Source organism: Pleurodeles waltl, chromosome 9, assembly GCF_031143425.1.
Source record: "Pleurodeles waltl isolate 20211129_DDA chromosome 9, aPleWal1.hap1.20221129, whole genome shotgun sequence".
Taxonomy (NCBI): Eukaryota; Metazoa; Chordata; class Amphibia; order Caudata; family Salamandridae; genus Pleurodeles; species Pleurodeles waltl.
In genome coordinates, this window is record NC_090448.1 from 70,819,635 (window position 1) to 71,107,992 (window position 288,358).

Genomic DNA, 288,358 nt, shown 5'->3' on the forward strand with positions numbered 1-288,358 from the left:
GAGAGAGACAGAAAGAAATAGAGCCTGACTGGAGCGTTGGTCACTGAATTGTGCAGCTGCTTTGGCAGTGTTTTTGAAAGTCAGCCTCCTGAGTATCTGATCACTGGATGCCCTGTGACATTGCCAACAGAGAGAACACGAGTACTGAGGCTTGCCTTTGATATATATTTTTGTGCAAGCTGCTTAGATTCGACCTTTCCATTAACCTAATCTTAGCAGCTACTACATTCATCACCTACAACATCACAATGATACTGCTGGCACTCTGAAGCACTTCCATTTACTTGTGATAACTTATTTTAAACATGAATATACACCTTCTCTCTATATTTTATTGTTCTGGTTGATCTTTGCAAGAAATTCCTGCTAGCAGCACCTCTTTCAAGCAAGTCTTACACAAAATTCTAGGTTATATGTACACCAAAGTATTCAACTTAGCAGCCATTGGAGATGGGGATGCATACATCTCTTTCAAAATACTTAAGTATATTAAAAAGTGATGGATGGAATGTTTGAATTAATCTCAGCCACTGGTAATTACTTGAGCCGCATTCCAGGCCATTGTTATTTTGCACATCATGCCATCTCAGTCTGTGCTCAGCCAGATGCAAATCAGCTCCAATGGGAAATGTTAAGCCCAAACTCCCTGGCCAGGTCCTCCCTGAACTGGAACAGAAGCAACACAGGACAGGTTTTGCGCTTATTAGGGCTCATTAACTGGATATGCCTTGGTTCCAGTGGCATTAGTGTGCATGGGACCCACGTCTGGGCATATTCGTCCCAAGTAGAGTGACATCCACAATTCCTTCTGTCCATCTTTTCTCCCATCCATATCCAAACCTATCCATCTATCTTAAAACCTATCCATTGAACATATCCATCATCCATTCACTTAGCCATCTTCCTTTCAGCTATCCATTCATCCATCCATCTTTTCAACCATCCATTCTTTCACTCACTTATCCACCCTTTCACTTCATCCATCCTTTCACTCCATTGATCCATCCACCTTTTTATCCAGCCATCCATCTACCTTCCCTTTTACTCATCGTTCCATTCTTTCACTCATCCATCCTCACATCTATCCTTTCACTCAGCCATCTATCTGTCCATCCATCCTTTCACTTATTCATCCATCCAGCCTTTCACTCCATTTTTCCATCCACCCACTCACTCTTTCACTCATCCATTCATCGACTCACTCATCCATCCATCCTTTCTCTCACCATTCCCCCGTCCTTACACTCATCCATCCATTCACCCTTTCACTCATCCATCCATTCTTTCTCCCTCTCACCCATCCATCCTTTTACTCAATCCTTGCATCTATCTATCCTTTCTTTCACTCGTCCATCCATCACCCTTTCACTCATCCATCCATCATTTCACTCACTCACTCATCCGTCCATCCATCCACCCTTTCACTCATTCATCCATCCATTCGCTCTTTCACTCATCGATCCACCCTTTGTCTAGTCACCCATCTACCCTCCCTTTCACTCATCCATCCATTCTTTTACTGACCCATACTTACACACTTACATACATTCTTTCATTGATTCATTCATCCATCATTTCACTCCGTCCATTCATCCAGCCTTTCAGCCCATCCATCCATCTGTCCACTCATGCATCCATCCATTTACCTTTTACTCATCATGCAAACTTTCACTCACTCATCTATCCATCTCTTATCATTCATCCATCCACCCTTTCACTCATCCATCCATCCACCCTTTCATTCATCCATCTATCCATTCACCATTTTACTCAGCCATCCTTCATCCCACTCACTCATCCATCTTTACATCCATCCTTTAATTCATTCCTCCATTCATAGATCCATCCAACCTTTCACTCACCCATCCATCATTCATTCCATCCATCCATCATACATCATCTATCCATCCACTCATGTTAATTATGAGTCATTTTCTGCTGAGACCCATCAATAACACCACACCTGCTGTAGCTGTCAAAGTGGGGTTGACGACGCCCCTTCATCGATCCATCCATCCATTTACCTTTTCTCTCACCATCCATCCACCCTTACACTCATCCATCCATTCACTCTGTTATCCACCCGTCCTTCCTCCTCATTCATCCATCCTTCTTTTCACTCATCAATCCATGTATCTATTCATCCACCCTTTCACTCATCCATCCATTACCCTTTCACTCATCCTTCCATCCTTTCACTCACTCACTCATCCGTTCATCCACCCTTTCACTCATTCATCCATCTATTCACCCTTTCAATCATCCTTCTACCACCCTTTCACCCAGTCATCTGTCTATTGTTTCACTCATCCATCCTTACATCCACCCACCCATCCACCTATCCAATCATCCTTTCACTCATTCATCCATCCCCCTTTTCACTCTGTCCATTCATCCAGTCTTTCACTCCATCCGTCCACTAATCCATCCATCTACCCTTTCACTCTTCATCCATCCTTTTACTCACTCATCTATCCATCCTTTCTCTAATCCATCCACCATTTCACGCTTCCATCCATTCACCCTTTCACTTATCATCCATCTTTCCTCCCATTCGCTCATCCAACCTTTCACTCATTCATCCATGCATCTGTCCTCCACCCTTTCACGCACCCATCCATCCATCATCCATCAATCCATCCATCCACACACCTTCCCAACACGTTAAGTATGACCTTTTCTCTGTCCAGATGCAGTCAAAAGAGGCCCATCAAGAGCACCCCCGGCTGTAGCTGCTAAGGCGTGGGTTTCATGGCGCCCCTGCCTCGGATACCCCGCGCTCTCTGTCCTTCTCACTTCACTCAAGCTCACCACACAACATTTCCTGGAAGTCATCACAGTATGTTTCCCCATACGCTCCTTTCCCATCTCCTCCTTCCATATATCTTCGAGCTTCACCTGACGCCCTCTCTAAAAAACCCTCTTTCGGTTCCATTCAGTCCTCTTACAACCCCGTTCCAATCCACGTCCACTCACCCTCACTCCACAATGAAATGCTCCTCCCACACGCGCATGCGCACATTCCACCTCCTCCTTCAAATCCGCTTGCCCGTCTCACACACCTACCTTCCCTTACCCTTCTTTTTCTCAGTGTTTCTTCCGCTCCTGTTTCTCATAAACACTTCGCGGTTTAGCTCTGTCCCTCACTCAGACGCAGCCCTGAAGGGTGGCTGCCGGTCTCTGCTCCCTAGCCCCAGATCCAATGCTGACTGATCATTTTTTTAAATGATGGTGATCAAAATATACCTCTTCCACAGTTTGGCAACATAAACTTAGAGGCCCTGATGAAGTCAGAAGAGAAATTCCTATACAGGATTGTAGACTTAAATGAATGCAGTAGGGATTTAAAGATGAAACGTGGGTATTTTGGAATTTGGAGGAAAATGAAAGTTTGAGGTAATCTACAAGTAATGGAGTTTGTTGATTACTGTGGCCATTGTTATGTAGAGCACCTCAGCCTAAGTAACTGTGTCCTAGACATGCGCACACAGGGAGGTCAACCTCTTAGAAATAGTTTTGCACGCACTCGCGACATTCCCTATGTAGTCCCTGCCTCTGTGCTGCACCTGTTCAAAGCGCTTAGGGCCCTCACTGACTTTCAGTGCACGAAGCAAAGTGATGCAGACGGTAATAAGTGGCCCCATATTCTCCTACACCTCACATTTCTTGACTCGTTTTAGGCAGAATGGGGGCCTCCTGAACGGTTGCGGGACCCACGTGGGGGAGAGGAGGCGGGGAGTAGGGGTAGGAAGGGGGAGAGTTTGCTGTCAGAGGCATAACTTGAGGATGCGACGTAGAGTGGGCTCCCGGGGAGGTTGTAGTCAATGCGATTGTGCGGCTGCAGCAATTTTTGCTTAATTTTAGATTTACCGCATTTGCCACATAAGCCGCTTAATCATCTGCTTTTAACAAAAATATAATTTGTTTCTAAGTCAAACAGTTCAAAAATTACTAAAAATGCAGCAACGCGTGTTGCAATGCAGCGGACGGCCCTAGAGAAAGCTGGACTAGTCACCTTTGCTGTGTATTACTATATCTGGGTGTAAACTGGTACTAATGAGGTGCAACCAATTCCCATTTAAAAAAATATGAAATAATGAAGTAACACTGTTACAAAATGTGCTGCATTATACCGCATAATTAGCATAATGTGGCTTTTCTTGTCGCATATTTTATTCAGCTTTGCCGTCTAATTTGGTCCTTTCCTGCCACATAATTCCAGTGGCCCTGGTTGTACCCAGTCCCGGCCAGGTTCCTGTAGCCTCCACTGCCTCTTATCCCTGCATTTTCGATGCCCAGCCTCGCCCCCTCTGCCAGCTGAGTACTGTGATAGTGAGAGAATGCCCCCCGGGGCAGGCTGCCCTGGTATGACTAGTCTCCCGGTCCCTCCTGCGCACCGGGACCTGGGTAGGGAGCTCCCTCCCGGCCTCCCCGGCCCCTCCCCTCCCCTCCTCAGGCTCGCAGCCGAGGAGAGGCGCTCACTGATGCTCCAAGACACCGCTGCGGCCAGAGACCTGGCAGGGCATCCTAGGGGAGGGGTTCACGGGGCAGCACCCCTTCTTCATCTACGGCAACAGGCAAACATTGACTCCTCACGAGACAGTGCGCAGCGAGTGCCTTTAATCCTCCTGTAGCGCTTGATGCTGGGGCTTCGGAGCACTATCCTTGTGGCACAATTGACAAAAAATAAGTGTTAATTTAGTTTTTTTATAGTTCTGTGGAGTGAGCAAATTATATTATTAGCGAAACTTTTTTTTTCCTAAAGAACATTTGGAGTTCTATTTTAGCTTTTTTGGGAGCTGGATCGTGGGGGTAGGGGAGATGCTGGACCGGGAGTGTAGAAAGGAGAGTATAGTGGCCTCCCTGCGGGCCCTGGGAGCCCCGGTGGGGAGGCCGAGGATGAGGAGGAAGGAGACAGGACGAGGAAAGACCCCCCGGGTCAGGACTCTGCAGAAAGCCCCGAGCCGCCTCTGCGGGAGTGACGGGCCCCCATCCTTGCGGGTTCAACCGAGCATGACAAAGCCTATAGGTCTGCTCCCGCCCCTGCCCAACGACCACCCGGGGGTTGGACCCCAGCGGCGGGAGTCGGTGCAGGGGGGTCTCGTCCTCACTCCCGCCCCCAAGGAAGAGGAACCAAGCGCTCTCAGTTACAAGGTAAGACTCATCTACCGTGTATCATAAGATTGGGAAAGGACCGGGTACTTCGTATGTGCAGAGCAGATTGTGTGTCCCGGCTTCGCTTAGGCACGCCGCGTGATCTTGGGCATGTTTTGTCCTCACGTGTATATTTGGGGAAAGGACTGTCTTTTTTGTAGGTAACAGAGGGGCTACAAAGGACTTTGGAATCAATCGGTATCCCCGGGGCTTTAAGTGGGATGACAAAACTAAGGGGGGCGGGGGTCTCTCAAAGGGTTGTGGTTTATTTAATTAAGAGCGGGGTTTAAAAACTCATAAGCTAAAAATCTGTTGTTAGCATAGTGTGCCGCCGACTGGTGTTTTGATGCTCCGTTCTATCATTACATCCAAATATAACAGGGTAACATTACAACTGCAGTGAAGAGAGGTACTGCTGCTGAGTTTACTTTTTTTCACCCTGAGGGCAAAAATGGAGAGCTCGATAAGGACCTATCTCATCACCGGGTTTTTAGAACTGCTGGTGCTGAGCACCGGCAGGACCCGGCCCACTTAAAGCCCTGGGTATTCCTAAATACTCGCCTGCAGTCGTGAGTTCTATCTCTGCCCAACTGCTCTCCCTTCAGAGCCCTTCACAGCCCGAGGGGTTCTCTTTGTTTAAAACACTGCTCGACGCGTGCTGTGGTTTTTGTTACCTTTTCTCTTTTAAGATCCATAACACTTTCCGGTATTAATATATATTAAGGAAATAAGAGTCGCCGCGTTTAATTTTTTTTCTCGTGTAGTTACTTCTCTATGTGAGCCCCTGACCACCCGTTCCTGTGTTCCTTCGGGTGTCAAAGTTCCTTAGAGCAACACCACCAAGGAGAAACGTCAAGCTTTTGCCTTTTTAAATTGTAAATTTAGCTTGCAGGATAGCTCAGTGAGTTAATGTACATGCTGCAGAAATCTGATTTCTACCCGTAGCTGGCAAAGAGTTGGAAACCCGAAAGCAAAGTGAAAAAACTGAGCAACAAGTTTAATTACAGTGCTATTAGTCCTCAAGACAGTTAGCCAAGCGCTACGTAAAACATATTCGGATGTTTGTTTATTCGTTTCACCATTTTCCCCCTTGCGAGCATGGTCCGGGGTAATTTTCCACTTCCAATTCTGAGTTCTCAGGGTAAGCATTTTTTAAGCTTACAAGTTTCTATTTTTTGTATTTTGTATACAAATGCCCCCAACCCCCCATACACCTTGTCAGGTATTTTAATGGTTTCTTCTACTGATGGGATCGAAGCTGAAACACACCATAGACCATCCAGACGAGAGTTTGCCCTGAAAGCAAAATCCACATAATTTTCCTATTGGAAATGTCTCACAGAATTTTACCGACACCACCGCCATCATGTTAAAGTGCGTTTTACCTGCCTGAATGTAACATTCCTCGATGCAAGGACATCTGACTGCCAGCCATACTTTGCAGCTAGATAGACTCCCACAAAAGATGCATTTTTCAAGACAGCATCCAGGTGAGAGGGGGCGGGTGGTGAGAAAGGGGATGAGACGGAAAGAGAACAAGAGAAGGAGACTACAGACACAGAGTGACTATGTGCAAGATTTAATGCGGATGCACCCCTTTCTCACACCAGTGTTATCCATCCTGGGGCAGTGCGCCCCTTCTATCACCCCTAACTAATGCACACAGTATTTAATGTGCAGTTCAAACCCGTGGTCATGGGCAACGAGCCTATAAGATGTCAGGGGTGGGGAAGGGCTGCCCTTTGACCTTGATGACATCACAGGATTGACCCCTTCTTCCACTCTCTCTAAGCCCATCAGTAGACTCCTACCTGCTGCTAATCCGGATGTTCTTGGAGACCTGATTACATTTGTTCATGCTCCTTCCTTCATGACCCCTGACCCCAAAGGCGTCAAGGGCAACACGAGTGGTATCAAAGAGCAGGGGGGTAGGGCTACATCCATGTGACATGTATGCCTCTACCAGTAATACCTGAAATCCCCCAAATACCTCCAGTCACACTCGCAGCAATGACCTGACTGATCAGGCCTGGACAATCCTCGCCTGACCTCTGCCTATTCCTAGTCAGAGGCAACCACAACAAACCACAGCTGATTGGCCAGGCTCAACGCCCAGACGTTTGATGGAACTGTATTCCCATCAATTGTATAATTTATAATTCAGACACAATGTACTTTGTGACTAGTCAATCCAACTAACAAACTCACATATCCGCGGCTCAAATGAACTCATAATAATACTAAAACTGTGCTCATATTTCCCTATACTAATCCACTAATTCCTGTTGGGTTCCGGAGTAGCGTGCTACTCCCCAAAAAGCGTGTCGACGCCTCGTCAGGGGCAGTAAGCGCTATATAAATACAATTACAATACAATACACTACTTTCCCCGGCTAAACCAACTTGAACGTCTCGCAGCATTTTGTATTTTATAGATTTATGTATTTGCAGTTTTCCTTTTTAAATCCACACCTGGAGGGTGACAGAGGTCCTGATTTATACTTTTTTAGAGCCGCATTTGCATCATTTTTTGAATGTACAAACATACAAAACATAGAAAATTAAATGATATTTTGTAAGTTTGCGCTGCTTTTGCATCATAAAATGACGCAAATGCAGCGCTAAAAAGGTATGAATCAGGCCCAGAGTGTTTACAAAAAGTCAAGCTCCCAGTTACATGGGCTGGAAAGGAACTCAACCACACAGATGAAAAAAAAAAACTTACGTCCATATTTATACTTTTGTTGCGCAGCATTTGCATCATTTTGTGACACAAAAGCGTCGCAAACTCACATAAAACAATTATGGCCCATATTTATACTTTTTTTATGCCGCATTTGTTCATTTTTTGATGCAAAAGCAGCGCAAACTTACAAAATACAATTATATTTTGTACATTTGTGCCGCTTTTGCGTACAAAAATGATGCAAATGAGGCATAAAAAAAGTATAAATATGGGCCATAATTGTTTTATGTGAGTTTGCGACGCTTTTGTGTCACAAAATGACGCAAATGTGGAGCAAAAAAAGTATAAATATAGGCCTTTGCAACATAGATTTATTCTCCAAAGCCAAACTCAAAACCTTTGAGTTCCGGGTTCAAATCCTTATTTAACTGCCTTCTCTGCTATAGGGTTCGATGAGCTGTACGCTCACTAAAGTTCCTTCTGGGCCCCCGTCAGTTCACTTATTGACACCTCTAAAAAGCAGTCCCACCTCACCCCACAATATATCACTGCTCCTCTGATGTTTAGGGAACTACAACATTAATGGCAGTCCGATAGGGGTACTGTGTATACAGACGAACAGTGGTTATACTGTGGCTGAGAAATGAATAAGGTCTCAATCAATACAAGACACAGACTTACACAATTTAAATATATACAGAGATTTCATTCTAAATATATATAGAGGTTATTTATATATAAACAGCTGAGGGAGAGGACCTGCTGTTTGTACTGCCCAGAAGAAGAGGCAGACTTTATTTACTGTGAGGGGCATATTTACAACCAATTGGCGAATGGCAGCTTCAGAACCACTGGCGTAACAAAGGCCCCTGCAGCCCCACATTGTAGGGTGGGGGCTGAGCTCCAGGGCTTCCCTTCAGCACAGCACCTGGCCTGAGTGAGCCCAGAGGGGCGCCCTCCTCATGTTCTTTGTAGTGGGGGCCCCCTCCAGTTTTGTTGGGACACTGGCTGCAAGTCTTTCTGTTGTGCTGCCCTACACCTATTCGAAAGGGCAGGAATGCACCGTATTTACGAGACACTGTGCATTCCTGTCCTTTCAGCCGGCTCACAATTTGGTGCCTAGTGCCAATGCAGGCACCCTTGCACCGTGATGAAAGGGTGTCTGCATTGTAGGCAAGATTGTTTTTGTGCAGGAAGGAACACCTTCCTGCACAAAAAAAATCCATGGAGGCTTTTTCCTCTTTCTATGTGTGCTACAGAATGCAGCGCACATAGAAAGAGGACAAAACAAGGAAAAATAAAGATATTTCTGCTTGATACGCCTCCCCTGGATAAGCATGCAGTTTTGACACATTCCCAGGTTTACCGTCCTTGTAAAGCTGGAAATCCGTCGAAATCCGTGGGATTGCGTGGGAAAACCCACCGCAACATCCACGGAACACCCCTCTGACGCAGTGTAAGGCAACGCAGCAACTTATACTGCATTGCCCTACACAATATCTACAAGGCCGTGAAAAACCATGCAAAGTGGGTTTACGTGGCCTTGTAGACAAGAGCCTGCACTCTGTGCCGCCAGAGTGTCATAAAAAGTGACGCACTAGTGGCACAAGGTGCTTGTAAATACGCACCTTAGCCTGGGGTGCCATAGTACACAGATTTACTGGATTAGCGTGGTCTTGGAGCTGAGCAAAATGATAGACCCAAACATTCTGCCAGACCCACTTGCAGCCCTCCTCGGATATGTCAAGAATACACCCTTGTCAACACGTAGATACGCAGCACTTGCACTCTTTTAAAAAAAAAGATGAATGGACCTGCGTGGGGTAGATGCCTCCTTCGAACATAGCAGACCGGATTAAAGACCTAACAATCTGCAATGCAATGTAAGGTAATTGTAACATTCTGATACCAGCTCGCTCTAGACCCAAAGATGTCTAAGTGCTGCGTGCGTCTCTGCCTATATAGTGTGCCAGTCCGGGGTAACGGTGAGTTATAATATAAATCAAATATATACAAAGTCCCCAGTTACAGGAGGGAAGAGGAAGAATATATATTGTAGGTAAATTCAAATAAAAAAGAAATGAAACAAAATATCCTGCAGAGAAACATGATATTTGTCATAGGTGTTCATAGTATAGCTATATCAATAGAAAATATCATATTGTAACCTAGTGGTTCCCAACATTTTGACTTCTGTCGACCCCCTCTTTATCATTACTGGATCACAGGGAGCCCCCACTGAATCATTATTGGAATCGGGAGACCCCCCACTGAGTCATTACTTGAAGCCGGGGACCCAGGTCTAAACTTTGTTGATGATTCAAACTGCAAAACAATACACACAAAATACAGAAACAAGCATTCCATCAAACACATATACAAATGGTAACACATTTTATTTAATTTTGCAAGCAAAATACACATTTTAATAGGAAGGTTGGAGCTTTTCTAAATGCAATTGAAGCCACATACCATCCATACTATATTCTGTTTGATGTATCTGCACTGCTCCCACAAATCAATCTGAGGGTAATAATTCAATTTTTAGCCTCTGAATTTAAATTCATTTACATTTACTATACGTTTTAAAATTTTAAATTGTACATTTAGCCACTTTATTTATATACACATTATTAATCTGTTAATATTACTCAATTTTGTAAGCAGTTAAGCACCCACAGAGGAGGCTCCGCGGACCCCAAGGGGTCCCCGGGCCACAGGTTGGGAACCACTGCTGTAACCAATATAGTACTGACTGAAGCAAAAACATAGTGCAAAATGTCTATTGTGGGTGTGCATCGGTCTTAATTACTGAATGTAAGTTTTCTAGTAAAGGGCAGTTCTTACAGACACTGGACCATCAGGTTATGAAATGACATTTGAGTAACAGGTGTTTTAATTCTGCATTTCACAAGTTCTTTGTGTACCTGAAAAACGTTGTTGCAATTTTCTTTCTAGAAGCCAAGGTTTCATTAGTATTTAGAAATACCTGGGGCCATGATACAGATACTTTGCACTGGAGCAATGAGAAGAGGATAAATCCATTTGCACTGTTTTTGCTGCTTATGTGTTCATAGGAAATGGAGGTAACAGTATTTTCACCAAGGTGAACATGGCACAAACTGATTTCATGTGTCTTTTGCTATTTATATTAGAATAGAAGACATTTCTTTTTTCAACACTTTTCAAATGCGAATGATAGGACTAAGTTTGAAGCAAAATCAATGTTTCCATTCTTACTTTTTGAGGAACACAAGTCAGTTTGCTTTTTTGTAAAGGGCCATGGTTTCTTTGTCAGGAGCTCTGTGTCACAAGTAAAATGATTTGGAAGCAAAAGAGTGTTTTAGTATTATTATCAATGGTTCCACAATCAATTTCCTCATTCTTACCCTGGTGCGGAAACATGAATTGGGGCACAGCATGTGCATTCTATTCTACATTACACTACCAGCAAGGTAATATAAAAGGTTCTGCCCTGTTTTTGCGCCATTGCAAACCTTCTGTAAAAAGGACTCTAGTGTCTTATTGGGTAGCAGCCAAAGATACCACTAGTATGTATACTAAACACTGCCAGCAGATGCAACTCACCCTATGATCCACTCGAGATACTTTATAAGTACATTTATTAGATGATGATCTACCTACATCCCCACAGGTCCTTGGGAATACATAGATCTGCTGCAAACAGGAAAAAATGGGGGCTATTCACAGAGGTAAATATACATTTGAGTACATCCACACATGTACATTGATTCTTACAGTGTGTAGTAAATTTACTACATGTGGCAACTCACAAGAGTGTAACCTCAGTACAAAGTGTAGACTTAGATGTGTCCAACCCTTGAATTCAAGGGGAGGAGCCTAATATATCAGTGCAAAGTTACTACTGATAACATTTCACACAAAGTAGCACATTTCAGCATTTGGGCGGAGATCACCTGATGGGAACATATAAGGACATTGTACAACCTGTTTACTAAAGTTTAAAAAATAGTAAACATATTTTTATGTTAGATATTAATGTAATTCATTTTAGAATATTTATTTAAAACAAAATAAAAAATGCTATGGCACTATTAACTTCTTATTGAAATAAATATTTAATTATTTTAAATATATTAAATTGCATTCTTTTAAGATTTATTGAAAAAAACACTCATCTAAAGTAAAATGTTTGTATTTATTTAATATGCATTACAACTTACTAAAAGGCATATATATATATATATATATATATATATATATATATATATATATATATATATATAGACTTAGTTTAAATTAATTTAATACAAAACTGAAATTACATTTATTTTTACATTTAAAATGTTATTAAAATATTTTTAATTTATATATAATTTTATTTAACATTATTTTAAATCTATCTATCTATCTATCTATCTTTCTAATTTCTTAAAATAATGAAATACATGAATCTATTTTAACATTATTTTTATGGGGTTTTTATTTGAAGTCTCCACCTCCATTATATTCTATTAAAGATGTTGCATTACCAGGGGTTGGCCATGTGTGGTGCTGGGCTAACCGCAGGTATGAGTCAGAGTACATTTACAATTGTTTTGTGTCCTTTTTGGCTGTAATAACTCAGAAGTTCAGTTTATGAACAGTAATGGGCTTACTCTCGTGGGTGGGCACATGTTCTTCCCTAAACCCCTCCATAGCCCTCCCTTAATCCCTCTTTACACATCATTGAACCCCTCCCATTTCGTCATCAATATTCCCTTACAAAAACGTATGCATACTTGTGTGAAGGCTCCACACTTGGGGAGGAGATCTCTGCACAGAAAAGCTAGACCAGGTGGAGGTGGAGACCTACCCACATAGGTTAGTGGAAAGCATTTTGTTGTATGTGAGTTGTTCTGTTGTAGTACTACTAAGATACTACAAAATGCAGTTTGTGAATATGCCCCAGTATTTGCATCACATCCTAGTATTAGGAGTAGCGTAGTAATTTCAAAAACCCACATTTTTTTCACTGCACATTTTACGAGGCAATATATGAAGCATGATACAGGGGGAAAACAAGTGAGAATGAAGGAAAAGGTGGCAAATCACTCATCTGTGGAAACAAAAATGCAAGGAATGGAAAACAGCAAGGTCCGAATGAGGCCTATTGTGTTCAATGGGATTTAGATGTTACTCTTTCTGTTTCTATTAAGAGATCAAGTCACTTGAGAGGGGCACTTTTTCAGAGAGTTTGGTGAACTTCGTGCTTTTTCTCAGCGGACTTAGGATAGACTTTATGACTGAGCTCAAAATGTGCACCAGGGCTTACTATGTAAGAATATGAGTGAATGTAAAGGAAAAGCCTTAAAAAGACAATATAAATATACAACCAATAAGGATAGTAATATATTTGGGAGGCATTTTCTTTAAAAACACATTGTCATAAAATCAGGTAACAGCTGCCATATTTCTTATCTTATTTTATCTCCTATAGTTAGATGGCATGAAGTAGGCTCCAAGGATTCTACCACCATAGAAATACATATAACTCCAAAGAAGAAAGGATACACTATTCAGAATAATATTAAAACTTTCCAAAATATTTTAAGATGCAATTCGTCAATGAGGTAGGTTGAGTACCACAAGAGGCTAATAGTAACATTTGTCATTTATTTAGAAATGGTAGAAGTGTAGTATGAAATGCCAAATAGGCGGGGAACACATGGGCAGTCACTGCAATGGAAGGCCACAATGTGGTTTCAGTCCCTTTGAAAGATAAAAGTTTTCCATCTGCAAAAAGAGGACGCCTTCATCTGGAGAATAGCTTGGTTTCAAGGGGACCATCCTCTTCCAGTGACCACCAGTTCTTCAGCAACTATCCTGGCCTGTAAAGATAGATTTCCTCGTACACTAAGCAAGGCAGTTTAAACACCTGTCTCAGCGAGTCTCCTCGATCAGTAAGGGTTTGCCCAGACCTGGACCGTGAGCTTGTTCTGCCATTGGAGCACATACTCCACTTCACTGAGGAGACCTAGCGAAGTTGAAACTTGTTGGGCGTTTTGCATATTCTTGTTCATAGGGGCTGTGGCAAAGTAATTAGATTAATTGTGCCTTTTGGGTGATGGTCAACCCTGGTGTACATATGATTCTTTCCGGTCTCTAGTCATAAACAAGTGAGGGCATAAATGTGCACAAAATGACAATTGCCTTGCAAAAATGAGAAGCCAATTAAGGGAAAATGTAGGCCTCCTTTGAATGTCCAGTTTAGAAGTTCTACCCTTCTCTCATCACGTCCAGACACCGTATGCAGGACAGTGAAGAGGGCACTTCAAAAAGATGCAGACACTGAACATTTACTTCAAAGACTCAGACTCTAAATCACATTTGGTGCCTGGAAATAGACTATAAGAAGGGGAGCTTCAGGCCTCCAAAATTGTCAACTGTCAAGCATCTCTTTGGGCTGTGCGATGAGGAGAACTCTGCAAGACTTCTGCCTTTTACCAGGAATGAGGGCCAACGCCTGCTAGCTTCCCTGCTGGGTGAGGGGACATCATCCAGGGAAGCAAGATCAACTGCCCAGACAAATAGGATCTGTGAGGAAGAGGAGAGCTCTGGAGGACGTGAGATCAAGTGGGAGACCCTGGCCATTGGATCTCTGAAGTGAGAAGAATGGCTTTTGCACCGATCAGGTCATAGCCCCCATGTTCAGATGGAAGCGGGCAGCCCTGTTTGCAGGTGGAACCATGTGAAAATTGCTGCCATGCTGATTGATCTGTAACCCTTGTGCATAGACAGGATGGTGACACTGCATGTCAAGTGGGGCCTTGGAAAAAAGCAGGAAGTGTGGTCTGGTTGACACAGTCATCGAGAGGAAGAGGCTGCTGTCGGGACCCACATGGGCCCAAGCCCAGACTGAGGGCCAGCACTAGGAACTTGTTGAGTGTCCGTCCCAGGCTGAAGGTCAGGCTGTAGCTTGCCTGTTCCAGTTGCATACGTTGAAACACATTTTGCATTTGTTTTCCTTTCCACACAAGGTAATAATTCTGAATGATTTTATTTCTGCTTGCTTAGATTATTCTATTTATCTTGATCTTCCTAAGTATTTAATTCAGAAGTTGCAGCTTATCCAGTACTACGATGCCAGGCTGGCATTGAGTCTAAAGCGAAGGGATCATATCTGCGCAATCCTGGTTTCTTTACATTGGCTCCCAGTGAATGAAGGAATTAAGTTCAAGTGTCTTTGCTGAGTGCGCAAAATGATTTTCTCCCCTATTTCTTCTTAGATACTGCACCGTTTTACTTGGTATAACCCAAACCGATTACTAGGATCTAGAGGCAAATTTCTTTTCATAGTCCCAAGGCTTCATTGGCGAACACTAGGTGGTTTAGATTTCGCTGTCGCAGCTGCATCTAAATGGCGACTGCGCGGGTAGTAGGCCAACCTAAATACATTTAGAAAGGCCTTGAAGACGTGGCTCTTACCATCTGTGTAAGAAGTTCTACCTGTCATGACATACAGCATGTAGCAGTGGGTCGGCCCGCTTCAGTCATTATCTCTCTCACATTGTGAGTGGTGGCATTTTTCCTGATCACATGTGCACATCTACCTAAAAAGAAGTGCATTTCAGTGCTGGGGCTGGGAGTAATACAATGCATTGCCAATACTTTTTCTTTCGGTCCTTTATCCATTTAGATTTTTTCTTTAATCGCCCATGTGTATTTAAGTTATATTTTCAGACTACTTTTCTTTCTACGAATCATATTTTCCTGTGATGTGCATTAAAAATAAGTAAGAATGTATTTACATGTTCTAAGTATACCTGTTGCTAGGAACCAATTGTACTATTATGTTACATTTGTATGCAATTCATTTTTTTAAATTTTATGTTTTTATTGCATGCATATGGCCTCCAGGTTTAGATAGTGTTCTGTATTCTAATTAGGGCGTGTAATTACAGCTAAAAAATCCAACACACCAGCTTGCAAAGGCCAAACGCATTGGCTTTGCCAATGCTTGTTTATTATGTGTCGTTAGGCTTTGGGGCCTTCTTTCGGATGCATGAGAGTAAAGTTGCTTGTCAAAGACCACGCACCTTAGCAATCAGCAGCACTGTGCCAGTGCAGAGGCGCAGGGCCGGGTGAAGGGTACAGGTTTTACAGCTGGCACGGTCACCAGCCAGGATGTCTCCCCAGAGGACCCACTCTACGTTTATAGCTGCTGTTTTCCTTTGAGCCCAGCTCGTCTCCCCTTTATAGAACAGTTGCCTTGTTATTCGCGGCTGACACTGCAACGGGCAAACACAATGATTTCCATCACACATGCCTGGCTTTGTTCGGGTGGATTTAACTTGCTCAGAGATGTTGAACGTCTGTTTCTTGTGCCTGCAATTAAAGAGAGTAACAGTTGTGTAAAACGGGCCCTTTCCTTTGTGTCCACGGCCACTGCTCTTGTTACAGGGGAAGTGGCTTATTATATGAACGGATTAGGTTTGCACCGTCTCGCCTTTACACAATGCAGGCTGCCCTGTAAGTCAGACGCTGGAATATTGGGTTTCCCTGAGTATTCACTGTTTCCTGGTTTGGTTTGTGAGTTAAAATAAAGTTTAGGGCAATCTTGGAAAGTGTCAGATGTTGTGTTGGGTCTCACTCTGGAAGCTCCTGTGATCTTGGCGGAAAATCCAGTTGGCCATGGCCAGTTACATATTGTTTGTACTGGATTCCAGTGCACCTTATGACTTTATAGCTGTAGCCCACGTGCATCTTTTTAACAACATAAGCAGGTGCAGCACCAAGGCCACACATGTTTCAAAGACTGTCTGCCCCCCAGAGATCGCTCCACACAGAGGCCCCGTGGGGGTTCAGGGAGGGAAGAATCTTCCTATGAGCGCAGAGGAGGGTAGATTGGCACCCGGTGCTGATTGTGCCCGCAGTAAAGGGAGCATTTCCATAATCTTATTCACACTCTGGTCTGGGATGAGCATCTTGGAACCAAGTCACCCCCAGACTACCTGAAGCGCTACAGCTTGTTGTGCGCCATAAAGTGCTTAATTTGTTCCAGTGGTTGCAGGTGGTAGTCACTGGCACCAAAGTTTTTATTTTACTTGCTTTTCATCATCAGACAAGAGAAACAGAGAAAAGAGAGAAAGAAGTCAGAAGAGGAAAAGAAAACAGTCAAAAGGAGAAAGCAAAGATGGGCAACAACCTGCAATAATGGGAAGAAGGGACAGGAAGTGTAGGGTGGTGGAGGAAAGAGGCATGTTGGGGAATCAATATGATATTTGTTTAGTGCCAACCTAGCCAAAAGGCAGTGGAGTGGAGCCCTATACAGGATTAAAGGCAAAGACATAGGGCCTGGTTTAGATCTTGGCAGTAACAGTCGGCCATCGTTTTTCGGTCTGAAACCTGTCCGCTGGTTTGGCTGTTTGCCCTGCCTGATTTAGATGTTGGCGGTCCCATAGCCAATAGACAACCAGAGTCCCGACGTCTCTGCTAGGAATCTCCACCCGCCTCAGTGACGCCATTGGAAATAGTGGCTGGCACCCTTACCTCTGAGCAGATTTTTATGTGCCTTCCCCCCAAGCCAACTGTGGCGGTGCTACTTCCACACCTGAGTTGGCAGATAAGAAGGAAATGCGGCAAAAAACTCCCTTTTATCCCGATTCCACTTCCGTTTTCAGCTGGACACAACTGGACAAGGCCTACCATCGCTGCTGCCATTGGCCCACGGAGAAAACACAACCCCCTGTCACCGTACTCGAAGGTAGGGAATCCGCATTGCCTGTGTACGCTGGGTGGTCACTGCACATGAGCTTGGGACTACTGCAGTCATATACATGTCATAGTAATTTTTTAAAATTACTTTGACATACATATGTCGGGAAAACAATTGTGTTTGACATGGATGGGGACACCCTGGGACAAGGCACATATCACACACATACACAAATGTCATTTTGATGTCAGTATTCATTGCCAAATTAATGCTAGCACCACAATAATGTTAACATCACACTTGTCCCTGTGTGCACATTGCAAGGGGACGTGCAAATGTTGTGCTTACAGTTGTGTATGTGAGTCAGTATGTGTGGATGAGCTTGTTTTGGCTAGTTGAGGTGCAGAATGCTGGAGTGGGTGATGTGGTTGTGTCAGTATGTGTGCCACTTGCAAATGGCTCTGATGTTATTGTGTATGCTTGGTTGTGTGTTGTGTTGCTGTGTGCAACATTCAGGTGAGTGTTGTTGTGTGGTGGTCGTCGTGATGTAGTGCAGTTGTGCTTTTGTGTGAGTGTTTTTGCTTAGATGAGTGTGTAGTTGTGCTTGTTGTTGTGGTTGTGACATGGTTGGGTGTAGTGTCAACAGTGTGTGTATGTTGTGTCATGGATGTATGGCAGTGTGTGTTTTCTGCATGTACATGTTGTGTTGTGGTGGAATGGCAATAGATAATAGTGTGTATGTGGTGTGTTGTGTTGTGTAGTGTGTTGTGCAGGTGGGCACACATGGTCAAGGTACAGTGTGTGTGTGTGTGTGTGTGTGTGTGACTTACCTCTATTACATAGCCACTGCCATTGTATGACGTCCATTGGGTCCTGCGATGGCCTCCCTCCATCAGCAATCCGCCACCCATACACCCCTATAAAACTGTAACATCGAAATACTGATAGCTAGGAAAAGCACTTTGTTTTGGCAGTCGGCGGCTCAGCCGCCATATATCTAAATACAACTGTCAAAACACTGTCGACTTGAACTCGGGTTCACTGCCGTGATGGATTGGCAGTAATACCATCAAGATCTAAATCAGGCCCATAGACAACATCTGATTGGAGGGGTAGCTGAATTCTAAGAGCAAAAGGTGGGTGTATACTGCATCATGATTCATGATGTACTGTTATTTAAGAGGTCTGCCTTCAGCTCTTTCCTAAATAATCAGGGTTTTCCTGCCAGATCCTGGGTGTATAGATGGAGAAGACTTAGGGCCAGATGTACAAAAGGATTTTACCCATTCTGTGTCTATGGGAAAAAGCTTTCGTACATGTGGCCCCTATTGTCTTATTTTTAACCTTTTGCACTTCAACTCCATTTTGATGGTTCCATTGCTAGGGTGTACAGAGAACGACCAGACAGTGTGAATATGTCAGCCAGGTAAGCAGGGGGGCCAGTCAGAACAGTTTTGTAGATGATGTAGATAGTTTTGAAGATGGTGCACGCTGGCCAGAGGAGCCGGTGGAGTTCCATCAGAGTGGGAGTCAGTATTATGCAAATTAAGCACTGCCACTCTACAAATAAGGAATAACAATAAGAGACCCATGGAGCAAGACACAAATGGCATGTGCTAGCAACTTTTTTCTCACTCTTAAAATCATCTTCTTTTGGGCTGTGAGTTTGAGCCTGATGCTGACAGGTATCAGTACTTACCTGGTGACTGATCAGCCGTCCCAAATGTTAGGTGCAGCACACGCTGCACCTATGTGCTCCACCTATGTTATATACTGCAAGGGTGTGTGCATTGGGGCAAGGCAGCCTAAAGTGGAGCAGCGCAGTTGGAAAGAGAAACAGCGCTATATCTTAGTAAATAATCTCACCGTTCTTCTCCATCCCTTTCATGCAGTTCAGCACAGCAACTTTTGTTGGATACAGTTTTTCAGTTCTAGGATTTCCTTTGTCAGTCCTATGCATTCTGGGAGTTGTAATCCTCATTCACCTCATTTGAACGAAATAGAGCAAAACCCTACGTTACAGTTGTTTGGAGAAAGAAAAGTTTTACACAGTATGATATCCTCTATGATGACATGAAGTCATCTGATAACTGTACACATGAACATTTGTAGTTATAAGTAGAGTATGGTGTGTTTAGGTTGAGGCTAGACAGCGCTTGTGCTGTCGCTTAGCGACCTGTTGTAGATGGTTTGAAAGGATCAGCTCCACCTGCTCATTGTGATTTGTGCATGCCAGCGTCCTTTAAAAATCCTTGCTTGCTACTGGGTAATCTTACTCTTTGTCCCACCTTTTTTCTTTTTGGTCTCATCCCTGGAGATTGGACCAACTACTATCTAAATACACTGCTCACCATTTTAAGCTGAGTTCAAGGACCACTTTGATCTTTCATCTAGAGCACTGGAGAGGAGTGCTTGTCTTTCTGAGCTCTGCTGTAAACAGGTCACATTTGTATTTTATTGCTGCCTTTCAACACAGCGCCTGCTTCATAGCCGCCACGCCTCAGGTTTCACTATGGCGGGCGAGCGCCTACATTTTAGCTACATGGGCAGTGCTTCATGTTTTCTTGTTTTAAAAATAGCTATCATACAGCTCGCGGGTCGCGTTCCTAGGCCACGCCCATTCTTACTGCACCTCCTGCTCCGTTTGTTCCACCCCCTCAGTCTCTCTCCCGCCCTGCATTCATGTTCTCCCAGCCCCCGCAAATCGTTGTTATGTCAGCGCTGTCGCTAGTTTGGCGGGTAACTTTTAAATGACATATTCAGGCTTCCTGCTGCCTCCTGCAGGAGCTGCCGGTGCTTGATTTAAGCTCCCAGGGGATGCTAGCCCTAAAACACAAGCGCTCCAGCTCTCCTCCTCCTCCTACCCTCACCTTCCCGGGAAGCCTTTGTGCTGCTCAGAGAGCGCCTTGGCAGGCTCAGATCGCTGCCCTCTCACAAGAATGTGAAAAGCCTGGGTGGGCAGCGTGCAAGAACCTTGGCTTGTGCTTAGAACTGAACCCATCCAAGGTCTCCACACACACTTGCCTGGCACCTCATTCAGGTGATGGGCAACACCCCTTCCTCTATGCGCACTCTTTGGCTGCCCTCTCTGTGTCAACAATTTGAACACAAAGTGCCTCGCATTGTACCTCTCGGGCCCCTCTGCCCCCTCACCTCCTCTGTTTCCATGCACCAGACCGGTACATATAGAGGATTTTTTTGCTTGTGCCCCCATTTACCTTCCCGCATCATTACTTACCCCCACCCCGCCACTGCTAGTCCATTGTTTTTGCTTTCCTCAGCCCTACTATACGACACAACTCTTCACAGTTGTTTTGACCATAGCTGCCAGTTTGTATTTTGTTTTTTTCTCTCTGATAGATGCTACATTTTGAGAAGACCCATTTAGTTGTTAGCAGCTTTGGGGCTCGGAAACGCGCAGTCTTTACTCATCCCACAAGGCTGGCCTGAAGACTGCGACAGTGCAGCGCCGTGACATAACCAAGCAAGTACTTGATTTAATGTTTCCACAAAACGGCTGGGAGTGGGGAGAGGGGTGGCCGGGGCACATTCATTGTAATAAAGACAGTCACCATGGCCCACACCAGTCAAGAGGCAGAATTCAACACCGGGGACTTCTCTGCACATTAAGGCCCATATTTATACTTTTTTAGCATCGCATTTGCGCCACTTTATGATGCAAAAACGATGCAAACTTACAAAATACAATTGTATTTTGCAAGTTTGCGCCACTTTTGCATCAAAAAATGACGCAAATGCGGCGCTAAAAAAGTATAAATATGGGCCTATGTTTTCTCTATTATTTGCATTTTACAGCACTTCATTAGAGAGTCTATGGTTGCTTGCAGCCACGCGGCCTCCTGTGTTGTGTTGCTAGAAAGCGCTGCTGACACTATGTGATCGTGGACGCATATTCCTATAAATGCAAATGTGAGCAGACGAAAAACTTTACTTTGGAGTACATGGTCCTTCCAGCATCTGAATTGTCGTTTGTTCTCGCGGGGACTCTCCAGTCTCCCCTTGAGCTTCTCTAAAGGCAGTAAATAGACTGAAATGATTCAGCTTGACTCCTACATTCTTGTGCCTCAGACATCAAGTGTAATTGCACGCTCTCTGGGGTTCCGTAAATGCAGCTTTGAATGTTTTGAAAAGCTGCAGTTAGAGTCTCAGATCCGGATGCCAGCGGACACCCAATGTGATCAGGTCTGCAAGAGCTCCCAATAAACTGCAACTGACAAAACGCTTTTGAAGGTAGTATTTTATGGGCGAGAGCAAAGCGCCCCATCCCATTCTGTAATCTCTCTTTGGGCTTCCAACCATGCCCATGTCACATCAGTCACTTACATTGGTTTGTGGGCTTGCCTTTTAAAATCCGCTTGTTTGCATTTGTGAAAGGCATGCATACGTCATGCCTTTTCCGGTGTTTAGCCCACCTACACAGCACCGGTAAATTACAAAAAACATAGGAGGATCGATGTTTTCAGCATGGTGTCTGAACTACTTTATCTGTTTATTTTCCAGGCAGCGCGATCGTGCTGCATTTTACATAGTGCGATCGCGCTGCGTCTAACTTGAGCAAATGCGAGACCTGTTGCATTAAAAATGCTTGTTTTCCTATTATCTGCATTTTTGAGCACTCCATAAGAATGCATGTTGTAATGTACCATACCTCCCCCACAACCCTGCCTCACATGTTGTAATAATTGAAAGCGCTGCAGGCACTGTGGTTATGGGCTTACAATCCTGTATTTCCATGTTGTTTTAAGAAGGCATTGGTAGGGTGTAGAATTTGTTTTGTTATACCTACCGCCATCTACTGATCAACCTTTTCATTGAAATATTTTATTCCACTGTTTTTTTTATTATTTTAGTAGGTTTATATGTCACTGCAGCAGGACCTCTGTAGTCAACTAATAACTCACAAAAAACATTATAGGTTAGCTAGAGAAACATTCAGAAGCTTTGTCTTTGTCTTTGTTATATGACTTTATAAAGAAAAATGTTACTCAGCATCATCATACCTTTATTTCGATCACCAAGGATCTCATCCCTATGTATTCACCATGCCACATAATTCCACTACACAAATGCACTACACACTACACAATTCCACAACTAACAATTCCAACTCAACCCACATAATTCCACTACACACCACATACATCCACTCAACTCCCAACAAAAACACATGGGTAAAATACATTGTCATTTACAACGCCAATAGCTCAAACTCTTACAAATGCGAGACCTATTGCATTGCAAATGCTTGTTAAACTCTTGTGATCTGTTCATAATACTGTGTGCGGCACTGCCCTCATTTCAAGTTAATCCGTACTGAACTGTGTCCCATCAGGGTTCATTATTTCAAGCATCTTGGGTCTGAGAAGCCAAGAACTCCAGGGCTCTCCCTCGGAGGATTGCATTCATGGCACCGAGACAATGGGAGGTACTGCCTGCGAAAACTCACCGCTTGTGTGCAGTGTGGCCTGCAATTACCTTGTAAGAAACAAGAACCTGTTCTGTCCAGACGAGAGATTAGTGATTGCTTTCAATTGTGTTCAGCGGCATTAGTGGATCAGCTTGTAATGGTTTTCTGATGGGCATGAACCACACTGAAAGTACCCCAAGCAGTGATGAAGTTTGCCAGTCTGGGTTGGACCAGAAAACAATGTGTTGAGCTGTTGTGTTTGAGAAAAACAACCCCAGAGGGAGCTCCAGTGTGTGTGAAACTAAGCCCTCACCACAGTGGCTCGATAATTTCCTATTTATCCTCTTCTCATACATATGAGAATTTTTAGTTTTGTGATTTTATCGCACCCAGTATTTGTAGTTAAATTTCAGTGGTTCAGACCTCCTTGATTTTAATGTGAGAAAAAGCCCTGAAACTATCATGATGTGACTTTTGGTGTGGTAAGTTCGAAAATATCAATGCTATCTCTCATTTTAAGGGAACAACTCGTAAGCGATGCTGTTTATCGCACATGATAAATAACATGCTAATGTTGTCTATCCGGTATGATAAGTATCGCACCTCACACAGCCCCACTCACAATGAGGGTGTTAGTGGATGATTTAAATAACGGGGTATGGTATTTCCTTCATTGGGGCGAATGAGTGAAACACTCCTTCACCTTGACGAAGTCATTGTGCTCTGGATTTAGAGATGTCTGTCTGCCCAACAGACATCTCCTACATTGCCAGGAACCGCCGTCACATCGGTTCCCATCAATGCATTGATGAGGGGCGGCTCCTTCGCAATGGACCCTGGCTAAGAGCCAGCAGCGGAAAAATAAAAAGATGTTATGTTATCGTTTTATTTTTCAGCTGCTGGGTCAGCCAGCAGGTGCAAGGAGGGGTGGGGCTCGTCCAGAGGAGTGGGGAGGAGGGGGAGTGGAGTCAGTGCACTAAGTGTACATGTGTTTATCTGGCTGTCTCAGGCTGGCCAAACTGACATGCGCACTTGGGTTTCTTCAACCCGACTGCTGGGACACCAAAACTATCAGAAGAGGAGCAAGGTCAGGAATCACTTGACACGCTAAGCAGCTCCACCAGCCTGCCTCCGTGCCCCCTACCCCTCCCTCGCTGCTGTCGCGAGTTTGAGGCCCTCCACCACCCGCAGGCACCCTCCTGCACCTCATCCTTGGTGTCTAGTGGTTTGCGTAAGTATTGTTCGTGTGTCCTGTATTTTGTCTCCGTGTTTTTGTGCTGTTTTCACCTCCTTCTGTGCCTTTTCTGTTTTTTCTGACTCTGTCTTGTGCCTTTCCTGTTTTGACTCTGTTTTATTGCCTTTAGTATATTTACAACTTTTTCGCCAGTTTTTGCCTTTTTTCCCTCCTCCCGTCCCAGGCGATGCGTCCCCTGTGGCCTCATCCCCCTTGTGCCCCCATTTGCCACTGCCCCGCCTCCCAGCTGCTCCTCCCTCCCCCCTCCCCTTCTTAATGGCAGCCGCTGCATGGTGCAGAGAGTGACCCCTGACCTGCCTTAAGGCCAGGAATCACTCGATACACTGAGCAGCTCCACCAGCCTGCCTCCATGCCCCCGACCCCGCCCTCACTGCTGTCGCGAGTTCGAGGCCCTCCACCACCCGCAGGCACCCACCTGCACCTCATTCCTGGTGTCTAGTGGTTTGCGTAAGTATTGTGTGTGTCCTGTAATTTGTCTCTGTGTTTTTGTGCTGTTTTCACCTCCTTCTTTGCCTTTTCTGTTTTTTCTGACTCTGCCTTGTGCCTTTCCTGTTTTGACTCTGTTTTATTGCCTGTAGTATATTTCCAACTTTTTTGCCAGTTTTTCCCTTTTTTCCCTCCTCCCGTCCCAGGCGATGCATCCCCTGCGGTCCCGCCCCCCTTGTGCCCCTATTTGCCACTGCCCAACCTCCCGCTTGCCAGCTGCTCCTCCCTCCCACCTCCCCTTCTTAATGGGGCCCGCTGGCGCGCCAGAGGCAAGCCCGTCTGCGCCCATCCGCGCCTAGCGCCAGTCCCCCTGTCTCAAGCACCTCCCATACCACCGGACAACGCTACTCCGCCAAAGAACTCCACGCGCTCAACCCTGGCCAACCCACCGCCTGCGTCCAGACCTCCCCTAGGTACACCCATGGACCCTTCTCATGCCGGACGTGCAACTTCACCTGCGCTCAAGCCACCAAGCACAACAACAACGCCACCCACCTCAACCATCTCAGCTGCATCCTCCTCAACACCCGCTCCGTCCACAAGCACGCCAGCGAGCTCTGGGACCTGCTCACATCAACCTCCCCAGACATTGCCTTCCTCACCGAGACCTGAATGAACCCCTCATCGGAACCCGACATCGCCATAGCCATCCCTGAGGGGTACAAAATCACCAAAGAGACCGCACCAACAAACCAGGAGGAGGAATCGCCATAATCCACAGGAGCTACATCAGGATCTCAACCGACAACCACGACGCCCTAGATACCGCTGAAATCCTGCACTTCCAGATATATGTCAATGCCAACACCACCCTGAGAGGGACTCTCGTCCTCCGACCTCCAGACCCCCACCCACAATTCTGCGACGCCATCACCGACATAATCAGCACCCACGCCTTCGTCTCCACGGACTACATGCTCCTAGGCGACCTGAATTTTCATCTGGAGAACACCGGCGACAGCAACTTCTCAGCCCTACTGGACAACCTCGCCAACCTCGGCCTCAAGCAACTTGTCACCACGCCCACCCACTCAGCTGGCCACACACTCGACGCATCTTCTCCACCAGCAGCCACATCACCTTCACCCACACCACCGAACTCCACTAGACCGACCACCGCTGTGTCCATTTTTCCTTCCAGAAACCCACCGCCCACCACCAACAGCATTGAATCCCTCACCGCAAGTGAAACAAGATCTCCAAGGACCAACTGATCTGCAACCTCACCCACGCCCCACCACCCAACACCAGCGACCCCAACACCGCCGCCCTCAACCTCAAGCAATGGCTCGACGACACTTGCTCCACTCAGGTAAACCACCTACACCCGCACCGACAAAAAAGGTCCCTGGTTCACCGCAAACATTCAGGCCTCCAAACGAGAATGCCGAAAAGCCGAGAAGATCTGTCGCCAAGAACAAACAGAAAGCAACCACGCCACTCTCAAATCCGCCATCCGCAAACATCACCAGCTCATCTGAACCACCAAAAGATCTTTCTACAAAGAACGAATTGACAACAACACACCCAACAGCAAGGAGCTTTTCAGCATCATCGAGGAACTCACCAACCCCAAGTCCAGCTCTGCCGACGCCCCCACTCGCAAGACCTCTGCGACTCCTTCACCACCTTTTTCCACTGCAAGATCACAAACATCCACGGCAGCTTCGCACCGCTACCCCCCACCACCACCACTGCCAAGGCCACCCCGACGCACCCAACCACACCAACATCCTGAGTGCCTGGAACCCCACCAACGATGAGGAAACCACCAAGACCATGAGCATCATCCACTCCGGTTCACCCGCCAACCCCTGCCTTCACCACGTCTTCAATAATGCCAGCCAAATCATCGCTCCCCAGCTCCGGACCATCATCAACAGCTCCTTCAAGACTGCCATCTTCCCAGGGAGCTGGAAACACGACGAAGTCAACGCCCTGCTCAAAAAGCCCAAAGCCGACTCTGAAGACCTCAAAAACTACTGGCCCATCTCCCTACTCCCCTTCCCTGCGAAGGTCATCGAGAAGATAGTCAACAACCAACTATCTCGCTTCTTGGAGGACAACAGCCTACTCGACATCTCCCAGTTCGGCTTCCGCAAGAATCACAGCACAGAGACCGCCCTTATCGCTTGCACCGACGATATCATGAGCAATCTTGACAAAGGTGAAACCGTTGCCCTCATCCTCCTTGACCTTTCCGCCTTCAACACCGTCTGTCATCACACCTTTCGCACACACTTTCACGATGCCGGAATCCGCCACAGAGCACTGGACTGGCTCACATACTTCCTCTCTGGCAGAACCCAAAGAGTCCGCCTCCCCCTGTTTCTGTCTAAAGCCACCAAAACCATCTGCAGAGTTCCCCAGGGATCCTCACTCAACCCCACTCCCTTCAATGTCTACATTGCACCGCTTGCCAACATCGTCCGATCCCACGGCCTTAACATCGTCCCCTACGTGGACGACACTCAGCTCATCCTCTCTCTCACGAAGTACCCCGCAACCGCCAAGACCAACCTCCACACCGGACTTCATGCCATCACCAACTGTATGGAGGCAAGCCGCCTCAAACTGGACTCGGAGAAGACCGAGATTATCATCTTCGGCTCCAACAGATCAGTATGGGATGACTCCTGGTGGCCTGCCACCCTGGGATCTGCCCCAACACCTACCACCCACACACGCATCCTCGGCTTCATACTGGACTCATCGCTCTCAATGACCCAGCAAGTCAACACCGTCACATCCTCATGCTTTAACACCCTTTGCATGCTTCGCAAGACCTTCAGATGGATCCCCGTTGAAACCAGAAGAACTGTCACCCACGCCCTCGTTAACAGCAGACTGGACTACGGCAATGCTCTCTACACGGGAACAACAGCCAAGCTCCAGAGGAAACTACAGCGCATCCAGAACGCCTCAGCACGACTAATCCTCAACCTCCCTCACCACGGGCACATCTCAGCCCACCTCAGAGACCTCAACTGGCTCCCCGTCAAGAAAAGGATCATCTTCAAACTGCTGATCCACGCTCACAATGCTCACCACGATGCCGGACCTGCCTACCTCAACGAGCGTCTCAACTTCCACACCCGGACATGCCAGCTCCGCTCCACCAACCTCGCCCTCGCGACCATCCCCCGCATCCACTGCACCACAACCGGTGGCAGATCCTTCTCCCACATTGCCGCCAAAACCTGGAACTCCCTCCCCATCAACCTACATATGACCCAGGACTCCTGACCTTCAGGAAGCTCCTCAAGACCTGGCTCTTCGAGGAGTAGCACCCCCCCAGCGCCTTGAGACTCTACCAGGTGAGTAGCGCGCTTAACAAATTATTGATTGATTGATTGAAGGTGGCCAGCGGTGGCAGGAAAAGGTACGTTTATTTTTTTCAATTATTTTTGTTTAGTCTCCCTGTCATCCTCCCCATCTCTGTCCCCCGCCTCTCCCATTGAGATTTGCAGCAGCCGCTGCTGTGAAAGTGTGCTGTGCGGCTCAGTGAACATGATGATGCAGTGCGGCACACTTTCAATTTCTTGTTTAGTTTTAAGCCCAAAATCCCAAAGCAGGATTTTTTTTTAAATAAAAAAATCAAGCATTGGGAAAGCCAAAAGGTCCTGCCAGTGAGAGCATTGGCAGTGTTTAGTAACCATGCTGTACAGCAGTATGGATGCTTTGCAGTGTGGCTAAAACTATTTTTTTAAAGTGCTATGACACAGCCAGGGATCATGCACTTTTATTTTTTAAGAAGTGCATTAGAGTTCGATGCATAAGAGTTCTTTTTTATTGTTATTTTTAGCCATGCTGCACATTAGCCACTCTGCTATACGGCATGGCTACAAGTCATTGCCAAAGTTGGCTATGCCCTTGCTGCATAGTATGAACAAAAGACAATGGAAGAGCCAATAGATTGAACAGCGTCACCTACTTGCTTTGCCAATGCTTGTATGGTCACGGCACACCACCTCTGAATCTGAGCAAATCAGTCAATCACCACTTGCATGAAAAAGAAAAAACCCTTGGACAGTAAGAAAGCAATTACCCCTGCATCCATGCCTTAATGAAAATACATTTGTAAGCAGACAACATATGTTGTCACAATGAATGCAGATAAAATTTGTTGTCAAAGGTGAAAAGGGCTTCTTTTGAGAGTGTGTGGCATAGTAAAACATAGCTACAAATGGTGAGAGGTTCAACAAGGATGACAAGAAAGTAAAAAGATAAAAATAGTACTACAATCTGCGGTATGTCAACAAACAAGCAGAAGCAATCAGTACTCGGTCCATGATCCAGCTCAAAGAAGAGGAAGTGAAGTCAACATGTGATGCCAATTAGAAGGCAGCAAATAGGAGTGACAATGAAGCCAACAAATGTTAAGCAATGGGTGGGCTGGAAGCCCCTTGTTGTATACAATATGTCACGTAGCGAGAGCTCATGCAGCGTATGCGCTGTCGCAGACGAGACCTAAAAAGCATTGACTATCTCACCATGGGAGCTTTCGCCCACTGTGTTGGGTTCATTAAAATGTTTTTACTTTCACTTACTGCCAACTTTTGGATGGTGGTGTGTGAAAGTAAAAACTGTCCATTTGTCTGCTCACTCTAAATATAGTGGGCTGACAAATAGCAAAACCTCCGACGACCCTTAATCCATTGGGCCATCAGAGGAGTATGTCAGCGGAAGAGACAAAGCAGACACTGTCTCTGACATAGTTAAGTTCCGCCTAACTCTAAATCAGGCATGCAGAACTTCAGTTGGGTGTAAAGGGAAGGTTTCCTAGATTAAGCTAGCACCACAATCCACCTTGAACAATACAAACCCAACTTGATGTGGATGAATTGCAAAACAGAGGACATGGCTCTCTCAACCCATTTCAAATCCTCAGGTAATTTGGTCTTTAGGGTTCAGTTTTATTTGGAGGAGCTGTTCAAGAAAGGGGCAGCATACCCATTACCATATGTATGGAAAGCCTTCATTTATTTGGTCACCACCAAGTTTTTGGACTAATGCTGCTGGTGTTTTGACTCTGAGAGGTCACTGAGGCCTGCTAACCAGACCCCAATGCCAGTGCCCTGACCCCAAAATGTGTACGTTACATTGGTTATACCCAATTGGCATAGACTAACATACCTGTAAGTCCCTATTAAATGGTTCTCAGGGTACCCAGGGCATGTAAGTTAGAGAGTCACCCCAAGGATGTCTGCACTAATTGTGCCACTCTGCGAGCGACATAGGTAAAGTTAAAATGAGTCACCCAGTCCACAATTGCCGACTGCAGGAGCAGTTTTAAACAGCTAGCACAAGTCAATTCTACCTCTGCAAAATGTGTAAGTCACCCCTATGGTAGGCCTACCTAGGGCAGAGTGCAGAATATTTAATGGGGAGTACAAGTAATTTATATGTTATGGTAGTACCAATGTGGAACTGATGTTTTTACTGCAGAGGATTGGTTATCCCCTGGGTGAGTACAGCATTTTGCGCTAACCCCCTCAGCTGTGCTAACTCCTGATTGGTGGGACCAAAGAACTCCAAGGTATCATATAACTTGTTACATTAAGCCCAACTGTATTCTCAAGTCAAAATTAATGTAACAAGTGGCAGTGTGCAATTTATACCAAGTTGCCCCCTTGTTGCCTTCAGTCTACTGTGCCCTTAACTTTTACACAAGGAGCTTGAGTCCAATACAGCTTTTGTTCCTGCTAGGGAGACGTGCTAATGACTCCCAGGAAAGGAGACAATAGGGGCCTCCACTGGAGAGAGATGTTAGCTCCCTTTTGCAGGAAGCCACATGGGTGTTGGCCCAAAAGGTGAGCTTCAAAGCTGAAGCCGCCTTTGAAGAGCAAATGGGAAACACTTGGGAGCAGGGAAGTCCCATTGTTTAGGTAGACTAGCTAACAACCGGGAACGTGATGGGGAACCTGTTGTCAGACAGGTTTTAGGGGAATGTAGCCTCCTTGGTAGCCACACCTCTGGGTTGGGCTAAGTAGCTCAGAACAAGAGAGAGAGTGGTTCTGCCATGTTGTGAGTGGGCAGAATGATGTACCTTGAGATAGCCAGATGCCACACTTCCCAGGAAGTGGTCATCAGGAGGGAGGGAACCTAGTAGCCCATTGTCTACTGGCGCGTCTACACTGAGGGCACTTTATGAACATAAATAGGGCACCCCTGGCACCCTGAACTCAGATCTCAACTGGTCTGGAATAAGAAATGAAGAAAGACTGCCATGCTGCAGCAAGGAACTGGCAATGAGTGGCTGCTCCTGTTGAATGTGGTGGCTAGCAAAGGAGAGGGTCAGTGCCTGCTGGGTCCTGCTTGTGCAGACGTTTTCTCTGGAGCCCAGCCAAAGAAAAAAGACTCTAAAGGTCAGCTGGCGGACCTCCTGTTCACAGCACAGGGCCACAAAAGCTGAGAAGCCTGCTGAGGCCAGTTGGAAGCCTGGAATCTTTAGACTGCCACCAGCGGTTGCCATGCAGCACCAGAGACCCGGACCCAACACTCAAAGTTGCACCCAAGTTCGCTGAGCCTGGGGGAGTTGTCAGAGAACAGCTTGGCCATCCGGATGCTGAGTTATTGCCCAGGGAAGGATTTGGTTGTGACCAGGATACCAGGTGACTGGTATCCCAGTGGCGACTGAGCTTTTACCAGTATTGAGAGGACTTTGAAGGACGTTGACCCTGTGACCAGGAACTGCCTCACCCCCTTCATAGACGAGGAGTAGCTGCAGAAAGACCCTCACTGATCGCATCGCATCCACAGCATCCTTGAGCATCTTCAGCCCTTGCATCAGGACCACTTCCATAGGAATCCTCTGCAAAGGTGATACAGTGCCTGGAGCTGCCTAGAGATTACTTCCTCATTGGCGGTAACTGGGTCTGTGGACCTTTCTGGCCTCTTTGACTGGCCCCTAGTGGAGTTGGTCACCTAAAGTGACTCTAAGTGACTGCAATACAACTAGCAATATTTTTGTGGTGGAAAAGTTTCTAAGTTTCAAATTTTCTGAATTTACCAGAGCTTGTTCACGGGTGAATAAAATGCTTTGATTTAAAATATCTCATAACTTTCATGTCTATGGAACCCTCCACTGGATCTTTTTCACTGTAGTGTCCAAAAATGCATAAGACTGCAGTCCATTTTTATAAATTGATGTTGGATTTCTTGAGTCTCTTGTTGATTTCATCTTCAATTGTTTTATTGCTTTTTAAATGCTTTACACGTGTTCCTTTGTATAAGCCTTGCTGTGCTGCTCAGAGCCACAGCTACCCAGGGTTGAGCTCAAGGTTTGACAGACGAAACCTACTGGTGCTAACGGGGTTGGTAAGTGTATTATACACTGAGATAACAATGCCATATAATACACCCCATTTCCTCAAACCATACAAGATGGATTTAGCAGCTCCATTTTCCTAGTGCAAAGAAAAATAAAGGAAGGAAGTTGGCTCTTTGATAAACCCAACGTCTTACAACAAAAGGTCCTTTATCTGCATTTCACGGTAGAGGAAATATGACTCCTCTGCGATTCCTGAGAGCATCTGATTCTGAAAGACACCTTTTTGTGATTGTGAATTGTCTGTAGCTCAGCGAGACAAGTCAATTCCCTTTCCTCCTCTTCAGCCTCTCTGCCATTCCCTGGTACTTTATGAGGGTCCCTCATGCTGCAGTGGGATACCACCAGATACATTGCATTCAACATATAATTTATTTCTATATGCTGCAGTGTCCAGGTATGCTGTTCGACTGCATGAGCCACAAAACACACCTGCTTCACCTCCCCAGTTTCCATGTGAAATCGAGGAAGAGGGCCTGCATTTCTTCTGAAGCAATGGAATTCCTCAGTGCCATGATAAACACAAAGACTTGCAGGCTTTAATTTGTTTTGGGGAAACCTTCATCGAATGAAGAATAACCTTTGTTCTGGCCACTAAATGGGACTGCATGACTCTGGGGAGCCTGGTCTATCGTCAATCAATTGGGGTCTGGCCCCCATTACATAGTACTTCAGATATGGATGTTTTAAAAGGAATGGCTTGAGTTACTGGAAATGAGTTCCGGTAAATCATGAGTCCTTGGAAGAGATGTGCTTGTGGCTAGCAAATTTGCATGCCTTGGATTGAAAAGTGATCTTTGTTTGCAAATCAGACATGTGTCCAGAAACAACCACCAGCAGATTAGGCTGGAAGTCAATCTCTGGGGTTCCATTATCATCACTCACTTTGCTCTAGTGCATCATAGTAAATGCTGTGCATGATTACACTAACTTCAGCAGTACACCTAGGTTTGGCATTTTCCATAGATTCACGACTTATCTTACTGGGTCACCCTCAGTGCTTAATTTGAGCCGGTGATTTCCATTGTGGAGCACCGGCACTTATTTTTGAGGGCCGGCACTTATTTTTGAGGGCTGGCACTTATTTTTTTGCATCAGGCATTACAGCGAGCAAAAGACACTTATGGAAAAGATGGAGGAAAAGAAAAACGAAAAAACGTCACCAAGGGAGCAAGCAGGAAGCTGTGTGTTTCAAGAAACATGGGCTGTTAGTAAGGTCTTTGTCTGCGGATTTACCGCATACAGTGTGGAGGCCCTGCCACCTAGGAAAATGTTGACCTTCGAGCTGCTTTTGATTTAATCCCACAAGTCAATCTTTTGAAAGTCTTGAGGAAGATGGGAGCTCCTAGTTGTCTAGTTGACATCTTAATTAGATTACACAGTGGAAACTATGCCCAGGTCCGTTGGGGAGTGCATGGAGAAGTGACATCTAGAATCCTAATCTGCAGGGGGGGGGACATCAAGGATGCATGCTGGCCCCCACACTTTTTTCTTTATATATGAATGACGTCACTGAATATCTTGGCCAGTGTACAAATGATTCCCCCATCATTAACGGTGGGAAAATTCCTATCTTGTTGTTTGCAGATGACTCACTGCTAATTTCCAAGTCCCCAGTGGGGCTGCAAAACCTGGTGACAAAATTTGGGCTCTTTTGCAGAGAAAGAGGGTTAGAGATAAATTGCTCCAAGACCAATTATATGTTTTTGGGGAATTCTATAGCAAGAGCAAGGAGCATAAGAGTGGGTGATTCCAATCTTGAAAGGGTGTCAGAGTTTGATTATCTGGGTATTACCACATCTCTAAAACTAAAACGAGATTCCCAAGTAGTAAAAAGCTCCCTAACATTACTACAAAGATATAAGGCCATTCTTCGCTTTTTTAGAGCCACAGGCACCCGTTCTATTCCACCAGCCCTTGAGGCATTTCAATGCTGCAATGTACAGTGCAGAAATTGGGGGGTATGCAAATACACATAGGTTAGAGGTAGCTGAAAACAATTTCATTAGGGCACTAGTGGCCATACCAATTAGCACCCTGCTTATCCCCATGAGATATGACACGGGCAGCAACCGAGTGACCGATCAAATACAGCTAAAACCCCTACTTTGCTGGGTATGGGTTTGGTTTACTCCTGAACTGGCCACTTACAGCGCATGTCTGGGCCACTTGGTAAAGCTTGACTTAGCTCGGAAAGTCACATGGCTGAGTTTTGTTTATGTTTGTTACAAAAAGCTAATGCTTGAAGCACTCTGGGAACAGGCGGATCAAATTTGCTGAGAAGATAAACAGGTACTCGAGGTGGCATATTGGCAGCATGGTAGGGAGTCCCAGCAGACTAGGGCCAACGAGGGTCACCTAACAGAAACATATTTGCAGTTTAAAGTTGTGCCTAAATTTGAAGAACTCTTGGATAAAGTTTCTCCCCGAGGGCATAAAGTTGTATTTGCAATTTAGATACGGCTGCTTGCCGTTGAATGCCTTCTGTAGCTCCTGAAGAGGCGCTAGGTCATCTGCCTTATACCCTCTTTGCAAATTAATGCCTGAAACGGTGAACCATATTGTTATCATCTGCCCAGGGCATCGAGCCTCTAGGCGGTGGCATAGGCCAGTTTGTCTATCCCTAGGGATCGGGGATTATCGAGTGGCGTTGCGCCTGTTTAGGACAAGTACAGATAAGACCATAGTTTACCCATCAAGCCATTTTCTCCTGGGTGTGTGGACTAGAAGAGAAAGGTTTCTGGCTTGGGAGGGTGCTGGGGGAGCTTATTTATAGTAAGCCCTAGGACAAAAGGAAAGTACGGACCTTCATAGGCTCGACGTTGCACTGCGCACTTTATGTAGATCGAGAGTTGGATAGCCTCTAACAGCACATATGGAGGCTAAAGATTTAGATGAGCACTGGTCTTATTGATGGACGGGGCATAAAAGTTTAAACTGGTGGTTTTATTTTATTGTTTGAATCTGGTTTTAAGGACGATAGTTGATTATGTGGAGCTAATAAGCGTTTCATATAGATGGCCTAAGTATTATATAATGACGTACTACAGGACTATCAAGAGATGGAGTATACTGTAGACCAGTGGTTCCCAAACTTTTTTGACCCACGTCTCCCTTGCCCTATTGGCCGATGGCCTCGGCTCCCCATTATGTTGCTTTTTTTTTTGGCGAGTGGGGGGATGTAAACCCAGCCCAGGGAGTACTTTCCCTTTTCTCCCTGAAAATAATTGAAATGAAGCCAATGAAGATATTATAATCATAGATGGTATGCCCCTCCCTTGGTTTCACAGCACAGGAGATTCATTGCCTTACACTTCAGCTGAAGCATTTTAACTGTCAGAATTAACCATCCAGAATGGTTGTCTTTCCACAACAAGTAGGGTAATTGTTTTTCTAAAATTAAAAAAGTATGGGCAGGTTATGAGAATCACAGGACACTGAGCAGAGGCCAAAACTCAAACTTGGTTCCCTTGTTTCAAAGTCAGCAGCGTTGGGTGTAGCCCATCATTCTCTCCCCTTATCTTTTGACTTATGGACAGTCAAGGTGAAAAGCACCATGGATTTGTAGCATACCCTTGCAATTATACTGAAGTTCTTCAGCTTCCCACAATGTCCTGCACGGCTCAGCCTGGTCGACTGTGAAAGAAGCCAGTAAGGTTCCTAGTTAAGACACCTGATATCTCCCATACTGACAGTGGTACTCTATACACCTCTCATGTGCCATATAATTTACCAGCCTCATGCCCGCCATCCGTTCAGTGAAGGACTTCGAGTCTTTACCAGATGATTGCACCTGTTCCCTGGAGTATGCTGTAGTCTCTACCAGAGTCAGTACAGGGACCTGGTTAGCGGACTCTGTGTTGATGTTGACAAGCAGACTTACACCGACAAGAACCACCAGACTTCCATACTAAGACACGAGCAAGCGCATTGCCTCCAAAGGGGTCATCATGAGTGACACCTTGGGACGCATGCATCGTCTAACATCGTCTGAGGTTTTACATTAGAGACATGGGCTCAGTGTTCATTTACAAGACAGAAATGAAAGCAAAATCATTTTAACAAGTCATGCACTTTTCAGGTATAGTTTTCCTCAAAAGATCGTGCTGTTCGAAAAGAACATGCTGTTTAAGATTCCTTTTCATGTTCTTAGAATCCTGTGAAAAATAATGCAATGATAGTCATTGTTTTCTAATTAGAATGCAAAGGCCACAAATGGAACTTATCAACAATTTCACAAGTTATAATACATACATTTAATAAATGTGTCATGAGGGATTAGGAGCAGAATGCATTAAATGGAGTAAGCTGATTTTTGATGTTTCTTATGAGTTATGTAGAATTGCAGTTGGCTTTGACAGGTTGGCTGGAGAATTGTCAGATAACACTGGCAGTGTGATAGAGCCTAGTTGATCCCTGAAAATGTTACCTCAGTGATTCCTGATTTCAAAGTCTGTATTTATGATTGAAAACCCGTGGCAAACTTCTCAGTTTGTTTTTAAATGTTTTTGTTATATACAGTCAAGTTTGCCTGGCAAAAATTAAGTTGAAGTTTGTACCAAAAATTCTGCATTGTTGGATGAACTCACAGCCTAAGCTATCACTGACGTCCTTTGGTCTGCTAGTTTGACCCTGGAAGTGCTCTCTTTTAGACATGTGTTGTGTGGTGTTTGACTTTCCAAAGTGTAATATTTGGTACTGGCACACTAGCTGTAAACAACTCAAGGTACAGCCTGAAGGACTTTAAATATTTAGAAAGCCAAGCCGGATTATATGCATAACTAAATCAAAAGTGAGCAGCCCTTTCCAGTTTTTGTGCACTTGATAATAATGCACGGGTGAAAAGGTCAAAACATAAATACTTTGCAATTTTATTGCTGAGTTTCACTGTAGCCACGTCCTTTCTCTCTCTGAGGTTTTACATTAGAGACATCTGCATGGTGTTCATTCATATGACAGAAATGAAAGCAAAATCATTTTAACAAACTTTGCACTTCTCAGGTATAGCTTTCTTCAAAAGATCTGAAGGGGAGCCAGGGCCTTGACTCCTTCCAATTGCACCTGTCTTTTGTTGGGAAGTTCTGTGGTATCTTTCCTAGAATGCCATTTGTGATGTCACACAAGGAGAATGCTGTCTGACCTGCACACGGGGGAGAATGCAGCAATCTGTGTGCTTGGTTCACGGCGCCCCTGGCTTGTTTTGAAGGCGCCCCGGGGTGCCACGGCGCACAGATTGGGAACCTCTGCTGTAGACTATTGATTGATCAGACCTTGTTGGTTTTTATTTGTATTGTTTTTTTCTTCTGATTTTAAGTATTTATGTATTTATGCACTTTTATGGATTATACGAACCTGAATAAAGTTATTATTAATTAATGAATTACATATAATAACTTTGGTTGCACGTTCTTTAATATTGCAAAATTCTTCGAAAATACCTTCTGTTGAGCAATTGAAAATTAAAATGTTAAAGGTTAAAGAATGGGAGAAATTATATGCTTTAAGGTGTATGATCATGTGGAATTTTGCTGAATTGTGGGATTCTTTTGTATAGACGAATCAAGCTTAATATGAAATAGAAGGGGGATAAGGATAAGCATTACTATTTCCATGGCTCTTCTGCCAATGACATTCTTTCATTAATGTATGTTGAATGAACTACCTGTGATTTCTCCAAATAAAAAGCTATGGGGCATATTTACAATCCCCTAGTGCCACCTTGCGCCACCCTAGTGTCATTTTTTTTAAGCTAAGGCGGCGATAAGGAGGCCTTTCTCCTGTGCCTTATTTACAAAGTGGCGCAGTGCTTGCATTGCGCCACTTTGTAAACCCTTGCTCCACATTATGCCTGCGTAAGGCCACAAGAAAAGTGTAAATCTGCTCCTATATATACTAAAAAAAGAGATGGAGGTGAGAAACCATTGTGGGAGGTTATCCTGAAATTCTGGCACGTGCAGACTCCTCTGTGTTAGCTACTGACTACTCTGCAATACAGCATGTGATATTAATGTTAGTGAGATTAGGCTTGAACTCTGAAAACAAGGAATAGACAGAGATCAGTGAAACCAGCCTTTTCGTCTCTAATGCATGCAGGACTGGACTGGCTGTAGCGAGCATCGGGCGTTTCCCCGGGAGGCTGGAAGAGTGGGGGCAGGTTTTGTAGCGGTGGAGGGCAGTTTTTAAGGAAGAGCCTGCGTTGCATGCGCTCGCGCATACGTATCGCAGGGAGACTCTTTTGTATTTAGAAAAGGGCTCGGAGCCCTGTCAACTTCACGTCAGTGTTTTTTATTGGTTCGTGGGCTTCCCTAATAAAATCTGCTTGCTTTCACTAGTCGAAGGCACCCATATGTCATGCCTTTTCCGGTGGCAAGCCCTCCTCGAGCGCAGCGACCAAGTACAGATAACATGCGAGGCTCGCTGTTTTCCGTCGGGCTCAAGGACTTTTTTTTCTCTAATTTAGAGCGCGATCTCGCTTGGCAGAAGTCGAGCGCTTTACATACTTGATTTCACTTTTTCGGGTTATGTACATAAATGCACTTTTGCCCGATAGGTGAAAAGTCGGGTTAAGAGTTTACAACGCGATCAGCTCTAACATGAGCAAATGCGAGACCCGTCGCATTGTAAATGCTTGTTGTTACTTGCGGCCGGTTTTGCAGCGGTAGGGGGCGGTTTTTGTTGCTGGGGCCAGTTTTCCAGCAGTGCTGCACTATCGGCTCCCAGTAACCACGCGTCATTGCTCCCATCTTGCCCCCCCCCCACCGATCCGGGGGATGATCCAACAAAGGTGCCAGGGCTGCTTTGGGTTCCCCGCCTGACCCTGAATAGATGTAGGGGTAAACCAGAATAGGTTTGTTCGATTTACAACATTTAGCAAAGTGCCCCTTTTTTATTACACAGCTTACAGATGCTATTGATGGCTGGACATTTTCTATACGAAGCAAAATGACCTATATTGCCACAACGGAAACACTTCAAATCCTTAGATCTAAACCACTGTTCTTGAGTCACTTTATCTTCTTCCTTTCCACCAGATGCTTCCTTATTAACATCTTCTTTTTTTGTAGAGACCTTGTTTACTGAATTATTATTTCCTCTTTCCAACTCTTCCACTATGGGACACGCTGGCAAGCTTAGGAAAGACTCCAGAGTCTACTGGATAAAGGTAATGAGACACCCTTGTAAGATGGTACCTCCCTGCGGGAGGGAGGCAAGGATGTATGAAGTATTTCCAAAGGGGTGGCTTTATTGTTTATTTGCACATTTACGTGCCAGGAAAAATTTATAAAATGACTTTAATGAGCCAGATTCTACTAAAATGTGTAATACACTTGCGCCACGTAAAATCATTTGTTGAACTTCCTATTTGTTTGTAATTTTCTAATATGGATCTGCCATGCTCTCTGCCCAATAACAAGTGTCATGTGGTCACTTACAGGTACACATCTGGGCCCATATTTATACTTTTTGACGCTAAACTGCGCTAACGCAGTTTAGCGTCAAAAAATTTTGCGCCGTCTAACGCCGTATTTATGGAATGGCGTTAGACGGCGCAATCAGACCGGCGCTGCCTGGTTTGCGTGGGAAAAAACCACGTAGACCAGACAGCGCCGGCGTAGGGGGAAAATGGCGTATGGGCGTCTTAAAATGGGGCAAGTCAGGTTACGTCGAAAAAATCGTCGTAACCCGACTTGCGCCATTTTTTTTCGACGCCCATCCCCCATCAACATGACTCCTATCATTGTAAAGATAGGAGTCATGCCCCCTTGCCCAATGGCCATGCCCAGGGGACTTCTGTCCCCTGGGCATGGTCATTGGGCATAGTGGCATGTAGGGGGGCACAAATCAGGCCCCCCTATGCCACAAAAAATTAAAAAAAAAATACTTACCTGAACTTACCTGAATGTCCCTGGGGTGGGTCCCTCCAGCCTTGGGTGTCCTCCTGGGGTGGCCAAGGGTGGCAGGGGGGGTCCCTGGGGGCAGGGGAGGGCACTCTGGGCTCATTTTGAGCCCACTTGTCCCTTAACGCCATGCCTGACCCAGGCGTTAAAAAGCGGCGCAAATGCGCCGTTTTTAGCCACGCCCACTCCCGGGCGTCTCTTTTGCCCGGGAGTATAAATACCACGTAAAGGCCTGGGAGTCATTTTTTAGACGGGAACGCCTCCCTTGCATATCATTAACGCAAGGAAGGGGTTCACGCTAAAAAATGACGCACATTCCGGGAACTTTGGCGCTAGACGCCTCTAACGCCATAGTATAAATATGGCGTTAGTTGGCGTTAGTTTAGCGTCGAATTTGCGTCGAAAAAAACAACGCAAATTCGGCGCAAACGGAGTATAAATACGGGCCTTGGTGTTTGACTCTATAAAGAATCCAAGCTGCACACTCGGCGAGGTCGGGAAGCACAATTCATAACAATGAACAATGAGAGACGGATGTTATTCATGGTGGTGTGCAGATGCAAAGTGATTACACTGGCACTTTTTAAAAACATCTTGGCCACTTGTGAAAGTTGCACCTTTATCGCAGTTTTAATTTCTTCTCCATCTCCACCCTTTGTCTTGCTTTCTAAAAAACTTACTGGAGGTCACTCGACTCGGGTGCCAGTTTTGATGCAGTTTGCTCAATTGTTTGGATTTTTTGTGTTCATCTGTGATTGCCTGTGTAGTGGGGAGAGTGGAGTTTCAAGTGCAATGTTCCCTCAATGAAAAGTGTGCTTGACTGAATATTTCTTTAATTGATTTACATTTTCATGAAAACAGCATCACCTATCATATGGTTAGAAGAAAGAGGCAAATTGGCAAGTGAGAGAAGACCCCTTCCTTAGAGAGCATTTTGAACATTTATTAATATCACAGGTGCACCACAGAGAACCACCGGAAGAGTAAGGGATGTCAGCTTCCGGTTGATCAGGTTTGCCTCTGATTTTATTAGCTAAGGTAAGGGACCATCTTCATTCTTTGGAAGATTTATTATATGCACGCAGCTGAAGGCTGCTCCTATGTAATTCTGCAGCACTATTTATTTTAACCACTGTGCCTCTTAGGTGGCTGGGAGATAGGATAACTGTATGTGCGGATGCAGGCACTTCCTTTTGACAAATGTGTGCCTCCCTGATCTTACCAGTATGACTCTGAACCCATGCTTGAACCCATGCTTGAGTTAGGGAGCCTGGCTAAAGAGAAGAAGAAAAGGAAAGGTATGAGAGCATTAGGCCTCTGCATTTCTGTATGACACAAATGAGTAGATAGGCAGGGATTCTAGGAGCCCTGATGAAGGCCGAAGACCCGCATGGGCTTTTTAAATGGCCGAAACATGTTGGCGTAAGTCAGATAAATGAGCCATTGAACCACATCCGATAAATCTGATATTTGTAATCATATCTGAGGTACCCAATAATAAAGGATACACCTTGGGCTTACCTCCAGATATTTTTTACTGTTTATCTGTATCACTGCAGTCATCCTTCCTGCACTTATATAACAGCTCCCAGTGATGGTCGAGCCCACCAAGACGGTATTTACCTACCAAGGTGTGGGGAAATCACTAATGATGAAGTTTGCGGGTGAGGCGTCTTCATCAAAGTCCTAGAGATACCTGTAAATTATTAAAAAAAAAAAAAAGAAAAATAAACTTTGCATATTTTGTGTGTTCTTGTGCTGCCTCTTGACCCTTAACCCCGTTTTGGCAGCAAGACTGACAGCAGCAGGCAAAATAGGTCGATAGTTCCCATAATGTAAAAGTGGTGGCACCGCACTGTACTGCAAACATTAAAGTCTTGCAAAAACAAGGACAAAAATGCATAGGCAAAAGGTCTATGGTCAATAGTTATCCCTATTCTAGGCCTATGGAGAAATGTGTTGACATGGGTCTAAGGCCCATATTTATACTTTTTTTGCACCACATTTGTTTCATTTTTCACGCAAAAGCAGCAAAAACTTACAAAATACAATTATGGCCCAGATTTATACTTTTTGACGCTAAACTGCATTAGCGCAGTTTAGCGTCAAAAAGTTTTGTGCCGGCTAGCGCCAAATTCAAGATGCCTGCTAGGCGTCTTATTTATGGAATGATGCTAGCCGCGCAAAAGATGGGCTATCGTCAAAAAATTGGATGCTAGCCGGGTGGGGGTGGCGGTATGGGAGAAGGGGGTTTAGCGTTAAAAAATTATGTTAGGCTGGTTGGCGTCAAAATTGATGACTCTAACCAGTCAAGTGGCAGTTTTTGACACTAAACCTACCAAACCACATGACTCCTGTCTTAGAAAAGACAGGAGTCATGCCCACTCCCCCAATGGCCAGCACAGGGGACAAGGGTCCCCTGGGCATGGTCATTGCACCCTGTGACATGTATGGAGGCCCATATCTGGGCCCCCAATGGCACTTTAAAAAATAAAATGATATACTTACCTCTACTTACCTGTACTTACCTGGGATGGGGTCCCCCATCCTCCGCTGTCCCTCTGGTGTGGGTGGGGTTGTTTCTGGGGCCTGGTGAGGGCACCTGTGGAGTCTTTCCATGGAGTTCCACCATGGAAATTAGCCCACAGCTCCCCTAACGCCTGCCCTTACCCAGGCGCTAAATAATGGCGCTAAACAGGTTTAGCACCATTATTTAGGCCCGCCTACCTCCTGTGCGCCATTTTTGCACGGGAGGATAAATATGGCGTTAGGGCCTCTGAGTCATTTTTTGCCCAGGTCATTGATGCAAGGTAGGTTTCCACTGTAAAAAAATGACATTAACTCCAATATTTTGGCGCTAGACATGTCTAGCGTCAAAATAGAAATATGGAGTTAACTTTGCGCCATATTTTTCATTAAAAAAAAGATGCAAATCCGGCGTTTGCAAATGCAACACAAAAAAATATAAATATGGGCCTAAGTGTCCTACTCGCTTAATCAACTGGGCATCACAATGAACAAAGTCAAGACCTGAGCTGGCAAACATAGTAAAACTAGTGCACAGTTAATGCGAGAGGTTCTGCAGGAAACACATTCCACAAGAAGATGGCAGCTCCACACAACGTTTTTGTCTGGTTCTATAAATTGTGAACTAATATAAATTCTGATATCTAAGTTGAGCCAACATTCTCCCTGCTGATTGGTGCCACATTATGAGATGCAGGATAGGCCCTCACTGGAAATCACAGAGCAAGAGGTTACATCCCAGGGGCAGCGCCTTCGGGTACCTACATTAAGACCAAGTAATTTACAACCTGAGGCCAGGTGGTGTAGACAGGGACCGCAGCTTCCACCCTGGCTTGTCCTTTGGAACACCTAGCACGCTTCCTGAGTCCCAGATCTTCAAGGCAGCAGCTAGACGAAAAAGAGATTTTCCCCAGAAACTATGTTTACTTTATGCAGTTTCTTCTATTGTCCTTCTTCTTTCAACTCCTCTGCGGGAAATATAATCCACTTCAGGACCGAACCTTGTGACGTCATCTGGGTTAAAAGGTGTAGTGAATCGATGTCCATGGTCCACAAACTGTCCCGTACTAGATCAGAGATTGTGAAATTCCCCAAAGATCATAATCTGTATTTGGTCTTAACCTTGGTCAAGTCAGTATAGTTACAGAAAATGTTAAAGCCAATAGGACTCACCTTTAGGACCCAATGGCTTTGCCAGTGTTTTTTGACTTGCTGTACAGCATCACCCGTGCATGGCTAAAACACAAAGAAAACAAGGCACTATGACGCAGCACTTACTTCATTTTGTAAGCGCGCGCACCATGCAAGCATGCACATACAAGATGACACAAGTTTTTTTTTTTTTTTTACATATTTGGAACGGTAAATTAAAACACAACGCAAAAGCATTTTTTTTCTGAAGAGTGGGTGGGGGTGGAGGAGCAAAACAGGGGTTTGGGGTGGGGAAGCAACACAGTGGGCTGGCGCGGAGGAGAGCAACACTCTGGGCCTTGGTGGGGGGAAGCAACATAGAGAGAGTGTTTGGGGTAAGCAACGCAGTGGGGGCAGACACAACACAGGGGGGGTGTAGGGGAAGCAACAGGAAATAGAGAAGGAGGTGGCGGGTGGGTTTAAGTAACACGGAGGGCAGGGATGGGGAGGAGAAGCAACAAGGGAGAGAGGAGGGCAGGGGTAACCAATGGCAAGAGAGCAATGGGGAGCAAGCAAGAGAGAAGTACACTGGTGAGAAAGCAAGGGGGAGGTATACAAGGGCGTGCCCAAGATGGAGGGGGGAAGCACGCAGGTGGCAGAGAGCAACATGGAGCACAAGGGGAGAGAAGGACAATAGGAAGACAGACGGAGAATGCATGCACTCCTGTGGAGCGATTAACCTAAATCTAAAAAGTAGTATTTGTAGAGCAAGCAGTCGGAGCATAGAAGCCTGCCAATTTAAAGAGGACGGTAAAGAGGCTGTGCTCCAGGGGTGAACAAACACAAGTCTGCCGAGGTGGTCTATGAATGAGAAGTGGTCAAATGAGAGTGACAGGAAAACCAACCAATGGTAAGCAACAGACGGGCTGCAAGCCCCTGTATGTTCTTGGTAAGACCGTGTGTCTTGCAAGAGACAGTGTATGCTCTGTGCTTATAAAGAACAGTATTCTAGCACCCTCCACTGGGCAGCCAAAAAAACACTCTCAGCTCCTTTATGATTTTTTGCATCTTTCTTTTAGTATTATTTGATACATTTTAAAAGTTACAACCCGACTCTGGTCAGGGATGATCAGCGGACAGGTGTTTCACTCAGGCTTTGTTTGTCTCTGGGATTTTTCAGAGTTCGAAAGTTTAGGCTTGAAATAATAAAACACAAGCAAAAATGGTTTCGATTGGTGGAAATACAACCAGTTGCTGGTAGTCACTGGTGGACAAGCTGCACACATAATAAGAGTCATCTTTAGAAGCTGTGTGTAGGCTGATGCCTTCAGGTCTGCATGAAGTTGGTTCATGAATATAGCAGAGTACAGGAAGGGTACCTGAAAAATGAGTTATCCTAATGGCCTTCAGACATGCAGTGGTTATGAAAATAAAAGAAAAAGATCTATCCATAATAAAAAAAATATACATCTATCCAGCATTCCCATGCCATCGCCACTTCTCTAGGTTAGCTTTAGATGTGTTTGAGGGGAATTATAACCTTACAGGCTTCTTGCTATGGAAACATAACTGCCCTTACAACATAACACGTGACAAAAAGTCAATTAAATACAAACACACCCATGAACAATAATTCAATCAAGCACTGGCAAGGACATTCGGTCTGGCATTAGTGTGCCAATGCATCTAAACACAGGCCTTCACAAATGCTGTTTATATGTGTTGCACACATAAATGCTGTCTATCACATTGTTGCCGGTCATATTGGTTTTGCTAGCGCTAGTAAAAAATATACACTTTTTTTCAGTATATAATTCATATAGGAGATATGCAATTGAATGTGACACATATGATGACTGAGTGAACTTAAATAGTCCCTTCTGCATTCCAAAGGAAGCACATCCTAGAAGGCGGAACAATGCACCAAGTAGCCAATAGCATGAGATGAGAGATAAATATTCCTCTGGGTGGAGCCAAAAGTCACTCTATGCATACTTTAATGAATTGGCATACAAAAATCTGTGGACTGCTGCCAAACCAGACTTAAACATGTAAACACAATTTTTATAAAAACCTAAATAAATACAATAATTCATACTGGGAGAGGCCAAGCGAGAGAGGAAGAGACTGAGAGAGACAAAGACTGAGGCAGGCAGAGAAATAACATTTTGTTGTCTTCTTTTGATTTAGATGTGCTATGATTGCCCTGTCTCTTGTTGTATGGCAGCAAATTACAGTATTTGATTCTTAAAAAGAAATAAAGTACTACTACATTGAGAGCGAAGTTGTGACAGACTTGAAACAGTGAAATAGAGAGAGTGGCAGAGATACAGAGATTGTGTAATACTTAATTTGAACCAAATAACGTGTTACCGAAAGTAATATGAAGCACTAGTATAAAAAACACATGAAAATAGGTAATAGGTAGAAATCAAGCTACCCTAGTCCTTTCGTAATATTATTCATACGAAATATTTTCTTTCGTTACCTCCTCGTGGTTCAGCATTTCAATAGAGAAGATTTCTAATGAAAAGCTTGCAGAAGGGGTAAGCGTATGGCCACATGTGGCCCGTAGGGTAGCAGGGGCGTCATTACCCCTAGTGCAAGCCGTGAAAATGGGCTTGGCCTCTAGTTCAATATTGAATTGCAACCATAACAACCATAACAGGAGACAGAAGACACCTCACACCTGTGGGCGCTGGTGCCAGTGCACCTGCTGCACTATGGATAGCTACACCCCTGGATGTAGCCCTAGGAAGAGCATAACAACTGAGCTATGCTTCACATTCATCATAACATTTAATATCATTGAGTAATTCTGGCAACAAATGTTCTGTTCTGTTCCTTTTTCGTTCTTTTGCATTGTGTTTCTTTTACTGTAGGTGGAAATTACTTCAACATGTTTTGCTTTCTATGGAAGGCTACTGAGGAATAACGTATGTTCTTCCCACTTTTAGATACAGGTTCTGCTGCGGTTCCAGAAAGTTGCTAGATGTGTCTCCCTACTGTGCTTTCTCTACAAGAACCATCATCTACTGTGAGTCACCAAGTGTGTGTGTGTGGGGGGGGGTATTGTGTGTGCGTGTGTGTAGGTGTGTGCAAGAGTTTATCACTTAACACAATAAAGTGTCATGCAATTTAAAACTTTTGGCAACCTTTGAAGAGCATACACAGATTCCTTGGCCCCTGTTTTATTAAAAACATCAGCCAACCCCCAGAGCCTGTGTACCAAACTCAACAAATTATTTTCTAAGAAAATGCATGTCATTCACAAAGCCATCATATCCCAACTACAAGTGGCACAGCCCCGCCATTATCCGCATCAGCTCACTCCAACATCATCAACATCTGCATACTTCTTTAGATCATCCAAAAATGATTCAAGAAGTCTGTCAAAATCAGCCTTCTTAAAAGCAGATGCACCACCAAACTTCAGAACCAACTTATGTTCCATCACTAGCCTCACTTGTTTATGAAACTCCCGAAGAACGTGATAGCCATAGAGGTCCAACAAAACAAGGAATTAGGAATGTATCGGGAATAGGCATTTTGAGATAGCATACAATATGAGAATGTAGTAACTGTAAAAAACGGGTTCACGATTATTGCTTTTCTGCAGGTGCGATATGTTGTCACATCTTAGGTTGTTCCAGTTGGCCAGCGATGGTGTTGAACAGCTTATCCTTTGATATCCTAATAGCAAATGTTATTTCCATTCTTTCTGACTTTGTACTTGGCTCTTTCTAATGTAATGTACTTTCTTGCGTGGTATGCACAGATAGCTGATTCTTTCGGTTCGTAAGATTGCATTTGCAACAATCCTACTGAAACAAAATGAGTGGTACCTTTGTTGGGGTATCTAGTGCTCCCCTGAAATTAGTAAGAGGTATTTGTTAAAGGATTGTGCTGATTTGGTTCTCCTTTCATTCAAGAAGGTCCTGCAGAGGCATCTGTCTGTAGGCAGAAAGGCCAGAATTTGTGATGGCAACAATTGTTTTGAACATGATCATATAGACTCTGATGGATCACATCGGGAGTAAGCTGAACTTAACCATTCCTCTGGTCTCTTAGTGATTCTCGGTGGTTTAATCTTTGGAGGTAGGGAATTCAATAGTTGGGAGACTTTAAAGGGGAAAGTAGTGAAACCAATAGTTTTTTTGATGATTAAACATGGTGCCAACCTGGACTGTAAAGTCTTCACTTGGGAGTATTTGGTAATTTGTGTTGAAGGAATGTTGGTCCATTGATGTTTCTTGCTTAATGAGCCATGCATACTAGCTTGAAAAAGGATCTTCTTGCAATTGAGAGCAAATGTAGACCCTTCAGGACTGAGGAGATGCACATTTGTATAGTTACATTTAGAAGTAGTCTGGCTGCTGAATACTGGATTCTTTACAGCCTACGCATGGTTCAGAGTGGAGTGTGGTGGTAAAGGCCATTAGCATAATCTAGTTTAGAGAGGATGAGTCATTCTGTTGCATTTGAGGAATTCCCAGGTGTGGAAAGATGTGTTTACCAGAACATTTTTCATTATGCAGAAAGCTGATCGAGACAGGTTGTCCACTTGAGCACTTATGGAAAGTGTAGAGTTGAAGATAATTCAAAGTTTTGTACTTCTTTAGTTGTTTTTTAATGAGGTCTTTGTTTATCCAGTTAGGAAGATGAACAATCATAACCTTTCCATTAACCGCAGGTCAGTATTTCAGTTTTGGAAGCATTTAACTTGAGGTAATCCCCTGTGAACTATTGATCCAGGCTATGAGGCAGGTGTTGAGTAATAGTTTTTCTGCACCCTTAGGGTTTTTTAGTTTGTAGATTATTTGTGTATCATCCTCATAGCTGCAGCCGGTGGAGGGAAAAACTGTTGTTAAGGCATAGCAGTGAAGCAGTGAATTCCTGTAGATGATAAAAAGTAAAGGTAAAATGATAGATCCTTGTGAAACTCTTGATTTTATGCTTTCAGGATTTGATGAATGAGGCAGTCTATGAATCAGGTAGGATCCGTTGTTTAGGTAAGAAGAAATACAAGATAGAATTAAAATGTCTGTGCAGATTTCTTTGAGTCTTAAAATTAAGGTATTAGAATTAAGTTATTTTGATGTACTGTGTCACAAGCTGCTGAAAGATCCAGGAATAGTAGTCCAGGTACACCATTTTTGTCAACTATGATTTTTAGGCCATCCCAAATTACAATAAGGGCTGATTCGGTTTCACTTGCTGGCCAGGATCCTTGTCTGAGAGTAGTTCGCCTTTTGCATGAATCCTTAGATCTGGTGAAATTCTGCTTTCTCTATAAGTTTGCCAAGGGAAAGTCCATTGGGGATTGGTCTGTAGTCGTTGGGGTCTTGTGAGCCAAGGTTGTTCTTATGTAATGAGAACATGTATGATTCCTTCAATACCCCAAGAAAACCCCTATTTCTAATAATTTATTGATAATATTTCTGACTGGGATAGCTACAGATAATGAAAGATAAATATTTTTTAACATTTGTGGAGGGCAAGCGTCTAATGAGCAACCACTTGGGCGGCTGTCTTTTAAAAGGTTTTCAAATTCTTAGGTTGTCATTTTTAAAAGGTTGATATACATGGAGATTGCTTTTCTGCTGTGATTGTTTTTGTCTCTCATTTAGGGGAACTGCTGTTTCTCATTTGTTACATAAGAATCCACTGTGATTGCTTTGGTAAATGTATTATTAGTTTACTGCAGGCATAATGTGAAGGCGAGGTGGGGGTATGCTTTGTACATTCTGTTGTGTCTGTGTAACTTTTGAAGCAAGACCGACCCGTTTATTAATAAACCTATCATAGCTTGAACCCCTAGATGGCAGGAGATTCTGATATTTTAGTTTTTTTGCCAGGCCGCACAACAATAGCTTTTATTCCACGAGGGCATAATGCCCTACCCTTCTATGAAAGCAGGAATAGACATGCTACATATGCAAGCTTCCAACCCCACTACCCCTAGCTTCCCCAGCATGGAAAATTCCTGTTGGAAAAGTGGCCAGACCATGGTCACTCTCTGAGGCCCACCCACTTCCTACAGGGAGTGACATCACGGGTGCCACTAGGTTCCCTCATCCAATGGAAGAGACAAATGAGGAAAGAGGAGATGGGTAGTTCTGACCGAGGCCTTGGGTAGAAGTGGATAAAAAATGAAATTCCATAATGCTAGGGGACATAGCAATCACAATGACATCAGGACACCTACCCTTACACCAGGCAACGCCGGGAACCTCAATGAAGAGACTGAGTGACTTCAAGAAATCCCTCAGTTCACAGCCTTCGTTCTAGATTACACTTAATCTAAAAATATATGTATGAATGTGAAATGTGTTTGGAGGTCTAGGTGGCAAATTATACATGATAAAGTACCCACACAATGAACCGTAAATCATTAACAGCTAGCTCAAACTTCTATCCATCCTCTAGAATAACTATCAACATGACAACTTGTAGGGACCTACTTTGAAACATGAACCCTTCACATCACCAGTGTCAATCCTTTGTCTATTTCCTCACGGATTTGAAGACACATCTCTCTGCCAAGCGCATAATTAGCTCCCATGAGACCCCTACCTTAACCCTACCACCACTCTACCGACAGTAGCATGGCTTTCAGAAATGTCCCTACAGAAGACATAGGCAGCTAGATTCTGAAGAAAGGGGAGAGTAGCTGGAGATCCGGGTTCGAGCCCTGGTGTCACAAAGTCCTGTGATTCTGGGGAAATCATGTATTCTCCACGTGCCCTCGGACAGCACCTTGAGACCCTCATGGGTGATATAAATCTACATTTCATTTCCTTTTTCAAGAAAAAATATATATAGGCTTTAAAAACTCCTTCTGGATGCAGAACATGATGAGAGACCTGGCTCTTTTATCAAATTCTTCTAGTGTGTAAGAGTTTGACTGTATTAGTAGGATAAGAACTTGAAGTGCAGTGGTGACCATAAATGGCCTGATTGCTTAACGGTTATCTTCATTACTCCGAGTTCTAGCGTTCCTTGTTTCCCTTTTTAAGTGAGTTGATATGTCGCTCTGGAGGCAGTGCCATCTGCCTAACACTGTTCAATTTATTGAGAAAGAATTTGTATTTAAATCCCCTCTTTCTATCCTTCTTTAGTGTACCTCCTTTTTCATTGCTATCTGGCAGAGCCAATAGGTATCATCCGTGAACCATAATGAAAGGGCATTCCAAGATGGCTGCCGTGTGTGTACCCACATGTGCGCCAGCCACCTTGGAATAGTTTAGGAATGTCTTCATATGCTTTAGGAAAAATCATTAAACTATGGTCCCTGTGCATGCATGCCTTTCATCCTTCCGAGGTTGATGCAATGAGCAGCACTCAGTTGATGATCTGAAACCCCTATTATTTGCAGCAGCGCTAAGGAGCGAAGCTGCCTAAATGCTATTGTGTACCCTGAGATATCAGACATATCCTTTCTGTTCTCTTTTCGAAAGCTTGAACCTTTGTGAATGAATATGTTGTAATTGCAACAATGTGTATGTATTTGACAGAGCAAATCCCGACTATACTGTTGAGAGAGTCAGAAGACGTGAACCGGAGCAGCAGTGTCCTTTTGAGACAGAAGAGGACATCCTCTTTGACATCACAAAATTTAAGGTTCAAAAACAGGTAAAGAGCATTTAGGAGTACTGTGATGTATTGTAGTCAGGGTTGGCTCCTCCGCAGTGGCGGAGGGTCATTGCCCCCCTGGTTGAGCCAGCAGATGAAAAATAAAACAATAGCTTGCTATTGTTTTCTTTTTCATCATTTTTCATGTGCTGGCTCAGCCAGTGGGCGCAGAGAGGGGCGGGGCTGGTCTGGGCCACAGGGAGGTGAGAGGAGGGAGGAGTGAAGAGTGCACTGTTGTGAGCTATTTAGGACACTCTATTTATGTTAGATGATATTCTGATAACAATATTCTAGTACAACACCGGAGATACCGGATGGTGATATAACCCACCCTCTTCCAATCCCGCCCCCCACCAAATGAGCTAATGGATTAACAAGAGGGACAACAAAATAAATACCAACATTTTTTTTACATCGGTGCAACAGCCTGGGGTCTGTGCTGTTTCTCTAGCCTGGCTGGGTACACAGCTTGGTTGGAGAAACCTAAGTGCGGAGGTAGTTTTGGCGAGCCTCAGACGGCCGGCCAAACACCCATGCGCACTTTGGCCCATATTTATACTTTTTTAGTGCCTCATTTGCGCCGCTTTTTGACGCAAAAGCGGCGCACACGTCCAAATACAATTGTATTTTGTAAGTTTGCGCTGCTTTTGCGTAAAAAAATGACACAAATGTGGCGCTAAGGGGCCCAAGAAAAATGGCGCTGCACTATGTGGAGCACCACTTTTCATAAATCTGCCCATAAGTGCCTTGACGTCTATTGAAAAGAGAAGGCAATGAGGTGTCTTCTGGGCATATGAATGTGTGTGAGCAGTTGAGTTATAACATGTGCAGGTCCCTTGTCGGTTTGCTCTGTGACTCTCAGACATTATTTTTTCAATGGATACTTTTCAGAATGAACCTATAGATAAAACTGTGTTTTCTTTAATACTCTAAATTTCAAAAGAATTATATTGATTTCATATGGAAGGGAACAACTCTTCTTGATGCTTTCAAAAAATGTCTCAGTCAAATGGACTTTGAGTAAGGTTTAATGGGCAAAAGTTGTACTTTAATGGTGGTACACTGTAGATATGACCACTCCTGATAAGGCAGATAGTGCAGATTTACCTCTTCTTGGAATTCAGCCACATTAAGCCCGTGTGAAAGGATTATATGAAAAAACTCATTGATTTAAAAGTATTGTGTTGGAATGCCTCTTGGCTTCCTTAAGAATGTCAATGCATTCCGCTGCAAATTCAGGTGCTCATATTAGATGTGTTCAAAAGCTAAGTTTCCACGCCCAGTGATGAAAGGCCAGGAGCAGAATCTGGCACCAAAGCACTGAAAGGAGAACCAGTCTGCACAGCAACCTTTTGTGTGATCTTTCCAACTTGTGGAAAGAATCTGTGAACTTCCGAGTACTATGGAGCAATTGGAAGCACTCTGGCTTTGGACTAAGTTAGCAACATGAAAACACCTGGAATCAGTGGCATCAGAGACTAGGAGTAGAGAAATGACTCTGGCCTACTAATCAAAAGTTTAAACAAGCATTGGCATAGCCAAAAGGTCTTGCCTTTAGGACCTTATGAGTGGTTAGCTAGAGCTATAGGTTTTGCCAATGTTTGTAAGCTATTTTGTACAGTATTATGCAGCATGTTGATAACTTTAAATAAAAAAGTGTTATAAGTGGTGATGCAGCTCAGGAGTGCATAACAGGCGAAGCATTGACAGGACTGGGGCATTGAAATTGGTGCGTGCCCAGATTTGGTATTTACATAAAGTATGAGCAGACCCACTGAAAATATGTGTCAGGGAGGACTAAATTATGCACTAGGTTTGACTAAATATGCGGAAAGAAAAGCAAATTATGCAGCATAATGCTGCACATTTTGTGTTGGTGAGGGGCGGCTTCCGCTATTGTTAATGAGATGGGCTTGTCTGTCTCATAAATGTCCAGCAATCAATGATGCGCTCCTTACTCTGTCGCATGCTTTGCGTGGCCAGTTCAAGAATTTTATGCTCTCAAGGTAAGCAGGCATTTGATCACATTTCATCCAAAAGGAGTCCATAATTGATATTTCTGGGCTATGCCTGTCTTAAAGTGGCCTCGTTGTACGAGCTTCACTGTATAATAAGACACTGGGCTCTGACAGAGCAGCAGCGTGTGACCCTGTCGATCTGTACTCTGTCTGTTTTATGCCGGCTGAGAATTTTAATGGGTCACCTGGCCACTGGTTGCAGATCCCTCTGTCTCTCCTCTGTTGAGATGTCTGGAGGATTGGACCCTCACTAATGCATTCACTACCTGTGGGTGTACTGACTGCAGCAGTCTTTGCTAACAAACGTAATTTGAAATGGCCCCGTTGCCACTGATTTGTGTGTTAGGCTGTGGAATTATGAGCTTTAAGGGGGACACAAGGTGAGGTTTTGTACCCATGTCCGTGTCTGTGTGCCTGCATTTCTAAATGCCTCTTATGTTTGTAGTACCAGAAAGTTGGTAGGGCAAAGTGACAACATAGTCTTAGCGAGTGTTTTTCTTTCTTCGTAATTATATTGGGATATGCGACAGTAAAGCCCGCTATGTGATCAAGAGCCTTCATTGTAGGAACACTTCCACTCCCTCTCCAGTCATCAAGTTAAAATATAGACCATTTCACTTTAAGTTTTTGTTTTATAAATTGCAATACTTTATTTGTATTTGTCACGCCGATTTTGAGAACGTTTGTAGCAGGCTACTAGTTGTGGCCCCTTTCCTAACGTCATTTCACATGCGCCTTACTGTATGCAGCAAGCAGCATTAAGAGCAGAAGTGCAGTGGGCGGGGCGACGGAAGAGGGATGGCATGGCAAAAATCAGTCTAGTTAAGTGCGGTTGCTTTCCCCACCTCTAAATTTCAACAAACCAAAATCCAGAGGGAAGGCAAACAAAAAAAAAATAGTCTGCTGAAACTAACCTAAATGTCGCTTGGAGAGAGAACACTTGTAAGAGGGCCAGACCCATGGGCGTGACCCAACCCACAAAAGGAGGGACAAATATGACTGGCTCACCACATAAAGGAACCAAATTTAGAAAGGCACAGGAAGGAACCAATGATAAGCGAGGGCGTGCCCAAAGCCCATACAGTATATAACAGCATGTCTCACAGAGCAGTGCATGCACTGCCTAGGCGAGACCTAATAAGAGTGGGCGACCTAAGGAACCTGTCGTATTACTGTACAGAGACTAATGTTTCTGTAGGGATTGTTTGTGCATTCGTTATCTGTCCTAAGATACACATATGTGTCAATTCAGAGGATTACAAGCATAAACATTAGACTCACTGAGGCCCTCATTTTGGGTTTCATTGGCATTTTACTGATAGAAATTTTTACCAACTGCCTGTTATAGACCATAGTCCGCGTGTTGCACGGATAGAGGGAGACAGCATTTGGAGCCAGTAAGGGTATATAGATCTCTTTGCACCATTGTCAGGTCTGTCCGAGATGGATTGACATTATAATTAATGCTGACACACCGATGGTGGGGTGTAGGTTCATGATAGATTTAGCATAGCGACAACTAACAAGTATGCTGGAATATTACGGGGTATGCTGCCAAGCTTTCAAATAGGGAATGTTCAAATTACATTGATAGGTTTTATATTATTATGTTCTAAGAAAGCTGGACTTTGAATGATATTGTGTATGAGGCTTTTCTTAGTTTCTATGTGCCAGCCAATCCATCCCAATCTGGAAGACCTAAGGGGGGGCTGGCTCTTTTACTGCGATCCATTTTATTTCCCAGGGTATGCCCGATCAAATGGACACATTCTGGTATCCACGTTGTCTGGGTTGTGCATTGCGATACTTTTTACTTTTTTTATTCATTAGGTCGAGCGCGCAAGTGCTCTGGCCTGTTGTAATCTATCTGTGGGCTTTTAACCACCGCACACTCATCACTATCACTCATTCATGGGCTTGCCTTTAAAAAATCCTTTGTTATAATTGGTAAATGCTTTACATTTGTCCCTCCTTGGGGCAGCTTTGTTACCGCCTTGGCCATTCACCCTGTTACATGGATAATTGCACGTTTGCTGATATGTTTGACTTTGAGCGAACTTTTTTTCCTTTTGTGTCTCTCCTTTGTGCTCATGGGACCATGGCGCTTTGAATTGGCTTGCTTATGTCAACTGTTTTACTTTTCATTTTCAATTTATGTGGCAAGAAAAGTCCAGTTATGAATTTACAGCGCTAATAGCGCTAACTTGAGCAAATGTGAGACCTGTTGCATTGCAAATGCTTGTTTTTATAATGCAGTTAATCAAGTGGAGAAGGCAGACAGTGTATTCACCCTGTTTGAAGTTATTTATATTCTCAGCAACAGATGTTCCCAAGTACATAATTGTTTTAAAATCATCTTGGGCGATGACTTTAACTCTAAAATGAATACGAGCCTTACTTGGTATAATCCTTTCTACCTTATGGATGTGTCTAAGCATCAGTGGAGCATGGATGCTTGGGGGGGGAGATTCTTTATACGATGCTAATTAATTATGAATTAGTCAACCATATTAAAGTTATTGGGACCGAGGTTATTCAAATCCCTACCTTTCTTGGCCGTGGCATGCGTAGTACGATTGATTACATCTTTATCTCTTCCCCCGTCACACCGTCAATTGAGTCAGGGGTTGCAATGGTAAACTGTACTTGTGATCACAACCCTAGTATTTTGACCAAAGGGCAACAAAACATGTTTCAATGTATATCGACCCTGTAGGTGTTATAGGTGTGGATAAAGGGATCCACCTTAAGTGGCGTGTGCTGTTGACATCAACCTTATATTTATACGATTGGTCAGTTCTAATGTTTCTTTGTTCATGGATGAGTTGCTGATTGAATCCAGGGTATGTGAGGAGTTTGTAGATGCAGTTATTAATTTGGGGAACTTTGTAAAAAAAAAGAAACTCCTGCTGATTCCTGTTATCTCTGGATCTAACTTGAAAGAGACCTGGTTTAACAGTACTTGTCCGTAAACAAGTGCTTAAGGACTGCTCTTAATAAAACCCCTAGACATAGTGCCGTCATTTCCTCACTGTGGCCGAATTTAAACTAGTGCTTAAAGCAAGGAAGCAAGAAATCAAAAGAGACAACTGGAATAAATTAGTAATCACCTGCTCAATGAAGAATAAAGGAGGTTTCTGGAAGATAGTTAACTCTGGTAACCTCCCTCAAGACAGAAGGATGATGTAGGTATCCCTGCAGAAACTATGGGCTCTATAAGGTAGATCCTATGTACGATGATAATTGCCCTGACAGAAATCCTTTCACCATCTTGTTTAGCTTCGAAGTCCTTCCAGCCATTGTCCTAAGTCCTGGTAAGGCGCCGGTTCTGGACGGGGTACCGATAGACCTTTATAAAGTAAGACTGGAGTGTTTGGCCCCTATTATTACAAACACATTTTATTGTGCTGCTCGCTCTAAGTTACCTAGTCCATGGCATTCCACAATTATTGTACCTGTTCTTAAGAAGAGTAGCAGGCAAAATCCAGGATGCTACGGACCTATTTCACTGTTGGACTCTGTGGTTAAAATCATGGGTTGGATTGTACTGAAGAGAATTATGACCTGGTCTGATGTACAGAGATCCCGTCATGCCATGCGGCTGAGAAGTCTGTTGGATCTCAAGGTGTCTAAGATGGCGGTAAGAAGTGCCGCTCTGCTCGGCGCCTGACTGCCCCGGTGAGGAGAAGTCAATGTAACGCTGCAACGCCGCTGCAGAATCTCGATGGGATGGAGCGGCCGCCCCTGTATCGGTCTGGTGTGTATACCGGTGGAAAAGTGATGTATTCTGCGGTGGGCCGCCAGGAGCCGCCGCTACTTCCTCCCCCTTTGGTCCTCCTCATGGTGCTACTGATCAATCTGCTGGAGTCCATCAAGGCAGTGGAGAATTGCCACCTGTCATTGTGGTAGGAAGACCTTAAGAATGCTTGGTGAGTTTGCATTGGTGGAGTGATGGGCAAAAATAGGTTGTGGCAGCATTTCTGTCTCAGCGTACATTGAGGAGTGGGGGAGTAACAGCACCCCCATTTTTTGGGACATTTGCACTATAAAATGCAGTGTAGCACCCTTGGAAGAGAAGCATTAGGCCAACCCAAGGTTGGAGGACTCCGTGGCTGCTACGGAGGCAGCCTGTGTAGTCACAGGTGCAGCGTATGGCTTCTGAGGCGAAATCCAGGTTCTAATAGTGCTAATAGTGCAAGCCATAGTAACATGAAGCTAATCTCTTGTGATTTGCAGAGTAAAGTATGTACCATTATCACATCCAGAGTGTCTGCAAAGTGCATACGAAGTGCTAAGCAGTGCAATAATCTGCATGAGAAGGAACATGGTTGCTCCACCTTGATAACTACGGCAAATATGGCGACAAGGGTTCAAGCGCCTGTACACTCGTCAGATCTCTTTAATCAGGAGAAACCTTTGGATGCTACAGATGGGGATGAGAGCTCGTATAGTACAGCCTTAAATTTAGCAAAAATAGCAGTGGAAGTATATAATCCTGTTGCTAAACCATCTCACCAGATTGTGACCAAAGGAATTAAGAACAAAGAGCAAGCAAATAGTGTAATGAAACCTCAGACATATTCCTTGTTTGCCCCGCTTGGGTTGAAGGAGCTTCCCAAGGAGGTGACCCTTTAGGGTCTGGGCGATATTTTTGTCATTTTATGCACATTAGACACTTTTATACATGTTTGCATTTTTTCTGATGTTTTTAGTTGATCTCCTGAGAAAAGAAAGTAGGGATGATGTACTTTGAAGGTGGTCTCTTTTAATGCCAATGGCCTTAATAGTAGGAAGAGGCATGGAAAAGAAGCCTGGGTTATAGCTGAAAGTCCTTCAGTAGTTTTATTGCAAGAAACTCATTTTCCAGTCAAGAAGGTTTTGGAATTTTCTGTGTTTTAAAGCTAGGCCGATTACAGAAGTTTTTTGTCTGCCCGAGCAGCACATCATGGCACTGCAGTTGTTTTGGCCAAAAGGCTAGGGGTTGATGTGTTGGATTTTGCTAGTGATAAAAATGGACATTGCTGGGTGAATTTCTAGGTGCTTTCTAGGCGATTTTCGTTTGTGAGATTGTATGCCCCAGTAGAAGATAACCCTGGGCCTTAGGAGGAACCTTTCCAGTCAATATTGCAAGTTCCAAGAGAAATTATTATAGGAGGGCAATTTAGCTTCCTGCAGAACCCTAGAATAGACTCCTCAGTAAAAAGGAAAAAACAGCTAAAGCCTAAAGTTGCGAAGGTTTTGCAGAATTATCAAAAATTCTTGACACTTATCTTATCTTGATCCTAGTAGGGTGACTTGTTCGACAAAAATAGATTATACACGTTGCTCGAGTCGACTTCATAGCTCTTCTGGTATTAATTATTTTTTTTTACTTCTTTCAAAAGCCCTGGTTTTTAAGGGCCAACAGACGCTTCCTAATTACTTTTCAGATCACGCAATTCTTACTTTGGAGGTATTAGTGGAGAAAGGTACGCCGCAAATTAGGAGATGTGTGTTCAATAAACAGTACCTACAGGAAGAAGGATGGGTCTGGACATGCAAAGAAGAGATAAGGGAGTTTTTAAACAGGAATCATGAGTCGGCTCCTCCAAGCTTAGTGTAGGATGCTCTAAAAGCGTATGCAAGGGGGCTCGTGACAGTGAAAGATGCCACCAATATTAGAAGTGTAAAACAACAAAAGCAGATTTTAGGAAAGACTGCTCAGGATAGCCAAGAGATATTCTTAGGGCATCCATCGAGGGTGAATAGGAAAGCGTTGTTCCAGGCAAGCAGGCATTATGTGATCTGTTGTATACTATGTGTGGTGTATTGAATCGTGTTTATATGCAGAGGTCCTATGAGGAGAGTAATTTTCCAGGGAGATTTTTAGCCTAGCAGGCACAAGAACAGGCTGCCAGTAATACTATAAATTTTCTCAAATGCCCGGTTTCTGGGGTTTGGTGAAAGGAGCACAGGAAAATGAGCAAAATCATGTTTGAGCACTACAGACAGATATATAGTCAGGGTCAAGTGGTGGATAAAGATGCTTTGAGGAATTTCTTAGCAGGACTTAATATTTCTACCCTATCTGAGGATGATATGGAGAGTATTATCTGCCCCTTTACCAAAGAAGAATTGGTTGAGGTTGTTAAAAACCTCCTGACTGGTAAGGTTTGTGGGCCCATCTTCTCAGTGTAATTTAAAAAATCTTTTCTAGAAGTATTGGCAGACTATTTTTTATTGTTTGCCAATATAATGTCGAAGGGTGGCCCTGTACTGGCATCATTTAGTACAGAGAATGTTAGTTTTTTAGACAAAGGAAAAGATGTGGAAGACCCAAACGCATCCCGGCCAATTACTTTATTGAACTTTGATTATAAAATTAATATGAAACTTTTGGCAATAGATTTAATTTGATAGCAGCAAAACTGATCCATCATGACCAGAATGGTTTTATTGCCAGACGCCAGCCTGGCACAAATGCACATTACTTAGCCGAAGCGCTGCACTATTTTTCAGTTAATAGTACTTCTGACGTAGTTCTTTTATTAGACACAGAAAATACATTTGGCCTTGTGATCTGGGAAACGCTATATAGTGTTTTAGCCAAATTTGGGATGCCTTTCCAGATCATGGGGTTGGTGCATAAGATATATCTGAATGCCGAAGCCAATAACATAATTAATGCCACAGAGGTGGGTAAATTAGAAGTTTGTCGAGGGACCCGGCAGGGTTGCCCTCTATCGCCGATTTTGTTTGCTTTCTTTATTGAGCCATTGGCAATTGCAATTAGGCAGAATACTGATATTTGCCCTCCAATTGCACAGATGGAGAAGATAAAACTGTATGCGGATGATATCATGTTGATTCTTCATAGCAATAAATGCTCGCCGGAAAAAGCTTTTGAGACATTTTTGCAATTTGAGGAGGTGGGGAGGCTATAAAATCAATGAGGAAACAACTGAATTTATTCTATGCAGGTGTAGTTCAGATAGATTGCTCACAGAAATAGTGTCCTGTGTAATACTCAACCAAAACGGTATCTGGGTTTTAGATACTCTGCAAAGATTGAGGATTTACATGATCTTAATTTTGACACTTTGCTTTCAAAAGTATGTACGGTGGAGATCATTTCCATTAGTTATCCTAGGGTGGGGGTCGCTCTGATCAAAATGGCGATTCTGCGATTATTTCATTTTGTTTCTTCTGCCTCTCCATGTGTTTTAACTACATCCTTTTTCAAGAAAGTGGAGGCCATGTTTATGTAATTTATCTGGCAAAATAAAACTGACAGATTAGCGCTAAACTCTTTATATGAGGAACTGGAGAAGGGTGGTTTGGCACTTCCCAATGTAAAAGATTATTATTCTGCATATTTTGCACAGCATATGTCCAGATTTAATGCAAAGCTGAGAGTAGGTAAAACTTTTCAGAACGATTTTGTGGAGCTGATCCTTAATGAGTATGATATACGTGATGTGTTAAAATTAACAACATCACCAAGAAAAGTTTGTTGCAAGAGTCTAAGGTGGAGTTTTAGGAAGTGTGCAGATCTCTATAGAAGATAAGCTATTCGCTATATTAATGCTGCTACACCTTTGTCAGAATTGGTTGGGATTCTGGCATTAATCTGGATCCCGATTTAATGCGAAAATGGGAGAGAGTTGGGTTTACGAAGGAAGCAGACTTTTTGTCTGAAGTAGAGCAAGGTGATTATCTGCTTCTTGGTTCCTTTAGATCATTGGTCAGGATATTTAACACTTTAGAATGTGGGCAGATCGGGGGTAGTCAAAAAGTGGTAACAGCATTGGTGAGAGACCCCGACTATAAGCGAGCGGGAGAATGGAAAAGGCTGTTTGCATCTTTGAAGAACCTGGATCTCTGTCGGAAAGCAATTTAAAAAATGGGAAAAGTATTAAGGGTTAGAATTAACGAAAAAAGTGGGATGAAATTAATATGCTGAATTTTTATGTTTTGAGAGGAGCTAATTGGCGCAGAATGTTATTTTTTAGTAAATGGCTCTTCATAGAACCCCGCAATTCTTAGCACAGGTCAACCATTGTTGGTCTAGTCATTGCTTTCAATGTAATTCAGGGGACGTTGCAAACTGGACACGTTATTGGTTTGTGTGCCCCTATTCAAGAATTCTGGAAATAAATATTTAAGTACTTGGAGAGGGTCTGGCAGATAAAATTAGCCCCTGGTACTTGGTGGATAATTTTGGGATATGATCCTGCTATTCGATTAGCATCCAAATTTATAAAACTATCATATATTGCAATTGCTGTAGCTACATCCTTATTACTCCAAAGGGGTGAACACAGTTGATCCCCACAAAAGGGAATAGGTGATAAAAATGATGCAAGTAAGAAATAAGGAGGGCTCTATGCGCTGCATTGTGGGAGGATCAGGACATTTGATAAAATGTGAGTGAAGTTTATGGAAAAAGCCTCAGAGTATTTTGAGGAGACCGATTGTCTTATTGGGAAAATGCCTTACCTAGGTTCTCTCTTGGCATTATAAAATCGGGAGCCTTATCGCTGTTTTGTGTACATATTCCATGATGAAATATGATCTGTTTGATGTATCGATATATTTTTGCTGTATGAATATCATGTTTTGATGTTTTTATTGCAAATTTGAAGCCCAATAAAAATATAATTAAAAAACAAATTATGACCTGGTCGGAGGCTCAAGGTATTATTATCCCCATCCAGTATGGGTTCGGAAATCGCATAGGCACCATCAAGCAGTGTCTAAATCTTATATTGTTATTTCAGAAATATACCATGGCCAATGACGGCATTTATAGATCTTTGCTCAGCTTTTGATCAGATCACTGATCATTGCTTCGGGATACTCTAAGGGACATAGGTATGGATCATGAACTGACTGATTTCCTTAGATCACTCTATCAACATCGTATTGCTTCTGTCTGTTATGACCCTGGGGGACCGTGCTCTAAGTTCTTTGGTCTGGATTGAGGCGTGAGGCAGGGCTGTGTGCGTGCCCCTATTTTAATTTTAATATATACTAACAAATTGCATTACCACTGTCTTTTGTAAGGTAGTGACCTTCCAAAGATTAGGAACTTTCCTGTGGGTGCCTTTCTGTTTTAGTTGCACAGACTCCTGCTAGACTTGGAAAACAGATTGATAATTGTGTGCCCTTCATGGACAGCCTTGATCTGGAGATGAACTATACTAAAACACATTATATGGTGGCAGGTAAGCGACCTACAATCACACCTATTTTTGTTAAGGGAAGGCACCTGGAAAGGGTGTGTAGCTTTCACTATTTGGGCATCACATTGGACTCTCTATGTAATTGGGGACCCTGCTTAACAAGCAGGGTCAACAGATTTTCGCAAGTAACCGGGGCTGTCTTACAATTTGATAAGAGAATAGGCTGAAGCCTGTTCCAGCAATGTTAGAAATATACAGACACAAGAGTTTCCCTGTTTTGACCTACGGTGCATCTGTCTTGGGCTAAGGCCAAATTGAATACCTCCAGGGTGTAGGAAATATGTTCTGTAGGAGACTTTTGGGACCGCCTTCATGAACTTCTAATTTTATCATTCATGAAGAGTTAGGGCTTAATTATGTAACGGATTATGGAAGGTTGGCACCACTAAGGCTCTAGCTATGGATTTGGACCAACATTAAAGCCAGCCTTAATAGGGACATTAGCGAGGATTGCCTGAGCTGTGCCTATGGCTATAGAACACCTTTGCTAAATTTTATTAAGCAATTGACCACTAATTTAGGTAGTCCATATTTGTTTCTTGTACATGGATACATCACCAATAGGAATACAAACTAGGCGAAGGAAAAGTATTGGGAGAAGAGAGTCACTGAAATCTTTGGCCTGGGACTTTATAATTATTCACTCTCGCCCCCTCGTATGGGTCTTACCTCTGATAACGCGTCCAGTCCTTCTAAATTACCTCTACCTGGACACGTTGGAGGTCGGTGAACCTTTTAGCCGAGTTGGGCTCTCCTCATCCTTGAATAGTCAGGTCACTTAAATCGGTAATCAATAACTGTTGTACGCGGTAGCCAATATTCAATTGGTAGATCAAAATAACACATTAGGAATCAATAACTGTTGGTATTTCAACACACCATGACCTTGCAGTCACGAATAACCACACCAGTTTATTAAAAATTAGTGAATTTATTTCCCTATATTAACAAAGCTAGCACAATGTATATAAGTCTCAAAACCAAATGATATATGTATACGAACATTACTAGCTGTCCATAGCGGCGAAAGAAACGCAATCTACGAAATATCTGAATAATAGTACATTCAGTTATGGCAATACAAATCACTAATATAAGCAACTGAATTAGACTAATTTCATACATCGGTCAGCACGACAAGATTTCAATTCAGCATGGTGCATCAAGTTCATACCTCGACTAACCTCTAATTAGCATTGACATGTGGGACTTCATGCAAAACGAATTTAGTCAACACAAATTTGGAAAACTTCTAGCTTGGGCCCTATCAAAATAGCAGTTGGTACCTAGAGGGAAAAACACAATGCATAATACAATTATCCTTTCATAATTACCAATTACAATCAGCATTCAAGAAAGTCTTCGTCCTTCAGGTACCGGTTCGATCAGCATGGGGCAGAATTTCAAAGGGGCAAAGTTAAGGGCAAGTTTTCTTACAGCAGCAAGGAGAATGGGGCAAAATTACTTCATGGGCAAGACGGGGCGAATTAACGTTAAAGTCTCTAGGGCGAGAATTCTCAAAGTCTCTTTCTCTGGAATAGAGAAAAAGGTATCAAGATGTCGTCTAAGATGGCGTCTGGCTTTTGGCTTTAAAGATGGCATCAAGAAAATGGCTGACTTCTCTTTGTCCAGTGGGTTTAAATAAGAAACATTCCAAATTCTGCAGGGTCTTCCATTGGAGGGTTCATAGGGTGGTTTCAAATTGACCAATGAAAAATATCTTTCTACTAGTACTCATTTATGCGTACATTGTCCTTGGAGCCTTGGAACACAAGTTGCAACATGGCTTGCCAATTATTTTGATATCTGTACCTTCATTGTCTGCACCTGAGTGTGTCAACAAATTTGAGAGAGAACTCTCCTGACAAAGTTTCGGACTAGTAATATCAGGTCGCTCTTTTCCTTTCTCCTGGGTCAATATGATGCTTCCGCTATTCTAACTTGTACTTGTGATTAATTTTTAATTCAAACTTAAATGCACTTTGGGCCTGATTTATGAAATGTTAGTGCCGCCTTTTGAGTCACTTTTTGACGCAAAAGCAGCGCAAACCTACAAAATATAGTTATATTTTGTAGGTTTGCGCTAACTTTTCATAAATCAGGCCCCTTGTGTTTTTTGTTGACATTATAAACAATCTATCAAGCAATACTTAAGGCCAGTTTCGAAATTTCAAGGTTTTAACCATTGTAGATCAGCTCCATATTTTTTGTAGTCTCTCCCGAATGTATCAGTTTGCTGTGCTGTAGGCATTTTTTAAAGATAAGCCATATGCCACCGCAAATGTATGAAGTTTTGACCTTATGATCCCTGCTTCATAGCTTTTCCTTGTGTGTTTTTACTGTTCTTCTGGTTTTACGGTAACGACTAACCATTTTTTAATTTGTAATGTTGTAATGTATTCTTATTGACAGAACTTATATTGACTTCTATTACTCTATTTGTATTATTTATTGTGCTTGTTTGGCAATTGTTTACTAGCCAAATAAAGCTTGATTTGTTTTGAGTTTCATTGTGATATCGAGTTGGGAGTGAACCAGAATAGTTGTCTAAATCAGTATTTCAAATAATGCTGGTATTCTGCATGTGAAATTGCAACCCCCTTGGTATTCTAGAAGGTAATCTCTGGTGGCATTTGTCCCTGGGAGTTTACCCAGAATTTGGGACTAGCCTACTGAACTCAGTGCAGAAATATAGATTGGCGTCTATGCACAATGTTATCCAATGGCCTGGAGATTATGACTACTATGTTGTCTCCGTAAACCTTTGTCTCTGATTTCCATGGTATGGACAATACGTCATGATGGTGGCAGTGTCTGATTAATGCGTCCACGAGGCCTGTGGCAGAGTGGCACTGCACATAGTGCAGAGGAGACAAGGTACATATCCAAATGACATCCAACAGCTTCAACAAAGAAGCAATAGGTGGCAGGAATTGTTGTTGCCACCAATGTAGTTCCCCCTGGACAATGAAGGAGATTTAGAGGCCTTTATGTTGTCAACACATGGTCTTAGTCAAAATAATTGGTGGTCGATACACTCATTGAACTCATTGGTTCCCACTGGCAACTGAGCAAACGAGTACTTAGGGTTGCAGTGCCGCCAGACCCTTAAATCATGGCATTATAAAGAACATTATAGAGGGGTGCTTCAAACAGTTTTGCAATTAGAAAAACTATCTTCAGTTGATGGGACACGTCCCAGAAGTAATGGGGAACATCTCTGGTTTTGCCCAGTGTAAAAACTGGAACACAACAGAGTTGGGTGCCCTGAAAAATCAACCATCTTGTCTGAGGAGAAGATATACCAAGACTGGAAATAAAGTGTACCTGATGCACAGAACAGGAAAAAGAGTGTGACTCTGTTTACGAAATGACTCTAATCATAATTTCCATACAGCTGTTTTTGTAATGCATATAATTTTTATGGTCTGGCTTAACAGCGCAGCTGTTGTCAGACAAATATATGAGCATCACTAGAGCGGGGCTTTGACTCCACCCACATGTTGAAAGTAGGTGTTTTGATTGGACATAAGTTGTGTGCTTCCGCATACAAAGTTCTTGCTGCCTACGCAGCTGTGATCATTTTGTGTATTTGTTCAGCTGCTTGAACTTTCAAGAGCACACACACGACACTGGAATGCTATTAAAGTGTCTTAGATAACTTGATAATTTATGTTGTTTTTCTCTGGCAGCAGCACATATGGGAAGAGGGCAGTCATTAACTTACATGGATTTTTTGGTCTGGCTTCATAGTGCAACTGTGACCTGACCTTTTAACCTACACCAATATTGTTCTACAGTTCTTTACTTCTACACAAATAAAAATCTATTCCCATGCTATTGACTTGTAATGCTTCACATTACCATGCATCATTCCTTTAAAGCCAGAACTACTGGGATTGCCAACGAGTGTTAATTAATGGTCCCGCCTTTAGTCGCCGCTGCTACACTGAGCTGAATAGTTCCAGGTTCGTTATTCTAACAAACCAAATTTGCAGGTCCTATACGCTCCTACAAGTAAAAATGTCCTGCATTATAATGAATTTATTTTAGCTGTATACATAATAATAAATCTGTAAAAGGTCCTTCCCTGTAATTTCATGCATTCAGTCGGACATCCAAGTAGTTGACATCCCGCGAATACCCGAATCAGAATGAACTTCGATATGCAGGACTGCATAATGAGTGTGACTCTGTTTATGCAATTATTTCAACCATAATCCCATACAACTGTTTTATAATACATATCATTTTTAATGCAAGATTCTGCTTTTAGTTGCCACTCCCATACACTCCTACTAGGAAAAACATTGTAATTTATAACAAATTATTTTTTAATTATGCATGTGCTGATAAATCTGCACAAATTCCCATGATGTATTTGTGTGCTTTTAACAACATGTCTTTGTAAGTTTTTGCTGAATAGTATCATTTGACAACATTTTTTTATGAACCGGAGGTTAAGTCCTGTATAATTGTTGATTTTCATTAAAGAAAACAATAACATTTTGTTCTCTGTGTAAATCCCTGGTGTCCTTTAAGACTTAAAACAGGCTTATTCACACTTCCACAATATCAGGGGTAATGACAAAAGGACTGGTAGTCTCACTGAGAGGCACAGTATTCTGATGGTCTAAGTGGGGGTTCTGCCCTCAGATGCTGCATGTTTCTTGGAATTGAGATGAGGCCAACTCCACTGGAAAAGACCTGGACCAGATGTACTAAGTTAAGTGTTTGTGATTGCCAAATAGTGAATTTTTGTGATTCGCTATTTGGTAATCGCAAACCCCAATGTATAAATGTGTGTTTTACACAACTTGGGATTCCCAGAAGAAGGTAGCAAATAGACTTCCCTCATGAATATTAATGAGAGGTCTTAATTTGCAAGCCACTGGGAATCACAACCATGACAGGGATGGTGGCCTGCTGACCACCATGTTTGTGATTGCTTTTCAATAAAGCGATCTCCTTTTCTCAATGGGGAACGGGTCCTTAGGCGTCCCCACCCATTTGCGAATGGGCTACCACTGTTATGCAGTCATTTTAGTTATAGCTCCATGCACATTATTTTAGCATACTAGACCTGCCGCTGTGCACTTTAACCTAGATATATTTTACTCTGCTTCGTTTTATTATTCTTACAATAGCTACTTTTGCGGTCTTGTTTTATTTCTCTCTATCTAGCTTTTTTTGCCTAGGCCAGCACTACGTTCTCAAACAAGACATTCTTATTCACTCTGTGCTTCGTTCAAGGCTGTAGTAAGATAAGTTGCCGGTGAACGTGGTAAAAGTTTTGTCTCTGACATTCACAGAAAAACACATATCCTTACGTAGGGACATTTTCTCAGAACATCAGCTGTTTTATTATATAGACAGTTCCCTGTCCATTACACGTTAGAGGGAGATTCTAGCCAGAGAACCACGACTGTATGCTGATTCCTGAACGCTTAGCTACAACTGCTTATGCAGACTTCAGGCCTTTGCTCAGGTATGGGGGATGATGTCTTCCCAGGGGAACCTGAAGGGCAGAATTAGAGCTTAACACGCTGTGCTCTATGATAGCCTAGCTAGGAATTAGTCTATTGACTCTAGTGACAATATGGCAGTGTTATTTCTATGCTTTACTCTCCTTGTTACAATTTTAATCTTGTCATGCTGTATTGTCCTCGTTATTGCAGCCCATGCTTTGCCATCTAAGATGCAGTTGCTTCATTAAAACATTATTGAAACATATACTGCCTCTGTTTGCCATTGTGTATGTGAGACTAATGTAACTGAGAGAAACGGATGAGACCTGAGTGACCACGGTTTCCCTGAGAAACCAATTATGTCATGCTCTCGGCTGCCCAATTGTCCTGCCCTTCGATGGAGAAGAGACACTTCTAGTTAGCTGGAGCAAAACCCGGATTGGAGTCTCCCACCCCACTGACGATTCTGCCGCTCAAAATCCAGTATTCTCATTAGAATAATGAGAGCCTACGCAACACCACCAAGTTGAAGTTGGTGGTAAAACACGAATGCTTTGCAACTGCTTTTCAGTGGCAAAAAAATCATACATACCACTGTGATTCGGTATTAGGAAGTGACTTCCTAATACCGAATCGCAAACCTATATTTCAATTCAGTAACAGGTTACCGAATCACCTTTTGTGCTTTGTACATACAAAAATGCAGTTTTGCATTTGCAGACAGACCAATTCTGCAAATCGGGCCATTTGCAAACATAATAATGCTTTGTACATCTGCCCCTTGTTCCTCCGGAGAAGGCTCTTTTACTCTACCAGTCTTCTATGTAGACCTCAATGCCAGTGTGTGATTTACATGTTTTGTTAACATAGGGTGAATGCATTAGCTGAATGTTTAAGAGTAGAGCTGTGTTCAGCCTATGGATATTTGGCCATTCGTTCTTGTTCCACCTCTGAAAAGATCTTGAGTTTATTAATCCCTGTGTAAATGGTGTATTTTCTTGTAACAGATAAGGCTTACACACCGGGTGATCCGCATTCTAAAGTCACGTCCTCAGGAGAGGAATGATCAAGATATCCGCCAAGTGCTGGCTGCATTGCATCATGTCGCAGCCTTTCGAAGCTATTCCACAAAACTACAGCGCAATGTGGCAAGAGTGGCCTGGTATTCAAGGTAGGCAAGATGTGTGACAATGGGAAGTAGGAGAGAAAAGTGAGCAGACAGGCACAGATCCCAAAGGGGAGAAGAAGAGAAGACAAAGAGCCTTACACGTGGAAGAAAAAAAGCAGGCACAAAGCCTAAGGGCAACTTGGGGTAAGCAGGCAGCCTCCTAAAGGACTCTTTAGGAAGAAAAGGCAAGGAGCGTAAAGTCATGAGACAGAAGGGGTGAATGAGCGAGTAGAACTGTCTTGAATAAGCTGAGAGTCCTTACCTGTCAGATAGCTACATCATGAAGGTAACCTTTAGCCATCCATGGTTTTCTGAACTGAAATCACAGGGTCATAATGGCACCTGTTAGGGAAGAAACATTTCCAACCCTCCTCAGAGTGATGCAAAGAAAACACAAACACCAGGCAAGGCTCTGGAACAGATGAAATGTTTGTTGAGGTACCAATGTTTATTGGCAGGCCAAGGCAGAAGGCAGACACACATCCCAGCGTTGCGCATTACAAACAAGCATTTTCTGCCCTGAGCCATTTTTGTCCGGCAGTTATATATGTTAGAAAGTGCTGTCGCAGCAAAACTCCAAAAGGGGACAGTGTCCAAACATGGGCAAGCATATACAAAATAGCAATGCTGCATATCCACAAACTACAAGACCACAGAGTAAAATTATACATAATGCAGTTCTTCAATTTTTTTCCTAACAGCATCAACCACTCTACCTCAAACAAGCTTAGCTTGTTGCCTCTTTTTGATTAAATCAAGTCCAGAAGCCTGTATCCCGCTTGGGCAGGATGAATCCAGTGATTCAACATTTACATTGTCACTTTGGGAAGATAATGAAAGCAAGAAGGGTCCCTTGTTCAACTGTGCTGGTCCCCATTGGTTCAGCATAAATTCCCTCAAGCTAAATAGTAAAAATACAGAAAAATACAGAAGTTTTGATCCCGACTGGATGCACCTCCAATTGGTCAGACATTTGGTGGCTTGCCTCACGGATACATCACCTGTGCTGCCCACCTCCGTTTAGAATCTTAGTATATTATTCAGTGCCAATCTTTTCATTAAATCCCAGGTTAAATATTAAATATATATACTTTCCTATAGTTATGCTTAACAAATGTATATATTACTTATAGTTCAAATATATGCATTTCTTATAATAAATATATTAAAAATAAAGGACTAAAAAATATTATATACATACATATAAACATATATGCATATCTTTATCATTATACCCATGTATAAGTAGATCAATACATTAAAAACATCCAAGGTGATAAGTGTATGCCTATGGATCTATTTGTCTGTAATTTCACATACCTGTCACAATGGGTAAATATGTTTAGAGCAATTGTATAAATAGATGCTCCTCTACTTAAATATTGTGAGAGAAAGATACATTTAAAAAAACATAATAAATAATATTTTAGAAAAAACTTAATTTACAGAAAAAATTGAAAGCCTAAGTTTGTAAACATTTATCCATGCATGTACATATGGGAATTTATATAGTAGAATTTTATATCTCCTGATTATTTTCCATATGGGTATCATGTTAAAATATCTACGTATGCATACCTCATGTGTGGTATACATACATAGATACATACATATTTATATATTCTCCTACCACTGTAGAGAAAAAAAAGGTTAACTGATCTCCCCAAACCTCACCAAACTACCACTCTATGGCTCATCCTATTCCTCCACTCTGGCTCACCCCAAACCTCTTTACTACTATGAACTCCCAAATAACCCTTTCCAAACTCCTCCTTCCTCTATCCGTCCTTTATCCTATTCATCTAACTAACAGACTGACATATGTACCACTCCCACGACTCCCAATAACAATTCACATTTCTCTCTACTAATCTACCACTCACTCACCTTTGGGTTCTGGAGTAGTGAACTACCCCAAAAAAGTGCATTAATGCCTCATCAGGGGTAGTAAACGCTATATAAATACTATTACAATTACTTCATTAGAAGTCCCTGCTGATTAACCTGTAAATAGTTAATTAAAGGTGGATTGTGTAGTGTCTGATGTCAGTATTAGCTTGATCTAGACAATACGCTTCCCAAAGGAGGAAATGCAGAATGAGTTGCTGCTGAGGAGCCTGAATGGATTTGCAGCACCTCACCCAGAAGAGAAAGAGTTGCACATATATATACCGTTGATGCAGACTGAAGCATCACAGTACATGCTCAGAAGGGAAGGATGCCAATGTCTAACAAACTTGACTCGAAATATTGGTGGTAACACAACAATCTTAGAGGAGAAGTGGTTCCCAATCTGTGTAAATGACTTAGCAGAGCTGGGGAAATCATACTACTACTTCATACAAATATGAATCCCTCTCAGTGTAGATGATGCAGATTTGATTAAGGCAAGGCAGCAGAGTAGCCTTATGAAGAACAGGATATTCTCCTTAGCTGTACCAAAATCACTGGGGGAGTGGAGAGTCCAAAGCCCATGTAGACAGAAACGTCACTCTCCCAATGTATATAAGTCAGACTAGAGATAAAAAGAGATAACATGGCTGGTTCATTAGAAGGAGGGACCATTCTTTTGATTTGTAATTGCATCTACATACCACTCATATCCTCTGATGAGATGCTGAAACATATTTAGAGCTGGAAAGCACACTCCTATGTAGGTCTGCTTGGATGGAAAAGTGAATGTCTCTGATGTAGCTTGTGAGGGGGTAGTGTTTCGATGTCACATGTGAGCACAACCATTGTGATCGTATTATGTTTTTATCTCTAGTAAAACTACAGAGTTGTTTAGATGGGGAGAATGTGTGTGAATGCAATGTGGCATTTGTAGCAAGTGTTTGGAGCTTTTCACGTATTGTGAAGGCTTATGCTGTATTGCCACTATAAATGTGTTGCTGCGCTTATAAGTTTCAAAGTTGAGTCAGAGGTGGTTGTTCATGTTGTTCTGCTTGCCATCCTTAGGTGAATATTGTCTGAATTTAAACATCAATTTTCTCCTTGTCATGGCAAGTAGTTCATTGTCAGGACACCTAGGGAAAAGCCAAGTCTATGGTGCCTTCCTGAATTTCAGGCGGTCTTGTATGTTGTATGTTTCTTGTCTTTGCTGGGAGATAAATCCACTGTTTTGTTCTTGGACATAGTAGGATCCACCAATCAGTTTCTTCTTGTATGGAAGTGTGGTCTTCTGGGCTGTCAGTCTGAAGTGGAGGGCTCTCATGTGTGAATATATTTGCAGCTGTTCCTGGATGAAGCATGGACCTCTGCCATAAATGGTCCTATGTTTGATGCATAGTTGTAATGGCCAAATATGGGTCAACAGGAAAACATTGACTTTCTATATGAGGGATAGTGTACAGTGCCCACAAACAAAGAGATGGGGGGGCTGCATCACTAGCTGTTTTCCACTGAACTGAGGGCGGGAGAGTCGAATGCACCCTCATAGAGAAGGAATGAGCAGATTTAACTCACTGAATGAAGCATTTGCAGCCCATTTGATTCATCCTCTTTCTCCAACAGGTTTGAGTCCAGACAGGTGGTGATTCAACAGGGGCAGCGACCACATTCCTTCTACATCTGCCTGTCCGGGTCAGGTGAGCGTTAGTATACCAGTCAGTCAAAATGATCACTTTATTGAATTTCTCCATTAATCACACACAAACATAGAAATGGGTAAACGCAAAATATAAGATGTGCATTATATGGCCACATCTCTACCGCATTATTCCCATTCCAACCTCCAGAACTCCTAATGATGTGGTAATATCGCACTGGAGACAAAAATGTACCCCATGGCAATAGTAATTCCCTCGCAGGATTATGGCATCATTTTACCTGGATACTCGTAATAAAGCCTTTAGATAATTCTTAAAGAGGCCTAAATAGTCCTAATCCAGATGCACATTTTGATTTCTAGCCCCAGTGTACTAGCCTCAGCTCCTTCCCTTTGTAAGAGAACTTCAGACCCATTTATACTCCTCACAGCAGCGCTCTGCGTTAACCCATGGGATCTTTCTACGTACACCTCCCTGACCAGCATCACCTAGCCCCTTCTCAATAGCCCTCGAAGGTACAGTCTGCAATTCGCAAATTTACAGGGGGAAGTAAGGAGAGCTTGGGGATCTAGAGAGGACCAAACACGACTTGTGTGGGCAAGGGTAGGTGAGAAGTTCAGAGAACTGGAGAAGTTCAGAGAAGACTTGCAAAGTGCCGGGAGGAATAATGGGCACTAGAGCAGACTGAGGGGGTCAAGGGCAGACTAGTGAGGGGGAGAATAAACTCAGAGGATACAGGAAGGTTTGATGGACCAGAGACACAAGGTATGAGCAGAGGAGACACGGGATGGCTGGATAGGTCTGACAGGACTAGAAAGAAGTCAATGGAGCTCCAGGATCAACAAAGCATTCAAGAGGGATCTGGAGAACTGAGTAGAAAGGCTCTGGGAAGAGCAGGCAGGACTAGTGATGGCTAAAGAAGACCACAGAGGTCTGTGTAGCACCGGGGAAACCTATGGAGGTCTGGAAAGAACTAAGGAGGGCTAGAAGGTAGAGGTGGGAGAGCGACTGAAAGCTCAAGCTAGATCCCGAGTTCTGACTCAGCTGGAAATCTCCTTGAGCCCAAAGCGAGACGCGATTTCATTAGACCTGGGTGAAATTTAAATGACACTGCAATAATTCATGTAATGTAACAAGCGTAACTCAAAATGTGCGAAATTATGCAGTTATGCAACTTCACGTAATCACACACCATTCGTGGTAAAAATGTACCAAGAAGGCACAAGAACAACAGAACGCAAACAACTGTTGTTCTCACTGCTTTGGTTTTTGTACTTTATTTAGCATAAAATGCGCCCTGGCTTCAAAACCTTTACGCAAGGAAGCATTTTGCACTAAGATATAGTGCAAAATGATGGATTCGTAGTTTAAAGAATTACAAATTATTTCACATAATTTTACTGAAATATTGCATAATTACACAGAATCTAGTTATGGGAATTTCACACACCCCTGGATTTCATGTGCCTTCTGCCTGGCACCAACGCTCTACCCTCAGGAGAAAACATTACTGACTAAGCAGTGCCCAACATTACCAACAAAGCAGTGGCCTTTGTTGCAAAACGGGCAAGAGAAGAAGATACCCTTGAGTGGCTGAATTGCATAGTATGAAACAAGAAATCCCCGCCTCCGTACTAGACCAAACCGTGTGATCCCAGGCACATATTTTATTTCATAAAGCCTTTTTCTTATCATATATTAGAGCGTGCATTCAGGTTCAGGGTGTGGGTTGTAGAACAATCTCTTTTGTTTTGTTTAGCAAATTACAACGTTGATCCGCATGAAATAAAAATAGATGACACATATAGGGTAAACATAGCAGCTTGACTAATGGCATTGTGGGGTAGGAACTTTTTAAGTAAAAAAATATCACTTATAATAAACACCTCTCCATGCAGTGATATAACCTGATGTAGTGAGGTTAAACGCTTGCGTATGTTAAATAAATAAAAAATAATAATTTTGAAGGTACTTTTTACATGATGTTTGCTGCATGATTTACATGCCAAATTTTTCAGGGCTCGGCTCTTGCACGGGCTCTTAGTGCCAAGAAGACCCTTTGCTTAGCCCTGGCTGTTCCTTTTAAATTGTTGTCTCGCCCCACCTCTACTAGAAGAAAAAACAGCAATATATATGAGCAGTGGGGCTAGGGAGGCCTAGGAGACCTAGGGAGGAATAGATAGAACTACTGTTAGTACAGCAAGGATGCCATGGGCCATAGTGCAAAGAATGAAATTGCCCCCCTTGACTGCTATTAGGGCAGTACAGAACAGCAATTATCAGGGTTTAATGGGGCCCTCGGGGCTCTGGGCCACGGTGCCACTGTCCCTGATGCACCAATGGTAGATAAGCCTCTGGGCGCTACAAAGACTAGGAAGCACCAAAGAGTACTGGAGGAGACTAACAGAGGTTAGAGAGGACAGGCTTGATGTGCGGCTAGATAGTACTGGTTATAAGGCTGGAGAAGGCTAGAGAAGACTGTGGGACAGAAATGATCTAATCCAAAATACGCACTCCTGAGAAGGAGAGGGGAAATTCTAGAGAAGTCTCGAGGACCAGTGCGGGAGAGGAGGCTAGATGGGGCTAGGGTAGCTTAGCAAGGGCTAGAGAGGACGAATCATGTAGTAGGGGGACCACCGAGGACATGGTGGGGCTGTGGGAGAACTAGAGATGCCCGGGCAGGTCTAAGAAGGACTAGAGATGAATAGGTGGGGCTAGATCGGACTAGAGAAAACAAAATGGACATTGGGAAATCCTATATGGGAATCAGTGTAATAAAATGCTAGGCATGACTAGGCAGGTGTAGGGAGGAAGTCAGAGAGGACCAAGAGTAAGCAAGAGAGGGCTGGAGGTGGCTAGGCAGGGCTAGGGAAGACTGGGGCAGTAGATGGGGCTATGAGGAGAGGCAGTAGGCGGGGCTAGGGGAGAATAGGAAGAGTTAATCAGGTTAAGGGAGAACTATAGGAGAAGAGGTGAGCAAGAGAGGACTAAAGGCAACTAGGCAGGGTTAGGGAAGACTGGGGCAATAGGTGGGGCTAGGAGTAGGGGCAGTAGGCGGGGCTAGGGGAGAATAGGAAGAGTTAAGCAGGTTTAGGGAGAGCTATAGGGGAAGAGGTGAGTAAGAGAGGACTAGGGGAGACTGGGGCAATAGGTGGAGCTAGGAGGAGGGGCATTAGGCGGGGCTAGGGGAGAATAGGAAGAGTTCTTCAAGTTAAGGGAGAGCTATAGGAGAAGAGGTGACCAAGAGAGGACTAAAGGTAACTAGGCAGGGCTAGGGAAGACTGGGGCAATAGGTGGGGCTAGGAGGAGGGGCAGTAGGCGGGGCTAGGGAAAACTGGGGCAATAGGTGGGAGAAAAGGAACAGTTAAGCAGGTTTAGGGAGAGCTATAGGAGAAGAGGTGGCAAGGCAAGGCCAAGGAAGGCTAAGGCAATAGGCAGGGCTAAGAGGAGAGGCAATAGGCGGGGCTAGGGGGACAATAGGTAGAGTTAAACAGGTTTAGACAACGCTATAGGCGAAGAAGTGAGCAAAGGACTAGAAATGACTAGGCTAGACTAGGGAACATTAGAGGGCAATAGATGGGACTAGGGAGAAATGGAGAGGGCGACCAGGGCCAGTTTTAGCGCATGTGGCACTCTGTGCAACATTCTTTTTTGCCCCTCCATGACCTCCTCCTCGGATTCTCACACTATCACCCGGCAAAAGTGCCCTTCATCTCTCCATAGCCCCTCTCTCAGTGCTTGATTTGTGCTTGTTCTTTCAGGTGCTGAGCACCAGCACTTATTTTTGAGGGCCGGGGCTTATTCTTCAGCCTTAAGCATTTGCTGCGAGCAAAAGATACCTCTGAGAAAGACGGAGGAAGGGAAAAACAAAAAAGCATCACAAACGGAGAAAGTAGAAAGCTGCCAGAGTGAGTTGAAGGGGCAGGGCGTGGCTGTAAATGGATTGAAGAGGCCCGAGATGGCCTCAGGATTACGCCGCCTGGGTCTGTGTTCCCACATTTAAATACAGCAGCCGTGTGTTTAAGAGGAGGGCTTTGGGCACCTGCACCTTTTTATTTACAAATTAAGCACTGCCCTCTCTCACATACATTTCTTTTGTTTTAAAGCGCTGGTAACGGCCATCTTTACTAATCCACTCAGCTAGCCACATAAAATACAGATCTACTCTTTTCAAGAGGCATATTAACCCTCTGCAATACTGTTTGGGGAGTCAGAACTGCCACTGGCCAAAACTCCGATCTCTCTCTCCATCGGAAACATTAATCACAAGAGTTATCTTGGCATTTTTTTTTGTTGCCGGACAGCTGGAGAACGTGGAACTCTGCTTCAGGTGCTTTTAAATTGTAAGTTATTGCTAAACACAGCTCCGCCCCCCCCCCCCCCCTCCCCCCCAGGTCTCAGGTCACGGCCCAGTGCGGCCGCACCAGTCCCACTCCTCTTAAGCCGGCAACGCAGGTCTACAGGGGGAGACACAGTTATAGGGAGAATTGGGAAGGACCAGAGGCCTAGGGAGCGCCAGGGAGCTCCGGAGTGCACCGAGCAGGTTTTGGGACTTCTACCATAAAGAGAAAGACCTAAGGAGTTGTCGGGAGGAGTAGGCGGGGCTGGGTGGAACTAGAAAGGACTTCAGAGAACTCTGGAGAACAAGGAACAGAGAACTCAAGAGAGCTAAGGAGGGCAGTGGAGACGAAAAACATCACTATGAGGAATAGCGGAGGACAAGTGGGCGGGTGAAAGGCCAAAGAGGACTACACACATGGGCGTTGCTGCTTTTGGTGCAGGGGGTGCAGTGGCACCGGGGACCAGAGCCCCGAGGGGCCATGGACCCAGTCAAAGGGGTAATTTTACTCGCTTGCATCCTTGCTACGCTACCCATTATAGAGGAGTAAAGAGAGATATCCAGGGCTCGGCCGGAGTATGAAGCGTCGGATTCACAGTGGAATAACAAGTTCTTTACATAAGATCGCGCCGAGGGAACTGATCCCAATAAATCTCGGGCCGCCCTACTATTCATTGGGTTATCCTTAATGCCTGCGTCGTTCCGGTCTCCCCAGCAACCCGCTGCGCGAGCCGAGGCAGCTGACTGGCGGCTTTCAACCTGTCCGCCTTACACGGCCGAGGTACCCGCCAGAGGCCTGCGCTTGGTAAATAATGGCCCTTTTAAGGCCATAACTCTTGGCAACGCTGGCAGGGCAGGCTGGGCCTGTCGGTGCCTGGAGGACAGGCGGAGTCCGTGGGATGCCGTAAAAACAAGGCAAACACGGGGCAATTCCAGTGACACCATCACCAAGGCAGGGGGCCAGCATCTGTGCGCCTTGCTGGGCCTGTATAGGGTGGGTGCTAGGGGACTGCAGAGGGTGAGCATCTCTGCGTCCTGCTAGGCTTGTATAGGGTGGGTGCTAAGGGACTGCAGAGGGCTAGCGCCTGTGCGTCCTGCTAGGCTTGTATAGGGTGGGTGCTAAGGGACTGCAGAGGGCCAACATCTGTGCCCCCTGCTGGGCCTGTATAGGGTGGGTGCTAGGGGACTGCAGAGGGTGAGCATCTCTGCGTCCTGCTAGGCTTGTATAGGGTGGGTGCTAAGGGACTGCAGAGGGCTAGCGCCTGTGCGTCCTGCTAGGCTTGTATAGGGGGGGGTGCTAAGGGACTGCAGAGGGCCAACATCTGTGCCCCCTGCTGGGCCTGTATAGGGTGGGTGCTAGGGGACTGCAGAGGGCCAGCATATCTGCGTCCTGCTAGGCTTGTATAAGGTGGGTGCAAAGGGACTGCAGAGGGCCAGCATCTGTGCGTCCTCCTGGGCCTGTGTAGTTGGGGGGGGGGGGGGGTTGCTAAGATACTGCAGAGGAGCGGCATCTGTGCGTCCCGCTGGGTCTGTATAGGGTGAGTGCTCAGGGACTGTAGAGGGCCAGCATCTGTGCGTCCCGCTGGGCCTGTATAGGGTGGGTGCTGGGGGACTGTAGAGGGCCACCATCTGTGCGTCCTGCTGGGCCTGTATGGGGTGGGTGCTAAGGGACTGCAGAGGGCCAACATCTGTGCCCCCTGCTGGGCCTGTATAGGGTGGGTGCTAGGGGACTGCAGAGGGCCAGCATCTCTGCGTCCTGCTAGGCTTGTATAAGGTGGGTGCAAAGGGACTGCAGAGGGCCAGCATCTGTGCGCCCTGCTGGGCCTGTGTAGGGGGGGGTGCTAAGGGATTGCAGAGGGCCAACATCTGTACGCCCTGCTGGGTCTGTGTAGGGGGGGTGCTAAGGTACTGCAGAGGAGCGGCATCTGTACGTCCTGCTGGGTCTGTATAGGGTGGGTGCTAGGGGACTGCAGAGGGCCAGCATCTGTGCGTCCTGCTGGGCCTGTGTAGTTGGGGGGGGGGGGGTGCTAAGGGACTGCAGAGGAGCGGCATCTGTGAGTCCCGCTGGGTCTGTATAGGATGAGGGCTCAGGGACTGTAGAGGGCCACCATCTGTGCGTCCTGCTGGGCATGTATAGGATGGGTGCTCAGGGACTGCAGAAAGTCAGCATATGTGCGCTCTGCTGGGCGTGTACAGAGTGGGTGCTAAGGGACTACAGATAGCATCTGTGCGTCCTGCTAGGCTTGTATAGGGTGGGTGCTAAGGGACTGCAGAGGGCCAGCATCTCTGCGCCCTGCTGGGCCTGTATAGGGTGGGTGCTAGGGTACTGCAGAGGGCCAGCGTGTGTGCGTCCTGCTAGGCTTGCATAGGGTGGGTGCTAAGGGACTGCAGAGGGCCAGCATCTGTGCGTTCCGCTGGGCCTGTATAGGGTAGGTGCTAAGGGACTGCAGATAGCATCTGTGCGTCCTGCTGGGCCTGTATAGGGTGGGTGCTGGGGGACTGCAGAGGGCCAGCACCTGTGCGCCCTGCTGGGCCTGTATAGGGTGGGTACTAAGGGACTGCAGAGCCAGCATCTGTGCGTCCCGCTGGGCCTGTATATGTTGGGTCCTCAGGGACTGCAGAGCCAGCATCTGTGCGTCCTGCTGGGTCTGTATAGGGTGGGTGCTAGGGGACTGCAGAGGGCCAGCATCTGTGCGTCCTGCTGGGCCTGTATAGGTTGGGTGCTAGGGGACTGCAGAGGGCCAGCATCTGTGCGCTCTGCTGGGCCTGTATAGGGTGGGTGCTAAGGGACTACAGATAGCATCTGTGCGTCCCGCTGGGCATGTATAGGATGGGTGCTCAGGGACTGCAGAGCCACCATCTGTGCGTCCTGCTGGGTCTGTATAGGGTGGGTGCTAAGGGACTGCAGAGCCAGCATCTGTGCGTCCTGCTGGGCCTGTATAGGGTGGGTGCTAGGGGACTGCAGAGGGCCAGCATCTGTGCGTCCTGCTGGGCCTGTATAGGTTGGGTCCTCAGGGACTGCAGAGAGTCAGCATCTGTCCCTCTGCTGGGCCTGTATAGGGTGGGTGCTAAGGGACTGCGGAGGGCCTGTGCGAGGGCCTGTGCGTCCTGCTGGTCTGTATAGGGTGGGTGAATTCATTATTTGTATATTTATTGATTTGTTAAGTTCTCTGTAGTGCCACGTCACCGTCGCCATCGGTATGTGTAACCTTTTACGTAGTCTTAAAAGAAATCACTAAGCCGTAACCCCAATTTTTTGTAGGGAGGAAATGGAGCAGACGTGCCCCTTATAGGTAAGTGGGGTGGAACGGTAGATCGGGGGACCCTGAAAAAGGGAAAAAAAGACCAATGATACAAAGTGATTTATAAGTATTCTTCAGCCACCTAAGATAGGGTATGAAAACTCTACATTATATAGATTAAATAACATGCAGTGATGCGCCCCCTTCCTGTGTAAGGGGCTGTAACGATGAATCCGGCATAAGTTGGGGCTCACTGTCCTGGTGGCTGAATCGTGTGTTTTGAGTCTGGCCACCCAGTCCTACTCGGCGCCAGCATGTTAAAGGTAACAGCTCTGTTTAAGATTAAATGTAATATCTCTTAGTATTATGATTTTTGAAAAAGTTCGGTTTACTGGGGTTTTCAGGAGGGGTGACGCGCTCCTGTGCAGTTTCACGGTCTTTTAATCACTGGAGCATTTCTCTTGCAGACTTTAGGGTCCTGTCCTCAGGCTCTGTTTGATGACACTGTTTTGGATTCCAGGATTTAGGGTCCTGTCCTCAGGCTCTGTTTGATGACACTGTTTGGGATTCCAGGTTGTAGGGTCCTGTGCTCAGGCTCTGTTTGATGACACTGTTTGGGATTCCAGGGTTTAGGGTCCTGTGCTCAGGCTCTGTTTGATGACACTGTTTGGGGTTACATGGTTTAGGGTTCTGTGTTCAGGCTGTTTGATGACACTGTTTGGGATTCCAGGGTTTAGGGTCCTGTGCTCAGGCTCTGTTTGATGACACTGTTTGGGATTCCAGGGTTTAGGGTCCTGTGCTCAGGCTCTGTTTGATGACACTGTTTGGGATTCCAGGGTTTAGGGTCATGTCCTCAGGCTCTGTTTGATGACACTGTTTAGGATTCCAGGGTTTAGGGTCCTGTGCTCAGGCTGTTTGATGACCCTGTTTAGGATTCCAGGGTTTAGGGTCCTGTCCTCAGGCTCTGTTTGATGACACTGTTTGGGATTCCAGGTTGTAGGGTCCTGTGCTCAGGCTCTGTTTGATGACACTGTTTGGGATTCCAGGGTTTAGGGTCCTGTCCTCAGGCTCTGTTTGATGACACTGTTTGGGATTCCAGGTTGTAGGGTCCTGTGCTCAGGCTCTGTTTGATGACACTGTTTGGGATTCCAGGGTTTAGGGTCCTGTCCTCAGGCTCTGTTTGATGACACTGTTTGGGATCCCAGGGTTTAGGGTCCTGTGCTCAGGCTCTGTTTGATGACACTGTTTGGGGTTACATGGTTTAGGGTTCTGTGTTCAGGCTGTTTGATGACACTGTTTGGGATTCCAGGGTTTAGGGTCCTGTTCTCAGGCTCTGTTTGATGACACTGTTTGCGATTCCACGGTTTAGGGTCATGTCCTCAGGCTCTGTTTGATGGCACTGTTTAGGATTCCAGGGTTTAGGTCCTGTGCTCAGGCTGTTTGATGACCCTGTTTGGGATTCCAGGGTTTAGGGTCCTGTCCTCAGGCTCTGTTTGATTACACTGTTTGGGATTCCAGGTTGTAGGGTCCTGTGCTCAGGCTCTGTTTGATGACACTGTTTGGGATTCCAGGATTTAGGGTCCTGTGCTCAGGCTCTGTTTGATGACACTGTTTGGGATTCCAGGGTTTAGGGTCCTGTGCTCAGGCTCTGTTTGATGACACTGTTTGGGATTCCAGGGTTTAGGGTCCTGTCCTCAGGCTCTGTTTGATGACACTGTTTAGGATTCCAGGGTTTAGGGTCCTGTGCTCAGGCAGTTTGATGACACTGTTTGGGATTCCAGGGTTTAGGGTCCTGTCCTCAGGCTCTGTTTGATGACACTGTTTGGGATTCCAGGGTTTAGGGTCCTGTGCTCAGGCTCTGTTTGATGACACAGTTTGGGATTCCAGGGTTAAGGGTCCTGTGCTCAGGCTGTTTGATGACACTGTTTGGGGTTCCAGGGTTTAGGGTCCTGTGCTCAGGCTCTGTTTCATGACACTGTTTGGGGTTCCAGGGTTTAGGGTCATGTGCTCAGGTTCTGTTTGATGACACAGTTTGGGATTCCACGATATAGGGTCCTGTGCTGAGGCTCTGTTTGATGACACTGTTTGGGATTCCAGGGTTTAGGGTCCTGTGCTCAGGCTCTGTTTGATGACACTGTTTGGGGTTACATGGTTTAGGGTTCTGTGTTCAGGCTGTTTGATGACACTGTTTGGGATTCCAGGGTTTAGGGTCCTGTGCTCAGGCTCTGTTTGATGACACTGTTTAGGATTCCAGGGTTTAGGGTCCTGTGCGCAGGCTGTTTGATGACACTGTTTGGGATTCCAGGGTTTAGGGTCCTGTCCTCAGGCTCTGTTTGATGACACTGTTTGGGATTCCAGGGTTTAGGGTCATGTCCTCAGGCTCTGTTTGATGACACTGTTTAGGATTCCAGGGTTTAGGGTCCTGTGCTCAGGCTGTTTGATGACCCTGTTTAGGATTCCAGGGTTTAGGGTCCTGTCCTCAGGCTCTGTTTGATGACACTGTTTGGGATTCCAGGTTGTAGGGTCCTGTGCTCAGGCTCTGTTTGATGACACTGTTTGGGATTCCAGGGTTTAGGGTCCTGTCCTCAGGCTCTGTTTGATGACACTGTTTGGGATCCCAAGGTTTAGGGTCCTGTGCTCAGGCTCTGTTTGATGACACTGTTTGGGGTTACATGGTTTAGGGTTCTGTGTTCAGGCTGTTTGATGACACTGTTTGGGATTCCAGGGTTTAGGGTCCTGTCCTCAGGCTCTGTTTGATGACACTGTTTGGGATTCCACGGTTTAGGGTCATGTCCTCAGGCTCTGTTTGATGGCACTGTTTAGGATTCCAGGGTTTAGGGTCCTGTGCTCAGGCTCTGTTTGATGACACTTTTTGGGATTCCAGGGTTTAGGGTCCTGTGCTCAGGCTCTGTTTGATGACACTGTTTGGGATTCCAGGGTTTAGGGTCATGTCCTCAGGCTCTGTTTGATGACACTGTTTAGGATTCCAGGGTTTAGGGTCCTGTGCTCAGGCTGTTTGATGACCCTGTTTAGGATTCCAGGGTTTAGGGTCCTGTCCTCAGGCTCTGTTTGATGACACTGTTTGGGATTCCAGGTTGTTGGGTCCTGTGCTCAGGCTCTGTTTGATGACACTGTTTGGGATTTCAGGGTTTAGGGTCCTGTCCTCAGGCTCTGTTTGATGACACTGTTTGGGATCCCAGGGTTTAGGGTCCTGTGCTCTGGCTCTGTTTGACGACACTGTTTGGGGTTACATGGTTTAGGGTTCTGTGTTCAGGCTGTTTGATGACACTGTTTGGGATTCCAGGGTTTAGGGTCCTGTCCTCAGGCTCTGTTTGATGACACTGTTTGGGATTCCACGGTTTAGGGTCATGTCCTCAGGCTCTGTTTGATGGCACTGTTTAGGATTCCAGGGTTTAGGGTCCTGTGCTCAGGCTGTTTGATGACCCTGTTTGGGATTCCAGGGTTTAGGGTCCTGTCCTCAGGCTCTGTTTGATGACACTGTTTGGGATTCCAGGTTGTAGGGTCCTGTGCTCAGGCTCTGTTTGATGACACTGTTTGGGATTCCAGGATTTAGGGTCCTGTGCTCAGGCTCTGTTTCATGACACTGTTTGGGATTCCAGGGTTTAGGGTCCTGTGCTCAGGCTCTGTTTGATGACACTGTTTGGGATTCCAGGGTTTAGGGTCCTGTCCTCAGGCTCTGTTTGATGACACTGTTTAGGATTCCAGGGTTTAGGGTCCTGTGCTCAGTCAGTTTGATGACACTGTTTGGGATTCCAGGGTTTAGGGTCCTGTCCTCAGGCTCTGTTTGATGACACTGTTTGGGATTCCAGGGTTTAGGGTCCTGTGCTCAGGCTCTGTTTGATGACACTGTTTGGGATTCCAGGGTTAAGGGTCCTGTGCTCAGGCTGTTTGATGACACTGTTTGGGGTTCCAGGGTTTAGGGTCCTGTGCTCAGGCTCTGTTTCATGACACTGTTTGGGATTCCAGGGTTTAGGGTCATGTGCTCAGGTTCTGTTTGATGACACAGTTTGGGATTCCACGATATAGGGTCCTGTGCTGAGGCTCTGTTTGATGACACTGTTTGGGATTCCAGGGTTTAGGGTCCTGTCCTCAGGCTCTGTTTGATGACACTGTTTGGGATCCCAGGGTTTGGGGTCCTGTCCTCAGGCTCTGTTTGATGACACTGTTTTGGGTTACATGGTTTAGGGTTCTGTGTTCAGGCTGTTTGATGACACTGTTTGGGATTCCAGGGTTTAGGATCCTGTGCGCAGGCTGTTTGATGACACTGTTTGAGATTCCAGGGTTTAGGGTCCTGTCCTCAGGCTCTGTTTGATGACACTGTTTGGGATTCCAGGGTTTAGGGTCATGTCCTCAGGCTCTGTTTGATGACACTGTTTAGGATTCCAGGGTTTAGGGTCCTGTGCTCAGGCTGTTTGATGACCCTGTTTAGGATTCCAGGGTTTAGGGTCCTGTCCTCAGGCTCTGTTTGATGACACTGTTTGGGATTCCAGGTTGTAGGGTCCTGTGCTCAGGCTCTGTTTGATGACACTGTTTGGGATTCCAGGGTTTAGGGTCCTGTCCTCAGGCTCTGTTTGATGACACTGTTTGGGATCCCAGGGTTTAGGGTCCTGTGCTCAGGCTCTGTTTGATGACACTGTTTGGGGTTACATGGTTTAGGGTTCTGTGTTCAGGCTGTTTGATGACACTGTTTGGGATTCCAGGGTTTAGGGTCCTGTCCTCAGGCTCTGTTTGATGACACTGTTTGGGATTCCACGGTTTAGGGTAATGTCCTCAGGCTCTGTTTGATGACACTGTTTGGGATTCCAGGATTTAGGGTCCTGTGCTCAGGCTCTGTTTCATGACACTGTTTGGGATTCCAGGGTTTAGGGTCCTGTGCTCAGGCTTTGTTTGATGACACTGTTTGGGATTCCAGGGTTTAGGGTCCTGTCCTCAGGCTCTGTTTGATGACACTGTTTAGGATTCCAGGGTTTAGGGTCCTGTGCTCAGGCAGTTTGATGACACTGTTTGGAATTCCAGGGTTTAGGGTCCTGTCCTCAGGCTCTGTTTGATGACACTGTTTGGGATTCCAGGGGTTAGGTTCCTGTGCTCAGGCTGTTTGATGACACTATTTGGGGTTCCAGGGTTTTGGGTCATGTGCTCAGGTTCTGTTTGATGACACAGTTTGGGATTCCACAATATAGGGTCCTGTGCTGAGGCTCTGTTTGATGACACTGTTTGGGATTCCAGGGTTTAGGGTCCTGTGCTCAGGCTCTGTTTGATGACACAGTTTAGGATTCCAGGGTTTAGGGTCCTGTGCTGAGGCTCTATTTGATGGCACTGTTTGGGATACCAGGGTTTAGGGTCCTATGCTCAGGCTCTATTTGATGGCACTGTTTGGGATTCCAGGGTTTAGGGTCCTGTGCTCAGGCTCTGTTTGATGATACTGGATTGGATTCCAGGGTTTAGGGTCCTGTGCTCAGGCTGCTTGATGACACTGTTTGGGATTCCAGGGTTTAGGGTCCTGTGCTCAGGCTGTTTGATGACACTGGATTGGATTCCAGGGTTTAGGGTCCTGTGCTCAGGCTGTTTGATGGCACCGTCTTTACCACATGTTTCCTCCCATGGAAAGCCAGCTGAACACAGTGTTCATATGATTTCGTCAACTGAACTGATCGTATAGGGGCAGTATACGTAGAGATGTGTTAAATTTCCAGAGACCCACCTTGCACGTATTCAGCGCATTTCCGCACTCCAAACCTACTCTAAGTGAGGGCCTGGGTGTCCGAAAGAAATGCACATTCTCAATGTGCACCTTATTCTGTATACTCGGGTTCTAGAAGCAGAATACATAGCTTTATTTTCTGCTGACGTGGGTGTTTATTTTGCAGAAAGACACATTGCAGGGATCGTCGGTGTATTCGATACTGAACCTAAACTGTCATCCGAGCACTTAATGATGCAGGCCCAGTGTGTAAAGTGAATTTATACTGATGCAATATATCTATTTAATTAAAAATGTTTGCTGTGGGCGAAGCTTCAGACATTACATCAGGTGTAGGGATGCTCTATGTATTTCAATTGTAAAAGATACTTTGAGTATTGATTTCCACCTGGGAAACACACTCTTTCCTTACTGTTGACTTCTGCTGAACTCAAGCCATCTCTGTCCTTCTGACATGTCTGTATTTCCTTCCTGCCTGCAGCATCAGTTATCAAGAGGCACCGTGAGAGCGGCCAGGTGAAGCCTGCCTGGTTCTTCACCCAGGGAGATACATTTGGGGTAAGTAAGTGACTCACGCTGCTTTCTACCTCCATGGATCTGTAGACACATTTTACCCACCCCGCAGCACACCAGATATGTAGTTGCTTGCTCAGTTACCAAAGGAAATATTTGCCCCAAAGGGAAATATTTCAACTTCCAGAGTGGTTATACTGCATAATTTGTCGCATATTTTTTTCTACATAGTGCTACGTGCCTCGCCCACTAGACGCTATGGGCCATATTTATACTCCGTTTGCGCCGAAATTGCGTCGTTTTTTTTGACGCAATTTCGACGCAAAACTAACGCCAACTAACGCCATATTTATACTATGGCGTTAGAGGCGAATAGCGCCAAAGTTCCCGGAATGTGCGTCATTTTTTAGCGTGAACCCCTTCCTTGCGTTAATGATATGCAAGGGAGGCGTTCCCGTCTAAAAAATGACTCCCAGGCCTTTACGTGGTATTTATACTCCCGGGCAAAAGAGACGCCCGGGAGTTGGCGTGACAAAAAACGGCGCATTTGCGCCACTTTTTAACGCCTGCTCAGGGCAGGCGTTAAGGGGCCTGTGGGCTCAAAATGAGCCCACAGGTGCCCTCCCATGCCCCCAGGGACCCCCCCTGCCACCCTTGCCCACCCCAGGAGGACCCCCAAGGATGGAGGGACCCACCCCAGGGACATTCAGGTAAGTTCAGGTAAGTATGATTTTTTTTTTTTTATATTTTGTTTTGGTGGCATAGGGGGGCCTTATTTGTGCCCCCCTACATGCCACTATGCCCAATGACCATGCCCAGGGGACAGAAGTCCCCTGGGCATGGCCATTGGGCAAGGGGGCATGACTCCTATCTTTACAATGATAGGAGTCATGTTGATGGGGGATGGGCGTCGAAAATAAATGGCGCAAGTCGGGTTAAGACGATTTTTTCGACGTAACCTGACTTGCCCCATTTTAAGACGCCCATGCGCCATCTTCCCCCTACGCCGGCGCTGTCTGGTCTACGTGGTTTTTTCCCACGCAAACCAGGCAGCGCCGGTCTGATTGCGCCGTCTAACGCCATTCCATAAATACGGCGCCCGCATGGCGCTTCAGAATGGCGTTAGACGGCGCAAAACTTTTTGACGCTAAACTGCGTTAGCGCAGTTTAGCGTCAAAAAGTATAAATATGGGCCTATACTCCCATACAACGGAGACCTTGTAGTACCGAGCCTTTCTGTAAAAAGAGAGAAGGCCTCATTAAAGAACAGCAGCCTAGATCCTTGCACTCCACAATAACATAGCTCACTGAAACCAAGTGCTTCACCTATAACCAGAGATTAATTTACATGGTTTCCCTGAATATCTGAGAATAGACCGCCTCAGAGAGCAGTGTGGGTAGTTTGTGACCCGTCATTGATATGTTTATGTTATTTTATTTTACTTAATTTTGCTTTATTTATATGTAAAGCAGTATTGCAACCAAGGGATGCTGACTGAGCAAGGGGAGAGGGATGAAGAGACAATAGGCACACTGGACAAAGTCGTTGAGCTCCTTGGAGGGAAAAGGTGTGTCTGAGGCAGTGCTTAATTTGAGCCGGTGGTTTCCGGTGTGGGGCACCTTCCCTTGTTTTTGAGGACCGGCACCTATTTTTCTGCATCAGGCGTTTGCTGCGAGTAAAAGACACACATGCATAGCTGCCAAGGTTTCAGATTGCTACCTGTGACATTTTCATACTTTCATTGTAATTATGAGTGCCATTTCAACGACTATGAGTGACACTGTCTCGCAAGCAAAATCAAGCGATAACGAGGAAGGAACCATATAAATATCCTAATATATTAAGAATCCTATACCTCCCGTTGTACACCAGTGCCACCTTGTGGCCTTTGATAAACCCTACTCGGAGCTTCAGAAACTGGAACAAGAGGTTTTACCGCACTTCAGGACACAGTTCTTTTGTGTGACAATCTCAGACATTGCAGTAATGTGGAATATGACTGGAAATGCGTTATTCTAACACGAGATGTGTGACACTTGGCAGGGCTGCATATGGTAAAGACAGAGGAAGAGAAAATTGAAAAAGCGTCACAAAGGGAGAAAGCTGAAAGTTGCAAGAGTGAGCTGAAGGGGCAGGGAGTGGCTGTAAATGGATTGAGATGGCTTTAGGATTATGCTGCCTCAGTGTTCCGTGCTTGTGCATTTAATTGCAGCAGCCTCGTGTTTCAGAAGAGAGGTTTGGGCACTGCACGATTTAATTTGCAAATTAAGCACTGATCTGAGGCTTCGGATACTGTAGCTAAATCTTTGTGGACATTACCTCACCACTAGTCCTCCACTGTATTTTCCACAGTTCTTCACCAACCTCAAAACGATGGTGGAAAGAAGCAGGAGTGTGAGGGAGATCTGTAGGAAACATTTTTAAAAAAGAGTATGGACACTTGTTAAAAAATACTGTGGGTGAGGCATGACGCAGGGGGCACGGAAGAGAGGTAGGCAGAATTATTGAGATGGGCTGCAGAGCCAGTCCCAACTAGGGAAATGCACTCTGTCTTCCACACTCACAAAGTTCCTGAATAATATTAGTCTTAGCGACCTGTATTACCACAGATCCGTAACTAAAGCACAACTTTCCCAGATCCTTTAAGTCAATCTCTGGCACAAACACCGTTTGCTTCCGATTCGGATGTTACTAAGTAACGGATGTTGCGTAAGTTTTCTACATAGAAAAACAATGCAGAGAAAAAAATATGCAAACATTTTCAAGCTTAGCTCGGTTGTATTAGTGAGAAAATTATTTTGTTACATTGTGAGAATCATCCCACAATGTAGAAAAAACTTTACAAAAGGCAAACTGGGATGCATTGTAGGATTCTCAAAAAGCAAAAGTATGCAATTTAGCAAAACATTGCTGGTGAAATCAGGGGCGGGTCCTCCATTAGGGCAGAGCATCGCCGCCCCGCCAGCAGCAGCCGCTGCAAACCTTTAACAACCAAATGATAATTAACTATGTTTATTATCGTTTGGTTGTTAAAGGGGCAGGGCCATGGGGTATAACGAGGACGAGGGGAGTGCATTGTGCACTCTCCTGAGTGCGCATGTGTGTTTGGCCAGCTGAGTCGGGCCGGCCAAACACCCATGCGACAGGGCTCTCTCCAGCCCGGCAACACAGTTGCCGGACTGGAGAGAGCCTGCACAGGCTCCCAGTCTGCCAATCCTGACGCTTCTCTGAGCAGCGTCAGGATTGGCACAGGGCAGCTGGGAACCTGTGCCTGCCTGGAGCGACGAGAAAGAGAGGAGTGGCACGGGAGCAGAGCAGGTAAGTTTTATTTTTGATATATTTTTTATTTTATTATCATTCCCCCCACTCCCCTCGAGCAGTAGGCTTATCAGAGGGTAGTGTTAAGCATTTGATGTACACACACAGGCAATAAATGAGGAACACACACTCAAAGACAATTCCAGGCCAATAGGTTTTTATATAGAAAAATATATTTTCTTAGTTTATTTTAAGAACCACAGAATCAAGATTTACAAACAATACTTTAAATGAAAGGTATTTCACTCAGGTACCTTAGGAACTTTGAATCATCACAATAGCATGTACAGTTTTGGCAAAAATGGCAATAAGCTATTTTAAAATTGGACACTGCAAAATTCAACAGTTCCTGGGTAAGGTAAGTATTTGTTAGTTTCACAGGTAAGTAAAGCACTCACAGAGTTCAAAGTTGGGTCCAAGGTAGCCCACCGTTGGGGGTTCAGGGCAACCCCAAAGTTACCACACCAGCAGCTCAGAGCCAGTCAGGTGCAGAGGTCAAAGTGGTGCCCAAAACGCATAAGCTTCAATGGAAATAGGGGTGCCCCGGTTCCAGTCTGCCAGCAGGTAAGTACCCGTGACTTCGGAGGGAAGACCAGGGGGGGTTTGTAGGGCACCGGGGGGGACACATGTCAGCACAGAAAGTACCCCCTCAGCGGCACGGGGGCGGCCGGGTGCAGTGTGCAAACAGGCGTTGGGTTCGCAATAGGTATCAATGGGAGACCCAGGGGTCTCTTTAGCGATGCAGGCAGGCAAGGGGTAGCCACCACCTGGGCAAGAGAGAGGGCCACCTGGGGGTCGCTTCTGCACTGGAGGTCGGATCCTTCAGGTCCTGGGGGCTGCGGGTGCAGTGTCTTTACCAGGCGTCGGGTTCCTTGAAGAAGGTAGTCGCGGTCAGGAGGAGCCTCTGGATTCCCTCTGCAGGCGTCGCTGAAGGGGGGGTTCGGGGGGTCAACTCTGGCTACTCACAGGGTCGTAGTCGCCGGGGAGTCCTCCCTGTAGTGTTGGTTCTCCGCAGAACCGCAGGTCGAGCCGGGGGCGTCGGGTGCAGAGTGGAAAGTCTCACGCTTCCAGTGGGAAACGTGTGGTCTTTAAAAGTTGCTTCTTTGTTGCAAAGTTGCAGTTTCTTTGGAACAGGGCCGCTGTCCTCGGGAGTTCTTGGTCCTTTTAGATGCAGGGTGGCCCTCTGAGGCTTCAGAGGTCGCTGGACCCTGGGGGACGCGTCGCTGTTGCAGTTTTTCTTGAAGTGGGGAGACAGGCCGGTAGGGCTGGGGCCAAAGCAGTTAGTGTCTCCGACTTCTCTGCAGGGCTTCAGGTCAGCAGTCATTCTTTGTCTTCAGGTTGCAGGAATTTATCTTGCTTGGTTCTTGGGGCCCCTAAATACTCAATTTAGGGGTGTGTTTAGGTCTGGGAGGTTAATAGCCAATGGCTGCTAGCCCTGAGGGTGGCTACACCCTCTTTGTGCCTCCTCCCTGAGGGGAGGGGGGCACATCCCTAATCCTATTGGGGGAATCCTCCATCTGCAAGATGGAGGATTTCTAAAAGTCAGAGTCACCTCAGCTCAGGACACCTTAGGGGTTGTCCTGACTGGCCAGTGACTCCTCCTTGTTTTTCTCATTATCTCCTCCGGCCTTGCCGCCAAAAGTGGGGCTGTGGTCAGAGGGGGCGGGCATCTCAACTAGCTGGGATGCCCTGTGGCGCTGTAACAAAGGGGGTGAGCTTTTGAGACTCACCGCCAAGTGTTACAGTTCCTGCAGGGGGAGGTGAGAAGCACCTCCACCCAGTACAGGCTTTGTTACTAGCCACAGAGTGACAAAGGCATTCTCCCCATGTGGCCAGCAACATGTCTGGTGTGTGGCAGGCTGGCAAAACTAGTCAGCCCACACTGGAAGTCAGGTATGTTTTCAAGGGGCATCTCTAAGATGCCCTCTGGGTGTATTTCACAATAAAATGTACACTGGCATCAGTGTGCATTTATTGTGCTGAGAAGTTTGATACCAAACTTCCCAGTTTTCAGTGTAGCCATTATGGTGCTGTGGAGTTCGTGTATGACAGACTCCCAGACCATATACTCTTATGGCTACCCTGCACTTACAATGTCTAAGGTTTTGCTTAGACACTGTAGGGGCATAGTGCTCATGCACCTATGCCCTCACCTGTGGTATAGTGCACCCTGCCTTAGGGCTGTAAGGCCTGCTAGAGGGGTGACTTATCTCTGCCATAGGCAGTGTGAGGTTGGCATGGCACCCTGAGGGGAGTGCCATGTCGACTTACTCATTTTCTCCCCATCAGCACACACAAGCTGGCAAGCAGTGTGCATGTGTTGAGTGAGGGGTCCCCAGGGTGGCATAAGACATGCTGCAGCCCTTAGAGACCTTCCCTGGCATCAGGGCCCTTGGTACCAGGGGTACCAGTTACAAGGGACTTACCTGGATGCCAGGGTATGCCAATTGTGGAGACAAAGGTACAGTTTTAGGGAAAGAACACTGGTGCTGGGGCCTGGTTAGCAGGCCTCAGCACACTTTCAAATCATAACTTGGCATCAGCAAAGGCAAAAAGTCAGGGGGTAACCATGCCAAGGAGGCATTTCCTTACACAACCCCCCCCCCCCCCCCAAACGAAAGAGGATGAGACTAACCTTTCCAAAGAGAGTCTTCATTTTCTAAGTGGAAGAACCTGGAAAAGCCATCTACATTGGCATGGGCAGTCCCAGGTCTGTGTTCCACTATAAAGTCCATTCCCTGTAGGGAGATGGACCACCTCAACAGTTTGGGATTTTCACCTTTCATTTGCGTTAGCCATCTGAGAGGTCTGTGGTCAGTTTGAACTACAAAGTGAGTACCAAAGAGGTATGGTCTCAGCTTCTTCAGGGACCAAACCACAGCAAAGGCCTCGCTCTCAATGGCACTCCAACGCTGCTCCCTGGGGAGTAACCTCCTGCTAATCAAAGCAACAGGCTGGTCAAGGCCATCATCATTTGTTTGGGACAAAACTGCCCCTATCCCATGTTCAGAGGCATCAGTCTGCACGATTAACTGCTTGGAGTAATCTGGAGCTTTTAGAACTGGTGCTGTGCACATAGCTTGTTTCAGGGTGTCAAAGGCCTGTTGGCATTCTATAGTCCAGTTTACCTTCTTAGGCATTTTCTTAGAGGTAAGTTCTGTGAGGGGTGTCACTATTGATCCATATCCCTTCACAAACCTCCTCTGGATCTTGGGTTGGAGTGGCTGAACTTGGCCTCCACCTACCAGGTGTCCCATGTAAACCACAGTTCCCTGCCCTATCTGACATTTGGATGCCTTGATAGAGAGGCCTGCTGCTTGCAGGACCTGTAAAACCTTCTTCAGGTGGACCCGATGATCCTGCCAGCTGGAGCTAAAGACAGCAATATCGTCAAGATAAGCTGCACTAAAGGACTCCAAGCCAGCAAGGACTTGATTCACCAACCTTTGGAAGGTGGCAGGGGCATTCTTTAAGCCAAAGGGAATTACAGTAAACTGATAATGCCCATCAGGTGTGGAGAATGCTGTATTTTCGTTTGCTTCTAGTGCCATTTTGATTTGCCAGTACCCTGCTGTCAAGTCAAAGGTAGTTAAGTATCTGGCAGCACCTAGTTTGTCAATTAATTCATCTGCCCTTGGAATGGGATGGGCATCTGTCTTGGTGACAGAATTAAGTCCCCTGTAGTCCACACAAAACCTCATCTCTCTCTTACCATCCTTGGTGTGAGGTTTGGGGACTAAGACCACTGGGCTAGCCCGGGGGCTGTCAGAGTGCTCAATGACTCCCAATTCCAGCATCTTGTGGACTTCCACTTTGATGCTTTCCTTCACTTGGTCAGACTGTCTGAAAACTTTGTTTTTGACAGGCATGCTGTCTCCTGTGCCCACATCATGGGTACAGAGGTGTGTCTGACCAGGGGATAGGGAAAAGAGCTCAGCAAACTTGTAAGACTTTCCTACAGTCAGATTGCTGTTGGCCAGAGAGGGTGTCTGAATAGATCACTCCATCTACTGAGCCATCTTTAGGGTCTGTGGAGAGGAGATAAGGGAGAGGTTCACTCTCAGCTTCCTGGTCCGCATCTGTTACCATCAACAGATTCACATCTGCCCTGTCATGAAAGAGTTTGAGGAGGTTCACATGGATCACCCTTTTGGGGGTCCTGCTAGTGCCCAGGTCTACCAGGTAGGTGACCTGACTCTTTTTCTCTAGCACTGGGTAAGGGCCACTCCATCTGTCCTGAAGTGCCCTGGGAGCCACAGGCTCCATAACCCAGACTTTCTGCCCTGGCTGAAATTCAACCATAGCAGCCTTTTGGTCATACCACATCTTCTGGAGCTGTTGGCTGGCCTCAAGGTTTGTATTTGCCTTTTCTATGTACTCTGCCATCCTGGAACGTAGGCCTAGTACATAGTCCACTATATCTTGTTTAGGCTCATGAAGAGGTCTCTCCCAGCCTTCTTTTACAAGAGATAGTGGTCCCCTGACAGGATGGCCAAACAGAAGCTCAAAGGGGGAAAACCCTACTCCCTTCTGAGGCACCTCTCTGTAGGCGAAAAGCAGACATGACAAGAGGACATTCCATCTCCTTTTGAGCTTTTCAGGGAGTCCCATGATCATGCCTTTCAATGTCTTGTTAAATCTTTCTACAAGACCATTGGTTTGTGGATGGTATGGTGTGGTGAATTTGTAAGTCACCCCACACTCATTCCATATGTGTTTCAGGTATGCTGACATGAAGTTGGTACCCCTGTCAGACACCACCTCCTTAGGAAATCCCACTCTGGTAAAGATACCTATGAGTGCTTTAGCTACTGCAGGGCAGTAGTGGACCTAAGGGGAATTTTTTCAGGGTACCTAGTGGCATGATCCACTACCACTAGGATATACTGGTTCCCTGAGGCTGTGGGAGGTTCAAGTGGACCCACTATGTCCACTCCCACTCTTTCAAAGGGGACCCCACCACTGGAAGTGGAATGAAGGGGGCCTTTGGGTGTCCACCTGTCTTACCACTGGCTTGACAGGTGGCACAGGAGACACAAAACTCCTTTACTTTCTGGGACATGTTGGGTCAATAGAAATGGTTGACTAACCTCTCCCAAGTCTTGGTTTGTCCCAAATGCCCAGCAAGTGGAATATCATGAGCTAAGGTCAGAATGAACTTCCTAAACTCCTGAGGCACTACCACTCTCCTAGTGGCACCAGGTTTGGGATCTCTTGCCTCAGTGTAGAGGAGTCCATCTTCCCAATAGACTCTATGTGTTCCAGTGATTTTTCCTTTGGTATCTTCAGCAGCTTGCTGCCTAAGGCCTTCAAGAGAGGGACATGTTTCTTGCCCCTTACACAACTGTTCCCTTGTGGGTCCCCCAGGCCTAAGAGTTCAACCTGATTAGGTTCCAACTCCATGGGCTCAGTTCCCTCAGAGGGCAGAACTTCTTCCTGGGAAGAGAGGTTCCCTTTCTTTTGTTGTGTTGAAACTGGTTCCCCAGTCTTCTTTCCTTTCCTCTTGGAGGGTTGGGCCATTATTCCAGGCTCCAACACCACTTTTTCACCCTGAGTTTTGCACTGTGCCCTTGTCTTGACACACACCAGTTCAGGGATACCCAACATGGCTGCATGGGTTTTGAGTTCTACCTCAGCCCATGCTGAGGACTCCAGGTAATTTCCAAGCAAACAGTCTACAGGGATATTTGAGGAGACTACTACCTGTTTCAGGCCAATGACCCCTCCCCATTCTAAAGTTACCATAGCCATGGGATGTACTTTAGTCTGATTGTCAGCGTTGGTGACTGGATACGTTTGTCCAGTCAGGTATTGTCCTGGGGAAACCAGTTTCTCTGTCACCATGGTGACACTGGCACCTGTATCCCTCAGGCCTTCTACACTAGTCCCATTAATTAAGAGTTGCTGCCTGTATTTTAGCATTTTAGGGGGGCAGGCAGCCAGTGTGGCTAAGTCTACCCCACCCTCAGAAACTAATGTAGCTTCAGTGTGAACCGTGATTTGCTCTGGGCACACTGTTGATCCCACCTGGAGACTGGCTATTCCAGTGCTAACTGGAGTAGTAGTAGAAGTGGAACCTTTCTTGGGACAGGCCTTGTCTCCAGTTTGGTGTCCCTGCTGGTTACAGCTACGACACCAGGCCTTCTTGGGATCAAAGTTTTTACCCTTGTACCCAAAATTGGATTGTGAAGAGGTTTTGGACCCTCCCTCCTGAGCAGGTTTTTGGGGCCCTGTAGAAGACTCTTTACTTTTACCCTTAGATGTCTCAACACTCTTCCCCTGGGGAGTCTTTGTGACCCCTTTCTTTTGGTCACCCCCTGTGGAAGTCTTGGTCACCCTAGTCTTGACCCAATGGTCCGCCTTCTTTCCCAATTCTTGGGGAGAAATTGGTCCTAGGTCTACCAGATGCTGATGCGGTTTATCATTGAAACAATTACTTAAAAGGTGTTCTTTCATAAACAGATTATACAGCCCCTCATAATCATTTGCACCACTGCCATTAATCCAACCATCCAGTGTTTTGACTGAGAAGTCAACAAAATCAACCCAGGTCTGGCTCGAGGATTTCTGAGCTCCCCTGAACCTAATCCTGTACCCCTCAGTTGAGAATCCAAAGCCCTCAATCAGGGTAGCCTTCGTGAGGTCATAGGATTCTGCATCTTTTCCAGAGAGTGTAAGGAGTCTATCCCTACACTTTCCAGTGAACATTTCCCAAAGGAGAGCACCCCAGTGAGATCTTTTTACTTTTCTGGTTGCACAAGCCCTCTCGAAAGCTGTGAACCATTTGGTGATGTCATCACCATCTTCATATTTAGTTACAATCCCTTTGGGGATTTTTAGCATGTCAGGAGAATCTCTGACCCTGTTAAAATTGCTGCCACCATTGATGGGACCTAGGCCCATCTCTTGTCTTTCCCTTTCTATGGCTAGGATCTGTCTTTCCAAAGCCAATCTTTTGGCCATCCTGGCTAGCAGGAGGTCATCTTCATTGAGACTGCTCTCAATGCTTCCAGAGTTGCTGGACTCTCCTGTGAGAGAAGCAGCATCTCTAACTATCACATGTGGAGTCAGGGTTGGAGAAACCCTGGTCTCCCTATCTAGGACTGGAGGTGGGAGTTCCTCCAACTCACTAGTGTCCCCCTCTGTGAGGCTATCATCAGAGGGGTTGTTTTTAGCAAACTCTGCCAAGAGCTCCTGGAGCTGTACTTTGGTAGGGTTTGAACCAGTTTTTATCTTTTTGATTTTACAGAGAGACCTTAACTCTGACATCCTAAGATGCAGGTAAGGGGTGAGGTTGAGTTACATCACTATCTCTTCTGTAGTAGACATTTTGTTTCTAAAAGTTGGAATACTTTTTAAGCATCTAAAACTATCTCTAGAACTTAATTCAAACTTTTACAAAACTTTTAAACTCTAAAAGAAATGCTAACAGGGACTAACAAAAGGCCCTAGCAGGACTTTAAAAAATTTAGAAAAACAGCTAAAATTTCAAAAATCAGTTTCTAATGACAATTTTGGGAATTTAGTCGTGTGATCAGGTATTGGCTGAGTAGTCCATCAAATGCAAAGTCTTAAACCCCACCGCTGATCCACCAATGTAGGAAGTTGGCTCTGTATGTACTATTTCAAAGTAAGAAATAGCATGCACAGAGTCCAAGGTTTCCCCTTAGAGGTAAGATAGTGGCAAAAATAGATAATTCTAATGCTCTATTTTGTGGTAGTGTGGTCGAGCAGTAGGCTTATCAGAGGGTAGTGTTAAGCATTTGTTGTACACACACAGGCAATAAATAAGGAACACACACTCAAAGACAATTCCAGGCCAATAGGTTTTTATATACAAAAATATATTTTCTTAGTTTGTTTTAAGAACCACAGGTTCAAGATTTACAAACAATACTTTAAATGAAAGGCATTTCACTCAGGTATCTTAAGAACTTTGAATCATCACAATAGCATGTACAGTTTTGGCAAAAAGGGCAATAAGCTATTTTAAAATTGGACACTGCAAAATTCAGCAGTTCCTGGGGGAGGTAAGTATTTATTAGTTTCACAGGTAAGTAAAGCACTTGCAGGGTTCAAAGTTGGGTCCAAGGTAGCCCACCATTGGGGGTTCAGGGCAACCCCAAAGTTACCACACCAGCAGCTCAGGGCCGGTCAGGTGCAGAGGTCAAAGTGGTGCCCAAAACGCATAGGCTTCAATGGAAATAGGGGTGCCCCGGTTCCAGTCTGGCAGCAGGTAAGTACCCGCGATTTCGGAGGGCAGACCAGGGGGGTTTTGTAGGGCACCGGGGGGGACACAAGTCAGCACAGAAAGTACACCCTCAGCGGCACGGGGAAGGCCGGGTGCAGTGTGCAAACAGGCGTCGGGTTCGCATTAGGTTTCAATGGGAGACCCAGGGGTCTCTTCAGCGATGCAGGCAGGCAAGGGGGGGGCTCCTCGGGGTAGCCACCACCTGGGCAAGGGAGAGGGCCACCTGGGGGTCGCTTCTGCACTGGAGGTCGGATCCTTCAGGTCCTGGGGGCTGCGGGTGCAGTGTCTTTACCAGGCGTCGGGTTCCTTGAAGCAGGCAGTCGCGGTCAGGGGGAGCCTCTGGATTCCCTCTGCAGGCGTCGCTGTGGGGGTTCAGGGGGGGTCAACTCTGGCTACTCACAGGGTCGCAGTCGCTGGGGAGTTCTCCCTGTAGTGTTGGTTCTCCGCAGGTCGAGCCGGGGGCGTCGGGTGCAGAGTGGAAAATCTCATGCTTCCATGCTCATGCTCATGCGGGAAATGTGTGGTCTTTAAAAGTTGCTTCTTTGTTGCAAAGTTGCAGTTTCTTTGGAACAGGGCCGCTGTCCTCGGGAGTTCTTGGTCCTTTTAGATGCAGGGTAGTCCTCTGAGGCTTCAGAGGTTGCTGGACCCTGGGGGACGCGTCGCTATTGCAGTTTTTCTTGAAGTGGGGAGACAGGCTGGTAAGGCTGGGGCCAAAGCAGTTGGTGTCTCCGTCTTCTCTGCAGGGCTTCAGGTCAGCAGTCCTTCTTCGTCTTCAGGTTGCAGGAATCCATCTTGCTTGGTTCTTGGGGCCCCTAAAAACTCAATTTAGGGGTGTGTTTAGGTCTGGGAGGTTAGTAGCCAATGGCTACTAGTCCTGAGGGTGGCAACACCCTCTTTGTGCCTCCTCCCTGAGGGGAGGGGGGCACATCCCTAATCCTATTGGGGAAATCCTCCATCTGCAAGATGGAGGATTTCTAAAAGTCAGAGTCACCTCAGCTCAGGACACATTAGGGGTTGTCCTGACTGGCTAGTGACTCCTCCTTTTTTTCTCATTATTTCTTCCGGCCTTGCCGCCAAAAGTGGGGCCGTGGCCGGAGGGGGCGGGCATCTCCACTAGCTGGGATGCCCTGTGGCGCTGTAACAAAGGGGGTGAGCCTTTGAGGCTCACCGCCAGGTGTTACAGTTCCTGCAGCGGGAGTTGAGAAGCACCTCCACCCAGTACAGGCTTTGTTACTAGCCACAGAGTGACAAAGGCACTCTCCCCTTGTGGCCAGCAACATGTCTGGTGTGTGGCAGGCTGGCAAAAGTAGTCAGCCCACACTGGAAGTCGGGTATGTTTTCAGGAAGCATCTCTAAGATGCCCTCTGGGTGTATTTCACAATAAAATGTACACTGGCATCAGTGTGCATTTATTGTGCTGAGAAGTTTGATACCAAACTTCCCAGTTTTCAGTGTAGCCATTATGGTGCTGTGGAGTTCGTGTATGACAGACTCCCAGACCATATACTCTTATGGCTACCCTGCACTTACAATGTCTAAGGTTTTGCTTAGACACTGTAGGGGCATAGTGCTCATGCACCTATGCCCTCACCTGTGGTATAGTGCACCCTGCCTTAGGGCTGTAAAGCCTGCTAGAGGGGTGACTTATCTATGCCATAGGCAGTGTGAGGTTGGCGTGGCACCATGAGGGGAGTGCCATGTCGACTTGGTCATTTTCTCCCCATCAGCACACACAAGCTGGCAAGCAGTGTGCATGTGCTGAGTGAGGGGTTCCCAGGGTGGCATAAGACATGCTGCAGCCCTTAGAGACCTTCCCTGGCATCAGGGCCCTTGGTACCAGGGGTACCAGTTACAAGGGACTTACCTGGATGCCAGGGTGTACCAACTGTGGAGACAAAGGTACAGTTTTAGGGAAAGAACACTGGTGCTGGGGCCTGGTTAGCATGCCTCAGCACACTTTCAAATCATAACTTGGCATCAGCAAAGGCATAATGTCAGGGGGTAACCATGCCAAGGAGGCATTTCCTTAAGGTCCCCAATGAATAATACCCTAAATATGACCCCAAACAACATTCGTGCCCAGGTAGATGAGCATGGAAGTCTCGCCTCGGCCAACAAAGCCCTCAAAATCTCCACTGTGACAGGTTTCCAGAATTCTCCTGTTTTCTCTGGACCACCTGTTGCATCCTTGAATATATGAAGAGAATAGTTGTATTGAAAAGTTTATTACATAGGGCAGAAAGAAGACAGCACATGATCTTCGCGTCAACTTGTTCCGGAGACACCACAATACTGCTGTGTCCAGAATGCGCCATTGGAATGCCATGTGTGTACATTCTAAATTCTATTTCAAACATAACATCATTCCCCTTCAACCACCATGAGGTGAAGCAAACTAATAAACAACAATAAAAGAATACAGCAAACATTATAATGAAACAGATAATTATAAAAACATTACAACAATGCAATTGGTAACAACATTTTAAACTTAATATGTATCCCTGAGTAACTTCAGAAATCAATAAAACGTTCATGCAACACACATTAATTCAGTACATAGGCGGTCATTACAACATTGGTGGTAAAAGCCGCTTACCACCGTGCAGAAGACCGCCAACACACCGCCGCGGGCGTGGAATTCCGCCACAGCTATTATGACCCACATCTCTGAATCCGACAAAATTCAGACACCCACACAAGTCTGCCACACCAAAGGTCAGTGATAAACTGGCGAAAACAAATCATCCACCGTCACGCCAACAGAAATACGCCCACACTATCACGACACATGAATCCACGCGGCGGTCTTTCATCCGCGGTATTCCATTGGCGGTACACACCGCCGCGCTCAAAATACACACACTCTTACAAAACGCAGCCACATTTGTCAATTCGAAATGCACACACCTGATACACATACACATACCACTCCCACACACTCAATACAATATAAAACACACACCCACATCACCCATGACAACAAATTCAGAAAGAAGGCCAGAGAGACACCACCAGCAAGAACAACAGCATCCACAGGCACACAACACCATCACCCACACAACTTCCATGCACCTCACACAACACACCACTACATATCACCACACTTACCCCGATACCACCCAATGGCACGGCAAAGACACCCCAGGTTCTTGGAGGAGGAGCTCAGTGTCATGGTGGATTATATGATGGAACACCGAATTAAAAACAACTACTAACCTTAACAACGAGGTCGGAACACCAACCTCGTCCTTACTACTAATGATTTTACCACGAATGCCTTAACAACGATATTTCGTTGTAAAGGCATTCCTGATGAAATCATTAGCAATAGGCACCATTCACCCTACATCCCTTACCCCACCCCCCCAACCCCACCCCAAAACCTCAAACCCCCTGACCCCCACCCACTCCCCAAAACCAAAAACACCCCACCCTCCCAACCCCACCCTAAAACCTAAAACCCCCTGACCCCCCACCCACTCCCCAAAACCAAAAACGCCCCACCCTCCCAACCCCACCCTAAAACCTAAAACCCCCTGACCCCCCACCCCCTCCCCAAAACGAAAAACGCCCTACCCCCCCAACCCCACCCTAAAACCTAAAACCCCCTGACCCCCCACCCACTCCCCAAAACCAAAAACGCCCCACCCTCCCAACCCCACCCCAAAACCAAAAAACCCCTGACCCCCCACCCCCTCCCCAAAACCTAAACCCACCACTTACCTTCGCCAACTCCCTTCTTTGTACCTTAACCACGCATGTTCGTTGTTCAGAACATTCGTAGTTAAGGCACAAAAAACCGGAGTCGTGGTTAAAAAAAGCGTTGTTGCGCTTTCGTTAACCACGACTTTCGGGAAAAAAAAGTAGTAAAAAAGGATGTTTCCCGTCATGGTGAAGGAAATCGTCCGGGTAGAGCCACAGCTATTCGGAGCACAGGTGCAGCACACCTCCATAGCTAGGAAGATGGAGCTATGGCGCAGAATAGTGGACAGGGTCAACGCAGTGGGACAACACCCAAGAAATCGGGAGGACATCAGGAAGAGGTGGAACGACCTACGGGGTGAAGGTGCGTTCCGTGGTCTCAAGACACCACCTGGCGGTTCAGCGGACTGGCGGTGGAGCCCCACCTCCTCCCCCACAACTAACAACATGGGAGAAGCAGGTCTTGGCGATTCTGCATCCTGAGGGCCTCGCAGGAGTAGCTGGAGGAATGGACTCTGGTAAGTCAAAGCTTTACTTTTACATCCCCCACCCTACCTGCATGCTATCACATACCCCCACCCTCACCCTCACCCCCAGCACCCCAACTCCTCACAAATGTCCCAACATCACAAACCACACATCCCAACACCAAGCCATGCATGCAACTACAAAGCATGGACACCCATGACCAAAGCATGGCCACTGCACATACCCATACACCCCCCTAAACCACCATCACACAAGCTCCCACACAGGAATGCTAGCACTGGGGTACACGGTCACCCACCCATTGCACACCATTACACACACAGATTTAACAAACATCCTTTTATACCTCTGCAGGACCCCTACCCAACGTCACCGGACAGGAGGGTCCACACATGTCCACACCACCAACAGAAGAGGCCCACAGTGATGACAGCACCTCTGTCCAACTGGAACTAGATGACCAGCCCGGACCATCGGGGACCTCGGGACAGGCGGTTCCCCTCACACAGGCACAGGCCACCACAGACCTTCCCCCCTCTGGAAACACCAGCACAGCACCCACCCAGCGGGCCCATACCTCCGTCCCCAGGACACGTCAATATGCTGTGTTTCCACCACTACAGGGAACCCAGGATAACCCACCACCCCAACAACAACAGGGACCTGGGGGCAGTGACAGTGGGCACACGGTCCAGGGGACGGAGGCACTGGAACACAGGGAAACTGGGAGGGCTGCCATGCGACAGGGGGCGGACAGGCCAAGGGAACCCACTCTCCACGAGGCCCTCTCCTCCATTATGGGAGCATACCACCACTCCGAGGAGACGATGGCAACGGTACTGGCCAAGTTTCAGGAGACCCAGCGCATGCAGGAGGAACTCAGAGCCATCAGCTCCACCCTGGGCACCATCGTAGGGGTGCTGAAGGAAGTACTCAACACCAGGAGGGACACTGTGGCACTACAAGGGGTCCCTGACACTAGCATGGACGATAAACTGCCCACCACCTCTGCCGGCGCTAGTGGACAGGACGCCCCGCCACAGGACCTCCACACCAGCACCCCAGCCCCTGCAGAGGGAGAACCACACTGCAAACGGTCCCTGAGATCCAGGAACAAGACAGAGAACAATGCCAAGACCCCTGCCAAGAAATGAGACCACCCTGATTGTCATCCTACTGTCCCACTTTGTCACCCTGTCCATAATTAAACTGCCCCAGCTCCACTTCTTATGCCCATATGGGCAATGCACCTGTGAGACTAATAGACTGGACTCTGCCATGGACACTCCTCCGCCATCACCTCTCACCATTTCACTACCCCCTCCAATATTTTGCATTTAAATAAACACACCTAAAGCACAAAATGATCTGGAGTCTGTCTGTGATTTCAAAATAGTGTATTAGCAATTACAATGACAATATGTATTTGAAATAGTAATGTCAACATACCTATGTCACACAGCTCTAGTCCATGAGGAATTTAAGCAGATGTCACACAGTGGGACCCACATCTGTGAAACCGTAAGGGAAAGTGACAACTCAGTGACCATACACTGGGTGAAAACGACAGACAGGAGAGAGGTAGTAGTGTAAAAGTACATGTAGTAGGCAGGATTGTATTCTTACCTGTGTTTCACTGGAAATATTGCTGGATCACTGAGTCCCTGTTGTGCATGTCTTCTTCCTCTGCTTCCTCCTCATCACTGTCCACAGGCTCCACAGCTGCCACAACACCGCCATCTGGACCATCCTCCTGCAGAAAAGGCACCTGTCGTCGCAAAGCCAAGTTGTGAAGCATACAGCAGGCCACGATGATCTGGCACACCTTCTTTGGTGAGTAGAATAGGGATCCACCTGTCATATGGAGGCACCTGAACCTGACCTTCAGGAGGCCGAAGGTCCGCTCGATCACCCTCCTAGTTCGTCCATGGGCCTCATTGTAGCGTTCCTCTGACCTGGTCCTGGGATTCCTCACTGGGGTCAGTAGCCATGACAGGTTGGGGTAACCAGAGTCACCTGCAAATGGTGAAGGGCAACTGTTAGACACACACTAACCTGGAGGGATAACCCCAGACCCAGACAACCATTCCCACTAACTTGCTTCCAGGTGCTCACCTAATAGCCACACACGGTGCCTCTGGAGTTGACCCATCACATAAGGGATGCTGCTATTCCACAGGATGTAGGCGTCATGCACTGAGCCAGGGAACATGGCATTCACATGGGAGATGTACTGGTCTGCCAAACATACCATCTGGACATTCATAGAATGATAACTCTTCCGGTTTCTGTACATCTGTTCACTCCTGCGGCGGTACCAAAGCCACATGTGTCCCATCAATGGCACCTATGATGTTGGGGATATGTCCCAGGGCATAGAAATCACCTTTCACTGTAGGCAAATCTGCCACCTGAGGGAAAACGATGTAGCTCCGCATGTGTTTCAGAAGGGCAGACAACACTCTGGACAATACGTTGGAAAACATAGGCTGGGACATCCCTGATGCTATGGCCACAGTTGTTTGAAAAGAGCCACTTGCAAGGAAATGGAGCACTGACAGCACCTGCACTTGAGGGGGGATTCCTTTGGGATGGCGGATTGCTGACATCAGGTCTGGCTCCAACTGGGTACACAGTTCCTGGATTGTGGCACGGTCAAGCCTGTAGGTGATTATCAAATGTCGCTCCTCCATTGTCGACAGGTCCACCAACGGTCGGTACACCGGAGGATGCAGCCATCTCCTCACATGTCCCAGCGGACGGTGCCTATGAAGGACAACAGCAAGCACAGAGTCAAAGAACTCAGAGGTACGTACCCACAGTTTACACAGAACACCAATCATACACAAAAGATGGCCTGTATGTGTGTTGAGACTAGGCCTAGGTATGTGTGACGCAGTTGAAAATGAAGCCATGTGGGCCCCTGAAATGGCGGCTGCCTGACCTGTAAAGTGGGACAATGGGATGTGAGGTAACTGCGCTGGCGTTGTACATCGTCGCAGTAGGCACAATGCTGCATTGGTTAACATTGGACCCTATGGGTCCCAGGAGCCAATGACCATGTACGCCGGCGGTGACGGTACGCACCTCCGCGGACGTGACCGCCATTTTCTATCTGTTCAATCACTCTATACCTGATCTTCGACAGGAGAGGACCTACATTGCAAGTGCTGCTGTGACCTCGGTCTGGAAGAGACAATGGCTCGAGTGTCTGGGGAAAGTGCCCCTGCCTTCACATCGGAGGAGTTGGAGAAGCTCGTGGATGGGGTCCTCCCCCAGTACACGCTACTCTACAGTCCTCAAGACAAACAGGTAAGTACATGGGGAGCATGTTGTATGGGCTATGCCTGTGTGGAGGGGGCTGCATGTAAGAAGGAAGGGGGCAGAGTGCTGCGTGCATGAAAGACGGTGAATGCATGTGCCACATGGCAAGGGTAGGGATGGGGAACAATCACTTTGACGGTGCAGTTGGTAATGACTTCTCTTCTTCCCCTGTACATTTCATGTAGGTCAGCGCCCACCAGAAGAAAGATATTTTGCGTGCCATCGCCAAGGATGTCCGGACCCTGGGGGTCTACCACAGACGGAGCACCCACTGCCGGAAAAGATAGGAGGACATTCGCCGCTGGAGCAAGAAGACGGCGGAGGCTCAGCTGGGGATGGCCTCCCAACGTGGGAGGGGTGCCCATCGCACCATGACCCCCCTGATGTTCAGGATCCTGGTGGTGGCCTACCCGGAGTTGGATGGGCACTTGAGGGCATCATAGCAGACACAAGGGGGTGAGTACACTCTCATTCTGCTGACTTTGCACGCAGTGGAGTTGTCTGGGTGGGGGAGGAGGGCTGTGGGTTTCCGTAGGCATGGCCCCTCCGTAAGGCAGGCCATGTGGCACCCCACCCCACCTCTGTAGACTGCCAAGTACAGCTATTCATGACCCTGTGTCATCTATGTGTGCAGATGTCGTCCATAGCCTTGTAGGCCATTTCCCAGGAATTGAACAGTGGAGCCCAAGAGCGCGGCGTAGTGCAGGGGGCTTCTGTGTCTGTCTTGTCCGCCAACGGTAGCGGTAATCCATGCACTCAACATGTCTTTCTTCTGTCCCCCCCCCCCTTTTTGTGGTCTCCCTGTTCTTGTGTACATTAGCTTCATCAGGCGGAGGAGCAGTGGCACCGGAGCACGAGGGAGCTGCATCCCACATGGCCCTGGAGGGCGAGACTACGGACTCAGAATTCACCAGTGGGACAGAGGGCGATGGGAGCTTCACAGCGGGGACAGGAGCTGACACCAGCGACACGGACACGTCCTCTGATTGGAGCTCCCTTGTGGTGGCGGCAACATCTGTGCCCCCCGCATCTACAGGTACAGCTGCCAGCCCCCCTACCAGCACTGCCCTCCCAGCAGCCCCTCTGCCTTGGCCCCGTGCCCGCTCACCCAGGAGGGTGGGCATCACCTTCGCCCCAGGCACCTCAGGCCCTGCCCCAGTCACCCCTGCTGCCCTCAGTGAGGAGGCCATTGACCTCCTCAGGTCTCTGACTGTTGGGCAGTCTACCATTTTGAATGCCATCCAGGGTGTGGGAAGGCAGTTGCAACAAACTAATGAATACCTGGAGGGCATTCATTCTGGTCAGGCGGCCCTTCACCAAGCTTTTCAAACTCTGGCCTCAGCACTGATGGCAGCCATTGTCCCCATCTCTAGCCTCCCCCCTCCAACTTCCTCCACCCAGACCCAATCCCCTGTACCTCTGCCTATCCCAAGCACACCATCAGACCAGCATGCACACATGTCAACACACAAGGGAAGCTCAGGCAAACATAAGCACCACACATCCCACAGGCACTCACGCAAGCAACACACACATGCAGACACACCAACATCCACTGCCTCCACTGTGTACCCTTCCTCGTCGTCTCCCTCATCCCTCCCAGTCTCGTCTACACTCACACCTGCATGCACTACCTCTACAGCCACTACGTCCCTCACCAGCACACCCACCAGCACACCCCGCTCACGTGCAGTCACCACCCCCACTACCATTCACAAGTCCCCTGTGTCCTCTCCCAGTGTGTCTGTGACGCCCCCTCCCAAGATACACAAACGTAGCCACACACCCACCCAACAGCCATCCACCTCACGACAGCCTCCAGCGCATGCACCTGCACCCAAAGTCACCAAACGTACACCTCCTACTACCACCACCTCTTCCTCCACTCCCAAACCCCCTCCAGCTACCCGTCCCAGTGTGTCCAAGAAATATTTCATGTCCAGCCTTGACCTTTTTCCCACACCTCCCCCACCCCGTCCATCTCATAGGTCCCGAAGTAGCACCTCAGCCACAACATCTCCGGGACCAGTGGTGCCTGTAGTCACTGGTATGTGGAGTGCACCGGCCACCAGGACAGCCAGTGCCCCACCTGTGAAGCATCAGAAGTTGGCCAGTGCCCGGCGGGAGAGGAGGAAGACTCCAGCCACCAAAGCCGCTCCCAGGGGTCCCGGTGGGAGTGTGGAGTCAGCTGTGACACCTCCCAAGGTGGGGAAGGGCCACAAGAAACCCGGCAAGTCTGGGAAGAGCTGCATGGTGGAGAAGACCGCCATCATCCCCGCTGTCCAGGAGGCCACCTCCAGCCCCAGCCCAGCTGCCCAGGAGGCCACCGCCAGCCCCAGCCCCAGCCCAGCTGCCCAGGAGGCCACCGCCAGCTCCAGCCCAGATGCCCAGGAGGGCACCGCCAGCCCAGCTGCCCAGGAAAGCACCGCCAGCCCCAGCCCAGCTGATCCATGAAGGACCGCCAGCCCCAGCTCCGCTGGGCCATGAAGGACTGCCAGCACAAGCACCGCTGGGACATGAAGGACCGCCAGCACAAGCACCGCTGGGCCATGAAGGATCGCCAGCACAAGCACCGCTGGGCCATGAAGGACTGCCAGCACAAGCACCGCTGGGCCATGAAGGACCGCCAGCACAAGCACCGCTGAACAGGGCACCGCCAACTCAAGCACTGCTGAACCGGGCACCGCCAACTCAAGCACCGCTGAACCACTTGAGAGACTGTGGCTTTGCACTCCCCAGGATGTTACAGTGGGCAAACCACCCACTGTGGAGACTTGAGAGACTGTGGCTTTGCACTCCCCAGGATTGAACAGTGGGCAAACCACTCACTGTAGACTTGAGAGACTGTGGCTTTGCACTCCCCAGGATAGATCAGTGGGCATTGAGCCCCCTCGTGGATCTGGCGTCGTGCACTCATCCGGCTGAGGTGCCCCCCCTTCCCTTCCCCCTGAGGTGCCTGTAGTATTTCTATCTGATGCCCCTGCAGTGTTCTCTCTGTTTTGATCGGGTATCGAGTGTGGGCCTCGCCCATGCATTTTGGGCCCAGTGGTCCACGGACTATAAATGGTGCAATACCTGGACTTGTATTATTGGTGTATATATTTGTTTATAGTGTATATATATTTTGGAGTACTGGATTTTAATAGATTACAATCGTTACAATCATTTCATTTTGTCTTTGCATTCTTCCGGGGGTTTGGGGGGTGTAACTGTAATGTATCAACATGTATTAGTGTGTGTGTTGTAGTGGGTGAGGGTGGGGGTGTTGCATGTGTGTCCCCCTGTTTTTTGCCTCCCCCCTCCCCTGTGTCGTAGGTGCAGTACTCACTGTGGTCTTCGGCGCCAGCGTTCGTGCTCCTGGTAGAGGAGCAGGAAGACTATCACAGGTAGAATTTGGAGTTCCGGTTCCATGGTGTCCTCGTTCCTCGTGTGGTGTGTAGAGGTGAGCGTTTTCCCTTCGAAATTCCTGTTTCCGCCGTGTTTTTATCCGCGCTGAATCCGCCCCGGAAAAGGCGGCGGATTGGCCTGTCATAATAGTGTGGGCGGTACATTGTCTCCCGCCTGTCTGATGGCGGTGACCGCCGCGCTGTTTGTTTGTACCGGCCTGGCGGTCTCAGTGTTAAAGTAGCTCTCTTTTTTGGTGGTTTCCGCCACGTCGTAATTGCAATTCTTTTACTGCCAGCCTGTTGGCGGTCTTACTGCCGCTTTAACACCGTCCGCCAGGGTTGTAATGACCACCATAGTCTTTTAAATATTTAGGTAACACAGTATTTCTCCTGCAGATTTTCCTGTTGTCGTCATCAGGAAGCTCAGACCCAGAAGTTTATTTTACCGGATTCCTAATGTATGACCCTCCAGAGTACCCAGAGTACCCACCTCTTAAGATTGTGAATGTGTTACTGTGCAAGGTATCACCATCAAATCAAATCAAATCATTAACATTTATAAAGCGCGCTACTCACCCGTGCGGGTCTCAAGGCGCTAGGGGAAAGAGGGGGTTACTGCTGCTCGAAAAGCCAGGTTTTTAGGAGTCTCCGGAAAACGGAGTGGTCCTGGGTGGTCCTGAGGCTGGTGGGGAGGGAGTTCCAGGTCTTGGCCGCCAGGAAGGAGAAAGATCTCCCACCCGCCGTGGAGCGGCGGATGCGAGGGACGGCAGCGAGCGCGAGGCCAGAGGAACGGAGGAGGCGGGTGGGGACGGAGAAGCTGAGGCGTCGGTTGAGGTATTCCGGTCCCTTGTTGTGGAGGGCTTTGTGTGTGTGGGTGAGAAGTCGAAAGGTGATCCTTTTGCTGACTGGGAGCCAATGCAGGTGTCTCAGGTGTGCGGAGATGTGGCTGTTGCGGGGTACGTCGAGGAAGAGGCGGGCCGAGGTGTTTTGAATGCGTTGCAGGCGATTTTGGAGTTTGGCTGTGGTCCCAGCGTAGAGGGTGTTGCCGTAGTCCAGGCGGCTCGTGACGAGGGCGTGGGTCACGGTTTTTCTAGTGTCGGCGGGGATCCAGCGGAAGATCTTGCGGAGCATGCGGAGGGTGAGGAAGCAGGCGGAGGACACGGCGTTGACTTGCTTGGTCATGGTGAGAAGAGGGTCCAAGATGAAGCCGAGGTTGCGGGCGTGGTCTGTGGGGGTCGGTGCGGTGCCGAGGGCCGTGGGCCGCCAGGAGTCGTCCCAGGCGGACGGGGTGTTGCCGAGGATGAGGACTTCCATTTTTTCAGAGTTCAGCTTTAGGCGGCTGAGCTTCATCCAATCTGCGACGTCCTTCATACCCTCTTGTAGGTTGGTCTTGGCGCTGGCGGGGTCCTTGGTGAGGGAGAGTATAAGTTGGGTGTCGTCGGCGTAGGAGGTGATGATGATGTCGTGCTTGCGTACGATGTTGGCGAGGGGGCTCATGTAGACATTGAAGAGTGTCGGGCTGAGAGATGAGCCTTGAGGTACGCCGCAGATGATCTCGGTGGGTTCTGAGCGAAACGGAAGGAGGTAAACTCTTTGGGAACGGTTTGAGAGGAAGGAGGCGATCCAGTCCAGGGCCTGGCCTTGGATCCCGGTGGAGCGGAGGCGGGTGATTAGGGTGCGGTGACAGACGGTGTCGAAGGCAGCCGAGAGGTCGAGGAGAATGAGGGCGACTGTTTCACCGTTGTCCATCAGGGTTCTGATGTCGTCTGTGACTGAGATGAGGGCGGTTTCCGTGCTGTGATTGGTTCGGAATCCGGTTTGTGAAGGGTCGAGCAGGTTGTTGTCTTCCAGGAAGATGGTCAGCTGTTTGTTGACGGTCTTCTCTATTACCTTGGCTGGGAAAGGCAGGAGAGAGATGGGGCGGAAGTTTTTCAGGTCGCTCGGGTCAGCCGTAGGTTTCTTTAGTAGGGCGTTGACTTCGGCGTGTTTCCAGCATTCGGGGAAGGTAGCATCAGTTATGCCCTCCCCTCCTGGATTACAGCTTGGATTATTTCCTTGCACACGCTCCTTCCTACTACTGATACCTTCCCATCAACCACCAATTTGCAACATCATCCTGAATTTATGTGGGCAAAAGATCTTTCATATTTTCATTTCCTGTTGATGTTTTAACTAATGCTGCACTTCTTTTGCTCCACAATTTACCATTTTCAACCATAATGGCATGATTGGAGACCTTAACTATTCCAGAGGCAGGGAAAAATTTAGAAATACCTCTTTTTTCCCTGGAGGTCTCTTTATTTTTACTAAATCCCCCACACTGACAGATGCATCTTTGGTTCTGTGTAGAGCATCAAAACTTTACTTTTGCTCTAATACTTTGTCTCTCACTGTCTCTGTAGTAGGCAATCTACTGGCTGCTTCCGGTTTGTATAATACCCTTTTGGGGCAAAGGTCACAGGATGAATGCTTACCCCTCAACAATATAAATGGAGGCACTCATGTGGTTGAGTATGGGGTATTGTGATAACTCCATAAGCTATCATGCACTGTATTAAATACATCTTTACTTGCAGCAATTGTCACCTGGATGCTTTCTTTTAACATTCTATTCAACCTTTCAAACATGCCATTTCCTTGCAGACTATACAAAGCTACCGTAAGGTGTTTAATCCCATGTATGCCGAGAAATTCCTGCATGACTCCAGATTTAACTGCACTCCATTGTCTGTGACAATTGTTTGAGAATCCCCTTCTCTGTTAAACAAGGATGTAAGGAATTGAATGAGTTTCTGTTTTAGGTTCCCTCAGGAATTTACACTCAACCCATTTAATGTGATAATTAACCACAATTATGGCATATCTCATCGTCACTGGCATATCCAACATGGGCACCACAAAGTCCATACCTGATTTTTCCCATGGACCATTAGGGCATAAGGGAGTATTACAAACTCTCAAAGATTTGTCAGCATGACTGCAACCTGGACATTCCCCAACCCACAGATTAATCTCATTATCCATCCCTGGCCACCAATAAAATGCACAAATCCTTTTCCTTGTGCTTGTCATGCCAGAATGACCTCGATGTGCTAGACTCACTAACCAGTATCTGAGATTGTTCAGGGGAATAAGAATATTTCCTCGTAACACCAAGTCACCCTCTATGGACAATTTATCCTTAACTTTGTGGAAGGACTTCATACCTTCTTCACTACACCTTTCATGTGGCCAACCTTTAACAATGAATACTTTTAACTTGTTTAAAGCATTATCCATTCTCACACAATCCTCCCATTCTTGCAAGGAAATGGTTTTGTTAACCACAATGATAGCATCAACCATTCCTACCAGCTGCGGCGGCTGCAAATCTCAAGGGGAGGGGTGGGGGAAGGGGTGGAAGGAGTAGGGAGAGGCAATAAAAAATAATGAACAATTAATTTACCTCTTTCTGACACCCCACCTGCTGCCTCAATCCTCTTCTGGTGTACCAGCATTCACTGCTGGGACACCATCACAGGCTCTCCAGCAATCCCGGCGCTGCCTACATGCTATACATAGCATATAAGCAGCATCAGGATTGGTCTGAGTGGCAGTCACTGCCACTCAGACCCAAGCCTGGGGTCTGTGCAGTTTCTCCAACCCGGCTTTGTATGGAGCCGGGTTGGAGAAACCTAAGTGCGCATGTGTGTTTGGCCGGCCTCAGACGGCCGGCTAAACACACATGTGCACCTAGTGCACTCTCCCCTCTTTCCCCCTCCCACCTCCCATAGCCCAGCCCGCCCCTCCCTGCACTGCTGTGCCAGACTCAGAAAAATAAAATGATAGAATGCTATCGTTTTATTTTTCTGCTTCTGGCACAGCCAGTGGGGCAACACTCCTTCACCATAGCGAAGGAGCCGCTCCTGATTCCTACTACACATTTATCCTCCTCTAATACATCTTCATCCTCCTGACTACTTAAAGGACACCTAGACACAAAGGTTGCCCTAGTATTCTTAATTCCTGGAATATGCTTTACTTCAAAATTGAACTTGTACATTCTTGCTAGAAATCTAAATAATCTGGGGCTAGCTTTTCTTAAATCCTTTTCGGTAAGTAGTGACACCAATGGTTTATGTTCCGTGATTAAGGGAAACGTTTGCCTCCAAAAATACGCAGGAAAATACCTTGTTGCCCACACACGTGCTAAGGCTTCACGCTCAATTGTGGTGTAATCATGTTCCGAATCAGAGAGGCATCTCGAGGCAAAAGTTATTGTACTTTCCTTTCCTTCAACCACTTGTGACAAAACAGCCCCCAACCCAATTCCACTGGCATCAACTGTTACAATTGGTTTTGCATCATCCATGAAAGGGTGTAACTCTGGTGTCTCAATGATGAGATGTTTTAAATCAATGACCGCTTCATTCTCTTCAGCCCCCCAAATGTACTCAGCTTCGATAAACCTAGAATAATATTCACACAAGCCAAGGAATGATCTGAGCTGATCCTTGTCTTGTGGTTTTGGACTCAGTTTAATTGCATTAACCAATTGTGACTTGGGTTAGATATCAGTTGTAGATAAAACATGACCCAGATATTCTACTTCAGGTGTCATAAAGCTACATTTTTCTTTCTTAACTGTTAACCTTTGACTCTCGAGAGTACTCAAAACCTTGTCCAAAATGTTTATATGATCTTGCTCATTTTCTGTAAAGATAAGTATATCGTCCTGATAAGCTAAAACATGCTTATTCCCACCAAAGAGTTCAAACATGAGCTTCTGAAACACTGATGGGGCTGAAGCCAAACCAAAAGGTAAGCATAAAAATCTGTATGCACCAGATGGTGTGTTAAATGTGGTCAAATGTCTAGATTCTGTACACAAATCAATTTGATGATACGCTGCACGTTAAACTATGGTAGAAAAAACTTTTTTGCATTCCCCAACTGTGCTAACATTTCCCGAATTTTGGGGAAGGGAAAAGATTCTACCAAAATGTTTTTGTTGAGGGATCTCAAGTCCACACAAAGTCTTAGTTCCCCATTTTTCTTTTTGGCCACTACTATTGGAGAGACCCACTCATAAGAATTGACAGATTCAATAACTCTGTCTGAATGCAACTTGTCCAAATGCTCCTTTAACTGATCCCTCACACTCAAAGGAATATTTCTTACTTCGTGCACTACAGGAATTGCATCGTTTAAAAAAAAAAAAATTCATGGTTAAATCCTCTCACCAGACCAAGACGATCTTCAAATAGAACTTTATGCGTCCCAATAATTGAATTCACAGAGCTAGGCAGCATGGTTGGTTCTACCAGAGATATAGGATGAATAGTACCAGATCTCAATATCATTCTGAGTGCACCTTGATCTCTCCACCCTAATATGTTGTATCCTTTTCTTGCCACATACATTTTCGTAATTATCGATCTATCCTGAAATTGAACAGAATTTTTAAAGAATCCTAATCATTTAATATTGTGCCCTCCAAAAGCAACAGTGCGGATATCTGGAGGCGATAAACAACACAAAGCCAAATTAGTCTTATATAATGTTTCAGTGAGAATGGAAATAGGTGATCCATACTCAACTTTAACTTTTACTTTGACTTTATCAATGCATATGTCACAATTAGGGTCACTAGTGTGATCTTGATTCGCCTCCAACATGTTAACTGATAACACAACTCGGCTGTCAAAGTCATCGACTAATTCAGCTGTGTTAACTGCACTTTCTTCCTTTACCAAACTCAGGCTTTGTGTGTTTCTACAGACTTTTGTAAAGTGTCCTAAGTGCACATGTGTGTCTATTTTCATGCATCTAAGGCACAACTTATTTATGGACTGCAATCTTTGCTTTGGCCATATGGTTATGAGATCCGCATCGGAAACAATTACCATAGGTTCCTCCTTTTTTAAAATATTTTTCAGTAGTAATAAACGATTTAGTTTTAATAGTTATTGCATTAATATGTTCAGTGGTTACATGTTCTTTTACTGCATTCAGGTCTTTTGAAGCTTCAATAGATCTTTTGATTCCTCTTGCAATTTCTAATGTTTTTTGTAAATCCGGATCATGACAACACAATAGTTTCTCTTAAATATGTTGATCAAGACAATTGCCATCAATTTGATATCTAAAATAGTTGTTCAAGTCACCATCAAAGTTACGAGTAGCTGCCAATTCCATTAGTTCTGCCAAGAGTGTATTTATTGACTCGTGTTGCAATTGTTTCCAAGTAAATAATCTGTGTCTCTCCACAATGATGCTCGATTCATCCTTAAAGTGGTTCTCAAATCTGGTAACTGCTTTCGTATATCCCATTCTGTATTAGGAGCTTGCAAAACAGTAGATAGATGATCAAAAGTGCATTGACCTTCGGCACCCAGGCAATTATAAAGGAGTGCTAATTTCCGGTTTGCAGGAAATTGGTCACCGTCAATGGCAATCAAATAGCTATCAAACTTTTTGAAACAATGCACCCACTTATATTTCCTAATTCCTGGTTCATCTAAAAATGGTGAAGGAAAATTTGCGCTCTGAATTTTTAGTAAATATAGATGAGTTAAGATTTTTATTAAATTTAGTTAACGCTGAGTTGAAATGTTATAATTTTACAATAACAGGCAATGTTTGATAATAGCATGCCTGTCGCTGTGTCAGTGCTGTATGTAGATTAAAATGAGAACAAGAACAACCAATTATTGATAGTCATTGTCGTATGTTCATATAAGTTGATGGATTTTTCCCAAAATATTGCTGCCGTTGGCATCATTGTTAATTTCTACAAGTGGTTGAGCTTGTTTCTCAGCTTGAAACGTTATCATGTCATCACATGTATGTTGTGACGTGGAACAGAGTGCATGAGAGGATGCACGAGCTAGCTCTTCTTAAGTAAGTACAGTAATTGCCCAAAATGGTAATTAGTAGTTTTTGTGGCCGCTTAGTAAAATTAATTAAGTATTGTGGACGTGCTGTGTACTCACCGGCGAAAAATGCTTAGATGTCTTTGTGTTAAAAAGGCGTACTGGTGCTGTCTTGGTTGCGTGGATGACGTTTCCCTCGTTGCCACAGAAATCGTGTCACATCCTTGAATACACGACGAGAATAGTTGAATTGAAGAGTTTATGATATAGTGAAGAAAGAAGACAGCACACCCCCTTCTCGTCGACTCATTTTGGAGACACCACGAAACTGCAGTGTCCCGAACGTGCTGTCAGAATGCCATGTGTGTTACATTCTAAATTCTATTTCAGAACATAACACCACCCCTCTAGTTTCCTCTTAGCCATTTCACCTCCACATGGATTGTACCCCCTAAACCACTTTCTGTGAAATGCAGTCCCCACTGTTTCAGCCCCAGTTGTCACTCATGCCAACCATTTCTCAACCTGCTCCACTAAAAAATGATCATTTCCATTCACCTATCCTCCACCCTCAGTCCTGAATTTTCACTGCACCTCGCACCTTATTGCTCCTACTTGTTCCTCTCTAGCCTGCAAGTCTTCCTTGTTTACTTCTCAATGGACCATTCAACAAGCTACATAGCTTTCACAGTTCCATCTCCGACAGGTCCCGAGGTACAGCTTGTCTAATCACTTCAATCACTCAGGGCCTGATTTAGAGTTTGGCGGACGAGTTACTCTGTCACAAACATAACCGATATCCCATCTGCCGTATTACGATTCCCATAGAATATAATGGGATAGTTGTACGGCAGATGGGATTTCATTCACAATTGTGACTGAGTAACCCCATCTGCCAAACTCTAGATCAGGCCCTCAATTGGCTACAGAAGGTTCAAAACACGGAAACCCTCTTGTTGTTCAAATGTTTTCGTCTTGACTATATTTCCCATTACCTCAGTGCCCTGCGTTGGTTGCCAATTAAGAAAAGGACCTCGTTTAAAGCTTTGGTGCTTGCTCATTGTGCCCTTTATGGCTCTGGCCTTCAATAACCTTCAGACAGACTTGCATATTATTGACTCTCTTGTGCACTACGTCCATCAGATGCTTTGCTTGCAGTGATTCCTAAAGTCAAACTGATCAGGAAAAGGGGAGCTTCCTTTATGGTAGCACAATCTTGGACTCGCCTCCCACTCAAACTCTGCAGCATCAGCAAGGAACTTCAGTTCTGTAAGCTTCTTAAAACAAGGCTCTTTACGTTATGATGCTGTTTTTAAAAATTGTTAGTTCCTTGCCCTTAGGGCTGGGACAGTCCTTGGGGCAACTGTGTGTGGTATAAATTGTATAATTCGTTTGTTCATTCTTGCATGCTTCTGTCATCCGACTCATTAACCGAACCATGGAACTTTACCCACTGTGAACGAGATAACACCCCAGCCACCCCATTGTCGAAATATATAATGTATATCAATCTAAACGGAATATTCCACTTCAAACATATCTAGACCAGCTCTCTAAAGGCGTGAAACATATTAATGTTTTGTAGTTATCATGTGGATCACATACACTGCTGATGCATTATCATTCACAAATGTCACTTTTTTTCCTTAAGTTCCTTCCCCCAAAATATCACCACAACCACCACTGGGAAAATTCTAAAAAGGCTATGCTGTGTCTCTTGTTCGTCCATGGCAGTGCCCACTTATCTGCTCATCTCTGCTCATTTCAGTAAACGGTGAACCCCCCTGTTCCACATGCATTACAGAAGATCTCTATTGTCCATGTTAACGGGTCATCCTGAAACCATAATGTCACTCCATTTTACTGTTCTAGGAATTTTAACCACATCTGTAAATCTTGTCTTACTCTTCCTGTCACTTTCACCCTGTGGTGCAGTTTTGTACCTACCCCTCATAGCAAAAGTCAGCTGTCTACAGAATGCTCTGCCAGGAGCCACCGCCCTGCATATGAAGTTCAGGTGTCCAAGTGCCTGTTGAAGTTTCCTTAACTCACACTTTTCCTTACTAGTCTCCTCTTTCAATAGTTTGCTCAAAAAATTCATTTTGCGTCAGGTAACTGTGACACCAACTGAGTACAAATCAATCCCCAGAAATGTCAGTCTTGGGCATGGGCCCTTTGCCTTTTCTGGCGGCTAGTAGTATGGCAAACTGTTCATCCATTCAGTCCAACTTCTTCATCAGTCTTTTTCATTGGCCCTTTTCTACCGCTCTGCCCACTATCAAGAAATAATCCAAAAAGTGCAGCTCCTGCTAAGTCGAGCCACTTGCCTCACCACCCAGTCCACGAATGTGCTGAATTTCTCAAATACTGTACAGGTCACCGTATGCCCCATTGGCAACGATTTGTCAACATAGTTTTGGCCTTGAAAGTGTACTCCTAGCAAATGAAAAGCATCGGAGTGGACAGGTAGAAGCATAAATGCTGACTTTGTATGCTGACTTTATGTCAACCTTTCTCATCTCCGAGCCTGTATTGCACTTTCTCACCAGTTCCATTGCCTGGTCAATACCTGCGTAGTAGACTGAGCAATCACTTTGCACTATGAAGCTGTTTATAGATTTTCCTTCTGGCCATAAGAGATGGTGAATAGGACTACATTTGCTTGCTGTATTCTTTGCGCCTATACCTAGTGGCAAGGCTATCAGTTCTGGGATTGGTGGCTCCTGAAACAGGCCTGCCATCCTACCTCCCTCCACCGCTGTCTCCAATTTCTCTGAAACAACTTGTGTTTTGTCTTCACAAGATCCTAGATTATCAGAACTCCTGCATTTTTTGGGTCCTTTGTTGGGTTTCCTACATCCCTCAATAAACCTTCCAACAGAAACTCGGCTGCCACCCTCTCATAGTACTGGAGTAGCCATGTTTCATGGCTTCAGTTTAATCAATCTAGCTGTCCTTACGCAGTACACCCCAGTTCTCACTGCCAGTTTGGTGCTGCACTTGTCTTTGGCATACATCATTAAGGGGTGTAGCACTGCACTTTGAGCAGCCGTGATGAAATTGGCACAGGAATCGGTGACTGGCCCCTTTGTTAACATTCCACAATGCTTCTCTTGGTCCATGCCTGAGCATACCCTCATCCCCTTGGGGTATGATGCCTTGGAAATGCCATGTAGGGCAGTGGTGAGCCACTAGGTATATGAACAGATGTTTGAGACCTGGTCAGTTTTATAAATTGGAGCCAGAGTCCATTATCCAAGTGACCCCATGGTTTTGTAGGTGTTGCAGATTTCTGCAAAATTCTGTGTCATACCGAAACCACACAAACCCACCAACACTTATGCTGGCTGACCAGACCAAATCCATGTACTCCCATAATGCCACACAATGTTCTTTGGGAACTTTTCACATAAGGTAATGGCAAACATTGTGAAAGCTGCCATCCATGTATCTATGTTAACTTGTACTCTTGGACCTTTGGCCAGCTTTATCTCTCTGCCTTAAAAGTTTTGCACCTAAACTCCCTGTGCAATAGTTTAAAAATTCAACCTAATAATTCACTCATATTTTTTCTTTGGTGTTCAGCAAATGATCACCCCAAACGATCTGATGCTCCTGTGAATGCATTTTTCTTTCTTTTCAAGAATCAAATGCACAACGAGGTTGACAAAACTTTTGACTCAGTAAGATGCGTGGTGAACCATAAACAATTTCTTCAACACCACCCCAATAATTTCGACACCTTGACCAATGTGGCCACGGAAGGACAACTCCAATCAGGAATATAGTTCAAAGCTTTAATAAAAACACAAGCTCAAAGTCATGTAGACTATGTGTGAAACCAAGTTATAGAGATACATAGGCCCGTATTTATACTTTTTTTAGCGCCGCATTTGCGCCGCTTTTTGACGCAAAACGGCACAAACCTACAAAATACAATGGTATTTTGCAAGTTTGCGCCGTTTTTGCGTCAAAAAACGACGCAAATGCGGCGCTAAAAAAGTATAAATACGGCCCATAATCACCAAGGGTTGACCAAGGTAATGAAATAAATTCAGGCATACAAACATCAACAAAACTAAGCATTCAAGAAGAATGATACAGAAAGTCAATAGAAATATCTTAAGCACAGAAACCTCATGATGCTCAGATTTCACAATCATTTAGTCAATTCAAATTCAATCAAGTCAATAACCAGTTGCTGGACACAATCAACCCTCTGACTAACCAAATTAGAGACATACATGTGTGGTGAGTAACAAATACAGGCAAAATACAAAATACAAAAAGGACAAAAATAATTTGGAAAATAGAAGAACTCAGGCGACTGGGCACTAATTAAGAAAAATAAAATAATAGGTGTCAGCTTGGTGGAGAGTCAAAGGAAAGGGCATGTCAAAGGCAAAGGGAAAATGGCAGATAGGAAGATACCTCTCCGAAGGATCCATTATTCAAGGAATCTTCATCTGCAAACCATCTGGTCAGCAAGCATCAGGAGAGTGTCTGTCCCAAGCCAAGACAAGGCTGCTTCGCATCTCCTATACATCTGCATCTGAGCAAAGTTCGATCAGCAGTGACATATTAATCCACATGAAATGTCCCAGTTGGCTCCTATGATAAGTTCATATGAAGAGAAATGGAAATCATCCAATTAGGATCATTTGCAGACCTCAGATTGCAACAGTCCAACATTTTCCCAGGTCTGTCATGAGAACATCTCCTCTTTTTGTGTGACTCGAGACAATTGTAACAATTTTGTAAAAATCAGACCGTGTTCCTGCATTATATCCAATTAAAGGTCAAACAAATACAGTTCTTCTATGGTTAAACAATGGACTTTTTACAAGTGGGACTTTATTCTCCTGGAAATGAAATGTGAAAGGTTTCATGTTATGAAAAAAACAATTCAGCACGTCTCCATGACTACAAAATGCAAGCTCTGAAGACCTCAGTTACATATAATACGCAAACTTATAAATTCCTCATTTATAATATATCATCAGTGTAAGTAATCACTGTGGTGAGGATCTGAGGGGGTTGACCTAACCCTTCTGCCCTTATATTCAATTGGCTGTTTCACAAAAATCTCACCGCTGCTGGGTTGTCCCTGTCCTACTCACACCCTGCTCCACTCTACCTTCTTGATGGAGAATGACCCGGGGCCCTGCCACAGCTGTAGCCTTCTCTGTTGCTCCCCTTGTATCTCCGCTGGCATTCTGTCTCTGGCTGGCCATGTCATTCCCACCTGCAGCGTGCTAGTGATTGGGTGGCACCATTGTCCTTTGTTGATGCCCACCCAGTGAGCCACCTCAGCCCTAAGGGAAGCGCTCCACAAGGTTGCCTCTCCTGCACTTCTTCCACGTCTCTTCGGTGGCTGATGCACCTTTGCTGCTATCACCTGAGGTAACTTCTGTGATCTTGTCCCTGGCACTAGTTCCGACTGGCCCATCGCTCTTACTTTCCAATCGGACTCTGCAGGTGGAAAACATGTTCTTTTCTATCTTCCTCCTGTGATGAAGGGGCCCAATGTGTCGTCCCCTGTTGGCAATGCCTGGAGGGTGATTCATCCTTTTGTTTAGTGCCCAAGCTCCTATACCTCTTTGGGGGTGAGCCACAAGCCATAATGGCAGTGCTGACCCCTGCTGATGCCACACTCTCTGGCCTGGCTTCTGCATCTCTACAGCTGGCTGGGAGTGATGCATGGGTGCCAATCTTCCTGCCATCCTGAGAGCTGCATTTGCACTATTTATGTCCTCTTATGTCGGAGGGGGGTTCCCAGGCACTTTTATCACTTGGCACTGTAGGAGAAATGCAACTGCGGTCACCATAGGCATGATGACACATCACAGCAGCCACATTGCCATCTGCGTCAATATGCACCTCCTCTCCAGCTCCTAAATCTCCTGGGCATTGAGGGCACTACCATGGAGGTCATTTAGGGGTTGCCAGGGGTCACAGCTGCGACCTTTGGCTTGCCCCTCACAGCCCCTGGCACTGCCTTTTCGATCCCTGGCCTCTGAAACGGCAAAATGAGTCCCAGGCACACAAGGGCATCTCCACTTTTCTTGTTTTTGTCAATTCTTTATTACTCTAATAGTGAATAATATGTTATTATTCACAATTAGTGTAATACAGAATGAATTACAGTTTTCTGGAATATGACCCTCCCTGGCAGTTGAGTTAAGTAAAAAATGATTATAAATGAATGTTGAGGGCGCTCTTGCAGCTGAGAGCGTGCTTATGTGAGAACGAGTGTGTGTATGTGTAAGGATGCATGTGTGAGTGAAAGTAAAAGTTGAATGGCAGATGATGGCACCTCCGCTACCCATGGCACTTTGCCGAATTGACGCTCATGGGCACTACCCGTCCATCCACCGGGTCCCACTATGGCCATGCAGACCAGTTCCACTGCTACAGTAGGAGTCTGAGCTGTTGATAGAGCTAGAGGAAAGGTCCACCAAAAGTTGGCAGAGAGTCCCCCAGAAAAAGGGAAGAGGAAGGGTGAGAGAGAAAGGAATCACACCCTGGAAGGTTGCTAACATTATTTCTGGAGAGGTTACTTTTCTGCAGTGAATTGTCCTATAATCTTAATATTATTGTGATGTTCTTTCCAAGGAAAAGAGTTGTAATGGGACCAGCTTACATGTGATAAGACCTCTTCCCATGAACCTTATAGGAACATTGTGGAATGGTATTGGATGGCCAACTTCAGGCATCTTGTCAGGCAATATGAACTAAATAATGTAGAAAGGTATGTAGGAGCTCTGCTAAGGAAGGCCCAGTGGTTCAGATGGAGAGCTTTCCTTTCCATTCAGTACTTTTTTAGGTCGAGTGTGCAAGAGCTTTGACCTCTTGTAAGACTTGTGGGCTTTTCACCATGCCCACGACACGCCCATCACTTTCACTTGTTCGTGGGCTTGCCTTTCAAAAATCCTTTCTTATCATTGGTAAATGCTTTACGTTTGTCCCTTCTAGGGGCAGTTTTGTTATCCTTGCAAAATACCCCTGTTACATGAGTAATTGCTAGATTGCTGATACTTTTGACTGCAAGCAAACTTATTTTTCTTTTTGCGTCTCTCCTTTGCGCTCATGGCGGCCATGACACTTTGAATCACCTCGCTTATGTCAACTGTTTTACTTTTTATTTTCAAATTAAGTGGCAAGAAACGTCCAGTTAGGAATTTGCAACGCTAATAGCTCTAACTCAAGCAAATGTGAGACCCATTGTATTGCAAATGCTTGTTTGACTAGTAGTAGTGCTAGGTGATGTGTTCTAAACCAGCTTTGGGGACACCATTGAGAGGATCGGTCAATTAGAAAGTGTGACATCTTCAAGAATGGCAATGTTAGAAAACCAGTCCTGGTCACATCTTCCTGGGGATGTGAATTGCAGGTGATACAGTCTGAACCTTTGGACTTCCTGAGTGAGTGGAGTCTCTTCTTTACCTACAGGTCTCAGTTCAGCACAGTGGGAGAGACCAGAGATGACTAAAGAGATGTGTATTATCCTGTACACATTTCAAACATCATGAGGAAGGGACTCTATTCTGGTCTGGTCTGTCGATTGCTTCTAGCAGGCCTTGGGGCTAAATGTAGGTCACAATCCAGAAACAACACAAGGATGAAACTACTACAAGATTTCCGAGGCACAGCTTCTGCCCAAACGACAGAGAAGTGACACTAATTTAATCCTAAACAGGAAACTACCGTTTAGTAGTGCTTGGAAGGTATTCTTTAGGAGATGTTCCTGGAAGTTGTTCTTTTGTTCCAAGTACATGGCCATCCCATGTAAACACTGTCCCACCTCAAGGTGATCAGGAGTTTCTGTAATCACTAACATTTTATGAAGTGTTATAATGAACACCTTTGTGGTAAGTTTAAAAAAAGACCCATGCGCTATGTACCCTTGCCATCTAAAAACTCATGGTGATGGGACAGTATCCACTTACCATTGTGGGTGGGGAGACACCTTAAATTCTCCTCCAGTGTCTATCAGTCTGCTGATAAAGGAACAAAATCACAGTGGAGCATCCCTTGTGAGTGTCTTGAAGCAAGGCCACTCTACAGAAAATATCTTAAGGGAGGCCAGAATCCACACAACGAAGGCAGGATGGACAGTCAATAGGGACTTTCATTCCAACAGGGAGAGAATGGGCAAAACAGTCAGTTGTAAGATATTGGGAGATAGAATGGTTTTGGAAGCAGTTGATAAGACCCTAGTATGCCATTTTGGGCTTGTGGACGAAAGTGTTAAGGGGGTTGTAGCCATCCAGCATTGATTCAATGGCAGAGAGAGACTGTGGTCATTATCGGCTTGGCGTGAGATCATGGGACTTGACGTAGCACTGAGACAATGAGTAGAATCTTGAGGTAGCGGAGAAGGGGCACTAGGAATGTGCAGCTTCAGAGGTACCTAATCTTCACCTAGTTGTTAGAAGTATGAGTGATCAACACTATCAAAGGATGCAATGTGATCACATAGGATGAGGGTGGAGGGCAGATAGGCGCAATGCATACTGTGTGCTTACCTACTAAGGACATACTCTGTATTTACAAACCAGAGGACTGTCACATGCACATAGCAACATGATGCTGTAATTCATTGATGGGATTCTTTGTTCTATATGAAGCTATACAGTGTCTCTCTACTACTATGTATCTTGTGAAAACAATTGTATCTTAGAGAACCTGATGTTATAAATGAAGTAAACCTGTCATTCCAAACCCACAGGACAGCGACATTTTAAGTGACGAACGTTGGCAGTTCACGGTTATAATTCAAGAACCAGCTGAATTTCTCTGCATTGACCGAGAGGTAAATTTACCTGCTTCACAAATTGTATTTTTTATAGTGCGAGTCAGGGGGGTGTTAATGCACTTTTAAACAGATTTGAAATTGATAGAAGAATGGAATGTGTTTAGGGACAGACCTCAGTCTACCTCAGCTTGAATAGTGTGCAGCATCAGTGGTAAGACTGCACTTTGAAGCGTACCACGTTCATGGACCCCCTCATTTTTACCTCTTGTTTTTTATAATACAGGAGTGTGTTCTGTCTAGATTGAAGCAGGCCACATCAAAGGGTAGTCACCTTTGATGTGCTGCTCACTGCATAATCAGTCCTCCCAATCCCCCACAAGTGATTTTCAAGTCTTGGATACAGAGGAATACTATAAAGTGATGGCTGGAATGCTTGAATTCATCTCAGTCACTGGTAATTACTCTGTGCCACATCCCAGTCCATGTTGGTCCATCATGCCATTTCAGGCAGGACCCAGACATGTGCAAATCTGCCTTAATCCTGCTCAACAGGAACAGCCCAGCCAGAAGTGCCAAGTCAGGTCCCCTTCGAACAGCAACACAAGCAGCGTAAGACTGTTTTTTGCATATTTGGGCTTCTTCAGTTAGGTGCAGCTTGAGTCCAGTCGCACAGTGGGCACGAAACTCACGTATGGGCATACCTGTTGCACTTAAGGCATCACACTGAGGAAAAACAAAAAAGTGATGGGTGAAATCCTTACTATGATCTCTGCCACTGATAATTATTCACGGCCACATCCCTACTCATTGATTTTTTTTTTTACCTCTGACAGGAAACATCCACATGCAGATCAGCCGTGTCTCGTTCCAGAAGAGGCATGTTAAGCAATTTGACTCAGGCTTACTTCCACTGGCTTCCATTCTGCTCATATCACTAACACCTGTTTGGAAGTATTTCAGAGAGTCTGCAAAGGTTTATAAACTGTACTTGTAAATAAAAAAAACAATGCCACAGACTATGAATGATGAATGCAGCAGTAAGTGCATCCACACCTCTTGACATGGTGGTTTGCTTCGTATTTTTTACCTGTGGTGGTAGCCGGCAGACAGGCGCATTCAGTGCTTAATTTGTAAACAATTAAGTGCCAGGGCCTAAGGTACTGCACATGGGTCCCCTGCAGCTGGCACAACCCACATGTCACTTGAAACTGAAGGTTTAAATCGTAATTTTATCCGTTTCTTTTAGATATATTAAATAGTTAAACGTTCCACTAATAAACTCACATAGCCACCATGTGGTAGATTCTCATAAGCATATGCTCGGCACCTGCAAACACCAGCACATATTAAGCACTGGGTGCATTGTTATCTATTGGAGCCATTTCTTTTATAGATAGCAACTGCTCTAAGTGCATATGCACTTTCAAAGGCCTTAAACTAGAAAATCACTTCCTGCTATGAAAAATGGTTGTTTCAGCAGCAACTGCAGAGTTTGTTCTAGGTGTACAGCCTCAGTTAAGGTCTTTACAGACACTATCTCCAGGCAGGATCTTTTCACCAACAAATCATTGATTCCAGATTTGGTAGTCTAAATAGGTGCACAGAGAGAAAACACTATACCCAGAATGCATTAGGTTATCATAGGAAAGTCCAGGAATGGAAACACTGTCTGTAATTACCTGGAGTGAAACGGCCACCCTAGTTTGTTCTGGCAGTAACTATTAAGAGAATGCACGTGTCATAAACATAACAAGTTTTATTTTCTTTCCACCAGGACTTTCTAAAACTCTTCCTTTCGTCTGGGGGGAATATAATGGGAGACCCGGAGCAAGTCATGTTTCTGAGGTAGGGGAACCCATGTTGCTGAAAGGTTCTTTGTATGCTTTTGTGAATTTGTTGATTATTTTGAGGCTGCCTTAAGACGCCCGGAGGCCCTTATTCACAGATCTCTTTGCACATATTAGCCAAAGATATTTGTGCAAAAAGTGTCATGTGAGCCCTTCCGGCCTTGTCAATGGTGCAACGGACATCCAACGTCACTTCCTGTGATGTCACATAATGTGCTATTTGGTACTTACTGCAGAGAATTTTCAAATCTTGAGAGCTTTGCTTCAGTCTTTGACGTTGCAACCAGTGTGCTCAGATCCAGGTGTCCTTTTCAGACATTTTCTTTGGGGTGTCTCTGTACATAGTGGGAATACACACTGCGCACCTGGTGTAATAATATGCAACCCCAACTGTGCTGTGATGACACGCCAAGCATAGATGTGCAATGCTAGGAAGTTGTGTTTATCTGAGTAGTGCAATGCAGGACTGTGCTAGTGTTGCTTTGTGGCCTAGAAAACAATGAAACGTTCCTGTGAATGTGCTGCTGTTGGTACACAAACCCCCTGCAAATGCAATCACAAAGAGCAAAGCACAGAAAAGTCGACTTGAAACCCTCACGAATGGTGTGATTCATAATTCCACAGTCCTGTGGACACTTGAAGGGGTCACCCAGTGAATGATGTCACAATCCCGGCTGACATTGTCAAATAACCAACACTGCATCATAGGATTCTCAAATACAGTAATAAACATAGAATAGTCCCTCCTGCGTGCGAGGACCTAGGACACTTTTCCAGATATATGTATACAACACCTCATTCTTAAAAATTATGGTGACACCTCAAAAAGTCCTTTACAGGGTAGCTTTAAATACATTTTTCTGAAGGGAACTACAGTGTTGTAAACAGCATAGAAGCCACATTGCAACTTGTAGTGTAGAACTGTGCTATAAAGTAAAGGATTACTGTTATTGCGCTGGAGAAAAATTAAGGGAGAGATGCCTGTCCTGTCAAAAGTGCATCAGCGACACTCAGCATACACTGTGACTTTAAGAGAGCCAGCTCTTTCCTTTACCCAGCAAGCACTGTACTGGCAGTTAGCCTCACCGCCCAGTTCTTTTCTCCGGTTCGTGCTAACTGGATCTCAAGACATTTTTTCTGATGCTTTGTCTTCAGGAAAATTATTTCATCAATCACTCGACATTTTAGGAGAGTACTAGATATTGCCTGTGTTTTTCTTTAATCTTCAGGGAATTTTCTTCTCTCCGATATGTCCTCTCTTTTTGTGAAGTGCGCCATATGTAGAAGAAAGAAGCCTATGTGTGGTCTGCCTTCCAGCCTCTCACCTCATTATCATTGACAAAGAGCGCTCTGAAGGATAGAAATAAATATGCCTAAGAAGCAGGATGGAAAACCTCAGAGTAGAGGAGGAAAGGAAAAACAAAGGAAACAAGACAGGGCCTCTTCAACTGAAAAGAACACCCTCAGGGGTAAATCCAGGGTGAGGACGCATCAGAAGCCTTACCACCATCACTCCAGATCTGTACATTTAGCGGACAGAGGTCAATGTCTGCACCATCAGCACCATTCTGTTCAATAGAATCAATAGTTCCAATCGTATTAATAACAACAGCTCGGGTACTGGTCACCCCTTCCATGGTACCGATCCCATCAACATCGAAGCCAGTACTAGTGACAAGGACGATAACTACAATGGACAAATCACAACTCCATCATAGTGTACTCTGACGATGATGACTCCTCTTCGTCGATACTCAACTGAAACACACTCCACTGAGTCATCATTAAGAAGATCTACATCAACGCAGTCAGTGTTGAGGCACTCTTTAGGTTCAGTACATATGCTCTTTTCAACACACTCTGCTGTAGGCATTCATATGAACCTCTATTACTACCAAGACAAAGGTATGTCATACCTGCAGAGGACCCAATACAGGTGTCTTTACAGCCACCAACTCTACCAACTCTTCTAGACACCCCATTACCAAACTGTGGGGGTCATTCTGACCCTGGCGGTCTATGACCGCCAGGGTCGCGGATGACTGAAGCACCGCCAACAGGCTGGCGGTGCTTCAAAGCCCATTCCGACCGCGGCGGTAAAGCCGCAGTCGGAAAACCGGGTCCGGCGGTTTCCCGCCGGATTTCCCCCGGATGGGCTAATCCTCCATGGCGGCGCTGCAAGCAGCACCGCCATGGGGATTCTGACCCCCTTCCCGCCACCCTGTTTCTAGCGGTTTTTACCGCCAGGAACAGGATGGTGGGAACGGGTGTCCTGGGGCCCCCTAACAGGGCCCCAGCCTGCTTTTCACTGTCTGCCTAGCAGACAGTAAAAAGCGCGACGGGTGCTACTGCACCCGTCGCACACCTGCAACACCGCCGGCTCCATTCGGAGCCGGCTTCAGTGTTGCAGGCCCCTTTCCCGCTGGGCCGGCGTGCGCTAACTTGGCTAGCGCCCGCCGGCCCAGCGGGAAAGTTGAAATGGCCCCAGCGGTCTTTTGACCGCGGAGCGGCCATATGGCGGTTAACGCATGGCGGGCGGCGGTTAGAATGAGGGCCTGTGTCTTCACGCCTCCGGCACCATTTATGACACACACCCATATTACATTGGAAGCTCCAAGAGTACCAGCATCGTCAAAGCCAATAATGCCCTCACCCATCACATATTCCGTCCGGTCAGACGTAAACAGAGGAGAACATCTGCCACCTCTCTAAGCACATCAGAAGTTCATTCTATGGACACTTCATATACACCAAAATCACCTCCAACCTCTCCAGTAAGATCGTCCCAGTGGATGACATCCTAACATTCCAAGCTATACTTTCTAGAGGTGTAGTGATCCTCAATATATAGACAGAGGTCCTTCACACTTCTAATAATTGAGACATTACAACCACGAGGTGCACCAAAAACAATTCTACCAGTGGTTCCAGACTTCACAGAGCTCGCAGAAGAAAACAGTTTAACACCAGCCACCTTAAAATCTGTCACCCTATAGTGCGCAAGAAGCATTTATCAGCATCAGAGACATCGGTGCCACCAGGAAGAAAAAGAGAAAAAGATGGTGGTGTGGGTAGGAAAGTGTGTGGATTGGTGGCCATAGCCTTCAAATTGGTTAGTGATTGTGCTCTCCTAGACACTATGACAGAGCAGTGTGGGAATCTGTGCTCACTTTCGCAGATGACCTACCAAGAAGCAGAAGACAAGACTTCCTTGACTTTTTAAATGAGAGACAGATTGTCTCCAGTTAAGTCATAAGTGAAGCCATGGACTTAGCAGCGACAGCATTCTGTCATTGAATTGTGTTACCTCAAGCATTATTGCTTTTCTGACATCTCTGAAGCTAGATGTACTGTTGAAAATAACAAACCTGCATTTTTCAGGTCCTGTTCTCTTCGGCTTTCATGCTGACAAAAAGATGGAAAGAATGAAGAAGGAGTCTGAAATCCTTAAAGTTGTGGGACCAGAGTAAAAGAAGTGATTCTACTGCACTACGTTCAGATGCAGAGATACTAGACCACATCAGAGGCAGAGGGTTCAATCCCCTCTTACTACCCCGAGTCTCTTGGACAGCAAAAGCCACAAAACCATTCCTAATATCCTTAAAGACCAACATGTGCAGACAACAGGAGTTGCAAAAGTCTTATAGGGATTCCACTCCAGGGAAATCACTCTCCCACATCAATAACTAACAATCAACTGAACACTACGGGGGTGATTCTTACCTTGGCGGGCGGCGGAGGCCGCCCGCCAAAGTACCCCCGGCAGAGCACCGCACCGCGGTCGTCAGACCGCTGCGGTGATTCTGGGTTTTCCACTGGGCTGGCGGGCGACCGCCAAAAGGCCGCCCGCCAGCCCAGTGGAAAACAACCTTCCCACGAGGACACCGGCTCTGAATGGAGCCGGCGGAGTGGGAAGGTGCGACGGGTGCAGTTGCACCCGTCGCGAATTTCACTGTCTGCAATGCAGACAGTGAAATTCAAAGTGGGGCCCTCTTATGGGGGCCCCTGCAGTGCCCATGCCGTTGGCATGGGCACTGCAGGGGCCCCCAGGGGCCCCACGACACCCCATACCGCCATCCAGTTCCTGGCGGCAGAGCCGCCAGGAACAGGATGGCGGTATGGGGTGTCAGAATCCCCATGGCGGCGCAGCGAGCTGCGCCGCCATGGAGGATTCTTTTGGGCAGCGGAAAACCGGCGGGAGACCGCCGGTTTTCCACTTCTGACCGCGGCCAAACCGCTGCGGTCAGAATGCCCTGCGGGGCACCGCCAGCCTGTTGGCGGTGCTCCCGCCAACCCTGGCCCCGGCGGTCCATGACCGCCGGGGTCAGAATGACCCCCTACATCTTCTCTGTCCGCCACTCTGGTGGGAGGGGATGTATCAAAACACATGGAAGAGTGGAAATGAATTCCAATTGACAAATGGGTCTTACAAATCATCCAATGAGGCAACAACATCTAATTCAAGTCTCCACCGCCACAATCCCACCAAAACAAAAAGATACAATATCAGTTAATCCATTTTAGATCACAAAAAACATCTCTTCTCCAAAAACAAGCAATAAAATCAGTCCCTTTCTCACAGAGAGAGACATATAGTTATTCAAGACATTTTTTGGTTCCGAAAAAAAACATTCAGGCTCATAATAGACTTGAGAAAGCAAACAAATACTTTGATAAAGGAGAAATTCAGGATGCTGATACTACATCAAATTTATCCCAAACTCATAAAAAGAGACTGTATACGCCTTGTGGATATCCAAGAAATTTCCCTGCTACTTTGTTGGCAAAACTCACTACTGATTCAAAGTACTATATGGCCTCAAATCAGCACCAGGAACTTCTTCAAGTGCATGGCAGTAGCTGCAGCGTTCCTCTGCAGAGCAAAATGTGTGTCTATCCATACTAAGGCGATTGGTTGATAAAAGCTTACACTGCAGGTAAAGTGCAAAAAGATTTTGACTTCACTGTTGCTTTTTTATGAAAACTAGATCTGTGTGCGGATCTAGAAAAATCAACCACCTCTCCAGTTCAAACCCAGGACTACCTAGGTTCAACCCTTAACACCACCACACAAAAACTGTCTTCTTCGGAGGACAGAGTGTGTGTCATTCCTCAGAAATGTCACCAATTAATGCATAACACAAACCCATCAGTCAGGCAAATCTCGTCTCTCCTAGAATCCATAGCCTCTTGCATCTTTCTAGTTCCCAATTCTCATCTCTACATGAAACTATTACAACAATGCCTGGAAGACAAACGCACAAACCACCACAGCAATTGGGAATACAAAACAAACGTAACTCTGCAAGCTCAACAGTTCTTTAATTGGTGGCTCTTCAAGATCTTCCTACTCCGACCATTCATAACTGACGGTTAAGATGGAAGTTTTATCAGATTTCCATCTTAATCAGACTATTTCTCTGTCAGGATATGTCTCTAACAGAGAGATCTTCACATTTCTTAAATCTAAAAAGAGTCCTAAAGTTTTACCTAGAAAAGACTAAGGCCCATATTTATACTTTTTGAGGCAAAACTGCGCTAACGCAGTTTTGCGTCAAAAAAATTAGCGCCGGCTAACACCATTCTGAAGCGCCATGCGGGCGCCGTATTTATTGAATGACGTTAGCCGGCGTTAGCCGCCGGCGCCGTCTGGTGTGCGTTAAAAAAAACGACGTACCCCAGGCAGTGCCGGCGTAGGGGAAAATGGAGCTTGGGCGTCAAGAAATGGGGCAAGTCAGGTTGAGGCAATTTTTTCGCCTCAACCCGATTTGCGCCATTTTTTTTCACTCCCAACACCCATAGAAATGACTCCTGTCTTAGCAAAGACAGGAGTCATGCCCCCTTGCCCAATTGCCATGCCCAGGGGACTTCTGTCCCCTGGGCATGGTCATTGGGCACAGTGGCATGTAGGGGGGCACAAATCAGGCCCCCCTATGCCACAAAAAAAAACAAAAAAAACACTTACCTGAACTTACCTTAATGTCCCTGGGATGGGTCCCTCCAGCCTTGGGTGTCCTCCTGGGGTGGGCAAGGGTGACAGGGGGTGTCCCTGGGGGCATGGGAGGGCACCTCTGGGCTCCTTCAAAGCCCACAGGTCCCTTAACGCCTGCCTTTTGCAGGCGCTAAAAAACGGCGCAAAAGAGGCCGTACGTCATTTTTTTTGACCCGCCCACTCCCGGGCGTGAATTTTGCCCGGGAGTATAAATCCGACGCACATGCCTCGGAGTCGATTTTTTAGACGTGAACGCCTACCTTGCATCTCATTAACGCAAAGTAGGTGTCCACACTAAAAAATGACGCAAACTCCATGGACTTTGGCGCTAGACGCGTCTAACGCCAAAGTATAAATATGGAGTTAGTTTTGCGTCGAAATTGCGTAAAAAAAAAACGACGCAATTCAGGCGCAAACGGAGTATAAATATGCCCCTAAAACTATAAGGAAAAGTAATCAGCTCTTTGTAAACTATGGCCCAATATGAACTAGTTTGGCCTCTTCCAAACAGACTATTGCCCGATGGATTGTGTCCGCATTACATACTGTTACCAATAAGTAACCACGATTCTACCGGGTTGACCCAAGAATCAGTCAATTGAGTGTCCCCCTCTGACAAATATGCAAATCGGTACCCTGGAACTTTACACATACATTCATTAGTTGTTACCGTCTTAAGGAGGTTTCTAGACCTGGCATATTGGTGGGTCAAGTGCATTGCATAATTTGTTTAACTAGAAGACCCAGAAACTCATTTCAGTTCTACAACATGCCTCAATTGTCAACCATATTTTCTTACATTGACAGCTTCACGGTGGGGACACGCTTGCTGCTCTATTCTCCGTTTATTACTGTCAGTGAGAATGCTATGATGCAGAAGAAAAGTTACTTGTAATCTTGCTTCTGCATCATAGGTATTCTCACTGAAGTCATAAACAACCCATCCCCCTCACAGGTTGTCAATGCAGCTCACACAAAATATGGCAAACTGCCCTCACAGTCATGTTGTGGAAGCTTAATGCAAGCTGCTGGCTCTCTTGAAGTTAGTTGCTGAGTGCTGCTGATGCACTTTTGACCTGACGGGCACCCTTCTCTTTATTTTTCTCCATCACAGTAACAGCAAAACTCTCACTATATAGCAACTTTCTACACTAAGGGCCAGATGTAGCAATTTCCGATTTTGCGAATCGGAAATTGAGAGTCGGTGCGACTCGCAATTTCCGATTCGCAAAATAAGATGCAGTACGGTGTCTCAGACACCGACTGCGAGTCGCTATGGGGTTGCAAAGACCCACCTCATTAATATTAATGAGGTGGGTTGCATTTTGCGACCCCATAGCGAGTCCCTGCACTCACAGGGATGGTGGCCTGCTGGAGACAGCAGACCACCATGTCTGTGACTGCTTTTTAAAATTTATTTTGCAGCCAGTTTTCCTTAAAGGAAAACGAGTTGCAAAATTAAAAAAATAATGAAACCTTTTGGTTTCGTTTTTTCAGAGTAGGCAGTGGTCCATTGAACCACTGCCTGCTCTGAAAAACTCTTATTGGCAACATTCACAAAGGTGAAGGGGTCTCATGGGGACCCCTTCCCTTTTGCGAATGGGTTACCACCAGTGTGACACTGGTGGTAACTGCGGATTGCTTTGCGACCGCATTTGCGTTCACAAAGCAATTTAGCATAGCGATGCGAGTCACAAATAGAAAGGGAACACCCCTTCCTATTTGAGAGTCGCATTCACAATTTGCGAGTCGGTACCGACTCGCAAATTGTGAATGTGCATCGCAAAAGGCATTTTGCATGGCGCAAACTGCGATTTTCGCAGTTTGCACCATGCAAAATGCTTTCTACATCTGGCCCTAAATGCGCAATGTGGCTTTTATGCTATTTACAACACTGTAGTTTTCTACAAAAAAAAATGCAGTTAAAATTGACCTGTGAAGGACTTTCGGGGGTGCCCTCCCCATAATGTTCAACAATGAGGTATCTACCTCCAACATCTGAAGATTAAAAAAATACATATATATATATATTTACATATATATATATATGTATATATACGTAAAATAGCGTCCCAGGGTTCTTGCACGCAAATGGGACTATCCTACGTTTATGGCTTCAGTGAGAATTTCTGGGATGCAGAACCAGATTTACAAGTAAATAACATTTTCTTCAAGAATGTCTATTTTTGGTGAGTGCTGCGGATGCAGGACTAGCAAATAGAACTAACTTTTTCTCTAGATTGCCTAATCCGTTTAAGCTGTATTTGCTAGATCCACCTTACTGCCCATGCTTCTGTCACTGGTTCTGAACCAAAATTAAAAATATACTATATTTGCATTCGGAAGCAAGCTCAATCTTTCGTTTGATAAAGGCGCATTCTGTTGCATTGTCTTGCGAGTCTATGCCATAAGTACTCCCTTAAAATGTACAGCTACTTTGAAAAACGCGGGATTCCTGGCAAGTACCTGCAGGACACCTGTATTATCAAGCAAGTGCTACCCTCAAGTGGAAGCCACATGTACAAAGCCATTTGTGCATATAAGTTCCACTTGCACACCCAAATGGCTTGCAAGAAGTTCACAAAAGGTAGATTTGCACTCATAAATTGATTAACTGATGCATAATATTTTGCCAGAATGTTGTAATAGTAAGCATTGTACATCTGTGGGGTGGGGATGTCCTGGAACGTTTTGAAACACCCACAAAATAGAAAGGTAATGTATATTCACCAACTCCTCCATGAACTATTCAAAAAGTCAGAGTTATACGCCTATAGATGGTTAGAGTAAATCCTTTTCCATGGTAGGAATGTGGGACTGGAGATGGTGGTGTAGAGTGCGGGGTTTCTCCAAGGGGGACACAGGAAATTGTAATTGAACCAATGGTAAGTCCATTTTCCATACACAACTGTACACTATGTACACAAACCAAATAAACTGCAGCACAAAGTAAGACATTCCTAAAACCTTTCAAGCAGCATTACTGGACACCCGTGAATTCCTGAAATTCGTACAAATGCACCCATCCGAAGTAGTAAAGCACCGATGCGAAGCAGTAAGCGTTTAGGTGCAGTTTTACAAAAAGTTTTGAAACTCAGGCCCACGGAGTTTAACCCAGAGTGTGCATGAGCAAGGAGTCTATGCTTGATTTTTACTGTGTGCGGGGGGAGAACAGTGAGGGGCCTAGTAGATGTTCACCTCTAGGACCTGTACGCAGTGATTTCTCATTATTTCCACCTTGTCTTCTGCTCTGATTAGGGCCCTACGGTTCTTGAGGGGCTGGCCAGTACACCTTCTGGAAGATCACCCTGGGAAGTGCCTCGTCCGCCACTTCAGGTAGGTGGTGTAGCTCTAGAGAAGAATGAACACTCTCAGTCAGAAGTGCTAAGGGACTTGCCTCGGGGTCTTTAAAGATGACGGCCCCTGTAAGCCCGAGCTTCTTCAAAAAGCTTGGGTCTCAACAGTTTACCAACAATTCACCTCCATTAAAATGTGTGAAACTGCACCAAATCTATCTGCAACTGACAACATTGGGAATGAAATACACCTAGAGAAATGGACGACCTGATCTCAAATCTCTCTGCAGAAGATAATGTTGATAATGAAAGAATCCAGGTTTGTCTGTTGCATGCAATGCCTTCCCAAGTGCATTTTTGAATTTATACATTGTGTACATGTCCAGTTCCAACTAACTGAACATTCCCCAGATTGCCTACATAAGTGATTGATTGGGAGGTAAATTGTGTGCTGTCTGCCCCATGAATCCACTAATACCTAAAGAACCCTTGAGCAGTATCTATACTGCTTTCCATTTGTAAACCATGGACAAAAGAAAGTGAGTTTAATAATGTTATTGGCCATTACCCTTAACCAATGAACATTCTACAATACATTTTGGTCATGTCTTTGGTGACCCCTTATCACCTTCTCACTGGAAATAGAAGTTGCTGTGGGTAGATTCCTGTGCCTGTGAATAAGCTTTAAAGACCGGCCATGTATAAACGAGTCATAGTACATGGGACCCTGCTGTTCCTATATAATAGCATGTCTTTAACTCCCTTTTCATAGTCGACTTTTAGCTCTAATCACCTGTAATTATGAAATTACGTAACTGTAATATGTTATCACTGGAGAGATCTGTCCTCATAATGCATCCAGCCAGAACCAGCAGCTAAGGTTTAAGGCAGGTCATGGAGCATATTTACAGCTGTTGATTAAACAATGAACAAAACAAATGAAAACTAGCTTTTCATTCTTAGGATCTTGTTTCGCAAACAAATAGTGACGGGCAGAAAGGAGATATTTATGGAAACATGTTTAATTTTTGCAGACTTAAAGTTATTACAGGAAAAATAGACTCCATCAACCTTTTTCTACACATTGCACTTTTTGGTGCATTTAATTTCACACTAAATTTTAGTTTTATTCTTCATGTTAGCAACCATCTTACCTGTTTCATGTGAAAGGGCAAAACATCAAGGATTTAAGTGGTTTGCAAAAGGTGATGGTGTGACCATGCATTATAAATAATAAAATACCCTCTGCCTCAAATTTCAAAGATATTGCAATACACCTCAGAGTTCCATGAGCTTTATAGTCACAGAACTCCCCAGTATCATGCAATGTTCTTATCATATATGAGCAGGACGCACGTAATCCGATATATACAGCATCCCCTTTTGAATGCAATGATGTATATCTGTCTATTCCACTATGTACAGTAATTTGTGTAGGAACACATTTTTATCCCATTTCAATGAAATCTGTGCATTAAAAAAAGATGTTGTGTCTCTACATGCAACAGTTTTCTACTCACTCCCATACAAAATGCTGCACTAGAGCTGTTGGTCATTGTATGTCAGAATATAATTTACAGAAATGTAATCTGATATAAAAAGGTGTCATAAATATCATTTATAAAATTGAATGTAAATTTATTTTCATTAATTTGATGGGGCAATTTCTTATCAAACAATAAAATCAACACAATATGATGATGATCTAATACTGAGGCACACAACCCCAGAGACGGGGGAGGGGTCACTGTGTTCGAAAGCTCCACTCATCTGTTAGAGCCTTTAACCATTAGGGTGTCATTTAGCTCCAGCTCTGACCATGAGTTTTGCAGAGTAGATCTTGTGTGATGAGAAGCAATCATCTCCTTCATCAGAGACTGATGTACTTTTGTCCTGTGGGCACACCCTTGGCTTCTTCTTCGTAAGTGCCAACATCAAGGGGCAGATTTATGAAAAGTGGCTCTGCACCCAGTGCAGTGCCATTTTTCTTGCGCCTTTCAGCGCCCTCCTAATGCCACCATGTTTAAAATACGGCCCACCACGGCGGTAGTCAGGGGGACTAGCATCATCATTTTAGATGCTAGTCTGGTGTATTGCAGGATTAGCGTAAAAAATGATGAAGCTAATAAAAAATGATGAAGCTAATCCTGCAAAGCACCCAGAGGCCCACTGAACACAATGGGAGCCTCTTTTTAACACCTGCTCCTAGCAGGCATTAAAAAATGGCGATGAAAATGATGCAAAGAAATCTTGTAGATTTCTTTGTGCCATTTTTTCGGCCTCCCTAGCGCTGGAACACCCCTCTTGCATACATTTTGCCTGGCGCAGGCATAATGTGGCGCAAGGGGCTACAAAGTGGTGCGATGCAAGCAAAAAATTACGCTAATGTGGTGTTATAATGGTGCTAGGCCCACATAAATTTGGGCCAAAGTGCTTACATTGGTAGGAAGCTCCAGCATTCCATTGAAAAAATCGTTACTTTCAGTCCCTGTAAGCATTTGTTAGCAAGAAACACATGGTTAGATATCCCAGAATGCACCATAACTCAAGTTTCTTACAAATAAGTGTATTCAAAGAGCAGTCATTGTATGTACTCTATTCTCTGTAGGTATTCCGGTCACTGGGTGTCATTGGCTTCCTTCTCTGCAGACATAATTTGGCTTCTTCATCCTCAAAAGCAATACAGATTCCCTAAGTGTAGTGAGCACTGCCAAATGTTACTGATCTCCGTTTATTAAGGGTCATTGGAACTAAGCACCTTTGGTGGACCACATTATGCAGCAGGGTTGACTTAATTACGTGCCAATAAACGTGAAATTAATGTTGTAAGACACAGTACAGCGTGTGGCAGCATTATTTCACGAGTTTGTCATTTTAACACATTAACCTAGTTAGTACAAGTTAAATACCTGAATAGACAAATCAGCATCCTAAGACGATCAGTTAACCTTTGTAAAGGGCCTGCCCCTGCACAGCACTATGTGTGCTGCGCTCTCTCTAGAAACATTTGATTCATTTGAGGTAGAAAACAACTTTTTATTTAAACCAGGAGATTATGCAGCAGTAGGATTATTTTGTAAAGATGGTAAATCCATATTTATGCAGATAATAGCAGCAGACCATATTACATCATTCCAGTGGCCCTGTTGACATCTCTTATATGTGATAACATGGAAGTGGCAAACAAAAATGATATTGTTTCCTAGAGGGAATTATTTGAAATCCCTTTAAGTAGAAACAACCATTGCTTAGTCATTGCTGTCCTTTCTGAATTATTTTTTCTTGGTTAGAATAAAAATCATTAGTTATAATAGAGTGAATCTTCTTCCACAAAGAACTTTCTCCATCAAAAATGCATATATAAAATGTTTATTATACAAGAAAACCTGAACCTGTGGAGGCTGACTAAAAAAGTTATCCAATAATTACAACAGTTTTTCCTTCCATTAAGTGAAGAGTTCAAAACGTTTGTTTAAAAAAATAGTCTTGTTTGTTGTTGACGTGTTTCAGCCCTTTGCCAACAACTTCTGGGTCTCCTCAGGACAAATAATATAAAGGCATGCAGTTTAAAACATTCATGTACATTTTTTAAAAATCTTTTAAGGGAAATACTCAATATACATGTAGCCATAATGCTTCCCATTAAATGGAGCATTAGTTATTCACAAATACATACTGTAACCATCAATCATAGTGGACTTATATCCAAAAAAGAGAGTCTACCATAAATGTACTCACAGACATACAGTACAATCACTCTTGTCGTCACATATAAATCCTCAATCAAGTGAGAAAAAGGCAGCCAACATTTTTCAGTGTATATTTTCTCAGTTTTACAAATTCACTCATATTTGCAAAGTGATATAAAATTTTTACTATGCAGTACACAACGCCCCCATATTTAATTAAGTGATTTCATCACAGGGAAAAATATTTTCTCATGGGAGAGATAAAACTGAAAAAAAGAAATGCAAAATACACCTCATCCCTAAATTGCGTGTCTTAAATTAAGTGCTAAAGGACACATTAATGGATTTCTTTGAAATCTATGTAAGACGGATTTATACAATGCCATTTGTAAATAAGATCAGCCCTGTTGAGATTTCTGGCTCTCTTATGAATTGGTCTCGTTTTGAACAACTAACTCCAGCTCTGACATTTGGAAATATTCCTGGAGAAAAACAAGGGTGAAATGCCATTTGTTACTTTAAAACATTTGAACGGTTGTTCATCACTAGAAAATCAGTTTCATGTATGGTGCAGATTTCATTTAGTTTTCCTCTCTTTCCTTGTTTGTAGAAGAGGAGCTATCATTTTAAAGAACAGCAATGCCACAGATTGGATTTACATTGTGAAGTCGGTAAGTATATATATTTGTTCCAAATGACAAATTTGTATACAGGAATTGAATAGGTGGCTTGCTATGTTTTAAGGATAGTGTGCTAAAAAAAGTCTTGTTTTTTAGAAATGTTTGGATGTCAATGGAATGAAGGATTGTTAGAAATGGGGTCTTTGGTTGACAGTCAGATTACCCCCTGTTCAAGCAAGGACCCTCACTCTAGTCAGGATAAAAGAGAATCACCCTCAGCCAATCCCTGCTTAACCCCTTGGTAGCTTGGCAGAGCAGTATGCTTAACTTCAGAGTGCTAGGTGTATAGTATTTGTACCAACACACACAGTAACTTAATGAAAACACTACAAAATGACACAACACCAGATTAGAAAAATAGGAAATATTTATCTAAACAAAACAAGACCAAAAAGACAAAAATCCGACATACACAAGTCAAGTTATGAATTTTTAATGATTAAACTCAAAAATAGCGCTGAGAAACACAAAATGCTTTGATGAGGTGTTAACACGGCGTCGCAATGGAGTCGTTCCCAACAAGCCGACACCAGTGGCGCTGGACACGGAGTCGCGTAAACCCCTAAGTACAGTACCTTTGGTGAAGAGTAAAAACGAGTCGATGCGCGAAGTCGGGGATCGCGGCTTCGGTGTGAAACGTTGAATCTGTGCACTTCGAGCGGCGTCGGTCATGACGTGATGGGGCGACTTCCATGGAGTCGCGAACTTCAGCGGGGCTGCGGCAGCGTCGGGCCTGCAAGGTCGTCGCGTTCCAGCGAAGATCACGGAGTCGGTTGCAGGTGGCATCACCGGATTCGGCAGCGGCGTCGGTCCGAAGTCGATTTTCTTGGATTTCCACCAGCTTTTCTTCCAAGGGCCCAGGAACTGGATAGGGCACCACTTGTCAGAGCAGGAGTCTCTCCAGAGACTCCAGGTGCTGGCAGAGAAAAGTCTTTGCTGTCCCTGAGACTTCAAACATCAGGAGGCAAGCTCTAAATCAAGCCCTTAGAGATTTCTTCACAAGATGGAAGGCACACAAAGTCCAGTCTTTGCCCTCTTACTCTGGCAGAAGCAGCAACTGCAGGATAGCTCCACAAAGCACAGACACAGGCAGGGCAGCACTTCTCTTCAGCTCTTCAGCTCTTCTCCAGGCAGATGTTGATGTCCAGAAGTGATCTAAAGTCTGTGGTTTTGGGTGCCCTTCTTATACCCAATTTCTCCTTTGAAGTAGACCTACTTCAAAGTAAAGTCTCTTTGGAATCTGAAATCCTGCCTTGCCCAGGTCAGGCCCCAGACACTCACCAGGGGGTTGGAGACTGCATTGTGTGAGGGCAGGCACAGCCCTTTCAGGTGTGAGTGACCACTCCTCCCCTCCCTCCAAGCACAGATGGCTCATCAGGATATGCAGACTACACCCCAGCTCCATTTGTGTCACTGTCTAGAGAGAGGTGCAAACCCCCCAACTGTCAAACTGACCCAGACAGGGAATCCACAAACAGGCAGAGTCACAGAAATGGTATAAGCAAGAAAATGCTCACTTTCTAAAAGTGGCATTTTCAAACACACAATCTTAAAATCAACTTTACTAAAAGATGTATTTTTAAATTGTGAGCTCAGAGACCCCAAACTCCACATGTCCATCTGCTCCCAAAGGGAATCTACACTTTAATCAGATTTAAAGGTAGCCCCCATGTTAACCTATGAGAGGGACAGGCCTTGCACCAGTGAAAAACGGATTTAACAATATTTCACTGTCAGGACATATAAAACACATTACTGTATGTCCTACCTTAACCATACACTGCACCCTGCCCTTCAGGCTACCTAGGGCCTACCTTAGGGGTGCCTTACATGTAAGATAAGGGAAGGTTTAGGCCTGGCAAGTGGGTACACCTGCCAAGTCAAATTTACAGTTAAAACTGCACACACAGACACTGCAGTGGCAGGTCTGAGACATGATTACAGAGCTACCTATGTGGATGGCACAACCAGTGCTGTAGGCCCACTAGTAGCATTTGATTTACAGGCCCTGGCACCTTCATTGCACTTTACTAGGGACTTACTAATAAATAAAATATGGCAATCATGGATAAACCAATCAACAATACAATTTACACAGAGAGCATATGCACTTTAGCACTGGTTAGCAGTGGTAAAGTGCTCAGAGTTCAAAAACCAACAGCAACACATCAGCAAAAAAATAGGAAGCAGGAGGCAAAAAGATTGGGGATGACCCTGCATAAACAAAAAAGTCCAACAGGGTTGAAGGAGAACATGTCAAACAGAGGGAAGAGCGGTTGGAGGTAGAGAGGGAAAGGCAGTTGGCGAGACAAGAAGAGCGCAGTAAGGGAGGGAAGATGTCAGCGACACAGAAAGAGTGCAATAAGGGAGGGGAAGATGTCAGCGATACAGAAAGAGTGGAGTAAGGGAGGAGAAGATGTCAGCGATACAGAAAGAGTGGAGTAACGGAGGGTGAGATGTCAGCGATACAGAAAGAGTGGAGTAAGGGAGGGGGAGATGTCAGTGATACAGAAAGCGGAGTAAGGGATGGAAGATGTCAGCGATACAGAAAGAGTGGAATAAGGGATGGAAGATGTCAGCGATACAGAAAGAGCGGAATAAGGGATGGAAGATGTCAGCGATACAGAAAGAGTGGAGTAAGGGAGGGGAAGATGTCAGCGATATAGAAAGAGCGGAGTAAGGGATGGAAGATGTCAGCGATACAGAAAGAGTGGAATAAGGGATGGAAGACGCCAGCGATACAGAAAGAGCGGAATAAGGGAGAGGAAGATGTCAGCGATACAGAAAGAGCAGAGTAAGGGATGGAAGATATCAGCGATACAGAAAGAGCGGAATAAGGGATGGAAGACGCCAGCGATACAGAAAGAGCGGAATAAGGGAGAGGAAGATGTCAGCGATACAGAAAGAGCAGAGTAAGGGATGGAAGATATCAGCGATACAGAAAGAGCGGAGTAAGGGATGGAAGACGCCAGCTATACAGAAAGAGCGGAATAAGGGATGGAAGATGCAAGTAGTAAGGGGAGTAGGAGGTGATGGGGGGAATGAGCGTATTCTACCCAGTTTGAAACTGTGCCCCTTGTAAGGAGTGCCAGTGAGGAGAGTTAATATGGGGGCAATGACAGGCATTGGGAGTGCATGGGATGGGTGGTTGGCGAGGAAAGGACGTGCTCAGATAGGAATAGATAGAGGGGCAGCCAACAGTAGAGGGTGGGCGGAGATGGGCAACGCATGCATGAACAATGATTAGGGGGTGGTTTGGAAGTGAGGTTTGGGGAAAAGTGGGTGAGTGTGGTGGTGTGAGGGCTGAAAGCCTCAATGATGAGTTCAAGCAAATGTATTGTGAGTGACTGGTGAAGAATGTGTGTGGGGGGGTTATGATAAGGAGTCTGAGCCACTAAGGTGAGAAGTAACAAGAGAAGCGTTGAGTGAGGGGCAAATAGAGGGACTAGGTGAGGGGTTGGGACAAGGCTAGTGAGTCACTAACAGAAAAAATAGGTGAGGGATACTGAGCAGGGTGAGGAGAGGGAGGTGGGAGAGGGGTGAGGTGATGGGTGGTGAAAGCGTTAGGAGAGTGTCTGATAAAGGTGTAATGAAAAGGTCTGTGAATGAGTGAGGAGAGGCTGTGGAGCGGCTGGTGGTGAGAGGGCGGCAAACAGATGAACAGAGAAGGAGCAAGGGAGGGTGAGGCAGGAGGGACGAGGGAAGGAAGTGGGTGAGACAACTGAAGACTGGCGAGGTGACTGATGTGGCCCATGTGCCGCACACGCTAAAGGGAGTGACGGCATTGCAGTCTGCCCAATTAGAAGGCCGTAATGGAGGATTGATAATGATGCTAACGAATGGTAAACAGCGAGTGGGATAGAAGAACCTTTTTGGAGGTTTTTTTTAATTAGACACAAAAGATCATTGATAATAGCGACAGCACATGCGTGCTGGCTGCAGGCTTGACCTAAAAACAGATGACCAGGCATTCTCTGAATCTGTGACTGATGTACGATTATCCATGGTGGCGCCTTCAACACCCTTACTCCTTTTTGTGATCCAAGAATTGTATCAGCTTCAGCAAGATTTTAAGTTTTGCTCATTTTCTGCAATTTCACTGGGATACTGTGATGCTCCGTCTTGGTGGGAGGGTCATCAGATGGAAGTGATGTCACTTCCTGTGATGTTTTCACTATGGTTAATAGGTGAGAAATATCAGTTTTCAGTTATTTAAAATAACATCTGTAAAAGCTTCAACCTCAACACCACTTTTTAAAGACATTTTTCAAAAGGTACATGTTCTAAAATCTAAATCAGTGCTTCACGAAACTTATGGAACCACAATATAGTTTTTAGGACGACAGACTTTCGCCACCCACCTAGCTTTAATAGACATGAGGCAGGCAATTTTTTAAAGCAGCACAAGCATTGTGTGCAGTTCACTGTAATTTACAGACAGCTCTTTTTCCATTGAAATGGCCACTAAATTTGCGTAGACATATAATTATACTGATAAAAATTGCATTGCACAGAAATGATAACATGTGGAAATCGGCTTTCAGTGAGTATGTATCATTTGTGCATCACCAAGTACAGTGTCTTGATTTGTTCTGATCCTATTATAATTTTTGCTTTCACACTTCCGAATTACAAAAAATTTGCTTAATTTTTGCTTTACTAACTGCTGATGTGTAGAATTTATTTACAGGTATGTGCATTTTCTTGTGTGTTAGAAAAAATGGCATCCTACAGCCTTTCCTTTCACACTTGCTGTACCCCAGCAAGATTGTCACATAATTCACTTTACTTTTCTTTCTCTGACAGCACAACACTCTACTCCACGGCACCCCACTCTACACTACTCTGCACCACTCTAGTCTATGTTAATCTCTGTCACGGTATGCCACTCCACTCTGCACCACTCTTTGGGCCAGATGTATCAAACAAGGAAAACGGGCTGCGTTAAAAGAGAAAGATTGCTTTATTGAAAAGCAATCACAGACATGGTGGTCTGCTGAGCCCAGCAGGCCACCATCCCTGTGATTGTAGCCATTCACAATGGGTTGCAAATTGCGACCTACCTCATGAATATTAATAAGGTAGGTCAATTTGCAAGCCCTTGCGAATCGCAGTATGAAACGTCTGGAGTTTCATACATTCCAATAGCGATTACTTAATTGTGATTCGCTAAAAATCGCAATTAGGTAATCGCTATTGTAAAAAATGACACATATGGCCCTATGTCACTCTAGTCTACATCACTCCACTCTAATCACACCTCTCTTTATGAATCTACTCTACACCACTCTACTCTACTTCACTCTACACCACTGCAAGCCGTTCCATTCCACTCCACACAATGCCACTCTACAGCACTCTCTGCCACGCCACACAAAATAACTCTACTCTACACCCTTCTACTTTACGCCACTCCAGTCTATGCCATGCTGCTGTACAGCTTTTGCCAATAGCTCCCACATAGGTGAGACCTACTGGCTTTGCCAATTCTTGTTCTTTAACTAGTAGCGCTCCATAAGAGTGCATATGTGTGTCTGAAGGCTTTCTCCCCTCCTGCCCCTAGGCCCACCTCTCCCATCATTGCTTGGTTCGCATCTCGTGGCTCAACATCCCGTGAATCTGGGCAAGTCACTTATCTCCCCTTGTGACTTTTGTAATGTAACTGGCTTCCAGAGCATGCTCTGCCAAGGACAAGCCTGTTGAGATGAGAGGGCATCGAGCTCCCTGGCTGTAAACATCTTAAAATGTATGGCCCATGCAACCAAGCTGTAAAACTGAAACTATGCAACTGCTGCTCAGTGGAATTGAGAAGGGTATGGCAGTTTACAGGACACATCTCTACAATTCCTTGCTGATTCAGATCAAAAGGCGCACAGACCCGACCTCCAGCCCTGACTGTATCTTCGCAGTGGCATTAATGGAGCATAATATACCTTAGGCGCTATCTGTTTATTATTACCTATTCAAAATAGGCTTTGGCAAAAAGAAGTTCTACATGAAAATCATGTCCCGATTTCCAGAGAAAACAAGATGGCTCTTTTTATCACAAACTGTTCTGGCTCACTTGACAAGTCTGAATGAAAATATCCTTTGATCCCTTTTTAAAAAAAAATTGAAATTACGAGAACACTCTGCAAGTTTGCACTAATCGACCAGTGGAAGACATCTGCACCCATTCACTGGTGCAAAAATACACATTTTTGCTCCAGTCAGTCTGTACAAATGTGTGTGCAAATTTCGTGTGCAGTGCAAATTTATCCAGCCAGTGCAATTACATGTTCAATACTAGCGTGACAATGCAACTGTACTCGTTTTGTCAACCCATACCATACTATACAGTGATTATCCATACCATATCATATGATAAAATAACAGGCATACAATACAATACTATACAATGAAGTACCACGTCATACCATACGATACAATGATACACCATACTATTACAGGCCAAACCATCCCATACTATACAATGACACACCATACCATACCATTAGAGGGCAAACCATTCCGTACTATATAATGACATTCCATACCATACAATAGCACGCCATACTATACAGTGACAGGCCATACCATCACATACCATCTCATACAATGACAGGCCATGCCATACCATACTATAAAATGAAATACCATATCATTCCATATTACACAATGGCACACCATACCATGACAGGCCAACCATCCCATACTACACAAAAACATACCATATCATAACAGGCTATACAATGACACACAATACCATACTATTCAAAGACAGGCCATACCATACTATACAATAAAAGTCCATACCATACCATACCATACCATACCATACAATGACATACCATATCATTACCCTACTATACAATGATACATCATGCCATACCATACCATGACAGGGCAAACCATTCCGTACTATACAATGACATACCAAACAAATCAATATCAGGCCATACCATACTATACAATGACATGCCATGCCATAACATACCATACAATGATAGGCTATAGCATACCATACTACACAATGGGAAGCCATACTAAACTATATTAGACTATACAATTACAGGCCATACCATGCTATACAACAGGCCATAGCCTACCATACCATACTATACAATGATACTCCATATCATACCATGGCATACTATACAACATAACAAAAACAAAAAAAATCGATCTCATTATAGGCAAGACCTATTAGCTTTGCCAATGCTTATTTATGAGGTTTTTCATGAAACAAAACAAAAAGTGCAAGCAATGTAACAAATCAGTGCAGAGTGGTCATTCTAGTACATAATCACAAAACTGCACAAACTGAATGCATCATAGAGGTACCTCGTTGCACAAGGGGTGGCTCATTTAAGCTTTTATATGTCAGCAACAGTCAGGAAACTCAGGTGAGACAGTTACTGAAGTTTGGAGTGTGCTTATATGTGCAATACGCAAGGTCCCATTGAAAAAAGGGGGTTGAGGGGAATTGTGCATAACAATCTTACCCAGCATCAACCAGGGCCTATGTGAACAGTTTTGGATAGATGATAGGCCTTGAGGGGCCCCCATATGACACTTGGCCTGGAAGATAAAGGCATGAGCTGTGCATATAGTTCCAATTGTTCACTACAGTATAGAAGTGATTGAAATCTCAATGCTGAGGTAATCCTCACCTTCCTCTAGCCAATGGCTAGCTAAAGGGGCAAATGTACGTAGCTTTTTGTTGGTTGCAAATGGGCCGATTTGCAGAATCAGCCCGTTTGTGACCAACAAAAAGCATTTCCCTATGAACAAATCCCTATTTTGCAAGTTGGTATGCAGTTACTGACTCGCAAAGCAGGCTTTGCGACTCGCTATTAGGAAGGGGCATCCTGAGGGCATCCCTTCAAAATTACGACTCGCAGGGGGATGTATGATTGTTTTGTGATCATGAATGTGGTCGCTAAACAATCGCAGTTAAGACCAATTTCAAATTGGTGTTCACCCATTCGCAAATGGGGAGGTGTTCCCATGGGTCTCCTTCACCTTTGTGAATGGTAGTGAAATTTTTTTTTTTCCGAGCAGGCAGTGGTCCTTGTGAAAAAATGAAAAGAAAACCTTTAATTTGTCTTTTTGAAATGCATCCCGGGCTGCATGTAAATAAAAAAACTGCTTTATTGAAGCAGTCTCAGACACAGTGGTCTGCTGAGCCCAGCAGACCACCATACCTGTGAGTGCGGGCATTCCCAATGGGGCTGAAAATTGCGACCTACCTCATGAATATTGATGAGGCAGGCCATTTGCGACCACCATTGGGAATCCCAAACAGTGTACTTAATACTGTTGTACATTATGTTTTGCGACTCACAATTTGCGATTCCCAAACAGATCGCAAATTGCGAGTCGCAAAACAAAAAGTCATACATCTGGCCCAAAGTCTCTTGGCCAGAAGTTGCCCCAGCGCATGAGTTTCATATGAGGTATGTGAATTTCTCCCACCCAGCCCAACAGTGTGATCTTGGGGTATGACACTATTTCAGTGCTGATCATTGTCGACAGTGTTGTAGTCAGAAGATGGTTTCACATTACTAACCGCAATCTGCTAAATTATTCACGATTGTGCCTTATATGTTAATACTCACTGTTTATTGTGCTCAAGCTCAATGGTACAGGATAAAGAATAGATTCTTAAGTTTAGTGAGTAGACAAAGATTTAAAAAGATTGGAGATTTGATGAAGCATAAGTAGGCAATAAAAAGGACACATCTATTTTTTACCACGCACTTATTTCTGAAAGAAAATTGTGGCTGGGAATACCAAACATTTATGGGACAGACTATTGTTACAACAATATTGGGGGAGAAAATATCACACAGAGGGATCACAGAGTGACGTAAGGGTGCACTATTCTTAGCTCCACATCTGTGGAGTTAGGGTATAGAAAACGTATAGAAACTTACCTTTTGAGAGTTGATTGTTCAATATTGTTTTAACAGTATTCTGTCCTTCTGATATTCCTAGCCTACACTCTGAATGAACAATTGGCTAAGCCTTTTTGTGCACAATAACCATACGTGAAGTTTCCCTCCCCTTGTAAGCCCAGTGTAGTCGACATTGAAGTTTAACCTGCTGTGATAAGTGACCGCCACCACTTAAAAGAGTATACAAATATTTTTTTTAAAAGATAGACTCTCTAGATCAGGTGTCTCCAACCAGTCGATCATGAGCTACCAGTAGCTCCCACACCCCTTCAGAGTAGCTCACAGCCTGGAGTTCATTTTTAAATAAGCACAGGGTCACATTTTTCCCTTAAAAGTTAAGGGAAGGCTGTTTTTATTTTACAATTTTATCACCTAACTGCAGATAGCAGGGCCAGATAATCAGCAGTCCTGGAGTCAGATTTATGACCCAGGGCACAGAGGTTAAGAATTGAAACACTAGGGTATTTAACTCTTGAATAAAAGTCCTTGTAAACTCAGTATTGGAAGTGAGAACAAAATGATGTTTCTCAATGCCTTTAAACAGAGAAAATGAAAATGAAAAGTTACCTTATAATTCAGTTAACTTTTCAAATTTTCTCAAATTATTTTTCAAAGTGTTGCATTTACAAACAGCAGGCCTCTTGTTCCCAGTGACCAGTAGAACACTGTGCAATATTTATCACTGAAAATACAAACATTTTTTAAATGGGAGAAATGTAAAGTGTAAACAAATGTTCCACATTATGAACTTTTTTGCACTTTAAATCTCTCCCATTTAAAAACATGGCTTTATGTTTGTGCTATACCTGTAACAGTGCCACATATGGTGGAAGGTATGCCCTGTGCCACAAGTACCTTGACACCGGCACACGTGTTCATACATTCCCAAAAACCATGCTCACTGACACACATGGCAGCCCAGCCATAGTGCACCACTCAAAGTATTTTGTTCAAACCATAGTATCTGGCTCTATGAACATTAGGCTCAAAGTCAAGGAAGTTTGGTGTGGGGGTGTTTGTTAATAATGCGCAAGCTGTTTAGCCTTCAGTGGCTCAAGATGATTTTCACTGATCCTAAGTAACTCTCGCTACAGAAAAGGTTGGAGACCCCTTCTCTAGATCCTTGCAGACAAAGGGCAGTGTGGTCCTTAAGTGCACTAAACAATATTCTAGCGGTTGAATGATCGCAAATAAGGGCACAATAATTTGGCATGAATTGCTGCATCTTCTCTAGAGTGTGAAAGACTTTACAGATTCAGAAGCATCTCTAAGACTTTTCTTTTTGACAAAGCATTCACTCACTAAAATGTTGTGCATATGGGCTAGAGGAAAGGTCTTAGGTGGCCTAAAATTATTGTCCCTCAACCTTAAGCTCAACTGGTGCAAGTGAATGAAATGTATTTATATATCGCTAACAACTACGCAAGGGGCATCCCAGTGCTTAAAAGTGTTGACTTCACCTTAAGAATGAACAGTCCCACATTTTTCCTAAATATGTGTGATAATAGAAATGGAGATATTAATCAGAGCTTCAGTGTCAGGACATCTTGAGATAATGAAGATCATCATTTAGAATGCTCATGATACACTTTTCGGGTGGAATGCGATGGGTTTTCCAAGTCGTCATAAATCAAGGATGGCAGGGTCTCTACTTTGGGGGGATTCACCTCTACGGTCAATGTGATTAAACAGGGCTTCCTTCAGATGACCTTGGGCAACTTCTAGATGAATGTTATGGTGAATACCACCTTCTACACTAGGATAGGTGTGTGATCTTATGATCTGTAGGCTCTTTTTAGAGGTTGGCACTGAATGGGGTAGAAGCAAATGGAAGACACCTAGGCCCTCATTCCAACATTGATGGGCGGCGGAGGCCGCCCGTCAATGTTGCGCGTCAGGAATACCGCTCCGCGGTCCAGAGACCGCGGAGGGTATTCCAAGTTTTCCCCTGGGCTGGCGGGCGGCCGCCGAAAGGCCGCCCGCCAGCCCAGGGGAAAACGACCTTCCCACCATGAAGCCGGCTCGTAATCGAGCCGGCGGAGTGGGAAGGTGCGACAGGTGCTACTGCACCCGTCGCGTATTTCACTGTCTGCTATGCAGACAGTGAAATACAAGCGGGGCCCTCTTACGGGGGCCCCTGCAGTGCCCATGCCATTGGCATGGGCACTGCAGGGGCCCCAAGGGGCCCCGCGACTCCCCCTCCCGCCATCCGGTTCCCGGCGGGAGAACCGCCAGGAACTGGATGGCGGGAGGGGGAGTCGGAATCCCCAAGCCGGCGCAGCAAGCTGCGCCGGCTTGGAGGATTCCTTGGGGGCAGCGGGAAACCGGCGGGAGACCGCCGGTTTCCCTTCTCTGACCGTGGCTAAGCCGCTGCGGTCAGAATGCCCCGCGGGGCACCGCCGGCCTGTCGGCGGTGCCACCGCGTCCCGCGGCCCTGGCGGAAGTAATCCGCCAGGGTCGTAATGACCACCTTAATGTTCACACATAAAGACATGCCCTGCATATGTTCTCTTCTGTGACACGGGGGCTCGGGCAGAACTTCCTGCTGTTCACTTCCGGGACTATCATCTTATGCTAGGGTGCCTCAAGAGAGAGCATTATCAACACAGACTATGTTATAAGGGCAGGTTGCAATTTAAATGTGGGAAAGGAAGGCATACGCTGAAAGCATCCTCTCTGAGGTTGTGGAAAATGTTTATAATTGGCAGGGTCAACCAATAGAAACTAAAGTAAATGTATTTCTTAAAGGGAAGCTGCTCGTTGTTCAAGGTCTTCAAAGAGGCACCTTCCACAAACACTCTGCTACCACCGAGAAGAGCAAAGCAAAAAAGCAGTGAGTACTTTATCCTACCCTGTGTTTGCACCAGGAAAATTGTGTCACAAGATGTGTGTTTGTACGTTATGGTTATTTGAAAAGCTATTCATGTAAAGGAAACACTCCCACAAGCTTCTTATGGTGACAAAGTGACACCCAATTATGGGGTTTATCTCCATGCGATATAGATACAGCATCCTGTGTACGTAATTCTATTGGATAACAGGTTTAATTGGCCAAGTTACAAAATATCTTTACTGATGCTCTTACTTTTGAGAGGTAGAGGTCCATGAACACAAAGGAGCTGATTTAAGAGCCCATAGCGCCTCATTAGCATCATTCTTTTCACGCTAATGTAGCCCGAGGGCAAAATCGCTGCGCAAAATATACAAAGTGGCACAATGCCTGCACTGCGCCACTTTGTAACCCTTTGGGCTACATTATCCCTGCGCCAGGCATAATATATGCAAAGGGGGCGTCCCCCCATTGGGGGGGGGTAAAAAAAATGGCGCAAAAAAATCTAGGAGATTTATTTGCATCATTTTTTTCGGCACTTTTAACACCTGCTTAGAGCAGGCGTTAAAAGGAGGCACACCGTTATTTATAATGGGCCTCAATGGGCTTTGTAGGATTAGCATCAACATTTTTTACGCTAATCCTGCAAAGCTCTGAACTAGCTCAAAAACTAGATTATACTGTCATCCATCGACCCAGTCTAATTTTTTAATTCAAATTCCTTTGAGTAGCTTCTTGGTTTAGCAAATAGGATGAAAAACAACCTGGATCCTGGTTGTGCGAGTGCATGGACATGTTCTTCAGACTCCAACTGGTACGATGGAGGCTTTGGCGGCTGCTCAGTGCCAGGGAACGAGGCTTGAAAAGGAGCTTAGCTTGGTGCTTCCTGGCAGTAGGCCAAGTGGCAGAGCTACAACTTTAGGGATCTCACAACTTGTAGGGGGGTGAGCACTAGGGCAAAGGCAGGTGGTGCTCCAAAGGATAGAGCTGGGACATTCAGAGGTCTGACAAATCTTTCAAACCTGGTGTGTGCCTAAATTGCAGAGCATATATATATGCATTGCAATTCACAACTGGCAGTGTGAATAGTAAAGAAAATATTTCAAATCCTTGCGATTCCGAAAAGGGATGGCAAGGGCAGATGGAAATCATTCACAAAGTGTAAGCTGATAAAGGGGTGATGCATACATCTCTTGGTGCTCCTTGCATAGTGTGCTATGATTTGTGGCATTGTGACACCTGTCCCTTTCAAGGACAGAGATTACAATTATGGTGCATTTCTTTCCTTGGCATATTTTATTGAAACATTTGTTTTACAGAACAAAAACTGCATTGAACATTATGTGTGAGCAGCAAGCAACAGTATCCATCACAGCATAGTACAGTGTAATTGTACAACTGGTTAAACAAGCAAAAACTGTGCAAGTTCAACATCCAAAGCAACAGTGTAAGAAAAGGTCCGAAAAGGTGTCCATCTAGTTTGGAGTTTGCATATATAGCTGCTCAGAACAATCAACAAGTACAAAGGAAGGTGTACAGGAAGACGGTCAAAGAAATGTCTCTGAAGTCTAGCAGAGCGCCAGGGAGGGGAGTCCTGTGGGGAAGAGAGGAGGGTGAGGGTAAAGGGAGCGAGAGAAGGGAAAGGGTGTAGGGCAATCATGGGAAACCTTCACAGTGGAGGTTGATGTTACAGCCATGAAGCAGTCCAGTCAAAGAATTGGGGCACTAGGACCCTGGGTGGTGTAAAACTCCTAACGAGTGAAGTAGTCCAGCAAAGGCTGCCAGATACGGGTAAACCTGATTTCGGTATGTGGTATTATATGAGATGAAAGCTCTATAGCCATGGCATGCCATGCCAGAGACATGTCAACCATTGAGCAGTAGGCAGGGCAGTGGGTTTTTTCCAATGCAAAGTGATAAGTTGTTTGGCTGCCCTGAGCATGTGACCAATTAATGGCCATGAGTCATTGCCTCTGAAGCTGTGGGGCGAATGCCTCGAACTGCTATATTATAAGAATCTGGAAGACGTAAACCCACTACCCCTTTGTTGTGGCCTTTTCCTTCCAGTAAGTGGTTAGTAGAGGACAGGACCACCATATATGATGGGAATCCCTGGGTGTCATATTACAGCGCTAACAAAGCACCGAGATAGAGGGATAAATAGTGGAAACATGCATCAGGGTATAGTACCATCATGACATCAATTCGTACAAGGGTAGTGCGTGGTAAGAAAGCCGCACTTCCGTTCCGTAACAGTTCTTGTTAAGGCAACACAGTGAGTCCGATAGGAGAAAGAAGGTGCCACTCGGTCAGGTGCCCCACTACCCTGTTGGGCACAAAGAGTTGTGTACCAGGGTACACAATGACAATAAGCACAGATAGACCAAGGCACACAAAAAGGTAAACGTTCTTCAATGTTTCTGGGACGTGAGTAAAGCCCAAGTATTGTACATCCAGAGGTGAAGAGTAAAAGCGATGAATCCAAGTTGTTGATATGTTAGAGTCTTTATTCGCAGGTATAGGTTTGTGTCGTCTTTACAGGAAACAGCCAACACGTGTTTCGTCACGCAAGTGACTTTATCAAGGCTGGGCCCGTCCGGCCAGGTGCAGAGGACAGCAGTGAGTTCAAAAAAGCAGAAAATACGATGGTCAGTCCCGGGTGGGACTGCCGCAGGTGTACGGTGAACACAGTAGTCAAAAGGCTGGTGCTATCAGAGCCCTGATAAGCCCGAAGTATTAATCCTAACACCACTCAGCAGTGACCTGTTGTGACTGCTGAGTGGTGTTAGGATTAATACTTCGGGCTTATCAGGGCTCTGATAGCACCAGCCTTTTGACTACTGTGTTCACCGTACACCTGCGGCAGTCCCACCCGGGACTGACCATCGTATTTTCTGCTTTTTTGAACTCACTGCTGTCCTCTGCACCTGGCCGGACGGGCCCAGCCTTGATAAAGTCACTTGCGTGACGAAACACGTGTTGGCTGTTTCCTGTAAAGACGACACAAACCTATACCTGCGAATAAAGACTCTAACATATCAACAACTTGGATTCATCGCTTTTACTCTTCACCTCTGGATGTACAATACTTGGGCTTTACTCACGTCCCAGAAACATTGAAGAACGTTTACCTTTTTGTGTGCCTTGGTCTATCTGTGCTTAATGACATCAATTCGTAAGCCTTCTCTCTTTAGGATATGCTTCTATAAGTCCTGGGGATATCACGCCATAGCATTTCCCACTGTTTCTGGGAGATATCTTCGATGGTGTCAGACTACCATTGTAATTGATAGGGGATGGGGTCTCTGGTGTGGAAGCACTTGGTAGGTACACGATATCAAGCCTTGCTTTCCATCAAAAGCCTTTACTAAAGTCTTGAAAGCGGTGTATTGTTGTGTTGCCCATTGAACGCTAGTAGGCTGCAGTGCCAAATGAGCAGATGATAATATTGTAGGCGGGCTGATTCAGGTATGTGAAAATTTATCATACAGTGCTCAAAAGATTTAATGATACCTCCGTCAAAGAGATCACGAATGGTACAACAATCCCACTCTTGCCAGAAAGGGAATGAGGGTGCTTGAAAGGCTGGCATAAAGTCTGGGTTGCGGAGAAGTGGAGTGTTAGGGGAAGGGAAGGTAGTAAGGCCCGTGTGAGTGCTATTTTGTCCCAAATATCCATAACAGTCCTAGTAGGGGTTGCTATGTAAGCACTGCGTGGGCGTCCATATTTGGGGAGTCAGGCCAGTTCCCAGAGAGCTTGGTAGGCTAAAGCCTGGTCCATATGAGACCAATGTTTTTCACTCTCCCGGACAACCCGTTCGGAGATGTAGAGAAGGTGTGCCACCCAATAGTATTTGAGGAAGGTGGGGCAGGCTAGGCAGCCTCGGTCCCTAGGAAGCACCAGGATTGTGTTAAAGAATCGGGGGCATCCACCCACCCCCATAAGAAGTACATCTCATTGAAGGTGTTAAATTGCCAACTATCTTTAATGTGTAGCTAGCGCAGTATTATTGGGCAGGTGTGTGGAGTATAGTCAACGTGCTCCCGACCAACCCATAGCCAAGCAGTGCAATTCAAGACACTTTGGAACCGAGACGTTTATCTGAGTCCAGTGTAAATATCACGATTTTACCACTCTGAGAAACATGGCAATTTTGTGGGGGTCTCTTGTAGGATGTATAAATAGCATTGTTAGTAAATGTATTTGCTAGTGGGGCTATCTAAAGGTTGTTATCGAAAATAACATCTAGTTGCACACCAACATCACTGGTTAAAGATCCATAGCATCAGACCAGACAAGTAGAAGTGATGCTAAACATGCCTCAGACAATTAGTCGCTCATGTTCCCCAGACCTCTCCAACAGTTTGAAGTGGATTGGGGTGACTTCTGCATATATTCTGAAAACTTTATTTTGAATTTTCAGCATGCAGCCCTTTGAACCGTATAGGCCTTGAAGAGTTTTCTAGCTGGTGGTAGCTGAGGCTGCAGAGAGGTCTACTAACATCAGCACAGATTATGGTCTTGTGTGTGGGATGTGAGTAGCTGTTCCCCAGTGTTCTGCATGGTTTCTTTTCCTTCCTCTTCATGGTCAGAAATCTGACTCTGCAGGTTGTTAGACTTTATGCGGGAGGACAGCTGCATGGGATAGTCGTTTTCAATGCCTGCTATGTAAAGTGGCCCAAATTGGGTCTGGAGTCAAAAGTAGCGACTCATACTTATTTTTTTAGTGGAATGATATATGTTCTTTTGGGAGACCTCCCTGTTAATTAGAGAGGTGTTTTGAAGTTGTTGAGCAGAGCAACAAGGCTGGGGACCCTCGCCCAAGGTTAATGGCCTTTGCATTGCAGATGTCCATTGAAGGAGAGGATTAATGAGATAGTGTTAGAAACTTTATAGTTAGCATATCCAAGGTGATAATATATTCACAGATGAGTTGTTCATTTAAAAAGGGTATAGGACACAGGAGACATTTAGTGGTCCAGCTCATTTGGAGGTGTTTGCCATGAGTGAGTCAATTCCATGTTAAGGGGCTTATTTAGTAGTTGATGAATCTTGTTTCTGCAATAAAATGTCTGCACCGTTTTGCCAAATTTGCATCTACTCTGCCTCATTCAGACGTAGAAGAACTGCGGGGCTTCCAATGCCAGAGCCTCAACTGGCTTCACTGTCGGAAACCCGTAACCTTAATTTTTCCCTGCCGAGGACCAGGACCGCTATGTGAGACATGGAGGTCCCATGGAGGAAAATTGTAAAATGCCCACATGCGCAGTGATAAAACTCTCTGCATTTGGCTATTGTTACTTTGTTCCCCAAGTAAAAGCTCCAGTTTCAGGAGTTCATTCTTGCAGTAAAAAGTACTTTGTTGAGAAGACAAATCATGGGGTCTTCTCAACAAAGGAAATCTAGCTCAGGACTGACAGGAAGCCCTAAGTTTTGATACAACTATTTCATGGGCTAATATGGAGTGCTTGGGTTGAGGCTCGACAAGTTTCCTGTAGATCTAGAAAAATTACCTAGGAAAGTCTGTACATGATCCCTGTAAGTCTGGTTTTATCAAAAAGTAAAAGGATTTAGAAAAAGGTGTATGGTAGAGACAGCAGATCACAGCACTAAGCAAGGCTGACACCATCTATGTCTATTTCTAAAGCAGGTTGGAAATAGGCAGACTTAAAAACTCAGTTGTGATTATCTGCACTTAACTTCTAGGTATGCTTCCAAACGGCATTGTCCTAGTTTATTCCAACTCTCTTAGAAGACATGCATAAGGTTATTTTGTGTGTAATGAAGAATTATGTTGTCAGGCTGTTTCAGACTGTTTTCTAGGGCGCATAGGTAAACACATCAGCTGTTAATTGGGAAACCATCTAATACTTTTGGAAAGTGCCCCATTTGATTGCAGTTTAATATGATGGATGATATAATGTTACAATTGTGCTTCATATATTATTACCTCTTATACCAACTTGTCTTATACTTTCAAACTTCCGTAATGTATGTGAGTAACGTGCTACAATGTCTTCTTCCAGTTTCTGAAGATGTTCCATCTCTGGGAAAGCTAGAAATCCAGAAACGGATGAACGAGCATAAAAACCTGATCTTGGACACATGCGTATTGCACAGCCAACCACCAACGAATATCTACAAAAAGGTCAAAACCTGCAAGAAGGAGAATATTGCAAGTGACCCACACTCTAGTGGGCACAGAGATGTCAAAGCTTTTAGTACTACTGCCTTAATGGGGCATATGAAATCACCATACCCTAAATTGGTAGTAACTAGCAGTGATGACCAGCAGAAAGAGATATTGAATGGCGTTGAAATTCCAGTTTTGAAAGTAAGCAACGAGGAAAGTGCTATCAACAGGGAGGCTGCACCCATGAAGTCTGCACACCTGCGACCCAGCACTATGAATTCCCTGGCTAAGACAGAGGAGACCCTACAAGGTATGTGTTGCTTTGTATGGTGATGAGCTGAGGATTTTGGCATTTATAAACACCAGCATCAAAAAAGGAATGACCTCTGGAGCAGGTCAACCTTAGGATTGAGTGACTGATGGCTGCCAGCAGCGCTATTATCTGCACCTGTCCTGCTGCACTAGAGGAAGACCACTGCACCGGGCGGTGTCCTTCTGTGGGCTACAAAGGGTCCACATCAGGTATCTCTCCGTTAATGTAAGATCCACAGACATGAGGACTTCCTTCTCAGCATTAAGTGTTGCTGTTATTCATTCACTAACATGTTAGCTTAGTTTAGTTTTATTTTACAATAATGGCAGAGTTTTGACAATACCAACTGAAAGTGATTTCATTTGGGGGTAGCTACTTCTTGGCAGGATGCATGAGTGGCTGGATAGAGAGATGGGTCAGCTGACTGATGGGTGCTTTTCAGATGCAGTGTGATAGGATCTTCCATGATGAAGTTGAGGGGAGGATCAATGTTTCAATGATAATTTTAGATGCATGCTCATAGAGTATTTCTCCATTTGTATCCAAGGTTGCTGCTGTGATGTTTGTAGTATTTTTCTCCTTTTATAGCTCCGTCACACTCACATTGCTCACTGCACCATGCTTCATATTTGTATTATGAAACAGTTGTCTGCTTTGATGGAATATATGTTCATAAGTTGAATACAATTGACTTTTAAAATTTTCTTTAAATTGTTATGCTGCCATTCCAGATTAAGTTGAGCATTTTTCAATATCACACAGTTTCTCTTCACGGATACAAGGCCACCCTATTTACATACTTGACCAGTTATCCATACAGTGGAGTTTAGGTTAGCTTCAACAGTAGGGTTGAGGCACATTGACTCAGTTGACTGTAGGCAAATGTGATTCAATAGGCTAGGGACCACTCGGGTATTTTTATGCTGGCGATGATGAGTTTATGTGAAGGCTCCTGTAAATCAACAGGGCTAGAGATTATATGATGTCACTGAGTGAAAGTTCTGGTGATACAAATGGGTCATAAAGTTGGGTAGGGACTTCTGTGATGCAGAGGCATAACGCCTCCTATGATACAGTGTGACGGAGTCTTCTGCAATGCCCTGGCATGTGTTCTAGATGGCTGGAGGATCCAATGATGTAGTTTGGGAGAGGTTCATTGTTTCACTTACACACAGACACTTCCAGTTGAATTCCTGAGATCTTCCTTTGATGTATTTGGATACAATCCCTGGGGTGCATTTGGGAGGAATCTCGAATTAACATAGTATGGTGTAGACGGCTCGCATAAAGTTAGGTAAAAGCCCCTGGATCCAGTTGGGCAAAGCCTCGGTGCCAAGTGATTAATTTGTAAAAGAATAAGTGCTTGGGCCAAATGTTTTAGTCAAAAGCCCAGACCAGCGCTACGGAATGTCAAAGTGCTGCTGGATCTAAAGCTTGTGTAGACTTTATTCCACCTCATGCCTCTTTCATCCACAAGCAGCCACTCCCTGCCTCTTTATCTCAGACGTGCTTTCCTTCTTTGTCACTTTCATCTTTCTATCTCTTACTCCCTCTCTCCCTGTTTTGCGATTTTCTGTCTCCTGCTCGGGAACAAAGACTTTTGCAGGAAATTAATTGCTAGTCCCCAGAAATAAGTGCTGGTGGGCTCCACCTGCAGCCACCAGCCAAACTTAAGAACTCTTGCTGTCACTAAATGCAATCTGGCAAAGGGTCCTATGGTACAGCCTGTGAGATCTATTTTGTTTGAGGTGCTGGAGTCCCAGCTGTGTGGAGGTTCATGTGGTAGTGACACCGACAATCTAATTTTGGTTGATGCACAGTTGGTTGGAGGTGCCTTTGAGAAAGTTAAAACAAGCTTCTAATATATTTAAATGGAACCTTCCATAATGTAGTCAGGTTGCTGCTCCTGTGATAAGGGGCACAGGACACACGTGATGCAGTAGGTAGAAGCCTGTTATATGTTTGCAGCCACCATCCAATGATGGGCAGCCTCTTTTGTTGGAGAACTGTGGAGCCTCCTCTTGATGTAGTTGTTGGGAGACTACTTTGATGAAGTTGAGTTGAACATCCATGGAAACTCTTGTAATGCTATGGAAGTAGCCCTTCCCTAAGATAGCTGAGTTCAACATTTTCCGATCTATCTGAGTTAATGAGTTAATGCAAGTGGGCGGAACCACTTCTGATGCAGTTTAGCTGAACCACTTCTGATGCATTTCGGTTGAACCTCCTCTGATACAGCCAAGTCAACCATCCTGTGATGCAACTTAGCTGACCCTCTCCTCTGATATCGTGGTGGAAACCTTTTGTGATGCAGTTGAGTTGAACCTTCTTAAATGCAGCTGAATGTAACAACCTTTGATGCTTTTCAGTGAACTCCCTGATGCAGTTCGTGGGGAACCTCTGCAGATGGTGAAATTGTGATCTCAGTTAAAAAAAATCATCCAGCCGGAAGAGTAGGGGCTACAATGACCTGATTTCGGCCAAAGAAATCCTGTTGCAATTCTGCACACAATCTCAATATAATACCCATCCCTCATACAAAATATGTGCCCTATGCAGAAAAAATACTTTTACAAAGTATTATCCAGACATGCTACTTTCCACAGAACATTGAGAAACGTTGAATTTTCTGCAGAAAAAAAGGTTTTATTTGATGTAGAATTTGTCAGCATACTTTGCAAACTTTCGAGGAAAGCAACACACAAAGCAAAACCTGTCTGTGTTATTGTTTAGATATAACAAAATATTTAGTTAATCACCCAATGGAACTAACTGGCACATGCTTTGATTGTGTTTTGGCATTTTCCCTTAGTAATTGCTATTTAAAGCCCATTATTTACTATCAGTCACTACCACTGATGGGCGGTGACACTAACAGAAACAAATGGATGAAAACGCCAATCCACAGGACAAAGGCATGTTTTATGGGCCCCCGCAGAAAGCTTAATAAACTTTCAGTACATTGTACAACTGACCGTAAATTTGTCTTCCTTTCTTTTTGTGTTTGCAGTGCAGAAGCCGATGGCTGGCAGCAGGAGGGTGGCACCCGTTCTCATTACTCTGGGCACCCTGATGAGAGGATCTGTGTTCGTAAGTCTTTCCGCTTGTCTTTTCACCTACAGTGCCCTCTGACAGATGCCCACTGGCAACGGGTGCCAGCCGAAAGGAGTCCACGCAGTTCCAAGCCAAACATTTGTCTGTGTTCTTCATTCTGACCTGCCACAGTGGGCAGGATTATGCCTCCTTGGTGGTTCTGGATGCACAGCCAGCGCCAGCATACCCTTGCGGGTGATTGTGTGCTTTACAAATACACATAACATAAGCAAATACCAAACAGAGCAGATTGGCTAGATGGATGAAAGGTTAACCTCTGCAGGGCTGGAGGACAGTAGGCTGCTTCCTGGCTCAGTGGTGATAGCTCATCCAGCTCTCAACGCAGCCACCAGGGAGCAGCATGCATTATGTTTTCAAATGACACAGATGATTTGCTGGTGTGGAGAAATAAGGCCCCTTAGGTCCATGAGAGAGTCTGAAGTCTTGTAATATTTCGGCGGTTTTCCTTCAGAGAAGTCTGTAAAATCTATGGGCCTCATTAAGAGGCCTGGTGGTGGTGGTGGTCAGACTGCCGCGGCTGTGATCCCGACGGGGTGACGGGGGTCTTGGTTGTCATCAGCCAGGGCGGTGCCGAACTCAGAGCCACCTTGTTGATTACAACCTTGTTTCACGCCATCCTTTTCCCACATGAAAAGGCTGGCAGAGAACAAGTGCCGGGACCAATGGGGGCCCCTGCACTGCCCATGCTTGTGGCATGGGAAATGCAGGCCCCGCCCCACCCAGCACCCTCGGAATGCGCACTGTTTGCTCTGCCCGTGAGTTTAGTGGTCCCGAATTCGGACGGCCAAACTCATAATGAGGCCACATGTCTTTTTCAGATAATACATTTGGAAAAATGTCAAATGAATTGTCTGACCCCATTGCTGTTTGTCAGCTTGTGGGTGTGTCCTTCTTCACCATTGGGAAGCAAAGAAGGTGCGTTGCTGGGTTTGCATCAGTCTTATTACAGTCATGATAGTGCATCTCCTCGATGAAGATGATACTTTAAGATTCACATACACCTCCAGCCACGTGAGATAAATATACACATGCAACATGAGCACACATAGCTTCAGCCATTTGTAGAGACAGATTTACCTTCTGTTACAGTGATCTCTCTCTCTGTGGTGTACAGGAAAGACACACAGCTTCTGCCTTCTGCAGGAGCACACATAGCTTCAGCCACTTGCAGTGACATACACCTTCTGCCACAGAGAAGCACGTGTGTACACACACATGCATGTACACATTCTGCCACTTTAAGAGATAGCCCTGCTATCATCCACAGAAGGCACATACTATCTGCAGAGAAATACGCCCCTCCTGCATGTTCAGGAGACACAAACGTGCACACTTTCTTCCACTTGCAGGAGGCACACAAAACTACTATCTGCATACACACAGCTACACAACTTCTGTTTCTGCCACACTGGGTCCTGATTTGAAGGTAGAAACAGGAACCAATAAAAATTACATCCCATGCCTAAAAGCCCCTACAGAGTGGTGTTTGCAGGCAGCCGTGCCATAAACTGAATGCTTCCTGTTGGTAAAATAGGGCGTAACAAAGATAAGCTGCAGGACTCGACGTCTAGCGGGGGACTGTGGGACTTTTAATACTAAAGGGGATAACCTGAAGCAGGGGAGAAGCTAAAAGGATACAAGACAGAGCGAGCTTTCTGGCCCTACCTCTGCCCTTCCTGTGTTACGTAGCCAATATCAGTATACAGTGTTTATAGTGTGGGCTACAGGAGGCAGGTCTAGGCAGTATCTCCAATCCAAGGAGGAACACAAGCCTAGCAGAACCAGATCTGTTGAGCCAGCAGAAAGCAAACCATGGGGAGGCTTGGAGGCATCATGCTTTGAAAGAAGTGCATTGGAGATGGAGAAGACTAGGACCTCCTTTCATTTCTCGGCCTCCGATGACTATAGAATTTAAAAACAGCAAAGGTGGCAGCTGGCAGCAATCGACATTGACACATAGCTTGTGGGCTGTTGTAATTTTCCCTCTTGGGACCATCGGTCCCAGGGAGCACCCGGCCTGATGATCACAGCTGCTGTGGGGGGGCTAAAGGGTGGTTAGGGGTTGGGGGTGGGGGATGCACGCAAGGGTGGGCCCATCCTGCACCCATCAGCGACTGTAAGAGGCCGGGCTGGGCTACCCGTCTTGGCTTTTGCTTGAAGTTTACAGAGGTGACTTAGAGGTTAAACTGGTTGCTACTGAGATGGGTAAAAGGAAAATTGGTAACAGCTCAGCAGTGGAGGACGTAATCCCCACAATTGACTCATTTTGGGTGCAGGCAACAGGAGTGCTCACTATGGAAATAGAGCTATTGGACAAGATGCTCTCCATGGAACGGACAAGGGGGCTTTGCTCCACACCAACAGATGGAGTTGCTAGTCAGAGCTCTTTTGACATTATAGAGTCGCATGGGTTGCCCACATGCCTTGAAGCGGAGTATGTTAACAAGGGCAAAACACCCTGCTGATACCTCCTTTTTAAGTTAAGCCCGCGGTAAAAAGATGAGGGGTTGCGCAACAGAGAAAAATAATTTTCGGACCAATGAAAGAGCAAATATAGATTTTGTAGTTTCACAAGGCAAACTTATTTGAGATGAAATATGCACAAGGGTTGAGAGAATGGTAACAAATCTTTTAACGCCCTTATGTGATTGCTTGAACATAATTGAGGTCAATCTGTCAAGTTTAGCTAAGTTCAGGGAGGTCCCCCCTTCCGCTTCAGTATCTCAGCCCTCACACACAAACTGTGTCAACTCTGAGGAGGGACCCACACCTGCTACAGTATCCCTTTCCTCACACATGAATCGTGCTAACACGGGGGTCAAATACGGGGAAAGAAAGATCTCAGGGCAAAACATGCTCGAATGTGCAGGAGGTACAGTGAGGGACTAGGCCTGCCTTACAGGCAGAGTTAAGAGAGGCATCGCAACCCCGGGGGGAGGGAACAAATTGATCAAACCCCTGAAACTGCCAATTTGGCTAATATGGGCTCAAGTAAAAAAGGGGGGTTGGAGACATTGCACATAGAAAGAGCAGGCTGTGGGACTAGGCTACATCTCCTGCCTGTTTTGACCCCCTTTGTGGCTGTCTTGGTGGAAGTACCATCCTTGAAGGGGGGCGTAGCGGAAACAACCGGGGAGTTAATGCACAAAATTAAATATTGGTGTGGAAATGAGTTACACCAAGGTCCTCTCCTTTCCCCTCACATAATTATTATAAGAGTGGGCGAGGTGGGGCATAAGGAGAAAAGCATCAAATGGAATTACGTGGTGATTAATATGAGGCATCCTGAGGTCATATGGGATTTTTGTGCAAACTAGAATTCTCTGTGATGAATCCATTGCTGAGATTCGGATAGTTCAACTGTCATTTTTTTATCCCCCAAACTTTGTGCACTCTAGAGTGCAGAATTTAATTCCATATGGAATAGGGCCAGAAATGCAGGGAGTTGCATACCCTAACCTGCTCCCCCTCATGAATAGAAATGGCCCGGAAAAGAGGAGAATTGCATACCCTAGGCCGCTCCCTCTAATGAATAGACTTGAACCCTTGAGCAAGCTAGATTGTAATGACTGACTGCATTGGTCCCCTTTAACTCCTGCTGAGACTCATGTTGGTAGTAACCATGGGCAATGGGCTAGTGTGAGGCAGGGCGGCCACAGGTGGGGTTCAGTCGTGAAACTAGCTAGTTGGAACATTGTGGGGCTGAACAGCAAAAAAGGTGATGAGAGGTGGTTGAAGATAGTCATGGGGCAGCATATACTAGTGATGCAGGAAAGTTGGGTGGGTGAAAATTCCTTGCATCTGAATGGGCTCTCCTCTTTTTTCAGTCCAGCTGTACCCTCAAAACTCAGGTAGAGCGAAATGGGGGTTAATGACCTTAGTCTCTTTGAAACACTCATGTGCTCCCGGCCAAGTAGAGACAGGCTGTAGTTGTCTTTTGGCTGTATAGCTGGTTTTCAAATCAGACCCAACCTTGTTAATTGTAAATTTTTACAATTCATTCTTGCGGGGGGAAACTACTGAACATTTATCCTATTTAAAATGCTTCTTGGAAGAGTATGATGTGCGTCAAACAACCCTCTACTTTGTGATTATCCTGGCTGACCTTAATGTCCACTTGTGCCACTGTCCTTGTTTTAACTATGATGAAGTTAGTTATGAACGGTGTATTGGTACTCATTTTGAGCACTCAGCACAAGGGGAGGCATTGGAAGATTTTTTAGGAATTTGCACCATATTGACCAGGTGATTGAGGTCAATGTCGTCCCATCATTTACAGGTAGTGGTAGTCAGACGGTTATTGATTTTGGCCCTTATTCTAACTTTGGCGGTAACTGCCGCCTACAGCCATGGCGACGTCTGCCAACATACCGCCGCCGTGGCTACCAGCCGCCCACGCGTATTATGACCGTCAACGGTATTCCGCCAGAAGACTGGCGGAATACCGCCGAAGGTCATGGTGGCGGATGGCGGTAAGGTGGCGCTGCTGACAGCAGCACCGCCACGCTAGCAAAACACTGCTGACCGTATCATGAGCAATGATACGGCCTGGTGGTGTTTTGCTGGCGGACGCTGCTGCTGACAGCAGTGCCGCGTCCCGTCTCCAGCCGGAGGACCCCCTGCAAGCAGGTAAGTCGTGTTCTCCGACAGGAGAGGGGGATGGGGGTGTTGTGTGCGTGTGTGGGGGTGTTGTGTGTGGGGGGTGTATATGGTTTGGTATGCGTGCATGCGGGTGTGAGTTGCTTTGAATGAGGGCGTGAATGACTGAATGTGAGTGTCCGTGTATGTTGTGTGTAGTGAATGCATGTGTGCGACAAAGTATGTTGGTGTGTGTTGCGGTGTGTGGGTATGTATATGTGCATGCGTGGGTTGATGTGGGTATGCGTGTGTGCATGTGTGTATATGGGTGTGGGTGTGTAAATGTGCGGTGGGCAGAAGAGGGAAGGGGAGGGTGGGGAAGGACTTTGGGCAGAGGGAGGGGGCATGGGAGACCCCCTATCAGTGCCAGGGAAGGGATTCCCTGGCACTGATAGTGCCTACCGCCATGGTTTTCGTGGCGGTATGATTGGCACGAAAACCATGGCGGTAGGCCGGGTCTTAATCTCGAGGGTGGGATTGTGATGGCCGCCGGGCTGGAGACCAAAGTCTCCAGCCCAACGGCCATTACCACCCTGGGAGTTGATGTGTTAAAGTGGCTGTCTGTGTTGGCGGTTACCGCCAGGGTCATAATCCCATTTTGTTTTACAGCCGACCTGTTGGCAGTATTACTGTCGCTTTGACACCGACTGCCAGGGTCATAATGAGGGCCTTTATTTTTAAATCAGCTCTGTTGGTCCTTCAAGTTCTTCAGATGAAGATTGAGTGGAATCACTTTAGTGACCACAATCTCCCTTTTTCGGAAATGGAATGGGTGATTGAGGAAGGTGTTGTTTTTGGTTTTGGCCCGAGGAATTTCAAAATCGCCCCTAGGGACCTGGCACAGAGGTTTAAGTGGAGCAAAGTGATTCCGGAATCCTTTATGGAAAACCTTTTAGTGACGAAGGAACAAAATATAAATGATTGTTTGGATGAGGGCACTGAGAAGATGAGTTAGTGAATGCTTTCTATAGGCTTTGTCTGCAGGTCACGAAAAACTTTACAATCATGGCCAAAGTGAGTAACTTGGAGGGGGAGATATGATTTGATAAAAAATGCTCAGAACCCCCTCAAAATCTGAGAGTAGCCTTAAACCAAAATCCAGAGGAGAGGATTAGGATAAGGGTGTGCAGGAAGGCCTATCAATTGGTAAGAGAAGCTTGAGGAAAGGAAATTAGAAATCAGGCTTTGAATGACCTCCTGCTGATAAGTTTTCTGAAAAACAGTGCTATGTTCTGGCAGTCAGTGAACATGCCAGTGTTCATAGGGGCCAGGACAGAAGTCACAAACTTTACTATCTCACCTGACATTTGTGTCAGGCATTTTCAGTCCAGGTATCGCTGTGGCAGAGGGTCTTAACTCCATTCAGGTCGTCTTTAAGGAACACTTTTCTTTATTGACTGAGAAAAAGGAGATCTATGATTCGATTGTATCCATGACAAGCACCTGGTCTGGAAGGGATCCATGTAGATTTGTATAATGCAGACCTGCTTCGTATTGGGCAAAAATACTTACCAGGGTATTTAATGTTATTGGGTCTACTGGCCTCATACCATCCTGGTCTGGTTCGACTATAGTCCTGATTTTTTAAAAGGGCTCAAGAGCTGAGCCCCAATGTTATCGGACAATTTTGATGATAGACTCTACATTGAAAATCCTGGGGAAGGTTGTCTTAGTGAAATTGAACGAGTGGTTGGACCACAGACACATCCTCTCTAGGCTCTAATATGGGTTTAGGACAGGTAAAGGATTCGTAAGGACCCTTGTATCTCTACAAGACTGCTGGATTAGGGGCGGCAGCACCTCTGATTGTAGGCGACTGAGTCACTACCACAACAGCTGGTAGCTATCGGCCCAACCCTTCCAGGTTTCTAGCAGCACCTCAACAAAACACAAACAGTAAGGGTGATTTCTGGCAGCCTAGTGCATGGAGTCTGAAATCCTCTCAGGGAATCACGGTGCAACAAGTCTTACCCTTTTCTCTCATTAGGAATGAGTCTCTTACACACACACTCACAATCAAAAAAAGAAGATGCAGGAAAGTTTTCAATGCATTTATTGAAAAGACTGCAATCTACGATAAAATGCATGAGCTGCAATGATTATGATAATGACAAAAGACAAAATCAGGATTGTGAAAATAAGTGATGTGAATATGAACAATCCTAACATTTAGCAAAAAACATAAAAACACAAATTCCTCCCTAAAGCGTATTGTCTACCCTAAAAAAAGCAAGGTATGATAAACCTAATCTGCCCAAGCCATGTCCATGGGAAGCTCCTAAACCATTACTTTAGAACAAGTTCTTCCTCCAGTCCCCAAATCAGGCTCTGTAGAGACTCAAAGGCTGAGGTCTGCTGCAAAATGATGTGCAGTTCATTTTGGAATATCCAGGGTGGAACCCCTCTAATGACCCTGCCCTCACAGAGTGTTTATATAAAGCCCATGTTATCGTTCATGCAGATATCCTGACGTAAGTATGTACCTAAGGGTTAGATTGTGGGTGCAAACTTGGATCGTCAATACTATAACAAAATGCCATACATGTTCATATTCTGTGAAGCAAAGGGACATGATGACAATCCAATACATACATTATTGATAGTGACGCTTACACAGAATAGCAACGGATTATAACATAAAAATATATCTTATAAAATGCAAGAACTGCAAGTACTGCTATAATGAATAAAAAGAATGAATAATAATATAGAGCATGTTTATCTAGGTAAAAGGGCACAGGCCTGCAAGCCAAGGTTAAGCTAAACTCTTGTACCCAAGCAACTAAAATGGATCCACAACATAGGGAGCATTGACCAATGCTTTAATCTTCAACTGATTATTGGGAAGTATACACTAGCCAAGAGGGTTAAATTACTTTTGGCATTTAAGGACCTCACATCAGCTTTCGATAGAGTGAACAGATCAAAACTCTGGGGGCAGCTTAGAAATCTAGGTATTGACATAAATATAGTAAATTGCTTAATGGAGCTTCACCAGGATTTATGGGCATCTGTCAGGTATAACACTGATGGCAGTCTTACCCATCCAGTGAGAGTCCAAAGAGGGGTGAGGCGAGGGTGCATTGTAATCCCTCTACTGTTTACCCTTTATATTAACAACTTGGGGCCCGCTTCAGGTGCCGCATGTAAGCCCATTACCCGGGCTGGGCCCCGCCTCATCTCTGCACTTCTGTATGTAGACGATGCAGTGTTGATGACTAGGACGCCAGCGGGTCTTCAGCGATTGCTGGACGCATTTATTAGTTTTATGGGGGATTTGGATCTGGGCACAAGTTATTCTAAGTCACATACTATGGTGGTGGGGCCAGGAAAGAAAGTGTGGAATAAATGTTTTGGGGGTTGTACGGAATTGACTAGAGTATCTGCCTTCCCTTATCTGGAGGTTCTTTTTGATGAGCAGTGGTTCTGGGTGCCAAAAAGGAAGGTGAAGAGAAACACTTTATCCATAACTTTTGATTTTTGCAAAGAGCCTGGGGGCAAAGCCAGTTCATGCCCTGGTGAAGGTGTACCAAGCTAAATGTATTCCAGTGGCGACCTATGGGTGTGATGTCTGGGCTCACAAAAATACCAGAGAACTACAGGCATCGAAAAATAGCTTTCTGCATAGACTGTTAGCAGTTGCTCAGGGAGTCCCCTCATATATGTTACATGAAGAAATTGGTATGTGTTACACTGTAGACCAAGTGGCTGTGGTCCCTGCAAAGATATGGATCAGGAAATGGGTAAATCCTGATTTAGAATTCAACTAGGCAGTGACTGAAGGCTGTTTGTCTTTAGAAGGAGCAAACCGCATTCCATGGCTCACTTATATTAAGACCTTTCTATGTACCCAGAGCAGAGATGTCCAGAGCTTTTTGATAACCCAAGGGCCATTGTCAAGGAAGACCTGAAGGGCTTTAAGAAACTTTTTCAAACACAAATTGGCATAGCGAGAGAAAGTGCGAAATCGTCAGTGAGGGCACACATGTTGATAAAAAGTTGCACCTCCACGGAGCCCTATCCCAGGATGGCCCTTAATGCACGGCATCAGTTTCTGTTAACAAGGTTTAGGTTCAACTTAATACACTGGGTCTGGCCTTTCCTAATGGTTACTGCAGAGTAGAAGATTTGGGCCCATGTTCATGCGATAATTTTTCACCACAGGATAGTTTACATTTTATATTTTTCTGTAGTCATTACGATACCTTGAGACAACAGTTTATAGTTCCACTGCTAAAAGGGAAACAATTTGTGCAAGTTAAACCTCCCCTAATATATTTACAAATGCTCTCAAGCCCACTGGTGTGTCATGGAGTGGCAAGTTTCTAGTCAGGAGCTCTCAGCTGTGGGCTAAAAATGATTTTTTCTTTATATGAAAATGGTTTGAATGTGCATGACGTACGCTAGAATCAATTATTCTTTGTAAATTTGTATTTATTTTAGCGTACTATTGTTAGGGATTTATGTTAATGTATATCTGTGATATTTAAATGTTATTATGATTTTTATATTGTTGAGTGTTTTGCACTTCTATAGCTTTAATTAGCCGAATAAAGTATTTCTTATCTCGTATGTTATCACATTGACATATAGGGGCAGGAAACTTTGGTAAAAATTGGTATACTTGACTATACATGCTTGTGACTTTCACATCAGACATGCGTTTGTACTGCCGCATGGTGTGCAGGGCCAGCTCCCCTACTGGCCTGCAGATGAGCAATATGACTAAGGCTTGCAAGGAGGTCTGGCAGCCATCCTAATGATACACTTGGAGAGCCTTGTGTATCTATAGAGTTATGTGTTGGGTTGCTGTATCCCTTTCAGTAGTGGAGGCATTCTATCTTCAAGTACCTTTGTTGGAAATCAAAGACCAGCAGCCCCTTAAGTGTGGGATGATTGACCTGGTCCATTAGTGCGGGATGGCAGGTACATGTTTAGATCTGCTGGCTTTCAGAGGGGATATCTGGGAGACCAGTTTGATGTCAATGTAATTGGAAAGATCTAAGGAAACACATCTACATGGTTTGTCATACTAGTAATGCAAAATTATATCAGGAACCAGGATTCGGACTCAGATATATGTAGATGTCTAGATAAAAGCCTGACTCTGTCTTGTACTGCATAACTGTGTGATGTCCATTCCATTAGGGCAATTTAAATTGTGGGTGGTGGAATGAATCTCAGCCATTGGTAATTACTTGGAGAATCATTCTATTCCATTGCTTTTTGCCCACCCTGCCACTCCAGACTTTTAGCCTGCTCATAAAGGATCAGTGCTGCCCAACTACCTGGCCAATCCCCCATAGGCAGGAACTTAACATCCCCAAACCGATTTTGACCTTGTTGGCCTCCTGCAGTGAGGTGCCCTTGAGTCCTTTAGCACAGTGAGCACAGGACCCATGTCCAGATATACCTGTCACACTAAAATCGTCTTACTTACAAAAACAAAAGAGATATGTGGAATACTTGAATCAGTTGTATCCACAGGCAGTCACTCAAACCACATTCCAATTCATTATGTTGGCAACCACGCTACTCCAGAAAGAGACTAGCCAAGTGCATCGGATCCCCAATCTTTCTGGTGAATCCTGGACACTCCAAGAAAATTCCATAAGCAATGTATAGTGTTGAGGTTTAGTGAAGTTCTGAGCAACTTACTGTCTCTTCTCGTTTGAGCGTGTGCAAATAATACATTGATACAAAGGTACGTCATGAACAAGACCAACAAATACAATGCATCAGGCCCTTGCGTGGGGAATGAATTACCAGCTACTGAATGGTATCTAGTCCATGGTCATGATGGTGTGCCGACCGTGAGGATCTGGTGACGATCATGATATGAGTTTTGTCCTGTTAGGTGGGAAGGTATGCCTCAGATGTTAGTGGGGTAATGCTGAGAGCTATGCACATATCCTTTCAGTTCTTTTCTAATGCCAATGTTGCTTTTGGGTGTCAGGGTGTGTGGTTCAACATTCATTGAAAAGGGACATGTGCTCATACCCTCCCCCTCTATTCTAAACAATGACTGACAGTATTTTGCGCAAGTAACTACCACCGACTTGCACAAAAAGTTCAAAAAGATTCAGGTTCTTACATATTTAGATATTTATCATTGTTTCTGCCTTATGTCCTCTGAATAAATGAATTCTAAAGTGACAATGAGACCTATAAAACATGCATTAAAAACAAACTGTACATGAATGTCAATGGTAAAAGGTAATAAGTCTAATTCTGTGCCTTGTAGATTTTAAGAAACCATGTTTTCTTGTGTCCCAGGGCCTCTCGGATGTCCTTTTTAAAGACCAGTCCAACCTGTGTGTGGTGAGCAACGGAGCCGAGTGTCTGAAAATCTCCAAACGGTTTTACCTGGACCACGCTCCAGAGGAGCTCATCAAGATGTTACAACAGCACGTAAGGCACCAACATATTTAGCCGAGTTTCTGCCTCCCTGGACAAACCCTAAAATATCTATAGATACATTGCCCCATGAGAGCTAACTGGCACAAGCTTGGATTGAATGGACCTGTCTGCTCCCACACTCTGACACTCCATTCCAACATGACCTCCACTTCTAGACGTCAAAAAATGTTTATCAACATTTTTATTGTATGCAATACCTGTGTAGCAAAATTATGAAACTAAGCTGTCTGATTGTCCAATTCCATCAGAGCTCCTTATGCACAATAGAGGGAGAGAGGAAGGATAATGGACTAGCATCCTATCTTCCTCTGAGGTCAATTAATTAGAAAGAGTGGGAAGTCACCCACAAAATCAATAACAACGTCGGCCTATTTCCAACATTTTGGATAGGCTGAAAGGTTGTTACAGATTTTGTGTGTGACATCCCTCACTGTCTAATCAAATCCATCAATTATACTCTAGCCACTCCTCAAAAGACGTATGAACTCTTGGGATTAAAGTGAACTTCTTGGTAGGTTTTCACCAGCTTCACTATTGATAGTTAACCCTATGGATGAACTCTACATCAGCCATAAGAACCATTCTTCCTTCAAAAAAGTTTCCGAAGCAGCTCTCAGAAAGGGAGTGCACAATTTGTGCCCTATATACATCACTAAACACTTAATTCTCCTCTCCATCAACTCCCCTCCTTAAGTGAAATACATGAAAATGTAATGTAATCTTGTAACTTTACTGAAGGTGAGCAGTTCTTGCTAGAACATTCAACATCACCCTTGTCCTTAGCAGCACAGTGAAATGTTTTTGATCGCACCTCACCCCCTCAACACATTTGTGAAAAAGATAGTCATGCATATTCCTAGGTTTTTCACTCAATAATAGAATATTTAATTGTAACAGCTATTAAAAACCTAGAGGTGAATGCCTCCATGTTGTACCCCTCAGACGTTCCTTTCCAGTGGTATATGGTACTATCCTTACCATATTCACTGGAATTTGCTTGGGAATTGTGTCCAACTCGGCTAGTCTCATAAACTAAATATGTGCAAGAACATTGCTCAAACACGCATTTTGACACCCCTACTGTTAACTCTTTAGTACCATAAAAACTTTCAATCCTGTTCTTCATCCTTGTTAATCACCCTAATGTTATCCTGAAAGTACAAGATCTTCTTTACACCCAGTAGCATGCTGTGCATCTTTGTCGGAATGCACTAACCTTGTGCTTGTAGTCCAGCGGGAGAGAGCACACTTTCATCTCTCGTTACCTCTACCAATAACCATATATACAGGGATTTGAGGGCCAGTGGTAGAAACAGGGAAAAGGAATTTGATAATACAGAAAACAGAGACGCCGGACTCTGACTCATCACTTCTGCTGGACAATGATGTTTGCAGGACGAAGTGGATATTTAAAGGCAGAGAGATGTAACTTTACTATTGTGCCATGAAGGGTCAGCACTTAACTGTAACAGTGAATGGATATACTTTAGCAATATCTCCATGTAACAAGCTCTCTGTAATTTTATGTAGAATGTATAATTCCTGAAACTAGGCAAACTAGAAATGAGTACTTTAAATATATGTTCATGGATAGTTCTCCCCTATGAATAGAACATTAATATTGACATTCATACATAACATGAGCAACATAGTTCTGATTTACAAATAATTCCTGTCACAAGATAATCCTTAAGGTGAAATGCAACATCCCCATAGTCCTAGAAGAGCTTATATTAAATGTTCAAATAGTCCAATGTTTGTGTTCACCACACAACACAACCTTTCTCTGTATTTCCAAAGTCCTTCATCACAAACCTAAAAGGAAGCAAGTGATATTTTTCAAGGGAAACCCAAGATCCATGGAAAAAGGGCCTGCCATCAGCAATTTGGAATCACGATTGCCTAGCAAAATGTTGTGGGCCGTGAGGGAAATTATACCAAGATATCCAAAATGGCAACTGGTCTACTTGGATATGTAGTTTGTTGTCGAGGACCTGTCCCATTTCCCATACTGAATCTTCGAGAATGCAAAACCGGAGTCCAGACAGTGTCAACAATCTGCGGGGACTGTCAACTTTTCCTTCCCTGAAAAAGGCGCCCCACGCTCCCCAAGGTCCAAGCCCCTCGAAGACAGAAGGAGCGAATGCGAGATCAAACATATTTCTGAACTGAAACATCTCTTGATGAAAGCTGTATGTGGTCTGGACTCCTGATGTCAGTTTAGACCAGGGAATACAGCACATTGCTCTATAGGGAAGAACACCTTAGCATCATTGGTAAGAGACATTGTGCCCCTGTAGTAGGAAATGGGTATTTTTGTACCCATTTGTAGTTATAGTGATTTCTCAGGCCCACAGGTAGACAGACTTGACAACTAGCCTTGATAACAACGACTGTCGGAGTCCTTTGATTTGATTTCCTCAGGAGCAGAAGATATATCCTCAGACCCAACCCAGATTACTCGCAATGAATTAGAATCTCCATATTGAGCACCCTGGAAGGGGAAAGGGGAAGGGGATTCAGAGAGACTGCCTCATAGATGATGTTTCGTCAAATACTCACTCTGCCACCTCACGTCTTATTTGACTGAATAACAGCACCTGAAAAATCACTTTCACAATTAGGGACACATTATGGCGGTCATTATGAACATGGCAGGAAAGACAGCCGACCGCAGTGTCAGCGGTGAACAGAATTCCGCCGTTGGCGCTGAATGGAAACACGCCATATAATGAACGAAAAAACCAACCCCGCCAAAAATCCCCAGATCACCACTCCCCGCCATGACACTGTCGGCGGGAATCCTGGACCACCCCACCCCACCACTGCCAAGCACACCCACATCCTGCCCTCCAAATAATGATGCACAAATCACCTTGGCAGACAGTGGAGGCCGGACGACCATTGGCGGCTGCGACTGCCACAGGCGGCAAGTGGACTCAACAGCAAGAAGTGAACACATTGGATAGGCGTCTGACCCACACACCTGACACACATCCAGAACCCCATAAAACACCCCCAGACACACCCCACAATCCCTTGCAACGAAAGCAGGACAAGAAGACGGAGAGCACCAGAGCCAGACAGCGAATGCCAACATACAGGAGACGCACACTGACCCACAGAAGAGCACCGTTACCTTGTTCCCAGTCCCAACACCATCCACCACACTCACCATGTCCCCCCCCAAAAACCCACGCTTCACCGAAAGGGAGTTAAGGACCATGGTGGACAAGATCTTGAAGGTGGAGCCACAAATCTTTGGGGCCGAGGTGCAGCACACACCCATCACCCGGAAATTGGAGCTGTGGCAGACCATTGTGAACAGGGTGAATGCAGTAGAACACCATCCACGCACCAGGGACGACATCCGGAAGAGATGGAACGACCTACGGGTGAAAGTCCGGGGCATGGCATCCAGGCACCACATCGCAGTGCAGAAGACTGGGGGAGGACCGCCACCAACACCACCGACTACACCGACTGGGAGGAAAAGGTACTGGCTATCCTGCACCCAGAGGGACTCACAGGACTCACTGGAGGAATGGACTAGGGTTAAGTCAACTACAATTACCCCATATCCACCACAGCTGCAATGCATGCACCACCCCACCCCACCCACACCCACCTGGACCTACACCCTACCCAGCCATTACCCACTACATCCACCCCCCTGCATGACCTCAAACCCACTAACAGGCCCACATCACTCCTGCTGTGCACAGCCACCCACAATGGAACAATACCCCCCACCACAATGCAACCCCACACTGGCGGTAAATGCAATGTCAACCTCACAAAGGAACCCTGGAAGGCCACTGAAAGTAACACCAGCACAAAATAGCCCAGCCCTTTACACCTCAAACCTTCATGCATATGTAACAGACATGTCTATGTCCCTTAACAGGCACCACAACCCACGCAACCCTAACGGACGGGACAAGGAGTGCCACTGCCCTCCAGGGAGACAGAGGCACCTCACAAGACACTGGCAAAGGATCCCTGGACACTGATGAGCAGGCAGGCCCCTCACATAGTCCTGGACTCTCACCGTGCAGCAGCCCCACCCAGGAAACCACTGTCACCCCTACCACCCAGTCAAGACCAGCAGCCCAGGGCAGCCGTACCCACACCAGTGTACCCAGGGCACAGACTGGTGGAACATAGGTACGGAGGCCACAGTCTCCAACTCCCAACATGCAGGAAGGCGAGGGCCCCAGTACAAGTGGTAGTGCCAGACCTGTGCAGGGGACACAGGCACAGGGGGCTAGGGCAAGTGCAAGGGTCTCAGTGGGCCAGGGGGGAGGCCACAGGATGGATGCAGCAGCCCAAGATGTTATTTCAGAGGTATTGGGGGCCTACCAACATACCCATGACAGGTTGGCACATATTGTGTCCACCCTGGAGCAAAGTCAGAGGATGCAGCAGGAACAACACCAACAGGCCATGGAGCAGTGGAAAGAGCACAATGCCATAATGGCCACCGTAGCAGGAGCACTGCTGCAGTTGGTCAAAAACCAGTCTGACACCCACACCGGACAAGAGGCCCCCACAACATCCCTGGACAACCAGCATCAGATGACCCAAGCAGCAGAAACATCCCAGGAACTACCCTCCCAGGAAACCCAAGGGCCGACCATGTCACCCCAAGAAGCTCCACAGCAGGTGCCCAAACATACTCTCAGGCCAAGATATGGCACTGGAAACCCAGCTAAGAACAAGGCCCCCTTCAACAATTGACTCTGCTACAAATACAAAGCAACCATCCCACCCATTCCCCAACAACACTTAGCTAAGGGCATTTAGAAGTACTGTTCTACAAAATGGACCCATCAATACTACCTACAAGGCTGCCACCATGTTAGTTTTGAGGACCCCCCACCCTTACGACTCCCAACACTGTAAATAGCACAATTCACTCACTTCTACCAATAAAACACATTTCACACCTGTAACACTGTCCCCTGTCTTAAATTATGAACAAAGTGGAGTATGGATGCAACTGGCAGAGAACAACTTTATTGTCAATTCTGTGCATGATGGTAGTCCTGTGCCCAAATGGTGGCAAGGAGGGAATGCATATATTTTCAGTAAGTACCATGCAGAAGTGGGCCATGTATCGCCTATCATGACCAACCCCCCCATATGACAGAGCACACTGACAGTATTAGTCACTAACCCCAATGACAGGCTTAAGTCCCACACAGTTATTGGAAGTAGAGTTGTATTGGTTGGTTCCTGGAATTGACATCTTACCCTTCCTCATCCTCACCATCACTCTCCTCACCTCTCTGAGGTAGCTGATCAGGACCTATAGCACCCTCCACCTCCCAAGAGGGGGATAGAATGTCTCACTGCCACATTGTGCAGCATGCAGCAGGCCACCACTATTCTACGCACCTTATCAGGCCGATAGGCCAGGGAACCCCCAGAGATATGGAGACACCGGAATCTAGCCTTCAGGAGACCTATAGTTCGCTCTATTACCCTCCTAGTACGTCCATGGGCCTCATTGTAATTCCTCTCTGCATCCGTCCTGGGATTCCTCACTGGTGTCAGGAGCCAACGCAAGTTTGGATAGCCATAATCACCTACAAAATGGTGCAATACAGACTTGTCATTGTTATGTCCCTTAGTCAGACAGGCTGGTTTTCTGCAATGTGTCAGTTAGTGGCAGGCAAACTTACCTATGAACCACCCTCTGTCCTCTTGTAGTTGTTCCATCTTCTGTGGCACACTACTGTTCCTCAACACAAAGGAATCATGGACTGAACCTGGAAACATGGCATGGCATTCACATGGGAAATGTACTGGTCTGCAGTACATACCAATTGGGTGTTCATTGAGTGAAAGTTCTTCCTGTTTCTGTACATCTGTTCACTCACTCTTGGGGGGATGATAGCTATGTGTGTGCCATCGATGGCACCTATGACATGGGGAATGTTGGCAAAGGCATAGAAGTCAGACTTGATGGCAAGGAGGTCAGTACTTTGAGAAAACCTCACATAGGATTGCAGATGTTGTACAAATGCATTCAGAAATCTTGTCAGTACCTGGCTGAACATTGGCTGTGAAAAACCAGCACCCATGCCCACTGTCACTTGAAATGAGCCCGTGGCCAGGAAATGGAGTGCAGAGAGCACCTGCACTTCAGTTGGAACGGCATGCTGATTACGATTTCCCGGAGTTAGTGCAGGATGCAGTAATGCACAAAGGTCCTGAATAGTTGAATGTGTGAGTCTGTAAGTGATTATGATCTGATGCTCCCCCATGGTCCTCATATCCACAAGTGGGCTGTACACCGATGGTGCCCTTCCTCGCCACAAGGATCGGTACCTACAAGGGGTTACAAAAAGGAGTGATGAAAACACATACATAGGCACACTTGTCATCATTTGTGCACGGCATTGTTCATTGCGTTGTCTCTACAATAACTGCTACCTGATAGATATACATGTACCTCACAATGAGGGAACAGAGTATTTCATGTGTGCTACAATACTGAATGGACAGAGGCTTAGGTGCTTCATGTGGCTAGTAGGGCCTGCATTGTGAGTATTAATTAATTGTAGATGCGTAGGTAAAGGCAAAATGTCTGCCCACTGTTGTTCTGCCCTTTCGTTGTGGAAGTGACCTCATACCGCTAGCGGTTGACGTCACAGCGTAAGGCGGTGTTTACCGCTGTTTGCACCCTCATTGGCTAACATGGATGCCAATGGGGAATCCTGGCGTATCATGATCGCCGCCGGCGGTGACGGTGCACACCGCCGCGGAACGTACGCGCGTTCGTCATCGTTTGATTACTTGACTCCCTGATCTCGTGGGGACAGGTACTCCACTCTGTGTACTGCTGTGGACTGCCTTCGGCTAGGGATGTGCCACGTGTTGCAGGGGAAAGGGCCCCGGCCTTCACCCAGGAAGAACTGGAGAAGCTAGTGGACGGGGTCCTGCTCCTGTATGCAATACTGTATGGATGGCCAGAGGTACAGGTGAGTCTGGGTTTCGGGGTCACTGTGTGTGTGTAATGGATGGTGTTGATTGCACATGTTTGCACCTCTGAGCCTGCATGGGCCATGGTGCATGGCATGCTGCATGCAACTGTCCTATATGTCTGAGAGTACTGTCCGTCCCATAGTGGACGAGTAGCCAGCTGTTCCTATCATGCAAGTGCCTGACCTCTGTGCTCCATTTCTGTGTCACCCTTTTAGGTCAGCGCCCACCAGAAGAGGGCACATTGGCATGCCATCGCCAAGGAGGTACGGACATTGGGGGTCTACAACCGGTGGGGCACCCACTGTAGTTAGAGGTGGGAGGACCTGCGGCGCTGGGCGCGAAAGATCAGTGAAGTCCAGCTGGGGAGGTCCTCCCAATGTGGAAAGGGTGCCCTTAGGGCACTGACCCCCCTCATGCGACGGATCCTGGCGGTCGCGTACCCAGACCTGGATGGGCCCTTGAAGGCTGCACAGCAGTCACAAGGGGGTGAGTACTCATAGACCATACTTCAGTCTGGAAGGATGTCTGGGTGTGCAATAGGGCTCATGCTGCTGAGAGGCAGAGAATTTGACTGGTGTCCATCTACTGTATGTTCCCCAAAGGGTGTAGGGGTGTCTCTGTCAGGTTTCACCTACTTCTGCTCCGTAGGCATTTCAGGGGATGGGTGTAGAGCAGTATTCTGATCAGTAGTCAGGGGCATGGCCATGGGCATAGGGAACGGTGCTGCCTGTTGGGTGTGTTTTCTGGGTGGGTGTATGTCTGGCCATTATGTACCTGCATTCAGCTATTTACAAGTGTCTCTCCTGTTTTGTCTCCCCATCCCTGTTCTCTTGTGTTGGTTTGGTACAGCATCAACATCAGGCGAGGGAGCTGAGGCACCAGGACGTGGGGAGGCAGTGGCCCACGGATCCTCCGAGGCAGCGACAATTGACGCCCAGGGGACCAATGGGTGGGAGGGTGAGGGGATTTCCACGGGGGAGGCTACTGCTACAGGAGGTAGTGACTCTGAGACCTCCTCCGATGGGGGCCCCCCGCGGTGGCGGACCCTAGTGCACACACCACTACCGTTACATCTTCCGCCACCCCCATTCCATCACCATCCTCCCTTCTGCTCCCCGCCGAGTTGCCCGTGCCTGCCCACCCAGAAAGGTGGGTGTCTCGTGCGCCCCAGGCACCTCCTCCCCTGCCCCAGTCAGCCCTGCTGCCCTCACATTGGAGGCTATTGACCTCCTGAGAACCATCTCTGTAGGGCAGACAACCATTGTCAATGCCATCCAGGGGCTAGCATCAGAGGTGCTGCAGACAAATGCCTATCTGGATGGCATTCATGGTGCCATGTCTGCCCTAAAGAGATCTTTTCAGGCTCTGGCCTCCTCTTGGATGGCAGCCAGTTTCCCTGGCCATTCCCCCCCCCCCCCCAACCTCCTCTACCCCTTCCAGCACCCCACTCCCTTCACCCGTCCAAAGTACACATTCAGATATGCTGACAAGCACATCAACACACAAGAAGCACACTTCAAAACACAAGCACCACACACCCCACCACAAGCATTCACACAGCCAACAGACACCTGCACACACAATGTCCACTTCCTCCAGTGTGCCCACCTTTTCCGCCTCCCTGTCTGTCCCCTCTACATCCACACCCTCATGCACTGAACCTTCACTCACTGTTACTGCTCCTCTTCCTGCACTCACCACAATAGAAGACAGCCATACATGCACCCCATACACCACACTTGCACTCACCACATCTACTGTAGTTGACACATGCAGCACACTCTCCAGACTTGCAGACACCCACACAACATACATCCACACTAGCTGTCTGTCTTCTCCCACTGTGTCCACCCCCCCACCTCCCAAGACACACAAACGCACCAAGACACCCACCCATCAGACATCCACCACACCACAGCATACTGAGCAGTCACCTGTAACCACTACACGCACCACTACACCACATACATCCACTCCCTCTGCCTCCACTCCCACACCCTCATCCACACCTACCCCAATTGCTCCAAAGAAACTTTTCCTCTCCCGTGCTGACCTCTTCCAACCCACTGGCTCACCCTGTCTTGTCCCCAAACGTGCTCACCTCCTTGCCCTTTCTGCTCCTTCCACATCACAACTCACCTCTGTCCTCCCTTCACATTCCTGTGCCCCTTCCCCAGATAAGAAAAAGGCCCGGACAGAGCCTAGGCCATCCAGCTCCCCCCGAGCCAAAAAGCCCCCACCCCCTTCAAAGGAGAAGCCCACCCCCTCCACCTTCCCAAAGAAAGTCAAAGGCCCACCCTGCCGAAAATCCCCACCCCCTGCCCCCCTTCCGTGAGGTGCCTGGATGCCCATATGGTGCCCCATTATGTGGAGTACTAAGCACTTGTGGGAGTCAGGTTTGGCGGTCCGGACCGCACCTCTGTTGATGGTTTCTACCGCCACTGCCGACGGAGTGGAACGGACTGCCATGTTCATAATGAGGGCCTATGTCTGTTACTATATTTTCTTATTAATTAACATTTATTTCTCTCTGACATTTAATGTTATACTCACTCACCCTGAGCTCCCTGAGGTCTTGCTTCTCTCTGTCTGTCTCAATTTAACATGAAGAGTTGTCTGCTTCTTGACTCATGTGATGAAATTTTCAGTTCTGAATACGTTTCTCTACACGTTCTTAATTATTCTGTTCAGTTGCTAGATATTTATTTATATATATATATATATATATATATATATATATATATATATATATATATCAAAAACGAAGTTGTCCTCATGTGAAAGCGCACTCCCAACAGGTTATATAAACGGGAAGAAAAAGCAAAGCCAGCAACTCACAGTGAATTATTTAAGCAGTTTCATTATTACAGGCCTTAGGTTATAAAATCATCTCTGGACACGTGTTTCTAGGTTATTCATTTCTTCAGCAGAGAAAAATATAAAAGTGTTTCACCCTCGTAGGTGCAGCCAGTGCTGGAAGTGTTCCAGGCATTTCTTTCTTACTGCAAAGACCGGCATGGCTTCAGCTTGTCTAATTACAGGCACCTGATTAGTCTCTTTAAATACCAGTCAGCCCCAGTGGGCCTCTCAAGTGAGTAACAGTGCATGCTGGTTGTGGTGGTCCTGCAATTTTTTCATTTTGCCCCAAGTGGGTTGCTGGAGCCAAACGAAATAATGAACCAAAGTGCAAAACCTTTGTAGGCGAATCCAAAGTAAAATTGTCAGATTTGCTGTGAATAACCCAACCTGATTGCTCTTATGTGACAATCCATTTTTAGTCACACAGACCTGCTTCGATGTGCAGTGGTGCTGCCTTCCCGGCTGGACAGGCCGGTTAATTATCAAAAACGAAGTTGTCCTCATGTGAAAGCGCACTCCCAACAGGTTATATAAACGGGAAGAAAAAGCAAAGCCAGCAACTCACAGTGAATTCTTTAAGCAGTTTCATTATTCCAGGCCTTAGGTTATAAAATCATCTCTGGACACGTGTTTCTAGGTCAATCCTTTCTTCAGCAGAGAAAAATATAAAAGTGTTTCACCCTCGTAGGTGCAGCCAGTGCTGGAAGTGTTCCAGGCATTTCTTTCTTACTTTTATTACATTTCATTCTTCTTTCTAGTCATTTAACCTGTTGGGAGTGCGCTTTCACATGAGGACAACTTCGTTTTTGATATATATATATGTATATATATATATGTATATATATATAGTTATTTATGGTTGAATTAGATGAGGTAACGATTTCCTCTTGACTGTCTTTTCAATGCCGTTGTTATAAACTAATAACCGGTGTGCCTTGTTAATCAGTAATGCGAGTTGAACTTCCAGTTGTAGTTTTTCTTACGTTTGTCTATTGGTAACTAAATAATTCGGTTTGTTGTTTAATTGTCTTTATATTCTTTAAATGTCTTTAATAGTTCATTCCTGTTGTAAACTCTTTAGAGCACTCAAAAAACTTTCTGTATTTGTAAATGCTTGTTCTTCATGAATTATTATTATCTGCAGTTAACTCGTTATCTGTGAAAATACATGCAACATCTAGTTCTCCTCACAAAAACGTTTACCACAAAAGGCGCGCTCTCTCTGCACATCTGGACTCCTGTCAGACCACAGTTGAAGTGTGAAGCTCCCAAGCGGTGCGTGCGTATCCTAGCAACTAAACTGAATGCAACACTAGACCTACAACTTAACCTTTGGGCTTCTAGTCGGCCATCTTGGATTCCTTTCTTTGGCCTTTTCTTTGTAACAAACGTAGCACAACTCAGCAAACCTTTTTCCAACTAGGACATCAATGTCTCCACTGTGGATACTTCTTTGCCTGCATTCTTATTGCTGTTCTTAGACTTTTCATCATTACAGCATGGCAGGTTGGAGGGTCATGACACTAACAAATGTTATAATCCGCAAAGAAGACTTAATAGGTTCAACAATGCAGAGCTAGTTTAACCTTTTCAACTCTGCTATCACATCCGTCCTGATGGAGTTCCATATATCTCTGACTTCTGCACATAGTAATTTTGAGCACTATTCACCTGGAGATTTTCTTTGACATTCTAACCCCATACCCTGGACCACCTCTTCATCTAATTCTAGAACCTGTTCTTTACTGTTTGGATCAATATTAATACATTTAGGCCCATATTGATGCAAACCAGCGCCGGGGCTGGTTTTCGATTTTTTTTTTTACTGCCGGCTAACACCATTCCTACGTGCCATGCGGGTGCCATATTTAAGGAATGACGTTAGCCGGCGCTGCGGACTGGTCAGAGTAAAAAAAAGAGACTCAAACCAGGCAGCGCCGGCATAGGGGAAAATGGGGGTTGTGTGACAAAAAATGGAGCAAGTCAGGTTTGAGGCAAAAATCATGCCTCAAACCGGACTTGCGCCATTTTTTGACGCACAACCCCCATTGAAATGACTCCTGTCTTAGCAAAGACAGGAGTCATGCCCCTGTGCCCAATGACAATGCCCAGGGGACTTCTGTCCCCTGGGCATAGTCATTGGAAACAGTGGCATGTAGGGAGGCCCAAATTAGGCCCCGCAAGCCACTTAAAAAGAAATACTTACCTCAACTTACCTGTACTCACCTGGGATGGGTCCCTTCCTTCCATGGGTGTCCTCCAGGGGTGGGCGAGGGTGGCAGGGGGTGTCCCTGGGGGCAGGGAAGGGCACCTGTGGACTCCTTCCATGGTCATAGACCATGGAAGTGAGCCCACCGGTCCCTTAACGCCTGCCCTCACCCAGGCGTTAAAAAACAGCGCACATCAGGCTGTGCGCCATTTTTTAAGGCCTGCCTCCTCCTGTGCGTCAAAATGACGCAGGAATATAAATAAGGTGCACAGGCCTTAAAGTCATTTTTTGGGCGGGAAAGCCTACCTTACATGTCATTAACGCAAGGCAATTTCCTGCATTCAAAAAATGATGAACGCGGGCTCGGGCGTCAAAGTTTAAATATGGTGCACGGTTTGCGCCGAATGTGCGTCAACATTTTTGATGCACATTCGGCGCAAACAGAGTATAAATATGCCCCTTATACTTGATACACCTCCCTGCTACAGACAATTCAACACTTTCAATTCTGTCTTCAAAATTCACACATTATCTACTAACCCAACACAGCAGTACTGCCACTATTGTATCCATGTGGTTGCACATCTCTAAGTATGTTTGTTGTCATACTCTGCCTTGAACCTTTTATCCCAGGCCTTCTTAGACAAGGTAAAATATGAGGACCCAGAATGTCCCACTACCGTCAGCTTCCATCTTCATCATTCATTCAGGGGAGTGACTTTCCGCATTAGGACTAGTATTCAACACAATCTTAACCACACTGCTACTTCTGAACCCCTTGGACATCTGTCCATAATGCCGCACCATAAAATAGTCATAGAATGACTGCTTTCACTCTATACCACACATATTTAACTTGACCTTCAGCTTGTGGAATTATTTACAGTAGAATTACAGCATCCAATTCTCACCATCAGTGCTCCACCAAAGAGCTGCAGTAAGCAGAAGGTGGACTCCCTCACTTACTTCCACCTGCTTATCCAGAACACTGAGCATAATCCTGTACTGCTGCTTATTGTCCTTCCCGACATACTATTATCAACATTTTCCTATTTGGATGCTAGATTACACAAGTGTTCAGTACCACAGATCACAGAGCTTCCCAACATTGACGTGTTCATTCCATCCATGCGCTATTTCTTCTACAACTAAGAACAGACAGCATTGCAGATGCTGAGTGCATAGACTCATGCAGCACGCTACATTGCCTCAAAGACAGACTTCCACTGCACAGCTCCCTATTAGCAGCCTGAATGAAGGGTCACTATCACCACAATGTGTGCGCGCCAGGGCCCCACAATCTGTCCTAAGTGTCCAATGAGATACAAAAGCTCTGAGCACACTGGCTGGACCAGCAGCCTCAAAAGCAACACACAGCTGGTTCAGGATTACTGTAATTTAATGCACCTGTACTTCCTGAGCATTAGCCAGGTACAAGTCGGTGAGGCAAACCTACTTCATGGTGCTCATCCACAACAGGTACCCTGCTATCTGGCCATTCACAGAGCACCACAAAGGACAGAACAAAACACAGACTAAAATCACCCCACATACAGGGGCCTATTCACAAAGGTATATTTACACATGTGTAAACCTACACTTATACTTCGTAGTAAATTTACTACATTTGCTGTTCACCATTCCAGAGTATAAATTTATAAAAATATAAACTTACGTGTCTTCACCTTCCTGAATGCAGGGGATGGAGCCAAGTTTACACCTAATAACATTTCACATGCGGGGGAGGTCTCTTCCACTGGGGCCAAGATCTCCTTATTGTCTGAAGACATTTTTAAAAAGTTTATTAAACAAAAAATAGCAAACAAGATGTTATGTTACATAGCAATGTACAATATTTTTATATATTTGTTTTAACCAGATCCAACTTAAAAGGCTACAGAGCTATTAAATTAATTTTGAAGGATATAGTTAAACTATTACATCAAAAGTATTAATATAAAGCTTTATTTAAAAAAATAAATCCACCCAAAGCAAAATGTTAGTAGTTATATATAGAATTGATTTTAATTAATTAAATTATGTTTTTTTTAAATATATTATATTTATATTTAACTTAAGAAACGGTTATAAAACCATATTTATTTTATTGACATAATTGTTTAAAATTAAATTATATTCTATTTTTTTAAATGTTGAAATAAATTAATTTTATTTTGCTATGGGGTTCTGTTTTAGTGCCTGCTTCCATTTTATCCTATGGTATGGTTTCTCAGGACCAGTGGCTGGCCTTGTGTGGTGCTGGACATATTCCAGGTCTAAGCTGGAGGACATTTACAACTGTTGTGGGCCCTTTTTGGATATTTTAATTTTACAAGTTCAGTTTGTGAACAGGAAAGGGCATACTCTTTTGTAGATGGGTAGATATCCCTCCTTAAACTCCTAACTAGCCTTCCATGAACCCCTCTATACTTCTCCCTAAATCCTTCCCTTTTAGAAGTATTCTCCATTTTCAGCCACCCCCATCCCTGCCACATATGTATGTGGAGATCTCTGCAGTTGGGGAGGAGAACTCCACACAGAAAAGACAGAAGATAGAGAGACTTCCACATGTAGTTTAGAAAACAGAATTTTGTAGTAGTACTACACTAGCACTACTAAATGTACTACAAAATGCAGATTGTGACTAGACCCCACAGTGAGATTCCTATGTTAAAATCACAAGTATGGTGATGCAGCGTGTAAATATGTATGGGAGTGCAGATTGCCCTCATGTAGTTCACTGTACATTCCACTCATTGATTTATATTATTGATACATACGTCTTTTTAATCCCAACATTTCAGAACATGGGCACCATAAGAGCGGGGCAGAGGGGTATGACGCCCGAGGACCTGCGGATTTCACATCCCACTCTCCTACAACAACAGTTATTTATGGAATAATTGCAAGCAACCAGCCCTCTTCATTAATAATGAGGCAGCTTACATGACCAGCTGGTGCCAGTTGTTACGTTTTCTCATTCCCTAGAGTACATTTTTTAATACTAAGTAACAGCGGCTCCTGATGCCTGGCAAAAATAGGAGCAGGATCGAGAGGGCCTGCTTTAAGTTTTGGCTCTAGGCCGTACAATAACTTCGGACAAGCCTGTATCAGAGATAGGTGCCTCGGCATGGTCATAAACCCTTTTCTAAGCTGCAGTTTGTTTAGGTGGCACTGTTTATCAGCTTTGCTGCCCTGAAGCAATCAAAACATTATTTTGGGCCAGGCTACTGCATCACAATGCATTTCTAATGAAACTGATAGTATATCTATCACGTTTGTGACAGGGTAACCCATCTGCCGGACTCCAAGTCAGATCCTTTCCTTTCATTTCAACCATAGCTGGGTAAGAGGTCATCTTGGTCTGGAAATCCATAAAGGGGTAGACATGATGTGAATGCAGGTGGTTGTCTCTGAGAGGTCAATGGGAAGATAACAGGAGTTCCACCCTGGCTGTCCTAATGTAGGCGTAGAGCTGGTTGATGCTGGAACTGTCCTGATCTACAGGAGGAGTTTGTCTTAGATGTTAGAAACACCATTGTGGGCCTGTTGACCGACGGGTCTGAAGGAGGACAACAGGAGTGGGCAGGAACTCGGAGCAGGGACCTATAAAAAGGGACCTCTGTACCTGGCCCTAACACAACAGCAACAGTAATGCAAAAACAAACCTTCAACCAATGTTACCCTCAACAAATACCCCTCCTGTTAGTATGTAAGCAACCAGTTATTCATGATACCAGCTGGGCTGGGGTGAAGAAAGCAGATTAGATGACATATGCACAATGTGAGTTGTGCACAATACACTATATAAGTCTGTCCAGATATTAAGTACACACGTCTGTAATTCCCAGTAATCAGAGTGCACTCTGGAAAGTACTGTCAACGATGGTGAATGATGGTGCCCGTTGTTGTGCTTCCTGACTGGTAGCAGATTGTTGAGCATGCACTGACAATCCGTTGCAGCAGTGTCACAAGCACAGCAAGCTGGCTGTCAGATATGGAGCAAAGCGCTATCTACATCTCTTCAGGACTGAAACACACTGGTGCTTAGGTCACGGTGGGCTGATTATACAGATGAAACCACCGCAGCGCAGCTGGAGGTAAAGTACATTGCAGTACTAGAAAAGTGAGTCCTATGTGCACTACCAAGCTCCTAGGGCTTGAGGTTACTAAGTAAATGAGGGCCAGTCTGTCATGAAAGAAAATAAGCACTGTCAGAACCCATTTCAGAGGGTTATGAGGCAAGCAGGTGTTACTGGGCCCAACCTTGGTGGTTGAGGCCTTTCACCCCTGATGTCGTAGGGCCCAGCCTGTCATGGGCTCTGAGTAATTGGGCCAAGTACCACTTCAGCACCTGACTCTCAGTAGTGGCGTGGATCGAGCAGTCTATGGCTTCTCAGGAGGAAGCAGGTGTAGCACAAACACAGGCTCACAACTCCGAATGCATCCAGAAACCCCAATAAATGATTGCCGAATCCAGTACTTGCTTTTATTCAACAAGCATTGGCAAAGTCAATAGGTCTCGCCTATGTAACAGCTATTGGCTTTGCTGATTCTTTTGATTCATGTTGTACAGCAGTGTGGCTAAACGTTAGTGGTGTCATGTAGAGTAGAGTGGCCTAGAGGAGAGTGGAATGGCGTCGAGTGAAATGGAGTAGAGTATTGTAGAGTGGAGTGGCGTAGAATAGAATGGCAGGGAGTGAGGTTGAGGGAGTAGAGTGGCGTGGTGTAGAATAGAGTGGAGTAGCATGAGTGGAGTGGCATAGAGTCAAGTGGCTTAGCATTGCATTGAGTGGAGTGGGAAGGAGTAGAGTGGTGTGAAATAGAGTAGAGTGCCGTGGAGTGGCGTAGAGTTGAGTGGCATAGAGTGAGGTGGCACAGAGTGGGGTGTAGTGGCGTGTAGAAGTGTGGGGTGGAGTGGCATAGAGTGGGTGCTGTAGAGTGGCATGGAGCAGAGTAGAGTGGAGCAATGTGGCATAAAGTGGAGTGGCATAGAATGCCGGCACTATGTCGAATGGAGAAGCATAGATTAAAGTGGAGTGGTGTATAGTAAAGTGATGTAGAGTGGCATAGAGTGGAGTGGAGTAGAGTGTAGAGGCATGGAAAAAATGTGGTGTAGTGGAGTGGCATGAGTGGAAATGTGTAGAGTGGCATACAGTGGGTGGAGAAGAGTGGCATGCAGTAGAGTGAAGTGGCACAGAGTAGAGTGGCGTAGAGTGGTGTGGCATAGAGCAGAGTGATGTAGAATAGAGTGCCGTAGAGTGGAGTGACCCCTTTAGTAAGTTCAAGTCTTAGAAGTTATACAATGGCTGGGCAAAAGTCAACGTGCCGCCACACCGTAAAATGGCAGCCAAAGCAAGGTCCTACAAGTCTTACCCGCTATCGCTAGAGTGCCGGCTCTGAGTCCCCGAGCACGCATCTGCGGCCCTGCAGTGAGCAGAAATTGGGATGCTGCGTTTGAAGAGGGAGGCGCCCACATCTTTTCTCTGCTTATAGTTAGGATCTGAAATTACTCGCACAAAACCATGGAAATTCAGCAGTTATGGTTAGCTCACGTAACTATAACTCATGCCCCAAGGTAACTATAGCTCGCCCCCTCACCCCCATGCACAGTTTGCTCCTAATTAATTTTACTGCAAATGTTACATTGATATTATCAATAATGTTATCAAAGATGTCATGAGTGATGTAATATGTGGGGTATTTAGCAGTGTATGGCGAGTGAGTGAGTTAGAGTTATCTTAGGGCACGAGTTATAGTTACTTGAGCTAACCTTAACTATAACTGCTAAATTTCTATGGTTTTGTGTGAGTAAATTCAGATCCTAACTATAATGACCCTGTAACCTTTGGTTTTTAAGTGAATTTCTATTTTTTTTTTACATAAAGTAACTTTAATTACTATATGTTAATTAAACCACCGCCGTGCTCGGCCTTTGGCCGAGTGTGGCAGGGGTTGGCCGGCCAACCCGCTATAACTACCCAACCCTGCGCAATGCACGGCCTTTGGCCATGTACGGCGGGGGTTGGCTGCAGGGCTGTGGCCAGACCCTGTGGCCAACCCCTATAACCACCCAACCATGCACCATGCATGGCCTTTGGCTGTGTGCTGCGGGCGGGGTGCCCGCTGGGCCTGGCCTGCGGCCAACCCCCTATAACCACCCAATCCCACATGCATAAGCCTCCTAGTGGGTCTGTGAGTGTGTGCATGAGTACCTCGGTGGATCTATCAGTGGGTGCATAGGTCTCTGAGTGAGTCTGTGAGTGTGTGCATAAGTCTCTGAGTGGATGCAGGACTCTTTAAGCAGGTCTGTGAGTGGATGCATGACTGAATAGATCTGCAAGTAGGAACATGATTGTCTGAGAGGATCTGTGAGTCTCTGAGTGGGGTCTGTGAGTGGGTGCATGGGTCTCTGAGTGGGTCTGTGAGTGGGTAGGTGAGTGTCTAAGTAGGTCTGTGAGTGGGTATATGTGAGCTGGTGCATGAGTGTCTGAATGTGTCTGTGAGTGTCTGTGTGGCTTTCAGTAGCTGTGTGAGGGATTTGCCACAAAGGAACCTCACCTGCCCTTTTATCCAACAAGAGACCACAGTTTTCCACAAAATATCTACCCAAGTGGAGTTCTTTATGCCTCCTTGGGTAAATGTCCAGTATGTATTTTACACTATAGCTGCGTAATGGAGCACAAGGAAATGTCACCATTGACCTTGTGTGTGTTTTGGCAGTATGATTGTTCCTGGTGGGTCTTTATCCAGAAATATGTGATAACATGAATCCTCCTAGAGGCCTACGAGACTAAAAAGACGTAAATCTTCACCAAACCATGGTCATTCCTGTTATCGTTATGATGTAAGTGCTTCTTTGTTTTGTAGAGATGTCCTCATATTCCTCTGATTTAAGAACGTACCTCCAAAATAAGCGGGAAATGCACTGGGGGGCCTTTGGTAAGCTGTCTATCATTCTGGCAAAAGGCGGCAAGACCTTTGCATGCTACTAAGGTGGACATTGTGGGGCCTCACTGTCGGAGCTTCCAGAAGATTTGCACATCTGCATTTAAAGGGAGAACAACAGACTCTGCTCTCACCAGACGAGGACAAGAAGGAACCCACTTGTCACAGTCACATACAAATTTCACTTCAATAGATGAACAATGCATTCACCTCCACAAAGGATTTCAGATTGTTTTTCAATATGGAATTGCCGAGAAAACACACTTAATGGGGGATTAGGGCTGCACGTCTCCCTCCCAGGGCTGATTCAGCCCCGTGGCCCCCATCCCCTGGGGCCTGGCCATGTCTCCTGGGTGCCCTTTGGACCCAGTGTGCATGATCAGGACCAAGGGAGGAGCCTCAAGGCCCCACGGTCCCAGCCGGTTCCCTGCCTCCTGAAGGTGCCAAAATTGCTATTGCACACAGGGAGCTGCTGAAAAGGCAGATTCCTGAATGCAAGAGCAATAGTTTCATCTCTTTCCCTGCCTGCATCTCTGCCATCAGGGAAAATGATGGACCCTCCATTTCCAGCAAGTGGGAGCACTTTGACAGCTTCTGCCTGCTGGAATCGGGGTGTTTGCTTTTGCTTGATGGGAGCTCTCAAAGCACCCGCCAAGCTAAAGCAAACAGCTATGTCCCAGGGGTGGGCACCCCAGGACATAGCAGGAGCCAGCCTTGGGGTTGTTGGTCCCCATGGCCATGTGTGACTCCAAGAGGGGGGCTGTGCGTCACCCTTCTTCTATTTGTATTGGCCGCCCCAGGAAGGTTATCGTCCCCTTGGGTGAAGAATAGCCCAGGAGGGGGGCCATGCGGCCCCCCTCCTTTTTTTAAAAGAAAGCTACGACAGGGAGATGAAGGTCCCAAGGGTGCGAGGGACGTCCGTGCATCCCCTGCTCCATGTTTAACTTAGGCCTGGGGAGGAGGTGGCCGGGGGATCCACACAGACCACCCTTTACTGTTTCTTTAGCCCTGGGGAGGTGGTGGTCCTCGTGCGCCCCCTCCTTTTTTATAAATAAAGCCCCGGGAAGGCTATCGTCCCTGGGGCTCCAAGAGCCTCAGGTGAGGGGCCATGTGCCCCCCTCCTGTTTTTAAATAATGTCCCCAGGACCTGGCTCCCCCAGGCCTACAATTAAAACAAGCACGGGAGACTGCGCTTCTTTTTTTAAAAAAATGTTTTGCCAAAAGTTTGCTGCCATATTTTTTTTTTTTTTAACAATTTACCTGCTGGTGTCCCTCTGAGACCCCCAAGACCATGGCTGGAGGGTCAGCCTGCCCCCTCTTCTTTTTTAAAAAAATGTTTGTGGGACTCGGCTGAAGCAGAGTCCCAAGATGGTTGGCAACACTTCCTGGTTTAAGTGTTGGAAGCCAATCAGAGCTCTTAATTTCCATGCACTAGCTTGTTATTCTTTGCAAAGTTGTCAAGGAGGAACTGCGGCCATAGATAAACAAATTTGGATTTCCTTAAATTTCTCAACAACTACTTGACGGATTTACACCAAATGACAAAAAGCACAAGTTGCTGAACAAAATCTATCTTTATGCCAAATTTGGTGTAATTCCGTCCAGAGGTTTGGGCTGTAGTCGAGTTCAAAGCTCTTATGGGAATTAACATGGAAAACACATTTTTTTGACCCCCCTCCCCCCTTTTTCTCGACCCCCCACTTGAAGGATCAGCCCAAAACTTTCCATGCGCAAAAAGAATTACCAGCACACTTTTTGGGGAAAATTCAAGAGGATCTGTCAATTGGCACCAAAAAATGGTTTTCCTATGGAAACATGTCCCTAACTATAACTACCTACTGGCAACCGCCTATAGGTAATGGGTGATATATATATATATATATATACACATACATACATATATAGATATATATACATACATATATTTGCAAAAAAGAAGAGAGAACTCTGAGTAGTTCCCAAGTTTAGGTTAAGAGCAGCTCCGGTAAGGAGCACCCTGCAACATCAGCAACACTCTTGATTTGCTCACCTCAATGCCTGTTTATCAAGCAAAGTTTTTAAGCATAGGATTACCACAGTGGTATAGACAGTGAGCTAGACAGGGACAAAGACTTTTTCTATTTGTACAGCACAATATTTCAGCATAGAATTGGCACAGTGCCATCCTCGTCGAGCTGTAAAATGACAAAAGCCTTTCACCATTCCAGGCACTGTATTACAGCTTTGGACTGGTCAAATACCGTCCAAGCCAACCTGGAAGGAGTAAAAGCAACCCCGGATACGTGTTATGCTTTAGTATAGCTCTTCAGAGAGGCTTAGCTTTGTTCAGACACAAAGGAGCACCCAGTATAAGTCAAAACAAAACCTTTTCAGGGTTAGAGTGACGCATAATTTATGCAAAAAAGAATAGAGAACTCTGGGTAGTTCCCAAGTTTAGGTGAACAGCAGCTCAAGTAAGGGACACCATGGAGTGGTGAATGGCTTCTGTCATTTAACAGCTTGACGAGGATAGCACTGTGCTAATGCTATGCTTAAAAACTTTGCTAGATAAACAGACATTTGAGGCAGCACATTTAGCGTGTTGCAGAGTGCTCCTTACTTATTTATCTTCATATATACATACACACACACATATATATATATATATATATATATATATATATATATGCACAGACACACACACACACATATATATACACATATATATATATATATATATATATATCACTAAAAAAAACAAAGGTCACAGGGACATTAGGTAGGAGATAGAATTTTTTTTTTAAACATAGAAATTCACCTAAATGCCCAAAGGTTAGAGGGACGTTATAGTTAGGCTCACATTTTAAATGTACAAAACCATAGAAATTTAGTTAAGAGTTATTTCAAGTAATTATAACTTGTGCCCTAAGGGAACTATAACTTGTGCCCCTGCCACGCACAGTTTTTTCCTCAACAATTTTATTGCAGATATTACATTGATGTTATCATAAAAATTAAATAAATATATTGGGAGTGGCCGCACGGACCTGTCTGGTTCCTGGGGACCACACCTTCCTGGGGCAACATAACAACAACTGTTAGGGGGGTGGGGTCACGAGGACTTCCCGGAGCCCCAGGAACCCCCACCCTCCCAGGGATACATTAAATTAATATAATGGGGGGCCATAGGGAGGTGGTGGTCCCTGGAGGGGACTGTGTGGTCCCTTCGCTTTATTTTGTTATTTAGGCCCCAGGGTGGTGGTTGCCTGGGGGGATCCAAGCACCCTTCCACCCATGTGTTATATTGTTGCTCCTGGGAGGTGGTGGTCCCTGGGGCCAGAGGGGTCCGTGCAGCCACCCCCATTGCATATAATAACATTTAGTGCTGGGGAGGTGGTGGTCCCTGGGGCTTCAATAAGCCCTAGAAGTGGGGGAGGTCCTGTGTGCCCCCTCCATTAATTTATATGATAAAGAGAATGTCCCTAGGACCTGGCCCACCCTGAAGCTAATTAAACTATAAGTGCAGGTCCTGTGTTCTTTTTTTGAAAAAAATGTATTTCAATGTGAATTTAAAAAACAAATGCTTTTTAGCCTTGGCAGGGTACTGGCGGACCCCTGGACCAAGGCAAGGGAGTTAGGGTATACATACCCTGCCCCTATTTCTTTTTTCTCTGTTTTTTTGGGACTCGCTGAAATGGAGTCCCAAATTGGCTGCCAACATTTCTTGTTTGAAGTGTTGACAACCAATCAGATCTCAGCAGGAGATCTCCCTGGATCTGCGGCCCTAGATATACAAATTTTTCTTCCCTTAAATAGCTCGAAAACTACCTAATGGATTTATACCACATAAAAAAACAAGTGTGATTTGCGGACCAAAAGCTACAGTTTTGCCAAACTTTGTGTATTTTGTCCAGCAGTGAATGCTGCAGATGTGTCTAAAGAGCCTATGGGAAATAACATGGGAAATGCACTTTTTTGACCCCACCCTTTTTCTTGGCCCTCGCTTGACAGATCATTCTGAAACTTTCTATACACAACAAGACCCTAGAGGGCACTTCTTTTGGAAAATGTTGTGACAATTTGTGAACAGTGCCCAAGGTATAGGCAAGACAAAAATTAATTTTCTGTGGAAACTATGTCCTAACTATAACTACCTATTGTCGCCACTGACCCGTGCCAACATTAAGTCTTATTTCTATGTCAAATGGCTGTCCTGCTTTTTTTGTTCAGAAAATCCAGACACCCTAACCCACACCATTGTAAGAAGGTTCCTAATGGGCTCTCCAAATCTCCAATCCCGAGGGAAAAAATAACCTTGAACCTTTGGACACTGTAGTCTTGTTAGAGGGAGCTTACCTCCTTCCTCGACTGATCCTTTTATGTCACCAGTACCACAGGACTGTGGTAGCCAATTAGCGCAAAGCATTGGTCCCATCTTTTGAATCATTGGTAAAACCCTTAGCTAGCGGGACCTGTGCTATCTACAAGTCAGGCAGAGACCCGGTTCTAAATTGGTGCACTTGGTCCACGTGTGAGTTGGAGTCGGACATGATCCTTCAGGACGCTTCAGCTCACTGAAGACCGGCGGCTCTCCTGCGGCATAGCCTGTACTTGGGAAACATAAACGTCTGGGGCAAGCCCCCACCCCTCCCTACCCAGGCGTCGAGGAATCGTCTTCCAGGTTTTGCACTGTGCCCAGGAAATCATATATAACACCGTCCTGGCGTTTATCTCAGCACATAGAAATATAGGAGTCCTCCAAGGACTGGGGAAAGGGCAGGTTTGTAGCGGGCGTTGCCCAAGGCCTCGCGGCTAGGGCCCAGTTGTTCCTTCTGGTGGGCACCCGTCAAGCTTAAGGTCGAGGGTGCCCACGGCCATTGACTGTACAACTACCAGCCCTTCCTGTCTCAGTGCGAGACCCGTAAAGAAGGCCATGCCCACCCAGTCCTGTGCACTGCGCTGGTGCACCCCGTCGCTGCCCAGGGGGAGCTGTGCTGTCTCCGTCTCGCAGCATATTAGAAGTTTAGGCCTCAGACCACGCAGAGCAGCAGACATGGGGTGGGGCACCCCCAGAATGAAGGTAAAGATCGCATTCGGAGACATTTAGTCACAGCTGTGTGGTGTATTCTGCAATTGTACACTCCTATCTCCCTGAAAAATATTTACATCGAGCGGGGTGAAAATGGTAGGTATACAGGGGCCGAATTAAGGAACTATTTTTGCATCAAACTACATCTTTCTAATTTTTAGAAGGGAACATACCTTATGTGGTCCATGTCCGACCGCTTACACCAATACCAGGAAAAGGTAACATACCTTCGGATGGGTGGTGCTAGTCACAGGAGAGAGCAAGGCAATGCTGGAGCAGTGCTTAATTTGAGCCAGAGGTTTCCGGTGCGGGGCACCGCCACTTATCTTCGAGGGCCTGCACGTATTTTTCTGATGCAGGCATTTACTGCGAGCAAAAAACACATATGGGAAAGACGGCGGAAGAGAAAAAAGAAAAGGCGTCACAAAGGAAGGAAGCAGAAAGCTGCAAGAGTGAGCTGAATGGGCAGGGAGTGGCTGTAAATGGATTAAAGAGGCAGGGATGATTTTAGGATTACGCTGCCTCAGTATTCCGTGCTCACACATTTAATTGCAGCAGCCGAGTGTTTCAGAGGAGAGCTTTGGTCACCGGCACATTTTTATTCTACAAATTAAGCACTGTGCTGGAGCACTCGTAAACCTCGATTCACAAGGGAGTGGGAGGGAAATCAAACAACATTTGACCTCAGGCGACATCATTGAATTAACGCCCATGGTATCATGGTGGTCCAAGACTCTGGGTCACGAAGGGAAGAGACTGCTGACCCGGAGGAAAGGCGAAAGCCAACATTCCTTCCCAGAAAGTGTCGGGATGCCGAGGTGAGCTATTCACGTGCTCCAGGTCCTTCCCGGACATGCTTCTCATAAACAACTGGCTTCTGGGTCCCTTTGTCCCGCACAAGGGAGCGTCTCGAAAGGAACACGGCGCTCTTTGTTTGAGGCGCTATTTATAGACGATGCCCTTTCGGTGTCTGGACTCCGAAGACAAACAGGGATGCGCGTGAATGATGGCATGGCCGCTCCTCTTTCAATTCCTCTTCTGACTGCTTACGAGACGCTCTCACGCGGGTGACAGTCATTGCGTGAGCCCAAAAAGCCACAACTTTACCTTTTACCCAGTCTGCACTGTCCTTGTAAATGTCTTTGCCCTATTTATCATGGTGAATGTTTCTATGGTCCAATAGGTATGTATTTGGCTATCTGTTGTCTAAAGACCTCTTGTGCTCCAGGATATTATTGGAGAAAGGTTATGTAATGGCTTCACTACCAACCAAGAAACTTCGACTATTTCCTTTTATTCAACAAGCATTGGCAAAGCCAATAGGTTTCGTCTTTGTTTTTTCTTTCTAACTGGATTGTAAAATATTCGAAAAATATTATAGTAATGGTTGTTTTAAATTGGATTAACCATTACCAGTTGTTTACGCTGTGATGCATGTTTATGTAAATAACATAAACAACTATCACTGGCGTATCAAATTTAAAGCAAACATTATTATAAAAATTTTCTAATATTTGTAACCCAGTTAAACTGAAAGAAGAAACAAAGGCGAAACCTATTAGCTTGACAGCATGCGGCGAAAGAAGCCGACAGTAAATAAAGACAGGAAGAAAGAAGACGGCGTTGGAGACTGAAGACGGTATGCTGTAAAGAAGACGGCAATGAAGAAAGAAGACGGCATGCAGTGAAGAAGAAAGAAGACAGCAGTGAAGAAAGAATTCAGAAGACAGCATGCGGTAAAGAAGAAAAAAGACAGCAAGCGGCAAAGAAGAAAGAAGACAGCAAGCGGCAAAGAAGAAAGAAGACCGCAAGCGGCAAAAAAGAAAAAAGACAGCATGCGGTAAAGAAGAAAGAAGACAGCATGCGGTAAAGAAGAAAGAAGACAGCATGCGGCAAAGAAGAATGAAGACTGCAGTAAAGAAAAGACAGAAGACAGCATGCGCTAAAGAAGAAGGCAGTGAAGAAAGAAGACGGCATGTGTTAAAGACCACAATAAAGAAAGAAGACAGAAGATGGCATGCAGTAAAGACAGCAGTGAAGAACGAAGACAGAAGACGGCATGTGGTAAAGAAGAAGGAAGTGGGCAGTGAAGAAAGAAGGCGACATGCTGTAAAGAGGAGAGCAGTGAATAAAGAAGACAGCATGCAGTAAAGAAGAAAGAAGAGGGCATGTGGTGAAAAAAGAAGACAGCAGACAGAAGTCGGCATGCAGTGAAGGAGAAAAAAGACGGCATGCAGTGAAGAAAGAAGATGGCATGCAGAAAAGGAGACAGCAGTGAATAAAGAAGACAGAAGGTGGCATGCAGTAAAGAAGCAAGAAGAGGGCATGTGGTGAAGAAAGAAGAGAGCAGTGAAGAAGGAAGAAGACAGCATGCAGTGAAGAAGAAAGACGGCAGCGAAGAAAGAAAACAGGGGAAACGGCAGCGAAGAAAGAAGACAACATGGAGAAAGAAAAAAGAAGCACCTTCAGCATCGTAGGCAGAGGAAAGACACTGGCCAGTGTCCAATGGCAAGTGACCAGGAGTACCTAGTCCAGAAGCAACCTGACCTCATGAATGGCGATGAAGACAACAGGAAGTGAAGCATGATGACATGCTGGCCAATCAGAAGCACGTAAATTAAAGCTACATTGGACTAAGCCAATGGTAAGATCAGGTAAGTAAGGGACTGGTTCTAAGCCCCTTTTAATATATATATATATATATATATATATATATTTCTTTTTTAAATTAAAGATAGATTTCGCAAGCAACGCACAAGCATGCATGCCGGCGAAACCTAAAAAAAGGAGCTACAACCCAAGGATCTATTTAGATGGTGGACAGACTCTCTCAACAACCGTCTCCTGAACCGCTCCAGAAAACTGAAGTTTTTTAAAAACAGAGTGGATGTTTTCACATTCACAGAGACACCCAGAAGGTACAGTCTCTTGATTGTCCTACCACAGCTGCCATTTATTTGGGTGAACATTCTGGGTGCACAGTAGTGGTCAAAGCAGAGAATGCTGAACTGAGAATGCACCTCACCGCCACAAAACGGAGGAAATTGTGGCAGGCAGCCTGTGTCGGAATGCATTAAAACTACTGCAGAGACCCAGTATCTTTGTAGCATCAACTGTCATATTTAAGAGGAAGTAACCAACTTGTTCTATCAGAAAATTGTTACTGAAAATGATGAGTTTCAGAGGAGAAGAAATGTCTTGCACCCTGAAGTGGACACCTACTACTCCTAAAAAGTTTGGGAAGTAGTAGTATTCTAACATCCAGGATCTTTTGAACATCTAAAATCAGAACAACACATTGGTCTCATGAATGGGAAGATGAAGTGGGGATGGTTGAGGTAGTAAGAAAACTTGTTGTTCACTATTTTATTAGAAAGTTGCTATGACATCAGTCTTTACTGTTGTCCATTAGTAGAAATTCCGACTTGAGTGTTGACTGGTGGTACCTGATGAAAGACACGTCTAGATCAGAGTCCATTGTATCTTAATCTGGGTGAATTGTTAATGGAAGGTGAGCGGAACCTCTGTTTGATATTTATTGGTCTTTCCCATTTGTTTCTGGAAAAAAAAAACAATCTTACCTGCACTTTCTCTTTGTGTAGTATTGATAACCCTAGGCTATTTGAAAGATATGGCAATCTGATGATATGTTGTAAAACCTTGTAGTAAAAACCAATCATGACTTACCAGAGGAGACATCATTTTACTGTGTGTTAAAATAGCATCAGTGCTGTGGTGCAAATGGACATTACAGGCGCAATCTCAACATGCGCGCCCTTGTTTGGAGGGGTCCCCATGCAAAGTAAGGAATCCATAAGGCAGCTTACTGAATATGCATCCTCTGGCATCGCCGTTTGCACAGGAGCGAGGGGGGTCACAAGGGCCCCCCCAGGCATCCCACTGCACCCTCATGCGGGTGGGTGCAATCTCTGTCTTCCCTCTCCCTTTGTACTGAGACCAGACAGTCTGCAGGTGAAAACCCCCCAGCACTTTTGAAGAGCACGTTTGCCTTTCATAATTGTACTGTTCAATGTGCAAGCGCTTGTGTCTTTTTCTGAACAGCACAATGACCGTAATGGGGCGCTTTGTCTCACTCTGCGACACACACCAGTTAAGTGTGCACTGCGGCACAGAGTGGGACAGTGCGCCCTCTGTAATACTGTGATGGTTCACTTTAGTCGCACCGAAGACTGCGCTCTTAAGCCAAGCGCTACGATGCAACAGTTTTCCCTTTTTTTCTTTTCTTTAAAGCAGATGTCCGGTACCTTTATACAGCAGCTTTTTTTTTTTTTACTTTTTTCATTTGAATTTCCACTGAATATGCTTACAAAAAAAGAAACTTCAAAAGTGTGTCAAGGTCAGACCTATTGGCTTTGTTGATGCTTGCTCATTAATAAAGATCAGGTATTTTTGACTTCAGCAATAGTTTGTTACACTTGGAAACCTCTAGTGAGGTCCTGGAACCAAGAAACTGATGACTGGAGTCCTCAATCAAACCTCCTCCATAAATTTGCCATTAGATTCCTAATTGCACCTCTTCCTATCTTTTTGTACCTAGAGATTGGTATCCATATTTTAGGTGGACCGACCGCTCCAGAGTGGGCAACGCTCTTGTCCCTGGAACGGAAGAGAGATACTTGCACCTACATAAAAAAAATCAGAACAATAAATATCAGGATGAACAGACATCATACTTTAGGCCTTCTACACTAACAAAGGCAATTGAAGGGTATTGTTACTACCCCAGGAAGGGGCACTGAAGCACTTGTGCACATGCTTAGCATGCTACACCATGTAGGGTGTTTGGTTGGAAGTGTGTGGCTTTTGTTTTGAACCGGTGTGACAAGTGTTTCCATGTTGTGTGTGAGGGCCACTGAGTGTGGTTATCATGTTATTGGACGCATCATGAAGAAGTGTGAGAGACAGGCACGCAGTCCATGGTTTGCAATAAGCTGGCACTTTTGAAGGTCTCTTTTTGGTATTTCTTATGCTCTTATCATACTCTTTTTAACTGGTTATTGTACTGGGTTGTCCATTCTATGATATTTTTCTTAAAGATTATGGTCCTGAGCAGGCATAGGTTAAAGAGAGAAGTGGTCGAGCGATCTACTGGGAAGGCTCTGTTAATATCACGTCAAATTTGATTGCTATTGTGAGATGCCAAAAGTGGCCATAGTATGTTACTAGTCAGGACCTGAAGTGCTGGACTAAATTAGAGTTCTTTGTTGGCCAATCTCTTCCATTTAAAATAAAGAAATAAGAGGGCAGAAAAACTGGTGTGATCAAGCAAATCAAGATACAGGGTGGACCACTTATAGTACATCATCTGTGACGTGAAAATCCAGGTCATTAAGCTAGTCAACAGAATACATAATCATGTCACTGAGGAAAAAAGAGACATCCATAAGGCCAGCAATGTATCTGAAGTCTAGCAGGGTTCTATATTACAGCACGTATAGGTCCATCATGTTCTATCAAACAAGCAACCAATCCAAACGACTATCCCACCTCATCCTGCAGCCCCCCCCAATAAGAAAGTAAAAGGAGAAATTATCAGAAAGTAATGTAGCACGTTGACAATCCCCCTCCCAATGGTACGCATCTTCTTTCTAATGTCTATGGTTACTAGTGGAGCAGGGAAGATGAAACCCAGGGTCGGAATTCAGGCACAATCTCAGCGGGGACCCAGTAAGAGGTCATATATACCATCTATGGAACATTTAGGCAAGAGCTTCATCTTCACTCCCACTCTGGCCCCCATGAAAGCCAGCAACATGTTCCATGCCCTCGCAGACTCAGTGGGCGGCACAATGCTATCCCTTCCCACGCTGCCAGGTTGAATACATCCATCTTCCAGCCCTCCAAGCGAGGTCCCCCAGCTCATTTCCACAGCACAGTAACTCCATGCTTACTCAGCACAAGAGCTAGATCAATGAAACGGGTAGTAACGCTATGCTTAGCAGGACGAGGGAAGAGACGTAGGAGGAAAAATGGGATGAGGACTTAAGTGTACGATCTGTGGCTTCTGCCAAGAGGTGCACCACCTCAGTCCAATAGGAGGGTTAACTGGGGGCAGCCCCGGAGCATTTGAAGGATACCTCCTAGAGCCATGTGACAGCACAGGCATTCAGGAGGAGTTGGCGGGAAATAAAGAGAAGCTTCTGGGGCATAAGGTATGCCCTATGGAGGACGTAAAAGTATTAATCTGAAACAATTATTAAGGGAAATATTAGATGCCACCTCCCACATTTTGGCCCAATCTCAGTCTGTCAGTAGGGGATCCCAGGTTGGTTTTCTAATGTCTTTGTAGTACTTCAAAGGGAGAACAAACATCTTCACGCAATGCGCTATACAATCCCGGGGCCAGCTGACGGGCATTAGACATGTCACACAGGTTGCAGCAGCTGTGGAGAAGTTTGGGTTCCACTCTGCGCCCACCCCAGAGCTCATGTATAGCTCCGGCAAGGGTGCCAAAAAGTAGGAACTGACCCATATGGATGTCGAACTCTTCGTAAATCAGCAAAGGGCCTCAACATGCCCTCTCAAAATAACACACCCACTGTATCTAGTCCTGCCTTTTCCCAGTCTAACAACCGTCTGTCTCTTACCCCATCCAGTCACAAGATTAGCGCCCGCAGGGCAATCTCTGGAGATGGGGAATCGCACCTTTGCCCGATCAAGAACCTTCATCCAACATGCCTGAAGGACAGTGAGGTCTTGTTGACCGCCAGGGGTTGCCCACCTCAGTAAGTATAAGGGTCCAGCACTGCGGGTGGTTGGGGGGGCGGTCTGGCTGTCACATTAAACCCGGGGCCTCCTTCTCCAGAAGCAGACCCATGCACCATTGCGGTGCCAAGTAGGAAGAGTAGAAATCAGGTTCATTCATCCCTCCATCTGTCTTTGCGTTCTGCAACTTGGCCAAAAAACCTAGTCGCTGTCCCTTATTCCATAAAAGATCAATAACGATGGTCGGTAGATGTCTTCAGTTAGTTGAGTAGGTGATGGGGTGTTATTGCTGTGGATTGGCATAGTTCTTGCTGATGGATATGACCCTTCGGAATTTTGACTCATGTGAGTGTAAGAGATTCGAACATTAAAAGGTAATTATTAAGCAGTCTGTATGAAATGCAATTGGCTGACTGTTGAATGCTATGGTATTAGTTTTAGTGTGGGTTCTACATTGTATTGTAATTACATTACATGATAAGGCCATGTTGTGTTTTTACGCTGGACAGCACGCTGCTTCAGGTCCCGGAGTTAGTGTTTTTTTTGTTTTGCTTTTTTTTTTTTTTTTAGTAGTTGTTGGGATTAGTTTTGTGCTCTAAAGGGACCATTTCATGCCTTTACTGCAGTTCCCATCTGGTAGATTACATCAGTAAGAATTAGGTGTGATCGTTAGTGGAAGTGGGGGATGTGGGAATTTTATGTGATAATATCATCTTTAACATTCACATGGTAACAGTAAACAAGCAAACAAAGGGAAGTTCACCTAACAGGGTTCCAGACGCACACCAGAGGAAGTGGCTCAGGCAAAGGTACTACTCTACAGCCTGGAGAAATTTGAATCAAAACAAAAAAAAGTAGAAGGATGATTTTCTGTCTTTGGATCTAGTGGCACAGGCCCTGAAGGCAGATGCATGCAGCTCGGGGAAGAGACACTGGGGATATGAATCGACAAACAGCACCACAGTTTATTTACACACCAGATATGGCCCGTGCTGCAATTGTTCTAAGGCATGTCACTACTTTGCCATCTGCTAGGCTATCGACTACCTGCTTTCACCCCTATAGTCTCCCTGGAGTACTGGCCCTCCTCCATGGCGAGTTATCACTTTATGGATGTTGGGCCATGGAGAGGCCGGTGTGTGTGACTTGTACTGCTGCTGCCACAAGTCCTGTGATACCTCTTTGTAGTAGGAAAGCTTGTACTGATGCCACCTAGGCTGAACCTGTGGACTATGAAGGGCCACCACTGGAATTATGCACCTCTATAACTGAAGAGTTTTCAAATATGATTATGGATTTACTGCCATTTCACATAATGCACAATATATGACATATTGGGTAGATGTTAACAAAAATGGTTTGTAGCTTAAATAGACCAAAAGCTACTTACAATGCAACAGATGATGTCGCACAGTTCTTTGCAGAGGTTACCTGATAACCTTTTGATAGTGATTTCTGCATTCAGGTGTTAAACTAATACCAAAGAGGTCAAACTGCTGATATATGTTAAAATGACAAACTATTGAAATAATACTGTCATACAGTAAGCCACATAATTTGACTTTTCTTGTCGCATTTTGCAGAAAGTATATAACTAGATCTGGTGATTTGGTAAAAACGAGCCATTTAAATTTTGCACTTCAAACGATAAAGCGAGAGACAGCAAATTAAATTGCTTACTTCAGCTAAATGAAATAGTTACTTCAATAAAACCACATAAAAAAACTGCGTGATTTTGTGTCTAAATACTTTGGTGTCTCGCCCGACTACATCTCAGCTCATGTCTCTTCTGTTGTAGGAGCGCCCATACCCCAGCGACAGAGCCCTCTGGGAGCAGCTTACGAGAGAACTGAGGTGGGAAGTGTTCCGCAAAGCCAGAGTCAAAAGTACCCTCCAGCGCATTGAGCGGAAGCGGAAACTCCTTCAGCGCCCATGTGGCTGTGCGGACCTGCAGGATCACAGGACAGGGTGACACAGCCTTGGACCTCCTACCAGGGCTCCAGCAGCAAGTCTAGAGAATCTAAGAGTACTGCACAGATTTAGAAAACAGATCATCCCTTGATGTCCAACCACTGACATTAGCAACACTCTACTACTCCCTACATCTGAGGGAATTAAGTAATAAAAACAGTCTTTTGCTTGTTCACCACCTGCCAAATGTAGGGTTGCACTATAATAAACCTCTATTAACAAAGTTAAACCAGGATTTTGTAAACCTAATTACACAAAAATGCATCATAAATTATGATCAATTCACAAGGCACAGCATACTTTGTTGTTGGGGAACAGTTGTTAAAAAGATCCACAGTTTACTGAAACCAACAATAATATATTCAACAAAAAAATCAGTCCCATGAATGATATCATACTGGTTAAAAAATAAAACAGCTCATGCTCTCCTTCCCTCTCCCCAAGACATGAGCATGCTTCTCGCCACAGGATAACAATGCTAACCCTGCAATCAAGAATTTAGCACAATCTTCAAACTGTGATGAAAGGACAAACGGGCCAGTGGTAGTAATTTTAGTCACGCAGCCTCAAAGAAATATGCTGTGAGCAGACACTAATTCATTTACCTACACTGCCTCCATTTAAATAAGCAGAAACTGCCTATGAGCGCATTCTACATCTTTTGTCAGTATCTTCGATAGATACAATAGCCCCATATGTCTGGTGAAAAATAAAAACACACATGATTCTATGATTTCTTGTTACCACCACTAACTTCCTCCGTCATAGTTTATCATCTCAAAATAAGAGCACTGATGGCACGTCCTAGAGAGGAAAGACACAGACACACATGGTAATAGTTGAAACCCTCTGGGATATTCCAGGCTGACATCCAGTTGTTCAAAAAATATCTTGAGGTCTTGGCATGTGAAGACTGAGGAAGTAATGTTTAGAAGTTCCTACAAGTCTGTTAAACTTGCCTTGAGCTGCTCAAAAACAGGTGCAGAGTACCTAACAGCTTAGCGTGCAGAAGATGAAAGCTCTATGTGAGATGATCATCCTCTCCTCACTGAAAAAGAATCATAAATCTACAGAAGGTAGTAGGGACAGTTAGCAATATACCCTGTTTTTTAGTAAGTTATGTAATAGCAATATTTTCAGTCAACACACTTTTGTCAACTGAACTTCAAAACTATAGAGAACTCAAGTAAGACGAGGATGGCGTAAGGTCCTTTGCAGAAGGTAGCATGAAGACTGTTCGAGATGTTTATAAGAGCCAGCTTGAAGGGGGGAAGGCTGATCACAGTAAATCAAGGAAGATCAAAGATGGAGAGAGGCTGAGAAGTATCACTATGGTAGGTACAGCTTCACACCCCTTCTTAGGAGTTCCATGAATGTGTGTGCCTCTAAAGTGCCCTTCTGGTTCATGTGTGATATTAAGTGTGAGGATTATACTCTTATTGTGTTTTGTCGCTGCTCCTAAGCTTGAATTTTAAATTAAAAGGGCTGAGAGAAAGAATGTTTAAAGTGTGTACATGCATCATGTTGTTTAAGTGTGGAAGGTTTTGGTGTTGTGTATTTGCTGGGCTGTGCAAACTGTATAGTTGCAAGATTGTAGCTGTGTTTATGCATGGATGTGGGAAGAGTGGTGGCCGTGAATGTAGGTACCTCCCATTGGCTGAGTGAGCGGTGTCATACAGTTTAACCACAATGAATGTGGTGCCTAGGGATGTGCCCAGACCTGAAGGGTGTTATCTTGGGAGGCGCAGTCTTGTATCAACTATTGTTTATGCTCAGCAGCCTACACAGGTGTGGTACAGGATCTACCTATAGGAATGGGCTTTATGCGATCAGTCATGGAATATGCTCGGATGGTTTCCCTTAAGGGAGAAAAAGGACCAACCTTTGTATGACTAGGTTTAATATATGCTTTAAGGTGTCCGCCTGTTTATAGCAGAAAACTATTTTAGTGAGCATTATACCCTTGTCTACAGCACATAAGTCAGGTGTTTACATCCTGCGAAAGGGAGAAACCTATAGTAATGGACATTATGCAACCAGTCATCATATTTAACTGAAGGATCTAACCAAGTGTGGCATAGATTGACCCGATGTAATGGGAATTAGGCAACCTGCCACAATGTCTGGTTAGCAGTAGAGGGACACATATAGAAATGTATTTTACAACCAGCCTTGGTGTACCTTTCAAGAGTTAGTCTGGGAGTGCCAGAGGAGCTCGCTAAGACATGATCAAATATTACACATACATGGATTTGTGGGTCCACCATGTGTGATAATGGCACGGCCCACTGAAAACAGACAGCGCCAATGAAGATCCAATGTTAACACACACAAGGTTGTGAAGGCTTCACGCGGGAACAGTGTGAGATCAAAAGAAATCAAGCAGATCCAAAGAGTGATCGTTAAACACACAAAAAGTTAACTCCATTGTAGTGGACCAGAGGACAGGGGATCAATCAACAGACGGGCAGGGGGAGGGGTGCAACCTGAGGAAAACGTGGCCTGGTGGTGCCCGCTGGAGGAAGTTCACAAGGACATGAAAGGTGCAATACAGAAAATTAAAATTCAAGCTGGTGACATCTTCACACAAAAGGGCTAGTTCAATGTAAACTTCAAGACAGCTTTAGACAGAATAATAAAAAATACCTGCCTCGTATGACAGCGCCTTTAGGAGAAATGAAACATTTTTTGCACGCAGATAGTTAAGACAAGGATGATACAAGGATGATGCGACATTCAGGCATTACAAAAGCTACCGTAATGTGTTATGCAGAGTGCGCCAGGAGCAGCATAGGGTACAATTATTTCTCTCCTTGTCATTTGAACTGGTTGATTCTGGTCGTAAAGACATCATGATTGGAAGAGCCAACTATTCACAGCTTTCCAGAAGATAAGAACCTCGGAAGTTCTTATCTTCACTAAAGAGAACTCCGGAGCTTGGCTTCTCCTAAGCAGAGAGAGGCAGCTGAAGAGTTGGCCTCTAACGCCGTGCCACTGATTAATATTTTGCAGCTTAAACTGAATGAAAGATGGGCCTTTCTGTTGTCTTATGGGTGATGGAGAAGGTCTTGAAAGTTGAACAGCTAGTGTGATAAACCATTGAAGTGCTTCAAAGGCTGCACAGATTGACGTGTAGCTGTTGTCCTGCCGAAGCTTTGCAAATTATTTGTAATCGCTGCAATAAAGATATTGGTCCCCCCCCTTATATAGTTTGCATAGTCAAGGCACAACAAAACAGGCACTTCCATCGTTCGTCTTTTTGCATCTGCAGGAAACCTAGATGCAGGCAAATTAGTCTTACACTAAGCACAGAGTGGTAAGTATAGTTGTGACCTGGCTTACTTTTGGGAATGGGATTTTACAGCAGTTTAAAAGTGGAAAGATTCTAAGGAGGTCTGCACTAATTGAACTGGACTGGAGTGGAGGATGTGAGATTTCCACAACTCGCTATCACACCAGACAGAACCCACTGAAAGAAGTCCACAAAGTTTTTAACTGCAAAGCATCAAGTGGCAGCTATTGTCGGACCCTTCTCCAAAAGTATACAAAAGGCAGGTTGCATAATAAACTTTTTTAATTTCAAGTCTGTCACAAAAAGGAGAACTGTCAGACATAAGTACTGTACTATAGGCCTGCCTGAATCAGGACAGACCATTATGTTTTGCAAATGCCAGAAAGCCTACCCACGAAGATGAATATCTACCTCCTGTAAAGTTGTTTTAAATAGATTGTAACATATTGCTTTAATCCGAAAAAAACGGTTTTCAAATGCGAAATCTTTAGATCACCATGAGGTATTTTCCTAGAGCATAACTCTTTTTCATTGTTTAATCCCCAAAACAATGTTTTGCTTTTCAATCCGAAACAAAATGAGACCGAAAATAAATATTATTTGTTGAGGAATAAATGCAACTTAACGTCTTGCTTAACAGTGTTACTGACATTTAACAACTTTTGAAACTTCCTCTGTTCTGTACATGTTGGTTTTCTCCAAATGAGTTTAGAGGATGTGCTGGAAAAAGCAAGGCTCCCTTTGGGCTGAATACCGCAGCATCAGATTTTGGCACAACAGGGCACCTACTCATCGGCTTTGTCTCCTTCGGCTTCTTCTACTGGGACCACTGGAGCTCTGTCCACCTGCTTTCCTGCGCTGCCACCATTGAGACTGTTACTAGTGCGCCTCAGAAGAAAAACACCAGCGTGGAGACCACCAACGTTAACCCAGACGGTGTGAGACTTGCGCCATAAGTGTCCAGTCTGGGACAAGGCCTGTGAAAATAAACAGACGGACAGTTACACTAAAGACACTGAAGAACAACCACACATCACACATTATGTAGCCTTCTTCTCACCACTAGGGCTTCCCATACAGGCTACATCATCAACATACCAGAATCATGCACAGTAGAGAGGGGAGCCTCTTACCCACTTCTCATGACTGGGCTTCAGGGCCACACAGTGGTATCTAGTGCTCTACAAATATTACACACAACAAAACTATTTAAAAAAAAGTATTGACTCCATGGAATGATTGAGGAAAATCAATGAATTACTGTATTGCCAGATTGTTGGAAAGCATCAGCCATGGGGCAGCTGAGGAAACAGGGAAATCCTACAAGCAAGTGCAGAAGGGAAGGCAGCAAACACTCAAGCCCATGTACATTCTAGAGCCAATTGTGATTGTGATTTGTGAGTATGGCCGCACTAGATTAGGTAAGCTCTATACCTACTGTACACATGGGAGAGACCTCACCCGGAACGCTGAATGATGGTGAAAGTGAGGTTGAGTGAAGTGTGAAGGAGAAGATAAGTGATAAAGGGCCACTCGTTCCCAGTAACTCAAACTTCAATAACTTGTGTAAGAGTTTATGAATACTGACTTTCTCAGGGAAGCTGCTACCATAGATAAGGATGTGAGAAACCATGAGATCAAATAGGAAAACTCTGAATAATGTTCTTTAATAGTGTATTTTCAGGATGAAATAAGTTACTTACTATATCTGCAGATCAATGTTGGTATGCTTCGTATAGTTACGTATTCTCATTATTCCCCATCGTTAAGCTGGGAATCCCACTGTAATATTTCCACAGCAGTTCAAAGAAATTCCTTTAGAAGCTCTTAAACCATGACACGATACTAGCACAACTATAAAGACCCCAGCTTTAGCCAATGAGATGAGTGTGCACTAATCTCCAGTCACATAGAGGCTTCCATACTTTTAATTTCTATAGGAGTAGTGTGAAAGGATGCAAACACCTCTGACTGAGGAGACTGGAGGATCGCATGTGATCTATGAAGGATACCAACACTGGAGAACTGTAGGTAGTTAAGTAACTTGATTTTTCCACAGAATTGCAAGCTAGATTCAGTGTGTAATCCATATACATTATATGCTTAACATATTGTGACACTACTAATCAATGTTAAATATACATATGCACTGAGGATCACTATAATGAAGATGATGCCAAATTGCCAGACCAACTGATGATTCTCTTAAATAATTCACATCCAAGTAGTAATGTTCTGTAAATATGCTGCAACTCATCCACATTTCAGCCCTACAGATGTCAGACAGAGGAACCTTGGCCTACCACTGCACTAGAATAATCTAATCTTATAATAAGATGACCAACCTTTGAGTGACAAACTATAACAGCAGCAGCACTCAATATTGCTATTCCTTGTTTTAAGAGCAGACACATTCTTTGTGGGTAGCCAAAAGTCATGAAGACATGGTTCAACTGACAGACTTGGTGTTGTCAATGCAGAATGCTGATCTGTGGATGTCCAAGAAAAGCAGCACCCGTTCCACCCTTCTATTATAATAATTTTAGGAGAATGCTTTGAGCATACCAGTTTCATTTACATGAAAGTCAGGAAGCACATGAATTGTGGATGGATGTGCAGAGCACACTGTCTTTGAATAAGCACAAGAATAGAGATTTGAGTGTGAACATATAAATTTCACTGAGTCATCCAGCAAACGCCAAGGCCAAAAACAGAGCAGTTTTCTATAATAGATTTTAGTTTTGTGAATGGGTTTGAATGGTGGTTTCATTAGTTGACCTAAAACAGTATTAAACTTCCATCCATGGGCCTGAACACCCTTCTAAGAAAATCCTTAATGATACTTGTTGACAGCAGAGATGAAGATTCAGAAGGTGGTCGAAATCTGGAGACACCTGGCAAGTGCATTCTAATGGAGGCATATTTGAGGCCTCACTGTGCCAGTCGTAGGAAATAAGATTATAGTTTATGAGGCAGACTGAATATTTGGGTGGAAACCTTTTTTTCTAGTGGTAGACAGACTACGTTGTCAATCCACAGAAATCTAACTGCAAAATCCAGGTGTTCTGTAGCCATCTTGGAGGGTGCGTAGTGGTGGAGAATTGGACCTTTCTCCTTGGTCAGTAGATAGCGTATGTCCCAGCAATATGGATAGAGGCTGAGAGCAGTGTTGAAGACTTGTTTAACAATACAGCGTATGCAGATCAGCCATCAAGGCTTTCTCTCCCTCATGGCTTTACTCCGAATTCTCCTGAGGAAAAGAAGTGGTGCAAAGGCGTAATCAAAGTTCTTCAACCATGGGATCACAAGTGTGTTGCCCCTTGATCCCAGATCTCAGAGTTTCTTGGTAAATAACTGCCATTTCTTGTTTGAGGATGTCGCAAATTTGTCTAATTCTGGGTAACACTGTTGCCAGAAGATCATAGTTGCCGTATCCTGATGTAGCTCTCACCCTTGAGAGACACTCCCAGCCCTGCTGAGGGTATCTGGCCATTTATTGACAACTCCTGGGGGGCGGGGGTTCTGCCCTCGTGCAATTCTGTGTTCTATTGCCCAATCCAAAATCATCTGTACTTATTCCAGAAGTGTGTGAGAATGTGCCACCCTACTTTCTGATGTAAAATATGGCCGTTGTAATGTCCTTAACACCACTAGTAGACTGCAGACCCATTTGGACCATTGCAAGCTCCCCAATCTGTGCGCCGTGGCACGCTGGTGCGCCTCCAAAACTACCCAGGGGTGCCAAAACGTAAAGCCTCAATATTCCAAGTGCAATTTCTTTCGTTTTTCAAGCTGGCTTTCAAACATGTTTTGCTAAAATGAAACTCCCTCTAGTACCACTAGATGGCAGTGCGACATGCAAAATAGCACAGGAATTGCCCCTATCTGTCAGAACAGTTAACACAAACTATGAGCAATGCAGAAATAAAAACAGAGGCACGTGTTGGACTTAAGTATGTTTACGGTGTCACTTTTAAGGAAATTGTGGTATTGTTTTAATAATATATTTTATTTAATCCTGAAGGGCACTGTTTTTAGTCTTGTTAATGTTGGTTGGTGGGAAGACTTTTTAACATCCAACTATGATAGTATGCAACATGTTTAATGCATAAACGTGTTTTTACTTTTTTGATATGGTGTTATGTGGACCTCCATCGGAGTTTTGTACCATAATAAGAACTGAATTGACAATGAATGACACACGACTGTAGTGAGAAGGAATCAGATACTGCAGACAAATACTGAGGTCTGAGACAGGAGAGTGCAAAGACTCCATCAGACGCTAGAAGAGACAGAAGCAGAGTTAAGATAATGGTGGCTGCTGGAACATTTAGTAAAGTACTTTAGTAAAGTACTTGAAAGTGAAATATAGTAGTGCTGATTAGTGGAGCTGCATTCTTATATATCAAAAGTGGCTCCTTGACAACTAGAATGACTTGAAGGAGAGCACCCTGTGCTGGAGGCAATTCTTAAGGAACAAAACATAGTTTTAAAGAAAATCATTATGCAGACCACAGTGCTGAAGAGCATTGTTTCTGTCTTAACCAATGAAAGTTTTTTTTAATTTTTTTTTATTAAACAACTGTTATATTTTTTTATTTTGCTACATCTATGATTATAATACCTTCATAGTTCCTACCAAGTATTTTTGAGGGAACTAAATGGAAGAAATCCAGAGGCCGGGCTTATAAGCCTCTCCACCCCTCTCCCCCACTCGCTAAAACAAAAATAACAGTGGGGAGCCGCAGTCAACTGCCAATAGGACAAGGGAGCCACGGGTCGAAAAAGTTTGGGGACCACTGCCCTAAAGCCACAATATGGAATCAATGGGATGCAGGAGGATATCAAGTCCAGCAACAACTTGAGGAGCCAGACAGATGCCTGGTCTAGTTTCTGAGCCCGGCAAGTGAGATAGGGTAGGTGTAGAACTCCCTCTCCAACTACCATGGCATTCAGCATGGAACCCATGAATTAGATGAAAGCTGTGGGATGGATATGAGATTTATCCAAGCTGAGTTAAAGCACAGTTCCATAAACAGTTGTGTCATTTTCTGTGTTGAATTGCTGGCATCTGCTATGAACACTCCCTTTACTAGGTAGCCTTTGAGATATGGGAAGATCCGATGACCTTGATATATCAGGAAAGCAGCTACTGGTGTCCTGGTGCCATCTTGAGACCAAAGGGTAGCACCTTCGATTGACAAAGGCAGCCCAGCTACCCTGAATCTTAAGTACTTGTTTTGCCCATGCTGAGTGGGTATATGGAAACAGGCATCTTACAGAATTAGGGAAGTCATTCATTCTACTCTTTACAGTAACGGGAACAGCTCCTGCATGATTACCATTCTGAATGACTGCTTTTTAATAGATTTGTTGAGCTGCCAAAGATCTATAATGGGGTGCTATTCTCAAGACTTCTTCACCAGGAAGAACTTACAGTACAACCAATGGGAATTTCAGGTTGAGTTTGAGAGCCCCTTTTTGAAGCATGGTCAGTATCTGCAGGCAAGAGAGATTGTTTACCTGTAGTGGAAAGTGTAGCTATCTTTAGGCAAATTATAGCCTATGCCTGTATCTTACAAGGTCCAAAATTCACTAGTCGGATCCAATGTCTTTCACATGTAGAGGAAGCTGTGCACAGGGAAAACTGGTTTACAGAATGGTGTTGTGCGGCGTGCATTATTACAAAATCCACATTTGGGTGTCCAGTAAGGTATACAGGTCTGTTATTGAAGGTTCTGTACTCATCAGGACTAGATGCTAAGGCTGACATCTGCAGGAGTTTCGCTCCCTCCTTCCAAATGTGGCCTGTTACGTGAATCAATTTGAATGATTTTCTAGCCACTTCCTTAAAACAGTAAAGAACGAAATGTGTCTTGGTGTAGGTGTATCAGTTGTGGATACCATATAGTCATCCAATTCATTTGGTGCAGAATTCAAGAGAGCTTGGCGAACTTTCCTCTTCCTCTATATCCCCGTCGTCCAAAGAACGGGTCACTGCATGTGAGCAATGACTGTTGTGGTGGCAAAAGAACCACAAGAGTCCGCGGTGGTGCTGATGTGAAACTGCAGCAACTGTGCAGGAGTTGGAATCAGGGAAAGCATTAGTCTTGCATCATTTTATGAAGGGCATCAATTAGGCCAACAAGTACTCTCAGCACTGGAAGATCTTAATGCGAGTCTTCATAATTTCTGTCATAAGAAGGATGAACATAGGACTCTTCTTTCTCATGACAGTAGCCTTTTCTGTTTCCTCATCCCTACTACGCCTCATCATGTTCTTGGCACTTTGCATGAAGCTGCGTTGGATTGCTGTTCGCCCGAAAGGGGCCTTCATTCTTCCACTCTCCTTTAGTGTCTATAAATTATGTAGGTAACTTTTGCTGGACTTTACTAGGTGAAGTATCTTCAGGTGCAAACACAGGTTTCACAGGACTGTCAATGTTGCCTTCTTGATGGGGTGGTTGTAGAAGATGGAGTTGTTGATGAGTGTGCCATCAGAGACATCAACGGTGAGGCATATGCTTGAACATATGCCAATGAAATGCAGTGTCGACTGTGTCTTGAAGGGAGACAGACTGCATCCGTAGTTGAGGGGGCTGTAGACGAATCATTTGGTGGTGGTTTTGTGACAATTTTCCTCAGTGATGCACCTCGAACGGCTACTTTTGGAGGCCTCTCCAGCTTGTGGTCAGGTTTGTTTTAGAGGCCTTCAAAAAGTTCCCCCAAAGTATATGACGGATCCCCTGTCAGAAGACTGACAAAGTGGAGATCCTCCCTCAAAATTACATTTAAATTACATTTAGGTGGTTGCTTAAACTCATGGGAAGAACTATGAGTAGATGCCTTGTCTGATGAGGCTTTGACACTAGCATTCTTCTGTATCCATCTAAGTAGCTAACCAGCTTTTAAGGTTTTAGCTGAAACTTTTCAACAAACGTTGCATTGTTTGGGTTGTGCTGAAAACTGTGCAAAAACACATAAAACACATAAGAGGTCAGGATAGTCGCATCTTGACCCCATAGGACAAATGGAAAAATAGGCCAATGTTTTTTTTTGGGAGGGTGGGGGGGGCAATCTGCAGATCCTCCTCTGATCCAGAGGAAAAGCAGTGCCCTGATTGGCTGGCCACAACCTGAGAGATATATTAACGTGTGTTACAAAAACCATAGAAATTCACTGAAAAAAAACCAAAGGTTACATGGACATTAAAGGTAGGTTGAAGTTTTACCCATACAAAACCATATAAATTCAGCAGTTATACTTACCTGAAGAAACTATAACTCCCCATCTTTTTTGGCAAGAAAGTTAATTTTGATTTTGGATTTGTTTTTATACATATAGGTAGCAGAGTTCAGCTAAGTACCAATATTGTCCTACTTCTTTGCTGAATGCCTGCACTTTTCAGGCTCGTATCAGCTGCCACCTGGGAAAACCTACCAAACCCAGGCATTTCTGAAAACTAGACTTCCTTCGGGAGTCATGGTGGTGTGCCTCGTGTGGATCCTATAAAGTTGTCTTATCAGAATGCCCTGCAAACCCAAAACATTACCTAAAAATTGCACAATTTCCTTGAATTGCTGAGACTTAAACTTCTGCTTATCTGAGGCTTAAAATTCTGCTTAGTTGGACAAAACGTTATGGAGGCGTAAGCACAAACTACCCCAAATAGCCCAAAAAAACCTTAGCACATGGGGGGGGGTGAGAGAGGGGTGTTCATATAACTAGAAGAAGTACTGTTTGTCAACCTAAAGAACATGGAACGATTTTACGGCACATGGAGCAAACTAAACCAGAAAGAGTACAGTTACGTAGTCAACCATTAACTAGAAATCTACATGCATAAAAACAAAATATGCACCTGATGAAAAAAAACAAAGACTAGGAAAGATTAACCAAAAAGTGTGAAATAGAAAACAAGCAAATCACATACTAAAAAGGGAACGTTAAAGGTTGTCCCGACTGAGATTTAAATATGCAGAAATCCACATGTTATTCTGTCGCTGGAGCCTTTACCTTGACAAAACACTTCTTGTCGTGCGTCAGCAGTACTGCGCGCCCTGTTCGGGGTCTGCAGATCCGGCTCATCTCTCGGAGGAAGGCTGGATACAGGTCCCAGTTCTTCTTTCTTGATCCCACCCTGGGAAAATAATTAGACAGTGACAGGCAAATCATCAAATAATTATACAACAGTTGAAATAGGAACGTCCTTTGTCACTAAAGATCAGTTACTAAACCAGTTGCTTAGGTTTACTCAAAACAAATATTAGAAAGTACTCAAACTCAGGGGCAGAAAATTCAGGTCAGAACTAATGAGGTCCAGTCAACTATTCAAACACACATTAAAGAAAGCTCGGAGTTTGTTTAGCATGCAATGTGCAAATGTCCCACTTGATGAGTCCAGACAATGTGGGAACCAAACGTTTAATAACAGAATAGGCAATCTCAGAGGATGTGTTTACTCTTTATGCTTGTAACTCAGCTCAGCAATATAAGGGATTCCACGGTCTGCAGGGTATTTCATCCTTCTAAGGTTTATAAAAGGAGTGTAGATTATTTACTAGTAATCAAAGTAACACCTAAAAGTGTTCTCTGCCAAGATCATTAGATTTAAAAAAAAAAATAGCTCAGAAAATATTGCAATGGTTTGGTTAAAAAATTAAAGAAACTAAAATGAAATAGATAAGTCACTTATGCAACAATAATTCAACGCAGCCTCCTCGCTAGTGGAGCTAACTGATGGTCGTGATCACTTGCTGTGGGTCACATGGTGGATCCTTTGGGGAGCTGGTCACTTAACTGGCGAATTACAGGCCTTTTTAGGTCTGACGTGAATGGTGCAAGGAGAACATATGTTCTGTAATTACTTTAACTGGCTTTACCACCTTCTGAAATTAACTTATTTTGCACATCAACCTTTACCAATAGGTTTGAGACACTGTCAGTCACATCTTGGAATAGTCCCAGGAGTATTTTAGTCTCCATCTTAGGTCATGGCTACAAAGCGAAAGCCTCTTGTTCATCATAGCAAAAAACGTACAATGGACTTAGAGCCCACCGAACACTTACCACTGGCTGGCTTTATTGTCACTCTCATTTTCTCCCTTATTAATAGCTTGCCTTCTTCTTTTTGTGTTTGCTCCTCTGCATAGCATCTTTCTCACCCTTTTTATTGGTTAAATTGTACCCTTCCACTGCTCACACTTCGGGCACTACATTTTCCATTTTAATTTAGCATTCCACGAAAGTACATGTGCTTTCTTGCTCTCATCCTCATGTGATACTTGCCACCCGGTTAAATACACGCCCCAGCCACATGTTGCTCCCCACCTTACCAACTTGTTTGTAAAATCACAGCAACAAGGATAGAGAAGTCTAACCACCCTGGAACCGGTTGTATTTGTCCTTGCTGCTTTGGAGCATTTCTGGTGAAAGAGGGGCTTCCAGTGGCCACATTTGGTAATGCACATAGAAAAACACAACTTCAGTAATGATTTTTCATTTACTATAAAAAATGTTTTACTCCTTATCCCCTTTACCAATTATTGTGGGTTTAGGCATTAAACATATCCCCTTATCAGGAAGTTGGTTTTGGAAATGTTACAGTTTGAATTATTTATGTATTTTGATGTGTTGGTGCTGCTACAATAATTGAGCATTTTCTATGAAAGATGCCTGTCGCTTTAAGCCACAGTTATCAGTGGTAAGTCCAGGCTTCCTTATTGGCATCTGAATCTACTTCTTGAAAACCCAGGTTCTAATCCAGATGCTTACAGGAAGTCGTTCTTAGAGATACTGGTGTTTGTATTAAGAGGATATTGGATGCCAAATGGAGTATGCAGGCCTTGGATTTCATCCCTCACCAGGGACCTTGAAATGAAGAGTCAGCGATGGTATGAAATATTTAGTAAGTTCTGCCACGGTAGTCAGCATGTAGGAGCTAAATGGCCTACAGCAGGAATTTAGGAGTAAAGTCCTGGCCATACTAAGCAGTGACCGACCTCTGGAGGATAGGGAATAATGAATCAATCCGATGTAAGGCGACAGGAGACGGAGGAATGGAACCTAGAGACATGTATAACGTCAAAACTACCTGGGTACCAGTGTGACTAGGATAAAGAGACTGCAGCATAGCTTCAGGTATTTATGGTAGGCAGAAGAAGAAACTATGAAGGAGACAAGTGTACATGCCTAAAGTCTCATGGAGGGCTCGCCCTCACTACCTTTGATACTGCTAATAAGGGTTCCAAATGCAGGGATGTCCCAAACAGCTGGAAAGGGAATACAGCTGTAGCTTAGGAGGATATTTCACAGTAGGATCAACCACCACAAAAGCGATCTGTCCCAAACCGAGCCCACAGCAATATCAGCAGCTTATCCATTGATTGATTTATTGTATTATTTAGTCAAATAAAACCATAACAAATAACCTCACAATTCTCTCTAAAAACAAGATTCTAAAAACAACAGTTTTCGTAATGTTAAAAAAAAAAATCGTATAATTACCGTAACCTAAATATACTTATTATAGGTACCATCTAAAATTACCTGAAAGCCAGTCAGTTTTGCTTTGAAGTCACCCATTCTATGTCAGAACGGAAGGCAAGGATTATGCCATCCTTTCTCCACTTTATTAAACAGCAGCCGATAAACAGGGTGAACAACGACCTACTAATCCCGTGAAACTTTGGGATTTAGAACAGAAAAAAAAACATCCAATAGGAACAAAGTTGAGCAGTGCAGCACATAGTCCACTGTTTATTTCTCCTCCTCCTCTTTCGCATTTCGTTTTCTGTGCCACTGTGATATTTTAAAGTTTTATCTGTTAGGACATGATTTACTATTCGTATGAGCATTTCTTTTTAGCTTTGACCGACCGCGGAAGCCTTCTTCGTGGTTCGTGTTTGTGGTGCAGCTACCGTAACGTATTATCAAGGCCGCCAGGTGGCGCGCTTGAAACGTTTGTTTTGACAGGACGCGCAGCTTAGTTTTTCCCCCTCATATTGGGCACAAAGCTGCGTATCAGTCCGAACAGAGCGTTTTGTCTCTGGAGAGCTGCGCCCCTCGCCCGGAGGGTTCTGTAAAATAATTGCCTGTACATTTGGGACCCCCTGTGTTGTTCAGGGTCTATAATATTGTTTGGCTTACAAGCTGCATATGTTCACAGGATTCCCCATATTGTGGGCTGTATCTAGCATTCCTCTCCTGTAGTGGGACATACTCTCAGGCAGAAAGCCATATTAATATATTTTGACTGGCACCAGGGGTGTTTTGTGTTCCAGGCTGAGACCCTATATTTGTGCGGCTTCGCCCATACTTATTGAAGCTGACACCTAGATTATTTACTACCTTAAAATCTTGCTTATTAAATTTTTCCAGTATATTCTTCTAATAATTTTATACTATCTGTGGCTTATTAGAATTAACCGGTGGGACATTAGTACTACCATAACGGAAATCAATGATGAAGAATTATTTGAGGCTGCAGATGCGTCTATTTATAGAGCGGTCTCTAAAGCTACTGGTCCCCTGGAAGCCAGACTGGTGCAGCAAATTGCGCGTGAATGCAACAGGCTGTCATTCTGTACCCCTATTCCTTCAGCCCCCCCACCCTTTACCTGCAAAACATCTTCAATCTCCAACAGGTGGAGCAACTCCTGCAAAGTGTTGCCGTGAAGTAGGAATTGACCAAGATGTGTTTAATTGTGTTAAACAATCTTTCTTTATCCAACCACATTCAGCTCTGTCCCCTAGACCCCTCTGGTCTATTATCTGATCAACCTCCTCCTTCCCTTGGTCAACAGTACTCTGACCCCCTCTATGACCCTGATGATGATGCTGGTCCCTCCAGACCTTGGCTCCCTTCGTCCCAACTTCCTCCTATAGATTCTGTGCAAGAGGTTTCTGACATGCTAGATCCTGATAAAATTGTTCATCCCCAGTCCTCCGAATGGGCCCGCCAGACAAAGTCGCAAGTTATGTTGTGGGATGCATCCAGAAATCTCTACAGAAATAAGCTCGTAATGGTCTCAGAGCAGAATGTCCCAACCCTTCTTGGGAAGACAAGGTGGCCCTTACACCAGAACTGGATCACAGAATGTCTACTTTCCACCAAAAATGTATCAAAGATCCTAAAAAGGGGAGGGATAGATCCTGGCGTGCATGCCAAGACAAACTTCTTGATGTCCTGTGCCAGTTAACAAAAATTTTAGATATGGCTGAGGATGCTAAGTTCCAGGCTCATTATTGTCTACAGAAGTCTTGTTAGGTTGGGCACAACGAGCAATAATTTTTCTTGGCAACACAAACTGTGCCCTTTCTACAGAGCAATCTTTGGCTCTGCCCCAGACCTGATCATAGAGTCAGATGCCAGCAGATTAGGTTGGGGTGCCAGGTGTGGGGATTTTGCCACCGGAGGGTTGTGGTCCGTAGAAGAACAAAAAGTTACACATAAATTGTCTGGAACTTTTGGCCAGCTCTTTTGCAGTCAAGTGCTGGACTAAGGACTCCATTCAGTCATGTGTCCTTTTGAAAATAGACAACATTTCAGTGGGACGCTATATAAATCAACTGGGAGGCTGCTTTTCCAAAACCCTGTCCGATCTTGCAACAATTCTTAGCAATAATGTTTAGATCACCAGATTTCGGTCCCAGCCCAGTATCTTCCTGGTCAGCAGAACAAAATTGCGGATTTCCATTCCATGCACTTTCAAGATTCCAGCCTTTGGAAACTGAATCCAGACATCTTTTTTCATCTCCAAAACAGGTGGGGCCCTTTCTCAGTGGATCTTTTTGCATCCAGATTGGATCAGTAAACTCCCAGATTTTTCAGTTGGAGACGGGATCTCATTGCAGCTGCCACAGATGCCTTAATCCAAGACTGGAGTCAGAAGGACGGCTATGCCTTCCCACTTTTTGCGATGATCACTCAAACATCCGCTCAAGCCCAAAATCTGGTCCTGATTACGCCCATTTGGAGGTCTCAAGTTTGGTTTCCAGTTCAACTGGAACTTTCTGGGGATTTTCCAATCCCACTCCACCTATTTCCCTCTCTTCTCCTCAACCCCAACCATATGCTGCATCAGATGGTTCTGGAAGTATCTCTCTCACTGATAGTGTGCAGAATTTCAGGGGACGTTGGTCAGTCCCGGGCTTTTTGCAACAAGATGAAGAACTTTTATCAAAAGCATGGGCCCCCAGTACCTCTAAACGATACAGATCCGCACGAGCTCGATGGTCCCGTTGGTGTTTGTGACGGGGTCTTGATTCCGTGGACGCTGATGTAGTGCATTTGCTAAATTTCCAAGCCAGCCTAGCTTCATAGGGTTCGGCATATCGTTCTATCAATACCTTGAGATCAGCTATTTTGGCAGCTCACTCTATGGTGGATGGCTGTCCTTTAGAACAGCTGTTTGTATGCTGCCTCCTTCGGTGCATCCGACTTTCCCTTCCTCCGGCTTCTCGTTATTCGTCTGTTTTGGATGTTAATCAAGTACTAAACCTATTTCTGTCTTGGCGACCTAATCGTTTTTTGTCCAGAAAGGAACTATCAGCTAAATTAGCTATGCTACTGTGCCTCATCCCTGCAGAAAGGACTCGGATGTCCGAGCCCTGGATTCCTCAAACAGGTGTTTTCACCCTTATGAAGTTTCCTTTACCGTATGGAGAAGAACAAAATCTATTACTAGAGTGATCTTTTATCCTGCATTTCCAGATTTCCCAAAGCTTTGTGTGGTTCAACGCCTCAAAGCATATGAGAAAATGTCAGCAGAATTCCGTCCTCCAGGGGAGCAGCAACTCCTCATTGCTCTTAGAAAGCCACATAATGCCGTATCTTCACCTATTATTGCCCGTTGGGTTAGATGGGTGATGCAGGAAGCTGGTATCGCTCTTTTTATTTTATGGTGAACATTCCACCCTATTTTTCGCCATTTAGTGAAACCCTCTCTGTAACTAGTATTAACCTTACTAATAATTCATACTGTTTTATTGAGATAATTTCTTACTTTTCAATTTAATTGATTTATCAAATGTTTCTTCTTCTGAAAGTTCTTTCCTTTCTTTTTCCATTCCAAGTCCTCCATTTAAAAAAAAAAAAAAGAAAATTATACTCTCTTCATCAGAGAAGAGACTACCAAGCAAGACGGCTAGGGATCGAATCACAGTGTGGCTCGCACTTCGAAAGAGGAGGAGGAGAAATAAATAATGAACTATGTGCTAGACTGCTGTTTGGGGATTTGCTATCTATGAAACTTTATTCCTATTGGACGTTTCTTTTTCTGTTCTAATTCCCAAGGTTTCATGGGATCAGGAGTTTATAGTTCACCTTGTTTATCGGCTGTTGTTTAATAAAGTGGAGATAGGATGGAATAATCCTCGCCTCCATGTCCTTCACAGAACTGAAAGTTTACGTTATGATAGCTAGGAAATCTTTCCATTACCCTTCTATATGTTCTCCCCATTTCCTTATGGTGGCTAAACTAAATGACTGAAGACGTCATCACATGATGTCCTATTACCAAACCCAGATTACTGATGAATAGATAATTTTTTTATGCTGATCCCTGTACCATTCGCCGTACCTTTCACAAGTAGTAAGCAATTGCCAGTGCCGATGTGGGTCTGGGAACTGCTTTGAAGGATTTCTGATCATGCAATGCACTGTGCTCGCGAGTTATCCTTATTATCTGTGTATCAGCAACTCCCACAACCCATCTCTGTTTTTTTCTGACATGTAAGGTTCTAGAGCAGCACACTGTCCCCGGCTGGGTGAGTAATGAGAAGGTGTGACAGCAAGGTATAAGAGCTCCTTTATTACACCATTAATGTCTCCCTAGTAACTGGATGGCTAGGTAATGAATCTTTGTTAGGGGGTCCGAGGTAGGGAGAGAATACAGTATATGCCTGATCAGGCTTCAAGCAAGCAAATGCAGACCTCTCTGGTTAAAAGCCACATTTTACTTAAAAGATGTACCAATGGTCTTTGCGAAATGTTTGACTATCATTTAAAGCAGGTGGAAAGATGGATTAGACTACCGCGAATGGTAGTGGGGCACGTCACGCTCATAAAATGGCCTTTCTCCCCAGGTTATCATAACTGTCCCACAATATGCCACTAGTCCTAATTAGAACATTGGAATGTTCGGATCTCCATTGCAGACAGTGGAGCGCTCTGGGCTTTTACTGACCAAAAGCCCGGAGCCAACATTCCAATGTTCTCTTTGTTCACAGCAACAGCTGTGAACAAAGCCTCACGGAGCCTGAGGGGATTTTAATCCCCTCGGGCTTCGTGAGGAATTTGTTTTATTTAATAGAACATTCTGACCCCAAGTGGCAGAATGTTCTAATAGCCTTAGAACCCGCCGTAGCGGGCTCTACCGGCCATTAAAGGCCCTCTCCCTTGTTAAACGCGGGAGCGGGCCTTTAAGGACCGGTAGAGCCCGCTACAGCGGGTTTTAAGGCTATATTAGAACATTGGAATCTTGAGAGCTCCACTGAAGACAATGGAGTGGCTCAGGGCCAACAATGGCTGGTATAGGCCTTCTGTTCTAACATTTCAATGTTTGACTTTCTTTTTCTCCCTTTTCAGAACACTCAACCCTCAGTGGGTGGAATGTTCTAACAGTCTGATCGGCCTTCTGCCTCGGGTTATATCAGTTGTTAAAAGCCCTCTCGCTCATTACGGGACCTCATCTGCAGCTCAGGCTATAACTCTGGCTCAGGGGCTTAACCAAACAGATTTGAAAAGAGAGCTCTTTTCTTTGTCAGTTGGCGACAGGAAAGGGTCACCTTAGCCCAGAAAGTGGTGATGTTCCACAAAAAAAAATCCATAAAAATAATTTCTATCACCCTGAAAGCTGACGTTATGGCTAACTGAAGTCCAGGGAAGATGTGAGAAACATCAGAATGTAGTCAGAAAGAGATTACATACAAGGCAGAGCACAGCTCTTCTCGGAGCTCCCACACACATGACGTGTAGATGAAAACTGAACTATGGCGGTGCAAGGAAATGCCGCTTTTTGCTTCATCACCATGAAAAATCTGAACTGATGCTTCTAGTTTCTTGACTCCGACTGCACGGAGGCCTGCTAACGAGACCTCTGTGCCACTGCCCAAACCATAAAAAAGTGTATGTTTAATTGGCTTATACTCAACTGCATTACATTAAGTGACTTAAAAGTCCCTACTATATGGGGCAAGGGGTATCCAGTGTTTGTAAGTTAGTGTCCTTCAGAGACAGCACTTATTGTGCCACCCTGAGCATGGCAAACTAAAACATGTCTCCCAATCTGCTACTGCAGACTGGTAGATCAGTTTTTAAACTGCTAACTCAACTTTGCCATTTAAACCAATGGCTATGCCCAAACCTCCCTCTTTAACATATGTGAGTCACCCCTACAACAGGCCTATAGAGTGCTGTATATTAAAAAGTAGGACATGTCTTTTTATATGCCTAACAGTACAAAACCCAAATTTTTGGTGTTACTGTGAAAAGGCTAGTACCTCCACTGGCGAGGGCAGGGTTACATGCGGACAACTCAGCAGTGCTAACTTCTGAATGGGACTACTAAAGCTTGTACTTGAAGGTATGAAAATAATCATCACATTAAACCCAAATTGATGCTCAAATAGAATTTAATGCAACGTTTAAGTAAATGCAACTTTTAGAAAGTTGCCACTCTGTTGCCCAAGTTTTTCAGTTTGCTGTTTGCAGATGCTGGCCACAAGACAGCCTTCTGTCCTTCTGGAGAAAAGTGTGAATGACTCCCAGGAAAGGGAACAATAAAGGCTTGCTGCTGGAAGAGGTGTTACCTTCTCCCTGGCAGGCAGCCACAAAGGGTGTGAATCTAAAAGGCAAACTTCAAAGGCAAAGCCGCCTTTGAAGGGCAAATGGTGGACACACTACTCTTTTGTTCATGTAGAGGGGTTGGCGTCTGGGGCAAAGAGGCCAGCTGCCAAACCATTTTTTCTGGTGGGCATAGAGTCCTCAGGCAGCAACCCCTCTAGGGTGGACTACCAACCTCAGCACACCAAGAGTGGGGTCAGCCATCGTGGTAGTGGGCAGAATAGGGCACTCTACGACAGTTAATTGCCACATACTGCAGAAAGTCGTCATCAGGCGGGAAAAGACCTGTTAGCCCACTGGCTAGTAACTGTCACATCCCGGAGGTCACTTTCTCTAAAAAACAATATAGGACCCCTGGCACCCAGACCTCCGATCACAACTGGCCTGAAAGAGGACTGAACGACTGCCCTGCAGTTCCCTGGATCTGGCAAGGGAGGCTGCACCAAAGGGTGGACTGCGCCTTCTGATCCTTGGGCTAGGAAAGAGAGGACTGTGCCTGCGGTGCCCAGAAATCTCTCCTTAATCCCAGACAGAAGAGGTGAACTCCTAGAGTCAGTTGGATGACTTCCTGTTACAGCTCCAGGGCCATAAAAGCTGAAGAAGTGTGCCTTTTCAAGTCAGTAGCCACAAACGCTTGACCATCAATGACCGCTGATGTGCAGCCTGGTAGACAGAGTCCGGTGGCTCAAAACGTTGCACCTGAGTCTGCTGGACCTAGGAGAGTCGCCAGAGCACAGTTAGGTCGCCCAAGACAGGCAATTCACCAAAAGAAGCCACTTGTTTTGTTATGACTGAATAGCAGTGTACAGTGGTCACTAGACTTTTGCTGAACCCACCAGGACTTTGAGGGACATTGACCCCTGTGGTCAAAGTTGCCCCACCAAGACCGTGGACTGAGGCGTAGCCCCAGGCAGCCCTCCTCGTTGACCACACAGCATCCTGTATCGCTTGCATCAGGATCACTCCATTGATGTCTACAGCAGTTCGCCCATAGACCCTGGACCTAGAATTAACCTTGCTTTGATGACGAGGTAACTGTTCTACAAATCCTTACTGGCCCCCTAGACCTGCTCCCTGTTAGGGTTGGCCGCCCAAAGCGGGTTGGAGTATCTAAACACAACTTTCGAAAGGTTTTTAAAATTTTCCACCAATCACAGTAGTTATCAATGCTTGTTGACTTTTTGAGTGAAAAGCAATGATTTATATTTTATTTAAAAATCAATATATCCTGAACCCTCCGTTGAATTTGTTCAGCTTTGTTTCTGAAAAAAAAAGCCGTAAAAAAATGATAATTGTTATAAATTGCTGTTGGTTTTCTTTTGTATTTTGTGGCTCTTATTTTCATTGTTTAGGTACATCTAAATGTTTAACACTTGTTCCTTTGTTTAAACTTTACTGCTTGAAGCCACAGCTATCCAGAGTTGAGCTAAAGGTTTTACCAACGTGCATGACTGGACCCAAGATGGCATTGTCAGTGTATTTCACGATCAGGTTTAACAATCACACCACATGGCACACCACTTTTCTCACAGATGGCCTCTAGGGGGAGTAGGAGAGCACAGTACTTCCAACTTTTGGTTGAAGTTGGGTTGTTTCAAATGAGGTGGATGTGCTACTTAAAAAACACTATTGTGGGGTCTATGGCCATTGCAACACAGTTTGCTGGTATTTAAAGATAATAGGGATTCCAAATCTGCCAGCATGGAATAATTTAAACATGTGAACATATGAAAGATCCAGTGCTGCAGAAACTCACTATGGCGTCAGGCGAGAGAGCAGAGAGTTTGCTTGAACGAGGGAGACTGCTCTCTTGCTTCTAACAATAAGCATTACTGAGAGCACTCAATCCTATTCCCTCTTAACAAACTGGAACAATTCCCATGCAGTTCCTTCGTGGACAGTAACAGGATATCGTATCTCTGTTAACTCACATGAACTTAAGTGCAGAAGACACAAGACATAAACTGCAGGTTTGTGTTGGCAGCCCATCATAACCTCTTTGGTGCATAAAATGTACTTCCTAAAGCCTGTCCTAAATGACACGCACAACAAAAGAAGGAAGGCACTTTGAAGAATATGAATCACTTTCCAGAAACAGGAGACAGTGAAAGAACAAACAGCAGCAAGAAAGGAAAGCAGAGAAGCTAATCCCTTAGACCTGCCTGATAAGTGGCAAAAATGGGAGAAGGGGGGTGAATGACACTTGGTAAGGTGTGAAGTTCTCACGTGCAGAGTGATGTTCAGAAATGGAGGCCTTCAAAACTCTTTAAAGGGACAGCTTTCTTTTTACAGTGGCTTTTTCATAAACACTGGCAAATGCAATTCACAAAATGCTGGGAAGGAGGAGGAGCAGGGCACCAGAGTACATGGGGAAGCCACTTCTGAGCTTTTAAAAATGTAAATACTGCTTATATGAACCACTAAAGGACCCAGAGGAGTCTAAGGGGAATGCGATATTTTAAGTGAAGCAGTCCCCACTTGAAAGGGAGACCATGTTGACACCTGAAATTCAGGTGAGTGGGCTAAGCAAAGAGTCAATATGATCAATTTTGGCTCAGTCCAACTACGCAGGGAATCATATTATGCATCTGGGAAGGAGGTTGGGGATATTATCTACAAACCTAACTGAACCTGTCCAAAAGCAAAAAACAAACAAAACCAAAAAAATGTTCTGCTCAAGAGTGCACGAAGAGTTGTAAACCAGAATTATTACATACACAGGGCCGCAAAAAGCTATCACAATCATGTTTTTATTTTAAATAAATCAAAATAAAAATTGCAACACTGGAGAGACAAAACGACATTGACTAATGAATCGCTTTGGAGAAGGATTGATGTGAACACTATACACATAAAATTGGTTAAATGGTTCCAACCTCTTGCCGAAAGGCATGTCCGTCACAATGACATCCACAGATCCAGTCCTTAAGGGAAGGTTAAAAATATCCCAGTGGACTACATCTATCGGCAAACCCCAAGAAGTGTGACTGCAAAGTAAGTGAAGAACAACAATTAGTCAAACAAGTTGTAAGATATATTGGGCCGTCCAACAGGCAGTAACACAAACACTGCTTCTGAGGCCATGTGCTTTACTGTCAACATCCACAGGCGGTTGCGGTCATTGCCTCCACCCAAGCCCATACCAGTTTTGCATTCGAGAAACATTTTCTTGTTCTAATTTTAAAGTACTGGTTGTTTCAAAAGTATTATCCTTATTTATATATAGGTGGGTGCAGAGACCAGGAGTGCCACTAGGCCATAGGTCCATGGGATAGCTGGACACTGGCCTTAAATTGGTTTGCCCTCCTCGACAGGAATAAGAGGAACGGCTCCATGCTCTAATAACTTTACTGGCCAAGGGCATTAATGTCTCCTTAGATTAAATAAGTGCCCCTAGAGAATGTCCATATTATGTAACGAGCAGTAATGTCCCCAGGCAGTCATTAACTCAATGATCATCAATGAAAGGAGACGATACAGGCTCTATAGCCCTACGCGGTAATGAGTAACAACATGGTCGTTAAGAAACATTAATACTGGCTCAAGGCAAATCAATGTCGCTAGGCAGTCATAAGGTTAATAGACTTGGGCCGTTAATATGCATCAATGATCATAGGCATTAATGAGAATCAATTACTTTCATGCAGTAATGAACATCAATGGCACCAAGCAAGGGCATTCAACAGCAGTACTAATGAGCGTTAAGAGCCCAGCAATAAAGACCGTAAAGATCCCAAGCAGTACTAAGCATGTATGTCCCCCATGGAGTGATGAGCATCAATGGCCCCAGTCAGTAATGAACATCAGTGGCACCAAGCAAGGGCATTCTACCGAATCATTAATGAGTTTTAAGAGACCAGCAATATAGACCGTAAGGATCCCAAGCAGTAATTAACATCAATGGTGCCAAAGAGCAACAATGCAGAAATGCAGCAGCACTGGTGGGCTTCAATGGCCCCAGCATCAGTGAGCCTCAATGGCCCCAAGCAGAACTGAACATGGTTTGCTCTAAGCAGCAAGGAACATACACTGCCCAAAGCATTACCCTTCTAGCCCGAGGAAGGGCCTGGAAGGTGTTTTTTTGGTCACCCTGTTCCACTTGCTCCCCCCACCCCGTGCATTGTCTTATTTAGGGGTAGGGAACTGCAGCACCCTCTCGCTCTAATATATAATTTCAAGTACGTAGCGACCATAATCAGGAAATTCATAAATTACATCATGTCATTAAAGTCACTTATTCCCACTTTAAACAAAAAAAGACCCCTTGAATAAATGCCTCATTCATTATAAAACATTCCCAGTAGATTGCTAGTTTCTTACCTTTCTTTGTTTTGACGCTTTCGCAACAGGGACTCGATGTTATGTGCTGTTCTGTTGACAGCTGATGGGTTGTTGTCCGCAGCCATGTAGAAACAGGTGGGCCATTCAGAGACTCCCTAAAAATGGAGGCTGGTAATTAGGGTTTCATAGAGGATTAAGGGGTACACTCAGAGAAGGCATTGGGTATACAACACAATTCAGGGGATTGGCCTCACAGCCAGGCTACATTAGCAATGACACATGCCCTAGACTTCCAGCTCACCCTTAAGAAACAAGCGACAGAGGCGTGCCCAGCAGATACTACTGCCACTATAATCAGCCTAACAAACACACAGCTAAAATAGAAAGATGAGATCAAAACCAGAAACATCTGTCAGGTCTGAAAGGTAGTAAATGTATTCCTTAAAATTGGAGAGTTTGAACAAGAAGGAAATTGTTCATCTGGTCTATTAGCAGCAAACATGATGTTGCACTATTAGGCTGATTTAAAGGAAGTCAGTAACACTGAATCTACCAACAAAGTGGACACAACCACGCTAGCTGTTCCCTAGATGACTTTAATGCTGGGACTTAATCATCTCCGTTAGGATTCTGAGGCAACTTCGCCAGATACGGTGGCAGGTCAGGCATGCACCTAGAGTGGTGGATTCACCCAGGTGTGGTGCAGTCAGTTTTCAAAGGCCACATGGAAATAATGGTGGAATTTAACAGAAAGTTGTGTATGGTGGCTCTAACAGGGTGGATGGAGGCTTTCCCCTAACAGGTCCGAGAGAAGAGATATGCCTATGGTGGTGGAAGATACAGGTGGTTTATCCACGGTGGCCTCTCTTATGGCAGATACTACCATTCTCGTGAAGGAACATCCATCGCCCTGGTACACTGTTTAACCACTGCCTTGGTAGCGATACAGCTCCTGCCACCCTGTGGACAGAACGACTGCCAATCTCTAAATCAGCCTCTGAGATGATTTACTGTCGGAAAATGAAAGCTCATGAAGCAATTAATGCAATTTCTCCGTGGAATTAAAGGGCTAAGAAACAAACACTCATTTCAATGTGCCTCAAGTCCGGAGACACACTTTTCCAATGCTAAACAAGCATAGGCGAAACCAACAGGCCTGGCTTTAAAAAGATTGTGGCAGTGGAAAAACAAAAAACGGTGTTATTTCTTGGATACATTGCATAAATAAGAATAAGTAAGTAATGCGAGATGATTCAGATTTTTGAGATGTTTGAACAGTCCCTCATGAAATGCAAATCATGCACTTTGGAGGAGGCAGAATGATACAGTAAACAGTCAATAACAGGAGCCAAGAGATAAATACTCTTAATATGTATAATTCAAAACATTTGTAACAACAGCTATAATGGACAACAGCGCTTCCAGCCAGACCTAAACAGTGTATGTTCATGGGTCTGTAGAGAGTAAAGTCTATTTATTTTGACGCCCCCCACCCCACCTCCAAAGGTAGCATCTCACAGTTCACCATGCATGGATGTCTTTTAGGGGCCGCCAGGGGAAAATGGGGGCAGCTCGCTTTTACGCCCATTTTTAATTGTACTAGAATTCAGGGCACTTACCGCGCCTCACCACTTTTAAAAACCATGTCAACACCCTAATATCAATGGTGTCTTAGACATTTCTCTGTGATGCGAAGTTATATCAATCGTGCTGCTGTTATGTGACTTTAGCAATGTAATGCGACATCACTTCCTTGGAAGATTCTGCAGTCATGATACATCACTTCCTGCGATGCCACTAAGGTTTGAAAGTGTGTGACGTCACCTCCGCTACCCCTAGCATTTTGACGAAGAGAGGTCCATGTCACCATGTCGGTCTTCGTTGAAATGCTAGACGGGATTTGAGAACCGCTCAAGAAAAAAAAGACGCACCTCTATTGGAATGGCTCCAGTGCCACACATCGGATCGATGATGATATCAGCAGGTCCGGGGTCGCAAAGCCTATAGAAGAGGGACGTAAACAGCACAATTACCATTTATAACGGAGCAAACTCTCATAGTAAAGGAAGGAAAAGTTACTTACCGGAAAAACTCAATATGACTTATCAATAGGATGGCTGGTATTACTTCCTCAGTGCAACATCGCCATCTAGTGGTTAAACGGTGTGTAGACGAAATCGGGTATGTACAGGGAGAAAAAGATTTACTCTCAGGCAGTGGGTGGATGGAAATCACCGCCGCCTGAGAGGTCAGATTGGGCTCTTACAGCACAGAGACAATTTAAGTCACCCATGCAGACTTAGAGCCTTAACAAAGAGGTCAAGCAACACACCAATGTGTGCGAGAAATATACCAATTTAGTTATTTTTATTGATTTGGGATTGTTATATAGCCTAGCTCGACCGTAAGAGTATTATGGCCCTTCACGTAAAAAAGGTAACACGGAAGCTGGGAGTTATCAACTCTAACATTAGAAAATAACAAAGCAGTAGACAGTATGAGAGGGTGGAACAGGTACCGCAGGAGGATCTAGTTGGGAGTGAGTTTAGGAATTTCCATTAGAGGTGTATTTAGAGATTCTTTCTAAGCAAGGACTGTAATCTTAATTGCAGGGCAGAGCATTGCACGCTGTGTCGCATCGCTGGTGAAGGTTTGCTTCAGTCAATCAATCAGGGATTTGTAAAGAGTGGCTAGTCACCCGTGAGGGTCTCAAGGCGCTAGGGGGAGGTGGGGAGGTGCTGAGGATCAGTCGAAGAGCCAGGTCTTGAGGTCCTTTCTGAACTGTGACAGGGTGGGGGGGAATTGCCTAAGGTGGATGGGGAGGGTGTTCCAGGTCTTGGCGGTGATGTTGGAGAAGGATCTTCCTTTGGCTGTGGTTTTCCGCATCCGGGGGACGTTGGCGAGGGCCTGGTTGGCGGAGCAGAGTTGTCTTGCGGGAGTGTAGAAGGAGAGTCTGTGGTTGAGGTAGGCTGGTCCGGCGTCGTGAAGGGCCTTTGTAGGTGTGGGTCAGGAGCTTGAAGGTGATTCTCTTGTCGATAGGCAGCCAGTGTAGGTCTATCAGAGAGCAGAGGTGTGGCTGTGTCGTGGGGCGTTCTTGATGAGACAGGCGGAGACGCTCTGGATGCGTTGTAGTTTTTTCCAGGTCTTGGCGGTGGTTCTGGCATAAAGTGCATTGCCCTAGTCGAGGCGGCTGCTGACGAGGGCCTGGGTGACTGTCCTTCTGGCTTCGGTGGGGATCCACGTGTAGATTTTTTGAAGCATGCGCAGGGTGTGGAAGCAACCCGATGAGACGGCGCTCACCTGTCGGTCCACTGAGAGCAATGAGTCTAAGATGGAGCCGAGGTTGTGGGCGTGGTTGGTGGGGGCGTTTCCGAGGGCGGTGGGCCACCAGGACTCGTTCCAGGCGGAGGGTGTTGAGCCAAGGATGAGGACTTCTGTTTTGTCCGAGTTCAGTTTGAGGCAACTATCTTTCATCCAGGCGGCGACTGCTTTCATTCCTTCATGGAAATTGTTCTTGGCAGTGGTCGGGTTGTTGGTGAGGGGCACTATCAGTTGGGTGTCGTTGGCATAGGAGACTATGTTGAGTGCGTGGCTTCCCATGATGGCGGCCAGTGGGGTCATGTAGAGGTTGAAGAGGGTGGGACTCAGCGAGGATCCTTGGGGGACGCCGCAGCTGATCTTGGTGGCTTCCGAGAGAAGGTGGAGGGGGGGGGGGGGGGGGGGGGGGGAAAGAGTCAGACCTTCTGTGTTCTGCCGGTGAGGAACGAGGAGAGCCATTGCAGTGCTGAGTCTCTGGATGCCAGCGTCGTGGAGACGGGTACGTAGCGTGTCATGTGAGACTGAGTCAAAGGCAGCAGAAAAGTCCAGGAGGACGAGGGCGATGGTCTCGCCTCGGTCGAGGAGGGTGCAGATGTATTCTGTGGCAGCGAGGAGGGCGGTCTCGGTGCTATGGTTGCTTCCGAATCCTGACAGAGGGGTCCAGGAAGTTGTTGGCTTCCAGGAAGGTGGTGAGATGTTTGTTGACTGCCTTCTCGATGACTTTGGCCGGAAAGGGGAGCAGGGAGATGGGCCGGTAGTTCTTGAGGTCTGTAGGGTCGTCCGTGGGTTTCTTCAGTAAAGGTTTGAGCTCGGCGTGGTCCAACTCCCTGGGAAGGTGGCAGTTTCAAAGGAGCAGTAAGGTATGCCGGATTTTGGGTGCGATGATGTCGCTGGCTTTGTTGAAGATGTGGTGAGGGCAGGAGTCGGTGGGAGCTCCTGAGTGGATGGTTCCCGTGATGTTGCGGGTCTCATTGTCGGTGATGTTGTTCCAGCGGAGGAGGGCAGGGGGCGTGGCAAAGCTTCGGTTGATGGGCTGGTGGTGGAATCGTGGGGGGGGGGGGGATCTGGGTGATGAAGCTGTCATAAATGTCTGTGATGGAAGTAGTTGGCGAGGTTTTTACAGAGTTCTTGCGGCGGGGGATGTCAGTGGAGTTGGGGTTGGTGAACTCTTTGACGACAGTGAAAAGTTCCTTGCTGTTGTGGGTGTTTTTATTGATGCGTTGTTGCAGGGCGAGTTTTTTGGTGGTCCTAATGAGCTGGTGGTGATATTTGACGGCGTTTTTGAAGGTTTTGTGGGTTACGGGGGTCTTGTCAGTGCGCCATTTCCTGTCAAGACGTCTGCAGACCTGTTTCGATTCTTTGAGTGCAGGGGTGAACCAGTTTGCTTTCTTGGCTGTGCCTCTGTAGTGGGGTGTCTTGAGGGGGGCGAGGGTGTTGGCGCAGTCGGTGATCCATTCGTGGAGGTTGTGTGCGGCAGTGTTGACGTCGTCGTCGGCTTGGAGGGGGTGTTGCGTTGAGGCTGGCGGTGAGATGGGCTTCAGTGACCTTGTTCCAATTTTTGCTGGGAAGTGTGGTGGCGACTATGGGTTTGTTGAAGGTGAAGTGAATGCTGCGGTGGTCGGTCCAATGGAGTTCGGTGGTGTGGCTGACGGAGACGTGGTTGCTGGAGGAGAAAATGGGGTCCAGTGTGTGACCGGCCGAGTGAGTGGGTGCGGTGAAGAGATGCTTGAGTCTGAGGTTGGCGAGGTTTTCGATCAGGGTGGTGGAGTTGTTGTCGTTTGGGTTTTCCAGGTGGAAGTTGAGGTCCCCCAGTAGGATGTAGTCCTTGGATGTAAGAGCGTGGGTGGTGGCTAGGTCAGCGATGGTGTCGCAGAATGGGGGGTGGGGACCTGGCAGCCTGTAGATGAGGGTGCCCGCAAGGTGGTTTTAGGGTTGGTTCTAATCTGGAAGTGGAGGAGTTTCATGTTGGTTGTTGAGTCTTCAGTGCTAGTGGAGAGGCGTAGGGACTCTTTGTGGACGATGGCAATGCCTCCCCCGGGGCAGTTCGTGCGGTCTTTGCGGATGATTTTGTAGCCGCCTGGGATGGCGATGACTGGAGCCAAGGAGGGGTTAAAGCTATGTTTCTGTGAGGAATGCGATGTCCGGTAATGTGGTGTCAATGAAGTTCCAGAGTTCGATGGCATGCCTGTGGATGGAGCGAGTGTTGATCAGGATACATCTGAGGCTGTGTTCTGCTTTGTGGGTCCTCGGGGGTGGGCTTGAGTGACAGAGGCTGGTGAATTTGCAGTGGAGACAGGTGTAGGGTCCTTTGGTGTTACTTGGAGATGCTTGCTTACAGTTGTTGTCGTGTCCTGGGTTGAGTGCGATGAGTGCTGCTAGCGTGGAGCGGTCATGGGTGGCGCTGATCGCGGTTGGGCTTGCCTTAGGCGCGCCTTCGGCACGCCAGCAGCGCACGTCTGCTGCGCATCCGCCATTAAGTAGGGAGGGGCGGGAGAAGAGGACAGCTGGGAGGCGGGACCGGCACGAAAAAAGGGGGCGGGACGCAGGGGCAGCAGCGGCAGGGAGAATGCAAGAGATGGGGGGGCGGGGCCGCAGGGGCAGCAGCGGCGGGGAGAGTGAGAGAGAGGAGAGAGAGAGAAAGAATGAGAGGAGTGAGGAGAAAAACAAGGAAAAGAAGAGGGAAGCACCAAAGTGAAAGGCACAAAAACAGCACACTAAAGAAAAAGGAGGAGAAAAGAGAAAAGAGGCAGAGGGCAGCCCAGCAGAAGAGCAGAGCTCTCCCACTAGGCAACAGGGATGAAGAGCAGGCAGAAGCCCGCAGGTGGACGAGGGCCTCGAACTTCTGACTGAGGTCAGAGTTCAAGTCAGGACGGGCTTCTACTTACTGGTGGAGCTATGCGGAGGCAGAGCAGTTCACTGGCCAGGTCAGTGAGGTTGCAAAAGAGGCTCTGAATTCTAGGACCTCTGAGTGACAGGGTCCCAGCTTTGGAAGTCTCTCGAGCCAGACATGGGCAGAAAATGCAGCTGATCTGGGTGGTGGGTGTTGTGTTTACCCTTAACAAGCAAGGAACCAAAGTCTGGAAGATCTCCTTGATGGGAAACCAGTGGAGGGACCACAGTATGCAGTGATGAGCTCAAATTTGCTAGCAGTGGTAACAAGCCTTCAATTACATGCAAGTTAGCTTATTTTTCTCCAGCAAAGGATCTTTAATAGTTTACCCCCACTTTATGTAGAAGAAAAAGCTGTGATTATATAGGAAGGTCGGATGAAAATCAACCAATGAAACACTGCTCATTAAGTCCTGCCCACTGGAGTCACTGGGTTGGCATCAGTGTCATTTTTATCACATTCCGCGTTCTGCAGGTCACAGCTTTTTAAGGGGAGAGCTGCCTCTGCTGCTGTGGTTCCAAATAAATGAGCTGTGACTGTACATGATAAGCTCCTTTATCTTTTCAGGGAACAGCTGTTAACCATCGATGCTGCTCAAGACGGGCCTTGCTGACAGCAATGGACCTTTTACTTGGGGTGTTTATCTCCATGTTGCTATGTATCCACATTAAGTCATCCTTGGAGCTTTCATCACCTTTCCAGACCTTTACTTTAAGAGACTAATATATCCTTGAGAAATTCTGACTGATCTATGAGCAACCATCATACATAGTAAGCTGCAATATTGAAATGTTCCTGACACTATCACCCTGGTAACAGAGCCTAATGAAACAAACCATGGCTAAGCTTTATGGATGACAGTAGCACACGAGGACAATTCAGATGGCAAGGGACCTTGAGGGGACCAAGAAACCCCCTTCAGGGAAATCATCTAGGCCACCTATGGTCTGCAAACCCAAGAGCAATCTCATTTTAAGGCTGTTCTGTAGTAAGGCGGTTATCCACATCACTGCCACACTCCTTCTGGAAAATGTACAGCATCTGTTCCAAAGACAAATGAAAATCTGGCAAAAAGCCTGGTTCTAGTGATTTTCTTAATGAGTGAAATCTTCTAACTGAAATAATTTACTATCCTCTTTCTGGAAGTTTGGATAGTAAGGCATGCTAGGGGTATCCTAAAAGGACACAATTTAATTAACTTATCTGGCATTGTAACTTGGTTTCAATTGATGCTGTGAGGACCAGAGTGAAGATGAAAATGCTAAAGCCGGTGCTATGGAAGTGCATGTTTTTGTCCTCAAAAGGGAAGAGCAGTGTCTTAAACACTTGCCATAAAGATGTTTGGGGAGAGCTTTATGGAATGGTTGGGTCTTTCCGGCACATGGCAGTGTCTGACCCAAACAACATTTCTGGAGAACCTACTGGTCCGAGACAATTTCTATCTACTTGTGCTAGTAATCCCTCAACCAGGATGTTGTTGCACTTCATAATCAAGCACTCTGAGTGGTTGGTGGTAGCCAGATCGGAAGAGGATGAAAAGTGTGCTAGGTGAAGCTGACCGCCACATCCTGATCATCACATTCTACAGACTGAAAAGATATATTGCAAGGTTTAAAGAGGTAGTCATAGGTGACGGTTTTGTTGATTACAGTTCCTAGACTTCCTGTCTTCACAACAGAAAGTGTGTGCCGGAGATGTCAATCAAGAACTTGAGCTGTGGCCCAGCATTCATGGGAATGCCCCAACAGCTATTGTTTTTTTACCGAAAAAGGAGCTGGCCATCAAAGGGTATGTGAATATGTCTACTCTGGGGAACCCCACTGGATACCAACCAGGCACGGTGCCATAGAACACTAAATCTCACCATTTACTTTATCAAGGTCAATATCCATAATTAGTCTCGCTAGATCTTCTACATCAATCAGGAGCTTAAAATAAGGCTCATAGGTTTTCAGACAATTATGGAGTAGCCATCTTCTCTGCTATCGTCCACAATACAAGAAAGTTTGTGCTATCAAACAAGAAGAAGTGCACATGTTATGGAACAAGCTGCCTGAGGCAAATACCTTATGGCCTGATGTGTCAGGGTACTTGCGCCCTCTATCTGGAGGGACAGAAGAAAAGTACAGAGCTTTAGCTCGGCTGATGAGGCTTGATCAACCAGAGTGTCAGATGTGGGATTCGATGATGGAAAGGAGTGATCTAATGGTGCTAGCTTAAGCTTCCTGGTTGCTAAATGCCTGAGTAGAATGCGGCTTGGCTACAGAATAAATGGTCTCCAATAAAGCATTATTAAAAGGCAAAATTGGTACACATTCAAATTGGCTGTCAGGGCATCTAAGACGAGATTTGATTCTGAATAAACTGGATTGGAAGCTCCAAAATAGGGACTGGATCTGATGCAGAAGTATCCAAAAGGTTCTTCTATATCGCTTTTCCCACACTTAGCAAATAAAAGAAGCTCCGGATCCCAGTGTATAAAAGGGAAATAAATAAAAGTACCCACGCCACTAGCGCGGACTGGTGCCTTTCTGGTGCTCCCGCTTCAGAGTAGTAATCTTAGTCTTTGCTACAACTGAGATAACGTTATGAAAGACGTTCAAGAACTGCTCATGGAGATACTTCTCTCCACGTCTACAATTTTGACATGTATTTGGAGTGATGTTTAAACAAGCTACTGTTAGTGTATTTGGCACTGATGCAGGATGACTCCTACATTAACCAGTCTTGCATTCATTCATAGTCCTAGTAGGTTACTGTGCCTTGAGAGGAACAACATTTGGTAAAAAAGCACAAATCAAGATTCCAAAAAGCTAATCAAATTCTACTCTACTTATAGTTCTTTAGACCTTCGGAGTTGCATTCAAAATGTAAGCCACTAAGTGCTTTGAGACAGTCTGTCTCTGTTTCAGCTGCAAGGACCTGAAGATCCAATTGCGTTACTGGCAGGGCACGAGTTGATGGTAGACGGCGTCTACTGACTTTTTTCACAGGGTGGACGCCGTCTACCCTGGCAAAAGGTTGGGCTTCACAAAAATATGCTAAAGGTGTCCCGGTGTGATTTTTAGACACCAGGAAACATCCAGCTCCGCCTGCACGTGGTCTCCTTTCCTTACGAGCAGCAGCGCTCAGGTGGGGTGGAGGCTTCTCAGATTACAGTGAGGCCCATAACAAAGGCCAAGTTAAGGGGCCATCAGGCCTACGTTTGTAGGTGTATCCTGGCTGGGGGATATCGGGAACCTCACACCTAAGCGCAATAGAGGGGAAACAAAGGCACACAGCTTATCACTTAACTGGTAGTTAAGAGAAGTAGGCTTTTCACTTTGATCAGTCTCTGTATATAAGACGTATGCATGCACTGTAAGAATTTCAGATGTGTTGGTCTGTCCCAATATTTACACAAATAATTTAAATGCCACTATTTTGTTTTATTGCTTTTATAGCGCTATAGCGTTACTCATCCAAATGCAGGGTGCAGGGTATCACAGCTGATTTACAAGGCACACAAAGATCGCTGCAGCAGGTGTCTTATCCCCATAAGATATTATAAAATATAGACTTAGCAACCAATTAAGCAGAACAGGTTTACTGCCATGTGCCTCCTTGTTGCGAATTTCTTTATGGCAGGGTTTAAAAACAAAAAACAAAAAATTTAAAAGTTGAGGCCCAGATTTTGTGTCGGGTTGCATCACGTTTTTTGCACATCCCCGAATCAAAATCTAATATGTTAAATATTGTAATGCTCCCTAAATGTACTCATGATAGACCTGCAAAACAAATGTGTGAGATTTAAGATCTGATGTCACTTCTTGTGATGTCGCTTCATGTGAGGCATTGGCTGTGATGCAACTTCCTGTGATGTCATGTGCGGCCATGTGCTGCGATGTCAAGCACTGTTTTCTCACACGTCATGTCACTTGCATACTGCCTAACTTGGTTACCCCACCACTTTTATTTTTTTACGACTTGTGCACTGGTTACCGGGACTGGTTGAGATTATTGTTAATTCAAAAAAACTATACAAAATTCAAATGTTTCTAAATGCTGTGGACTCGTGAAAGAATAAAAATACTAGGAGAGGAAACATTGATAAATGTCTGCCCATATTCAAAACTTAACAGGACCTGAAAGATTATTTAAAAAAAAACAACTCAGATGTTTTTCCTAACTCGATTACATTAGTCAATAAAATATTGTTTTTTGTGAGCAAACTTACACTAACCAATGCCCCCTTGTCTCTGAGCCCTGGCACAATTGCAGAGTTAAACGGTTAGAAGGAATACTGTAAGTGAGAGCCATATGTGACATATCATAGGAATGGTAAGTACTGTTCGAAGAGGCATTCAATTAGAGGCTAGCCAAGACAGGAGCATAGAGGAAAAGTGTAATCTAATATTCAAGTCCAAATTTTGCACCAGTATAGAACTTACATAGCAGAGCAGAGCTATTTCTCAGGATCCTTTCCAAGTCAGCAACCTTGAACACAGGAGCTTGAAGAATGTAGTTGCCAAAAATGTCAAGAAAGATAAGGCTATACATTTTCTGCATCCATCTGCACACTGTAAAAATAAGTTCACTGACCTGATCATCCCATAAGCCAGGGTTGATCGGAGGGTGGTGGGCCCAAAATGTGTGATATTTCTTCTGTGTAGGCTTTCCTCTGTCAGTGCAATTCCCACCACCACCTCATTATTGTGAATATTTAAAAGAACCTAATAAAACAGTGAGCAAAACGATAATAAATACATACACAAGCATCAGCCAGATTATATTCTGAGAATTTCCAGAGCATTTTATTTTCATTTGGTAAAAAGAAAGCGTCAAGGGGTGGAATCAGAGGTATAATAATCTGTTTCTTTAGCCTAGAACCATAATGCATCTGCTACATTTATAGTGAGATAAGCAGTAAATGTTTGGAAGAAGATTTTCCACTTGATGTGACATGCATTCGGACTGCCAGACTGCCTAGAGACAGTATTTGACTACCATGCCATACATTGCTCCACAGATTTACTAAGGAATGCAATGCAGGAGTTCACATTAGTAAAGTAAGTCGAAAGAATGAGCCTGTTATTAACTTTTGTGACCCCATAAACAATGCATACTAATGTAATTGCTTAAAGATAGTGGACATGTACATTTTCACAGGTCTACCAAACCTTCACCAACAACCTCACCCATTACAAGTATGGTAGGAAAGTTACATCATGCCCAGAGTTGAAGCAGAAATCTTTGAACATTTGTGGGGGCAGCAGCTTGCGATTAATGCAGAGGGGTGGGGGGCGAGCTTACAGTGATATTGCTATTTTGCTCTCGCTAGGGTCTTTGTCTTAGAGCTGCGTTTGAGCACCACCAGTGGCCACCGGTGCGTCTCGGCCAACAAAACTCGGCGCAGGAAAAGAGGACAGTCCTGCCACTAGCACCCATAAATCTGATCACAGATTTTCCAATTCTCTCCTGTAAGCCCTAAGCAGAGGTCTCGGGAAGCTACCGACATGTGAAAATTTTTGCATGTGTGGGAAGCCAAGGGTCTGGGGGAGTACAAAAGTTTAGAAACAGATAAGTAGTGTTGTGATGCAGTGGAATCATACAGGGGAGTAAAGGAGCAAAAACCATGTGGTATTGGCCCAAGAAGCCCCTAATGATAATCTTCCACACCGTCACCCTCATAATCATGCAATGGAGACACCCTCATGCTAGTGGCAGGGTGAGGATACATTCTTGGAGCTCTCAGCTCACCTACCAGATGGTCATTCCAACTTAGTGCAGAGTAGGTGGAAGTGTCCATCCCAGTAACCCTGCAGCCCGCCTTCCATGTGACAGCAGTTTAGTGTCATTGCCTACACTCTTGGCATGCCGCCCCTTTGGCAACCTGCCTGTCCAATGCCATGGCCCGATAGAAGACGTTCCAGCTTTGGAAAGCCTTCCGAGGGTCAATGGAAGCCAGGACGAATGCTATTCCACAGCGATGAGTTTCTAGGATGATAAGTACTGATCAGGCTGGAAGGTGCGGATATGAATGGAGCTGGTGCACGAGTGAGCTGAGAATGGGAGCCCATATCAAAGAATTCTCTGACTCCCACCCAATGGAACTCATATTAAATCGAATCCCCACACAGTCAATCTTCTTAGCAGACCTTCCCAAACACTAGACTACTCCTAGAGAATGCATATAGTGCATTAAGATATCACTCACAATCTTGTGTGATCAACTGCAGCCAACTTTGGGGAGGGCCTCAAAGATGCCAGGCTCCTTGACAAACTGCGGATTAAAGCCACCAAGCTGTTTTCTGCAACAACCAATGATGTTATTTTCTGCTCTGTGTATTACATATTAGGTGTACAAGCCACTATCATTCCTTATTGGTTCCTACCTGAGCTATGCAAAATGCCCAATACCAGTGCATGCCAACATCGAATATTAGAAGTTCAGTCACACAATGTACGTCTGTTACCTACACAGCACATCATTGACCAAACTGGGGCAGCGCACCTACCTCATTAACTCATTTTACCTGTATACATTTTCTGTGGTACAATAATAAGGCTTCTGCACAAGAAGCAGTTGACAATCCCACCATACACTGATCAGGAAGATGCAAAGCTTCACTCCCCACAATTACAGAAAGTGCAATGAGGGATAGTGAAACTAACAGACTCCATTTACTAAGTGTAGGTCAGGAGAGTTTATCCTTCATGTACCCTACAATCTCAAACCAGAAAATATAAAAAAGTATGACTTCTTGAGATCTAACACAAAAATCAACCGTGCAGATGTCCATACAACTAGAGGACTAAAAGGAGCAAAGTCAGCTTCCTCTTCTTCACCACTAATCCGGAAACCAGGCCAAAACACCTTTCAAGCCAAACAATGCATACTAAAGCTCTCAGAAAATCAAGGCGCCAAGGGCTTGATACCACCACCTTTTGAACTGACCCCTGGAAACTCACTGTCAATATGTACTAAATAGCACCATCATGAAACAAGCCAACAACAAGAACCTGTTGTTTTTCCAAGTAATGTTCTACTGCTTCAAAAATGTTGAACACTGCATTGTTGGGTCAACCCTTCTGGCCCAATGACACAGTTTATCAGTTACTCACCACACCTCCCCACTGTCAGGACTTTACACTGTCTAGCACTACTGCACAACACCTGTCCCATTAACACACATGCACCAAACATTCACCAATCAGCTTTCCAATGCCATGCCCTATCACGCCAGATCGCACCCACCAATCCTCTCCAACTGCTCTGCCCCAACCTGACATAGATCCCCACAACGCCAAGGCTTTGCAGTATGAACAATGCAACTCTGCTCGACCTACCCCCTAGTCCCCGCACTTTAACTTGCACACACATTCAGTCCTGAGGGGCATCCCTGATATCCATAATCTCATACCTGAATCTTATCACCAAAGAGCTGGCTTTTCTCAATATTATTTGGAGACAATACTATCACCTCCCTCATAGATATCCTTTCTCCACTACAAAATCTTTCTGAAGTATAGAGAAGGAAGAGGGATGCGGGGTTTTGCTAGCCTAACCTACCAAAATGACTTGCTTAACAATTCCCAAAATTACGTTCCTATCCTTTTAGTGCATAGCTATCAGTTTAACCCCCTTTAACCCCAACAATTCCTTATTCGCAGTAGTGGTCTACTGTGCCCACGATAAAGCCCTTCCTTCTAAGATGAATTTACTACACTCTTCTTCACCTAAGTTCAGAATATGGGCAATTTCATCCCCTGAGCTGACAAACTTGATCCCAAATCTGCTATTGACTGCCTCAATAACATGCAAGCCCATAGCTTCAAACTAGGGATGCGCAGTCCTACAGCTAAAACTGGGCACACACTGGACCTTGCACTCGTATGCAAACATGCTGATCTAAGAGTGCCAATCTAGGTACTGGTGGATAACTCCTTTATTTCTACAATCTTACACACATACCACCCACTAACATAGTCACTCTTTCCCTACCTAAACCAGACACATCAGAAATATTAGAGCTGACTCAAAAACCTCTACTTTTATTGGCACCAAAAACAACCACTCCACACAAACTGACCTAGAAACACTACTGAATAATCTCCACCTCATCACAGTCTCTGATCTAGGTAGCCTAGCTCCCGCCAAACCCAGAAAATCCAAGATAGACATCATCCACTAAGAATGGTTCACTGCTGCTCATCAACCTAAAACAGGAGAAGCAATGACATACATCACAGTCGGATGAAGACAAAAATCTGTTACAAGAAGTCACAGGCTGATAAAGGACAAAATGTAACATGAAAAGACCATTATAGAGCTTTAAATAGAGAATAAATGGTGCGCTTTCCACAACACATTCAGGAGGCAGTGAATTAGGTAAAGGAAATATTCAACCCCTACCTGGAACTTTCCAATCCAAACACCATAAAAGTGACCCTTGAACATCCAAACAGCATTGCAAAGACCTCCAAGAGTTATTCTCCAACGACCACAAGTCCATTGTAAACTCCCCGGAATGGCCCCCACTGCACCTCACTAACTACAAATGAGTAAGAAACTGCGGAGATTCTTAGTTAGACCATCAAAACAAAAGTATCTAAATCACATAGTGATCCATGTCTTATAATTCTTTCAACCACTTGCAGAAGACATAACAAACCCTATCAGTGCCTCCAATCTCTCAGGAATAGTGCCTGGTCCTCTGTAACATGACATTTAACTACCCTGCTGGTACTCTACCCTCCCACCACAAAAAAACATGCTCACCAAAAATCCTAGCGCACTACTAATCTTTTTTAAGTCTCTCATTTATCAATAAAATCATTGGAAGTGAGGTGACAAGACATATTCAGGACTTAAATGTGTGAAAGTGTATTTGCCCGACGTATAGGATATTTTGTTTGGGGTCAAGAACAACAAGCTGTGAAGGTTATTTGGTCCAATGGGCAAGTACGCCCAACCTCCAGCAGCACAAACACTTTGGCAACCAGTTTACAGTACCATAGTATGGGCTGTGAGAGGTCTGTCTGACGCTTAGCCAAGGATTGCATCTATATTTATAAACTGTTTAAAGTTGTGCATAATTCAGTAATGGGCAATCTTTACTATTAGGGAAAGTGTTCTAAGGAAAAGGTGACAGTGGATCCAGTATAAACAAGTGAACACATGTGCATACTCCTTGTCCTGTCAACCGCTTATGGTACTAAAGACCACACAATCCTGCTTGCAAGACTTGGACACTGGGCAGGCATATGTTATCCACCACCTCAATAAGTCTATTCTTTCTAAACAATCAGAGCCAAACAGTAAACATCAAGTCATTTGATTTATTGACACATCAACGTCTTGGTTTTCATTAGGAATCATCCCTTTTGTATTTACTCTGTATGCTCCGTGACTTAGCTCCCAAAGCAGTAAGAGGGAAACCACCAAATTTAATCTGGTGATGCACAAACCTAAATCTGCCTAGAAAACGGACCAGACAACTCCTTACTGGACCATATTTCTCACTGGAAGTAGGAGAGATTCACGTGCAGTGGATGACGACAAGACTAATTACCAGAAACATGAGCCCCCACAAGTCAGTCTCACTACCACTCGACTTCCCATCAAGCCTCACAAACCTTTTCACATCACTAAAAGTAAAGAACGTGGGGACTGTTATAGCTGCTGACCTCTATTTGTTCTCAAAATCAACACTGAGGCAAAAGGCGTACACAAATAGCTATGTCTCCATCAAAAAAATCCTCCCTCCACTCCACACAAACCATAATCTGACGACGAACTCAAAGATTGCAAAGGAAAGTTCAAAGTGAAATGGGACTACAAAACAACAAATTGTAAACTGTTGGGGAGAAAGGTAACCTAGATGATTATTGTGCCTCAGTAAGAAGTTGATTGAAAAAAGACCATTCCTCAAGATAATATGTTGAGTACATTGGCTGTACTGGGCTTCCATCGTTTTGATCCAAGGCTCCACTTACAATAGAAACATACAAGAAACACAAAAGTTAAATCTCAAATTTGCAATACCAAACATTTCAGGTCCCCACATTTTGAATAGGGTTGCTCTGCCTTTCTCACTGTGGACTTCCTAACAGTTGGCTTGCCAGCACCCACCTATGAAGGAACAATGGAAGGTGGCACTTTTTGATTTCCATAATGTTCCTACAGATTTCTTCACATATTTCGACCCTTTTCTTCTATGTTCCAAAAAATCCAGCTTGTTTATATTCCAGTTGTTCTTTTATGCCAGTGTAAGCATGTGCCAGTCTGTCCCAATGCAAACAAAACTCCAACCTATCTTTCAAAATACTAACCCTGCTTTAGTTATAGTGGAAGGAGTACAGCACCATTTTAGGTGCTATGACAGCGAAAAAAGCAGATAGGATAAGTGAGCAATGGAAGCTTGAGAAACATCCCCATATTGAGTATTTTCTTTAAAAGCAGTGAGAACCCTGAGACATTTAGCACGTAAAGGGGTTTGGGCAACACAGAAACAGAGCTCTTAAAATAAGAAATCCTCATGGATTTAGTGACACTTATGGAGAAGAGACAGAAGTAATGTTCTGAATGATCAGGAAATATTAGATACCTTTGAAATGAAGGAAGATTCAGTGTTTTGTGAAAACAAGTGTATAGTTCAGAAGTAGAAACTAGGCAATCTATAAAAATAATTATTCTTCAATCACAAAATACTCAAACCCCAAATACATATCATCTCCCCCTACTGTGAGCAGCCACGAGTATATAATTTTAAAATTACCCAAGTCCGAACTCTTTAAAGGACTGGCTCGGCCTGGCTGATGTGTTTGTTCGTCAGGGGTGAAGCCAGGGCAGGGCCATCCTGATGACTGGCAATAGTATCTAGCCGAGGTCCAGTGTGTGTGTGCGGCTGGACAGGATTCTGACTGTATCCAACCTGACATGCACACCTTGAACCTCTCAAACCCATTCTCTTTTAGACATTCTGGGAAACATAGCACAGGCCCCTAGTCTCCGTAGGAGTGCTGGGCTCACCTGCTCGCACCAATCCTGACATTGCTCTCATGCTTTTTTTACTTGAAGCTGCATGAGAGCAAACTCTCGATTGGTTGTGGTGAGGTTAGCCTGTCCCTGCAGTCCGCACTTGGAGGCCGTGTGGGGGCTGGCTGATTCAAGAACAAAACTAATCATAGTGTAGCTTTATTATCAAGCCACACAGTGATTGGCTATGTTTTTTCAAAGGGTGAAACAATGTTTTCCCCTCATGCACAGTGCAAATGACGGCATTATGCATGCTGGGCAATCACATTTTGTCACAAGTGCTCCAGCGGGTATGATTTCTGGGCCATTCTTGCTATGTAACGGTCATTAAAGCTCCAGTGCTCCATGAAGTTAGATCTTAAACTAAATATGTTCTTGAGAATATAATGGACGCATTTAGATTTTTCTAAGCTAGCCCATAGAGCCATTTGAACAATGGAATGACTCTGAATGTTATAAGGCGAAAGCATTTAAAAAATGTGTTCTCACAGTACAGTAACATTGTCTAGGATTTTCAGGGGTGCATCTGACCTGCCGGCAGATTTCAGTGCTCATCAGCGTTGGGTAGGCCTGGACAATAACTATGGCCTGTCTGAGATCTTCGGATGCACACCTGTACTCGCACCAAACCCCGTCAAAGCCTGTGCAAAGGATACAGCCTCCTTCCCTCCACTTCAGGAAGGAACAGATGCTGGCAGGCAGCATCATGTCACTAGTCATATAAAGTGGTCTGATGTATCAAACAGTATTAATGCTAGAGTGGTTTTGATTGCATTAAAAGGGAATGCTTCAGCAATAAATAATATAATATAAGCATGGTAAATTAGAAGCTATTACCTCTTTGTTTGCATCTGTTTGATACTTTGAGAGTAAAATCCCTTGGTTGCTTTTTAAATTGATTATTGAACATACAATCTATTATTTGCCATTTATGGATGGATTACGGTTTTTGCCCCAGGCCTAGTGAAATTATACGCATTTGCAGATTTCATTTCACTGGTGCCGGGCATATTTGCACTAAGAAAACTAGAAATGATCCCAGCCCCTGGTTATTACTGTGGCTGCATTCCAGTCGTTTTTTGTGCTCACTGTGCTACTACAATAATAATAATCTCTTGCCACGATGGAGGCATGGAGCACTTAAATAATGAGATTAGTCCTTCTTAGTTACATAAACCTGGGCTAAATGCACTAGCCCCAGCTGGCCATTCCAGAGCTTAGATATGATTCCATATCCTGTCACTGTAGATCTGGCCTGGGAGCTGCTGGTCTGCATATGAGCCCGGGACAGACTAGGTTCTCAGCCCTGACTCATTTAATTCCCCTCCCTTAGTCTCTGACAGGGAGCCCCAAGCCCATCGGCAGATCGGCCTGGATACGGTTTTACTCTTCTTTGCAGTAGGAATCTTCCCTTCCTCCCTGAAGCACTACCATGCAGCTGCAGAGAACCCAACTCCTGGGGGCTTTCACCTTGGCCTATTCATTTGTAATCTTCCAAACCAACTTTCGGCAGCTGTTTGTCTTGCTCCTGCCATTCAGCCTGGACTTGGATGGCACATGCCCCCCTGTGCTTGGTGTTTGCGCTACGAGGCTTCCTGGATAGATCACGTTCAAACTCCTAACCCACGCTCACAAGGCACTAAACAACACCGGACCAGAATACCTCAACAGACGGCTCTCCTTCTATACCCCGACCCAACAGCTTCGCTCCACTGACCTTGCACTCGCTACTGTCCCACGCATCGACAGAATGACTGCCGGTGGCAGATCATTCTTCCACCTCGCTGCCAAGACGTGGAACACTCTTCCCACCCACCTGCGACACACAGGACCTAATTACCTCCAGGAGACACCTCAAAACTTGGCTGTTCTTAGGTTCATAGCTAAAAGTATTTTTTAAAAACAATTACATAATACATCATCTAAGTTACTCTGCATGGGTTTTCTTCAAATTCTGGGATGATATGGATACGTGCAAAAAATACGCTTTGGAATAATGCACCACCACTAATTACAAATGTTAAGAAGCTTTCATGCAATTGAATTATTTACAGGCTTTGCATGAATGTTACGGCCAGAGTACTGACAGTCACGTTCAGTCAATGTTGCTCCAAAAGATCCACAAGTCTTATTAAGTGGTGCGACAGTGGAATATTCTAAATGGGACCACGTTCTGTATGGAGATAAAGGAAACCCTGTACGACAAGAAATCCTAAACGAGGAATGGCAGGCAGGGCACCAACACCTTTGAAAGTTAGAACGGAGAGACTGGTCATAATTAGTGACAATTTAAATTGCAGCATACTTATTTCTACAGAACACACACATTTCTGATAAAGGCAGGTTTTGAAAAAAATCATAATTGCCTATTTTTCTCTGTGAAACTGGTCTTTCTACTTGCAAAAACGGATGAATAGTTATAGCCAAGAATACTGAGAAAAACTGGCAGAAATCAATGCAGTCCAGTGCATCTGTTGGCAACATAACAGCACCTCAGCTGAGCCACGTGTCACAGCTGGCATGAGGCACTCAGGTATAGCTTTTCCCCAATCACATGTTGTTGCCTGACATAAATTTGAGAATGCTGTAGACATATGACGAGGAGGTTGACAAAAACAAATGGAAGCGGATTTTGGATATTTAAGGTGGCAGAGATCCTTGGATTACAATACATAGGCCCTGATTCAGTTTGTTGGAATCCAGGTGCTTTTTATCGCAGCAGATAAATAATGATACCCTGGAGTACATAATTTATCAGGTGCAATAAATAGCATATATTTCGAGTTTCTGGGGAATAACATGCAGAGTTTGATGCGGAATGCACCATAAATCACATGGTAAAGTGAAATACTGTACACTTTTCCTCTGTTAAAGTTTTTAACTGCCTAACTTTAACTAAAGATGAGGTATTGAACCCATCCAGCCACTAACGAATACACCAAATGAGTAATTCTGACCCCTGTACAAACAGGAGTACATCCTGGGGTCAGAAAAAACAACCCACTCGTAATCGGGGCCTATGTAGCTCAGAAGAGATGTGAATGAAAGGAGATGCTGACCTAAGCACACCTGAAGAGGGAATAGAAAAGATACGAAAGAGATCACAGTATATGTTCAGAAATAAATGTGTTTCTAAAGTAATCCGGAATTATGAAAATAAAATAAGTACAGCATGTCCAGTTTCAATCAATCACTCATTTGTAAAGCGCGCTACTCACCCGCTAGAGTCTCAAGGCGCTGATGTAGAGTGCGGGGGGGAAAGATTGCTACTGCTCGAATAACCAGGTCTTGAGGCGTTTCCTGAAGGTCAGGAGGTCTTGGGTCTGTCGTAGGTGGACGGGGAGGGTGTTCCAGGTCTTGGTGGCGAGGTGGGAAAAGAATCTGCCGCCAGCTGTAGTTTGATTGATGCAAGGGACGGTGGCGAGGTTGGCGGAGCAGAGTTGGCGGATGGGAGTGTGGAAGGTGAGGCGCTTGTTGAGGCAGGCAGGGCCCGCGTCGTGGAGAGCTTTGTTGGCATGGATGAGGAGTTTGAAGGAGATCCTCTTGTTGACAGGAAGCCAGTGTAGGTCTCTGAGGTGCGCTGAGATGTGGTCGCGGCGTAGGATGTTGAGGAGGAGGCGTGCTGAGGTGTTCTGTATATGTTGTAGTTTCTTCTGGAGCTTGGCCGTGGTTCCCGTGTAGAGCGTGTTGCCGTAATCCAGTCTGCTGCTGACGAGGGCGTGGGTGACCGTCCTTCTGGTTTCGGTGGGGATCCATCTGAAGATCTTGCGATGAAATGAAATAAGTACAGCATGTCCAGTTTAATGTACATTTTCACCATTGTTTTCAGATTCTTCCAACAGACTTTGCAATGTTTCCCCACAGAAAAGTTAGAAGTATTTGAGGTTTATCACAAGTGTTCTGCAGTTCCGGACTGCCTCTAGTTATAAAAGATAGTGAATGACGAATATGTGATAGGTACCTTCAGGCTCGGTGTGGATGGAAGGCGGATGGCCTGGATGCGTGAAGTCAGTAATTCTAGGGGAGCATAGAATATGAATGTGGAATATATGCATTTAATCTGTAGTGCAAGTTAGGAGTTGGCTCCTATATTTGATGAGGAATTCTCTGTATTGTGCATGGTTTGTTGAATAAACCATTTTAGTACGGCTCCTTGTCTGGGTCCTTGATGCCGTCTGTACAGTTTGCAGCAGTGTTACAATAGAGAATGCTGTGAAGCAACATGGAGAGGCTCACCCATGGTACCCTGACACTATCGAGGATAGTCCCCCGCTCCAAGAGACCAATGTAGTTACACAGCAAGCATAATGAAAACATTTGGACAAACCACCTCCAAACATCAGGTGCTTGTTAGCAATACAGATGCCCAATAATGAAGTACACATCACAGTAAAGTTTCTTACCTCCACATCAAACTTTGTCATGTCTGCCTTCCACTGAAAGTGTTCTTGTACTGCCCCACCAAAGTCCCGGGCTGCTTCATTGGACGAGAAGCTGTGTTTCTCCCCTACTCGGTTACAAGTGACACGAAATTTGATCACTTCGGTATTGGTGTCACCTTCTTCGTTCTCTTTAGTTTCCTCTTCTTCACCTTGAACCTCTGGCCGTTCATTCAACTGCAATGTCTCTTCTTGCTGCTTGCTTCCAACACCCACATCAACAGGTACATTACATTCAGCGTCACCTTTTTCAGCAGTATTCACATCTGATGCTTCGTCTTTCCCATTTTCCTGCTTGCCCTTGGTACAGTCGTTAGCTCGGTTGGGCTTTTTACGCCTGGTTTTCTTTTTCTTTACACTGTTGTTGAGCCTCCAGACTTCCAAAGCTCTCTCCCAAGGAAGTTTGCTGGCCAACTGTTGGAGATCCTCTAATGCATCATCCTGCCAACAGAACACAAAAGCAGGGCATATCACTATGGGGGTGTATTTGAATTCAAAAAGTTAAAAAGGTTATTATCAGAACACATTGAAGACCAACAAGGTGCTTTTAAAATGTTATTGTAATCAAAACTGCTCAAAAATAAGGTACACGTAATATCCCACGGTCCACAGTTTTCACCCTTCACAAACATTCAAGTATGATGAAATTGCACTAGCAGTTCAAAACCATAACCCCCTTTGCAGGTACAAGCTCTGGCAACAAAAGCACAATAAAATCTTGCTTGCCAAAACACGCTGAACTTCAAAGTTTTACCGAAAACACATCCTCTAGATACCTTGTTTAGAAACATAAGAAACCATGTTCTCACAGGCTAAACTTTAGAGGTAACTGAATGAAACCTCTTTGAAGTGTGACCGGCCTCTTTAAAATGTCTTCTATATGCAAGGTAGGTCGAACTGCTGCAATCAGATTGCAGTTTCTGCTTGCAACGTTTAGCAGTCACAAAAATGGGTGTATATGAAATCGTGCTAGAGAATGCAAAATATGTTTCTACCACATCAGTCCCTATGTGGAGGGTTACGTGTATCTACTGTATTAGTCTGAACCTGAAATTACACAGAGGATTACCATGGTTACAGGAAAGACTTATTTCACATGGACAATTGCTTTTTGAAACAGACAGAGAAGAGAGCAATGAGTTTGCAATTCGGATTTCATCTTCAGAAAAAAAGCAAAGTTAGATTTGAACGCCAGGCCCCGACGCAATCACCTTCACATTCTTGGTGTGAATCAGTCCACTAATACTGGCAGACTCGAGAACTTTGTGGAGAACCTTTTGACTGTCTTGTGTTAAGCTGACAACTTCTCCCATTTGTGTGCACAGCTATTTCGCGTCGAAACCTCCATCTAATTTTAGAGACAGGGACACTGTACTCTAGTTGGTAAGAGAGAAAAAGATCTGAATTATATAGGTTCCTCGCATCAGTTCTTTCCTGACTTCATTCCAGCGGTCTAGGAAACAAAACATGAATATCTACTGCTCAAAAAGAAACTATAGGGCACCCTCCTACTTTTTCTATTTATTCAAAAAGAAGAATTGATTACGCCATGTCATATCCCGCCAGACTGCAACTGTTACTCCAGGGTAAACAGCATTTCTTCACTAGCCCGCAACAACCATCCACCTTTGTAAGCAAGCATTGGCAAAGTCAACAGGTCTTGCCTATGCAATTGCATTTTAGCCATGTTGTACACTTGTGTGACTGCTATTTGGCATGGCTAAAGGATAGTGGAGTGGGATAGGACAGACTGGGGTAGAGTGGACTGGGTAGATTGGAGTGGAGTCAGGGTAGACTGGGGTAGATTTGGGTGGAATGGAATAGATTAGGGTAGATTAGCGTTAGGTAGATTGAAGTGGAGTATATTGAGGTAGACTGGAGTGGAGTAGACTAGGGAAGACTGGAGCACAGTGTATTGGGGTAGATTGGAGTGGGGTAGACTGAAGTGGACAGAGTGGGGTGAAATGGGGTAGGTTGGAGTGAGATAGATAGGAGTGAGATAGATTGCAGTAGATGGGAGTGGAATAGGCTGGACTTGAGTGGTGTAGGTTGGAGTTCAGCTGGATAGAGTAGTGTGGGGTTGGGTAGATTGGAGTGGAGTGGAGTGAAGTTAAGTAGAGGAAGGGGTCTTGGAATACCCTAGGTATGACTAGATGATTTCCCTCTGAGGTTTCAGTAGTGTCATTTGGCAGTGTAGTAGATGATGTGGTGGAATATCTTGAGAGTGAGCTTCAAGAGTAGATTGGGGTAGATTAGAACGGGCAGGTTGGTAGGGGTAGATTGGAGTAGGTTAGTTTGGGGTGGAGTGGGGTAAGGTGGAATGGATTTGAAGATATTGGAGCGGAGTGAGATAGATTGGAAGATTGGGTTAGATCTGAGAGGAGTGTGGTACATTGCAGTGGAGTGGGATAGATTGTGGGAGTGGGATAGATTGGGGAAGTGGGGTAAATTGGAGTGGTATGGGATATATCGGGATTGGGTGGGGTAAATTGGAGTGAGGTAGGGTGGGATGGAATGGGTTAGAGTGGGGTAAGGTACACTGGAGTGGGGTAGATTAGGGTAGAGTGGGGTAGCTTGGAGTGGGGGTAGATCGGGGTAGAGTGGAGTGAGATGTATTGATGTTCGACTGGAATGGAGTGCAGTAGACAGGGGAAGAGTGGAGTGAGATATATTGGTGTTAAAAAGAACGGAGTGTGGTAGATTGGGGAAAAGTGGAGTACTGTGGATTGGATAGATTGAAGTGGACTGTGGTAGACTGGAGCATAATTGGGTATATTAGAGTGAAGGAGGGTAGATTGGGCGTGAAGGAGGGTAGATTTGGGTGATGGGTTAGATTAGGATGAAGTGGGCTATAGTGGAGTGTGGAAGATTGGGTGGATTATGTTGGGAAACAGTGGAGTTGGGTAGATTGGAGTGTAGTGGTTTAGATTAGAGTGAGATACGAGTGGGGAATATTGGAGTGGAGTAAATTGGGGTATACTGGATTGGATGGGGTAGATTAGAGTTAGGTAGTTTGGGGTGGAGTAGCGTAGATTGGAGTGGGATGGATTGGGTGAAACTGGATTGGAGGGGGGTAGATTTAGGTGACGTGGTAGAATAGAGTGAAGTGGAGTGAGCTAGAGTGGAATGGAGTGTAAATTGGGGTAGACTGGGTAGAGTGGAACTGAGTCTAGTAGATTGGGGTTGAGTAGAGTGGGGTAGATTGGGGAATTGGAGTGGAGGGAGAGACATTGGGAAGAGTGGAGTGGGGTAGATTAGAGTAGGGTAAATGGCATGGGAGTGGGATAGATTGGAGGGAGGTAGACGGGGGTGAGGAAGTCTGGAAAGGGTAGCTTAGGGTGGGGTAGATTGCTGTGGGGTGGGGTTTGGCGGGGTAGAATGAAGTGGATTTGGGTAGAGTGGAGTGGGGTAGAGTGGAGTGTGTTGTGGAAGATGTGAGTGGGGTAGATTGTGGTGAAGTGGGGTAGACTGGAATGAAGTGGGGTTGAATAGAGTAAGGGGAGTTGGATAGATTGCATTGGAGTGTGGTAAATTGAAATGGAGTGAGGTAAACTGCACTGGAGTAGATAGGAGTGGAGTTGGGTAGACTGGATTCAGGTAGAATGGAGTGGGTTGGACTGGGGTACACTGGAATGGGGTAGATTTGAGTGAAGCCCAGTAGATTGGGGTGGGGTTGATTGGACTGAAGTGGAGTACTTTGGCGTGGAGTGGGGTAGATTGGAATGAGTACGGTAGATGGGGTAGGCTGAAGTGGGGTAGATTGGATCAAAGTGGAGTGGAATGGGTAGATTTGGTTTGATGAGTGGGGTAGATTGGGTTAGGCTGAAGTGGTGTAGCTTGGAGTGGGGTAGGGTGGGTAAATTGGCGTGGGGTAGAGTGGAGTGGGGCAGACTTGAGCAGGGTAGATTGTAGAGTAGATTGGGGTAGACTGGTGTGGGGTAGATTGGGATACATTTGAGTGGGGTAGACTGAAGTGGGTTAAGTGAAGTGGGTTAAGTAGAGTGGAGGGGCGTAGAGTGAACTGGCATGCTGTAGTTTCTAGAGTGGAGTGGCATGTCAGAGAATGGAGTAGCTTGGCATAGAGTGGCTTGGCATTGAGTGGCATAGTGTAAATGCATGGTGTAGTAGCACACTTATTACAGAAACATTTAAATTGAAATGACCATTACATTTTCGCAGGAATACGGTTTTACTGCACACAAATGATAAATTGTGCAGAATATTTGAATATTTGTTTTCATCACAGTTCACATTTGTACTAATTCTGAAACATCACCACGGTTCATATTTTGTGTGCTAGGAAAAAAATAAGAACATCGCCTCTCTTCTTACATGGGTAAATTGCTACATAAATTCCCTCACTTTGAAGTCAGAGAAAGAAAAATAAACACCTATCTGCCTGGAAGAGGGAGCCTGACATTTGACCTCTGCCTGTGAAGGCACAACAAATGTGACAAGATAAGAACAAGATTTAGTGGCCTTTTTACAGAAAACGAGTTTGTGGAAGAATACAGTAAACAAGGTTTGGGCAATGGGAGGGACAAACTTAAGTTGGGCAGCCTAAAGCAAATAAAGCCAGCAAACAGAAATACAGAAAATGTGATTACAGACAACATGGTAAGCAACGGGCAGAACGCATTCCTAGGTGGGTTTTCTGAACATAACCAAAATGTCTTTAGCAGCTGTCTGGTAGTCTACGGCGTAAAAAGAAGGGTTGCTGATCCTAGAAATGCAGTGAATTCTCATGCTTCCTCCAGAGTAACCAAATTAAGTGACACAAAATAACAGCTGGGATCTGATCATTATCTGGTGTGACTCAACACCAAAATCTCTTACCTGCCTCTCAAAATAACTGCAACCTAGTAATATTACTGGCCACCTCATCCTACTATCTGATTACCCACAATGTTTTGTCCCAGGATTTTATTTTTAGGAGAACGTCCCATGTGGTATCTTAATGCAGATATTTAAATGCCAACGTTGTAATTGTATGTAAGTTTATCTTTACAATTTGCTGCACACATTCTGTTCTCCTGGCCATGCCTGCTTCCTAGTAGAGGGTTTAGCTTGAAGCATATGCTACTTCCTCTAGGGAAAAACACTTTTCAACTTGAGTGCATTAATAATGTTCTTTGTCCTCACTGTCTAGTTCCTGCTGTGTTATCATGTAGAGTGGATGGGGGCCAGCCTCTGGCATAATTGGGTTGTCAGTGGGCGGAAGAGGGTCATACGGTGTTGTTTGGTTGTTAATACTTTTATGCATACACAGCTCTCCAAGTGTACATCGCAAAACATAACCGCCACTACACTGGGTCAGAGATTATTCCCAACAAACATTATGTCGGACAGATTGACAATTCATTCAGATATTAGAAGAGCTGGTTCCACTTGTTGACTCACTTACAATAATAGAGGATTGGACAACCCCAAGACCTGAAAAGTGCTTGCATACTTTGACAGACACCCCATCTTGGATGGCCTACAACAGGAAATCCATCTCACCAACACAACCGTAGCAAGAGTAGCTAGATGCTGAGTCTCAATTAGCCATGCATTCTCAATTTGCTTCTGGGAGTGATCACTGTAGTTAAGAAGGGTACATCATTCCATTCTAAACACTCAATGTCAGATGACCAAGGGAGATTTGCTGTCGTTCATGGCACCTTCTTTAGGGAACACAGAACGGATGTGAACATTTACAGCTAGAATATAAATGCCTTAATTTTCTACGAAGAATTACGGAACAAGGTACTCATGCTAACTCTCTAGACAATAATATGGGGGTAACTTTAATGCTGCTGTAAATCCTGCACAGGATAAATTAAACACCTCAGAGAGGCACCGGAGAGTGGATGCTTTAACACTTAATGATCATCTTGAGGTGCATAAACATATTAAATCTGTGGTCAACTAGGCACCCAACAGCATTTATGTTTACTGTGCATTTCCCCTGGTCAAGGATGAACCACTGGCTGACCACTAAGGACATCAATACATAGATTTAATCTGTTCAAAACTTGACCAAAACTCTCTCGGACTACTCGCCCGTTTTGTTGTTTGGAGTTTCCTGATACATATCACCTCAGTCCAATAGAAAATACAGAACGACGTACCAGCAGATGCAATATTTTGGGATAAAAGTCAGAGTAGAAATAACTGAATACTTCACTAATAATGTTGGTTCAGTAGACAATGTGTACAATATGTGAAGCTTAAAATGTGGTGGTTAAGAGTTTCATGTACAACAAAGCCAGATGGGATTCTATTTCAGGATTGGAGGCTCCGATTATGCTTTCTCTTTCTTTGCTGTCTCAATACAGCAGCCAATCAACAGACAGTAAAAACAAAACCCATGATGCTTTACAGTAGGTCACATGTACCAAACACCATCCAAGACCCCTGTCCATAAGTAACGTGACCTCTAAAGTCAGTTCCTCTTTCTTTGCTGCTTCGCAGCAGATAAGTACTCACTTGATTTACTTGATGATTTCAAATTTATGGATATTACTTGTGCATGCCTTTTGTCTTTCAAGATTTGTACGTGAATCGATTCTGCTCGCTAGTTTCGGCATCTTGCCGTTTGTCAGCCCTTTTCGTGGAGTGGGAGCGGTCTACGCGTTTAGCGTGTAGTCCTATTTTTATTTCCTCGCCCTCGCGGCGCTGCGCTGAGGTGTTACGAGCCGATCTTTTCAGAGTTATTCCTCTGGGAGATCAGCTCGTGTATTTGCATCATGTGTAACGGGAGGCCCCCCTCTGTTCCTCCTTTGTGCTCCATATATGCCCAGTTTGTGCTGAAAACATGGGCAGTAATAATATAAAGAGGCTTGGCCTAGAGTGGTTCATTTTGAATTACAGGCTGCTCCCTCCACATTTTATTGGGCTTTCCAGCCTGTCAGGGGTTTTTGCACTCCCCCTATAATAATATCTTGTATTTCCTTGAATTGATTATATATATATATATATATATATATATATATATATATATATATATATATATATATATATACACACACACACACACATACATACACACACACACACATATACATACAGGAAATTGGCTCAATGGGATGAGCATGAATCAGGTTATTATCCAGAGGAGATTGGAAATCATTTGGAGGTAAACCTCGTGGAAGCCCTTGATAACAGGATGCAACACTTTGTCAATGATGCCCTTGTCAGGGTTTTAGGACCTTTTTCTGCCCAGTTGTTTGATTATGCCCGCACCCAGGGCTGGCTACAGGAACCTCAACTTCAAAATGAAGGGTCTAAATGTAAATCCAAGAATTTGGATAAGGGAGTAGATGCTGTTTCAGGGGATGTCCATGCTGATGAATTTGGGAAATTTCGACATAAGCATGCCAATGAACATAACTATAGTTCTAAAAAAGATTCTGGTTTTTCCCCATCCTCGTGAGATAAAAACTCCTCTTTGGATGATTCCGATGACTCTGAGGCTCTGGGACCCAGTAAGAAACCTAAAAAGCAAGCTTCTCCTCTCTGCGTCCTGGATTTTGACCCTACAGAAATTGTTCACCAAGGGCGTCGAATTGCGTTCCTTAAGTATGTTCAATCCAATATTCGTAGGAGCTTTGATAAAGAGGTACGATCACGCCTTTGTGCAGATTGTCCTAGACCAGATCTAGATGGTAAGGTTACTGACACTCCACAAATAGACCCTACCATGGTCACCTTCATGAAAAAATGTGCTAAAGACCCAAAAAAGGGTTTAGATAGGTCTTGGCGTAACTGCCAAGATAAGTTACTTGACTTGTCTGTCCTGTTAACAAAGATTCTTGATATGGTTTTCCATGCCAAGGAATCGGACTTCTGTGGACACTGATGTACTGACTGGTTGGGCTCAAAGAGCCATTTGTCAACTGGGCAATACGAATTGCTCAATTTCTTCTGAATGCAGAAAGTCCATTCTCATGCGCATTGATCCTGAACTAAATGATTTAGCCTCTTCAGAGGCTGGTCCTTCAGCGGATGGCTTACTTTTTGGTTCTTCCTTTATTAAAGAACTGGCTAAGTTCTGTTATACTTTCTCCTCCCTCGACAAGGCACAGATGTCCCTTAAAAAGGTGTTTAAACTAGGATTGTCCGCCTAGATCTAAAGGATGCCTATCTTTTGATTCCCCTTTTTCTCCGACACAGGAGGTTTTTACAATTCCTGTGGAAGGGCTACTGTCTGGAATTCAATGCGCTATCTTTTGGCCTGTCGTCAGCCCCCTGGTGCTTCACGAAGCAGATGAGACCAGTGGTGGAATTTCTGTGTGCCAAGGGAGTACGTTTGATCATATACTTGGACGTCATTTTATTGATGGCTCAGGATATTCAGATTCTCCTGACTCACTTAGATTGGACCATTCGTCTCTTACAGGATCTGGGTTTCCTTATCAATGTGTAGATGTCATTGTTGAATCCGTCTCAGGTGATAGACTTCCTGGGTTTCAGGATAGACTCAGTCCGCTCTCAGCTTATTTTTCCTTCTCAGAAAATTTGCAACATCAAGAGGGAATTGAGGTCTGCATTATTCAGTCCGACTGTATCACTGAAGAAGATTGCCAGGTTAGTTGGCCTTCTAGCCTCATCTATTCAGGCTATCTTTCCGGCTCCCCTCCACTATCGTGCTCTGCAAAGACTCAAGATCCATCCCTTGCAGAAGGGTCTGAGTTAGTCTGAGCTGATTCCGTTAACCGACGAGGTGAAGTCAGAGATTCATTGGTGGCTCCAGCACTTGGAAGCTTGGAACGGCAGGGCCATTTTTGGTTCCTACCCAGAAGTGGTGATCAAATCAGATGCAGAGCCTGTTGCGGTTCTTTAGTGACAGGGGGTGAATGGTTGAGTTCGGAGCAGACTCTTCATATCAATTGTTTGGAACTTCTAGCGGGCTCTTTTGCCATAAAGAGACTGTCCCCTCAGAAGACAGACTGCTGCATATTGTTGAAGATGGACAATATATCAGCAGTGCGATATGTCAACAAATTGGGGTGGGGGGGAAGCGAAGTCTAGGATTCTGGCAGAGATTGCCAAGACTTCTGGCATTACTGTCTCAGTCATCGACTGGTTGTCTTAGATGAATACCTTCTGGGAGTTCATAACACGATAGCGGACTGGAATTCCATATTTCTGAGGGATTCCAGCGATTGGAAACTGGATCCAATGATTTTTCTTCAGATAATCAGAGAGTGGGTCCCCTGCGATGTGGATCTTTTCGCGTCTCGCCTCAACTCTCGGGTAACACAACGTTTTAGCTGGTGTCCGGACCCTCTGGCGACAGATGCTTTTCTTCAGGATTGGAAGCAGTTTCGGGGTATGCTTTTCCTCCATTTCTGATTATTTCCAGGGTTCTTTCTCATGTACGACAACAGAAAGTAGAGATTATCTTGGTAAACCCATTCTGGAGCGCCCAAACGTGGTTTCCAATTGCTCTACATTTAGCTTGTGCTCCCAGCTTCTCATTCCTCCTCGTCAGGATCTTCTGATGAGTCCGGAGGGCCTTCAACATCCACTGATCATGTCATAGAAACTGGTATTGATGGTTTCAGGTCAAGAGGAATTCCCCAGGCCTTTCGCAGCAAGCTGCAAATTTCATCAATCAGGCTTGTGCAGCAGGCACTCATAAGAGATAGTCCTCAGCCTGGCGCAGATGGAGTAGTTGGTGTGACGGAAGGGGTATCGATCCCGTGGGGTCGGACGTTGAGTTGATTGTGAATTTTTTTAGCTGAACTCACAGGTTCAGGTTTGGCATATAGAACGATTAATAATTTCAGATCAGCCATCTCGGCTAGACATGTACATATTGAAGGTAAGCCTGTAGGGGAACATACCCTGGTTTGTAAAGTATAGAAAGGTATCCGTTTGTCAAATCCTCCTCAAGCCAGATATTCTGTTTTATGGGATGTGAATATCATATTGAGGTTTTTAGACGCTTGGCCATCCAATAGGTATCTTTCTCAAAAACAGACTTATCCAATGTTTCCTGATAATTCAAAATTATGTGTAGTTCAATGTTTGAAAGGTTATGAGGTGGTTACCGACTAATTCAGAAAAGATGCTAGAGGTCAAGTATTAATATCTTTACAGAAACCATTGAAGGCGGTTTCGTCAGCTACATTATCGAGATGGATGAAATAGTTAATGAATGAAGCTGGTATAGATACCCAAAAATTTGGAGCTCATTCTGCAAGAGGAGCCATGGCTTCCAAGACATATGCTTTAGGTTCTCGTTTAGAGGACATTATGAGGGCAGCAAATTGGTCTTCCGAATCTACTTTTCATAAATTTTTATCACAAACCAGTTGTGGATGTTGCTACTGGGGTATTTGGACAGCTTTAAACGAGCATTTTCGGAGCCTCCGGTCCTGAAATAGAATAAAACATTTTCTAGCTTACGTGTAGATAATTTTCAATTCTATTAAGGACACAGAGGCGAGGACTATCCCTCCCATATACATATATTTATGTCTCTTATCAGGTATATAATTGTATTCAACTTTCAGGAGTGTATGGTTATTTATGTTATAAATTTTGCCCTCCCTTACATTATTTTAGATTTGCTTACAGAATTGTTGATACATTTATTTTGAGAGGTATTGCCTTTCATTATTTTTTGTGCTATTCTAGGATCTGATCAGAAGGCTATGCGAATTTTGTCACTGTTCTGTGCTTGGAGAAGACGATGTTATGGGCTTCATTATCCTTGGAAGTTGCTTCTGGATATGGCTCCTGTTGAGCTTGGCTTGTGTTTTTCCAGACTTCCGGGTTCTGATGATCGTAGGAAGAGTTCATCTCTAAGAAGTTTTGTTTCGGATGTTTATCTGACTCTGACAAAAAAAGAGGAAGTGACTTTAGAGGTCATTTTATTTATGGACAGGGGTCTCGGATGGTGATTGGTACATGTGACCTGCCTTAAAGCATCATGGGTTTTGTTGTTTTTGTTTTTACTGTCTGTTGATTGGCTGCTGTATTGAGACAGTAAAGAAAGAGAAAGCATAATCCTTGCCTCTGCGGCCTTAAAAGAAGTGAAAATTCTTGACGCGTAAGCTAGAAAAAATTATATTCTTCAAACTCTTAGGGCACACGTGGGGAAGCTTGAACAAGAGGCAAAAGAAACCATTATCTAACACTGACCTACATGAAACTGGTTATGGACAGGGTCACAAATAAGCCAGTTCAAAATGCTGAGTAAACCTTTGTTCAAATTAAATATTTAAAATACTATAAAACATATCTAAAAAGATATAAAGAAACATCTTTTCAAGGAGCATCAAATTCACTCAGAAGTTGCCTGGACACAACTGAGCAACCTACATTCTCTCACTTCCCCGTGTCTTTGACAATGAGCTTGTCGTCTTCCCCTTTCTTACCTGACACCTCTGTCACGTTTGTATATAGATTGTAAGTCAGGCTTGCACTTCACCAACATGCACACACATACATCTTCTGTGCCTTTCTTATATAAAGTAGGCTACTGTACAGCCTTATCTTCTGTCTGTGAATTCATAACAGTAATATGTTTCAGTACAAACTGCGGTGACAGTATCGTCAGCATCAAAGGTGAAGTGACTAGTGATACAGCTATGACCAACTACAACGTACTGATCATAAAAATAACCAGCAGGAATAAATAACATCTGTAATTGTAGCTTCTAAAAGTAGGATTTAAATTATTCATGACAAAAAGCCTTTCTGAATGTCAGTTTACCCATGTGGTAACGACTAATATATTTGGATTTCCCAAAAGGCCTACAATATAAATCAGAAATTTACTTCCATAGGCTTAGGTATACATTTGAAGCAAATTACAAACTTTTGAGGAATTCAGAAATAATTCCAGTGATTCTGAGACAGTTGCAGAATTCCAGGAGTATTTGCATGCCTAACCAAACATGCACACAAATATGTACCACGTATACATTTGCACAGATGAAGATCTGCAGCAGCTCGTTATGTTCCTTAGCGTGAGAAGCAAAATAAAATGACCCACGATTAAGGAGACCATTTTCAATACCACACTGTTTTCAGAACAGCTGCAAGTAACTCACCTTGGTATCTTTGAACTGATAATCTGGAAACTCTTGCACAATAACAAATAGGTTATCCACTGATCTTAGAAGATGAACCTGAATAAAAAACAAAATGTATTTTTTTTAAAAAACATTCTATTTAGCGTTGGACAGTATTATTGGTTACATTCAAACAATCAGAAGTATTAATACCAGCTACTCAACAACACACAAAGAAACTCTTTCAAAAGAGTAAATCCAGGGTCTGTCAGAAGACGTGTAAGGAACGACAAATCCCAAGAGGTGCGAAAATAATTTAAAAAAAAAAAAAATCATACTAACTTGTGAAAGACTTTCCACTGAAATGTCAAAATAGATTTTTCCTCTGTCTTTGCTTATTTTGGAGATAGATCCCAGTTTCTCCTTAACTTCTTCAGCCGCCATGCTCTCAAAGCCAGTTGGAACTGTGGCACCAATAACAACAGGGCTGCTGTGGAGGCTATCTTGTTGCTTCTCCTCATGGTTCTCAGCTGCAGGTTCACTGGTTTCATTTAGTGTCACTTCAGCTAACACATCAGTGGCTTCTTGAATGGCAGACATTTTGACTTCACACATTCAGTTAACCTCGAATGTGCAGACACAACCAATTGGACTCTGGATGCAAAAAAATATTGGAATGCAAAAGTAAAACACAAGTAATGTTTACAAAATATGAAATCCCTATTGAAACAATAATATTTTGAAGAAAAATCCTAAGCACTATTCTGAAATACAACAAAAAATAAATATTGTCTACCACTTTCATATAAAAACAAACTGGAGAAATTGCTACAATTAATAGCTCACATGTTTGTGTGTATATATTACACAGAAACTTGCATCCTTTCACACAAACCTATAATACATAACAGAAACAAAGAGAACATCTGCAATTTAGGAATGAGTGATGTGATAGTTTTGCAGACATTGAATTTTTAAATGAAGGAAAAATGAATTTAAAAATTCCTAGATGCTAAGTTGTATTTGTAAAGTATTACTTCTGTCACTGCCTCGACTTATAGCGTTGTTGAACTGTATATTCCAATACAGAGTTTGTGCCTGATCTTCCACTATCTTCTTTTGTCCTTGTTCCTGTTTCTTCTTGACAATTTTTGTATGCATCACTGATCTAATGTCCCTATCGCCTGGTTCCATTTATTTGTGCCTCTGTGTAAATGTGTACAGGCCTCTCCTTATCCTACTCCAGAAAGGAAACAACTTGAGCACTACCAGACATCACAAAGTTGACTCTCCTAATGATGCCTGGCTATTTCTGAGATTCAGTGATGTTCTGCCTCCACCCAAATTACCAGATTTAGATTCCCAAAAGGATTCTGAAAGTCTTCCGCAAAATGGCCAGGAGATGTGGGGCAGGAGACACTATGGGGCACGCTGAGAACGGTGGACTCCTCTGGCGCCACTGACCTTTTGAAGTCTCTCCTCCTCTCTACTGTGCCGAGTTCTTGATGGTCGCTACTCAATCTGTAAAGAAAACAACTGTTCTGAGTAAGGGCTGCCCTTATGCTGTGAATGTTTCGGATATACCATTTTACTGAAGATGCTGGTGGACTGAAGGGAGGACCAGCAAGTTGTTATGCTGAAAAATATCTACAGCCAATCCTTTTTGATTCAATGTGGTTCTAGCTACACGTCTTCTACCCGATATGTATGTCTGTATTATAAGGAAAGTCCTGCCACAAACCACACCAAAAGAGGACACTTTGTAACCTTTAATATGAAAGGGGTGGGCATTACTACAAGCATTTTACAGTCCTGAATTAGCTGAAGGATTTTGCTTGGATTTGACCATTCTCCAGGAGACCCATCTGACCCCTCATGAAGTTAGTAAGCTGCACAGAGCGAGGCTGGGTTGGTCCAATGGACGTCTTTTCATTTAACTCTAGAAAAAGAGGAGTGGCTTTGCTGATTGCATAACTAAATACAAAATTCCTTTCAATAGAACCTGTACATTTGCAGACCCTGGGTAGAGGTTTCAAGTTGTCTCAAGTACAGCTTTCACTTTATCCATGATCTGCTGCAGAGTTTATGATTCAGGGACTGGTGACCTGCACTTTTTCGCTGAACTGTTTGGGGCTTGTACCTCATGTCTCTGTCATCTTTCTTTCAACAGCAGTGACTTTAATGTTATATTAGACCCCAGTACTGATAGTAAGCCACCAACTGTGGGCTGTGTGTGGCGCATGCCAGACCCTTTATCTGTTCCACTGACCGCATGGGCTTCACATAAGCATGCTAGAAAAGACTACAAATTTACCTTGTGTGCTCATAGTCCAGACTGGTATTTGGACTTCTGGATCTTTCCTTTTAGGGTGACACCCCATGTGAACCTATGCAACATTTTACAAATTTGCGTTTCAAACCGTACTTTAGTCCATAAGGAGGTGACATTACCATAGTCCCTATGGCAGCTTAACCGCACAATCCTCCAATATGAAGATTTTGCAGAGGCTTTCAAAAAGATAAGGAGATACTGGATTCTCAACAGTACAGTGGAGATTTATTTGCACATTCATTGGGATGCTTTTACAGGTGTACTATGTGGGTCAGGTTAGGGAACAGTTCGGGGAAGCTCAACTGAAGGAGAGCATATTGACCAGGGCTAAGAGATACTTTATGAAGTCTTATCAGTCCTTTTTGAGGAGTTTCAGAAACCATCGAGAGTTCTGGCCTATTCTTTAAAATGTTGCTCACATTCCAATCTGATATGAAGTATCAAGTTTAGAGCACTTTATCCCCCACAATGTACCACACAATTAATGTGCTTTCCGCAAAAATATGTAAGGATTCCCACTTGTGTGGGGCTTCAATATCTTTGTTAAATGTAGACACAAAAATTCAGACTAAATGCCTGGCTACCAGGTTGGAGCCAGTGCTACGGAAACTGATGCATTGTGAACCAAATTGCTTCGTCCTGGGCCTACACTCAAAAATTAATTGAATATCAACCGTGTGTCACAGGAACTAGCTAGAGCAGTGTTGGCCCTGCACACCGAAAAGGCACTTCATAGAGTAAACAGGGGCTTTGTGTATGCAGTACTACCTGCATTTTGTTTTAGGGCCTGTTTCTGGAGGTGATGTGTGCGCTCTGGAGGCATACAAAGGTCACAGTGCATACACATTATCATATCATATCTTCCCTTATTCTGCAATAGACTCTGGAACAAGACAGGGTTTCCTATGGTGCACTTGATCTACGCTCTGGTGGTTGAGTCTGTTGCAATTATGGTGAGACTGGGAAAGTATATTAAGGAGAATCAGACTTGGGGAGAGGTTTTGGGGAAGATGGTGAAGAAAATGTTGCTTTACGTGGGCAAGATACTTTTATACTTTGCAGAAACTCGCACCACAGTTCTGTGGTATACTACCTTTGCAAAAGTAAGCTTCCCTTTCAGGCAATCCGGTGAACTATGACAAATCCAAATTCATGCAAAGGGGCCCTGTTACACATGCTGTCCCGTCTAAATTCGGTTTGACATGAGACACACTAATTATACTATTTGGGGGAGATATACAGATTTCAAGTAATTTCAATCATTAGAAACGTTTGATCTACAATGTGCTTTTTTAGGCAGGAAATAAAGTATCATGTCACGAAGCCACTATAATATATATATATGAGCTCCTGTGCGCGGGTGCTCTATAAACACTGTTCTATGGAAAGCAAAGGGTTTAGAACACTCTGGAAGTCTAGCACGACTGACATTTTACTTAAGCAATTACTATGTTCATCAACCTCCTGAACTTTCGGCAGTTTATACGATCGGGAATGTTTCCTGTACTTATGTCTTGTTGTTTTTCCCCTCACCCGAGATCGCCTTAGATATCAGAACATAAACATAAGTATTTTTATTTACAGTTTCCAATGTTTTATATGGGATTCCTATCGATTAATGAAATCTGCTGTCGAATGGCTCTGTTTAATCTTTTTTCCACGTATCTGTTGTATTTTGAAAACCGTGAAACTTATGTTTGGTGTGACTTCTTTATTACTCAGTATCTGTGTAGTATCAAGCTCCCCGTAAAAGACATGAAAAATGTTTTTTATGTGGTATTTCCCTCATGCATATGTCCGCTATAGGTTTTATCAACAGTTTACATTTTAAAAATGAGATGTCTGTGTAATGAAAAAACATGGAAATGGTATAAAACCACATCACTTTTTAATAACTATAGCTCATATGTTTATATGATGCTCTGATCACGAGGCCTGGATCCTGCTTTCTGACCTAATGTGATCTCGGTTCCATACTTCTAAAAAAACGATCATTCCTGTCTTCTTGCCTTTTCTTTTGTGCGAAGATGAAAAATTCTTGGGTTTATTAGATTTCAAGTGTGCACTATCTATTTATCTTAAAAGATTCAACAGATTCAAAAAGATAAATTCCAAGATGACTGTGCTGATGGGTTTAAGAAACAATTTTGTTTGCTAATTCAAAGTTGCAATATTATGCACCAAGCAAGGATTTTCCACCGTAAGTGTTACTGCTTCTGAGGCTGAATTTCAAGGTGTTTATTTGGATGAGATGTGTAGAGTTGGTAACTGGGTCCGAGTATAGACTGTTCAGAAAAAAAAAAAAACTTTGGTTTTAGTGTATTGCAAGCTGCAAAACTATAGTTTATATTTTAGATGGATTTGATCACTGGTACTACAGTTAAGTCACCGGGTTCTGCATTATATTTGGTGATTATGTTTGTCAAAGGCATTATTGCTTTGGTATGCTTCAATAGTCATGACGAAGACGAGATAAACAGACAATTCTCATTAGTAATTCCAAGGAGGACAAGTAGGGCTTAGAGCGATGAAGGTAACTGGTAGGAAGTCAATAGTCCTGACCAGCTGTTCACTGCACGTTTCAGCAGCGGCGCTTCAACAGAGCAGGCGGAACATTGGATGCTCAAATGCTGGGGATTCCAACGTGATCACTTAACTCTTATTCACCTGTTCGCCATAAAACGTCACGCACGTTTTCACCGAACGATGTACGTAAAAGACAAATAAACACACAGAATGAATTAGGAACGACACACGTGTGCGTACTAAAAACTCGGCAGGAATGCGAGTTGGCAAAGTAGAAACGACATGTGCTTAATAAACACTCAGAAGTTATAGAAATCTGAGGGAAGGCATGACGGCTTCTCAAACGTTGGTCTTACCTCCCAGCGGAGAACCTCAACACAATCCAATTGCCCCAGCCAGTCTTGCCGGCTCTATCCGACATCCATTACAGGAAGCAGAGAGAGGCAATGGGAAAGCTAGCGCCGCACAGTGGGAGGGGCTCCCGGATACCCCGCCCACGTGTAACGTGATTGGCTAGAACAATGACCTAACTGACAGAGACACCCATCGAGCCGAGGCAAGCGCCTGCCGCCCCGGAAGTGACTGCATTGCTGCGAGTGTGCTTTCCGGTTTGAGCTCTGATTTGTCGCAACTGTCTGTGCTACTGGTGCAGAGCTCTTAACATGGGTTGGATGGGCAGTGGCGTCTCTGGCAGGGAAAATATTTCTCCTGGAGGCAGAAATGCATATTAACTTGCATTGGAGGTGACACAGAGAAGTAAACTATTTTCAGGGTTTAAAAATCGAGATTGTATTAACAAAAGGAGGACGAGTGTTGGCAGGTGTACCTAGACGAAGTAACAATAGTGTCTTCTTCTCGCCTTAGTGGGTCACATAAGAGTCTTGGTGAGCCAGATTAATTTTGGTCAGAACGGGTTCTGGTTGGGGGGGTTAGACGAATTTTTGGGAAAACATTAGTGGGCCAAGACAGGCTGTTAACAACCAACAAGCATTGGCAAAGCCAATTGGTCTCCCTTTTGTGAACTATTTGCTTGGCACTGCCAAAGCGTTTTTCGTTTAAGCGATTTGAGGAAGCAATAAGAAGAGTGAGGCAGGAAGCAACAGGGAGTGAGGAAGTAGGATAAAAAAGGACGGGTCTGGAGCAATTCAGGGCAGCAGGAGAAGTATGTAGCGCGGGCGACAAAGAGCAGTGTGATGCGCAGGGGAACAGAAGCACACATAAATCAAGGCCTGATCTTAGAACTGAAAGGTGCATGTGTGTAATTTTCTTCTTCAGCCCCCATAAAATCAACCAATTGTGTGCTTGTAAATCTTGACAAGAAATAAAGATGAACCATTTGTTCCCTTCATATTCACAAAGGCAGTATCATTATAAATTTTGAAGCACTGAAAGGCACACTAGCATCTTGTTATCTCTTGGATTGAACACCTACCAGTCAGCTATTAGTCTTATCTAATTTTCACGCAATTTGGGTCCTATCATATGATTACTTCTTGGGCATTTTTTAATTCTGTGTCAGGACCAGAGGCTCTGATTATGCTTTTCTTTCTATGCTTTAATATTTCAGCCGCCAATAGTAAAAGTAAACAAACAGTCCAGTGCTTAATTTGTGCTTGTTGTTTCCTGTGCGGAGCACCGGCACTTATTTTTGAGGGCCGGGGCTTAATTGTTTGCCTCAAGCATTTATCCCACCCAGTCAGTTTGCAAAAGAGTGTATAGTTCTTCTTATTTTGATATTTCAGTATAATGTATTATGTTTCTGCATTCTGATCCTACAAACTGTTCCCTCCCTATTGTTTAGAAGTATGTTATTTCCCAATGATTCAACTCACAGAGTGTAGAACGTGAAGATTACGGCTTTTGTTTCTTGTTTCCTTTTAGGACAGGAGGATAAATGATCTTGGATACGTCCCGGATGTCTGGACGCCGTTGGAGTGCTTGGTGCACTGATTGTTACTAAAGCAGGAACAGTCGGAGGACAGTTTCTTCCCAGTTTTGGATGACTTCCGGTCTCTTGGGAAGTGGTTTTGGTTCCTGTGTTGAATTTGACTCTGTTGGAATGTTTTCAAATGTTATTACCTTGGATTGCAAAGAAAGAAGAGGAGTTATGTTGGCAGGAGTATTTATATGGGCCATCTCTATGGTTACCATGTGACTGTTTGTTTACTTTTACTATTAGCTGCTGAAATATTAAAGCATAGAAAGAGAATTATAATCCTCGCCTCCATGCCCTTATTAGAACTGAAAATTCTTTGTCGCAAATGCTAGATTTTTTTTTATTTTATGCCAGTTTCTTATGTGGGAGACCATGTCAGAAAGTTTCCATCAGATGTATAAAGAGAACCTCCACCTAGCACACAGAGGCTAAAGCCCATATCAGTTATCCCAGAGACACCTGTTCTGATCACATTTGTTCAGCAGCCAAGAAACGTTTGAGAACTTGAGGAATACTGTACATTAATACAGTGATCATGAAAACAAATATTGTCAATTGCCATTTATAATTTACTTTTTAATAAAGTTAGCCTGTTTGTGAAGTTAGAAAGTATCTAAACAGACTTCAGCATAGTAAACAAAAAGATCTACTGTGGTTGTGTGTGTTTGTGGGGCAGGGCTTGGGATGGAGTTGTCAGAATAACGGGTGCTGATCATAACTGGTATCAGAGGACTTGTCTCATTCTTTGTAAAGCTATAAAAATATTTTGATTTGATGTACCCATGAAAAAAGGAAGGAGCTTACTCTTTTGGTGCCCATACATGGTTCTCACAACACTCTTTAAACTCATTTAGGGCCAGATGTAGCAAACGTTTGCGAGTCGCAAATGGCCTGATTCGCTATTTGCGACCCCGCAAAATCGGAAATGGGATGCAAAAATCCCATTTCCGACTCGCAAAATTTGCGACCCCATTTTGCGACCCGCAAATAGGAAGTCACAATTTGCGAGTCGCAAACCATATGCAATAGCAACTTGCAAATTGCGACTAGTCGCAAAAAGCCCAGTTTGCACTTCCAATTTACCACTAACTCAGAGCAGGTGGTTACCATTACCAAAATATAAAAGGAGACCCAGAAGGCATCTGGGTTATTTAAGATGGCGGAGATATACCTGATAGCAGTGAGGAGGAGAGCCCACGCCGCACAGCAGAGGAGGAGGAGGAGCCAGAGACAGGAGAAGATTTACAGAACAAGGCAGACCCTCTTCCAGCAAACTGAGGAGAAAATCTATGACAAATATAGACTTAGCAGCGTAGCTATACTAGATTTAATAGATTTACTGAAACCACAGCTAGAACGCCAGACTGTGCGCGGCTGCGCCATCCCTACGCATGTGCAAGTGCTATGCTCACTGCACCTCTTGGCCTTGGGTAGCTATCAGGGGGTCATTGCTGTGGCAGGTGGGGTATCCCAAAGTGCACTATCACGGTTCTTTAGGGCATTCCTAGACACCTTACTCACACACATGTCCCAATACATATACCTACCCAGGAATGAGGCAGAAATCAACAGTACCAAGTTGGAATTTTAAAATTGCCAACTCCCCCCATGTCATAGGGTGTGTAGACGGGACACATATTCAAATATGCCCACCTGCAAACCTGGAATATCTGTTCCGCAATAGGAAGTGTACACACTCACTCAACATACAGGTGGTATGTGACGCTCATTATATCATCACTGACATGGTTGCCAAATTTCCAGGCAGTACCCATGACTCCTACATTTTTAGGCACAGTGGGATACACCAACGCCTGGAACGTGGGGAGTTTGGAGACGGATACCTCCTAGGTAGAGCTGAATACACCTTGAAGACATGCACACAGGTCAATGTGCAAACCACCCATGCCTTGCTAACAGTGTACGTTTTGTGCCCAACAGGTGACAGTGCATATGCACTACGTCCATGGATACTGACTCCGTACTTAACACCCAGCAATGATCGCGAGAGGCGATACAACAGTGCACATAAGAGGACCAGGAACATCATAGAACGAACCTTCGGGCTGCTGAAAGCAAGGTTCAGATGCCTCCACCGAAGTGGAGGTGCCCTCCAGTATACCCCAATAACGGCATTCAAAATAGTTGTTGCATGCGCTATCCTGCACAACATTGCCACCCGACGTGGGATACCTCTCACCCCTGAAGACCCTGATTCTGAGGATGAAGAGCAAGAGCAACCACATCGCCATCATGGGGATAGGAGCATCGCAAATCAAGGCAGACTGAGACGGGAACACATTGCAAACCAATACTTTGGAAGGTACGTGCCAACTTCTACCATACTCACCAATATAAAAAAGAGTGCATGTGTTAAGTGGAAAGAACAAATGATTTAATAAGTGCAAATAACCAAACTATGTACATGAAAAACAGTTCAGGGGCCTCTATAGTTCACTTGGCATGGGACACATTGCCATCATGTGCCCCAACCCCAGGGACAGTGTGGAGCTCACAACCTACGGCGGGCTCGGCCAGCCTGGCTGGTACTAGGTGGGTCAGCAGTGCTCTGCCTTGTGCTTCCACTACGTAGCACCCTGGTGTCACTGGCAGAGACACTTCTGACAGTGGAGCCCTCCTCACTGTCCTGTGGGGTGTCGCCTGTGCCCCTGGCCACCTGCCATGCCTCCATTAGGTCTATTGCATGGTTGATCCGGCCCAGTCCCCGTGCCACATCACCCGCAAAGTGGCCCATGTCCACCTGGAGGCTGACTGCTCGCCTAGACAGCCCTGTTGTGTTAACAGGCAGCCTAACTATAGAGGAGGCCATCCTGTCCAGGCGTTGCAGCAGCTGGCGGTCCCTGCCCGTGCACTGTCACTCTGCGTTAGCAGTCCTGCCACCAGTTCGCGCATAGACAGTGCAAGGTCACCCGTGTTGTTTCCTATAACCTGCAATTCTGAATGCACCTGCTGCATACTGATGGCATGATTTGTTTCAAAGCGCTGCAATACCCCACTAATCCTCCTTAATTGTTGGCTTTGCAGGCGCTGACCCCGTAGCAGTTGGGCCTCTGTTGGTGTTGTGGAGGCATGCCCTGACTCTGCCTGCTGCTCTGCTGTTGGTATCTTACGTCGCCTGCGCAGCGGTGGAGGCCCTGTATTGTCTGACGTGGCACTCTGGCTTGTACCTGGTGCAGGCTCGCACACCACTGTTGCAACAGGTGTTTCCAGAGAGGGCATGGTGTTGGTGGTGCAGGTAGCACTGGTGGCTGGTCCTGTTGTCTCCTCTCTGTGCTGGCTGACCATTGGCCCCTGGCTGCTTGGGCTGGTGGGGTGTCTTGTGGGAGACCTGCGGGACATAGGGAACACACTGTCAGTGTCTACTATCTGTTATCAACTTCCTAATAAACAATTGCCTATGAACTGCCTACTTGACTACATTGCCCATAATGCATCATTCTTGTGTTTGCTACTCTGAAATGGAGCTATCTTGGTTGTGCATGTCCCTGTGTACAAGGTGGGTGGGGGTATGGCATTGATGGGGGTACATGCATATCACATGGTACTCACCGGTTGATGGTCCTGGCTCAGAGGTGTCCAGATCTCCCATTCCACTGACAGCCTCAGGCTCAAGGGTCTCCTCTACCCTTTCCTCCAGGGGTGTGGGTGGTGGTACCGTCGATGGTCCCCCTCCTGTGCCTCTCATCTCCCGGAGCCGCTCTGCCACCCTCTCCTTGGTCCGGGAGCGCAGGTCATACCACCTTTTCTTAAGTTCTTCCACACTCCGGTGGCTGACCCCCAGGGAGTTGACCTTGTCCTGGATATCCTGCCAAATTCTTTTTTTTTCTGTGTCTGGCACAGTGAGGGCTGCCCTGCCAAACAGCTTGTCATGGTGCTGACAGCGCTCATCTGTTAGCACCTCCAACTCCTTCTCAGCAAACTTTAGCTTCCTTTTCCTGGGAGTGTCAGCCATGGTTGCTGGAGCTGTGTTTGTTAGCTGTGCTGCAGTAAAAAAGGGTGTGGTCCTCCCTCCTCCCAGGTGTATTTGTAAACTTCCTGGCTGTGATGTCATCATCATGTGCCACGAAGTGTTTTCCTGAGTGTTCTTAAGTGATTTCCAGAGTGTTCTGCAGCACCTGCTTTCAATTTTCAGCACAGTCGCAATTTGCGACACCCACTCGCAAATTGCGAGTCCGTTTTTTGCGCGGTCGCAAAAAGCGACCTCGCAAACAGCAGACTCGCTATCTGCGGTGTGACTCCGTGTGCGAGTCGCAAATTGTCCTCGCACTTTCTACCTGCATTGCAGTTAGCGACTCGCAAATTGCGAGTCGCAAATACTCGCAATTTGCGAGTCGCTATTTTTTACCTACCTACATCTGGCCCTTAGTCCCTTCCTCCTACCCATGCTCTGCAGGTACTCTGGAACTCACGTTGTCTTTTTTGGGCAGCCTAATTCAGACTACAACTTCCACAGCATGGGGAAATGGGTGGGCAAGCCCCAAGGGTCAGGTTTTGAGACTGTTAGCGTGTGGCTGTTATTCACTCTATTGGGAAGAAGAGACGCAATATGAGCCAGGTTAACACAAAGATCATTTATTAAAAATAATCACACAGAGGCATACAATCACTGCGGGAACTGATAAGTGCGAAACCCTACGCTCCGCAGATGTTCCCTGAAGCACAGACAGGTTGCTTTGTATGTTGATACAGAGGAATGTTAGAAGAGGTTAGTTCAGACTGGCCATTTGCCAGGCATGAATGTCACATAATGTTATATAGTACCATTTTATATGTCTTTATTATTTTCCATATACATGTATACCTTTTTATGTAGTTATGCATTTATATAAATAGTACTTTACTCCCACTGTAGATAAAAATTGGAAAAAAATGATCAACTCTCTCCAATTCACTTCTCTGTCTTAGCCTATACCTCTTCAATATATCCTCTAACTCCACTCTCTGACTCATCCCAAACCTCATTTTACTTCTATAAGCTCCCAAATACCCCTTTCAAGACTCTTCCCTCTTGTATCCCTCCTTTGACTCATCCCAAACCTAATTTTACTACTATGATCTCCCAAATAACCCTTTCTAGACTCTCCCCTCTTCTATTGCCCCTCTATCCTATTCAATCCAACTAACGGACTCACATGTTCACCGCTCCAATTAACAACTTATTTTTCCCTATACTTATTCACCTTGGGTTCTGGAGTAGTGTGCTACTTGCCAACAAGCGTTTCAACACCTCGTCAGGAGTATTGTATTGTATTGTAATTGTATTTATATATCGCTTACTACCCCTGATGAGGTGTCGAAGCGCATTTCGGTGAGTAGCACGCTACTCTGGAACCCAACAAGAATTAGTGATGGATTAGTATTAACCACTATCTAAATACAATTAGGGAGATGTACAGGCCAAACCCTCTAAGCGTGCTTGAAGGCAACCTGTCCACCCAAGAGAGGTTTCCTGGAGTTGTTGTGCAAATTGTCACGTACATTCTCCCCCACTTGAGATGTTGACCTTGAGATAGGTGAACCCCACATCGAACTGTCTTTGGTCTTATCTTTATCAATCCAGTTTATGGTCTGCTGTGCAAGGAGGCTTGATGCATTGAGCAAAAGATGGCCCACTCTGGGTTGCAGGGCAAGATAGACAAATGGCACAGTGATGCGGTACCAGTCAGGCAAGTGAGAGAAGCCCCATGTTACTAAGGACAGTGTTCTTATTAACAAAAACACACGTCAATATCTTATTCCAATAAAAACCACGTCTAACAGCCCTGTATAGGCGGTTGTGGAATGGCAGTGGAGATACTGAAGTGTTGATTTCCAGTTCCACCAAGCATTTGCTAAAGCTAGGGTTCCCATATGCAGCACATGGCAGACTCCACATTAAAAGCTTATTCCCTGCCATCCTCTTGCAGTAATGGCGAGAAAACCCATCTGTGTCAACACCCTTCTCCCTTTGTTACATGGATTCCTGTATCCCTTCTGGTTTGCTTTGCAGGGTTCCCTGAGGCTCTGTACTTTCCCAACCCTCCATATTGATTTACAGCTTCCTTTAAGCTCGCATTTGAAATTGGCTAGGCCCCACTGTACATGGTGGGTAGCTGCCTGGTACAAAAATTCTGCAATCAATTTTGCTGCTTCACACATCTTAATTAGGATGTATCTCTGGTCATCTACTTATAATTCACATTTCTTGTAAGCTTAATTCAGACAGCTTATGCTTAATACAGACAGCCTATTCAGGCAGTGTGTTATTTTTATTTTTATTTTATTTTTATGACTGCATGTTTTCTTTTGAAAAGAAAATCCTACCTGGCCTACCTGTTTGACTGGACTATGCCTGTCTAAAGTGGCACAGTGAGCAAAAAACAATTCACTGGTATGCACCCCAAAATAATTCCCATTATTTTAATGCAAGCATTTGAACCATCATATTTTTGTTTTTCTCAATGGAAGCTAGAACAAGGGCATCTGTAGTTAAGTATCAAAGAAGCAACTGCAGGCCTTGTATGGAGAGAGCTATTTGGCTTAACAGCTACAGATGAGCTTGCTAGAAGGCAAACACGTGTTCGTATGACATAAGCCTGGTCCCACAGTACTTCTCAGTCTATCCCCCCCATAACCAGAATTGTTGTACATTGAAGGCTATCTTTCTGGGCATCCAGCTGCCGTTTGGGGTCCTTCTTCGTAAGAGTGACTAGAGTGCTTACCCAGCCCTGGATCAATAGAGAAAGGAAAAACCTTAACACTGGTACAGACTACCTGCAGAAGAATGGAATACCATCCCGGATGAGGACAACACAGCTTTCAAAATTACGTTTGCCTCTTCTCTCCTGATATTAACTAATGAATACCTAAAGAATGGTAAGAAGATCAGAGCCCCCTTTTGGCCAGTTCAGGCATCTGAACCCCATACATTTGGACCTGGATGCCAGTGGTGCTGCACTTTGCTGCTGAAAAGAGATCTAAAAGAGAATTTCTGACCTTCTGTTAGACAATAATATTTACCTCCACAGAGAAAGAGGTACAGCATTATTTATTCCTCGGATGTGAGATGGTGACAGGAATAGAACAAGAGACTCTTAAGCCTCAGCTTTACAGCCACTTTGCCAGATATTTCAAGCAATAGTACCCATGCTTTGATTGTAGGTTGAGCTACCATGTTGTCTTTTCTGATGAGGACTGACTTGTAGAAGACCTTCTGGGGAAAGGCCTGTGAGGGTATGTAACATCATTTTTTGCTCCCATTGAACAATATTATCCTTCCACGGAACCCCCAGGGATGGCAATACTAGAAACTGATTACAATGATGTGGGGAGTGAGGAGATAATGGACATTCTTTTAAAAAGATTGCCTGAAGCTAGCCACGATTGCAATTCCTTTTTTGGGAGCCCTCAAATAGGAAGCAGCTTTTCAAACATCTAAGAAGTTAGGGATCTTTTGGTCAAGGAGTAGCACACAACCATGTGACCTTGTACAGACAGCCATTCAGTTGCTGGTGCTTATTGCAAATAGAGAAACTTTACAACAGATTTCTGAATATGTTGAAGGAACACAGGCATTGGAGGTGCAGAACGGAACCAAACCCCTAAGGATCTCACACCCTGCTATGGAATCATAAAGCTTTTGGTCCTGTTTATCAGAAACCCGTGGCCATGTAGAGTCTCACCACCTCTTATATTACTCTTCTCTAGTCTGCTCTGGGCCGTACCATTAGAAGGTAGTTAGCTGGGTATGGAAACATGGACCACCCAGATTGTATATTGATACTACTTATGGATGCCACAATCTTTAAAAAACCCTTTCTGAGGACGTCAATCCAAAAGGAATCCCAGGGAATTAATGAATTAAAAACATGACAAGTTTTTGATGGTTCCAATTGAGCATCACACCCACCAAAACAAAAGATGCTAGAAAGTCCCTTGGAGAGAGCAAAATAATTGTGCACTGAATAATCTTAGTCTTCTACTGAAATGATTTAATTGATTCCTTTGACCGATAGAAGTCCAGGATCAGACCCCTGCAACCCTATGAACCAGTCAGATGATCGACTGCTAGCATGCCCATCTCACCTCTAGGGGAACGATCCATGATGCCGGACAGGGGCTGCTGCTCTTGTCTCCTGAGCCTCCTGCCACAGACTGACATTGTGTCAGAAGGATGGGTAGCTCTTTCTTCATGTTTGAATTCAGTAAGATTTGTAAAGCAGATATGACTTTGGGAAATGAAGTTACAACTTGACAGGTGGTATTTACTTGGTTAGCAAATATGATAAAAGACTTGAATAATCTTTCTGTCTGTGGAAAAATATTTTCGTTTTTAGCTATTGAGGTTGTGAACAAACATTGGCTTTTAAATTCAGTGCACAGTCCTGTGAAGACACTCTGCTGACATATTTGTTACTGACTCCGGTGGCCAGTGGTCTGATGCCAGACCCCACTGAAGAACTGCAGACACTATCCGACAGACAACCGCGGGCCATTGTGTCATTCGGAAACACTTAGGGCCGGATGTAGCAAAGGGTTTGCGCCTCGCAAACGGCAAAAAACGCCGTTTGCGAGGCACAAAAGCCTCTCTGCTATGCAGAAATGCATTTTGCGAGTCGGATCCGGCTCGCAAAATGCATTTCCGACTCGCAATTAGGAAGGGGTGTTCCCTTCCTATTTGCGACTCGCAATGCTATTCAATTTCATTTGCGACCGTGAAAGCGGTTGCAAATGAAATCACAGTTACCATCCACTTGAAGTGGATGGTAACCCAGTTGCAAAGGGGAAGGAGTCCCCATGGGACCCCTTCCCCTTTGTGAATGGAAAAAAAATATTTTTTCAGAGCAGGCAGTGGTCCAATGGACCACTGCCTGGCCTGAAAAAACCGAAACTAAAGGTTTCGGTTTTTTTTCCAAGTGCAGCTCGTTTTCCTTTAAGGAAAACGGGCTGCAGATGGAAAAAAAAACTGCTTTATTAAAAAGCAGTCACGGACATGGTGGTCTGCTGACTCCAGCAGGCCACCATCCCCGTGAGTGCCCATACTCGCAATGGGGTCGCAAACTGCGACCCACCTCATTAATATTAATGAGGTGGGCTTTGCGGCCCCATTGCGAGTTGCAGAAGGTGTCTGAGACACCTTTCTGCATAGCAAATTGCGACTTGCAATTTGCGAGTCGCACGGACTCGCAAATTGCAAGTGGCAATTTGCTTTGTTGCTACATCTGGCCCTAATTTCGCCATTGCTGAGGGAGGAGGTCTAGTTTTCTGGTTTCTGCTCCAATTTTGAAGATGGCTGCTTGTAAGTGAGTTGCATTAAAGAAATACACTTATCGAAGAGGAAAATCCCTCACGCTGCATGGCTATGCATTCTCTCTTTTGTCACTTTGAGCTTTTTTTCTTCCAGCTGCTCAGTGAACAAAATTCTCTGTGAGAAAGCTGGTTCCTACGCAGAAATGTATTATCGTTCTACCTTTATCTGCTGGGGGAACTGATGCAGGATCAGTTTAGGCTCATTAGTGCTTGGGACCATTAATGCTCATTAATATCTGGGATGATAACTGCTCATTAGTCACAGCGGCCACCTAGTCTCATTACTGTTCTTGGGCCAGTATTGATACTCCCTATTGCCTGTGCCCAGTGATAGTCTACTACATGCAAACATTGATGGTTTTTTAGTTCCTGGTGCCGTTGCTGTGTTTTTCTTTGTTGCACCTTGGCGTTAACATTACTTAGTGTTTGGGCCACCTATTGGGAATCTTTACTGATGTGGCTCATTGATACATACTGAGAGGGTCCAATTATTGTCTTCTCTGTGTGGGACCTTTAAAACCCATTAATACCTAGCGACATTTGAACTCCTTACAGCCTGCGGCCACTACAGCCAATTAATGCCTAGGGCCATTGATACTTCGAGGGTCAATCAATGCTCACTGATGGGGCATCACTCTTCTTTACTTCATGTGGGCATCCATAATTAATAATGCCTGAGTTCAATGAGGCTCCTTGCTGGCTGGATCCATTTAGTGTTTCCTTAGGGGGTAATATTGCTCATTAATGCATGGAGACATTCCAGCTCTTTCCTGGTTGTGGCCACATAGTTTGATTAAAGACGGGGCTCATTCACGCTCGATAGAACGGGACAGTATTACTTACTAATGTCTGGGATCATTAACATTCATCACTGGGACAATCTGATCAGTACAACCGATCAATGTTTTCTTTGTTATTGAACTCCCACAGTGGCCGAGGGAAAGACGACTGATCCACCTGAAACACAGCATGTTAGTTGAGATGAAGCACTGCTGGTTCTGTAGATGTTGAAAACTGTTAATTATTGTATATGATTCACAAGAAAATGTCAAATTGAATCAAATGCATTAACTTTGGATATATACATATACTGCTTAATTAACTGAGTTTTCGCTAATGAATATAACGTGATTGGTTTCATAGTTTTATTTAACAGCAGTTACATACAACCACAACCTTAGCCTTGCTGCCGTTCGACAAACAATTTTGCACATAAAGAGAGCCACAGACCCTTGGACTTGTTCTTGATTAGTGGTCTTTAGTGCCTGGGACTGTTTACTTGTACCCAAGTAACAGATGCTGCAAATATCATTAAATGATAGATCATATGAGAAGAGATGGAACAATGCTTTAAAGTCAATGTAGTTTCAGTATCCTCCTCCTCTCGACCATATCCCAATAGCTCTCACATCACAGATTGCACTTTTGGACACATTTGATGAAAATTATACCAGAAGGTTTAGAATATAACATTTGAGACAGTGGCTCTCTAGGTATCCTTTGAGGTACCATTCTAAAAGTTCATGCACATGGTCACCTACCTTGGGTCCGAGCAAGTGATACTAATTCAATAAACAATTGGATGCCAAATCTTTCAAATGTCTCCTTTACCGGCCCAACCTTTATATAATACAACGGTCGCTTGGACCAAATTACTAAATTATGGACTCAAACTGACTTCCTCGGTACACTCCTTTTTTTGGTAAGATATTTCACGTTTTTCACTTGTATTTTGATGTGTCTATTACTGCGTCATGGCGGATTGATTTAGGGATTTTTCTGTATACTTAGGATGTTTTGACCTTCTTACATTGTAACGGCTGTTCGGACCGTGTTACCAATGACGGATTTTGACTAATTTTCACTATCTACAATTTTTTGTAAGACATTTTCCCTTCTCTTTTTATTGTACTCGCCACCGCGGGATGGCAGAGTGACTTGGGGTTTTCTTTTCTTCAAACCAGGGTGTATTGACCTCTTGCCTATTATATTGATTTTTATTGTTTTTCTTCATTAGGCAGTTTTCATTTGGCCTTACTACTGTTGATCTCTATGACTGACTGGATATCATCCTGGTACGCTTAACTTATTTGTTTCTTACTTATGGTGTTAATCCATTTCTTCGCACATATATATTTTTCTGTGTCACTTTTATATATTTTCATCACTTCATCACTTCACTTCACTCATCTGATTCTTGATTTTTAGATTAGCTCGGCACTGGGTGGAGATTTATGGTCTCTTTGCCCTTACAGCATTGATTTATCCACTTTTATTCTTCTTCACATTTTTCTGTCAGATTTGTGATCTTTCTTCTTGCATCTTCCCACTCACTTCCTCTGTCACGGATATGATATTACTTAGACACTTTCAATGCACGTCCAGCGCATCTCACCAAGTTACTAACAGAGATCCACTGGGTGTTGGTACGCAGTGTATTATCATGACTGGCAACACGTAACTATTACCTTTCTCATATGTTATACGCTTCTGTTCTATGTTACATTACAGCCCTGAAGAAGCCCCCTTGTTGATGGGCGAAACGCGTTGTTACCAATGTCGGATTTTGACTAATTTTCACTATCTACAATTTTTGGCAGTTTTATTTTTGCCTTACTACTGTTGATCTCTATGACTGACTGGATATCATCCTGCCCTGAAGAAGCCCCTTTGTTGATGGGCGAAACGCGTTGGCTGTTATTTCTCTGTTCTACGTGCTTCAATAAGAACATGACAATTGCGTGGAATTAAAATAATCAAATGGAGGATTTGTCTTGTCTCTGCTACTGGAGTATTGGACTGCTTGTTCATTATATTCAATGATTTGTTTTCCCTGCGGTGCACCACCTGCCTTTGTTTAATTCCAGGGCCTTGGTTGCCTATAGGGCCCTCTATGCAGCAGGGGCCTTGGTGAAGCTGCACGCCATTTGATACTAGAAGTAATTACTTCCTTACTTAACACTGGGACTATCAGGTACTCTTAGGGATCCTGTGCGTTACCCATGAGCGTGCTGCATGGACTTTCTGAGTGTCTCTTTCTCAAGGCTCTTACGCACTCCCTATCTGAACACACACCATGTCACGCTTCAAGGACAATAGTGAAGAATTGGCAAGGGATCTATTTACCAATCAGTCTAGTGCTAGTTCTAATGATGTACCAACACAGAAGACTAACAGCTTAAAGGTGAAATTTCAATAGTTGGAGAAACCGAAAAGAACAAGAACTGGCCAGATGGTGGGATGGGATCACTTTACAAAAATATTTTGATAATAACAAGATACCCGGGGGTCGCAGAATTTTGATCTTCCCAACATATGAGGATTTGGACGAAGAATCAGTTAAAGACTGGGAGGACAACTTACAAAACGCATCATTCACCATGATGCGCATATTGATTAGACATACTAACAAAAAGGTTGCTAAACTCCAGGGCGATATAGAAATATTAGAAAAAGAGATTGATGAAATCCCTCAAAAGGATTTGGTAAAAAAAGAATTACGAAATTTGGGCTAGATAATTGATGACTACCAAATGTACTTGAGGGATAAAAAACGACGTAAAGTTAAACGTGACGACTTGGATTATCGATTGGGCAGAATTTACACTTTTGCTCGTAAATATGACAACGTGAAGGTTCCTGAACCCATGACTAGAAGGGGTGGGGACCAAGTTGATACTGATTTGTCCAGTGGGAGCTCTATATCTTCATTAGACAGTAGTACTTCGAGAGAAAGTGGTCCTTCCAAACAAACGCCTCGCTGTACTTTGAATTTTTAATGGAAATGGAGAGACTACGGCTGGGAACAATACAAACTCGAAGAGAAACAAGACCAGAAAGGGTGGGAAACGATGGAGACAAAAGCGTGGAAAAAACAGGAGTTCGAACCAGATCCAAGAAGGACTAGAACCAACTCTACTTAATGGAACAACAACTGAGGGGGACTTGGTTATTGTCAATCTGTCAGATCGTTCTCTAAATGTGACTGAATGCAATTTACTCAGCAAGGGCCTGGGCTTCTGCCCAACTCAGACCAATGATTCAGTTGAGGTTATTGTGGATTTATTTAAATTTACTCGTCTCCTAAAACTCAAAAAATACTTATTTTCTCTCCATGGGGGGGGGGGGGGGGAATGGCTCACATCCCATTTCATTGATAGAGGGGACTTCCAATTCACTTACACAATCAGTCTCTGATTTACATGATTTACAACTCCAGATGTCCCTAGGAGATGACCATAGGGGCATTGAGGAAATTAGAACTGACTTAGGAATATTGGAGAACCTTGATATTACAAGCAGTCTAAAACTACATTCTACATTCATACCACCCAATAGCCACAGCAATATTGAGCAGTTTGCCAATAAGGTTTCATCCGATTTACACAAATGTTTTGATACACGCAGGAGTAATAGGTATTTTCATGATAATTTGTTGGGATCAGAAAGGGAGGCCCTCCTTAGCCTAAAAAATGATCAGTCGATTGTAATTCATGAGGCAGATAAGGGAGGCAATGTAGTTATCATGAACTGTTGTGATTACATGGAAGAAATCAACAGGCAATTGTCAGATGCCACGTGTTACAAGCGCCTCATTAACAATCCAATCGGTGGCCTGACGGAATTTATCAACAATAAACTATGGGAGTGGCATGAGTCAGGTCTACTTTCTTATGATGAATTTGAATATCTTACTGTAACACATCCTAAATACCCTTGCATATATATTCTTCCAAAAATACACAAAGGTGGCAACTTCCCCCCTGGAAGACCTATCATTTCTGGTATTGACTCACCTACAGAAAAATTGTCAGAATACGTGGATTTCTTTCTACAGAAATTTGTAACTTACCCTCCTTCATACAAGATAGCAAGGATATCCTTAACAAATTTGAAGACTTCACATGGTCTGATGACCTTACATTTGTTACTATGGACGTTAATAGTCTATACAGTACATGTGTATCCGAAAATCCTATGGCACACAAGCGGTTGCTTCTTCTCTAAATACTCGCACTGCTGACCATTTTGCGCATAACCAAATGCTTATAGATATGATTGACATTATTTTGTCTAAAAATTACTTTCTACACAACACTGAGTGGTTCCAACAGATACAAGGGACGGCGATGGGTTCAAAATTTGCCCCATCATACGCCTGTTTGTTAATGGGTTGGTATGAAAAGGTACATACCTGGGGAAAGTCTGCCTCCCCTTGGACTGAATATATCGTCTTTTGGGGCAGATAAATAGATGACATTATTATTATGTGGAATGGAACTGTGGAACAACTTACTATGGATCATGCCTATCTTAATGATAATCCCTACAATGTGAAGCTCAGCTTACATTAAAGTAAAGACACTTGATTTTTTGGACATTAGATTCTTTATTGAGCAGAACCGTGTACAGAGTGTTTTATTTAGAAAACCCACTGCCTGCAGCAGTCTTCTTCATGCAACCAATGCCCACCCTGCTTCGGTTATTCATAATATTCCTTTCGGCGAAATGGTGCGCATTAGACAGAACTGTAGCACGAACGATCAATTCCTCACACAGATTCAATTTGCGAAACAAAGATTTATCAAGAGGGGTTACAACCATAGGATTCTTTCACTTGCAGAAAAACGTATTACGAATACACATAGGAAAGAGACTTTGACACTTAAATCTCCTAGACACAACAAGAACCGTAGGGAATTTCTGTCCTTTGTGACACGATATACTGTTCACAGTCAGGATATCTTTAAAATTTTGAAATGCCATTGGTCTTCACTGACTGATATTCCGGGTCTCAAAGGCCATCTTTCGAAGAAACCTAAGATCACATATCGCAGAGGGCTGTCCTTAAGGGATCATCTATGTCCCAATTATATTTCTGTTCCCAGTCCCGCCACATGGCTACCTACGAAACCTAAGGGATTCTTTACGTGTCACGATTGCAGTATTTGTATTTTTGGTCTTGATAAAACCAAAGATTTTTGTTATAATAACACTAGAACATTCACTATCAAACATTTCATCAACTGTAACACAAAATTTGTTGTTTATGTTTTGGGATGTACTTTCAACACCATCTATGTGGGAAGCACTAAACGTTCTTTGAAACTCAGAATACAGGAGCACTTACGTGCCCTCAAAAGCAATGATACCAGGTATCCACTAACTGCACACATAGCTTTGGCTCATCCCAATAATGTACGGATTTGGTTTCATGGGATTGACCACATCCCTGCACATCCTAGAGGGGGCAACAGAGAACTAATATTACGTCAAAGGGAGGCATCCTGGATCTGCCGCCTAAGTGCGGTGGACTTGGGCCATAACACCGATCATGAACTGCATTATTTCTTACAAGCGTAGTCCTGACGTTTGGACTACACTCATAACCTTGTATTGGGACAACAATGCCAAACTATATTATGTAGACTGTTTTTTGTCATCTAAACGTGACTTATGTTATGGTGTATTTATCTTTGTTTTCTATTTGATTGGAACATATCCACTTACATAATGTACATATATACATTAGTTGTGAAATTGGGTTGTTGTACTGACATGGTTACCCACCATCAGATTTTCATGGCTGCCCATATTATATACTGCTCTGGTTTGTTTACATTGTGATTATCACTTTTGCATTCAGTAGCACACTATCCTTATTGGGCCTTGAGGGCTTTCCTCTACTCGTATTCTATCTACTATTGTGTTTTGTTTGGTCCAACACTCTTAATTGTTCTAATATCTGATGTTATTCAGTTTGTCTTCCTCTGTGTTATCTCTTATTCTAAGATGGACCTTTATCCTAGTTCATCCCTTTTTTCTTCCCCTCTCATTTATTTCACACAATATTACCTCTTCTGTGCCTTTGAGTCCCCAGTAATGATTCTTTTTGCTTATGCCTCTTCGATTAGTTGGCACTTTCAATATACCAATTAATGTATTTTTCCTCTTTTGCTTACTTTTGGGACATCGCTTTCTGGCACTTTTGGTGCTCTTATTTAATTGCTCTTGATACACTTAAGATGGCCGTCCTTGTTTTTGTTCGTTGTTTTTGTTCGTGTTTTATTTCTCGTCTTTCACCTGGATTTGCAATATTATGCATGCTCCTAATATACCCAAGATTGCCGCCGTCCTTTATGTCCCTTTTCTATTTCCTATTTTTCATCCGGACTTCCGGCTTTCATTTACATTTTAAAACGCTGCTCCCGCGGGAGGCTTCTCCCTCTTATCAAGCATCGGGACCGGCGTTTCTCCTTTACCGGCCCGACCTTTATATAATACAACGGTCGCTCGGACCAAATTACTAAATTATTGAGTCGAAATGACTTCTTCGGTACACCCCTTTTTTTGGTAAGATATTTCACGTTTTTCACTTGTATTTTGATGTGTCTATTACCACGTCATGGCGGATTGATTTAGGGCTTTTTCTTTATATTTAGGATGTTTTGACCTTCTTACATTAACGTTAACCATAACGTTAACCCCTTAAATGGGGGCGACGGCCACTGGCCGACGCCCGCACTACCTCCCTGGTGCGGGTCACGACCAGTGGCCGACACCAGGGAGTGTATTTTTTAACTTTTCCCGGGAGACACGGAAGCTTCCGTGTCTCCCCCCGCCCCCCACCCGCCCCTTTGTGACGTCAGTGCGCCGCGAGGCGCGCTATCGTTACAAAGTTGTTTTCCCCATCGAAGCCGAATGCAGCCTTGTGGCCGCTTCCTGCTTCGATGGGGAAAACGGCCTTCCCCACGTTCGGGAAGGCCTCGTAAGAAAGGGGAGAGTCTCCCCTTTCTTACGAGGCCTTCCTGAAAGTGTTTCCTGGCCCCCGGTCGCAGCTGTTAGCAGCACAGCTATGTAGATAGATATATCTATGTACATGGATATATCTATAGATATATCTATGTAGATATATATATATATATATATAGGTAGATCTATATATATCAATCAAAGAGATTTATAAAGCACGCTACTCACCCTTGAGGGTCTCGAGGCGCTGGGGGGGGGAACGGGGGAGGGAAAGGGGCTGGGAGGTTCACTGTTCGAAAAGCCAGGTTTTGAGGCCCTTCCTGAAAAGAAGTAGGTTTTGGGTCTTGCGAAGGTGGATTGTGAAGGCGTTCCAGGTTTTGGGTGCAAGGTAGGAGAAGGATCTACCCCCGGTGGTGGTGTGTTTGATGCGGGGGACAGAGGCGCGAGAGAGGTCAGCTGAGCGGACGTTTCGTGTGGGGGTGTGGAAGGTGACTCTTGTTGAGGTAGGCAGGGCCTGTGTTGTGGAGTGATTTGTGTGCGAGGATGAGGATCTTGAAGGTGATCCTTTTGTCAATGGGGAGCCAGTGGAGGGATTTGAGGTGTGGAGAGATGTGTTTGTGTTGGGGGAGGTTGAGGATGAGTCGTGCTGCTGAGTTCTGGATGCGTGTAGTTTGCGCTTGAGTTTTAGAGTGGTGCCGGCGTAGAGGGCGTTTCCGTAATCAAGCCTGCTGCTGATGAGTGCGTGAGTGACAGTTTTCTGGTCTCTGTGGGGATCCATTTGAATGTTTTTCAGTATACGGAGTGTGTTGAAGCATGAGGAGGTGAGAGCATTGATTTGTTGGGTCATCGAGAGGGAGGAGTCTAGGATGATGCTGAGGTTGCGTGCGTGGTTGGCGGGGGTGGGTGCAGGGCCTAGCGTGGTGGGCCACCATGAGGGGTCCCAGGTGTTTTTGTGTGGGCCAAAGAGGATTATTTCGGTTTTGCTTGAGTTGAGTTTCAGGTGGTTGGCTGTCATATATATATATAACTTTTGTCAATATGTGTGTGGTTTCCCTGGGGGGAAAAGGGTCCGACTTGTCTAGTGGCAGATTTAGTGCCATAAAGAAGCGCAGAAGGTTTATATGCCTACTGCAAAGAGCAAATCTGTATTTTATGTAAATAGCTGAGTACATTAGTAAAGTCAGCCATTACCTGCGCTCTAATAA

The 288,358-nt window shown here is 44.8% G+C and overlaps 3 protein-coding genes across 5 annotated transcripts; 2 read left to right on the top strand and 1 right to left on the bottom strand.

Moving 5' to 3' along the window:
* Positions 1-4,480: 4,480 nt before the first annotated feature.
* On the top strand, positions 4,481-125,474 carry LOC138259584 (uncharacterized). The gene is made up of 9 exons (XM_069207418.1): positions 4,481-5,154; positions 46,531-46,610; positions 51,091-51,208; positions 57,463-57,849; positions 68,926-69,089; positions 72,600-72,673; positions 86,419-86,495; positions 124,510-124,593; positions 125,370-125,474. Exons 1-9 carry the CDS (start codon positions 4,822-4,824, stop codon positions 125,472-125,474), a joined length of 1,422 nt encoding a protein of 473 aa, XP_069063519.1. The 5' UTR covers positions 4,481-4,821.
* Positions 125,475-139,974: 14,500 nt separating this feature from the next.
* LOC138258581 (uncharacterized) lies at positions 139,975-205,427 on the top strand. Its single transcript, XM_069205942.1, has 6 exons — positions 139,975-140,031; positions 151,728-151,812; positions 157,836-158,252; positions 161,266-161,345; positions 172,284-172,418; positions 205,029-205,427. The coding sequence occupies exons 3-6, from the start codon at positions 157,883-157,885 to the stop codon at positions 205,200-205,202; spliced, it is 759 nt and encodes a 252-aa protein (XP_069062043.1). The 5' UTR covers positions 139,975-140,031; positions 151,728-151,812; positions 157,836-157,882; the 3' UTR covers positions 205,203-205,427.
* A 3,330-nt stretch (positions 205,428-208,757) lies between these two features.
* On the bottom strand, positions 208,758-268,632 carry THUMPD3 (THUMP domain containing 3). 3 transcript variants are annotated; one of them, XM_069206332.1, is made up of 11 exons: positions 268,513-268,616; positions 264,763-264,819; positions 263,641-263,952; positions 263,338-263,415; positions 251,252-251,728; positions 240,410-240,540; positions 231,552-231,621; positions 229,660-229,775; positions 228,216-228,326; positions 216,510-216,633; positions 208,758-209,470 (listed from the first exon to the last, which is right to left on the bottom strand). In XM_069206332.1, the coding sequence occupies exons 3-11, from the start codon at positions 263,911-263,913 to the stop codon at positions 209,279-209,281; spliced, it is 1,572 nt and encodes a 523-aa protein (XP_069062433.1). In that variant the 5' UTR covers positions 263,914-263,952; positions 264,763-264,819; positions 268,513-268,616; the 3' UTR covers positions 208,758-209,278. The 3 variants fall into 3 exon arrangements, with proteins under 3 accessions (XP_069062433.1, XP_069062434.1, XP_069062432.1); XM_069206333.1 differs by having other exon boundaries at positions 264,763-264,834; positions 268,513-268,597; XM_069206331.1 differs by lacking the exon at positions 264,763-264,819 and having other exon boundaries at positions 268,513-268,632.
* Positions 268,633-288,358: the final 19,726 nt, after the last annotated feature.

Excerpts from the sequence above, each read along its gene's own strand:
- LOC138259584 (XM_069207418.1), top strand. The coding sequence starts at position 4,822 with ATGCTGGACCGGGAGTGTAGAAAGGAGAGTATAGTGGCCTCCCTGCGG. Across the intron at positions 69,090-72,599 it reads AGAGTGGCCTGGTATTCAAG|GTTTGAGTCCAGACAGGTGG; the intron begins GTAGGCAAGATG and ends TTTCTCCAACAG. Across the intron at positions 86,496-124,509 it reads CCCAGGGAGATACATTTGGG|GACAGCGACATTTTAAGTGA; the intron begins GTAAGTAAGTGA and ends CCAAACCCACAG.
- LOC138258581 (XM_069205942.1), top strand. The coding sequence starts at position 157,883 with ATGAACGAGCATAAAAACCTGATCTTGGACACATGCGTATTGCACAGC. Across the intron at positions 161,346-172,283 it reads TGATGAGAGGATCTGTGTTC|GGCCTCTCGGATGTCCTTTT; the intron begins GTAAGTCTTTCC and ends CTTGTGTCCCAG. Across the intron at positions 172,419-205,028 it reads TCAAGATGTTACAACAGCAC|GAGCGCCCATACCCCAGCGA; the intron begins GTAAGGCACCAA and ends CTTCTGTTGTAG.
- THUMPD3 (XM_069206331.1), bottom strand. The coding sequence starts at position 263,913 with ATGTGTGAAGTCAAAATGTCTGCCATTCAAGAAGCCACTGATGTGTTA. Across the intron at positions 228,327-229,659 it reads AAGCGTCAAAACAAAGAAAG|TCACACTTCTTGGGGTTTGC; the intron begins GTAAGAAACTAG and ends CTTACTTTGCAG. Across the intron at positions 209,471-216,509 it reads ACAAGAAGTGTTTTGTCAAG|GCCTTGTCCCAGACTGGACA; the intron begins GTAAAGGCTCCA and ends TTATTTTCACAG.